The following is a 260,655-nucleotide window of genomic DNA, read 5'->3' as shown; positions in this document are numbered from 1 at the left end:
TTAATAGTCTCCTATTGATTTTTATTTTTTTTATTGTGAACACCTGCCTATACAAGTACACTTAATTAGATGGACTGCCTTGTCCCATGAATGGCATTAGCAGAACAATAAGTGAAATTAAAGGGAAGATTTCTGAAATTTTGTTTATGGTGTGAAAGTACAGTGGGCCACAAAGAAGACTCACTAGGCTAGCTCCTCACCTCACTTCAAGCCTAGTTAGCTCTGTCCAGAGTTCCCTGAATATGGGGCCCAGATCCAACAACAGTTCCTTTCAGTAACCTAATTCCGGACTCCAATGTATCACTATGGCCTACCTCTCAGAAAACTTTCATTTTCGATAGATGAAGTCCGTTAAAAGATTTCTTACATGTAAGAACTTGAAAGCAGCATTCCTCCTCTACTTCTCAAACTAGGTCACCATAGACTTTCCCCAGATATTTTTTATTTTAATCAAGGAAACATACGTCTCATTTAGAATTGACCTCAGGCTGAAGTGGTTGCGATTCAAAGTTTTGTTTCAGTCCCATTAACCTCCTTCCCTGCCTTTTACTCTTCTCATCTTTAAAGGTTTAGTGCAAGTCAGAGCAAAGCTATGCCAGCCCTGTGTTACCTTTCCCAGTGAAAACTGCTCTGTGAAATCACCTCTAGGGACTGATGAAAAGATTTTCCCCCCACGTTAAAGTAACTCAGCCAAGGGGAGGTCAACGGGCTTCTGAAATCTGAAGCCACAGGCTGCACCTGGTCAGGGTACCTTCCTGCTGGAAGAATGGAAGTCCCTGCCTGGAAACAGCCACAATGACCGCATGGGAACTAGGTCTTTAATGCCCTCCTTCTCTGCAGCAGCGATTCCAAAATAAAAGCTCCTGCCTTTCACTGGTAAGTTGCCTTGGGAACCACTTTAACAACACTACTAAGATTTTTCTTCATGCTCTGTCTTGCTGCTAGTATTGGCTCCTGTTTCTTTTTATTTTTTTAATATATATTTTTATTGATTTCAGAGAGGAAGGAAGAGGGAGAGATAGAAACATCAATGGTGAGAGAGAATCATTGATCGGCTGCCTCCTGCATGCCCCCTCCTGGGGATGGAGCTCACAACCCAGCACTTGCCCTCACTTGGAATTTAGCTGTGACCTCCTGGTTCATAGGTCAGTGCCCAACCACTCAGCCACACCTGCCAGGCATTGGCTCCTATTTCTAATCTTAATAAGACTTACACTAACTAGCTGGCTCATGGAAATAGTCCTTTTATATTTTTATTCAATTGATTAACTGCAGCTGGACTCAACCATTTTATTTAACAGTCTCCAAAAGCATGTAAAAAAAAGCTCCATGAATCCTTTCTTGGAGCCATTTTAATGAGCAAGACTTGCTATGCTTTCAAAATTCCTGTGATCAAAGATTCATCCACTTTTTAGAAGACTCCAATTGATGGAAATACCACCCGTACAAAACCTCCAGGCTGTGTGGGATGAAATGACAGACTGACAAGACGGATAGAAAGCTGACAGACACAGTTGGGGTGCTACTCAGCTTGCCCTCTAGCAGGAAATTTCCTCACCTTCTTCCACAGAGTGGGGCCTCTGACAGTGTTTATATGTAGAAGTCACCACTGCCTCGGCCAACGCTGACTGAACCTGAAGGGAACATCTAACCAAATTTGGGCCAGTCTGATTCTCTGGCCCAGGAATTTGGAACTGAGACAGAATTTAGTTGGTCTGTGTATGTTTTGCAATCTCAGGAGCAGGGAGGTGGGGATGGGAGGTAAATGTTACATGTGGACAGGAGAAGCAAGAAGGCCAATCCGAAGAGAAAGTCGGATAGGAGGAGAGAACCAGAGATCCCAGTCCTGACTGAGGCTCAACTTCATTTCCTCCTGCCCTAGGGTTCCACCAACATCACCACCCACGCCCCCCGCCCCCCACCCCAGTCCCAACCTTATAACAAAGCCCCTATAACTGCCCTCCCCTGCAGTGTGGGCTGGACTTAGTATCTCACTTCTAACAAAGAGAATGGGGTGGTCCTCGCTGGTTTGACTCAGTGGTTGGAGTGTTGGCCTTCGGACTGAAAGATTGTGGGTTCGATTCCAGTCAAGGGCATGTACTTCAGTTGCAGGCTCTATCCCTGGCTCTGGTTGGGGCACATGAGGGAGGCAACCAGTCAACATGTCTCTCTCACATCGATGTTTCTCTCTCTCCCTCTCTCTCTCTCCCTCTCTCTCTTTCTCTCTCTCTCTCTCCCCCTCCCTTCCACTCTCTCCAAAAACTCAGTGGAAAAAATATCCTCCGGTGAGGATTAACAAAACAAACAAAAAAATGAAACAAGCAAACAAAAACACACAAGAGAATGGGGTGGAACTGACAGTGTGACTTCTGAACTCAAGTCATAGAGGCATCCCCTGCCCCCCTCTCTTTTACACCTTGCCCACTCGGGGGGACTGCAGCAGCCATGTACTGAGGACACTGAAGCAGCCTGTGGAGAGGTTCAAATGGAAAGGTGCTGAGGCCTCCCACCATCAACCTGGCCTTCTCGCCAGCCTTGGAAGTGAGCCATCTTAGAAGTGGACTTTCCAGCCCTGATCAAGCCCTGGCTAACATTTTAACTAAAACCTCGTGAGATTCCTAGTCAAAACCATCCAGCTGAGCTGCTTTCAAATTCTTACCCCACAGACGCTGGGAAGAGAGGTGTTTACGGTTTTAAGCCACTAAGTTTTGGGCTAGTTTGTTACACAGCAGCCTTCATGTCCCCACGTGATCGGGACCCCCTCTCAGGCCTCCTTTCTGGCCCCTGCTCTCCTGCTCACTATGCTCTAACCATATATTTTCCTCCTTGTGCCTTTCACCCATGCTCTTCCCATGATCTGAAATCTCTTCTCCCAAATAATACTTCCTCATATTTTAGGTCTCAGCTTAAATGCAGATGCTTCAAAGAGAACCCCGTCTAAAGCCTGTCCTTTTACCCCATCTCCACTCTTCTCTCACAATATCCTGTTCTTAGTCTTCATAAATTTTACTATAGCTTATAGTGATATATATTCATATTTGTGGAATAAATATTGTAAATGAAGTGGGTCCTACTATCTATGACCGAGGAGTCCTAACGAATAGCTCAACACACAGATATTGGTCCAGGAGGTGCAGCCTCTATTTCTGGGTTTTACAGTAAACTGGGTGCCCTTTTCAGGGCGCTTCTAGCTCTTCTAAGAAATCTTTAGTACAGGTAGATACCTAATGAAGTGGGCCCTTGAGCCCAGATGGTTAGGCTGTCAGAGGCCAAACAGTGAAGGAACCGTGGATGAGCTGGCCGGCCAGCAACTGAGAATCACGGGACCAGCTCTCACGGGCCTCTGCACTGGCTCTCTGTCCTCCCAAAGACTCAGCATACCTTGCTTTCCAGCCCTTTTCAGAACAGACGGACGTATCCTAATTCTAGAGCCTTAGAAAGCTCTCACTGTTACCATACCTGGTGTGGAGTTCCCAGTGCCCTTTCTCCCTGTGCCAGAAGCTCTTTACTCCCTTGTTCTCCTCTCCGATGCCACAAAAGCAGTTCTCTTCTCCCTCTCATTCCAACCCTACCTGCTCAGGACACACGGCTCCCCTCCTCACCAAGGGCCTTATTCTCCACTGTGTTCTCAGCCTCGGTCTGGTGCCCAAAACACTGTCCCCCAACTCCTACCTCAAGTCTGAAATTTATCTCTTAGGATATCTGCCGTCTTTGTGACCCCAACCCAAGGCTCACCCACAGGAATGACTTTTCCTCACAACTAGCCAGGATAGAAAGCAGAGCCTAAGCCTGGGGAGGACACAGATAAGCTCCAAGAGACCAGGCGTTTCATGGGCAGAGCCCATGGCTGATATGGCCGAAGAGATGGCCACAGCTGTAGCTCATTCATTCTCTCTCTCTCTCTCTCTCTCTCCCTCTCCCTCCCTCACCCACCCCAGACCACTGGCCTCAGCTTGTCTGTATCTTTGTTTCTATCTGTGCATCAGCTCTCCTCCTCTCCTCCCCCTCCTCCCCCTCCCCCCCCTCCCTAGTCTCAACCAGCTTCCTCTGCTTACTTGTCTCACACAGGGCCCACCCTGTACTTCATTTCTATAGGACTGAACACCACCACAGCCACAGGTCACTAGGATTTCCCTCTATATCTCTTAGTTCTAATTCCCTAAATAACTTGTGAGAGGTTCAAATCATCTTTTCAGACCGAGCTGTGCCAATCAGGGCAGTAGCCTGCTTTTCCATGGAGTCCCCTGGGCCGGTCTTCTGGAGCTGAAAAGGGCTGGGAACAGGGCCCTCAGCAGACTGCGGGCAGGCACTCTTCCAGAAGGGCACAGGGGGGCAGGCCCCTGTATATGCCACACCTCCACTGCGTTCTGTAACTTTGATTTGAGGATGATTCAACACCCTAAATATCTATTTTATCTGCCCTTGGAGTTCAAGACATTTTCTCCAGGAAAATCCTGCTACTGTACAGTGTATTACATGCAGTTACATCTTGGAGTCTTATAAAATGGGACTTCAGAGACTAGCCCAGGAATCGCAAACCTGACTCACCTCATGCCAGCTCTGCCTGCCTGCAGTATTTCTTATTATAAGTCACAATATCACAGGGGCAGCAGAATCGGAACCCAGAGCAGCAGCTCATTACTCTTTCTGAAGTGGCATGGTAGCTCTGAAGGGCCCAAGCACAGGAGTGCAGGAGGGCTGTGTGGGCAAAGCCATTCACTGGCTCTCAGTGATCTTGAAAATGGCCCGGACCATGGCTGGCTGAACAGCTGAAAGAGAACTCTCAGAGCGTGAAAAATGCTCCACCAGTCTTCCTGATAAACCGTGTTTTCCTATTTGGCAGGTGAAATCCTTTCCAGAAAAAAAATGCTATCTTATAAAGAACTCCCTTCTCCAAAGTGTCAATGACATCTTTCATGAGGAAAACTCCAAGGCAATAAACTAATTAAGCAAGCCCCACAATCAGGAGGAGACTCACCGGGCCAGCCTCCATTCAGCGCAGGTTGGACCAAATGAATAGCTCAGCGGAGATCAATAAAAGAAAAAAAGTAATTAGAGATTCTTACTCATGTGTGCTGCCCTTACCATAAGGTAGTTCTCGAGGTGACATGGGAAGGCCTCACCAATTCCACTATGGGATCTGGGTGACACTCTGGATTGCTTTCTGCATCTTTACATCTAAATAGGGGACAATTAGCCTATATATGGTGGGGCTCTTAGACACTGCACCCTCCCCTTGTCCTCCACCTCCCTGAACACTCCCAGCCTCCCGTAGGCTTCCCCCAAGAACTTGGACCAAAATCCAGTCAGATTTAAAATCATTTTCACGAAGGGCCACCTCAACATCCTTATGCTGGTTAGAGGAATCTTTTCAGATCAATAACAGGAACACCTTCAGTTACTAAGTTGATCTGTTAGCTGTATACTTTTCCTGAACTGGTTTCTTGTACTTTTTCCTTGAACTGACCTTTTGTCCTTGCTTTCCAGGAGGCCCTGGGATAGGACGACTCAAATATGTATGGGGGACTTACCCAAATGGTGAAAACTACCTGCATTAGTTTGGATCAGGCTGGGCTGTGTGTAACAGAAGAATGCATTAACATCTGGGTTAAATTGAGAACAGTTTCTCATCCGTGGTTCTCATCCAGGCTGCATCTGGGGGGTTAAAACTATTGAGGCTTAAGCCTTAGGCACAGAGATTCTGGGCCCTGAGCATTAGCTTAAAAATAACAACATCCCCCCAAACAAAAACAAAACATCTCGGTTCAATGGCTTTAACCCTGGTGGTACATTAGGATCACTGGGGGGTGCTTAAAGAAGCAATACCTTGCTAGGGCTCCAGCTTGACATTCTAATTCAATTGGCCTGTTGAGAGGCACAGCGATGTAGGTTTAAGCTGTCTCAGGTGACTCTAAGATGCATCCAGGGTTGAAATCCACTGACCCAGATGCTCTAAATTAGCTTGAGGGACCTGACCTGGAGGAGTTCCAGAGTACAGAAAGCACTTGCAAAGGAAATCGTTGTACCCTTTGATCATCTTTAAGAATGGGTCGCAAGAATAGTAGGGCTGGTTTTGGAAAGATGGGCAAATATGATCCCAATTTTCAAAAAGTCTGAAAAAAGAAGGCACTCTAATCTGTAGTTCTGGCAACTAGGCATTAAGCCCAGGCAATATTTCTTTTTATTAAAATTATGGTTTATCAGCAGTGACCAATAGGAGCTTGCCCAGGTTCAGTAAGAAAAAGACGCACCCAACTAACTATATTCCTTATTTCAACAAGGGTGCCTGACTTTAAGATAAGGAACATGTATTTATTAAATTTCAGAAGGAATATGGCGAAATTGTGTGTGTGTGTGTGTGTGTGTGTGAGTGTGTGTGTGTGTTAAGGTAAGGGAATGAAGACCCATACTTCTCGTACTTTATTGTGCAGTAAATCCTTGAAGACCTTGTATAATACTGAGTCTGAAGGTATAGAGTGGGTCTTGAGAATCTGCATTTTAAAAGCTTCAAGGTGTTGCACAAGTCCACACGAGACACTGTGAGTATCAAGGGCATGGAGTGCATAATAGTAGGCCAAGGACTCCACTTGCCAAAATAAATAAATAAATAGACTATAGTAGTATTGTTACTTATATAACTATTTGGTTTTTGTTTCTTCAAAAGGATTCCATTTTCAGCATTCAGATGACTAGAAGTATTTCATTTGAAATAGTTAGAATGCATAGTCAGAATACTAAATGGCATAGAATCTGACTGAACGAAATGGAACACTGATCCAAATGGTATATTTTATTCATAGAACCATGCGACCAGACAGGACCTGGAGAGGACATAAGGATTTGCACAATGCCTTAAATGGATTCCTTGGGGCCAAAGGAAGTGATATAAAGCTATTCCCAGCCAACTCACCATGTGGGAATATGTTTTCACAAAATGCAAACTTATCAAGAGTTTGTACTGAGTAGCGATTGAAGTGGTAATACCAGCAATGGCAATGGAACATCTACTGTTTTCACAGTGATGTATATTATAACATCCTATATAATAAAATACTAATATGCAAATCAACTAAACGGCAGAATGACCGGTTGCTATGATGTGCACTGACCACCAGGGGGCAGACACTCAATGCAGGAGCTGCCCCCTGGTAGTCAGTGTGCTCCCACAGGGGGAGCGCTGCTCAGCCAGAAGCCAGGCTCACGGCTGGCGAGCGCAGGGGCAATGGCAGGAGCCTCTCCCAACTCCACTGCAGGCGGGCAGTAAGGAGCGAGGGGTCCTGGACTGTGAGAGCCCTGGACTGCAAGAGGGATGTCTAACTGCTGGCTTAAGCCTGAAAGCCAGCAGGCGGACATCTCCCAAGGGGTCCTGGACTGCGAGAGGGTGCAGGCCAGGCTGAGGGATCCCACCCCCCCCCCCCCATGCATGAATCTTGTGCACTGGGCCTCTAGTTTTACTAGTAATGTGAAAATCTCCAGACTACTGACATGAGAGAAATGGAAACTTCCAAATACAACTTGTGGCTGCTATGGCTGACTCAAGAGATTTCAAAATCAGTAAAGTTCAGTCCATCTTCCTTGCCTGCCCCCAAATATCACTTTCTGGTGCAATCAGAGATCAATAATTTAGTCACATGGATTATCCCAAAAGTATGGAGGTAGTGCAATAAATAAGTCCCTCCTTTCTTTTCACTTGCTTCTTTTGTATGTGTCTCTGCATTTGTGAGGCAGTTTTTACATTTCACTCTGGGCGTCACTTGCCAGGCCGGTTTTTCCTTTCTGTGAGTCTTGTTCCATAAGACCAGAGGCTACATACCACTGCTTGCAGCTTCCAGGCAAGGGGGTGAGGATGCCTCGAGGTGCAGATCTAGCTGTGGCTCTAGCAGTCCTCCACATAAATAATCGCCATTTGGGAACATGGACCTTTGTTTCAGCAGTTCAGGAGAATTCCTTCTTAGCAGAGAAAACTCATTTGCTGGTGGCAGTGATTCAAGCTGCTAACTTCACAGAGTATATTAGCAGAGCCAAATTCTTTCTCCGTTATGGAGGTCAGAGGTGAGGCAACTGTGCTTACAGGGCGAAGCTCTTTTATGGATTCCCTTGGCTTTCTGCTTTCTTCTTTACAACCGATTAACACCCAATGACCATTTCTTCAAGAAAGAAAAATTCATTTCCTCAGTTTAATTAACTTCCCTGGCTCAGTATTCGCCACAGCCTGCCTGTACCCAGACAATGACTTGAGACTCAGGGTTTGTGTGGTCAGAATAAGACCTGGACTTAACCCTTGGCTGGCACGCGGGAGGACTCCTGAATGCTGAGTGGTGTATCCAGTGGACATGATTTTTGGAGAGCCTGAAACTTTCTGCTAGTTTGACATTTTGCCTTGAATTCATGGTCAAGGTGCTTGTTGACAGCATGGGTTTTATTCTTGTTAATTTTAATACCCTGTGGGGTACTTCTTTCTGCCTCATTCTTTGAACAATTAAAGAACAAATGTTTATTGAGAATCCAGAGAGCATGGTGTACTTCATATGTTTACTAAGTAGCTGCAGATTTAGGTAATCATATGCTCTTTTATTCTTTTATTACAGCTCTTCAGTATGATATGGTAGAGGCGATAAAGCATAATGATTAAGTGCATGAATGCTAAGCTGGATTGCCTGAGTTCACACTTAGCTCTGACATTTCATAGCTATGTGATCATGGGCAAGTTAATGGACCTCTCTGTGCCTCTGTTTCTACATATGTAAAATCAGGAATATTAGCAGTATCGACTTTTTTAAGTAGTAAATTACTTAGCAATGTGAAACAGAACAGTGCTTGGGCCCAGAGTAAGCTCTCATAATGCTCACTCACAGTGAGCATTTATTAAAGAACATCACTGATGAAAGATCACTATTTCATTATAAATTTTCTACAACTAATTGTCCTGTCATCTCTCATTTGCCTGACTCTATTACCTGTTTTGTGCAAGGCATGGTGGGTGATGGAGCCACAGAGGCGAATCCTACATAAACTCTACTCTGGAATCGTTTGGGAATTTTGTGCATACGTCACTGTTGTGTGATGAGTTGATATATGAAGAAGTCACCCATTTGCACCAGCCTGGCTATGGCTGAGTCAGGACCCCATGCATCACAGGGTAATACGAAGTGTCACAGTGCCCTGATATCCAATTCATTATTTCCTTTAAAGCTTTCTAAATGACCTCACCTTTGCCAGTGATCTGTGCTCCTAGAAAAAGCACAGGACACGGGAAAGGAAACAATTCCCAGTGACCTTGAAAAAGCACCTTGAAGAAGGTGTTGTTTGTTACTGACTCTAAGATGCACTTTTTTTTTCCCCCCCACCTTTTGACTCCTCTGAAGTCGGATGCAGTGAGAAAGTGTTGCCATTGCCCAAGCATGTGAACTGGTCACAGCCGCTCAGCTGTCACTTAACTGAGTTGTGCATTGTCGGTACCACAGGGTTTGAAATGTATCGTCATTAAAATGTCTTCCAAATGATTACACTATGATTTAGATAGAAATGAAAAGTTACTGTACATACAGGAAGGCACAGAAACAGAGCCCTGCAAGACATGATTTAAAAATTATGCTTAGTAAGTCTAAAAGAGAGCTTTCATTAAACATAAGATTCTCAGTGCTAAGAAAGCATGCACCATAGTATAGTTGGCAGTATTTTCTTGTTTCATAAAATAATGTTTCTTGGTACATAAAATAATGGTTTATTTTACAATTAAAAGCTTCTTAGATTTAATGAAATGTAGTACATTTTAAAGCTTGAGAAATAATGAGAAGATCCTAAAACACTTATCTTCACATTTTTCCCAGCATTCCAAATGTTCGATTTTTGGTAGAACCAAATTCTACTTACATTAATATTTGATTGATTTTTAAACTCATCTCATTGTCAAACCTAATGGCATTATCTTGAAAGAAATGTTATTCTTATAACATAGAATGAAGGTTTTGATGTGCTAGTCAGATGGTTTAAATATGAATTACGATAAACCCATAACCATTAAAGTGGAAAAACATGCTTGACCATTTATTACCTAAAATTGTTTTACAATAGAATGCAGGCATGTGCAGGATCCCTTAGGGAAACCCCCCATTTAGGTGAGGTTTCACCTGCTCAGATTGGTCACTTCCTCCTAGCCACTGAGCCATTTCCAGACTCTTTGCTTTCAAAAAATTCACATGGAAAAATCCTGCCCAGACTGAATTCTCAGAGAGCTGCACCAACTTAATGTTTGACTCTTCAGTACCCATAATTCCCATGCTCATTTCCTTACCAAGGGACGGAAAGTTTGATGCCCTGCTTTGGCTGTGATGACTGACCCTCTGAGGTTGCCAGACTTTGCCATGAATTCTTACCAACATTTTGACACAGTAATTTTTGAGCTTTGGGGAAGGGATCTAATTTTAGTCTAGGGTAATCATTATCAAGATTGGTGCTTGCCCTTCAATTTACTTTCAATTTGTAAGCCCAGTCATACATCTTCTTTGATTCAATAGAGCATCACTTTCACATATGGCCAGGATTCTTGTTTCAACAAGAGAAAGAAATTCTATCAGCAAGTGACACTTCCCCACTTTGCACTTCCTACTAATCATGGCTATGTTTTCAAGGTCCTGTCACAAAGAGCAGCTCATTGATTTTTATTATTTTTGAAATCCATTGGCTCCCATACAGAGTGAAGCTGGCAGGTGCCAGAGGGTTAGAATTGCAGAAATTAATTAACGAAGACTGAAAGCTCTTATTAGCTGATACTTTTGTTATCTTTCTTTTTCTCATTTAACCAGTTCAGGGTGGGTCTAAGACTCTTCAAACTGGAGGCAGGGAAAAAGTAAGCGCTGAATGTTCAAGACACAAGAAATCCAAGTAGTAGGCCTTGGGCAAGAGAAGAGCACTTGCCTCATTTTCTGTCACTTTCCAACTGTACCCCTATCAGGTCTGGATTTAGAAAACCCACAGATTAGTTGGTTCCCAAATCACCTCCAACTGGTGTCTATATTTAGTGGACTCCAGATAGAAGTTGGCACTTAAAAGCTGGACTGGAATCCCTCTGCATCACAACCATTAAAATTAGATTTCAATGCCCCATGGAAGTCCGCTGCTCTGTGAAGATGTAGCACTTTGCTGATACTCTTTAAACGTCAAACCAGTTAGAATCTATTATTGCAGATTCCACTGTTAAGTCTATGTCTGTTCAATTTTTCTTTTTAAAAGTGATTTTCTGGGATGGAAAAGTAGTACTCTCCAACTGCTAGTGGCACTATAAAATGGTGCAATATTTCTCTTTCTTTTTTAAACAACCTTTCCTAAAAGCAAGGTAGCTCTAGGCATATCATCAAATGCACATACAATTTGACCAAGATTTCTGCAAGTATTTTGTTCAAGGAAATAATAAGAAATGTGGGCAAAATTTTATCAACAAAGAAGTTTATTGCAACATTGATTAGAGTAGTGAAATATTAGAAAAACCTAAACATCCCAAATACTTTGCTATTATACAACCCACAAAAGGGATGTCAGAATATTTGACATAGGAAATGGTTACCTTATATTGTGAAATTAAAAAACCATGTTCATGTCTCATAACTATATTCTGTTATTCTAATTTTTAATTGTATACATTTATAGCAGTTAAGAGGGGTAGAATTACAGTATATTTTTATTTTCTTCCCTGTATGTTTCTGTATTTTTCAAATTTTCTACATTGAACAGCTACCACTCTTGAAATCAGAGAAGGAACATTAAAGGCTTTACAAAAGAAAGCACCTCCTTGAGGCATAAAATAATTGAAATTCAAAGTTTATCAAATCAAGCCCTTATTATTCCTGAGAGTTCAGAAAGAAAGAAACTATGATTTGTTGAGGACTTGCCATATGGTAGGCACTGTACTAGGACATTTTGCATATATTACCTCACTTAATCATCACAATAGTCCTGAAAAGTAAATACTATTATCCTTATTTTTATGCAGGAGGATGCAAAAACTAGAGAACTTAATAAGCTTAATTTATCTCAGTTCAAAAAACTATAAATGACAATCAAAATGTTAGAATGCAGTCAGGTCTCATTCATTTGTTCATTCCTTGATTTATTCATATCTATCCTAGATAATAAAAGCCTAATATGCAAACTGACCGAACAGCAGAATGACCCGTAGAACGACTGGTTGCTGTGACATGCACTGACCACCAGGGGGCAGATGCTCAATGTAGAAGCTGCCCCCAGCCCTCAGGCCCCAGGCCAGCCAAGGTAGGTACTAGTGAGGGCCCCCTAATCACCCCGCTGGTGGCCCCGCAGAGGGAGGCAACAGGCGGTGGCAGTGGGGGCAAGGCCAGTGAGTGGGCGGCACCAGGCTAGCCAAGGCAGGTGCCAGCGGGCCCCGTCTCGATCGCCCCATCGGTCACCCTGCAGATTGGCCCTGATCACCGGCCAGGCCTAGGGACCCTACCCATGCATGAATTTCATGCATCGGGCCTCTAGTATATATATAAAAGCCTAAGCAATGTCTGACCATTCGACCATCCGAACGGTAGCTATGATGTTAAATGACCACCAGGGGCAGACGCTCTGACCAGTAGCTATGACGCACAGTAGGCGGGAGACACTCAACACAGGAGCTGCTGAGCTGCAGTGACTTGGCAACTGCGTTTCTTGGGTGATGCACCTGGAACCAGAGAGAAGGATGCCCAATTCTGGGGTGCATCGCCTGAGAACTGCCCTCTCACAATCTGGGACCCTTCAGGGGATGTCAGAGAGCAGGTTTCGGCCGGATCCCTGCAGGCCAGGCTGCACCAGGCCCCTGTGTGTGTGTGTGTGTGTGTGTGTGTGTGTACACAAACATACATAATTATGAGGATTGCTAACTAGTTCTGGCATATGAAAATATAGAGAATAACATTTATTTTTTTTTTTATATATTTTATTGATATTTTCCAGAGAGGAAGGGAGAGAGAGAGAGAGTTAGAAACATCGATGAGAGAGAAACATCGATCAGCTGCCTCCCGCACATCTCCCACCGGGGATATGCCCGCAACCCAGGTACATGCCCTTGACCGGAATCGAACCTGGGACCTTTCAGTCTGCAGGCCGACACTCTATCCACTGAGCCAAACCTGTTTCGGCGAGAATAACATTTAAAGTATCCATACATTCACCTTCCAGCTTAAAAAATTAAATACTTCAGATACAGAGGTGCTTCCTGTGCACTTACTTCCAATTCCATTTTGTTCTTTTCCATCCAGGGATTACCATTATCTTGAATCTGAAGTTTATTGTTTCCATGCAAGTTATTGTTCTTTTGCTACATATGTTTATATCCGTAACCTATACTGTCCAGTCAGGAAAATAGAAACCACATTATATGTTTTGCACAAAGGGAGATTTCATACTGAGAACTGGTTACAAAGGTATAAGAAGGGGCTGAGGAGCAAAGAGGATAAAGGGGGCTCTGTTCAGTTTTACCCATTGACGCCTCCAGATCAAGCCTCAACCTTTGCTTGTGTTCAGAAAACTGAATGGTACAGACTGCCCCACTGGACTCCCTTGACCTCTGACTTCCGGTTAGTTTTGGGCAGTGGGGAGTGGTGGCAGGAGGTCAAGGGGAAAGGGGAATGAGATCAGATATCTGCTCACTTGTTTTCTTCCCTGTTGGATTGCTACAGGCTGGCGCTGCAGCTGCTACAATAGCTACTGACACTACTGAAAGGCTCACTTCCAGTCACTTCCTACCATTGCTGCTGCCACCATTGCGGGAAGCACCACCAGGAACAGAAAGGGAAATGGCTTCTCCTTTCTTCTGTCTTCTAATCTCTTTGTCAGTGCCAGGCACTGGCAAATCCAAGGGAGCTTGTGGCATGTAGTTCACAGGTTTCCAGCCCCTTGCCATACAGAAGAGGGCACGGGAAGGCTGGAGTGGGGTTGAGAGCCGACAGCGCGTGACCTGGTCAAGTGCATAGTATTGTCTGCATTTTTAAAACTCTATATAGGTAGCGTCATACTGCTAGTATACCTATCCTCGCTTTTTAGCTTAACTTTATACTTTTGAGTTCTACCCATGTTGATACACATGGCTCCAGTTTATTCATTTTAGCTGCAATATTGTATTCAATAATGGCATTTCTACAAGGGAACTAATGAAGATAGAAACATGGATGCTAGCACAGCTGGTGTGGCTCAGTGGTTTAGCACTGACCTATGAACCAGGAGGTCACGGTTCGATTCCTGGTAGGGGCACATGCCTGGGTTGTGGGCTCAGTCCCCAGGAGGGGATGTGCAGGAGGCAGCTAATCAATGATTCTCTCTCATCATTGATGTTTCTCTCTCTCTCTCCCTCTCTGAAATCAATAAAAATATATTTAGAGAGAAAGAGAGAGATAAACATCAGGCACCAGGAAAACTGCAGCAATGGTTATCACAGCTTTTAGTAGTAAGTTCCCAAGAAGGTGAGCCTTTTATCTCACCCTCTACCAACTGTCAAAAAGGGATAACACAGACTTTGATGAGGCACAAACAGGAGCAACATAAGTAACTTACTAACTGATCCTGAATAAGAAAAGGCTTTGAAACTATTCATTACTCATACTGAATTCAAATCAACAAACATTACTACCAAGTTCCCAACACTCAACCAGGAACTGGGGAGCTAAAGAAGAAAGAAAACATAATCCTCACCCTGAATGATGGACCATAAACGGTAGGAGACAGTCCTATGACGATAATGATGTTACCAGAAATGATGGAACTATTTCCGGAACTCAGAGTAAGGAGAGAATCATTCTGAATGTAGGGATACATAAGTAACATTTGAGATAAGCGTTAAGGCTGGTTAGAACTTGTCTAAGTAGAAAAATGTAGAAAAGAACATTCCAGATGTTTGGATTAGCATAAATAAAGGCAAGAAGGTAAGAAAGGAAATGGTCTGTATGGGGAATAGCAGGTAGTCACATGTGTAGTGGAAACGTGACACAGCTCCAAGGACCGGATTTGCTCATGAACGACCAAAGGCCCCACAGCCTGGGTTCTGCAAACCATGGCTTGTGTCAGATGCCTAGGAAACAAAAATTTTGACCACTGAACATAGCAACGGCCTATTACAAAACCATAAAGAGGACTACAATTGCCAAGCAGAACAAAACATTACCATCAAATCTAGTTCTTATATTTATTCCTGTGCATTAAATTAACTTGTTGAATTAGCTGCCAGGCACTCTACTAAGTATTAAGAACACAGAGCTGCCGAAACCGGTTTGGCTCAGTGGATAGAGCATAGGCCTGCGGACTCAAGGGTCCCAGGTTCGATTCCGGTCAGGGGCATGTACCTTGGTTGCGGGCACATCCCCAGTGGGGGGTGTGCAGGAGGCGGCTGACCGATGTTTCACTCTCATCGATGTTTCCAACTCTCTATCTCTCTCCCTTCCTCTCTGCGAAAAATCAATAAAATATAGTTAAAAAAAAAATAAAAAAGAACACCGAGCTGATTCCACTGCAGGCCCTGTTCTTCAGGAGCCTAATAACTGGATATTTCATGTGTGTATTTATGTATTTAGTAGGTGTCCTAAAAACCTGGTATTTGTTTATTGACAGCAAAGAAAGTTAAATAGACTTTTATGTTTAAATTTAAATAATATTTTATTGTTACAGAAGCAGCCCATGGGCATTATAGAACACAGAACCAGGCAAAACTAAAAATAAGTTACCTCTGTCACCACCCAGAGATCACCACTGCAACCCGTGGTTCATATCCTTCCACATTTTAATATACATACATATGTATTTATATGCATTTAGTTTTTTAAAAAGGCTTTCATATTGTTTAGAGACCTTCTGTCCAGTCAATACCTTCCACTTTTCCATGTCAATAAATGCCTTTTTCCCCCTACTACTCAGTACATATTCAAATTTTCCCAATTAAGCCAAAAATGTCCTTTACACCTAATTTCTCCAAATTAGTCCGATTCAAGATTTTACTTTGCATCTCCTGGTTATGTCCTTCATGTATCTTCTTCTTCTTTTTTTAATCTTCCCCCGAGATTTTTTTTTTTCTTGATTTTTAGAGAAAAAGGAAAGGGGGAGGGGAGAGGGAAACATCCATCAGTTGCCTCCCGTATGCACCCTGACCAACCCAGGATCAAACCTAGGTATGTGCCCTGACCGGGAATTGAACCCACAACCTTTTGGTGTACAGGAGGCCCCAACCAACTGAGCCACCCAGCCAAGGCGCCTTCACATATCCTTTAATCCAGTATAGTCCCTCTCTTATTATTCTAACTTGGTGAAAAGCACTGGCCAGCTGTTCTGAAGAACAGTCCACCTCCTCTATTTGCCTGGTCGCTTCCTTGTGATGTTATTTTACTCGTGGCTCTATCCTCGCTATTCGTGCAAACTAGAAGCGCTCACTGAAGATGTGATGGAAGCAAGTCAAACATTTTGGGCTGGAATATGTACTTCACATTGCTTCTCATCAGAACACACCACTGGTGATGGTCCAACTGACCCCTGGGCAACGGGGGTTTTCACATGGAGTAGGACGCGTGAATAGGACTTGGCCACGGAAAGGAAGAGGAATGGGGAACCCAGCCGCAGGCGGTGGAACGCAAAGGACATCCAACTGTGCTGATCTTCTTCTCACCATTAGGGAAGGCAAACAAACAAAGAAAAAAAGTACTTGGGGGGCCCTCCATGACTCGGGGACAGCCGTTTGACAAATGGCACGTTTCCCTTTATACAACTGAGCTGAGCTGAGCCGAGCCGACGCGGTATTCGGTCTACGGAGAGCCACTGTCACCCTCCTCCGCCCAACCTGGGGCAAGACAGGGAATGGCGAGGAAGCAGGGCGCTGCATTCGCCCCTATTCTTCCCAGCAGCCTTCCTCCTGTCTCCGCCACACGAGGAGCTGCTGCCCAGCAGCCGTACTTGCGGGCAAGAATCCTTCTGGAGATGAATCTTGTCCCACCCGGGGTCCCGTAGCCAGCTTCCCAGGCAGGACGAACGGCACGTCCGCTCTCTCGCGAGCACGAGGAGGCCTCGCCCCGCTCTCCTTCTCCGGCCCGCCCACCCCACCTGCGCACGCTCAGACAGTTCCGGGAGCTCGCGGCAGGTGGCGCTGTCGGCGGCGGCGCTGCGGCCCCGGCTGCCGCGGAGACGATCTCCCGGCGGGCAGTGCGGCCCGGCTCTCCGTCGGCAGTGAGTGCCACGTCCCAAGTGTTCAGCGGAGGAGCCGAGAGGGCGGTTGGCTGGGGGCGGGGAACAGCGCGGAGCCCGACCCGGCCACGGATCGCCCGCCGCCATGGGCGCTTCGCAGAGCGTCGAGATTCCCGGAGGCGGCACGGAAGGTTACCACGTCCTGCGGGTAAGAGGTCCGACGGCGGCCCGGGAGCAGCGGGCTGGAGGAGGCGGGCCTTTCCCGAAGCTGGCAGGCCCGACCTCAGGAAGGAGCGGCGGCCGCGGCCGCTGCGGAGCCGAGGCCGGGTCTAGAGTGCACTCGCGTCCCGCCGGCCCGCAACCCCGGGGCCCGGGCCCCCCGCCGTGGGAGGGCGGGCTGGAGCGGGGACGGCCTCCGGCGACTTCGCCGGGGAACAAACTTGGCTGCTTTTCCTCCGCACGACATCCCGCGTCCCCTCCCCCTGAATTCTTAGCGTCCCAAGTTAGTTCCTCCGAGGCGTGGGGGCAGACTCTGCCGAGAGGTGATGGCGGAGGTACCTTTGGAGTTTTCCGAGGAGAGCACGCCCGGCACCCGCCGACCGGAGGCGGAGGATGCGACGGCAGGTGCTCGTTCCCCTCGGCGCCGCCTGAATGTCCGCCAGGGCCAGGAAGGCAAACAGAAGGAAATGGCCTAGGTCCTAGGAGCCGGTTTGACGCGCTTCAGTGTGTACACTCGGATTTGACAGTGGCTCTCCCGCTCCGGCGTCGCTCCGGACCTTTCCCGTCCTCCTCTCCCACGTTTCCTGGCCGGGGGAACTTCCGTCCTGTCCTTCCTGGGGCTGCTCGGGGCGTGGTGGAGATTGGAGGTGTAGAGCCTCCGTGGAGAAAGGGGTCAAGGAGAGCGGGGGACGTTGAAGCATCCAGGCCAACGCAGCCAAGCAGCCTCCGTCCCCGGCTGCAGGGAGCCGCAGCGCCCAAGGCGTTAGACAAGCCCCTGCTCCTTCATGGACCGCCCGGCGCGAACAGCGCCTGCCGCCCTCCCCGCGAGGGGCTGGTCTGCAAGGAGCCTGGAGGGCCGGGCGCCGTGACACATGCGTGCGGCAGCGCGATCGTCCGCAGCGTGGCCCCGAGTGCAGCGCCGTTTCGGGGTGCGGTAGAGCACCGCCAGATGCTGGCTCCTCGCCGGCAAGAGCCTTTTCCCCGAACGTGCGACAGTGCACTTCCTGGTGTTCCCAGCATCTCTGTCGGGCCTACGCCCCGTGTTTTAGGCAGACACCCTCCTCGGGTACCCCCATACCTGTGCGATAGGGCTGTGATCAGTCCCCTTTCTGATCCTCAGATTATCGCCTGTTGTCTCTCCGCTGTACTAAGAATCCCCCCTGAAGCCACACACTGGCTGGGAAACGATTTTCGCAGCACAATAAAGAGAATCTGTTAATAAACCATCTTACCTTCCCTTCCCTTCAGTTACGCCAACCCCCAAGTACTGCAGAAAGAGGGGAAATGGAAGAAGTGTCAGGTTCCAGGTGCGAAGTGCAAGTTAGCGGCAGTACTTTTCTCTCCGTTGTCTGGTTTGATTTCGAGTTCTCTGCTCTTGGCTGTGTTATTCAGTATTATCCAATGACTGATTGTACCCATGAATCCTTGGGGATTCGTGGTATTTTTTAGTAGGTGCAATCAGGAAAACACAGTGTTAATGAGTTTAAAAAGTCTCTTAGAAAGTTGTAAACATCAAAAGGATTCCAATTCCGTGACTTCTGTTAATAACTTCATTTGCCATAAAACAAGTTAAAGTGTATTTTCTTCACATAGTTGCACCTCAGTAAATCGGCACACATACATATTCTATAGTTCAGATGTTATTAATCTATAAATCTGATTTTTAAAAGCACTAGGGACAACCTTTGTTTTCTATCTGCATCTGGAGCATAAATGTTGCAAAAGATGAAGAAATTCTTATTCGAGTTTTATAAGAGAGAGCTTTAAAATCATCATCATCATCATCATCATCTAATTTAGGATAATATTTTTTTTAAATCCTCACCCAACGACATAACTTAGAAGAAGGGAGAAAGAGAGAGTGAGAGAAACATTCATATGAGAGAGAAACTAATCAATTGCCTTGTGTACTTGCTCCAACCACCAGGGATTGAACCTGAAACCTAGGTACAGTATGTGCTCTGACCAGGAATCAAACCAGCAACCTTTTGGTGCACAATACTGTGCTCAACCATCTGAGCCACTTTGACCAGGCAGAGAATTCTTTAAATGTATCTGAGTATGTAACCTGCTCTGCCCCTGATTCTGTAATTGGTTTTCTTATCTTTGTTTTCAAAGTGGCAAGTATTGTGTTAAATCCCAACATATAAAAAGATCTTCCTTGCTCTGACCAGTTTGGCTCAGTGGATAGAGCGTAGGCCTGCGGACTGAAAAGTCCCAGGTTTGATTCCCATCAAGGGCATGTACCTGAGTTGCAGGCACATCCCCAGTAGGAGGTGTGCAGGAGGCAGCAGCTGATGAATGTTTCTCTCCCATCGATGTTTCTAACTCTCTATTCCTCTCCCTTCCTCTCTGTAAAAAATCCTTTCATTTGCTATTGCTTAAATGTACTGCAGTATATTCCACCACTGGATTACTGAGCTTGTAAACCAGAGTATATATGGCAGGTTAACCCTGGAATAAAATCACCAGTGTTCAACAAGGCCTAGAATGATTAAATTAGAAGTTTTCATTAATTCCTGGCCATTTCCTTGTTAGTAATAAAAACTTATATGACTGGGTTTTGAAATACTAATTTTATTATTATTACTTTAAAGTTCCTACAGTTCAGATTGAACTTTATATATAGTTTTTCCATTTTTCCATAGTCATTGTTAGATTCTTCTTTTAAAAAAAATCTTTAGGGACAACCTTAAAATGTTTCCAAATTTTCTGCTTTGAATAGTGTACTTTACTCTTTATGTTTTATGTATTTATGTATTTTCATGTTTGATCCTATTTTATGCCCCCACTCCCTGTCTTGGAAGTAACCATCATAAATAATTTCTTCATATCTTTTTTGTTGTTGTTGCTAATCCTCACCTGAGGATGTTTTCCCATTGATTTTGTTTGTTTGTTTGTTTAATATATTTTTATTTATTTCAGAGAGGGAGAGAGAAACATCAATGATGAGAGAGAATCATTGATCGGCTGCCCCCTGTGTGTCCCCCCCACCCCCTCCACTGGGGAAGGAACCCAAAACCCAGAGCACGTGCCTGACCCGGAATGGAACTATGACCTCCTGGTTCGGAGGTTGTGTTATGGGTTCACTCAGCGAGATAGACCACCGACTCAGAATTTAAAGTTAAAAGCCTTTATTAAGCTGGCCAGCTGACTACAGTTACAGCACCCTGCCAAAGCAAAGGCCGAACTGCAGCGCCAACTTCAATGGCCAGCAACTACAATTACAGCACCCTGCCGAAGCAGAGGCTGAACTGCAGCGATGACCACAGGAGTTACATTTTATTATTAAATTTTGTGGAGGCCCAGAGAAAATGTGTCTTTCAAATGCTGGGTCCCCCAATATGGAGGAAACTCTCTTTACTTATACTTTTTCCAGTCTTTTGTCTCCCAAATTTGGAATGAGACTTCCGGGCCTTCTGAGAAAGAAGGCCTGCGTGCCGGGAAGGGGCCATGAGACCGTATCTCAAGGCCTGGCCTGATGTCAGTACCTTCCTATTTATGTGTTTTAGGAACAGACAGCACAGCATGACCCGTTTGGCCAAAGCGCCAGACATGCAGCCCAGCACAGTTGAAGCTCAACCACTTAGTCACACTAGCTGGGCTCCATTGCTTTTTAAAGAGTGGAAGAGAGGGAGAGAGAGAAAGAAAGATCACTATGAGAGAGACACATCGATTCTGCCTCACGCACCTCAACCAGGACCAGGGTCTGAGATTGAACCTGCAAACCAGATATATGTCCTTGACCAGGAAACAAACCCACAACCTCTAAGCACAACCGGCCAGGGCTATAGATAATGTTTGCTACACCCTCCCTTTTATTCTCCCCCCCCCCCCAACCCTTTTATAACTGTTGGCATCAGACTGTTACCTTGGTCTTCTCATTTGATAACCCATCTTGGCAATCTTTCCATAGCAGCACATAGCTCTGCCTCTTGTTTCACTTAGCTTCAGAGTAGTCTCTTGTACAATAGTTGGGTTAAACAGCACCTTCTGATGTTGGGCATTTAAGTTTTCTATTCTTTTGTTGTTATAAGTACATATCTACAACCTTAAATCCTACCTTTGATTTCACTTAAAATGTACATTTTCCCAAATTATTGAATTTTAATATTGTCTAATTATATAAACATTGAATAGTATAAAATGAGGCGACAGGTTGTCAGAGTTTTTTATTCTTTTGGAGCAAACTTTACTTTTGACATCTTTTTACTAATTATATGGATTTTTTTTCTAGGAAGCTGCTATGTAATAATGGGTTTTTATTTCCTTTTAGTTACTATTAGAATTTTATTTCAAATTGCTTTATATGTTACAAGTTACATCATGGGTTGAGTGTCAGGAGAATGTGCTCTTTGAGTTACTTTGGTAGAACATCTGTAATAATAAAAGCGTAATATGCTAATTAGACTGGATGTACTTTAGATGAAGCCGGGGCTGCAAGGGAAGCCCGGGCCCTGGGTGCCGTAGGGAAGCCGGTGCCGGCAGCTGGGGGACGGAAGGCCTACTCTTGCACAAATTTCATGCATCAGGCCTCTAGTTGAGAATAATGTTTTAGCAGGGAGGCTTGAACTCTTTTAGTCTACTAAAAAATTATTTACTACACTTTTGTGTCAAGTCCCAAATTGGGAAACTGGTCCTTTTCAGATGTGGAAGAGCTCATTGACTCCAAAAGTGTATCTTTTATAACTCTGAAAGGTTTAGAGTTTATTTTTATTACATCACATTTCCAAATCTTTTCCTATCATTTTATGTGTCTAGTTTAAATGAATCCTCATTTAGGTGTTACTTGATTGTTTTATTTTTATAGTCTTTTTTAACATCTCTACGGTTTTTAAAAACAGTGCAGAAGTGAGAGTGTTAACATTAAATTGAGAGCTAGAGAAGATGATGGTGTAGACAGAAAGTCCTTCAAAGGGATTTACCTACCTTTTATGTGGGAGGAAGCAATTGATGGTGCAGAGAAGACACATTCCACTGAGCCAGTTTTATGGAAACATCTCCATGGTTAGAAAACTTAAGGTAATTCATATACCAGCCAGAAATTTGGGTAATTGTATTTTTGAACATCACCTTATAAAATACCTAGCATGGTAATATCCATGTTCTGAAAGTAGCCTTGTAATTTCCTTTGTTACTTTAAGGTAGCAGTTCTGTATTCCTTATAAATAAACTAATGCAGTTAGGAGAGTACTGCCGCCCCTTCTCCCGCCTCCCCCAAACTCTTCTTCCCTTCAACCCTGCTGTCCCTCTCTCCCTCAAGTCAAGATATGACCCAGATCTATACTAATATGGGGTAATATGCTAAATAGACCGGATGTCTTCCGAATGTCCTTCCAGACAAAGCCTCGGCTGCAAGGGCCGAGGAGGGCTGGCCGTGGCAGCAGCAGTGGGGTGATGGGGGCAACGCCTTTCCCTGATCTGCCCAGTCGCCTCCCAAAGAGGGAGGCCAGACTGCGGCTTAGGACATCCCCTGAGGGCTCCTGGACTGTGAGAGGGGACAGGCCGGGCTGAGGGACCCCCCCCCTCCAGTGCACGAATTTTTGTGCACCGGGCCCCTAATCTAGTATACAGTGTTATACTTTTGATCCCAGGAGACGAGATGGATGTTTCCCTGGAAAGCAACCAGTATAGAACTATTCGATCTGTACACAGATTCAGGCTAAATCTGATAAAACTTTCTAATGATTGAGGATCAGAAAGTGAGGTGAGAAAGTCAAAAGCTTAATTCTGCTGCATATACCAAAAATTATCTATTCTGCTGTTTAGTTTGGCGCTGTTACAGATAGTACTGCTGTGAACCATTATACTGTATGTATTGGAGAACATGTATACCCATTTCTATTGGATATACTAAAGAGTGGAATTTTTGGTCAAAGGTGTGCATATTTCAGTATTAATGGATATTGCCAAGTCATTGACTAATTTAACATTCCCACCATCAGGTTTCTGATTGTTCCATATCCTCATTAATACTTAGTATTTTCCATCTTTTTTTATTTTGACCATTCTGATAGGTGTGTAGTGGTATGGCATTGTGGTTTTAATTTGCATTTCCTTGATGACTATTGAAGTTGAGCACATTTTCATGTTTATTAGCCACTTTGTATCCTCTTTTGTTTAGTGTCTGCTAAAATGTTTTCTCCATTTTTAGCAGCTTTATTGAGATTTAATTTATATGCCATTAAATACAGTTGAGTGGTTTTTGTAGTATATTCACAGAGTTGTACAACCATCACTAGTATCTAATTCCAGAACCTTTTTATCACCTGAGAAAGAAACTTTCTTCCTATTAGCAGTTACTCTCCCTCCTTCCTACTCTCAGCCCTTGGCAGCCGCGAATCAACTTTATTTTTCTATGGATTTGCCTTTTCTGGATATTTCAATGGCATCATACAATATATGGTTTTTATGACTGGCTTCTTTCACTTAGTATAATGCTTTCAAGGTTCATTCATGTTGTAACATCTGTCAATACTTGGTTCCTTTTTATTGCCAAGTTATATTCCATTTTATGGGTATTCCTCAATTTGTTTATCTGTTCTTTAGCTGAGGAATATCAGCTGAGTTTCCATTTTCTGGCTTTTATGAATAATGCAGCTATGAAATTTGTGTACAAGTTTTACATGGACATGTTTTCATTTCTTTTGGTTATATATCTAGGAGTGGAATTGCTGGGTCATATGATTACTGTGTTTAGCATTTTGAGGAATTGCCAAACTTTTACACAGTGGCTGCACCATTTTACATTTCCACCATCAATGTATGCGGGTTCCAGTTTCTCCACATTATTTATTGTCCAGCCTCATTATTGTCTTTTTTATGTTAGCCATTCTTGTAGATATGAAATGGTATCTCATTGTGGTTTTATTGTCTATCTTTCTTAATGATTTGCAGTATTCTAAATTTGTCCTTTGTTGAATGTGTATTTTCTACTTAATTATCTTTTGACTAGCAGAAGTTTGTAGTTTTAGTATAATTTAGCTTATCAATTTTTTGAGTTTATAGTTAGTACTTTTTTGTGTCCCATTTAAGAAGGCTTCATACTTGAAGATCTCGAAGATATTCTGTGTTTTTCTCTAAAAGTGTTTTTGTTTTACCTTTGATCTTTAGATCCATCATCCATCCAGAGTTGATTTTTGAGAAACAACATTTAAAAAGTTATTTCTCTTCCCTTCCTAGCAGGCTAACATTTTGTGTTTTTTAATGGGTGAGAGATAATTAATACATGGTTAGAAAAGAAATGTAGTGTCCAGGATTAGTTGGTTATAAAGATTTGCCCTCAGGTGGTGACTAAAAAGTTAAAAAGAATAGCTTCAGATTTGTAGGACTCCTGTCATATGTCAGAGACTTAGCTAAGCATTTCATAAACTTACACTCATTCAGTCACTACAATATTCTTGTAAAGTAGATGACATTATCCCTTACTTGCAGATGAGAAAACTGAAGCCCATAAAGATAAACTTTCCTCAGCTTACACTACTAAAAAGTAGGCAAAACCATGCCTCAAAACCAAGTCAGTCTACCTCTAAAATTCTATTATCTTTTCACTGTACATTTTTCCCCCAGAGTATATATTCTTATTGATTTCAAAGAGGAAGGGAAAAGGAGAGAGAAACATCAATGATGAGAGAGAATCATTGATTGGCTGCCTCCTGCACGCCCCCTACTGGGGATCGAGCCCCTAACCCAGGCATGTGCCCTTGACCAGAACCGAACCTGGGACCCTTTAGTATGCAAGCTGACACTCTATCCACTGAGCCAAACCAGCCAGGACTCACGGTACATTTTTTTTTAAATCTTGCAAAATCTTAATTATTTAAATTTAACCTCTTCATCTTAAATTTGTGATATTTGGCCCAATAATAAGTGCTAAGTAGCCTGCATAACCGTGTGTGTTTATGTATGTGTACATATTTAATTAAGATGGTTTGAAGGAAACACGATAAATAATCAGATCTCATAGGGGACAAAATGTATTGAAGTGGGAATCTGTGTTTGAGAGATTAGATGGCTAAGTGATTCTTATCAATGAATAATATTGCCAGAGAAATTTACCTGTGTGGATGTTTCATTTGCTGTGTTGTAGATCTTATTTTCCATGCTATGAAAAGTAGGAAATTTCCTGTAAGTGTATTAGGGTCAAGAGAGCATTTCCTAGGGCTCCCTCTGCTGGCTTCTTAGCAGTAATTAAGATACCTAAATACTAGAATTGTGCTGGTACTAATGATATAAATAAATTTAGGAAAGAAATTAATTTCAAGGTCCATTAGAAACAGAGAGGAGATTGATGTTTGTAGCAAATGAAAATGAAAAAATAGAGTTAGAGAAATATTATTTATTTTAGAATTCAAAGTTAGTTATTGAATCTTTTTTGAGTTATGGGGAATAATACCCCTACTGGCATTGAAGACTTTGCATTTCAAACAAATGGTAGTAAATCTTTATACTTGAAAGGTGGCATGATAAGATTCTGTATGTGAGACCAACTTTCTCAGTTGGTGATGACATTACAAAAAGCATTGTCTTTAGCCTTTTTTAACTAAAAGGAAACTTTTGGCAGCCTCAGTGGAGAAGTGTGAAATTGATTAGTGGACATGTTAGTTTCTAGATAAAATAGAATTATTAGATAATGGGCCCTATTAAGTGAGAAACTTCACTCTGAGGAGCTTCTGGGGCAGTGGTTCTCAATCTTGGCTGCACATTAGAATCACCTGGGAATCTTTTTAAAATCCTGATTTCTGGGCCTCATCTTCCAGAAATTATGTTTCTTTTAACAAAGAAACTGTTTGGTTGATTTGCATGTTAACAAATTCTCATTTCTTTTAACAAAGAAACAGAATTTCCGGAGGATGAGGCCCAGAAATCAGGATTTTAAAAAGATTCCCAGGTGATTCTAATGTGCAGCCAAGGTTGAGAACCACTGTTCTAGGGCGTATGCTAATTATCTTCACACCTGAAGCATTTTGCACCTAATTGATAAGATCCTAATAGACAGGCATTTCACACCTGGCAGATCTTTGACTCTTTTTTTCCCAGCCAGCTGTGACTTGACTTCACTTTTCTTCACCTCATAGGTCCAAGCTGCCACCATTTTCCTTTACAGAGTTGCCATTTGAGGAGAAATCTGTCTGCCATTTTGGGTTCTAGACAGTTTGCTTGACAATACAGGGTGGGACAAAGGGTTAACAGTTGTTCATATAGAAAGTTATACAATCCTCCTATATAATAAAAGGTTAACATGCAAATCGACCGAACAGTGGAACAACCGGTTGCTATGACACACACTGACCATCAGGGGGCAAACGCTCAATGCAGGAGCTGCCCCCTGGTGGTAAGTGTGCTCCCACAGGGGGAGCGCCACTCAGCCAGAAGCTGGGCTCACGGCTAGTGAGTACACCAGCGGTGGCAGGAGACTCTCCCGCCTCCGCTGCAGGCAGGCAAAGGGGACCCCCACCCCCCAGTGCATGAATTTTGTGCTCCAGCCTCTACTAATTGATTAATAATAATATAGAAATAAACTTCATTTCATGTACTCACAACTGTAAACCTACTTTTGCCCCACCCTGTATGCAGACTATAAGAGTCCCCATTTAAGAAAACTTGAGTATACAGAAACTAAACAAAGTATATATTGACTATTTTTATTAAAGGTAACACTTTTAAATTCCTTTGGTAATTTAACTTACTTAATTTAAAAAATGATTAAGTCTCACATTTGCAGGGTAATTTGCATAAAGCAAAATCAAACAGTTTTACTAAATTAAACATTGAAGCATTTTTATAATGGACAACTAACTATTCCTTATTGTGACAAATGGGAAAAAATTTAGTTTTACTTCTTCAGAGGCAATAATTTGGCTTTAATTAAAGGTAATACTAATCCAAGAAGTCAGGCATTAAAAGGACATATTCTGGAAACAATCTGTGTTCAATTTTGAAAGCATTAAAATGATTTGTTACTGTGTAAATAGCTACAGATTTATGTATGGATGAATGTATGTATCTGTTATTTGCTTTGCCTCAGAATTGACTATTAAAACTCTTTAGATGGTTAGAGAAAATCAGCCTACAAATATCAATTCAAACTTTTTTTCACAGGATAGATTTGATAGTATTTAATAACATCAAAGCAGAATAACAATTCCTTAAAACATTATGAAAATACTAGAGGCTCAGTGCATGAAAATTCATGCATTGGAGGGGGGGGTGTCCCTCAGGCGGCCTGCCCCCTCTCACAGTCCGGGAGCCCTCAGGGGCAGGAGGCGACCAGGTGATCAGGGGAAGGCAACGCCCCATCACACCTCTGCTGCTGCCACTGCCAGCAGCGCAAGCCTCGGCTGGCCCTGGTTACCTGAGCCTTGGGCGGCCCTGGGCGGCTAAGTAGCCGCCATCTGAGACTTGCCTGTGCCTCAGGCCAGCCCTGGGCGTCTGGGAGGCTGAGAGGACTGGGGGACTCTGGAGGCAGGCGCCCTGGTGGGGCTGAGGGGACTGGGCGCTGCCATCTTTGCAACGGCATGAGGGTCAATTAGCATATTCCCTCTTTATTAGATAGGATTATAGAGAGATGCAGAGTGGGTTATATTAATTTTTTTGCTTATCATATTACTAATACTACCAGCTACTAATTTTATTATTTCAATTTCAGAAAATTTAATAGGTAATTTTAATCCATTTCAAAGTTGGGTGCTAAACAGTTGAGTTGTTGAGAAGCTAAATAGTCCTACTCTTTCACTTAAAGTCCTTTATAAATTTGGCTGCACTCTTTCCAGCAGCCTCCTTATTGGATTAATAGTTGTAAAATGTACTTTTGAGTTTCACGTATACCACTAGCCAGCTATGGCCTGTAGACAAGCAACAAAATGTTTTTTTCACCTGTAAAATAAATGAATTGCCCAAAATTCTTTTAAGTGCTTTCAACACTTTGTGTCATGGAGAAATCCTTTGAGAATCTGATGAAAACTGCTGATTCATAGAAAATGTAGCATATCATTTCAGTGGTGACAGTGTTCCCTGACGCCACCCACAGACCTTTTCTTGTATTAGAGGACTTCTGATTTTCAAAACCTATAATTCTGTATTTCTATCCCACACCATCCTGTTGTCTAGCTATACTATGTTATCATCCTCATTTTTCAGACTCCTTTAGGGTTTTTACTTATATCATTTCTTCAACTTTCAGATGTCCTTATCCCCTTGTTCATTTTCACCTTTGAAAGTTCTACCTCCTTTTTAAAGTACAGTTCAAGTGTGTGTGTGTGTGTGTGTGAAGCTTCTTCAATTAGAATTAATCTTTCTTTTAGAGCTTTATACCTACATTTAACTCTTACTTTTTTGGTCTTGTAGCACAGTTATTAGAGGCCTGTATGTCCTCTGTCTCCCCTTTCTCTTCTTGCCTGTTTCTCCACAGATTATAAATGTTTGGATACCAGCCGCTATGATCCTATATTAGTTTTAACTAGTAGTTATGGAATAAATGCTCCCAAAATTAATTTGAATTTGTCACTTAGTTGTAATAAATTACTATCTGTTGTGTCATGTGCTAAATGCTCGGAGGATTGCCCCGCAACCTGCCTCCAAAAAGTAGAAAGTGGTGTTAATAGAATCAGAGGGAACGCCTCAATCAGGAGGTGAACATAAAGAATGGGTAGAATTTAGGAAGCTGCAAGGGTATTTATTTTCTGGAATAGATGAAGAGAAATGAGAGAACTAGTGTGTAGCTATAATTTTTTATTGATAAAATTAATCTAGTTTTACAGAAGAAATGGGTATTAAAATTTTACTTACAATTTTTAATTAAGCTTTGTATTTTTCATATTGGCATTTTTGTTTTTACAGGTACAAGAAAATTCCCCAGGACATAGAGCTGGACTGGAACCATTCTTTGATTTTATTGTTTCTATTAATGGTTCAAGATTAGTAAGTTCAGCTTTTTGTACCTTCGTGTGTAGTATTTTGTATCTTTTGAAAATGGAATTTTTCAGATTATATGGGACTGGTGTTTATTCATTAGTTACAAAGTGTGTTACCAGTTTGTAAAATTAATTGTTAGTAAACGTATGAAAATGTCAAATATAAAATACTATACTTGACACTCCAGCAATTATTTTAGGGGATTAAAATCACTGGAAACTTACTTTAAATGTTAAATATTTAAATGTTTTTATGCAGAAAAAAATAGTATTAAAACATTTGCTTTTTTTTAAAGATGTCAAACTTTTGTAAGTTATTGACAAATGACTCTCAATTTGTCAGTTTTCTTGTGTGTATAAGTAATGTTACTAGAACCAGATAGATGTGTTCCAAAAATGCAGAATTAAAACCACTTTTTATAAGTTGCTTTCAGTTTTCCTATAATAAAGCCATGTAGGAAGGGAATTATATAATTTCAGCAAAGGAAATTCTTATGACAGTGGCTACTTGGTTGGCTTATTTTTTTCACAGAAGTGTTTTTATTACTTACCAACATCTTCTACATAATGGCCTTTATTCATTTATGTAATGAAATATTTAACATACTGCTTCCATTTTCTTTTTCCTGCCAGTTCCTATTAAATAAATAAACTTTATATTTAGGAGTAGAATCCAAAATTAAACTTCAGTGCCAGCAAACGTTTTAGGTTTTAAAACCAAAGTCATACCAATCCTGTTAGTAATATGACTTCTTATGGAATATTTTTTGGGTTTTATCACTGAAGCCCTAGATCACTTCAATCCATGTTGGGTTGCAAATTCCATAATCTGTAGTTAGCTATTAGAAAAAAGTCAGAAGTTGTTGCTAACAAGAATTGTTCTTAACTTCTTAACATTCTTTTACTTGGAGGAACTTTGGATGTTAATGAAACCTTTGCCCATAGAATGCTTTGTGTTGATTAATATTACTCCAATAGGCCATAGGATGCTTAAACTAAGATAGTTAACATTACATTTTTATTTATTAAGAAAAATAATTTTATGTGTTCACAGAATAAAGACAATGATACTCTTAAGGATCTACTGAAAGCAAATGTTGAAAAGCCTGTAAAAATGCTTATCTACAGTAGTAAAACACTGGAGCTGCGAGAGACCTCAGTCACACCAAGTAACATGTGGGGTGGCCAGGGCTTGTTGGGAGTGAGCATTCGTTTCTGCAGCTTTGATGGGGCAAATGAAAACGTTTGGCATGTGTTGGTACGTATCACTTGTAAGCTGCTACTTGCAGTTTAAGAAGCAGTGTAGAAAGGTGTTCTATCAGTGGTGATCTCCAGTTTGGTTGAGCTTATAGGGATATTATTATTATTAGGCTATTTTAGTTCTTGAAAATCAGAATTCATTGCTGTTAAAATACAGGTTATTTTTTTAAATGCATGAGATGAGGAAGAGAAGCAAATAATGATTTATCTGTTATGAGAAGAAATGTTAGAGGAGATAGCTATAGAAGTATTTTAAATATTAAAGATTATGTGACATAACAAGACAATTACAAATGTAGGGGTTTTTAATCACTATAATTAAGGACTGTGAGCTATAAAATTTGGAAGATTATTTTATGTATATTAATTTTGGGCTGTGTTTTTGTGTCACCATAGGAAGTAGAATCAAATTCTCCAGCGGCACGGGCGGGTCTTAGACCTCACAGTGATTATATCATTGGAGCAGATACTGTCATGAATGAGGTAATTAGTCTGTTTATTAAAGAAAACTATGTAACATTTTCTTATTAATGTTTAAGTTCAGAAGTATATGTGCATACTTTGCAATTAGAGTTGAAATTTGGGTCTTTGCCGGTCAAGATCACTTATGCCAGGGAGTTAAACAGAACATCTGGGAGGTGTCTCATTAGTATAGCTATGGGGGAAAATGCATACTGTGTAGCAGTTGCACAGATTTTGTGTATGGCATATAAAAATCTCTTATGGCCCTGACTGGTTTGGCTCAGTGGTTGGAGCGTCGGCCTGCGGACTGTGGGGTCCCAGGTTCAATTCCAGTTAAGGGCATATACCTTGGTTGTGGGCACATCCCCAGTAGGGGGTGTGCAGGAGGCAGCTGATCGATGTTTCTAACTCTCTATCCCTCTCCCTTCTTCTGTAAAAAATCAATAAAATATATTTTTTAAAAAATCTTTATGTACCTCAAGGCTAAATCAAATCCTCATTTTGGTTATTGATTTTCATCTTCTCTTCCTAAAAAGAGGTCACAAAATTGGCTCAGCTATCTTAATCCTTTTCCTTGCCTGATAGCTAGTGAAAGTATATATTGCTAAATCAAAAATGAGAGAAAAAATAAGGTGCCCAGATAATCAGGTCTTACTCATAGAGATCAAAGGCAGAATACATAGGATTTGTGTGTAGAAGTGTTTTACTAAAATTGCTGACTAGGTCTTATGAAAGTGGACATAGGCCTTACATGTAGTAAATAGGTCATATATTAAATTAAACCTTGTTTGAGTATCAGTTTTAAGAAATGATGTTTATGTTTGGGGCAAGGCCCACAATCTGTGTGTATGTGTTTTGTTTTTTCATCCTTACCTGAGGATATGTTTATTGATTTTAGATATAGAGGAAGAGAGAGAGAGACATTAATATTGATGTGAGAGAGAAACATGAATTGGTTGCGTCCTGTATGTGCCCCGACCGGGGATCAAACCCTCAATCTAGGTATGTGCCCTGACTGGAAATCAAACCCACAACCTTTTGGTGTATGGGACGATTCTCCAACCAACTTAGCCACCCAGCAAGGTTGTGTGTGTGTGTTTTTTAAAGTTTCCAGGTTACTATTCTGATATTAGCCAGGTTTGAGACTCACTGTTCTAAAGTTCAGTAACATAAAAATATTTTTCTCCTGTGATGCTTTTGCAGTCTGAAGATCTGTTCAGCCTTATTGAAACACATGAAACAAAACCATTGAAACTTTATGTGTATAATACAGACACTGATAACTGTCGAGAAGTGATTATAACACCAAATTCTGCATGGGGTGGAGAAGGCAGGTAAGGTCATTTTTAGACTAAATTATAACTGCTTAAACTTAGAGGTGTTGTAAAAATTGATTGTTTTCATTTGGAAACTAGAGGCCCGGTGCACAAAAATTGGTGCACTGGGGGGGGGGTGTCCCTCAGCCTGGCCTATGCCCTCTTGCAGTCTGGGACCCCTTGGAGGATGTCCACCTGCTGGCTTAGGCCCACTCCCTGGGGGGGACTGGGCCCAAGCTGGCAGTCAGACATTCCTCTGGCAGCCCAGCAGCCCTCGGGGGATGTCCACTTGCCAGTGGGGAGCAGGCCTAAGCTGCAGTCGGACATCCTTAGTGCTGCTGAGGAGGCGGGAGAGGCTCCCACCACCACCACTGTACTGGCAGCCATCAGCCTGGCTTGTGGCTGAGCAGAGCTTCCCCTGTGGGAGCGCACTGACCACCAGGGGGCAGCTCCTGCATTGAGCGTCTGCCCCCTGGTGGTCAGTGTGTGTCATAGTGACCAGTCATTCCCAGTCATTCTGCTGTTAGGGTCAGTTTGCATATTACCCTTTTATTATATAGGATAGAGACCTGGTGCACGGATGGGGGCCGGCTGGTTTGCCCTGAAGGGTGTCCCGGATCAGGGTGGAGGTCCCGCTGGGGTGCCTAGCCAGCCTGGGTGAGGGGCTGATGGCTGTTTACAGCTGGTCACACCCTTTTCAGAGTGGGGGTCCCCACTGGGGTGCCTGGCCAGCCTGGATGAGGGGCTGATGGCTGTTTGCAGGCTGGTCAAGCCCCCCCCCAGTGAGGACCTTCACCCCATGGAGGTTTGGCCAGCCTGGGTGAGGGGCTAATGGCTGTTTTCAGGCTGGCCAAGCCCCCAGGTGACGGAAGCTCCCAGCCTCTCCTTTTTTTCTTTTTCTTTTTTTAATTCTGGGATTTATTTACCTTCTATAATTGAAACTTTGTAGCCTTGAAAGGAGCTCAGAGCCGGCCAGGGTGGGCGGGAGGGAAGCCTCCTGCTTGCTCCAGCTCCGTGGCCACAGCCAGCTGAAAGCAGGTATCTGGGGTTTATTTGCCTTCTATAATTGAAACTTTGTTGCTTTGAGTGGAGCTCAGAGCCGGGAAGCTTGGATTCCTCCATCATTGGGGCAACCAAGACTCTTGCTTGCTCCAGCTCCATGGCTGCTGGCCGCCATCTTGGTTGGGTTAATTTGCATATAGTTGCTCTGATTGGCTGGTGGGCGTGGTTTAAGGCATAGCAAAGGTAAGGTCAATTTGCATGTTTGTCTTTTATTAGTGCTTTATTATAAGACATCTCTTGATAAAAGACAAATTATTGCTTTATTATAAGACATCTCTTGATAAAAGGAAAGCGTTGACCTAGAACAGGGGTGGGGGACCTTTTTTCTGCCAAGGGCCATTTGGATATTTATAACATCATTCATTGAATATAATTCACTTAATATAAATTTATGTTGCTATGAACAAAGCTCCTAGATTTATTGAATTTTGATTCCCGCCTGTGGTTGCCTTGGCTGGGCCAGACCAATTGATTTCGAGAGCCTTATATGGCCTGTAGGCTGGATGTTCCCCACCCCTGATCTAGAATATTGAACCTAAATTCATTTTAAAAAATGTTTAATTTTTTTTTAATTTTAATTTTATTTTTTAAGAGAGATAGGAAAGGAGAGGGATAGAGAGAGAGGAACATCAATGAGAGAGGAACATCGATTAGCTAGCTGCCTCCTGCATGTCGCCCTTTTGGGGGCTGAACCTGGGACCTCTTGGTTCATGAGTTGAAGCTCAACTACCAAGCCGCACTGGCCAAGCAATAATTCTTCTTTTAAAGTACATATCTAGGAAGACTGGTATATAGACTATAGTCCTTTTTTTTTTTTTTTTTTACTGACCTAAGAGCTAATAGCCTTTTTTTGTTTTGTTATTTTAATCAAATAGTTCAGTTTTATTTTATTTTCCTAATTCCCCTCTTCAACAATGGGACAATACAGTGTAACTTTCTCTAGCTGCTGGGAAGATTTCTTAGACTTTGTGGAAACTGTTGGCTTTCAGAAATAGATAGGCTGATTTCAACCAAGAATTATACAAAATTGCAATAACCATAAAACTCAATTTAGAAAGAGGATCAAGCCAAGCAGGTAAACAGATTTTATAAAATCAGTTTTCTGGGACTGTTTATCAAATCAGTTCCCTAATTTCAAAAAGCTAAAGCAAAGCATGCTGATTTACATTGCTTTTTTTAGTTCTTTCAGCTGTTGCTTAAATTGTACAAATTTTTCAATATTTTGAAAGTCCTAAGCCTTTTTTAATTTGAAGAATTATTAATCACTAGGGGCCCAGTGCACAAATTTGTGCACCTTGAAAGGAACTGTGGGCCACGAGGCTGCAGTGGGCACAGGAGTGGGTCTCAGCCCATCCTCTGCGCCCTTGCCCGGCCCCTACTACCGTGGCCCCCAGTTCCCTGTCTGCTGGCAGCCCCACTCCTGCCGCTGCTGCTCCCACACAATGATGGTGCCAACCCCACTCAAACCCACTGAAGGTGTGGAGCCATTGGTGCTGGTGCCAGTAGTGGGTGCAAGTGGGGCGGCTGCTGCCCCAATTGACCCTCAGGAGCAGGGGGAGGTGAAGAACCCCTCAGGGGCAATCGGGACAGCGCCGGGTGCTGGCAGTGGGTGCAAGCGGTAGCGCCGGCAGTGGGTGCGAATGCCGGCCAGTACCATGGTGCATGGGAACAAAAAGTTTTCAGTAACTACCAGAGGCTCTCCCTGATGACAGCGACCGGCACCCCGCCTTGGTCTGACGCCCCCACTCACTGCTCCACCATCCCACCACAGCTGACGCCCACCATGTTCTGCACTCTGCCCCCTGCTGTCGACATCCGCCATGTTCTGTGCGGACCTCCTGGTGGTCAGTGCACGTCATAGTGACTGGTTGTTGTTATGCCGTTCAGTCTATTTGCATATTAGCCTTTTATTATATAGGATAGTAATTATTATAGGAAAGCTTAGGGTTTGGAAACTTCAAAGCGTTTTGTAAAAGTTCTGCCATTTGCTGGGAAAAGGATGACTTAGTTGATGCAGGCAGAGAAAAACCTCTATTTGCTCACACTATTACATTTACCCACACTACCTGAGAGTCTATGTTGCCATCAGAATGCTCAGTTGTTGCAATTTGAGAAAATGAGATAGAGCTCTCATTTTAAGAATCTGGCCCGCCTGAAGCAGTACTTGATCAAGTTGTCATAGTTCATTGTCCAGGTTTATAGCCACAGAATATGATCTTAAGACATTCAAAGTCAACTAATTTCAGAGGGACTGCCACATAAAACTAAATTTTTAAGGAAGCTGCTGTATTTATTAGAATGGCAAATTTTCAGTTTACAAAAGAAACTAATAGGTTCTCCAGTTAGAATACTTAGGTCCGATTAGTACCACAAGATTGCTTGATGAGCATAGAATCAATGTGCAAGGAAGAGATTCTGCAGATGGGGAAGTCATCACTAGTTCTTTAATTTTTAATTACAATGCTACATTCTTGTTCTTAGAGCCCTTCTTTTCTAGACTCTGGCAATTATTCCTTTTCTTTGGAAGACATTTTTCCTTTTGACATGACTTACTACCATTGATCAGTCATTGCTTTAAACAGGCCCATACATACCATTTTCCTGAGTCTACTCTCATTTGTCATGTGTCTGCTTCTGGTTTTTATTCCCTCCTCTGAGGCTGTCCACATTTCATTCATTACAGCATATTTCTCTTAGTTTCATTCTTAGGCTAGCTTTAAGTTCGCAGAATGTCTTGCTGTTGCCTTCAAGTGCCTCTCTATCACCACTTAGTTATTTTGACTAATAAGCACCTTGTTTTAAAATGTAACTACCTCGGAAAGGCTATCATCGATCAGTGTAAATTATTTAATCTTATTCCCCTCAAATTTATCTGAGATCCAGTTCAGTGAGAATTGCAGTTTTGCTGGTAGAAGGAAGGGGGGGGGAAAGTAAGAGCAGGAACAAGTAATTTTGTAATGTGAAGCATCATTGTGAAATCAGATTTGGATAAGGAAAAGCTTAAGTTGGCCACTGCCTGCTCTCCCAGCTTTTGGTGGTGGTAATACACAGAAATAATAAATGCCTTGGCAGGGGGAGGCACAGACATATCTGCCTGGCCTACTCAGAAAGTGTCAAGTAGTTTGGGAAATAAAAGCAATCACGATAGCCAAACCGGTTTGGCTCAGTGGATAGAGCATCAGCCTGTGGACTGAAGGGTCCCAGGTTCAGTTCCGGTCAAGGGCATGTACCTTGGTTGCGGGCACATCCCCAGTGGGAGGTGTGCAGGAGGCAGCTGGTCGATGTTTCTCTCTCATTGATGTTTCTAACTCTCTATCCCTCTCCCTCTGTCTCTGTAAAAAATCAATAAAATATATTAAAAAAAAAAAAAAGCAATCACGATAGAAACAGTTGGAACCTGATTGTGATGGGCCTTAAATACCGTGCTCAGGAAATTTGTATATACTTTGGTCAGTGGGACGATGATATTGTATCAGTGGGGGCTCTTTGGTTCCAAACAGTAGAAACCAACTGTCATTGCTGTAAGGCAGTGGTCCTCAGCCTTCCTAATGCTGCAACCCTTTAATGCAGTTCCTCATGTTGTGGTGACCCCCAATTTCATTGTTACAAATTGAACATAATTAAAGCATAGTGATTAATCACAAAAACAATATGTAATTATATATGTGTTTTCCGATGGTCTTAGGCGACCCCTGTGAAAGGGTCATTCGACCCCCAAAGGGGTCGCTACCCACAGGTTGAGAACCGCTGCTAAGCAGACATGACTTTATTGTTGGGGAATCACTCTTATAATCAAAGAAACAGTTAAAGAATCAGACTTGGGAAGGATAGAACTCAAAACACCTCTAGGAATTTAGAACGGAAGGGCTTCGGCAATTTCATCAGTATTCTACTGAAGGGATGAATGTTTTTGGTTTTCTGTCACTCCCAAGATTTGTAGCCATGGGCAGGAGAGATGGATTGGCTTTGGTCATTAGCAACTCCTTGGTTTGGGCAGGAGAGGCCTTCTGATTGACAGTCACACCAGTACGGCACACAACAGCAGAGAAATAATTCTCCAAAAGGAAGAAGGAAAAATAAATATTGGGAGGCCAATAGACTATGGAAAGAAGCAATGTAATCATATCATTAAAAAGATGGCCTCGCCCTATCCAGTTTGGCTCAGTGGATAGAGCGTCAACCTGCGGACTCAAGGGTCCCAGGTTCGATTCCGGTCAAGGGCATGTATCTTGGTTGCGGGCACATCCCCAGTAGGGGGTGTGTAGGAGGCAGCTGATAAATGTTTCTATCTCATCGATGTTTCTAACTCTCTATCCCTCTCCCTTCCTCTCTGTAAAAAATCAATAAAATATATTTTTAAAAAATCATCATTCTCCCCTTTAAAAGAAAAAAAAAGATGGCCTCTGGTAACAGTAAGAGGATGAATTGGAGTCTGGATTAATTTGGTTTGATTTTTGTTGTGTTTTGAAATAGAACTATGAGATGTGTAAATTACATCATCATACAGAAGTGCTTGGAGCTCTTCTGTGCAAAGACTATGGCATTCATTCAGCAAATAATTATTAAGTGTCTGCCATGTGTCAGGAACTGCTCAAGGCATTAAACAAAACAAGGTCTCTGCCCTCAAGAACTTTAACATTTTATTAAGGGAGACAGAAAATAGTGTATGGTGTGTTGGATGGTAATAAATACTTGAAGAAAAATAGAGTAAGGGTAATGCCCATGGTGGAGAAAAGGGTATTTCATAAGAGGGTGGTCAGGGGAGCCTCTGATAAGATGACATTATTTAAAAGAATGGAAATGTGTTTTTATATTTCAAAACCTCAATGAAATGCAAGCTATGACTGGTAACAGTAACTTTTAAAAATATATTTTTTTCATAGCCTAGGATGTGGCATTGGATATGGTTATTTACATCGAATACCTACACGCCCCTTTGAAGAAGGAAAGAAAATATCTCTTCCAGGACAGATGACTGGTACACCTATTACTCCTCTTAAAGATGGGTTTACAGAGGTAAGATAACTTTACTGTATGATTATATCATAAAGTTTCCACCAAAATGACTTGAGTGTTGATGTATGTGGTGGTAGCACTAATGGTTGAAGGTAGATGATGGGTTAAGTATTGACCATGCTGAATTTGAATATACATTTGGATATTCTACAGGTCTGGATTTTAAGAAAGAAGACAAGGCTAGAGATATAGATTTGGGAATCATCAGAAAAGAGAGGGTAATTTAACCCAATGAGCATTAATAAAAATTGTCAAGGGATTGGCCTCTGAGTGAGTCAAAGAACTGACATTGGAATCTTGAACATTTCTAGTATTTAAATGGATGGGCAGAGAAAGAAAGCTCACGAGAGGACCGGTGAGAGTCAATATTTATATTTTCTTGTAAATACACTTGAGTAATTTTTTTTCTTTCTTCTACTTCTTTTTTTTCCGGAAGGTCCAGCTGTCCTCGGTTAATCCCCCATCTTTGTCACCACCTGGAACCACAGAAATTGAACAGAGTCTCTCAGGACTTTCTATTAGCTCAACTGCACCAGCTATCAGTAATGTTCTCAGCACAGGTATACAGAAAAATGTATTCTGTTTTTCAGTCTACTTTGTTTGACCTGATACTCTTTTCTGTCTCAGGCTATACAATTTTAAAAAATCAATGCCAGTATACTTTGAAAACTAAATATGCTCTGTATTGACAGGCCCTGTCTGTGAAACTTAGTACTAAATCACCATGCATTTAACACACAGCATTTAAACCTCTTCTCAATATAGTTCTGACTTTGGGCGTCTCTTAATATTGTACAAGTTGTAGAGCCAGGGCTCTACCTTGAAATTCTGTTTAATTGCTCTGTTTATTCAACAGATGTTGCATATCCCTGAAGTGGTAAACACTGGGGATACAAAAGTGAGCAGGATACCATGTATTCCTTTCCTAGGGGCTCAGTCTTGCTCAGGAAACATGTGTCTGTCTCCTTTCCTTTATTACTTGTTCTACGTAATACATATAGTCCCTGTTTGTTTTTGTGATGTTATTTTTTTTTAATACATTGTATTGATTTTTTTACAGAGAGAAAGGGAGAGGGATAGAGAGTCAGAAACATCAATGAGAGAGAAACATCAATGAGAGAGAAACATCGATCAGCCGCCTCCCGCACACGCCCCACTGGGTATGTGCCGCAACCAAGGCATATGCCCTCAACTGGAATCGAACCTGGAACCCTTGAATCCGCAGGCCAACACTCTATCCACTGAGCCAAACCTGTTAGGGCGCGTTGTAATTTAACAGCTTTATCAAAATCTAATTCACATACCAAACAATTAAAAATATACATTTCAGGGGGGGCGGTGGTGAGTTTATTTGCAGAGTTGTTTAATCACCTCAGTCAATTTTAGAAAAATTTTATTATCCCAAAAGAGACCCTGTACCCATTATCAGTCACTTCTATTTTTCCACAATGTGCCCCCTCCTCGCTTGGCCTAGGCAGTTACTGATCTACTTTCTTTCTATGGATTTGTCTAATCTAGGCCTTTCATATAATACTAGGGGCCTGGTGTACGAATTTGTGCACTGGTGGGGTCCAGCTGGAGGTTGGCCGGCTGCCCCCACCCACGGGGGCTGGTTGGCCAGCCGCAATGTGTGTCATAGTGACCTGTCGTTCCGGTCACTTAGCTTTCATATATATAGATAGATAGATATGTGCAGTTTCCTGTGATTGGCTTCTTTCACTTTGAATAATGTTTTTAAGATTCATTCATGTCATAGCATATATTAAAACTTCGTCCCTTTTTATGGCTAAATATTATCCCATTGGATTGATATTCCACATTTTGTTTATTCATCAGTTGAGGGACTTTTTAAATTATTTCTACTTTTTGGCTACTATTAATAGTATTGCTATGAACATTTGAGTACAAGTTTTTATGGAATTGCTTGGTCACATAATATAGTTCTTAACTTGGTATGTTGGTAGAGTATATTTTTTTCTTTCCTTTTTTAAAAATCCTTTTTTTTTTGGTTTTCTTCCTTCATAATACTATACCTAGAGTATATTATGTACTCAAATATTGAGTAAGTGAATTAAATACTGACATGGTTTAGTTTTATTTCCTTAGTACTTTTTATTCTTGAGCTATTTGTATTCAATATTTGCTTACATGTTCTGGAATGGATTTAAAACAGCCCAGCAAGATACACTTAAGGTCAAGAGTATAATCTCTGGAGTGGTCCCCTAGGTTCAAATCAAAGCTCTTTTTAGAATCTTTGTTTTTTCCCCCCAAAGAAGTGTTTTTCTAGATGAATTTTTAAATTTTAATTTCTTATAATTAAAAATTTAACTCAGAAGTGGGTAGAATAGTATAACAAACCCTCACTATCCAGCTTCATTTGTTATCAGGATGGTGACATATCTTCCCAACCCTACTGTTTGTTGTTTTTTTCCCCCAGTATATTTTGATTTCAGAGAGTAAGGAGAGGGAGATTTCAGAGAGTAAGGAGAGGGAGTAAGGAGAAAGAGAATCATTGATCGGTGCCTCCTGCGCACCCTGCACTGGGGATTGAGCCCCAACCAGGCATGTGCCCTGACCAGAAATCAAACTGTAACCTCCTGGTTCATAGATTGATTCTCAACCACTGAGCCATGCCAGCCAGATTTTTTGTTAAGTTTTTTTCCCAACTTGATTGAGGTGTAATGTGCATACCATAAAATTAATTCGCTGTAAATATAGAATTCAGTGTCTTTCAGTAAATTTAAGTAGGGAGTTGTGCAGTCATCACCACAATCCAGTTTCAAGACATTTCCTAGGTGACATTAACTATTAATGTCATCAATATCAAGTCTTAAATACAGTTGGGAGGGATTTTAAAGTTTGTTTCATATAAGTGGTGTTTGAATTCTTTTTATATTATGATTTTTTTTTTCTTATACCCCATCAGATGCTCCTGTAGTTTTCCTGAATAGACTTAGTAAAGGTGGATTGGGGTTCTCACGGCAGAGGCTGTATCTGTGTCTGAGTAACTCTACCTGCTTTAGAGTAAGAGGGTTCCTATGTCTTATGATAAGTCTTCTGATTTTAGAGGACAGCTGACATCTCTCTTCAAGTCCCAGTTTCTTTTTGACATTTTAGCTCTTTTCTCATTACATTAGAGTTATGCAGTACTTGAATTATCTTACAAGCACATGCACTGAGATCCTTGACCTTATAACACTACAGAGAAATGGTTTCTTGAATATTAAAAGAAAGACAGTATAGATAAAGCAGTAATTGCTCAAAAGAGACTGTAAGATACTAATATTTTCACTTCAAGTAACTCAATTTAAAAATACTCCTATGTCCTAGCATCATAGTGTGAGAAACGATTTTTTGTTAGGCATTTATTTTTCTGTCTTTGCTTTTATTTTATTTTTTTAAAATATATTTTTATTGATTTCAGAGAGGAGGGGAGAGGGAGATAGAGATAGAAACATCAGAGATGAGAGAGAATCATTGATCAGCTGCCTCCTGCACACCCCCTGCTGGGGATCGAGCCTGCAACCCGAGCATGTGCCCTTGACTAGAATCAAACCCGGGACCCTCCAATCCCCAGGCCAACGCTCTATCCACTGAGCCAAACCAGCTAGGGCTGTCTTTGCTTTTAATTATATTGCTGCAAAGTAGCCCAAATAGTAACTGTAGAAATACAGAAATAATATGGTTTTTTAAAACGACTTCTCTGTGGGTTGATAATTTTTAGATTATGAAAGTTTTAGAAAATGAATGTATCATGTTGAAATGGCATTAATCAGTGTGACCTTTCTGGTACACCCCCACAACACTTCCTGACCCCCTTCTTTGCTCAGTTTTCTGCAGAGAACTTCCACCATTTTACATACTATGTATTTTATTTGTTTAATATTTGTCTTTTCTGGCCTTCATTAGAATGTAAATTTCGTAAAGGTCTTGATTCCTATTTTTTTATGCTGTGAAGAGCCTCCGGGTCTAGAACAATATCTAATATATAATAAGTGCCCCTCAAAAACTTGAGTAAATGAACGCACCAACCAACCATCCAACAACCTCTTGGAGAGTCTGATAAAAGCAAAGAATCCTCTTCTACTTTTGCATGCCTCCAATTTCTACAGTGAATACATGAATAAATAATATCTGAAGATGGTTGCTTCATACTTTTAGGCACAATTCATTTCTTTTTTTTTTCTTTTTTTAAATTAAATCTTTATTGTGCAGATTATTACATTTGTTCCTCTTTTTTCCCCCCATAACTCCCCTCCTCCCAGTTCCTACCCCACCCTGCGCCCTCACTCCCCACCCACTGTCCTCATCCGTAGGTGCACGATTTTTGTCCAGTCCCTTCCCGCATCCCCCACACCCCTTTTCCCCCCAAGAATAGTCAGTCCACTCCCTTTCAATGCCCCTGATTCTATTATAATCACCAGTTCATACTGTTCATCAGATTATTTATTCACTTGATTCTTAGATTCACTTGTTGATAGATGTGTATTTGTTGTTCATAATTTGTATCTTTACCTTTTTCTTCCTCTTCCTCTTCTTAAAGGATACCTTTCAGCATTTCATATAATACTGGTTTGGTTGTGATGAACTCTTTTAGCTTTTCCTTATCTGTGAAGCTCTTTATCTGACCTTCAATTCTGAATGATAGCTTTGCTGGATAAAGTAATCTTGGTTGTAGGTTCTTGGCATTCATCACTTTGAATATTTCTTGCCACTCCCTTCTGGCCTGCAAAGTTTCTGTTGAGAAATCAGCTGACAGTCATATGGGTATTCCCTTGTAGGTAACTGACTTTCTTTCTCTTGCTGCCTTTAAGATTCTCTCTTTGTCTTTTGCTCTTGGCATTTTAATTATGATGTGTCTTGGTGTGGTCCTCTTTGGATTCCTTTTGTTTGGGGTTCTCTGCACTTCCTGGACTTGTAAGTCTATTTCTTTCACCAGGTAGGGGAAGTTTTTTGTCATGATTTCTTCAAATAGGTTTTCAATATCTTGCTCTCTCTCTTCTTCCGGCACCCCTATAATCCGGACGTTGTTACAACTTGAAGCTGTCCCAGAGGCTCCTTACACTATCTTCGTAGTTTTGGATTCTTTTTTCATTTTGCTTTTCCAGTTGGGTGTTTTTTGCTTCTTCGCATTTCAAATCTTTGACTTGATTCTTGCGATCCTCTGGTCTGCTGTTGGGAGTCTGTATAATATTCTTTATTTCAGTCAGTGTATGCTTAATTTCTAGTTGGTCCGTTATCACAACATCGAGGGTCTCACTAGATTTCTTGAGGATCTCACTATATTTATTGGCGGTTTCTAGAAAGTTCTTGAAAAACCTTAAAAGTGTGGTTTTGAACTCTATATCCAGTAGTTTGCTTTCCTCCATTTCTGTAATTTGTGTCCTGTTTCTTTGTCTCCACATTTTTATGCTTCCCTGTGTTGATAAAGTGGTTTTCTGTGCTAAGTGTCCTCTAGGGCCCGTTGGCTCAGCCTCCCCAATTACCTGAGGTAGACACTTTTGGTGCACCCCCTTGTGGTCTTTGTGCACAGTCTTGTTGTAGTTAAGCCTTGATTGTTGTAGGTAACACTGGGAGGATTTGACCTCCAGGCCAATTGGCTGTGAGAATCAGCTGTGTCTACGGTTGGAGAACTTCTGTGCTGAAGACACCCTTATGGGGCAAGACTTGCTTCAGTGGGGCTTTGGTGCTCACTGAGTCTGTCCCCTGAGTGTGTCCCTTATGGATCTGCGGAGTTATAATTGGATGGTCCCACTCTGACCACTGGGAACACAGGCTCTTGGATCTAAGGAGGTACTAATCTAGCCTCTGCCTGAGGCTACCCTGCAGATGCCAGTTGTAAAGCAATGCAAGTTGCCCTGGGGCCTTGGGGCAGCTGCTGTTTGTTAAGTAATTTTCAGATTACAAAGGGCCGGGCCTTTCATATGCAAAAGCCTCCTGCACGGCTTGGGCGGGGCAGGGTCCCAGGGTATCAACAGGGCAGGCGGAGCAAGCAGTATAGCTGCTCTCAGTCCTGTCCTTAGAGACCCCGGCAATCGCTGCGTGTGCCTCTGAGAGAAAGCTGCCCTCGAGTTCCGACCGATGCCAGACAGTCCCGTTTCTCCCATATGAGTCTGGGTCCCCAGAGACGCGCCTGGAACTGGAGCTCAGAGCCTGAGACTCCCTCCTGATTGAAAAAGACAATCGTGACCTCAGCCGCCAGCCCTCTCCGCATGCACCTCTGCACCTTTGTATTTTACTTCCGCACCACACCTCCTCTGAGTCTCGGTGTGCTTTTCTCTTTCCTTCTAGTTGTAGAATTTCCACTCAGCCAGCCTTTCTGTGGTTCTGGATGTTGTCCGTTCTGTCTTTTAGTTGTATTTTTGAAGTGGATATGCGAGGCAGCATTCTTCAGTGTTTACCTATGCTGCCATCTTGGTTCTCCTCCACAATTCATTTCTTCTACTGTATTTAAGCAGATCTCTATAAGATTAAGATAAAAACTAGAATTCATTTGCAATATTACTATTGTTTTGACATCAGCAAGACCTCCCACATAAGTAGGTGAGAAACTTTAGTAGGTAATCTTGATCAGGCAGTATAGTAAGAGTTATTTGTATATAAAGAACATAGCCTCCTCAAGCTAGCATAAGTGAAAATGGGAATGTGCTGGACCTCAGAGAAGTGTCACAGAACCTACAGTCAAATGGAAGTGGAGATCCAGGAAGCCAGGCCATTCTCTCCATCTCTGGAGGTTCATGTGCTCTTTTGTCTCATTCCTCTTTCAGAGCCCAGCACTCACTATTTCATCAGGCATATGGCTCCCACCCCTCCAGCAGGCCCAGGTCCCCATGGTTTCTTAGTTCAGGAGCCCAATGGAGATTGACTAATCTTTGCATTCCATTTCCAGATTTGCAAAAACAATTTTGTAATCTAACCCTGCTTAGGTCAAGTGCAAAAGTCTCATCCAGTGAGCTTAGCTGGACTGGCTTTGCTGAGCCTCCTGCCCTCTCGGCCCAGGCTCTAACAGTTTTTGTTAGGGGCCATGGGCAGAGTAGATAGACTAGCTGTGACACCTAGTGACACAGCCAGAAATTATCTAAATGAAGTCCCACTGACCACCTGGGGGCTGGGGGAGTGTAGGGGGACTAAACACTGTGAATATAATCTGTTTATTCTTTGTCAACTGAATTTGTTATACATTTTTAAAAGATTGTACTTTTATTTTAGGTGTACCAACAGTACCATTATTGCCACCACAAGTAAACCAGTCCCTCACTTCTGTACCATCGATGAATCCAGCTACTACATTACCAGGTAAGCAGCAGGAGACTTGAGATGTGTGTAATAAGCATTATTAACATTTTGCATCTTAAAAAGCAATGAAAAAAATGTTACACCTATGGAGTGACTTTTTATGTCTTTTAATCTCATTTTGCCTCTGTAACTTTGTGATAAATGAGAGCAAGAGGAAATGAACCAACTTACCACCCCTTCCCACCCCTCATGCAGCATGAGGCAGGAATAAGAAATATGTACAAGTTCGGTTCTTCAGTGCTCCCTTAGTTGGGCTTTCTCATAGCTGTCTACTAGTATGTGAATACACATTATGTCCTGGGAGAGAGCACTCCTTATCTGCATCTTTAGTAGCTTGAACATTAGATTAGATTTTGGTTTATTTCTCTTACTGTTCCCAATGAACACGAGTCCCTTTATCTTGCAAATAATAGTCAAGTATTATTTCACTGATCAAATATATTTGCATTGTGGGAATCTTTAATTATATGGCTAAAGATGTTGTTATACAGACAGATTAAGCCATTGTTAACCCATTAACCAAGTATGTACACACTCAAACACAGAATGATAAAGCAAGTGTGATAAAATGTTAACATTTGGGGAATTTGAGTGAAAGGTATATTTGGGGATTCTTTATATCAACTGCTTTTTGTAACCCTAAGTCTGAAATTATTTCAGAATTTGAAAAAAAAAAAAGGCCAGAGAGACTGTAAACCTCAACCAACAAAGAAAACTTCCATTCCATTTTACTACCATTCTTGCTGGATAAATCACCCCTTTCTCCAGACACTTTGACCTCATCGTTCTTGCTCTTGGGTTTAGAACAGCGGTTCTCAACCTGTGGGTCGCGACCCCTTCCAAGGGGTCACCTAAGACCATTGGAAAACACATATATAATAACATATTGTTTTTGTGATTAATTACTATACTTTAATTATGTTCAATTTGTAACAATGAAATTGGGGTCACCACATTATGAGGAACTGTACTAAAGGGTCGCGGCATTAGGAAGGTTGAGAACCACTGGTTTAGAAGAATTAGTATTTGTTTTAACTGTTAGCCATTTAATCAGTTAGGTATAGAAAGACATTTTGCTTCGCCTCACTGACGAGGCTCGGTGGTTGAGCCTTTACCTACGAATCTGGAGGTCATAGTTCAATTCCGGGTCGGGGCACACGCCTGGGTTGCAGGCTCAATTCTCAGTGTGGGGCATGCAGGAGGCAGCCAATCAATAATTCTCTCTTATCGTTGATGTTTCTATCTCTCTCCCTCTCCCTTCCTCTCTGAAATAAATAAAAATATATTTTAAAAAACAGACATTTTGCTTCAGTGAGATTTTATTGTTAATGTAGTTATGATACGAAACTGCCACATAGTAAGTGGACTTCTCACTTTGAAGTGAGTAGTATTTTTTCAACACAAATGGATTGAATGTTTTCCCCCCGGGAACTGGTTAACCTTTTGTCTTCACCTTTTCTTCAGGTCTGATGCCTTTACCACCAGGACTACCTAACCTGCCTGCCCTCCCCAACCTCAACCTCCCCACACCGCACGTCATGCCCAGCGTCAGCCTTCCAGAACTCGTGAACCCAGGTATGTTGTCCATCTTGCCTTCCTAGGGCTCTAACTAATAAAAAGGTTTATCTAGGAAAGCCAATCCTCTATTTCAGGGCTGTTGTGGTTATTTTTCTGGAAAAGGCAGGTCAGTTTAATAAATTTTAACTGCCTCAAATCAATATTAATCTTTTTTATTTAAAAGGCTTTTTTAAAAAAGAGGAAGCCCTAACCGGTTTGGCTCAGTGGATAGAGTGTCAGCCTGTGGACTGAAGGGTCCCAGGTTTGATGCATGTACCTTGGTTGTGGGCGCATCCCCAGTAGAGGGTGTGCAGGAGGCGGCTGATTGATGTTTCTAATCTCTATCCCTCTCCCTTTCTCTCTGTAAAAAATCAGTAAAATATATATTTTAAAAATATATTTTTTTATTAAAATAAAAAAAAGAGGAAGAAGTTATCTTTGTGATTCTCCTCTCACTGCGCCCTGACAACTCATGCACCACAAAGGCCATTTGTAGAAGTAAAGAGAGTGTGTGGTGTTACACTGCTATAACTAAATTGGATGGAAGGTGTACATTTCACCCAGTGGAGGTGAATGAACTTCTAAGATTCTCCTTGTGTTTGGAGTGACTGCCCCCTGTGGTGCCTATCTTGCGTAGCCCAGGCCCGGAAACTTAGACTGTAAAACCATTGCCCTTGTTCAGCTGGTTAGCTTATTTTTTGATAAATACTTGTCATTTAATAAATATTCTCCATTATTAATAAATGTTTTTATAATAAAAACTGTGAGAGATTTTAGCTGCAAATAGGTAAGTTAGCAGATACTCAGTGTTCACACTCTTCTTACGCACTGATGAAAATGCAGCAGCAGAGTATATCCCACAAGTCTGCTCTTCCAGTTAATGGTTACCCAGGTTACCTTTGGCTTGGAGAGGGCCACATGTCAGGGCTGACTTTTCATTCCTGTAAACGCTGATGCTTATTGTCTTAGCTCTCTCTGTCTTTTCTTCTGTGCCCTACATTCTTGGCTTTTTCCGCTGTCTTTTCCCCAAATTGACATTGAGGGTTTAACCAGCCCAGTGGTTGCCCTGAACCTGTTGTGCAACCTGCCTTTCCATTGTTTCTGAAAGAAGTAATACTCTTTTCCTTTATTATTATTGATTCATTATTTTTAATCCTCACCCAAGAAATTTTTTTTGAATTATATACTTTTATTGATTTCAGAGAGGAAGGGAGAGGGGGAGAGAGAGAGAGAAACATCAATGATGAGAGAGAATCATTGATTGGCTGCCTCCTGCATACCCGCTACTGGGGATCGAGCCCACAACCCAGGCATGTGCCCCTGACCGGAATTGAACCTAGGACTTTTCAGTCTGTAGGCCAACACTCTATCCACTGAGCCAAACCAGCTAGGGCTCTTTTTTTCCCCCCATTAATTTTCAGAGTGAGTCAAAGGAGGTGGGGGCGGGGGGGGGACATCCATGTGAGAGAGACACATCAACTGACTGCCTCTCGCATGTGCCCCCACTGGGAGCAAGAAATGAACCCACAACCAAGGTACATGCCCTTGACCAGGAATTGAACCCTTGACCCTTTATTCCGAAAGCTGACACTCTAACCATTGAGCAAACTGGCCAGGGCTATTGTGCATTTTAAAATCAACACAATAAACCCACTAAGTATAAACAGTTATCCATCAATCTTGGGGCTTGAGCAGAGGCTGGGTACTTATGATGAAGCTAATGCAGAGGCTTCATGACAAGCTCCTCCTTCCACAGTCTTCCCAGAGGCTGCCTTCTGTGTCTCCTCTTCCTATTGTCTGTCCAGGGCAGCTCTCAGTCAGCTTGCAGCTTTCCTGGGTGAGTGGGATTCTCCTGTCCGACACTCAGTGTAGCTGCGGTGCCTGCTGGAGGGGCTGCTGTCTGTCCCACTGGGAGAGTCATTTCTCCCCTGAGCTGGGACAAGGAGCCGAGGCAGATAGGAGCCTAGACACAGGGAGCCTTTCCTCCTGGCCAGCTGGTCAATGAAAACAGTTATGTGACTGTGACTACTGCTCTTTTAGTGCTGGGAGGATGTGTGATATGTGCTGTTTTTGTCCTAGGTTTGCCACCTCTTCCTTCCTTGTCTTCCCGAAACTTACCTGGCATTGCAGCTCTCCCCTTGCCATCCGAGTTCCTTCCGTCATTCCCTTTGGTTCCAGAGGTCTCTTCAGCAGCGGGCTCAGCGGAGCTGTTGTCCTCCCTCCCACCCACCAGCAGTCCACCCTCCGACCCCGTCATGACCACTGCAAGAGCAGATGCTGCCTCAGCACTCACTCTGGATGTAACGCTCCCAACTTCCAAGGCCCCGATCACTGTTGAGGACAGAGTCAGCGAATCTGCCCTAGCCAGCCAGAAGCCTGTTTCTTCGGTAACAGATGCAAATGCCTCTGAGTCACCTTAACTTTGAACCATCTTTGGAGTTGACTTGGTGTGCTTATTTAACCACGGAAACGAATCTGGAAACGCAAACTATCATTAATTTCATACTAGTTTTTATCATATCTGTAGGCTCCTGTAAATAATTCTAAGGGAAAACTAAGCAAGAGGATCTGAGATTGTATCTTGCCGAATCAGGGTGGGTCATGGGCTGGGGAGGGAAATGTCAGAAAGTGCTTGTATTTTAAAAACAACCAAAAAGAATTGTAAGAGGGCTTGCCGCCAGGTTTCCACTGCCATTCTTGGGGTGTGCATCTTTGGGAAAGGTGGCAACAAGGTGTCTACTTTTGTCCCTGTCCCCCTGCTGCTCCTCTGTAAGAAAATGAAACATTTTATGCCTCGTTCTCACATGCAGCATTTCTTGTAGTTTGTAAATCATTTGCGTGAAAGCAGACCAATTCACTAAACCGTGAAAGGAAAAATATATTTTACTTTTGGTCTCCATGAGTCACATCTCTATTAAGGTTTACACAAAAATCCAGCTAAAGATGCTTGATAAAGTTACACAATGTGCACTAGTAATTGAACATCTTTTTATTCAGCCTATACACGGATCCTTGTTTTGAGCTCTCAAAATTACTCAGACAACATTTTGTAACTGCTGCTGTTGCTTTATACGTCCACCATAAAATACATTTAAAAAGAAATAAAGGAGGTGTTGGTGTTGCACAGTTTTAAACCAGAAGGTGGCACTTTGTGGCTACATCAGATATTACAACTATACTGGGAAAGCATAGATACAGCAATAAATTATAGTAATTTGACTTTTCTTGTGATACATTTAAATTATAGGTCCTACCTGCCATATGTGCATGCATTACTCTCAGTGTGCCACCCATCTTCAGTGTAATTTTTCATGTCTTAATGTTAGCTTTCTCCTATGTTTTCTAAGAGATGATAAGTTAAATGGAATTGATTTATTGAATGAAATTAAGTGCATATTATATCTCTGTTTTTAAATAAGATGAAAGAACTTCATCGGTTATTGACCTGGCACTGGCATGAACATTGCTAAGAGAATAGCACATAGAACTACAACCACTCAGCTAACTAGGGTCATCAGCTCCAGCTCAGAGCCTCCAACAGAGGCCAATGCCAGTCAGTTCTTAGCATATATCCATTTCTAGAGCCAGATTTCTAGTTAAAATTATTAAAGAAGGCTCCAGCTCTAATCATAGCATCTTCTGTTTACATTATAAATATTTCTAGAATAGTTCAATCCTGTTTTTAAAGAGGAGCTTATAACAGGTAGGAAAAATATTCACAAGTATATTTAAACTAGAGGCCCGATGCATGAAATTCATGCAAGGGGCTCAGCCCTCGCAGCCCCAGCTTCGTCCAGAAGGTCATCCGGCTGTCTGGTCTAATTAGCATATTGTGCTTTTATTATTATAGATGGTATAATTGTTTACTTTCCAGGACAGGAAAAGTTGAGCAAGTTGTTACTACTTTCTAAAAGATGTTCATATTGTGTGTGTGTGTGTGTGTGTGTGTGTGTGTGTGTGTGTGTGAGAGAGAGAGAGAGAGAGAGAGAGAGAGATACCTTAGTGCAGTGGTTCTCAACCTTCCTAATGCTGCGACCCTTTAATACAGTTCCTCATGTTGTGGTGACCCCCAATTTCATTGTTACAAATTGAACATAATTAAAGCATAGTGATTAATCACAAAAACAATATGTAATTATATATGTGTTTTCCGACGGTCTTAGGCGACCCCCAAAGAGGTCGCAACCCACAGGTTGAGAACCGCTGCCTTAGTGGAAAGCAAGGCATTTTTTAAAATATATTTTTATTGATTTCAGAGGGGGAGAGAGAGAGAAACATCAATGATGAGAGAGACTCATTGATCGCTGCCTTCTGCACGCCCCTACTGCAGATCGAGCCTGCAACCCGGCATGTACCCTGATGGGAATTGAACTGTGACCACCTGGTTCTTAGGTCGATGTTCAACCACTGAGTCATACTGGCTGGGCAGTTTTTAAGATTTACAAAATGATTTTTTAACAGTTTCTCCAACGCAATGATAGTACCTCTTGTGGGATCACAGTTCTCATTTGAAAATGACAGCATCCCTAGACCATCCTCCCCGGAAAGTGTCCATAAGTATATGTAAAACCCTGAGCTCGGGGCGAGAGGGCTTCTTACCATTCCCTCGGAAGACAGCCACAGACTTGGCCTAGATTGGCTCAGTAGATCTTTACTTATTTTAGATATTCTCTGCTTCTTTCAGAAAAACAAAAAAACCCCAACAGTTTTGGTGTTTATAGACAGCAGTAGGTTCTGTACCAGGTGCCAGAAATGTGATATAAAAAAACAGTGTCCCTACCAAGAAGCCACTCGCTGTGGCCTTGTTGGGGGGTCAGTCCTCAGGGCTCTCCAGAGTAAGTGCTCTAACATGGAGGAGTTCCAGTGAGATGAGGATCACAAAGGCAGAATTACCTTTGAACCCTCTGCACCACTCAGCTTGTGCCCAAGTGCCACAAGAGAGGCACAAGGCAGTAATGGGGGAGGACATTAGTTTTGAATAGGCTGTTACCACAACAATTCTCAAAATAATAGTGGCTTAAATAAGAATGTTTATTTCTCTCCCATATTCAGAGAATCCGAGGTAGACCAGCTGAGGCAGGCCTAGCCCCTGGGATATCGGAGACCTGGGCTCTCAGCACGTAGTTCTACCGGTGTGCTTTCCATTTCCAAGGTCAGCATACGGACCCAGATGGCAGCTGGAGCCCCAGCTACACACACCATTCTCATTCCTGCCAGAAGAGCAGCTCCTGTCCCCCTTCCTTTGGGGGCAATTCAGGAAAGTTCCACACAGCACTTTAGCTCACATCCTTCTGGCCAGTGTGGAGTCACCAGGCACTTTTAGCTGAAAAAGACACTGCGAGATGAAGTCTTTATCATATGCCCAAGCCATTGCTGATAAGGAAGAGGAGTAACTAATGCAACCTAAGTGCCTGGCTGGGGGGTTGGGCCTTTGTCTTAAAAACAGGAGTCACAAAAGAACAAAACAAAGAGGAAGAAAAGAAAAAGAAAATAAGAAAAACAGTCACTGGAGAAGTATTTCCTTGGGGAAAAGCTCAGATTTGCATTTGAGAAAGCCTGCCTAGCAGAGTGGAGGGGGCAGAGCGTCAGGGCCAGGGAAGTGGCTCTGTTACTCAAAGGCCACTTTGGTAGCTAAGACCATCTGTGATGATGACTTTACGTTTCCCCTTTGGCTTTTGTTCCTGTTTTACTGAATGTGCTTACCTTTGAATAGCCTCATTTAGCTCATTGCCTGAAAAGCGAAAATAAAAAGGAGAAACAGTTTCCTCAATTGTGAGACACCAACTAAAGTTCAAGGATGGCTCTTCCTTGGCCTGAAGGTGAAGGCCTCCCCTCTAATTATCTGACCACCCAGCAAGCCTTTCCACCCGCTTAAAATCACCTCAATTGGAGTATGGATAGCTGGGCCCTTGGAGTTTTGAAAAGCTTCCCAGGGGACATTTCTCTCCCTCATTGAGCCTGTCCCCTCCCAGGCTGCAATTAGCAGCTGGCTCAGCACCTCCTTCTCGGTGATAATTGAGTCAGGCTGCCTTGTAACTTGGGGACGTAATAAGGCAATAGGAACGTCATTGTCTACTAAGACACACCACTCAGCAAAGTGCACATTAGAAGAGAGCCCTTTTTATCGCTGATAATTTTTGCATTTGATGTAGGAGGAGCAGTTTCAGGCTTTGCTGACCAATGAATTCCTTTATAGGCCTTGGGACCACTCCTAGGCTGGCGGCACCCTGGGAACTGGGGAAGGGGGGGGCGGGGGGGGCGGGTGGAGAGAAGGGGCTGTTCACAAGGATGCAGCCAGGGGCAGAGGCTTGCTGCCAACTGCGGAAGGAAGGCCGGCACAGTTTACACCTGTTAAAGCGCAGCTGAGGCTGAGAAGTGCAGGAAAAGCTGCTTCTCCAGGGAACATGCCACTCTCCTCCAGTTCAAATAGCACACAAGAAGACACTCCTTCCGCTGGTGGAGGTGCGCTCCAGGGACTTTGGGTGTTACCAGCTTTGAGGCTGCACCATACTTCCTGGCAATAGGAAGGCCTCTGCTCCTTGAAGGCCGCTGGGCCTTGGGATAATAACAGCCAATGCCCACTGCTCAGTGCTCAGTGAGGAGCCAGGCCAGGTCTGTGCAAAGCCCTTTACAAGACAATCTGCCCAGCGAACAAGAGGTAGCCAACTGGCTTCCCCAACGTGGTTCTTTGATCTGCCCTGTATATATCAAAATGTGAATCAATTGCCAACATTTAAAAGTCAGAAAAAGTCCCAAGATCCAGCAACACTGGGTTCTGTCCACAAGGAAACAAGCGCCATCTTAAGCCTACGCCCTCCAGTCTGCCACAGTCCCCACCTGGCCCGCTGTTTTCTGCCACCTGCCTGGCCCACAGACAGCTTGCAGTGTCTGCAGTATGATCCTGGTAGCGATGGGTGGGAAACCAGGACTTCAAGAACTTGGAGGGTCCAGAGCCCAGGGAATCCAGGATCAGAAACAAGATCCTCCCTGGACTTCCTTGTTTTAGATCCATGAATCTTGGTGGAACAGGCTCTAAGGCAGTGGTTCTCAACCTGTGGGTCGCGACCTCTTTGGGGGTCGACGACCCTTTCACAGGGATTGCCTAAGACTATTGGAAAACACATATAATTACATATTGTTTTTGTGATTAATCACTATGCTTTAATTATGTTCAATTTGTAACAATGAAATTTGGGGTCACCACAACATGAGGAATTGTATTAAAGGGTCGCGGCATTAGGAAGGTTGAGAACCACTGCTTTAAGGTAAACGAAGTTTGACGCAGTCACTTAAACTATAAACCTGGGGGAGAAATAGTTGTCTGGACAATGGCTGGGACAGTGACCGGAATTTGGGTTTTACCAGCCTCTTCCTAAAGCCAATTCTGGGGCCCCAAACCCATTAGTTATTTACCTTACCAACCAACTCTGTTGGAATTTTTCATCAGTTCTCTTTAAGGGAACAAGGAGTAGGTGATACAAGGTCCTGAATACCTGAGAGGCCTGCCCTCCACTCAATACAGCCTCACATCCTTGTAGAGCAGTGGTTCTCAACCTCGGCTGCACATTAGAATCATCTGGGAATCTTTTTAAAATCCTGATTTCTGGGCCTCATCCTCCGGAAATTCTGTTTCTTTGTTACTAATGTTGTGGCCCCATCCCATAACAAAGAAACAGAATTTCTGGAGGATGAGGCCCAGAAATCAGGATTTTAAAAGGATTCCCAGGTGATTCTAATGTGCAGCCAGGGTTGAGAACCACTGTCCTAGAGGGAAGTGGCTCACATTTGCCCAGCCCTGGCCAGGCTGACCTGGTTTGGCATCGGGACTAAGCCTGCCTGAGGTTGTAAGGAAGCACCTTCGAGAAGCACTTGAATTAGAGTGGTTGGGATGGGGCTCTGGGGACTTATTTCTTCTCTTATACACATGTGTATTAGAATTTTTTTAAAAAATATATTTTATTGATTTTTTTACAGAGAGGAATGGAGAGGGATAGAGAGTTAGAAACATCGATGAGAGAGAAACATTGATCAGCTGCCTCCTGCACACCCCGCACTGGGGATGCTCCCGCAACCAAGGTACATGCCCTTGACCGGGCTCGAACCTGGGACCCTTCAGTCCACAGGCCAATGCTCTATCCACCGAGCCAAACCGGCCAGGGCTATTATCAGAATTTTAAAAAACAGATTTGAGTTACTTCTTAGTCAACAAAAGCTAGGGTTATTTCCATGTAAGGACAGATGGGAGACTTACAGAGCCAGGACTGCCTAGCTGGAGGGGAGCGTGGGCTGGTGATCTGCAGCAGCATTTACAGGGAGCCTGGTCATACACACGGAGCTCTCTACAAAGAAATCCCTATCAATGGTCCTAGACTGGAATTACCACCGATGTTTGCTCAAACTACAGATCACAACACAGTGCCAGTCTGTTGTGTCTAAATCACATCAGCCAGAAATGTCCCCGTGTGGTTCAGACAGCTGTGCTAAGCCGAGGGCCCAGCGACATGATGGCAGCAGTCCCTGTCGCCTCTAGACATTGTTCAGCTTTCCAGAAGGAATGTTAGCCGTCGGGTACATGAAGTGTACGCAGGCCTAATATTTCCTTGGAAGATCAGCTGAGCAACCTGTGTGCTTTCGGACAATGGGGAGCCCAAGTGTGAGAGCGCATGCGCTGTCTTGTTAGGGAGCTGAATGAAAACAAGAAACCGGCTCTTGTTGCGGAGCCCAGGGACTCCGCTCATGCCAATGTCACTAGAACAAGCCGTTTGCCCACCTTGGTCTCTGTCAAGTTTTTTTCTTTTCTTGAAATGATCAGAAATGAAAAGGGCATGGAACCTTAGAGACATGAGCTTCGTTTTTCCAAGTTCATATCTCTATTAGGCGGATAACCTGTGTTCCAGGCGGGGCCAAGTGAGGATCCACTGGTTGGAATGGGGAAGAAGCAGAGAGAGACGGACACAGGCCCCTGGGCAGGCACCGGTTCCAGATTTGGTCATGGTCTCATGTTGCTGAATGGTACATGGAGGAAAATATTTTTTCTAATTTCAATACCTATGTGCTTAACATGTACTGAGAAAAACACTTCGATGAGTACCTTCCTTTACAAATAAACGTCAGTGAAAAAAAGGAGTCAATTTAAAGTATTAGTTGACAGCAGGTGCCAAGAGTTTTCCTGTTAATTCCCCGGGGCATCCCAGCAGGTGGGACTGATAACTTCCCTTAACAGAGAAGAAACTTCCTCCAGGTCACACGGCGGCGGAAAGCGGTGGGCCAGGAGCCGACTCCAGGGATGTCTGTCCGGGCCCCAGCTTCAGTTCTGTCCCTACACGGCGGGCGCCCGCAGGGCCCAACACTGACTGTCACCCGGAGACCCACGCGGGGAGGCAGGGAGCCCCGCCAGGGCGGACTTCCGAGCGCAGCCCGCAGTGCGCGTCACGGCCACCAGGTGACACCCCGAGCCCAGGAAAGCCGCGCCCCGTCGAGGCCGCGGGGTCTCCGGGCCGGCCTCGCAGGGCCCCTGGGCGGGGCTGGGGCATCGTGGGAGCAGCCCCAAGGGTAGCGGCGCTGTCTGTTCTTTAGAAAAGGTCTCGGGGATTCCGTTCCCTGCCTCCCTGCCTCCGCACCTGTAGCTGAGCGGGGGAGGTGCAGAGAAGCCTGGGTCGTTCACCAGAAGGGTTCCCTTTTCAACACCATTTAAAAGTAGATATAGCATCGGCCTGAGGATTTGTTAAGATAAAGAAGGAAAGTCCTGCGGGTGTCTTTGAACCTCTCAGATACTTCAAGAAACACCAGGAATCTGAGTGTTTGGTGCGGTGGTGCTGGGGTCTGGCTTCCACACCCTCCCACCCTCCTCCTCTGCCTCGTTAGCGCCGCGCAGGCTGCCGGGTGCAGGGCCGGGCTGCGACCGTCACAACCTCCCACCCGGCCATGGGCTCTGCGCAGCGCGCCTCTCTAGTCAACAAGGCAGTTTCCCTAAATCCGGCAGCTGGCTTTGGCCCCAGTGTCTGCCTCCGAAGGCATTCCACCACGCCGCTTACAAATTAGCAAAGGAGCTTACAAATTAGCACATGAGCAGCCCGCGTGATGAGTACGGGGACAGAAAAGCACAGGAATGGGCAGCTTCACCTGAGGAGGCCAGGGGAGGCTCTCCCCAGGAGGTGGTGTGGGGCTTTGAAGGGTGGATAGAAGCTCTCTCAGGCAGTCAGCGGAGCGTCCACAAGGACAGGAGGCGTGCACCACACTGTGTTCTGGCACTACCCGTCGCTCGGGAATGCGGGGGTGAAGAATGGATTGGTAGCGGTTGCAGCTGGAGCGGGAAAGGGCCAGATCGTGAAAGGCCTTGGACTGGGTGCCAAGGAGTCTCAGACTGGACCATAAAAGGGATTTTTGTTTTGTTTGGGGCAGAGGAGTAAAGAGTTTGCCATTTACAAAGATCAGTGATTTGAGAATTCTTCCTTTTAGCAAGATAGCCTTTTGAAAGTGAAGTATGGGGTACACAGAATTAAAAATCAGATCAAGGCGGAGCTGCTGAAAGCTGTTCTCTGGCCAGGAAGGGCAGCCGCAGTCACCCCAGAGCCCACGGTGGGGGGAAACTTTAGGATCTCTTTTTTTAAAAGAAGGTTGTTAATCTTTTAAAAATATATATATATTATTGATTTCAGAGAGGAAGGGAGAGGGAGAGAGAGATAGAAACATCAATGATGAGAGAGAATCATTGATCGGCTGCCTCCTGCACGCCCCCTACTGGGGATTGATCCCACAGCCCAGGCATATGCCCCTGACCGGAATCATACCGGGGACCCTGTAGTCCGCAGGCCAACACTCTATCCACTGAGCCAAACCAGCCAGGGCTAGGATCTCATTTTTTTTTTTTAATATATTTTTATTGATGTCAGAGAGGAAGGAAGAGGGAGAGAGAGAGAAACATCAATGATGAGAGAGAATCATTGATTGGCTGCCTCCTGAACGGGGCTACTGGGGATCAAGCCTGCAACCCAGGCATGTGCCCTGACTGGGAATTGAACCATGACCTCCTGGTTCATAGGTCAGTGTTCAACCATTGAGCCACACCAGCTGAGCTAGGAGCTCATCTTATTCCCAAAGCAGCTTAAGCCAGAGAAAGTGCTGTGATGCCCCAGGTCTCTGGCTTCCCAGTCCACCTCATCGCCCACCTGAAGGCCCTGCTTAGACGGCTGTGGAGCACCTTCAATTTCTCCCCGTCTTAGAGGTCTGGGGGAAGCCCAATGCGGGGGGGGGGGGGGGGCGGGTGAGAGCTCCCCAATTCTCCAGCCCCTTTCCAGCAAGGCCACCTTTCCCTCCTGGGCTGGGAAAAGCAACCGGGTCAGTGCTTCTCAACCCTGATTGCTTTTTAAAAAAGACCTTGATCATCTCCCTCAATTATTTTATGGGCGAAGAAAGTACAATCCAGCTCGGCTGGTGTGGCTCAGTGGTTGAACACTGACCTATGAACCAAGAGGTCACCCGTTGGATTCCCAGTCAGGGCACATGCCCGCCTGGGTTGTGGGCTCGATCCCCAGTAGGGGGCGTGCAGGAGGCAGCCCATGGATGTTTCTCTTTCATTGATGTTTCCCTTCCCCCCTCTCTCTAAAATAAATAAAAACATTTTTTTAAAAAAGTGAAATCCATTAAATGAAGCTGCCTCCGGCTCACAGCTGGGGGTGGAACTGGGCCTTGCTGCAGGTGGAGCCATTCATTGTGGATCAGCCTGACCGCCACCTGCGCCGCGTGGGGACGGGGTGGGTGGAGCAGCCCCAGCGCGGGAGGCGCGCAGGTGACAGAGGCAGCCGCGGGCGGAGACGAGGCGGTGCCGGCCCGGAGCGCTGGCGGGGGACGTTCTTAACTTGAACCAGAGGGGAAAGGGCCTGCTTTTACCAGAATTTAAAATGCCGCTGTTTGCTCTCGTCATCAGTAAGACAGTGCAGTCCTCAGGTCTCCTAGTTTGTGCCAAGGACCCACCTTTGAGCCGGGCTAGGCTCACGCCGGCCCTGAGCGGCGGGCTCCCGGGTCCGGGCCGCTCCTGCGCTCGGAGGGGAGCCTGCGCCCGGCGGCCGCTCTCGGGGCGCTGGCATCCCTCCGCCCCTGCGGACCAGCGGAGCAGCGGCCTCGGCCTCGGAGCGGATGGCTCCGGTGAGAAAGTGCTGCGATGTGACATTTGAGGAGGGCGGCTCCCTGGGTTGACTTACACCCACCTGTCTTCACTCCTCGGCGGCAGGGACCGCGTCTGCAGCAGCCGGCACATGCCTCGCTCCAGCCGCACCTAACGGTGCTGAATGATTGACGTCAGGATCTGCCTTCACCCCGCTCAGAGTCCAGCCATGGGACCAGCGAGAGTGAGACCACGTGCTGGGCTGCTAGGTTAGCGCCTTACGGGCACTTACGGGCAGCGGCGTGCCTGGTTCCCCCCCCCCGCCCCCCCCCCCCCCCCCGCCGCGCCCTGTCCGGCTCAGGCCCAGGGACCTCAGCAGGGAAGGAGCCCATTCCCCCTCCGGGCGGGCGAGAGCTGTCTGTGGGGACCAGTGGCGTCTCCAGGAGGTGTGTGTGGGAGCCAGGGCGACTGAAGGGCAAGGGCTGCTCACACCTGTTGCTCTGCCTCTAACGCCAGGTCAAAGGCTTTGTAGTCTCCCATTCCCCATCTAACTGGGAGTTGTGTGTGTGTGTGTGTGTGTGTGTGTGTGTGTGTGTGTGTGTGTGTGAGGAGCGGGGTTCAGGAGACGGGCGAGTGGAGTCAAGAACAATGCTTTTTGTTATTTGGTTGGTTTTCGGTTTTGGATTAGGGGTATCTTGCTCAGGAGTAAACAATTAGTAAGTTACGGGCAGTAATTGAGTACAGAGAGTATTTGGTTTCTCACTTTCAAAAGATGCTGTTCAGTGATTTATTCTTTTACTTGTAACACATTGGGATAATTAGAAGTTCTCAACACTGAGAAAAAATATAATACTTGAAATATCTGAGCATGTCAGAAACTAGCAGCTCTTCTGTTTGTCTCAGGAAAACAGGATGGTGTCTGGGGAGAACTGCATTTGTTAAAATATTGGCAAAAGTATGAGAAGAGCCCTGGCCGAGTGGCTCAGCTGGTTGCGGCATCGTCCTGTACACCAAAAGGTTGTGGGATTCCTCATCAGGCACATACCTAGGTTTCCGGTTCAATGGCCGATGGGTTGAGTATGGGAGACAGTGGATCGATGTTTTTCTCTCACATCTATGTCTGTCTGTCTCTCCCCCACCCCCCTTCCTCTCTCTCTAAAATATTAAAAACATATCCTTGGGTGAGGATTTTTTAAAAAGTACTAGAACAGTGGTTCTCAACCTTCCTAATGTGACCCTTTAATACAGTTCCTCATGTTGTGGTGACCCCAACCATAAAATTATTTTCATTGCTACTTCATAACTGTAATTTTGCTACTGTAAACAATATGTAATTATATATGTGTTTTCTGATGGTCTTAGGCGACCCCTGTGAAAGGGTAGTTCGACCCCCAAAGGGGTCGCGACCCACAGGTTGAGAACCACTGTATTAGAAGAATACTATGGTAGTATCAATAATATAACCATCTAGGGATTTAAGAAGTTCATACCTCTGATAAAAATGGCACCAAGTATTTGAGAACCTTGTTAGAGAATTACCGAGGAAGGATTTGTAGCTTATGTGATTTCCTGTGTCTCAGGGCTAGCATTTGTCCAAAAGTTTCTCTTTTTACGTGTCAAGGAGAATGCACATATATATTTCTTCAGATAATAATTTCCTAAATATCTGGAGTATTGCCAGCTTTCATTACCAATATTCTCAGTATTCCAGGGCATATGTTTGTGCTTCTGATAATTTGAGGGGTATGACTGTCATATTATTTCATCTCCAAAGTGAGGAGTTTCTATAGTGAAAGGATGTTAGTTATTTTGCTTAAGTAACATAGACCTGTGACATTGTCTGTGTAAGTCTTTTTTATGTTGTAGTAGCACATATACATCATTGTCTTACCGCAGTGTAATTTCACATTTATTTGTGTGATTCTCTAATAGATGTCTGTCTACTGGACTCTGTGCCTAACAAGGACACTTTCCTGCTTGGTTCTGTATCTGTGGAGCCTAGAAGAGTGTGTGGCATCCTATCCTATATAATAAAGAGGTAATATGCAAATTGACCATCACTCCAACACACAAGATGGCCACCCCCATGTGGACACAAGATGGCCGCCACAAGATGGCCAGCAGGGGAGGGCAGTTGGGGGGACCAGGCTTGCAGGGGAGGGTACTTGGAGGCAACCAGGCCGGCAGGGGAGGGCAGTTAGAGGCAATTGGGCCAGCAGGGGAGCAGTTAGGCATCGATCAGGCTGGCAGGGGAATGGTTAGGGGGTGATCAGGCTGGCAGGCAGAAGCAGTTAGGGGCAATCAGGCAGGCAGGCAGGTGAGTGGTTGGGAGCCAGCAGTCCTGGACTGTGAGAGGGATGTCCAACTGCCTGTTTAGGCCTGATCCCTCAAGGGGTCCCATATTGGAGAGAGTGCAGGCTGGGTTGAGGGACACCCCTCCCCCCTCACACGAATCTCGTGCACCGGGCCTCTAGTAGAATATATGCTCTTTAAATTCTTGTTGAATGAATAAAAGGACCACTGAGGGATAATTAAACTAGATAACCCATTTTCCAGCATCCCTGACTGCATTATTATGTAAATTATCAAAAAGCATTTGTAAAGGATGAAATTGCTATTTAGCAACCTATAGATATTTTTGAAACACTTAAAAATGTTTTTTAATTGATTTTAGAGGAAGGGAGAGAGAGAGGTAGAAACATTGATGTGAATATGGATCAGCTGCCTCCAGTATGCCCTCTGCTGGGGATGGAGCCACAAACCTGGGCATGTGCCCTGACCTGGATTGGAACCAGGACTGGAATCGGGACCTCTTGGTGCATGGGTTGACGCTCAACCACTGCGCATGTTGGCCAGGCAGCCTATAGATTTTAAATACCTTTTCCCATTTTGAAAACCCTTCTTGATTTACTTGAATTTATTCATAACTCAAACCACTTATGTTAACTTCTTGTCTGATTTTCTCAATAATCTTTTTTTTTCCCTTGAAGAAAATAACATGATATATATTAGACCTTTTGTCTATATTTGCAGATGAGTAAATTGGGGTAATTTTTATTGACATATAATTGACATATAACATGATATTAGTTTCAGGTGTATGTACAACATAATGGTATAATGTGTGTATATATTGCAAAATGATCACAATAAGTCTAGTTAACATTCATCAATATATATTATACAAAATGTTTTTTTCTAGTGATAACTTTTGAGAGCTATGCTCTCAGCAACTTTCAAATATGCAGTACAGTTTTATTAACTATAGTCAGCATGCTGTTTACATCCCCAGGACTTATTTTATTGCTGGATGTTTATACCTTATGAACCTTCACCCATTCTGCCCATCCCCCAACCTACTACCTCCCCTTGCCTCTGGAAACCACCAATCTGTTCTATCTATGAGCCCATTTTATCATTTTATGTGTGTGTGTGTTTTTAATTCCACACATAAGTGAGATCATATAGTTGTCTTTCTGTGTCTGACGTATTTCACTTAGCCTGTGCCCTCAAGTTCCATTCCTGTTTTCACAAATGACAAGATTTCCTGCTTCTTACTGATTAGAATAATATTCCATTGTTTGTGTGTGTGTGTGCTTGTGTGTGTTATATCACCTTTACCCATTCATCCATCAAAGGACACTTAGGTTGCTGCCATGTCTTGGCTATTATAAATAACTAGAGGCCTGGTGCACGAAATTCATGCAGGGGGGAGTGTTCCCCTCAGCCCAGCCTGGACCCTCTCCAATCTGGGACCCCTTGGGGGATGTCCGACTGCCGGTTTAGGCCCAATCCTGGGGATCAGCCTGATCACCCCTAACCACCCCCCCCCCCGCCAGCCTGGTCACCCCTCATGGCCCCCCTACCAGCCTGGTTGCCCCACGCAGCCTGCTGTTCAGTCATTTGGTCGTCCCTCACTAACCCCCCTGCCAGCCTGGTTGCCCCACGCAGCCTGCTGTTCAGTCATTTGGTCGTCCCTCACTAACCCCCCTGCCGGCCTGGTCATAGGCAGCCATCTTGTGAGGGCATGAGGGTTAATTTGCATATTCCCTCTTTATTATATAGGATAATGCAGTGAACATGGGGATGCATATATCTTTTCAAGTTAATATTTTCATTTTCTTCAGATAAATGCCCAGAAGTGGTCTAGGCCGGGTGGCTCAGTCGGTGAGAGCATCATCCCGTACATCAAAAGGTTGTGGGTTTGATCCCCGGTTGGGAAGGCAACCAATCAATGTTTCTCTCTCACGTTGATGTTGCTCTCACTCACTCTCAAATCAGTAAGCATATCCTCAGGTGAGGATTAAAAACAAACTCAGAATTGCTGGAGCATATGATAGTCCTGCTTTTCTTTGAGGAAACCCCATAGGTACTGTTTGTCATAGTGGCCGCACCAACTTACAGTCCCACTGACACTGCACAAGGGCTCCCTTTTCTCCATATCCTTGTCAATAGTTATGTCTTGTCTTTTTGGTAAAGGCCATTCTAACAGATGTGAGGTGATGTCTCATTGTGGTTTTGATTTACATTTCCATGATGATTAGTGATGAGCATCTTTTCATGAACCTGTTAGCTATATAGATGTCTTCTTTGGAAAGATGTCTATTCAAATCCTCTGCCCTTTTTTTAACTGAATTGTTTGTTTGTTGCTATTGAATTATATGTTATTTAAATATTTTGGATTTTAACCGCTTATCAAATATATGACTTGCAGATATTTTCTCTCATTTGGAAGACTGTCTTTTTATTTTGCTGATTCCATTGCTGTGCAGCTTTTTCATCTGATATCGTCTCACTTGTTTATTTTTGCATTTGTTGTCTTTCTTTTGGCATCAAATCAAAAAAATTCTCACCAAGACTGATGTCAAGAAGCTAACCGCCTGCTTTAGATTTTAAGTTCAAGTCTTTCATTCACTTAAGAGTTCATTTTTGTGTATGGTATAAGCTAGTGGTCCAGTTTTATTCCTTTGAATGTGGCTGCTGTTTTCCCAATACCATTTATTGAACGTACTGTCCTTTCCTCGTGGTATAGTTTTGACTCCTTTGTCATAAATTAATTGACCATATATGTGTGGGTTTATTTTGGGGCTTTCAATTCTTTCCATTGATCTACGTGTCTGTTATTTTAAAAAATATATTTTTATTGATTTTAGACAGGAAGTGAGAGGGAAAGATAGACACATTAATGATGAAAGAGAATAATTGATTGGCTGCCTCCTACATGCTCCCTACTGGGGACTGAGCCTGCAACCTGGGCATGTGCCCTTGACCAGAAGCAAACCTGGGAACCTTCAGTCTGAAGGCTGGCGCTCTATCCACTGAGCCAAACCGGCTAGGGCTATGCGTCTGTTTTTATGCCAATACCATACTGTTTTGATTACTATAGTTGTAATATAGTTTGAAATCAGGGAACATGATGCCTCCAGCTTTGTTCTTTCTCAAGTTTGCTTTGGTTATTCCGGAACTTTTGTGGTTCCATAAGAATTTTAGGATTGTTCGTTCTAGTTTTGTGAAAAATGCCACAGGAATTTTGGTAGGGATTATATTGAATCTGTAGATTGCTTTGGGTAGTATAGACATTTTAATATCAATTCTTCCAATCCATGAGCATGGGATATCTTTCCATATATTTGTGTTTAATTTCATTAACATAGCTTTCAGGTCTGTCATCTCCTTGGTTAAATTCACTCCAAGGTATTTTACTCCTTTGGATGCAACTATAAATGGAATTTTTTTCTTAATTTCTCTTTCTGAGAGTGTATAGAAATGCAACACATTTTTGTATATTGACTTGTATTCTGTAACGACAGATTTTGTTGATTGGTTCTAACAGTTTTTGGTGGTGTCTTCAGGGTTTTTTATGACAGTTTTACTTCTTTCTTCTTATTTGGATGCTTTTTATTTCTTTTTCTTGTCCAATTGTTCTGGCTAGGAATTGCAATACTATGCTGAATAAAAGTGGTGAGTGGGCATCTTAGTCTTGTTCCTGATTTTAGAGGAAAATCCTTTAGCTTTTCATTATTGAATAGGATGGTAGGTGTGAGCTTGTTATATGTGACTTTTATTATGTTGCAGTACGTTCTCTCTATACCCACTTTGATGTTTTTTTAAAAAAAATCATAAATGGATGTTGAATTTGGGCAAATGCTTTTTTTTTTTCTTTTGCATCTACTAAGATGCTCATATTTTTATCCTTCATTTTGTTAATGCAGTGTTGACTTGTGGATTTTGAACCATCCTATATCCCTGGAGTAAATCCCACTTGATCATTGGTGTGTGATCCTTTCAATATATTGTTGTTTGTTTTGCTAATATTTTGAGGATTTTTGCATTTATATTTACTGGGAATATTGGCCTATACTTTTCTTTTCTTGACTGGTTTTGGGATGAGGCTAATGCTGACCTTGTAAAATGAGTTTGGAAGTGTTCCCTTCTATTTGTTTGAAGGGTTTGAGAATTGGTATTAATTCCTCTTTGAAGTATGTAGAATTCACCAGGAAAGCAGTCTTGTGTAGACTTTTGCTTATTGGAAGGTGTTTGATTACTGATTCTCAGTCTCCCTACTAGTAATTTGCTTGTTCAGATTTTCTATTTCTTCGTGATTCAGTCTTTGTAGGTTGTATGTTTCTAGGAATTTTCCCATTCCTTGTAGGTTGTCAAACTTGATCAGAGGAGTCTCTTGTGATCCTTAATTGTTCAGAGTAGCCTCTTGTGATCCTTTGTATTTCTGTGATATCAGTTATATCTCCCTTCTTACTTTTATTTACTTGGTCCTCTCATTTTCTGAGTCTAAGATTTGTCAATTGTTTATCTTTTCAAAGAACCAGCTCTTACTTTCACCTTTTCTATTGTCTGTTTAGTCTCTATTTCTGCTCTCATCTTTATTTCCTTCCTGGGCTTCATTTGTTTGTTTCTTGTGGTGTAGTTAGGTTTTTATTTGATAGTTTTATTTTTATATATAATCACTTATTGCTATTTCTGAACATCCCTCTCAGAACTGCTTTTGCTACATCCCATTAGTTTTGGAATGTTGTGGTTCAATTATCATTTACCTCAAGGTATTTTCAATTTCTCTTTTCATTTCTTTGACCCATTGGCTGTTCTGTAGCATGTTGTTTAATCAGTACATATTTGTGAATTTTCATTTTTTCTTGTGATTTTGTTTCATGCATCATGGTCAGAAAAGATGCTTGTTTTTATTTCAATTTTCTTGATTTTATTGACTTGTTTTATGGCAGTGGTTCTCAACCTTGGCGGCACATTAGAATCACCTGGGAATCTTTTTAAAATCCTGATTTCTGGGCCTCATCCTCCGGAAATTCTGTTTCTTTGTTACGGGGTGGGGCCACATTAGTAACAAAGAAACAATTTCCGGAGGATGAGGCCCAGAAATCAGGATTTTAAAAAGATTCCCAGGTGATTCTAATGTGCAGCCAAGGTTGAGAACCACTGTTTTATGGCCTACTATATGATCGATAGAGAATTCCATGTGCACTTAAGAATGTGTTCTGTTGCTTATAGAGTGTTCTGTATATAAGTCCATCTTGTTTAATGTAATAAAATGCCGATTTCCTTATTTTCTGTCTGGATGATCTATTGATGAGAGCATGTGGTAAAGTCCCCTACTATTATTGTATTGCTATTTCTTCCTTTTAGGTCTTTTAATATTTGCTTTATATATTTAGGTGTTCCAATGGCAAGAGCATATTTACAAATGTTGTATCTTCTTCTTGGATTGACTCCCTTATTACAATGCCCTTTTTTGTCTATTATAATCTTTGTTTTAAAGTCTATTTGTCTGATATGAGTGCTACCCCAGCATTCCCCCCTCCCATTTGAATAGAGTATCTTTTTCCATACCTTCATTTTTAGTCTGTATGGCCTTACATCTGAAGTCAGTCTCTTGTAGGCGGCATAAATGTCTTTTTAAAAAATTCCTTCTGTTGATTGAAGAATTTAGTCCATTTAAAATAATTATTGAAAGACATGTACTTATCATTTTGTTTTCTATTTTATAGTTTTCTTCTTTGTAAGTTGCCTTTCTTAAAACAATCATAGGTAATCTACATCCCTAGTATTTTAAATGAGTGAGGATTTCTAACTAAAAATAATCCTATTAAGTTCTTCCCTGGTTCTATGTAAATTCTTGAAGTTGGTCTACATATATTTACTCAAATCTTTCCCAAACACTAAAGAATTCTCAGGGTGTGTGTGTGTGGGGGGCAATGCTCAAAAAAGGGGGAGGGGAGGGAAGGGAAATTAAGGAAAGGCAAGTAGAGATGTATGTTCTAGGAAAGAACATTGAATTGACAAATTATATAAATTCTAGAACTGTTGTAGAGGTCCCAGGAACGAGAATCCTAATAACCTGTTATAAACTAGCCGATAAAACACGTTTGAAATGCCTTCAGAACGTTAAATTTTAGTATATTTGTGAGGAAATTTTATCAGATAACATGTCAAAATTTAGGTGGGATTAGAGAAAGACCTGCAAATGTGATTTAAAGGTATGAAGCTTTTTCACACACAAATGAAACAGCAATGTAATTCAATTCTGAAAGTAACAACCTAAAGGACTGGACAGTCTGCATTACAATTAAATAGGTAGTAACATCTGATGACATTATGTTTAGTAAGTAACAATGAATAGCAAAATGCACAATATCCTCTGTAAATTTTTCACTGAAACTCTCCACCACTTTAGCTTCATGTAATGAGGTATTTGTTCACATTTTATGTACCATTTAAACTGAGAGTTCTTTTTTTTTTTTTTTTGAAGGGGATGGACAAAAATAGAGATTTTTTTTTTTTAAAGACAACCCAGTATCTACCCAATTCTTGATTTAGTGAGTTATTAGGGTAGTTTCTGCACTCATTTCCTCGCAATGTGTACACACTGAAACTACTTCATATCAGAAAAAGATTTTAAAATTATCTGCAAAAACTGCATTTTACCTTGCAACAGTGCTGACTCTTTCAGGAAATAGGCTTATAAGATAGCTAAGGGAGAGGACCTCGTTGTTGTTTTAGGAATATAAGTCACGCTTTAATTCTGAGGAGTGAATTCAGGAAACCAGAACAGTTTAAGCTTCAGAAGATATTAGAGCTGAAGATTGCCAGAGTGATGGAAATCACTTCGTGATAGATAGCAATTTCCTTTGTGAAGATAACAGTATTCAGTTTGGCTCAATTAGCCATCTTGTATCTACTGGGTTACTGGCGTATTATCTGAAATCTACAGCATTTGTTTGGGAAAACTTTAGGAGGAAGAGACAGTTTATAAGTTGACTCATTTCCCTCCTTTTCTGCATCTTGAGACTATCAGCCACTTCCATTCATCTGGAAATGATGGTAAAGCAGTGATCTTGGGCTACACTGCTTACTCAAATCAACCTCATGTTAGATTTATACATCCACTTAACATCTCACCAAAATTTTAAACAAAAATGGGCACTTTCCTTCAACTCAGAACTTCAGATAAGTTACTATATGAACATAGTACTTTATGATTCAGAATGATGAAAATAACAAAATAGAAAAAATTTGTGGGCAGCACCTAAGGCACTCAGTCAATGTTAACATTTCATGACCATGTCAATATTTCTTATAGGATTTTTATCTTAAGCTACAGAGGAGCAGGTACAGCCCCTAGCCACTCCTGATAGTGCTGTTACCCACCCAGAATTAACCTTGATAATGGTTATTAGGTTCACTTTAACAGCTTGAAACACTTTATACTTGTCTTGAAGTATACTTAAAGAATTTATTCAGCTGATTCTTAAGGAGCCAAGTCAGAGCCAATATTCTAAATCTTGAAAGCTCCCTTAAATGCAATTTTCATAGTCTTTACATTTTAACTGTCATTGTTTATTACCAGGTTGGCTACATTCTCTACAATTTCAGCAGCATTTTAAAGAGACAATGTGTGTATGTACAATGGAAAAACAAAATGGCTTGCAACATCAGAAATAACAGCCACAGTCTAACTGTACAATATTAAGGAGAATCTGTGGTAAAGTAAGTAGAGCCTCCTTTTTCAGCAACATGGACAACTTACATGTATCAGCATTATGAATATAACAATAAAGGAATAATTTTTACAGGAGTAAAATACAACATCCTGAAAAATGGCTTCTACCATACCAGGCAGTTAGAAAATGTTCACATTTTAACAAATCTGTATAAACCACAAGGAACTTGTTTATGGGACCATCATCCCACCTTGCTGATAAGAACCTTCTAGAAATGTAGAATAACCATGAACAATGTATAAATCTAGTATCTATGTGCTCCACAGCCCTAGAACCCAAGAAACTGATTTAGAGAACTCTGTATGTCCAACATGGATCATTTTACATGCCTTGATTGTTAATGAATGCCTGCTTTTAATATGCCTCTATGATGTACAGTCAATTTGCACCTTTTTAAGGAGGTCATTCGATTTTTTTTTTTTTTTTTAGCAAAGAAGCAACATCATTTAGCAGCAATTAAAGCGCCTTCAAGACTTAAAAAAAATACAATATCCAATTAGAAAAGCCATATTTTTAAACATTTGTACAAGAATAAGCTGCTGAAACTTGGTAATTGAAATATGACATATGTACAACAATTTACAATAGAGCTAGAAGGGAATTTATCATTATCCTGCATAGAACTGGTCTGCATTTGGTTACATACTGTCATTTGTTTTAATGAACAAGGCCTGGTATCAAAACAAAAATATGTTACTTCTAACATGTTGAAAACACTGGAGATATTACAATTTAGTGAATTCAACTGATTTTAAAATGAGCAGCTCATTTTGTCAAAGGTGTAAAGTATCTAAGAATAATAGCTCTCCCTTTAACATAACCAGTGAAAAAAAAGGACATGTGATTTCGAGGTACAATGTGGTAAAAGCCAGAACAGGCAAATGACAAAGTCTAACCTTGTCCAAAGATTCCAACTCTCACATTCTATCTATAAAACACAACTGTCACTGTCATTCAGGTCTTACTTTGGTTTCGGCAGATTAACTGCCAAATGCTGAAGAATGTATCCAGGCACTGTAGTTCTTGTGTTAGAAATACTTCTCATTTTTTCCAAGTGTTTTTAAATAATGAAAAACTACCCTTCATATTAGAACTCTTTAGTAACAACCAAATGTATTTAAGTATTATAAACGCTATTTACAGTGTTTCCCCAAACAAATCATTTTTCTTCTGTCTGAACATGGTATTCCCGTTTCTGTGCAACAGGCAGTCACCCTTCACGTCTCAAGGTTATTTATAGTCAGAAGTGTACATTTATTCACTGTCCATGATCCTTTCTCATACAAACGACGCCACAAAGAACTTCAGCTTGCGAACAGTTCTCAATCATGTCCTGTGTAAAAAAGAAAGTAACAAAAAACACTCAAATGCTCTTAAACTCAAGTGTGCACCTGGAAGCAATTCAAAGGTATCATGCCAATTTTGGAGGAAAGTCAGTAAGTCATTATGCTTGAAGCAGGGGGTGTGGGGGATGCTGCCAGCCCAGCCATGTGTAAGTTTCCTGAAGAGTTTGATCTTCTCATGTGTGGGAGAAGGTACGGGTCATTTGCCAGTTGGTGCACATCAAATCGATCTTCTTTTCGGTATGCCAAACAGCGTCGTATAAAGGCCTTAAAAAAAAAGTCAGCAATTAAAATCTTTCCTCTTCTAAGTATCAAACAACTAAATTCCAGAGAAGAATGGACACATTTAAGACAGCTTGTTCATCATCTCAAACTGAAACTTTTACTATAACCATTAAACAGTAACTACTGATTTCTTCCTCCCCTAACTTTTGGAAACCACTGTTCTGTCTTGTTTATGATTTGGCTATCCTAAATATCTATATATAAGTACCTAGAATATAAGTGGAATCACACAATATTTGTCCTTTTGTATCTGGCTTATTTCACTTAGCACAATGTTTAAGAGTCATCCATACTTGCAGCATGCATCAGAATTTTGTCCCTTTTTAAATTAAGTAATATTCAACTGCATGTATATACAACATTCTGTTTATCCATTCACCTGTTGATTGATATTGGGTTGTTTCCACCTTTTTGCTATTGTGAATGCTGTTTTGAACATTGGTAAAGATCTGTTCAAGTCTCTGCCTTTTCATCTTGTTGATGGTTTCCTTTGCTGTGCAGAAGCGTTAGTACTGCACTTGTTTTTGTTGCCTTTGCTTTTGGTGTCAAATCCAAAAATTCCTCACCAAGACGGAGGTCAAAAGCTTACTAGCTATATTTTCTTTTAGGAGTTTTGTGTTTCAGATCTTTACACCTTCAAATCTTTCATCCATTTTGAGTAAATTTTTGTTTATGGTATAAGTGGCTCAGTTTTCCTGACATTATTTATTGAAGAGACTGTCTTTACACCATTGCATATTTTTGACTCCTGTTCATAAAATAATTGTCCATATATGTGTAGGTTTATTTCTGGGCTCTCAATTCTGTTCCACTGATCGTTGTGTCTGTTTTTATGCCAGTACCATACTGTTTGGATTACTATAGTTATATTATAGTTTGCAATCAGGGAGCATGATGCCTCCAGCTTTGTTGTTCTTTCTCAAGACGCTTTGGCTATTCTGGGTCTTTTGTGGTTCCACACAAATCTTATAATTGTTTGTTCTAGTTCTATGAAAAATACCATTGGAATTTTGGTAGGGATTACAGGAATCTGTAGATTGCTTTAGGTAGTACAGACATTTTTACAATATCAGTTCTTCCAACCCATGAGTATGGACTATCTTTCTATATATTTGTGTTTCTTTAATTTCTTCCATTAACATCTTACAGTTTTCAATGTATAAGTCTATCATCTTGTTGGTTAAATTCACCTCTAGGTATTTTACTCTTTAAGATGCAAATGGGCTTATTTGCTGGGGTCCAACCCCAGCAGGTCCAGGGCAAGGATGGACCGGCTCCCGGCACTTATTTTCTTAATTTCTCTTTCTGATAGTTTATGTATAGAAATGCAACAGATTTTTATATATTGAGTTTGCATCCTGCAACTTTACTGAATTTGTAGATTAGTTCTAACAGTTCTTTGGTGATGTTTTTAAGGTTTTCAGTATACAGGTGATCCCTGAACAACAAAGGGTTAGGGGTGACAACTCCCAGCAGTCAAAATCCACATGTAACTTAATTTGGCCCTCTGCATATGCAATTCCCAATGACCCATTGACCTTTAATTCGATTTGAACTGTGTGGGTTAACTGAAAAATCTGTGTATAAGTGGACTGGTACAGTTCGAACCCTTGTTGTTCAAGGGTTAACTATATAATATCATCTGCAAATTATTTCTTCCTTTTTGATTTTGGATGCCTTTTATTTCTATTTCTGCCTAATTGCTCTAGCTAGGACTTCTAATATTATGTTGGATATGGAAAGCTGCATTTATAATTACAAATTCTGCACACTTATTTCTAGAATTTATCTTCTGCTAAAATAATCTTCTCACTCCCTGTCAGTTTAGTTTGGCCAGAGGGTATGCTATTTTTAACCATATTATTTTTTTTCCTATTGAGCATAAAGACTTTCTTTACATGAAGGAACACTTCCATTGAGATTTTTGTTTCATAGGTTAATGTTGAGCATCAGCAACTTTTGAAAAAGCTAAAAGTGGAATAGAATCACTATCTTTTCCCTTACTCAGACTGGTTTTATGTATCCTGTCCTTGAGAAGAGCTTCTTTAAAAAAAAACACACAAAACTCTAAGTATACAGTACAAAGTGAATATATCAATGTAACTGGCAACCAGATAAAATAATTTTACCAAAACCATCTGAGTTTCTTCCTGCCCGTTTAAGCATGGACTCTGCCTACAACCCACCTGGGTAACTTCCACCCTAACTTTTAACACTGTATTTGAGTTCTGCTGTTTTGACCTTTATGTAAGTGAAACCACAGATTATGTTCTCTTTTATGTGGCTTCTTTCACCCAGTATTATATTTGAGATTTGTGCATTTTTTTTTACAACAGATAAAACATTCTTAAGTGATAATTGATTAATTCTTTCCCTTTCTTATTGCTGACACTAGACCAGTGATGGCAAACCTATGACATGCGTGTCAGAGGTGACACGCAAACTCATTTTATTGGTTGATTTTTCTTTGTTAAATGGCATTTAAATATATAAAATAAATATCAAAAATATAAGTCTTTGTTTTACTATGGTTGCAAATATCAAAAAATTTCTTTATGTGACACAGCACCAGAGTTAAGTTAGGGTTTTTCAAAATGCTGACACGCCAAGCTCAAAAGGTTCGCCATCACTGGGCTAGACAGTACCCTATAGCTTGCCATGAAATAAACCATTAATAAGAAAACTATAGCATACTTTTTAATGTGATCAAACTTCAACTTAAATGGAACAATTTTGCCTGTTATTTGTTTTGAAAGTCATTAGAAATAATTTTTTCTCTAAAAACAAATCTAGCTCTTCTCATACCATGGTTAGCATACTAACATTTTATCAAAAGTCTTTCTGATCCCTTAGGTCTTATCTTTTTAAGTCTTTAACAAAAAAAGTTTCAGAGACCACTCTGAAAATGATTAAGATAAGAAAAAATAAATCAAGAGTGATTATGTTGAAGACAGAGTTTAAAAGGATGAAAAACTACCAATAGCCAGGTTAAAAAGTATATGAGGAGTAAATATGCTTAAGATGCCTAAATGAGGTCAGTAGAGGTACTTGGCAAAGGTGTATTCTGTAAGGACAAAAGGTTACGAAACAAGCAAAAATAATGTGCTTCCCCCCTGGTACCAAAAGGGTGACTGTGGCACCTATAAAGAGCCAGAGGTGGTGAACGGGACTTCTTTTTGGCACACTATAGTCACACTACACTCATTCTTGTTACTATTAAAAATGTAAATACATGGATCCTGCATTGATACATTCATTTAGTTTCTGTTCTCACTGATGCTGTGTTAAACAGAAGACAAAATTTAGATACTAACACTAAGATCTTTAAAAAATTTTTTCACTTAAATATTTTTATTGTTGACAGTATTATAAATGTCCCCATAACCCCTTTACCCGCTTCTGTCCAGTCCCTACTTCTTCCCCCAGGCCTTCACCACACTACTGTCTGTGTCCATGGGCTATGCATATCCTATATCAGTGATGGCGAACCTTTTGAGCTCGGTGTCAGCATTTTGAAAAACCCTAACTTAAGTCTGGTGCCGTGTCACATATAGAAATTTTTTGATATTTGCAACCATAGTAAAACAAAGACTTATATTTTTGATATTTATTTTATATATATATATAAATGCCATTTAACAAAGAAAAATCAACCAAAACAATGAGTTCGCGTGTCACCTCTGACACGTGTGTCATAGGTTCGCCATCACTGTCCTATACAATAAAACCCTAATATACAAATAGACCGAACAGGGGAACAACCGGTCACTATGATGCACACTGACCACCAGGGGGCAGACCCTCAACGCAGGAGCTGTCCTGTGGTGGTCAGTGCACTCCCACAGGGGGAGCACTGCTCAGCCAGAAGCTGGGCTCATGGCTGGTGAGCATTGCGGCAGTGACGGGAGCCTCTCCTGCCTAAGGCGGCAGGTGGATATCCCCTGAGGGGTCCCGGACTGCAAGAGGGCGCAGGCTGGGCTGAGGGACCCCTCCCCCCGCCCTCTAGTGCACGAATTTCGTGCACTAGGTCTCTAGTAAATAAGTTCTTTGATTTATCTCTTCCTGTCCCTCTCTCCCCTCTGAGATATGTCAGTCTGTTCCATCCCCATGGACGTATTTTGTTGGTCAATTTATTTTGTTCATTAGCTTCCACCAATAAGTGAGATCATGTGATATTTGTCTTTCTCTGACTGGCTTATTTCATTTAACATAATCTCCAGGTCCATCCATGCTGTTTCAAAGGGTAGGAGATCCCTCTTTTTTACAGCTGCATGGTATGCCATTGTATAAATGTACCACAGCTTTATCCATTCATCTACTGTTTCCAAACCTTAGGTACTGGAAATAATGCTGCTATGAATATAGGGGTGCATATATTCTTTCTGATTGGTGTATGGGTTTCTTCGGCTGTTTTCCTAGAAATGCGGTTGTTGGGTCAAGTGGCAGTTCCATTTTTGATTTTTTGAGGAAACTCCACTGTTTTCCATAGTGGCTGTACCAGTCTGCATTTCCACCAACTGTGCATACGGGTCCCCTTTTCTCCACATCCTCACCAGCACATGTCATTTGTTTAGCCATTTTGACAGGTGTTAGTACCTCACTGTCATTTTAATTTGTATCTCTCTGATGATCAGTGACTTTGAGCATTTTTTCATGTCTCTTGTCCATCAGTATGTCCACTTTGGAGAAGTGTCTACTTAGGTCCTTAGCCCATTATTTAATTGGATTGTTTGTCTTCCTTTTGTTGAGTTGTATGAGTTCTTTATATATTTTGGAAATTAACCCCTTATCAGCTGTATTATTGCCAAGCATGTTCTCCCATACAGCGGGTTCTTTTCATTCGGATGATGGTTTCTCTTGCTGTGCAGTAGCTTTTTAGTTTGATGTAGTTCCATTTTTTAAAACTTTTTTCCTTTGTTTCTCTTGCCCAAGCACAGTGATTGGCAAACTGCAGCTCGCGAGCCACATGCGGCTCTTTGGCCCCTTGAGTGTAGCTCTTCCACAAAATACCACGTGCAGGCACGCATGTACAGTGCGATTGAAACTTCGTGGCCCATGTGCAGAAGTCGGTATTTTGTGGAAGAGCCACACTCAAGGGGCCAAAGAGCCGCATGTGGCTCACGAGCCGCAGTTTGCCGACCACTGCCCTAGAAGATTTATCTGTGAAAAGCCTGAGATTTTGCTGCCTATGTTTTCTTTTAGGATTTTTATTCACGACTTATATTTAAATCTTTTATCCATTTTGAGTTTATTCTTGTGTATGGTGTAAGTTGGTGGTCTAGTTTCATCTTTTTGCATGTACCTGTCCAATTTTTCCAAGACCATTTGTTGAAGAGACTGTCTTTACTCCATTGTATATTCTTGCCTCCTTTATCAAATATTAATTGACCATAGGATGTGGGTTGATTTCTGGGGCCTGTGTTCTGTTCTACTAATCTATATGCCTATTCTTGTGCTAGTACCAGGCTTTTTTAATTTATTATTATTATTATTATTACAGTGGCTTTGTAGTATAGTTTGATATATGGTATTGTGATCCCTCCAACTTTGTTCTTTTTTCCAAGATTGCTGTGGCTATTTGGGGTCTACTTTCCGACTACTGGTTTTTACCTCCTTGGTTAAGTTTATTTCTAAATATCTTAATTTTTTTGTTGTAATGGTAAACGGGGTTGTTTTTTTAATTTCCCTTTCTGAGAGTTCATTATTGGTGTATTAAAATGCCATCAATTTCTGAATGATTTTGTAACTGCTACTTTGCTGAATTCATTTATTAAAGAGAGCAGATTTTTGGTGGAGTCTTTAGGGTTTTTATGTACAATATCATGTCATCTGCAAATAATAATTTCACTTCCTTCTCCTTTCTTCTTGTTTGATCACTGTGGCTAGGACTTCTGATACTATGTAGAATAAGAGTGGTGCTTTTCCCATTAAGTGTTCTTAGGGGAAACACTTAGTTTTTGCCCATTGAGTATGATGTTGACCATACGTTTGTCGTCATGTATGGTCTTTATTATGTTGAGGTATGATCCCTCTATTCCCACTTTGCTGAGAGTTTTGATCAAAAAAGGGTGTTGGGTTATGTCAAATGCTTTTTCTGCGTCTATTGATATGATCATGTAATTTTTTTATCCTTCATTTTGTTTATGTGATTGATTTGCAAATATTATACCAGCCTTGTATCCCTGGAATAAATCCCACTTGGTCATGGTGTATGAAGATTTTAGCATCTATGTTCATCAGGGATACTGGCGTCAAAATTTTTTTAAAAGAAGCCATATTTACCTTACAAAAATAACTCATGTTTTAAAATAAGAATGTCAGTTATCTTTTTAATTGTCAATCTTCTAAAAGTCATTCAAATGATTTGCAAAAAGCCAATAAAGATGTAATGGATAGACTAACCAATCTAGAGGAAGGCGGGGTGGAGGGAGTCAATGGGGAAGAAAAAGAGGACATCTGTAATACTTTCAACAATACTGATAAATTTTAAAAAAGATGCAATAGAGGAGGAACCAAGATGGCGGCATAAGGTACAAACCTGTACGTGCTGCCCCCCACAACAACAATAAAACCACAACTATAAGACAAAACAGCTATCATCCAGAACCACGGGAAAGCTGACCGAGTGGAAGTTCTACAACTAGGAGGAAAGAAAAAAGCACACTGAGACCAAGTAGGAGGGGAGAGGCGCCAAGAACAGAGGTACGGAGGCGTGCGTGAGGTTTTTCTCAATCGGAAGGGGACAAGCTCTCAAACGCACTGAACTCATTTACGGCGAGACGCTGGGGACCCAGGCTCCTGCGGGAGAAACGGGACTGTCTTGCAGCGGGTCCGAAAGCGAGGGTGACTTTCTCACAGAGCTGCTCGAGGGATCATTGTTGTGGTGGGGGCGCGTGGCACTCGGGAGTTGCTGACAACACCATTGCTGTTTGCTCCGCCCTGGGGACTCTCTGAGACCCCCTCCCACTCAATTTACATCCCCTCCCAAGCTGTGCTCAGCGGCGCAAAGGAGGCACCTGCGCTTTTGCAGCCTAACAAATTGCAGTGAATCAGAGCGCTCCAAAACTTCCAAACTCCAAACAAAGAGGAGAAATCTGTTGATATTGCTGTACCCCTGCTGTGGACCCACACAGTGGTTAACTTGGAGATCCAGGAGCCAGGGTACTCCAGGTCAGATACTAGATTTCAACTCCTCACATTTATAAGGGACACACTCAAGAAGCAGACTCTATGAGCACCAAAGCCCCACTGAAGCAAGTCCTGCCCCATAAGGGTGTCTCCAGCACAGCAGTTCTTCTTATAGACACAGCGGGTCCTCGCAGTCAGCCAAAAATGCGGAGACAAAGAAACATGCCACGAATGACAGAAATGGAGGAAAGCAAACTAACGGAGGACAGAGTTCAGAACCACAGTTATAAGGTTACTCAAGAATCTGCTACGAACCTCCGAGGAACTTAGTGAGACCTTCAAGGATCTTAATGAGAATGCCAAAAAAAATGGAAAAGGACCAGTCAGAAATTAAACATACACTGACTGAAATAAAGAATAATATACAGAGATCCAACAGCAGACGAGAGGATCGCAAGAATCAAGTCAAAGATTTGAAATGCGAAGAAGCAAAAAACACCCAACTGGGAAAGCAAAATGAAAAAAGAATCCAAAAATATGAAGATAGTGTAAGGAGCCTCTGGGACAACTTCAAGTGTACCAACATCTGAATTATAGAGGTGCCAGAAGATGAGAGAGAGCAAGATATTGAAAACCTATTTGAAGAAATAATGACAGAAAACTTCCCCTACCTGGTGAAAGAAATAGACTTACAAGTCCAGGAAGTGCAGAGAACCGCAAGCAAAAGGAATCCAAAGAGGACCACACCAAGACACATCATAATTAAAATGCCAAGGGCTAAAGACAAAGAGAGAATCTTAAGAGCAGCAAGAGAAAGAAAGTCAATTACCTACAAGGGAGTACCCATACGACTGTCAGCTGATTTCTCAACAGAAACTTTGCAGGCCAGAAGGGAGTGGTAAGAAATATTCAAAGTGATGAATGCCAAGAACCTACAACCAAGATTACTTTATCCTGCAAAGCTATCATTCAGAATTAAAGGTCAGATAAAGAGCTTCACAGATAAGGAAAAGCTAAAGGAGTTCATCACCACCAAACCAGCATTATATGAAATGCTGAAGGATATCCTTTAAGAGATAAATACCACATGATCTCACTCATTTGTGGAATATAATGAACAACATAAACTGATGAACAAGGACTGATCCAGAGACGGAGAGGCATTGATTGGACTGTCAGGCCTTGGAGGGAAGGTAGGGGAGGATGGGGGTAAGGGGGAGAGATCAACCAAAGGACTTATATGCAGGCATATAGGCCTAACCAATGGACATGGACAACAGGGGTGGAGGGTAATGTGGGGATAAGGACACATATATAATATCTTAATAAAAAATATATTTTAAAAAAAGATGTAATAGATAAAATGAAATATGGGACAGTTACTAATATTACACAAAAACCAGTACAATTACGAAGGCCATTATGACCTTGATCAGGGACATATAGCAGGGCTTATCTACACTCTTCTAACAATACAGAAGCTATATAATGACTATTTATGAATTATTTTATGGCCTAGCAGAAAGAAATGGGAATGTCATGTATTTGTCTTGGAATTTCACAGGTTTTAAAAAGAAGACTACAACAGGGAGTCACAGAGAAATAAACTTTGGGATAAGCATAACAAAGCAGGAGTAAAAATGGGAAAGGCCAATCAGAGGATGAAGGCGGGAAGATATTAAGGACCATCATAGTTTTGCTATTAGAAACATCTATTTCATGTTATCACATAGACATATATGGATTAGTCTACGGCCATACCACCCGAATGCGCCTGATTTCGGAAGCTAAGCAGGGTTGGACCTGGTTAGTACTGCCCTGGCTAATGTGCCTCAGTTGGTAGGAGTGACATCCTGTACACCGAAAGGTTGTTGGTTTGATTCTGTTCAAGGCACATCCCCAGTCCCAGTTGGGGTGCATGCGATTGGCAACTGAAAGATGATAAACGTTTGCCCCCCCCCCCCCCCCCAATCAATGAAACTGTCCCCAGGTGAAGATTTTTTAAAAAGAACTTTAGGAAGCCATTGTTATAGCTTCAGAGACTTCTACATGTCAAGAAAGCTAAAGAAGAGGTCAGGCTTTTTCAAGAGCTAGTGCAGAGTAACATGAGATCAAGTAGCTCTGATACTTACTATGTATAATTCTGGACAAATACTTTTGCTATGTACGCACCCTGACTGGGGATCGAACCCACAACTACTGTATGAGCCCTGACCGGGAATTGAACCCGGGACCCTCCAGTGCACAGGACAACGCTCCAACCAACTGCCAGGACTCAACATAATACTTCTATTATTTCTTAATCAGTTGGCCCTTGAATAACATGGGGACTAGGGACATCACCCCCAGTGCAGTTGAAAATCCACATTACTTTTGACTGAAAGTCTTATTAATGACTTAAATAGTCAAATAACACATATTTAGTATGTTATATATAATATTTAATATACTCTTATAATAAGAGAAAAGTTGAGAAAGCATGTACATATATTTTATGTATTCATGACATACCTAACTTTTTCAAATTTTTTTTCAATATTTCTAGGCTATGTGAGTCACCTACAAATTTCCCATATTGTTCAAGGATCAACTCTATACCTCCTGGACAGATTTTCCTGTGGTGGTAATTACTTTGTTTTAAGCACAATTTATGACATGAAATTTATTACCTTGGCTTCAGTGCTTACAACTGGTTTTACAGGGAACTGAACTTCTGTGGCTTTTAATATTGTATTTTCTTGAAGAATGTCTTGTTGAGATTGATTGTGACCAAATGGCTAAAAATAAAACGTTGAGAAATTTATCTCACAAAAAATTTAAACAGATATTATCATTGAATACTCAAGATACAAATGATTTGTGTTCTAAAAAAGTCTTGCCCTCAGTTACATGGAAGTTGGGATGCATTTTCATAGCAACAAAGTTATAATTTGTACCTGCCGAGACAGCCCAATTAATCAATCCTCAAAATAGCTGAAACACTGTGAATAAGCAAAATAAAATAATGCTACTGCAACATAGGTAATTAAGATAAAATAACATAAGATATTTAAAAAACTTTACTTATTTTTTTAAATATATTTTATTGATTTTCTACAGAGAAGGGAGAAGGATAGAGAGTTAGAAACATCGACTAGCTGCTTCCTGCACGCCCCCCAGTGGGGATGTGCCCGCAACCAAGGTACATGCCTTTGACCGGAATCGAACCTGGGACCCTTGAGTTTGCAGGCCGACGCTCTATCCACTGAGCCAAACCGGTTTGGCATAAAACTTTATTCTTAATATTTACAAAATGAAATCTGATTAGAGAAAAGATGAAGTAGTGGAAATGCCTGTGGAAAGACCACTGAATAAAATACTTTGAGCATAGTACACTAACTTAAATGAAATAGCTCTGGGTTTGGTCCTCCTAATTTGCAGTCAATTTCCAGACAAGTTCATTAAACTCTCTTTCCATACTGATGAAGGGACTAGATGGGATGGGGATTAGATAATATCTATAATAGTTTGTAGTTCTGACTTCAAAATAAAGAGGGTTAGGAAATATTAAGACTTAAGTTTGGCGAAATTTCCCTGAGGAAACTATGTCAAGGCCAAACTGTGTGTGCATGCAGTGAGGGAGAGCGAATGGAGGATAATGAAGAGTTTTGGCTCCAGTATTCCTTAACAATGTTAGTAGCACTGTTAACATGTAGTTCTTTTCCTTCAGTTAAAAAAAAAAAGGTGTGTGTGCAAAATGCAGGCCAAGAAAATGGTTATGACGTTAAAATAATCCTGATCCAGAGAAATTTTAGAAGAAATAGAGAAGAGCCCTAGCTGGTTTTACTCAGTGGTTAGAGCAGGGGTCCTCAAACTACGGCCCGCGGGCCACATGCAAATACAAATATTGTATTTGTTCCCGTTTTGTTTTTTTACTTCAAAATAAGATATGTGCAGTGTGCATAGGAATTTGTTCATAGTTTTTTTTAAACTATAGTCCGGCCCTCCAACGGTCTGAGGGACAGTGAACTGGCCCCGTTTAAAAAGTTTGAGGACCCCTGGGTTAGAGTGTCAGCCTGTGGAACTAAGGATCTCACGTTTGATTCTGGTCAAGGACACATGCCTTGATTGCAGGTCGATCCCCGGCCCACATCAGGACATGTGCGGGAGGCAACCCATCGATGTTTCTTTCTCTTTTCCTCTTCCCTCCCTTCTATTCTCAATGGAAAAATATCCTCAGGTAAGGACTGAAAGAAATAGAGAAGAAGCCTGGTTTTCCTTGGAAGGACTTAAATTGACTTTTGACTTTAAGTTAATGAACTTTGTATTTTAAAGGGGAAAATTCTACTTATCTAAATAGTACAGCTGCATCTGGTATACTTTAACTTACCTTTCTGCCATAAAGACACTGAAAGAAAATGACTCCAACTGACCACACATCAACCTTGTTGGAAATTTTTGGTGGTTCTTTTCCAACTACAAAACACTCAGGAGGTAAATACCTATAGTTTTGTGGGGAGAAAAAGGGAAAGGATACTATTAACAATCTGTAATTTAAAATCTAAGTGTAAAATCTCAGAACTAATTTTATCCACATAAAACCTTAGGACCTTCATGAATGAAAATCACCAATCAAGTTTTTGAATCCTTATATCACTTGACCCTAGTGCCAAAACATACAACTTTGAGATAAAGTATGATACACACACATCCTAAAGTGTACAATAACATGTATTATCATTAGAAATTACAATGTTCTAGGCACTTTCCCTTCCCTCCTCCCCAGGCATGTTACCATTAGCTTTCACTCCCAAGCTCCAAACGACCTTCTTTTACCTCCAGAACTTGTGTGCTAAGCCCGTTTCTTCTAGGAACTACCTTTTCTACCTCTGTAATTTGGGTAAGTGTCTAATAATAGAATAAATCCTCTCCCACTGCCCCTCTTCACCAGCATTCAAACTGTAGGCAGTTCTCTTCCTAAAACACACATCTGATCAGGTGGCTCTTCTGTTTAAAGAACCTCAGCATTACTAACTGCCAAGGTATATACTACCTCATATCTCGTTTGTAACACAAGACCCATCGTAATCCAGCAGCAACTTAAACTTCCAACATCTGCACTCACTCTTCTTCTCCACCCCTCAAACTGGCTAGGGAAAGCCAATTAACTTAGCTGCCCACACTGCTTTTCTGTCACCTATGCTTTTGAATATGACAATCTTGAATACCTTCCCTAACCCTCCAATTCACGTGGAGAGCACCTTTTCTGCTTCCCTCTAGGTAGAGCTTTGCTTCTTCCCCATGTAGCCATCATGACTATATCTCTTTCCTGCACAGCCTCCTAAATACAAGCCTCCCTGTCTCGTGTCTACCTGATAGAGGTAAGTATTCTTGTCTGCCCTGCCCTCCATGAGTGAAGCCAGAGTGAGAGGGGAACAATATACTGGGTGTCTTTGCAGGAAAAAAAGGATCTATTATTTAGAACATGGTTTTCAAGTGTCTTCCATAGAAGTGTCTTCCATAGGGTTCGACCAAAAAGCCTTATTTTTATTGGTTTTATTTATTAGGACCCTAAGATTTTATTGTGAAAAAGCAAAGCCTTGCTGCTAAAAGAAAAAAAAGTCTAAAGATTACTAATTGAGGATACAACTATTTAGGGGGTTACTAGTTTGAATAATTTTCTTTAAGTATGAAAAAAATTCATGACATATCTAATTCATATTCCTAGAAAATGCCACAAGCAGAATTTAAAACTTTAAAATGGCTTTAAAAGAATCCATGAACACGACTAATCCCTGTTCATGGAAAGTGAAGTCCGTACAGAACTGTGCTGTCTTATGGGACTGGTCGTTATGTGCCCAAGCTATCTGTGAAGACTGTGTGTAGTCACCATCCTGTTCAAGAAAATTAAATACAGTTATCTTTCTTCCAATTAAAATGTCACTCCTTTTGCTCAACCACTTTATTCTGAAAACTAAGTTTGTTTTGAAATTTTATAATCTACGTTCTTCACTTTGGTGAACTGGACAGTAAGTTTGACAATTCACACTGAAGTAATTTTTATTAACACCTAGGTAACTGTGAAGGGAATGACATTCATTTAGACTGTGAATCTATGGTGCTATCTAGACTTATATCTATATGTAATGAAGTCAATAAAAGGTGTTTGTGAGAGTCAAGTCCAAAGGCCAAATACTTCTCCCATCCACAATCAACAAAGCATCCATCTCCAATAAAAACTTTAACTACAAAACTTCTACAGAGAGGGCTTTTTGCTTATTTCCTGTAACAGTCGAGATGTTATATTTATGTAAGTATTTTTTTCATGATAAATGTCACTCTAACATTATAGAAAAAACCCACACATTCTCCACATTAGGAGTTTCTGGGTAGGTTCTGAAGTCACCTGCTAATGCTAAGTCTTTCTCCCTCTAGTTTGCTGAGATGAGTCAAGACTGATGAACGTGGCCTCCCGCTCAACTCAGAGACTTTGCATCAGTGCCCTCAGCACAGTAATCTCAAAGGTACATGGAAAGAAAAACTAAACTCTCATAAAAAGTCTTGTGACTAGTCTAGACAATTTTGATGTTTTCAGTAATATATTTACCAGTAAGTGCCTGCCCCTTGGGAAGTTAGGTCCATTCCATCTACACCATAGCTATCGTCATCCATGATCTTGGACAGACCAAAATCAGTGATTTTGATTTCTCCACAAGCTGTTCCATCCACCAGAAGGATGTTTCCTAGGAGCAAAATAAAAATAGAAGGTTCTTTTAATGATACATAGATAAATAACATCTTTATGACTTACGCTAACTTTTGGGAAGTAAATATAATTTTAAAAAGTGACATGACAAAAAGACTTTAAATTCTACTACTCTATTGACATTTACAAACTAAACCAAAAAGCATGTTTTCAGGTAAATTAATAAATATGACATTATACTCCTTAGAGCTTAAAAATTTATTTAGACAATGTTATTAATTACCTGGCTTAAGATCATAATGTATAATAGGGGGTTTGATTTCATTGAGATATCTTAGTGCATTTACAATTTGCATTACAATAGACCTAGCTTCTTTCTCCGACATTAATTTATGTTGCTTCAGATAGAAATCCAAGTCATTGCCTTCGCAGTACTCTAACACTGTACAAAACCTAAAATGAAGATTAAAAAAATTAGATATAAAATATTATCCAATAATTCAGAACCACAGTGAAGAAATGAAGTCATTTATACCGCCACCACAGAACAGGGAAAGCAGAAAGCAAACAGATCTTTACTTATATTCACTTACGTGTCTGTATCCAAGGAGAAGTAATCATAGAGTTTAACTATTCTGGGATGATCCAGCTCTTTGTGTATTCTATACTCTCTGCAGGCATGTCTACAGGAAGAGAGAGTATTTTAATTCTCCATTACATTAAATATGTTTTCAATTGATAAAAAGAATGAAGTATTATATTTACTTATAGTAATTTTCCTTTTTCTCATCCCTCCAGCTTTTATTAAGCTGATGGATCTTCACAGCAGCGTATCTTTGTTCATAAAGGTCAAAAGCCTAGGATTCAAGTCACAAGAGTTAGGACCAAAGACCAACTGAATAGCTGAAGAGGTTAAAAAAAAAATTGGTGATGATTTTCACATAATATGGAATTAGAATATACACTACAATTCTTGTGTTGATCTTTGCTAAGATTATATACAGTTCAATGACACATGATCAGAAACAAGATACATATTCCATGGTGCTAAATCAGAGGAAAGTTTAAAGTTTTATAAATAAATCAAAATAAAACAACAAAGCTATTTTTTGTTTTTAATATGAACCTGTTCCTCTATCCTGGCAGCAAACAGCCAGGAAAACAGATGGCTCTAATGCTTTTTTTGTGGGTTGGATAAAGCAAACCTTTTTTCTCTAGCTTCTCCTAGCAACTCCCCACCTTTTCCCTCACTTGTTTGAAAATTAACAAGTTCCTAAACTTTAATTATGAAACTGTTCAAACAGACATTATCACACCTAACTTCATCTAATACCCAACTAGTCTTTAATTTTCCCTAGTTGTCTAAAAAAAAAAACACACACACACAAAAAAAACGGTTTTGATACTCGTTTGTTTAAATCATCAGCAGTCTATTTCTTTCTTTTTTTTTTTTTTAAATACATTTTATTGATTTTTCACAGAGAGGAAGGGAGAGAGATAGAGAGTTAGAAACATCGATGAGAGAGAAACATCGATCAGCCGCCTCCTGCACATCTCCCACTGGGGATGTGCCCGCAACCCAGGTACATGCCCTTGACCGGAATCGAACCTGGGACCCTTCAGTCCGCAGGCCGACGCTCTATCCACTGAGCCAAACCGGTTTTGGCATCAGTCTATTTCTTAAGTAACAAAATAAAAAGTGACCAGTATTGTTTAAGACTTCCGGTGACTTAAAAATTTTTTTAAACAACAAATGCCATTAAAAGAGAGACTTAATAATTTAGGTTTCACTGTGATTTCTTAAAGGTGTCCCTTTAAGAAAACACTTAGCTTACATATTTATTAAGAAGCAGGTCCTTGCCGAAACTGGTTTGGCTCAGTGGATAGAGCGTCGGCCTGCGGACTGAAAGGTCCCAGGTTCGATTCCGGTCAAGGGCATGTACCTGGGTTGTGGGCATATCCCCAGTGGGGGATGTGCAGGAGGCAGCTGATCGATGTTTCTCTCTCATCGATGTTTCTAACTCTCTATCTCTCTCCCTTCCTCTCTGTAAAAAAATCAATAAAATATTAAAAAAAAAAAAAAGAAGCAGGTCCTTAACTCACACTCTCCCCCTCAATTTAATCTAAAAATTAGCAGTAGTGGTAAACTACTTATCACAAAATTACAGAAGCATGAGAACAGAAATAATAAAGGATGGAATAATTAAGAATATTCATTTTAGAGTCAAGATAACCTTATTAGCTGCAGGACTTTGTGCTAATACCCTCTCTCAGCCTCATTTATAAAGTTTGGGTTGTTAAAAGGATAAAATGGGGTGAAGCATATAAAGTATTTATTTTTTAAATATATTTTATTGATTTTTTTACAGAGAGGAAGGGAGAAGGATAGAGAGTTAGAAACATCAATGAGAGAGAAACATCGATCAGCTGCCTCCTGCACACCCGCTATTGGGGATGTGCCCGCAACCCAGGCACATGCCCTTGACCGGAATCGAACCTGGGACCCTTCAGTCCGAAGGCCGATGTTCTATCCACTGAGCCAAACCAGTTAGGGCCATATAAAGTATTTAGAAAAGTATGATTCATAGTAAATATCCAATAAATATTAGCTAATTATATTAATTAAAAGTTGGGTTTAGGTGTGCCCTCCCTTTGGGGAGCATGCCTGTGTCTTTCCCTTCCTCCTCTTCCTCCACAGGAATGCAACTCAAACTCTACGGGACCCCACGGGACTTGCACCCAGGGAGCAATGGGCAGTGGCCAACCCCCCTGAAGCTGTCCCCAAGGCCCCCTTTTCTCTGACTTCTTAGTGAGCCAAAGCAGCCCAGCCTAGGCTCATTTACCCTCTTAGTCTCTTGCCTGTTGCTTCTTCTATCCTAGGCCCTTCCTTGTTTCACCGTTTCCAGCTTTAATAAACTTCTTCTAAATCAGTGATTCTCAACCTTGGCTGCACATTAGAATCACCTGGGAATGTTTTTAAAATCCTGATTTCTGGGCCTCATCCTCCGGACATTCTGTTTCTTTGTTATGGGGTGGGGCCACAACATTAGTAACAAAGAAACAGAATTTCCGGAGGATGAGGCCCAGAAATCAGGATTTTAAAAACATTCCCAGGTGATTCTAATGTGCAGCCAAGGTTGAGAACTGTTCTAAATGCACTGTTCTAAATGTTTAAAAGTTGGATTTAAAGAAATAGAAAAGAATTTTCAAAGATTCATGTGAGAGAAAGCAGAGTGGCATAAAGGATAAAATTCAGAGGCAATCATAATAAATGAAAATAGATGAAAGTAAAATGAAGTACACTACTGATAAAAGTTAGTGCCAGTGTATGCTGATTATAACAGTTATATATGACACATCTTTCTCCCAAGATTAGATGAGTAACGTACCTTCTCATAATAGAGTTATCACTAAGCAACTAACTCGATCTTCCCCACCGTGGTACAGATAAGCCTATAAAATTTGGTTTACAATCTGTTGCTTTGTTTCTCAATGGACCTGGCAACCACGAAAGGGCTTTGCAGAGGTTGGAGTGAGTGCTTAGTATTTAGGTCAGTATGAAGGTTCAAGTCGTTAGGCTCCCATCTGCATTTTCTAATTTCTAAAAGAAAATCCCCTTTGGCCCTAAAAACAGTGGCAGAGGGTGCTGTGATTAGTAAGCTGAAAAGCTGGGCAAGTTTTAGGCTGAGGTAGTAGTGTTATGTAATTGTACACTTTTCTTGATTTTTAGATCCAAGGTGAGCTATTATGATTTTTTCCACCATGAGGCCCATGTAAGCCTACTTCAATCATTATAGTGCACGAGGATGAACTATTGTTAGAATCAAAGATATAGGAATTATAAGCAAGCTCATAGATCACTCCTGATAGGGGAGGCCCATGATACTTATTACTTGTCCAATTTAACAACAACAACAAAAAAATAGTTACTGGTTGAGCTAAGACTAGAATTGAAGTTCTCAGAATTCAAATTCCAAATTTTCCCGGAGTCAGAACAATACAGAATGTTTTTAGTAAGCCACGAAGGCACAGTCCTTGTCTCACTACACAGAGAGGATTTCTAATAATGATGATCTTACATTTATTAAGCACCAATGTTCTATGTAATTTACCTGTGATAGCTCAATCAATCACGACCCTACGATATAGGCACTGTTATCATTCCCAGATGAAGACAGTGAGACAGAGGATGATTCAGTAATAAGCCCAAGATTATACTGTTATTTAATAGCAGTCAGAATTAGGATGCAAACCCAGTCAGTCTGGCTTCAGAATCCGAGCTCTTAACCACTAACTATACTGATGTATAATGAAGCACCAAGTACCACAAGGAGCTTATAAAAGGCAGATAAACAAGGAGCACTTCTAAAGGAACTGAAGTTTCAGGTGAGAGCATGACTTCATCCTAACTAAGAGCAAATGGGAAGCCACGGGGGCTTATGAGAGAGAGAAAATTGTACTGTATTTTATAAAAAGGCTACCCTAGCTGCGGCTTACATAAGTACAACGGAGAAACTTAATGCCCTTGGGGAGCAACGCAAACAAGACACAATGTGGCCTTGAGCTAAGAGAAAGGTCAGGGCCATTGCTGGATTTAGGAGAGTGTGATGACATTAGTAACAGTGGGCACCCAGGGACTGGTTACATGCTGGGGAAGGGAAGGGAAAGGCAGAGTGAAGGATGGCTTTTATGTTTTTAACTTGAGGGACTAGGCAGTTGAATAGCAATGCTATGTACTAAAGTAGGAAGCAGTGTTAGAAGAAGGGGTTTTGAAGAAGAGAAAAATAACTTCTAATTAAGAAGTGAGTCTGCACACACATAGACACACAGATCTAAGGGTGAAATCAAATAGATAAGTCAGTGAATGGCAGGGATATATCTGAAGAGGAGAATACAGAATAAGAGACTTAGGAGCTACAATATTTAAAGCAGAAAGATACAACATAAAGTGGAAAAAAGTGAGGTAAAAAACATTGAAAAACAAAAAAAACAGGACATAATGAGTAAAAATTTGTACATTTACACATATGCATTTAAAAAACATGGGCAAAATAGGTGGAAATTTCTGTAAATTCAGGACATGTAAGATTTCTGAGACACATGTTTAAATATAAGGGTACAATCTGTCCATGAAGGTACTATATCATATGACTGCCTGCCTATTTTGATTCTAATGGCTATTATTTGTATTGAACTGGCTAATGGTAACTAGGTAGCAAATACCTGATAGACTGTGCAGGTGCAAACATAGTCTTTAGACCCTTAACACACTGCAGACAGACCGTGTTTTCGTATTATACAGTTTTACAAAGTATCATACTTTAAAAAGATATTAGCTTATAAAAACATGTAATAAATAACTTCAAAATGCAATGGGTATTTAATTTTAAGGCTTGCTTTTAACATTTATGTAAAACATTTTTTGTACTTGTTCAATAGAAACTTATCTGGCCACTGGGTAAAGCTAGCAATAAAACTACTGGTCCACATTAAGATACAACATAAGCCACCAGATTTTTGTAATGAGAGTTACTACATAAAATTTGCCCCCTGCCCCCCAATTATAAAATTAATAAAAGACAAGTATTTCTTAACCACATACAGGTATCCCCCACTTTTTAAGAGTTCACATTAGGTCACTTTTCTTTTACAAAAGGCCTACATTTATTTGTACCCTTTTTGGCTAACTGCAATAAATACAAAGAGGGTTTTTGCTTTTATGAGAAAAAGCAAGAAGTAAAAATAGCTTTCAGTGCTCATTTCACAGGGTTAGAGGCAGTGCACACCCTGTGCAGCCAGAGTGGCAGCCCGAGGTCCTCCCCCTAGAACCACACTCAGCATCTCAGAATCAAGCCGGCATAGCTTTGACCTGTGTTTGTGAGCTTTACCTGGATTTACTTTAGCATTAATTAGCAAGATGTGTCCTAAGCTTTCAGAAAAGCCTAAGAAAGCTCGTAAGGGTGTTGCACTTATCATAAAACTGGACATAATTACATGTATTTGGTAGGATTTGGTGGGTTCTTTAGGGGGTCTGGGAATGCTTGAAAAAATTTCCAAATGGTAACTGCTTCTGTGCTTTATGCTCTTTTGACTTCTGAAAGGTTTCATAGGAACACTCTACTTGTGGATAGTAAGGGAAACTTGTACTCTTATATTAGTGTGAAGAACAGAAAAAAAAATTACATTACCTTATACACTTCACTAAAGCCACCTCTACCAAGCAGATGAAGTAATAAATATCTTTCATTTAACGTTGGGTGATCTTTGAACCTTAAGGGTGGAGGAAAAAAAACAGTTAACATGAAATCGCATACAAAAAGGTTCCGTCCACAATAAAGTTCCACGCTCTTATTCTACCTCTAGCTATTTCTTTCTCACTCAACTGCTAATTCCAAATTCTGTTCCATGCTTTTTTATCTGCATGACTATCACCCACCTTAACACTTGGTGTTTATTTATAAAGCTTAACATTCAGAGCGGAATATTCAGGTTCAATGACCAATTATAGCACTGTGATAAAGAGCTACCAACTATTGTGTTATCAAGAGCTTTATGAAATCCCCTATCTAACTCAGCAGGAATTACTTCCCTCAGAAAAAATACTTTTATATTTTTTGTTATGGTTAATCAAGACTTTATAGTATTGACATGCAATTAAAAATAATTATACTTTTACACTGGCTTTCGCCCCGTAAATTTTACTGTTTTTAGACTTCTATAAGTAAAATTTTATTTCCCAATTAAAAAAACAATTTGTTTAAAAACTTTGAAAAAATCATTCACAGACAATACTGCTATTACATATGTACAAACAAGTTCGAACACAGTTTTCAGGACAGCCAATTTTTAATTAGTCTTGTTCTGTTTAATTAGAATTTTCATCTGGTACAATTTAACTTATTCCATAACTATAATATTTCATTCACCTTACACACTGGAATGATTGTGTATTTGTGAGTTACACATACACTAATAATCACAGATAGACCTTTTTAATTTTAAGCAAGATATTTATATTTCACAGCAGAAATGGTCACTTCCAATTCTGATACTCTCGTTAGGCCATGAGGTTTTAAATTACGTGACAAGTTTTGGTATAAAAGACATGCTTTTCTCCTTGACATGATTAAATCCAAGGAATGCTTGGCATAATTTCCGTCTTCTTGCTTAATTTCTATCTTCTTCATAAAGCTCCCACCAGTCCATTGTATGTTTCTCTCCATTCTGATAACCAGGGGTTAAGGACAGAGACTTATTCTCAAGTTCTGCATAATAATGCCGGATATGTGGTTTACTGAAATCCCTTTAGTTGAAATAATTTCTCTTTCCCTACTAATATTAATTTTGGGATTCAATCAACAAATATTTATTGCATGCCTACCATGTGCTGGAAAAAGGTGCAAAAATAAAACTAAGTTCCTCCTCTCATATAGGTTATATTCTAATAGGAGACACATAATAACTGAAATATAAACTTAAAATTCCAGATAGTGATAAATGTTACTAAAAAAACAAAACAAAGAGAGGCCCTGTCTATGAGACCCATCTCAAAATAAAGAACTTACATAGACAAAAAAACAAAAAAAAACAACCCCCCAAAAACAAAAACAAAGAGAGAAACCAAGATGGCGGCATAGGTAAACACCGGAAATTGCTGCCTCGCACAACCACTTCAAAAATACAACTAAAAGACAAAACGGACATCATCCAGAACCATAGGAAAGCTGGCTGAGTGGAAATTCTACAACTAGAAGGAAAGAGAAAAGCACACTGAGACTCAGAGGAGGTGCGGAAGTAAAGTGCAGAGGTATGGAGGCGCACGTGGAAAGGGCTGGAAACTGAGGACAAGGTTGTCTTTTTCAATCGGGAGGGAGACAAAAGCTCTTGACTGCTCTGAACTCCAGTTCCGGGCAAGTCTCTGGGGACCCAGACTCATACGGGGAGAAACTGGACTGCCTGGCATCGGTCGGAACTCGAGGGTGGCTTTCTCTCAGAGGTGCTTGCAGCGATTACCCAGGACACTGAGACATGGGACCTCTTAGGGTAGGACTGAGGATCAGCCATAGCTGTTTGCTCTGCCCTGTTGATTCCCTGAGACCCTGCCCCACCCAAGCTGTGCACAGAGGCTTTTGCATATGAAAGGCCTGGCCCTTTGCAATCTGAAAATTACCTAACAAACTGCAGCTGGGTCAGAGAGACCCAGAACTTCCAAAAGAAGGCCCAAGGCCCCACAGCAGCTTGCACTACTTCATAGCTGGGCCTCATTTGGGCACCTCCAAACCCCAAACAAAGAAGAGGAATCCCCAGATCTCTCCATAGCTCCTGCTAGGTAGCCTCAGCCCGAGGTAAATTAGCACCTCCTTAGAGATCCAAGAGCCAGTGTACCCAGTGGTCAGAGTGGGACCATCCAGATTACAACTCCTCAGATCCATAAGGGACACACTCAGGGGGCAGACTCAGTGAGCACCAAAGCCCCACTGAAGCAAGTCTTGCCCCATAAGGGTGTCTCCAGCACAGGTCGTCTCCCACTGCAGACACAGCTGATTCTCACAACCAACTGGCCTGGAGGTCAATTCCTCCCAGTGATACTTACAACAATCAAGGCTTAACTACAACAGGACTGTGCACACAGCCCACAAAGGGGTGCACCAAGAGTGTCCACCTCAGGTAATTGGGGAGGCTGAGCCACTGGGCTCTATAGGACACCTAGCACAGAAAGCCACTCTATCAACACAGGGAAGCATTAAAAATGAGGAGACAAAGAAACAAGTCACAAATGACAGAAATGGAGGAAAACAAACTACTGGATATAGAGTTCAAAGCCACACTTATAAGGTTTTTCAAAAGTTTTCTAGAAACCGCCAATAAATTTAGTGAGACCCTCGAGGATATGAAAAAGGACTGCCTAGAAATTAAGCACACACTGACTGAAATAAAGAATATCATACAGATTCCAACAGCAGACTAGAGGATCCCAAGAATCAAGTCAAAGATTTGAAATACGAAGAAGCAAAAAAAACACCCAAGGGAAAAACAAACAAACAAAAAGAATCCAAAAATATGAAGATAGTGTAAGGAGCCTCTGGGACAGCTTCAAGCGTACCAACATCCGAATTATGGGGGTGCCAGAAGAGAGAGAGCAAGATATTGAAAACCTATTTGAAGAAATAATGACAGAAATCTTCCCCCACCTGGTGAAAGAAATAGACTTACAAGTCCAGAAAGTGCAGAGAACCCCAAACAAAAGGAATCCAAAGAGGACCACACCAAGACACATCATAATTAAAATGCCAAGAGCAAAAGACAAAGAGAGAATTTTAAAAGCAGCAAGAGAAAAACAGTCATTACCTACAATGGAGTACCCATACGACTGTCAGCTGATTTCTCAACAGAAACTTTGCAGGCCAGAAGGGAGTGGCAAGAAATATTCAAAGTGATGAATAGCAAGAACCTACAACCAAGATTACTTTACCCAGCAAAGCTATCATTCAGAACTGAAGGTCAGATAAAGAGCTTCACAGATAAGAAAAAGCTAAAGGAGTTTACCACCACCAAACCAGGATTATATGAAATGCTGAAAGGTATCCTTTAAGAAGAGGAAGAAGGAGAAAAAGGTAAAGATACAAATTATGAACAACAAATACACATCTATCAACAAGTGAATCTAAAAATCAAGTGAATAAATAATCTGATGAACAGAATAAACTGGTGAATATAATAGAATCAGGGGCTAAGAAAGGGACTGGACTGACTATTCTTGGGGGGGAAAGGGGTGTGGGGGTGTGGGAAGGGACTGGAAAGAAACCGTACACCTATGGATGAGGACAGTGGGGGCGGGGGGTAAGGGCAGAGGGTGGGGTGGGAACCGGGTGGAGGGGAGATACGAGGGGAAAAAAGAGGAACAACTGTAATAATCTGAATAAAGATTTAATTAAAAAACAAAACAAAACAAAAAAACAAAACAAAGCAAGGTAAAGATAGCAGGAAGGGAAAGGGAATGGCTAAGGACTGCTATTTTAGATAGGGCTGCCTAGGAATGGCCTCCAATGACCATTTGGAGTGAAATCAAAAGGAAGCCACTCAGATATTTAGAAGAGGAACATTTCAGGTGAGAAGGTGGCCAGCACAAAAGCCTTGAGATAGGGATGGGGGCTGGCATGGCTGCAACTTGTACATAAGGGGAGGATGATAGAGATATGTTGGTGAGGTGTCCACGGACCAGTTTACTGTAAGACTTGCTCAGCCATGGGAAGGCCTGTGGATCTTTTTTGTAAGTATGATCAGAAGCCCCCAGCAAGGAAATATTGTGTTTATGCTCCACACAGAAGAGAGACACTTTTATCATGTAAAACTGAAGTATAATAATGACTTACTGTGAATTATCTTCATTATTTATCCTTTTGAGCTCTCGAATGTGCAGATTTCTTACTCTTTCCAAACGTTCAAGTTCTGCCTGAATTTCTGCCTCTTCCTGAAAATGAAGAGAGGGTACTATAACAAGCTCAATTTATTTGCTATATAAAAAAAGATATTTTTACCCATGCGTCAATTTTTTTCAGTGACAGGAAGAACAGTTATTATAAAGTACCACTGAGTTAAAAGACCAAAGTGCTCTTTTCAATCCCTGAAAGATGGAAAAAGATCAGGAAAAAGCCTATTTCAAGAAACCATCCTCCACATAAAAATCTATACCTAATGAGATGCTGAGTTTTATTCTGTACAACAAGAAATCTATTTTTATAATGTCTAAATTGAAAATGGCTGCATGGTAGTCTCAAACTGACTTATAACAAAATGAACTGAAAGCTTCATTTCTGGTACATCCAAATTTTAATTTAAGAGGGAATAATTTACTAGCATAAAACAAATGAAGATATCCTATTTAATAAAAGGGTAATATGCAAATTGATCCTAACAACGGTTGCTATAACACACACTTACCACCAGGGGGCAGACACAAGCAAGTGCAGCGGCGGTGGAAGGAGCCTCTCCCGCCTCCTCAGCAGCACTAAGGATGTCCGACTGCAGCTTAGGCCAATGGGGAGTGGGCCTAAGCTGGCAGGTGGACATCCCCCGTGGGGTACCGGACTGCGAGAGGGAGCAAGCCAGGCTGAGGGACCACCCCGAGTGCACGAATTTTCACGCACCGGACCTCTAGTTTTACAATAATTACAAGAGGAAGAAAGGAAAAAGACAGAACCACTGATTATTTCTAAAGCTTACAACATTTGGAGCACACACACACAATCTGACCACTCCCTATGGATAAATCCCACGGAAATCTTAAATAGACTCTAAAACAAACATTTTATGAATAGCTGATCCTTAGTTATCATCAGAGCAGATTTAGGCAAATCCTAAAAAAATTTATGTTGCCCTAACCAGTTTGGCTCAGTGGATAGAGCGTCGGCCTGCAAACTGAAGGGTCCCAGGTTCGATTCTGGTCAAGGGCATATATCTTGGTTGCGGGCACATCCCCAGTGGGGGGTGTGCAGAAGGCAACTGATCGATGTTTCTTTCTCATCGATGCTTCTAACTATCCCTTTCCCTTCCTCTCTGTAAAAAATCAATAAAATATATTAAAAAAAATTTATGTTAACATTCTATAAAAAATTTTGATATTTTCATGTCTCAAAATATATAATTTTTTAGAACATTAAAAATAACTAGAGCCGAACCGATTTGGCTCAGTGGATAGAGCGTCGGCCTGCGGACTGAAGGGTCCCAGGTTCTATTCCGGTCAAGGGCATGTACCTTGGTTGCGGGCACATCCCCAGTAGGGGGTGTGCAGGAGGCAGCTTATCGATCTCTCTCATCGATGTTTCTAACTCTCTATCCCTCTCTCTTCTTCTCTATAAAAAATTAATAAAATATTAAAAAATAACTAGATATGAAAACAAGTCAACATAATCACCCATTACTTACACACCTCTGATTCATCAATATATACCTGATATATAAACTTGAATATTATTTAAAGAATAAATAAGAATATACCAAATTCTAGTAGAGAGTTCTAAAAATGCCCAATTTTATAATATTTTTGAATATTTGTTTTGTAAATAAAGAAATACAGATTACCTTGGCCTAAACAAATACAGATTACCTTACCTACTATTAACATAAATCTATACCACATGGAGTAGAGGTTATTTCTGAATACTGTACTTCAATATTTCATCTTTTATTAACTCCTCCTCTTTTAATGATTTATCGTCTAATATTTAAAAAAATCCTTTATCTCAGAAAATAATTCTGAAATTTACTTTGAAAATATAAGTATCATTTCATTCCAAAGCAAATAATTAGCAATAGCCTATTTCTAAGGCTTACACTAAAGGGAATGTTCTAAGTATTATAAAAAACTAAACCTAGATATGTTTGTATTCCACTTGACCCTTAAAGTTACTTTAGTTATTCTGAAGTGATACTCAATTACTACTTGTTATAGATATTTAATGTAGATTAAATAGAAGTTTCAAAATAAACTTAAATGAAGATACACAGTTCTAGCATTTGGGGGAGATTTTTAGATATCTACACTAATAAAAGAGAAACATGCAAATTGAGGTCGCTCCACTATGCCCACCAGCCAATCAGAGCGACTATGCAAATTAACCCAACAAAGATGGCAGTTAATTTGCATATGCAGGCGCAGAGCGAAGACTGAAGACTGAAGAGGATTGGCTTAGCTGTGGCCGGAGGGGAGAGGAGAAGCCAAGCCAAGCCTCGCCACGGCCAGATCAAAGGCCTGGGTCGCGGGTGCTGGAGGAAAACCGGTGCCAGCAGCCAGGGGAAGGAAGGCCTATTGTGCGAATCTTTGTGCAGCGGGCCTCTAGTGAATATATATAAAAGGCTAATATGCACAGTGTCCCCTCTAGAGTTTGACCAGGAGTGAGATTACTTGCTATGACATGTGCTGACCACCAGGGGTGGCACGGAAAGAAGGAAGGCCCGGGCCAGCAGCTGGAGGGCCCCGATCGGCACTGATTGCCAGCCAGGGTTAGGGACCCTACCTGTGCATGGATTTCATGCACTGGGCCTCTAGTACTAAATATTTAACTGAAATTTTCTCATTAAATGTAGCTTCAGTCACACATAGTTCTAATTTTACTGAAAAAAGAAAAAGGTAATATCCCAGGAGATTAAACTAAAGATTAATTATAAAAACAGGAAATATACTAAAAAGCTTTTTGAAACAAATAAACTCAAGCCACAGCTAAGTTGTCTTAACACATAGCGGACCAGTAGTTTTATTGCTAGCTTTACCCAGTGGCCAGATAAGTTTCTATTGAACGAGTACAAAAAACGTTTTACATGCCTTAAAATTAAATACCCATTGCATTTTGAAATTATTTATTACTAGTACACGTTCTTACAAGCTAGTATCTTTTTAAAGTATGATACTTTGTAAAACACTGTATAATATGAAAACATGAGAATTCTCGTGATCTATCCACAATGTGTTGATTTAGTCATAAAATAGTAAAAGAAACTGGCAGATAGGAATTTCCATGAGTATGAAAAAAATTCAAATTCATTTACACCACAGAACAAAAAAAAGTGGTAAATTTTTTTCTTCATATTACTAATGTTTGCTGCCTTAAAACTTAATTTGATTCTTACACATGTAGGAAGCTACAAAATAGTTGGTAGTCTGGTGGATTTTTAACTGATAAAATAATGAAATGCCTATTAGAACACCAGCTGAAATACTGGTTTTAACTTTATTTGAAGTTGTGGTACAGGGATACTATTTATTTCAAGTGTGAATTTACAGAAATTAATTATATATTTATGACTCAATACAATTTGAGATTCAGCTAACATGTTGATGCACATAATTACATATGTTTTATAATTTTTGGTATCTATACAATGGCAGTAACCAATGCCACAAAATAAATATTTTAAAAAGTAAATGTAGGCCTGCCAGTGTGGCTTGGTGGTTGAGCCAAGACCCATGAACCAGGAGGTCACGGTTTGATTCCTGGTCAGGGCACATGCCAGGGTTTCAGGCTTGATCCCCAGTAGGGGGCGTGAAGGAGGCAGCCAATGGATGATTCTTCCTCATCACTGATGTTTCTCTCTCTCTCTCTCTCCCCCAATCCCTTCCTCTCTCTGAAATCAATAAAAACATAATTTAAAAAAAGGTAAATGTCTGTCTGTATCAGTTAAGCAAGCTCTTTTCTTCTCTATAGAACTTGACAAATACTGTCCCATAAAATCTTATAATACAAAAGCATAGGCAAGCTTCATTTCCATTTGAACTGTAAAGTTTACAAGGAAAATAAAAGGTCATAAACACTAGTGGGGGGGGGGGGCGGGGGAGGAAGCTGGATCCTTCCTAGGTATTTAAGAGGAAATGTCAAGGGAAGGAACTATAACCAAAAGTCTTATAAACAGATAGACATAAATCCTCCAAAGTCAGTAAAATATATTTACAAACTTCATATTGTAATTTAATATTTATTCCACTATATCTTGGACCTTAAAACAAAGAGGAAAAAACAAAGTGGCACATCCTGCAACTCGAAGTAATTTCTCTCAAATCCCACAGAGAAAAAGTATACATACTATACTATTATGGACTGAAGGTTTGTGTTCCCCCAAAATTCATGTAAGTCTTAACACCCAATGTAATGGCATTTGGAGATGGGCATTTGGGAGGTAATTAGAGTTAGATTAGGTAATGAGGGTGGGATCCTCATGATGGAATTAGTGGCTTTTTTTTTTTTAAAGTTAATCCTCACCCAAGGATATTTTTCCCATTGATTTTTAGAGAGAGTGGGAGAAGAGAAACATTGATGTCAGAGAGACACATAGATTGGTTGCTTCCAGAATGCGCCCGCAAGCGAGGTTAATGCCCTTGACTGGAATCAAACGTGGGGCCAATCCAGCTGTGGTATTAGTGGATTTGTAAGAAAGAAGAGAAAGATAATCACTAACCCCCATCCTCACCCCTTCTTTGGGGGAGCACAGGGAAAAGGCCATGTGAGGACTTGAGAAAGCAACTTTCTACAAACCAGGAAGTCTCACCAGAAACTGAATCCTGCCAGACCTTGATCTTGAACTTCCAGCCTCCAGAACTGTGAGAAAATAAGTTTCTGTTGTTTAAGCCACCCAGTCTATGGTATTTTGTTATGGCAGCCCCAGCAGATTCACACACATACTTTTAGGCACAAATACTAGGGCAATACTGCCTAGTGCCCTCTCCTTCATAGAAAGGGGCAAGGCCCAAATCTGATCTGGCCTTATGGTATAATAGTCTAGAATACAGTAGTCTCAGCAACTCATTTATCTTTACTGCAGATAATTTCCAAAGATCTATCCCATAGGCTACACTCTCCTTGGTTGAGATTGACATTAACCTATGAGCTATCCTCAGAATTAACAGTTTTCAGAGAGTTAAGGAGAAGCAAGGATGACCCGGGCTCACAACTGATCTAAATTCATTATAGAATAAAATCCTTAAACACTGTTAAAACTAGGCCAGACTACTAAAATAAAAGTTAAGGTAATCTAATCAGTGAGATCATGCCTAGTAAGAATACCAAGTCATCCACTAGCTGAGCAGTAAAAGCAGAGAAGGTCTAGAAGAAACAAACAGCATCTCTGGAAAGGAGGAACTGGTCTCTGTAGGCAATTACAGTGTTGAGGGACATGAGTAAGAACGGATTGTATTAAAGAGAGGTAGGTTTAGTGATCACGTACAGTAAAAGGACATGGCTCTCTTCTGTTTCAACAAAAAAAGAATAGACAACTTAACAGTATACATTATAGCTATTTTAACAGAATTTTAAAATAAGCTCTAATATTCTAAATTATATTTAAAAAACCAAGTCATACAAGTTTACAACAGATCTCGATATTGCCTCATTGTTTGAGTAGCCTGCAAAATATACCACTTTCCAAAATTTTTAACTTGAACATTTATATGGAAGGTAAATTTTACAGCAACTTAAACTAGAAAGGCTTGTCCTTCGCCAGATGTTTAGCATAGGAATGCTTTCTATTTATAATCAGAGTCTCTTCTGGCAACTTAATATCCCCTTAGCTCACATTTTAAGCCAAAAATAAATTACAGCCATGTAGAATTATCTGTAAATACCAGGTTAAAACTGCTAGATGGAATTGGAGTATTTGAGCATTTCCCATAATGGCAATTTTTCAAAGAAAGGTGGGGTATATAGACATTAAGCTATAAATGCTTAAAGGTATAAAATGCATTTTCACATGTCAAACTGATACATTCCTGAAAAAATTGCACTAGTTTCAACTTCTTTAGCAAATCTTGAATATATATTCCATGTCATTCCCTCCGCCCCCAAAAAACCCAAACAAAAAACAAAACTCAATTTGAAAGAGCTGCCTTTCTCTAAAGCCGAGATAAGATGGGAAGTTGTTTTGTTGTAATGTTCTCAGCTTGCCTATAATCAATGAGTGTTGCTAAAACAAAAGAAATTATGTGCGGTATATTACAAAAATGGTGGAAGCAAAGAAAAGCACATCACTTCGAATAGTCTATTCAACACATAACATTACTTGGTCTAGGAAAACTAGTTCAGAATGAGGTTTCAAAAAGTTTAACACCCAAATCATTTAGTAATGGACACTAGTAATCCCTCAAAAGTTAGCATCTCTAGGTCCTCAAATTAAGTTTCATTACATAACCTACTTATGTCATTCTAAAAGTTTTATCACCAGGAAAGTGAAAGGTAAAACTAACAAAAGGCACTACTTAAAAGCTAATGGAAGTGGCTGTGCAGAAAAGAATTAAGGACCATCTAGACAGCAGGTTTAAATTTGTAGAAATCATATTTGAAACTACTTGCCTGTAGTCCTATTTCTGTTGAGTATGATTGTGTAGACTGAGGAGAAGGGACAAAAGTATGAAATCCTTGGGGCAGCGGGGTTCTTTCCTAAGTATAAAAATGTTCCCTCCACTCCCATCCCTAACTGCTCATTGAACTGGTTATTACAGGAGCTACTATATCTCCCTCAGGTGTGTTTAAATGGCTCAGACAATTATTTTAGAACCTTAATGTTTTCTTCCCTCTGCACTTCATTTCCTTCTTGGGGGGAGAGGGGGCAAGTAATGGTGGGAGTGGTGTTTTATTCTCTCTTTAAATGCATAAATACTTACATTAAAACCCCTAATTGGGAATAATTGTTAAAATGGGCATTGATTTTGTCAATTCCCCCATTCTATTTAAAACCAAACAAAATGCTACCTTAGCAACAGCATCTATATATATAAAAAGCTAATATGCAAAGTGTCCCTTCGGGAGTTCGACCAGGAGACCGGTATTCGATTGCTCACTATGACGTGTGCTGACCACCAGGGGGTGGTGTGGAATGAATGGCCAGCCAGGGCTAGGGACCCCACCTGTGAATGAATTTTGTGCACTGGGCCTCCAGTATAAATATAACAATTCAACTGGCTGGCAAAATTAAAATGTTTAGAATCTTTTGTACACTTTTGAAACAGAAATTACAGTGACTGTATGGGGTGTGTGTGTGTGTGTGTGTGTGAGAAATTCCTGATGTAAACACTAACAGGGTGCTAACACAAGCCCTAGCACATACAGGTACAGTGCCTTCGCAGAGTATACTGTAGCCCATCCCACAGCTTTCTGCTTCCCTTTAACCTTTTTTTTCCTGGATTTTTGTGGATTCTATGGAGTGTTTTGTTTTTTAAAGTCTGAAAAGATTTAATGTTTTACACAATAATGGAAAAAGCCCAGTCTTCCAGACTCTACACATATGCACATAAATGACATGGAGTTATAGTTCTGATTGAGAAGTGGCTAATATGACTTTTAAGATTCTTTCCAAATCTCCATTGCCTATACAACTAGATAAATTAATACTGAACACCATGGTTTTATTTTGGTAACAGAACATCTACTACCAAATTAAGAAACACTGAGCCAGGAATATGTCTGCAGGTCTATAATGACAGTTGGAGGGAGAATATAAATACTGGGAATTTTCCTATCTACAGCCAGTTCCATGTTCTCTCAGCACAGCCGTCTCTTACAGGATACTAGTTTTTAAGTGGGAAGTAGTAGGAAGAACAAGGTTTAGAACTGCAACGCTCGTTTTGGCACTCTCTTGCCCACGTGTGCCATGAAGTCAGGGCCCCATACACTCTCCATGGGCTTCACCCTAGTGACGTGCATTTTTCATACTTACACTGAAAACTACTGCCTACACAGGAGCATCTTGTGTTATATTCTAGAGAAACAGGAAACATAATGTACGATGTGGTTGTGGCTTTAACTGACAGAAGAATTCCCAAAAGATTTCTTCTAGTCATGGTCACGAATATAAAGGTGTACAGATTAACCCCTCTAGCATATTACTGTTCATTCCTTTCGTATACTTATTTAAACCTAAAGTGAGCAGAATTGTCACATGTGCAAACTTTGCTTTGTGGTCATACTAAGGTATGACAACAGAGAGTAAGTCAGATGACAATGGTATTCTAGAAAGAAGACCAAAGGAGATATCAAACTTGAAGAATACTTGGGGGTCATTTCACCTAAAATCAATGCCCTGTATTCTCCACTGCTCAAAAGGCTTGTAGACAAATCCATTGTCTTCCATTTCAACTAGCTGCATGGTCCACTGTGAAGGAGGGAGAAAAGTGCTGTGTGCTTGTTCTTGACCTGTAAAGATTTCATCATGGAAGATTAATACTGCTGCTGCTGCCTGTTACTGGTTGTTGCTCTTTGCAGGTGCCAATATCGGTCAGAGAACAGGATTTCAGTGGCAGAGTTGTTGCTATACTGTTATCTCTTCAGAACGAAGGCACAAGGAGAGATGAATGCCACATCGCAAGGAGCAAAGGAGAGAGAGAGAGAAAGAAATGGTGTCAGGTGGCATGTTGGATGCGATTTTTGTTTTAGTAGAGATTGAGATGACTGCAAATTGTTTATCTGATTCCTTCGGTCTGCAAAGACACATCTGTGTTGGTGCTGATGATTCTTGACTAATCCTGCTTCAATTACAAATTCGTTATGTTTTTCCAAAAAAACTTCTGGCATTTATATTCAGGGCTTACAAATCTCTCTCATATTCTCTCTCTCTCTCTCTCTCTCTCTCTCTCTCTCTCTCTCTCACACACACACACACACACCCTAGAACACATACATTAAAGCCAATCCCTATGACACTATTCAATATTGTATTCTGAGATGTCAAATCTCCTACATGCATTCTCTCCAACTAATCAATGTTTAGAATCTAGATAATGACAAAACTAAAAAATAAAGAGCAACACATATCCACATGCTGTTGACATCACAAATTTGAATAAATAGCAGTGGCAAGACAGTTACTGGCCCTAATAACTTCCAAAGTTCTTATTTTCTTATCATTTCGGGGTATTATAATTGGTAACTTGCAGAGCATCTATTATAAGGAAGATGGATGTATATTTTTTAATTTTTTAAAAATATAATTTTTATTGATTTCAGAGAGGAAAGGAGAAGGAGAGAGATAGAAACATCAATGATGAGAATCATCGACTGGCTGCCTCCTGCAGGCCCCCCACCGGGGATCGAGTCGGCAACCCGGGCATGTACCCTTGACCAGAATCGAACCCAGGACCCCCTGGTCCACAGGCCAACGCTCTACCCACTGAGCCAAACCAGCCAGGGCAAGATGGATTTTTAGCGATAAAAAATAACAATCCTAGGAAAGTACGCCCACGTAGTTTCTTGAATTCCAGAATAATGTTCTGAAATAGACAAATAACCTAGCAGAACTCCTCAAATTACAAAGACAAATTGCTTTCCTATAACCAGAATTTATCAAAGACTGAAATTAAGACAGAATCAACCATAAAAGCTAACTGGTACAGTGGGGCATTGACTTACGAGTGTCCTGACTAACCAGTTTTTTGAGATACCAGATGTCTCTCGGCCGATTTTTTGCATTGAGTTGATAGAGTAATTTGAGTTAATGAGCTCCTTAACGAGCTGGGTCTTGGGACAAATTAAACTCGTAAGTCAAGGCCCCACTGTATATCGTTTGTTCGTTTCCTTAAATCCACAGGTTCCAAATGTAGCGTAAAAAGGATAGTTAAGCAGCTTTGCCTCAAAAGAACAACTTTTGAAATATAGGAAATTACTCTCATTATAACTATAAGCTTATAATTGGGAAAATGTGTAAATAACTACTAGTAGCACAAAATCTGTTTTTAAAAAAATTTTAAGGAATGTCTTGGCTGGTGTACTCAGTGGTTAGAGCTTAGAATGAGCCTGAGGGTCCCTCAATTCCTGGTTAAAGCTAAGAGTCAAAGGCACATGCCTGGGTTGCAGGTTCGTTCTCGCCATAGTCAGGGCGTGCTCAGGGCATGTGGGAGGCAACCAATCAATGTCTTTTTCACACCGATGTTTCTCTCTCCCCCTCCCTCCCTCTCTCTCTAAAAATCAGTGGAAAAAATATCCTCGGATGAGGACTAACAAAAAACAAACTTTGGGGAATAATTTGTGTGGTCTCCATATGTTTTATTAGATCATTTTCCCCCCTGTTATATCCTTAAACTATATAAAAGGTAAAATTATGTTAGAATATGTACACTTTAAAAAAAAATTGTGTTTCCTGTTGACCTTTAAAAAATAAATTTAGAGTGAAAAGTATATATTAGCTAATAATAAAGCATTCTAGCTGATACAACAATCTCTATTAGAATACCCAAGGAAAGTAGTATGTGAGAGGAAGAGAGTATATGTGTTTGTGAAAAACTTAACTAGTCTCCTTTATCTGCGATGAAAATGAAATAGCATGTTTCTGGAAGGAAAAAAAAAGCAAACATTCCCACTACTCTAAGAGAGACAGGAAGAATGCTACAAGTGAATTAATTCTTCTGAATACAAAGAATCCACTTGCTGTCCTCTACCACAAAAAGAATGTAGGAATAAAGCCTCTGTGTATTGCCACTGAAGAAAGGGTCAAGAGAAAAGGTAAGCTCTACTGGCTTACTAGTGATATTAATTTAGATAAAACATATACATGTCTTGGCATTCAAAAAGTTAATATTAATGGTCACTCTAGAATGGTTAAACTTCAAAGTCCATAGAATGTAATATGTGATTTTCCTGAAATGAGAACTTGATTCATGCCTGTATCAGGCACAGTGTGAAAATAAGTCACTCAGTGAGAGAGCAATGATTTCATAAACTGATAATAACTAACAATAAATATTAAAGAATTCCTGATATATTAAAACAAAGGCGATGCTGTATAGTGATTTTCCTAATCTCAGGAGACAAAACTAATAAGCCAAGAGTAAGATTAAGTTTACTATTTGGTGGTAACCAGAAATACCTGCTTATTTAGCCATAGACTTACTTTTAGAGGTTTCTGCTTCACACTCATTCATTATTCTATCACATTAACAGCTTTGAACTTATATTTCGAAACCTCTAGAACAGTATAGGATGTGAACTAAACTTTATGATTTATTCAATGATAAACACACATTTTCTTATTTGCTTATTCAATTATTATATTTATGAAATACAATGCACATAAATTATTCATTTCAATACAAAGTCCTTCTAATCTCATATGTCCAAATGGCATGAGCTTCCTCAAAGGAGGATGTTTTCTCCTTCTGTGCCAACAAATTTGATAATTTTGCTTTAACTCTAAGTGTTTATTAAAGGGAGAGTGAAAGCAAGATTCAGCCTGGCTAATGCAAGAGTATGCCAGGCTCCAAATCTAAACTCTAAGCTGATATACCACAAGTGAATTCCCATAGGGTTACATGGACATCAAATATGCACAGATCAGATCCAGCCTATGGTAGAAGCTATACAGTTACAAGCTGAGGTACAGTTGATGTCAGCTTAATAAACCCAGAAGCACAGGGAGCTGATAAGATAGTGATAACATATTTTTTCTTGTCCTACTTGTTCTCTCTGTTAAAAGTGTACAATCAGCCTTCTTTTTAGAAAACAGAATGACCTATTTTAATGATTTATTTTTTAAATGTGGTTTAGAATGCCAGATAACTTATTTTTAAACCATGTAACTTTAATGCTTATTATTTTTTAATTATACAACTCAAAAATTAATACCTAGTGGTAAGCAGGGTATTTTTATTTTCATTCTAAGGTGACACTACCTATTCAATTTTGTTCTTTGTATCTATGTACTACTAGCAACTTTCTTTAAAATGGATTCAATTTTTCTCACCCAAAATAGTCTCTCAGAAGAAAATATGAGAATTCAAGACATGAGAGTATGTTCCGGCATTATTAGTTCATTCAGTCTCCCAAAATATCCCATGATGGATGTCAAAGAAAAGTAGTGTTGTAAATTGGTTAAGAAGAAGATAAAGTTAGAAATTTAAAACTGCCCAGTAAATTTGAAAATATAAAAAATAAAACAGGAAAAAGATTAGAGAGGGGAGAGTTATTAAAAAGAATGAGTAAGTTAGAAAAATGGAGAAGTCAAACAATGGGAAAGAGAATAACATAAAAGTTAGATGAAAAGATGTAATAGTCTATAATAGTTTAAACTGTTTATGTAATATCTGGACATTTACATATACCTCACTTTAGAAAACAGAAGTATTTAAAAGAAACTGAGTATTTTAAAAGTACCAGGAAAGTTTTAAATATCAACCAACCAAAACCAAAACCAAACCCTCCTCTGAAGCCTTTTAAAAGTGAAGTATTTTTCCTAATACAAATAAGTGACTCCCAATTTAACTGTTTTATAATTTCAGATTTTATAGAACAGGTTTTCATAAAATAAGGTGTAAAATCTCATCTTTAGAAAGAGTAATTTGAAGTTTACTATATGTGAAAAGAAAAACCCTCCAGTTAAAGCTGTACTTATATACTTACCTGAGGCCCGGTGCATGGATTCATGCACTGGTGGAGTCATTTGGCCTGGCCTATGAGGATTGGGCCTAAACTGGCTCTCCGATATCCCCTGAGGGGTCCCAGATTTCGAGAGGGCGGTTCTCGGGTGACGCACCCCAGAATTGGGCTTCCTCCTCTCTTCTCCCAATATTATGTGACTTTCTCTTATCTGTCTCGCTTCTTTCATCTAACTTTACCCTGTTTGGTGGTAACTGATGACTTGGAGGCATTTAGCTGCAAAATGCAATTATTTAGCAAACAGGATTTACTTAGCCTGGAATCTAGTTGGCCTTAGGGCAGGACCCTGCTCAATGTCAGGCTCTGGCCCAGGCCCTTAAGCCCAGGCAGAGTCTTATGGCGGGAACCTCCTTCCCACCTGAGCTGCTCCTTCGCCTCTTTCCCTCCCAGGAGGTTGCCTGCCGGCACTACTGTCTGCCTGGAAGGAGGAAAGCCTCGGCAGGTTTCCCAGCTGAGAGCGGTAGTGGGAAAATTTGCTGCCTCCACTGGAAATCGATATTAAGTGGATGGGCTGGCACGGGGGCCACAGACAGTGGGTCCTGCACGTCTCATCATTTAGCTAATCGAGTTGAAAAGTTTCTGTAAGGGGCAGACCCATGACCTCAGCAATGGGCTAGAGGCCCAATGGGGAGCCAGACCCAAAGTGGGGAGCCAATGGGCTAGAGGCCTGATGCACAGATTCATGCACTGGTGGGGTCCCTCAGGGGATTGGGCCGAAACCGGCTCTCTGACATCCCCTGAGGGGTCCTGGATTCGAGAGGGCGGTTCTCAAGTGATGCACCCCAGAATCGAGCTCCCTCCTCTCTGGTTCCAGGTGAGTCACCTGAGAACTGCAGCTGCCAAGTCACCACAGCTCGGCAGCTACTGCATTGAACGTCTACCCCCTAGTGGTCAGTGTACGTCTTAGCTACTGGTCAGATGGTCGCTTAGGCTTTTATATATAGACTAGAAGCCCGGTGCACAAAATTTGTGCACTTGGGGGGGGGGAGGGGGGATCCCTCAGCCCAGCCTGTGCCCTCTCACAGTCTGGGACCCATTGGGGGATGACCATCTGCTGGCTTAGGCCCGCTCCCCAGTGGATTGGACCTAAGATGCCAATCAGACATCCCTTTGGCAGCCCGGCAGCCCTCAGGGGATGTCCACTTGCCAGCGGGGAGCAGGCCTAAACTGCAGTCAGACATCCTTAGCGCTGCAGAGGAGGCAGGAGAGGCTCCCACCACCACCACTGTACTGGCAGCCATCAGCCTGGCTTGTGGCTGAGCAGAGCTCCTCCCATGTGAGAGCGCCCTGACCACCAGAGGGCAGCTCCTGCATTGAGTGTCTGCCCCCTGGTGGTCAGTGTGTGTCATAGTGACCAGTCATTCCCAGTCCTTCTGCTGTTAGGGTCAGTTTGCATATTACCCTTTTACTATATAGGATAGAGGCCTGGTGCACGGGTGGGGGCCGGCTGGTTTGCCCTGAAGGGTGTCCCAGATCAGGGCGGGGGTCCCGCTTGGGTGCCTGGCCAGTCTGGGTGAGGGGCTGAGGGCTGTTTTCAGGCTGGCGGGTGACTGAAGCTCCCAACCTCTCCTTTTTTTCTTTTATTCTGGGATTTATTTACCTTTTATGGCTGTCACTGGAGCGGAGAGCTGGCTTTAGCTCTGAGGCTCGGCTCCAGCTCTGAGACCTCGGCTGCTGAAAGCAGGCATCTGGGTTTGTTTGGCTTCTATAATTGAAACACTGTTGCAGCTACAGCTCTGAGGCCCAGCTGGCTGAAAGCAGGTTTCTGGGGTTTGTTTAGCTTCTATAATTGCAACATTGTTTCTTAGAGTGCAGCTCAGAGGCCAGCAGCAGCAGGCAGGGAACCTTAGCTTCCTCCATCACTGGAGCAAGCAAGCCTCCTGTTCGCTTCAGCTGCCTGGCTGCTGGCCGCCATCTTGGTTGGCAGTTAATTTGCATATTGCCCTGATTAGCTAATGGGAAGCGTGTCGGAGGTACGGTTAATTATCATGTTTGTGTATTATTAGATAGGATTGTCCCATTATTATGAAAGGCTGATCAGAAAACAATTGATAAATCTTTATATGGGACATCAAACCCAGGTCTCTCTGAATTCATTATCAAAAAGGCGTAGGTGAGCACTCAAATACTTATATTCATGCTATATTACAAAATCCTCTCTTCCTTCTATAGTCCCATTACAACTCCATCTGTTACAGAGAATAGACTGAAGTTGTCTACTGTATATCCAAAAGCAGGAGAAATAGTCAATAATTACAATAGAAAAGAATAACTAAAAAACAAAACACCCAGAATAAATTTACTGTTCAAGCAGTTTAGGTGGAGCCTTTCCTGAGCAGGAGCATGGACAGATATATGGCATAGTAAAAGAACACTAATGCAAATTATCTAGATATACATCTATCTATCTATCTATCTATCTATCTATCTATCTATCTATCATCTATCTATCTATCTATCTATACATTTATCTATCTGTCCTCATAGCCACTGCTCACTGCCCACTGACCTGGAGCCTGGAAGTAGGTCATGCTTTGCTTCCACCTCTACAAAACGTATCAGAACATGACACATACCCTATTTATAACCTTTTTCTGTTCCCTGTAATTAAATGGCATGGGTCTGAAGTATGTTGATGGCATTGCAAAAACAAAATAGCATAGCATGAATAGTAGCTGCTACCAGAATGGGTTTCTCTGTCCTATCTCACCCTACCCTAGGGAGATGACAACCAAAATACTATCTTCAATTATCTCACTAACTCAATTTCAACTATTATTCAGCCTACTAAAAAACTTTCAGTAATCTGCCCTGGCAGGATGGTTCAGTCGATTAGAGCATTGTCCCGAACATCAAAAGGTTGGGGGTTCAATCACCTGTTGGGGCACATTAGGGAGGCAACCGATAGATGTTTCTCTGCCTCTAAAATCAATTAATAAAACACATATGCTTGGGTGAGGATAAAAAAAAAGTTTCAGTAATTTGACAAGCCAAAAACATAATTTAAAAAGCTGGGCTTTTAAAGAAAAAATTTTTAGCCCTAACCCGTTTGGCTGAGTGGATAGAGCGTCGGCTTGCGGACTCAGGGTTCCCCCGTTCGATTCCGGTCAAGGGCATGTACCTTGGTTGCGGGGCACATACCCAGTGGGGAGTGTGTGGGAGGCAGCTGATCGATGTTTCTAACTCTCTATCCCTCTCCCTTCCTCTCTGTAAAGAATCAATAAAATATATTTTTTTTAAAAAAAGAAAAAATTTTTTACATCTGTCAGTAAAATTGAGGGGGGAAATCTACTGTATTATGTTTTCTTGAAATGGTTTGAACTAAAAATATAAACTGTAAAAACAATGAAGTGATTAGCTTGTCAGCTTATAAACAAGTATAAAGCTATACATTATAAAATTTTACTATGATAACACATAGCACATTTTCCTAAATTATATCACTTTATATTATTACTGATGACTAGGCTTTTCTAAATTTGCCAATGTAACTATTTAATTGAAACATTTAATCCAGCATTCCATAGTTTAAAAGTTAAGCCAAGGAAATAATGTTATTAATTTATAGTATTTCAACTTATTATAAAATGGAGAGAAATAATATGGAATTTTACACTGCATCTTAAAAGTGAAGCTTTTTTTAAACAACAAAAAAATAGTATTTAAGCAAAATAATGTTAAGACTAGAGGTCTGGCCAGGAATCACTACTTCACTACAGGAACAGCATCTCAATGTTTGTAAGTTGACACAAGGTAATGGAATAGAATATTATTTTAATATAGTCAACATAAAAAAGCAAATGTAATGCCATTCCTTTTTGGGTTTTTTTTGGTTTAAAAGTTTTTAATTTGGAGACTTTCTCTTCTTTCTTAAGATTTGATTTCTTTAATAAGAAACTTATATAACACAACTCTCCACAACCTCCGATAACAAACAAAACCCAACAGATGTTTCACATACCTTTTTGAGATGTCCTAGTCTAAGTTTGAAAATTTCTTCCTGTTCATGATATTCTGCCAAAGTCAACCTGTCAAAAATAAAATTGATTCTAGATATTAAGAATAATACTTATTATTTCTTATTAACAACCAGCTCTGTAAAGTAAAATTAATCCAATGGAAGTAACAAAATGTTGACAACTTCCAACCCAAATATCTAAGGCAAATGTCCTTTAAAATATTCTTCAGAATATATATACTTATAGATGGAACAATGAATTAATATATATGTGGAAACTAAGAACAAAGTAAACTAACAAAATATAAACAGACTCACAGTTGTCAGAAGGGCAGGGTTTGGGGGGAGGGGCTCAGTGAAAATGGTGAAGGGATTAGGGAAAAACAACTCATAGACACAGACAACACTATGGAGAATACCAGAGGGAAAGTGGGGTGGCAAGAGGAAGAAGAGGGTAAAGGGGGATAAATGGTGATGGAAGGAGACCTGATTTGGGGTGGTGACCACATAATACAATACACAGATGATGTATTATAGAATTGCACCCCTGAAATCTATATAATTTCATTAACCAATGTCATCCCCCAAAATGCAATAAAATTAAAGAAAAACAGTGTTGAAGGTATAGACTAGTTTCTTTCTGTTTTTATTAATATGCGAAATGAGAGATAAATTAAGGGAACAAATGTTCAAAAATTAGGAATCAGGGCTTAACGGCATAAGAAATTCTCATCCTATCCAAAGTGTGAAATACATTAAAATTGAGGTTCACTATCAGAAAAGCTTCTCTTAAAAAAAAAAAAAAAAGGAAAAAAGATTGTATAGCTGGACAACCTTTTGCTAATATCCCAGAGAGGCCAGAATATTCAGTCACATAGTCTTTAATAAGATGAAGAGTGGTATGTGTGACTCATAGATCCCCTTAGCCTTCTCAGCAGAAGCCAAAAATAGTGATGGAATTATTTAGAAAAGAACTGTGGAAGATCCTCTTGTCTAAATGAAATAATTATTACCTCATACATGGGAGATCTGTAAGATTCTTAAGAACCTTATACAGCAGAAACAGTAACAGTTTGGACTTAAAAGGACAGAGAGTATATCATATAAGTCTGTCACATCCCCAAAAGTCTATAAAGAAGAAGCAGGTTGATAAAGCTACTCAGCTACAAGTCTATAATAATAAAAGGGTAATATGCCAATTAGACCGGCTGTCATTCTGGATGTCATTCCGGACGAACTTGGGACCAGAGTGAAGCCCAAGTCTCGGGTGCCAAAGGGAAGCCGGTGCTGGCAGCCAGGGAAAGGAAGGCCTACTCTTGCATGAATTTCGTGCATCAGGCCTCTAGTATATGATAATCTCCATGTAAGACTCAGAATTGTTGTCAAAACTTTGGGTCCAGAAGGCAGAGCCACAAGCCACAAATAATTATTAGCAGACCTTGAAACCAAATCAAGTTTGAGTTTGTCTGATGGATTTGAACCTGCTTGGGATCAATGACTCCTTTATTTTTTTGTTTGAGCTGGAAACTGTTATCCTATATCTGTCCTCACCACTGTATTTTGGAACAAGCCTGTTTCTTTAGGTTCACAAATTAAGAGGAATTGTGTCTCTGGGTGAATTATACACAGACTTACCCATACCAGATTTAGGCAATGAGATTTAGACTGTTTGAGCTGAAGAGATGTAGATGAGATTTTGGATGTTGAGTTGATGCTGTATTGTGGGTGAGGCTTTTGGGTGTGTTGGTATAGGATGAATAGATGAACATATTTTTCATGAGGGAAAGATGTGACTCTTGGGTCAGAGGGAAGACTATGGTAGACAGAAAAATGGCTTCCCAAAGATGCTAAATGCCAAACCTGGGACTTGTGAATGTTACCTTACATACAAAGGATTAAATGTAATTAATGGTTGCTAATTAGCTGACCCTAAAATGAGGTGATTATCCTGGATAATAGAGCTATGAGTAAACAAAGCAAAGAAAAAACTTTTAGCTGAAGGAAACTGGAAAAAAGCACAGAAGAGGTAACATCTGAACTTGGTTAAAAAGGAGTAGAAAGAAGCCAGGAAGATGAAACAGCAGGTAGAAGGCCACATTCTCAAAAGCATAGCATGTAGAGATGCAACCAAAAAGAAAAATGCATACATACTGCAGATTAAGAAAGTTACCTAACTACTGATTTTTGGCTAAGAGTTTTAATCACAGGTCAATGCTGAATATTATCTAATGTTTCTTATTTTGGCATCTGTTAAGATGATCATATAATCTTTCTCTTAATGTGGAAAATTACATTGAGATTTCTAATGTTAAACCAACCTTGCATACCTAAAATAAGTCCACTTGGTCTTGATAGATTACCATTATATATTATATTTTAGGTTGCTAATTATTTAAGATTTTTGCATTTACTTTTTTTAAATGACAGAAGTGCTTTTTTTTTTTTTTTTAAGTGTTTTCTTTTAAATTAATTTTAGAGAGAGAGGAAGGAAGAGGGAGAGAAACATGGATCAGCTGCCTCCTGAAAGCCTCATATTGGGGAATGAACCCACAACCGGCATGTACAATGACCGAGAATCAAACCAGTAACCTTTTGGTGCACAGGACAATACTCAACCAACTGAGCCACACCAGACAGGGCTTGCATTTACTTCTATAAGTGAAATCAGCCTATAACATTCCTTCCTTGTACAGTCTTGGTTGATCTTGACACCAAGATTCTGTTGGACTAATAAAATAAAAAATTGAAAATATTTCTGCCTTAGCTGTTCTTCAAAAATGTTTTTAAAACACTGACACTATTTCTTCCTTAAATGAGTAGTAGACTACATAGATGAAGTCATCTGTACTCAGAGTTTTCTTTGATCAATGATTTTAATTACAGATTCAATTTCTTTAATAGTTACAGAACTATTTAAATTTTATTTCTCCTAATGTCAATTTTGTTAAGTTGTATTTTTCTAGAAATTTATCCATTTCAAATTAAAGCCATTTATATGTTTTTCTTTAAATATCTTTAGACTCTGTAGAATATTCTTTTTTTCATTCATGATAATGGTTATCTTCACTCTTTTTTTTAAAAAAATTTCATTAGTGGATTTTTTTTTTTAAACAAACATTCCTTTTTTGGTATTGATTCTCTGTATCATATGACTGCTTACTGTTTTTATGTTTCTCCTCTTCCTTCTTGGTCTAATTCTGCTACTCACTTCCTACCTGAAATAGATGCTCAGTATATAAAATTTTAGTTTTTCTTTTTTTCCTATGTGTGTATACAAGGCTATAAATATAAATATCCCTGTAGATACTGTTTCAGATTTACCTCACAAATTTTGCTATGTAGCACTTTCACTACCATTCAACTAAAAACATTTCCTCATTTCCATTTAGACTTTCCCACAATCTTTTTTGTTACTGATTTTTAGCTGAATTCTACTATTGTCACAGTACATACTCTATTTCATTCTAATCCTTTAAGTTTCACCCATGAGTCTACCAAATATATAAGGACAAAACAATTCATCTTATTCAAACTCTTTCAATATTTGAAATTTGTTGAGACTTTCTTTGTGATCTAGCATGGGCGATTTTTATAAAAGTCCACATTTAAAAAGAACATATATTTTGCAGATGTTAGGGGATGTGTCCATTAGGTTACGTTTATTAATCCCACTGAAATTTTCTAGACCCATACTGTTCGTTGTTTTGTATCATTTTATTTTTATCTACATGTTCTATACTAAGAAATGTGTGTGCTGAAATCTCCCATTATGATTTGCGGATCTGTCAATATCTTCTTCAAGTACTATCAATTTTTAATTTACCTTAAGTCCATGATATTATGTACATACAAATTTAGAATTACTGTATGTTCCTGGTGATTTGAACCTTTTATAGTTATGAAATAACCACTTTATTTCTTATGAATACATAAAATCAAAACAATTGAAAATATACAGTATTTAACATGGAAAATCCTTTTTGACAATCCTCACCAGAGAATTTTTTTTTAAATTGATTTAAACCCTGGCTCATTTAGCTCAGTGGATAGAGCGTCGGCGTGCAGATTGAAGGGTCCTGGATTCGATTCCGGTAGGGGGAGTGCAGGAGGCAGCCAATCAATGATTCTCTCTGGTCATTGATAGTTCTATCTTTCTCTCTCCCTCTCCCTTCCTCTTTGAAATCAATAAAAAAAATATGTATATATATATATATATATATTAAAAAAAAACTGATTTGAGATGGAGAAACATCCATGTAAGATCAAATCCTCAACCTTTTTTTGATATATGGGACAATGCTCCAACCAACTGAGCTTATAATGTACAATTAATGCAAGAAACGCTTACACATTATCTATAGATAATATTAGCTATGTGAACTATGTAATAAAACATAGAAACAACTACCTTAAAAACTTGACTGAATCTTGCTGATAGCTGAAACTTAATTAAGAGCCAGGAATGATGCAAATATTTTACATACATTACCACATACTATCCTTTAACACTACAATGTAGATCAGCGATGGCGAACCTTTTGAGCTTGGCGTTGTCAGCATTTTGAAAAACCCTAACTTAACTCTGGTGCCGTGTCACATATAGAAATTGTTTGATATTTTGCAACCATAGTAAAACAAAGACTTATATTTTTGATATTTATTTTATATATTTAAATGCCATTTAACAAAGAAAAATCAACCAAAAAAATGAGTTCGCGTGTCACCTCTGACACGCGTGTCATAGGTTCCCCATCACTGATGTAGATACTTTCATAAGAGAGGAAAGGACGGCTCTAAAAGGTAAAACAGCTAACAAAAATAACCTGAAAGAGGCAAGGTTAGACTCTCCATCTGTCTGACTATAGGGCTTAAAGTTCTAACAATTACATAGTAGTAACTTCATTTTCTATGTTCATTTCTTCATAGAAAAACCATTAAAGATTCATGACCTCTATTCTAATTATATTAGATGTTCTGCACACAAGGCAAAGCCTACTTCCCATTGAACAATGACTCAAAAGGAGTTTTTAGAAAACAGTTGCAGAGTATGGCTGCAAAAATCAAACTATAATATACATGAATCAAAGTGTTTTGTGGCTTTCCCCTTATTTAAATCTGCTTCTGCATAAGAATGTCATCAAATTGCTGTGTAGTACCACTTAATTTGCTACTCTAAGAACACATAGCAGCATAACTTCAGGGTTAGTTCTAAGTCAACATATGCAATAAAATGGGATGGAAATGAGACAAGTCTATGATTATTAAACTATCGTTACAGCTGTTACCATCTTGGAAGTAAGCAGGAAGCTAAACACCTGTAGCAAACTAGAAAAAAATGGTTTGTTGAGTAAGAGAAAATGAAAATCAAATGCTTATGTATTATAATTTAGTATTTACCTACCACTTTCCATATGACAGGAACTGTGCTAGATATTGAGACTATGTATAAAGATAAAATAGTGACATAAATGCTGCAATATAGGCAGGAATGTACAAAAGGTCATGGGCACCTGACTTGATGGGAAGGGGGAAAACTAGGAAAAAAAAAGGTTAGAGAGAGCTTTCTACTGAAATTGGTATCTGAGCCAAGTGTTCAAGGATGAATAGGAAATGAGGTGAAGAAGGGCAAGGACCAGATGCATAAAGGCACAGAAAGCACAGTCCATTTAAAGAACTAAAAGAGTTTAACATAGGATACACAGGGCAGATGTTGGGGAATAAGGATAGAGAGAGAAATAAGAAGGCCTATAGAGGGTCTTCATGAGAGTGAATCTTATCCTGAAGGCCACTGAAGGAAACATAAAAGTTACATGATGAGACATAAGAAAACAGTAATTGAGGCTAGAGAGGCCAAAAGGTGCCAGATCAAAAGTATTTTATAAGCTATCTTAATATCATTCAAACAACAGAGAGCTATGTTAGGGTTCTAAAGAAGAGAACAGAAGGATCATAATTTTATCTGGAAAAAAAATGACTGAAAATGGATTAAAGGACAAGATCAAAGTTAAAAGGGGGATGCATGTGTTAAAAAAAAAACCCAAAAACCCAAATAAGAGATGGCAATAACTTGAGTTAGAATGATATCAGTGGGGAGGTACATAAGTGGGTAGGTACATTTAAGCTACAGAAGAACAACTTGGTGTCATTTAGGGTGGAGTTAAAGCTAACATACACTTTCTTCTATATAACTGCTCGCCTACCCATGGACTCTTTTTTTAAGCAACAAATTTACAAAAAGGAAATCATTTGCTAAATTAAAAAAAAAAAAGATAGCCAAATGTTTCAATTACGATTTACACAGCCCCCCAAATTAGGAAAGATTTGAAGAAGAAAGTAGATTTTGAGATGGACTTTGAAAGATAAGATTATCAGCACTATTTATTAGTGGGAAATGATAAAAATCTTGATCTAAAATATTAAGGGCGACAACCAAAATTCTGGCATGTGGCATTGATAGGATGGCAGCACCATTTACTAATAGAGAGAACACAGAAAAAGGCAAGGTGTGTGTGCATGTGCAGTTGGGGAGAGACTGAAATAGAAAAGATAATAGTAAATACAGTTTGTGTTTTGGATTGTTTTCAGTAAATACAGTTTTGAACAGGCTGCATTAGAAGTTCCTGTGAAACATTTAAGTACCAATAGCAACCAAGCAAGGATATAAATATCCTTCAAGATTGAAATATAAATATTTGATACTCAAGAGAGAAAAGTGGCCTGGAGATAAAAGTTTGTAGCAACATATACATGGTAACTGAAACCCCGAGAGCAGCTAATACTCAAGGAGACTAGGTATTACTCAAGATGTATGATGGCATAGAACAGATCCTTAAAAACAGATCCTACATTTTTACAAATTGGTAGAGAAAATGATGTCCAGTCCATAACAGAGACCAAGAAGATGTAGCCAAGCAAGTTAAATGAAAATTAGGAGAACAATGTATTTCAAACACTAAGACAATAAAAGTCTTTTAAGAAAAAGTTAAGATGCAACTATATTCAATGCTGCCAAGTTAAAGACTCAAATGTCTATTGCATTTACCATCAAGGAGATAGTTTACAATCTTTAAAAAATTTTCAGTTAAAGGAGAAATCTTGAGGCAGAGGATGTCAAAATATAAAGATGATTGAACATGAAAACTAGAGGGATTTATAACTGAAAGGGAGGTTTTTGTTTTGTTTTCTAAAAGAGAAAAAACAAAAAGTTGAACATGTAAGATAACAAAGGTATCAACAGAACAGGTCCTTGATATAGGAAATGGGATTCAAAGCATAGATAAAACATTATTTTTCAAGAAAGGAGAAAAAGAATACACCCATAAAAAACATCAAACAGGGTGTGTGTGTATGTGTGTGTGTGTGTGTGTGTGTGTGTGTATGTATTTTCTACTCACATGAACTTTTGAAAATTGTTGTAGAACAGAAAGATAACTTTATATATACAGTATTAATCCCCTCTTATCCATGGGGGATATGTTCCAAGACCCCCTAGTGGATGCCCAATCCAAGGATAGTACTGAACCCTGTGCATACCACCTTACTACATTTTTTCTATACATACATACCAATGATAGCTTAATTTATAAATTAGACACAGCAAGAAATTAATAATAAAACAAATATAATATACAGTAATAACAGTTATGTGAATGTGCTCTCTCAAAATGCCTTACTGTACTGTACTCACATTTTCACTTAAAGGAAGCACTTTAGGCTTCTCTTTGGCATATCGCTACTCTTATGGTTTGGGGCCATTATTAAGTAAAATAAGGGTTACTTAAACACAAGCATGACGTACGACGTCGATCCGATAACCAAGACAGCTAGTAACTAACTAATGAGCAGGCAGTGGATACAGTGTGGACACACTGGACAAAGGGATGATGCGTATTCCAGGTGGGACAGAGTGGGATGGTGTGAGATTTCAGTACACTACTCAGAATGACATGCAATTTAAAACTTATAATTTGTTTATTTCTGGAATTTTCCATTTAATATTTTGGAACATGGTTGACCATGGGAAACTAAAATTGAGAAAAGCAAAATCCAGATAAGGGAGGATTACTATATATCAACATTTTAACAATGGTGTTCTCTGTGGGACCAGAGCATGATCTATATTGTTTTATTATATTCTTCTGTATCTCCCAAATTATCCTACCTAATAATATGCAAATTAACTACCACTCCATCACAAAGATGGCGGCGCCCAGTCCTCTCAGCCCTGCTGGAGTCCCCCAGTCCCAGGGGGGCGGCCGCTGAGAGCGGGCAGCGTGAATGGCCTGGTGGAATGCTTGCTTCGTCACCGTGGCGACGAGGCAAGTGTTCCACTCCAGCTGCGGAGGGCCTCTGGGCAGTGGGCATGGAGCGGCGGGGGGGAGGGGAAAATGCTGAGGCAAGGGTTCCGCGCCCAGCTGCAGATGGGCCTCTGGGCCACGGAGAGCCTTTGGGCAGCGGGTGCGGAGCGGCCAGGCCCGCAGAGCTACTGGTGCATGGATTTGTGCACAGAGCTACTAGTCTATGATAATCATGTAACTATTTTTTAAAAATGTCTTTGTCCCTTGAATTATAAAGAGTAATTCAGCATTAAAGCCAAAAATTTAGAAAACAAAGAAAAGCAAAAGGAGAAAACCAGTACCTATAATCTATTAATGTACTGCTTCCATAGGTTGAGAAAATGTATGGCAGCTATATATTATTTTAAGTTAACAATCTGTCAGAAAAAGGAACATTAATAACATGAGAGGGGATTCCAGTCTCTTAGCTACCTAAGTCTGCTTTTTAAAGAGGATTAATACATCTCCACTTACAAAAGTAAAATTCAGGTATTTGGGGCTTATAATTAATTTAAAAGTAAATTTTCAATACTGCCTTCCTTCTGGCCAAAATTATAATTACTACTTAAGTATTAGTTTAATTATAAATAACATCCATTACTAACATTCATGCTCACTGACTACAATTTTAAAAAAGGAAAATAAAAATGTGAGACTTACAGTTGCGGTAAATTTGGTCTAACAAAGGGATCATTTTCTGCGCCATTGACTGCTTTATTTTTCCTCTGTTTTGGTTCAGAGTTGGTAGAGGGTGCCTGAGAATTATTAGCTGTGGGAGGTTTGCGTTTGGCTAGAAGTTTCCTTTGCCTTTCAATATCTTCCCTTTGCTGATTCACCCATTCTTGTTGCCTGTATAAAAATAATTGTAAAAAAACATGAATGTTCCATTACTTTTCACAGTTAAAAAATGAAAATATATTAATAAACATAAAAGGTCTTAACACAGATTTGTACCTTTTGGTTCCTCCCTTGTGAACCAACTGGTACTTACCGCTCATCTGAAACACCCATTTCTAAATGGGGTATCCATCTGTTAAGCCCCTTAGACTAGGGAAAGATGTGCTGCTATATATATTCTCATGGTATCTACCTACTCCTTTCTAGCAAATATCATTTCTGTAGATACTTGGTCAGAATGGTCTGGTTGGACTACATCACTCCATGAGAAGACACTACATCTATTTTATATCCTACTAGAGGCCTGCTGCATGAATTCGTGCATGGGTGGGGTCCCCCGGCCTGGCTGGCAATTGGGGCCGATTGGGACTGCAGGAAGTTGGCCGGCCTGGGAGAGGGGCTGCAGGAGGTTGGCCAGCCTCGGGAGGTTGGCTGTGGGAGCACACTGACCACCAGGGGGCAGCTCCTGTGTTGAGCGTCTGCCACCTGGTGGTCAGTGCATGTCATAGCAATTGGTTGTTCGGTTGCTTAGGCTTTTTTTATATATACTAGAGGCCCAGTGCACCAGGCGGAGGGTCCCTCAGCCTGGCCTGCACCCTCTTGCAATGGGGGACCCCTTAGGGGGTGTCCAACTGCCGGTTTAGGCCCGAAAGCAGCAGTTAAACATCCCTCTCACAATCCGGGACTGATGGCTCCTAACCACTGTCCTGCCTGCCTGCCTGATCACCCCTAACCGCCTTGCCTGCCTGACCACCCCTAACCACCCGCCTCTGCCTGCCTGTCTGATCTCCCCTAACCGCTCGTCTGCCTGCCTGATGGCCCCTAACCGCTCGACTGCCTGCCTGATCGCCCCTAACTACTTGCCTACCTGCCTGATCGCCCCTAACTGCTTGCCTGCCTGCCTGATCGCCCCTAATTGCCTCTGCCCCCGCTGTGGTGGCTTTGTCAAGAAGGACGTCCAGAATGACATCCAGAAGGTCGTTCAGTTGTCTGGTCTAATTAGCATATTACGCTTTTATTATTATAGATAGATTGTATTCCTAGTGTCCAACATAGGGATTGGTACATACTGGGTATTCAAAAAATACAGAAATTAGCAAAATTAGGTTTTCAGAAGACAAATATAAACTTAAAAATATTATTTTCTAAATTTATCTCTTAAAAAACTCTGGGAATGGGCAAGTCATATTTTGGAAGGCAGCTATGCTCACCACTATACCACCAACGCAACCTGGCAAGTCATATTTTGAAAGAAAACACAAACTGACCTCAATTATAAGAAATTTAGAAAGAAGAAATTTTGATAATTTAAAGAAAGGAAACAGAAAAAAATTAGCATGGCTTTGAAAAAATGGGCAATTAATAAAACTACAAATTATTACTGCTATCCATTCAAGAATCTAAAGCATACTAATTCTAGAAACTAGTAGATATAATAAGATCTATGAAAATATAGGTTGGAGATTTTAACAATTTGACCAGAGCTTTTAAAAACTATCCCATCATATAATACCTTAAGCTTATTCCAATAGTAACCTTGTTCCCTTTGGGGTCACCTCACTATGCTAACAAAAAACTTTAAAACTATACATAGTAATGATACTTAGTTTTAGAACAAGTCAAATGTTTCAATTCCTTGTTCCCTCACCCACATCAAGCCAGAACTACCGAAGTTCTACTCTGCTGATGAAGAATAGGCTTTACAAGCATTTCCTTTTCCAGTGGTCCTAGCCAGATAGCAATAAAATATAGTAGGAATAAAAGAATCAAGAATCACCTAGGTCAAGCATGTCAAACTCACGGCCCATGGGCAGCATGTGGACCACAACGAGTATTTTTGCGGCCCAGCCAATATAATGAATGGTATGTAAGAAATGTTTTAATAGAAATTTCGTAACTTAATTTTTACAATATCCTGTTATACATAATTATTAATAACAAATTACAATGTTCACTAATGACTGATTACTATAATCGTGTTGCATTCATTTCCCTTATGCGCAGGCGCACCATTTCTCTCCACTAATACTAGCAGGGAATATTTTAGCAGCCAATTGCCACATCATTAGTCTTGGACTAACTTGTTTGGTGTGCCCAACAGGAAATATTTCGCTTTCGGAAAACAAGAAAAATAGGTTTATTTGTGTTACGCTTATTAATTTGTGCAGTTATTCAGTGTCTGCCAAGTTAATGTTCAAGAAAAAAATACTAATTTTTATTAAAATATTCTATTATTTTATGTTAACGATTATGCATTTATTTCAGCCCTTTGTATTCAGCATGTCTCTATCAAAATAAACCTACATTTCTATGAAAATTGAAGCTTTATTTTTTTTTTGTGGCTCACATACACTTAACCCTTGTTTATTTGGCCTGTGTTAGTTAGCCTTTGAGTTTGACATGCTTGACCTAGGTAGAAGAGCTGAGAAAACCTCAAGAGTAGCAAAGCCAGACTTTAATCCAGTTTTCAACTGAAAGCAGAATGAAATCATTTAAACTTATGGAAAGTCAAAAATTATTGGAATGAATAGATAGCTAATACCTGATTATTTAGGAATGACCATACAATGTAGAGCCTATTAATTTAATATTACTAAGTTTTATTTCTCTTCTCATTTTCCAAATACTGTGGGTTATATATAACTGATACACACTAATAAACAGATTGACATAAAGTATGTATATGTGTCCTGGTCGGTAGCTCAGTTGATTACAATGTCATCCCCAATATGCCAAGGTTGCAGGCTCAAACCCTAGTCAGGGCACATACAAGAATCAACCAATTGCCCGGCTGGTGTGGCTGAGTAGTTGAGCAGGTGATTCCATGTGAGGGCATATGCCCAGGTTGTGGGCTCCATCCTCTGGAGGCAGATCAAAGATTCTCTCTGATCACTGATGTTTCTCTCTCTCTCTCCCTCTCCCTTCTTCTCTGAAATTAATAAAAACATATTTAAAAGAGAAAAAAAACTAAGCAGAACAATCCCATATATAGATATAAATCTTCCAATAAAAATTAAATTTTCAACAATTTTACTTCTAAATCATCAATAAAGATAGGTCAGTTTGTATTTCGAAAAGTCATATTTAGAATAATACACCATATTAGATGAATTATATATAGATGAGTGCTACATACATCATAATACATCATATATAGATGAATGTTAACTAGTCAAGAAGTCTGCTAAGCTAAATTTATTTTTGTTTCATGTTCCTTTCAAATGTACTAAATTTATGATCTCAAAGAGTAGTAAGAATAGATGTAGAACAAAATTCCAAATCTATAATCGTTGACAGGGCTGAAAACCCAAAGGAATACTAAATTTTTTAAAAGGTAAGAATGACTAACTTCACAAGATTCTGAAATGCAAAACCATCTGTCCATTGTTCAGTAAATGAAGCACCATGTCTAACTGTTGTGAAGTGTCCTAGGCGTAATCTGTCTTGCATACTCTTCTCCCGGCTTGACAGTTTTTCTTGGTTACTCTGAAAAAAGGAGGAAAAATCATTGCTCAATGATACTCGTTTAAATTTTAAAAGCATACAAGACAAAGGAGGCTAGTTAAAAGGAAGGGAAATTTTATCAAAGTTTTAACTTACCTTTTCAATAAGCAATTTCTTGCTCATTGATATGCACTTATTTAATCGTTCTTTGTATTTTTCAAGTAATTTTTGTTGTTCATCTATTTGCCGTCTGAGATCACAGTTAGCCTATAAGAATAAGTAAAAAAATGGAAAAGATCTATAATTTGTATTTATGAGATACTTTGGAGTATTTTTAACGTTTTGAATAAATTACAGAAAGAAAAAGGATTAGTAATATTGCATATTTGAATATGATAATAAAAATTTTTGAAAAACACCTGCTTACCATGGGGTAGTACTATTAAATGCTGCTTGATTGTGTAGTGGAAAGTACATGGAATTTGTATCCACACTCCATGGGTTCAAATACACTCTTAAGTTATCTGAATCTTAGTTCAGTTGTCTTATTTTTAAAATAGGGGCAATGCCATCTACATAACTAAGTTAAAAATAATTAAAATATAGTATATAAAGTATCTAACACTTAAAAATGATTCTTTTCCAACTTATGTAATTAATAAACAATTTTCTCCATTCAATTTGTGAATGACACTGTAGATGCCTATCCAATAGCTAAACATTCCCACCACCTTTCTTGACAAAAATTATACCAATTTTGTTGACTTTGTAGGTAGTCACATGTTCAGGGAAGGGGCCTCTCTCTAAACTCTGGAGATGAGTCTGGTTAGTCTAGTCTAGTGACCAGAAAATAACCTGGAGGGCTTGTTAGAACATAGATTATTGGGGCCCATCCCCAGAGTTTCTGAATCAGTAGACCTGAGGTAGGGTCTGAAAATTTATTTCTAATTAAGTTCCTCAGTAATGCTGATGTTTCTGATCTGGGGATCATACTTTGAGAATCATAGGTGTAGGTTAATCACGGTGAAAGGCAAAAGAAATGCCATATTAAATAAAAAATGCCGGCAGATAATAGCTACCATCCTAAAATTATATACCTAAAAAATGTTTTGTTTTGTTTTTTAAGAAAAAGGGTAAAATAAAGATACTTTCTGAGGAACATAAATGGAATTTGGCACCAACAACTCCTCATCGTTGCATAAGGAGCAACTCAAACAAAACCCCAACAAATTGTGTATGTAACTTGAAAAACTGATTTTATATTTCTCTGACTGCAAAGGGCCAAATATAGCCAAAAAGAAGAGGATATTTGTTCAACCACATATCAAAAAAACTATGGTAATTATGATAGCCAAAATGTATTTTCTCCGTCCTAAATAATGACAAGTCAATATTTTATTCTGGATTGGTATGTGCCTAGCTAAAAGATACATTTCCCAGTTTCCCTTATAGCTAAGGAATGGAATATCAAAGAAGGCTGTACACAGAATTGTTGCTTTCCCCCCCCCTGTTATTCCCTTTCTCTTCCTGTTTTCTGCTCAGGAACACAGATATCATAACTGTGACTCTGAATAAATATTTTGTGCCTCCATATGACCCTCAAGATAGAAAGCATACAGTAAGGATGAAAGGGCAGAAAAACTGAAGGAGTCAAAATCCCCTATGTCACTGTGGAGCCATCACAACCAGGCTGCCCACTTCTGTTCTTCTCTCAAAAAAGTGACACTGTATCTCATTTAATGTATTGTTTATGTTCTCTGTCACTAAGAGCCAAACACAACAAAAAAGATGTGAAACCAGCATTGGAACACACAAATAGAACACAGAACATAGCAGAGAACACAGAAATAGATCCACCTATATATGGAAACTGGATTATATAATGGAGCTGATCGTAAAGAGTGGACTTTTAATTAAATGGGCTGGACAACTGGTTATCTATATAGAAATAAATGAAAATGAAACCTTACTTCTTCACACCATACCCAAAAATGAATTCCAGTGATATTAACAACTTATATTAAAAAAACAAACTATAAAACATTTAAAATAAAATATAGGACATCTTTATAATCTTAAGGAAAATAATCTTTTGGTATACCTTTTCTAATAATTTAAAATAAAACATAATCTCTTAAAAATATACACTTAATCAGACAAAAATTTTAAATGCATCTAATCATCAGAAGATAGCATGAAGAAATGAACAGACAACTCACACATTTGCAGAAAAATCAATATGTGGGGTGGGCAAAAGTAGGTTTACAGTTGTTCTTTGAAAATAATTAATAAATAATACAATTATAAACCTTTTCTGTCCCATCTGTATATTGAGTGTCAGAACAAAAAACTGACATCCATTAAAAACAAAAACAAAAGACAACCTAATAAGATAATGAGCCAAACTATGATCAGTTATTTCCCAGAAGAAATACAAATAGTTAATAAATATTTTTAAAGATGCTCAAAAAATAGATAGGGAATACATATAATTAAAGATGCCTTATTACATTCATCAGATTGGTCAACAATTTAAAAATATTAAATCTGATTATAACAAGATTTGGCAAGGATAATGAGCAATGAGATTATTTCTTGCCCAGTACTAGTGGGATCCAACCACTTAAGAAAAACTTGACATTATAAAGCAGTTGAAGATGTGCATGCCCAGTACTTCTTAACATATACTATAGAGAAATCCTCCTATATTTGCCCTAGAAGACATGTACAAGAATGTTCTGAGTAGTTCATATTAGCAAAAAGTAGAAACTAAAATGTCCACCGAGAGCAGAAAAAATAAATTATGGTATCCTATATAATAAAAGCTGAATATGCAAATTGACCAAATGGCAGGATGATTAGTCACTATGATGTGCACTGACCACCAGGGGGCAGATGCTTAACGCAGGAGCTGCACCCAGCCCGCAGGCCCCAGGCCAGCCAAGGCGGGTGCCAGCGGGGCCTCTGATGGTGCTGCTGGTGGCCCCACAGATGGGCACTGATCGCTGGCCAGGCCTAGGAACCCTACCCGTGCATGATTTTCATGCACCGGGCCTTTAGTATTAATATAATGCCTCACTATATAGTAGCAGAATGAATAAACTATATGACAATCACACATATACTGTTTAGTGAAAACAAGCAGGGTAAAAGGGTACATATACTGCAATTTTGCTTATATAAAGTTCAAAAACAAACTGAAATAATGTTAAGAATGTCTAGATATCTATAATAATAAAAGCATAATATGCAACTAGACCGAATGGCCAAACAGTGGAACGACCAGCTGGATGACCACACTATGATACCCACTGGTGCCAGGCCAGCCAAAGCAGCTGCGATGCGATTGGTCAGGGCCCCCGCCACTGCCCCGCAGAAGGAGGCCCAGGCCACTGGCCCGTCGGGCAATCAGGGGAGACTCCATGATCGCCCCAGGCCACCTACCCGCAGGCTGTAGCGGGTGGGCAGGCGCTGCAGTGGGTGCGCAGGGCCTCCCTCTGCGGGGTGATCAATTGCAGGGCTCCCAGAGTGTGAGAGGGTGCAGGCTGAGCTGAGAGACACCCCCGACATCCCCAATTGCACGAATGTCGTGCACCGGGCCTCTAGTATGAAATAAAACCACAAAGAAATGCAAAGGCATAATAAATACAAAACTCAGAATAGTGGTTGATGGTAAAGGGATGTGACAGGATCAGGAAAGGCACACGATCATTCAAAGGTATTGATCACTATGGTAGAATCATGGATATTGATTTTATTGAGTTTCTACACCAGTGGTTCTCAAAGCTTGCTTAAATTAGACTCATCCGGAGGAGCTTTTAATAAAACTACCAATGCACAAACCCTACATCACATCAATTTAATCAGAACCCCTCATGGTAGAGTTCTGGCATGAGTACTTTTATAAAGTACCTAGGCACCTTACTTTTCTTCATCCAGTGATTTTACTGAGCAGCAATAGGCGAGACCACTGCTTTATACTTCACTCACATTATAAGTACACTTTTTGATGTGTCTTTCTATAAAGTTTCCATTAAAAATCTTGCAGGATGGTAGCAATTATTTCATCATGTATAATAGCAAATGTCAGATTTGTAACAAAATCAATTAACTTTAAAACTAACATGAAATGGATATCTCTGTCTTATGGTAGTTGATTAAATTTTATTAACTTCCTTCTATTTCTTCAACTGTTTCTCAATTCACATTTGAAAGAACGAATAAAATAATTTTCACTTTAAAGTTGACATTTTCAATGAAGTACTTATACAACCAGAAAAGGCTTCTCCCTTACCCCTAGCTATGAATTTTTTTTATAATACCAAGTATTTTCTCAACAGCTTTACTACTGCCAAACAATCAGACCCCCAGCTCCCTCCCCCCATCCATAACTTACTACTTACCCTGAGCAAGTCATCTATACGACCTTCCTTCTTTTCCAGGTCCTGGTTTTTATTACTTTCTAATGCTGCTAATTTCAGCATTGTGAGATCAGTCTAAATGAAAGAAAGCTATTTTATTATCTCCATTATATATATCATTGCATGTAAACATTAGATTTTATTGATTCTAAAAAGCAAAGAAAATATTTGATTTTATGTGTGTACGTAAAGGGTATCCCAAAAAGTCTGAGTGCAGTTTTAAGTTTTAGTCAGAAGTACAAGTGCTACAAACTTACAAAGAAACATCTAAAGATTAATTATTTAAAAGTTTAGAATATTGATATATTCATCATTAAAATTCAATATAACCACTGCTTTATGCTATCAACTCTGAATTTTGAACATGGCAAAAACTTTCATGAGCTGTTCACTGACTAAAAGCAATGTACTTACCATCCTAGCATAGAGAGAATCCAAAAAGAAGTTTTGATGCAGTTTAGACATCACCTAACAGAAAAAGTCTCATGGCAATAAATCGGGCCGCTGGGGAGGTCAAGCTCAACTCTCCCGACCCTTGGTCTGAGACAGTGTCATACAGAAACTGCCATATGTAAAAAGTTTAAGTGAAAAACTTAGTACCCAAAATTAATAAAACTAAGTAAGGGTAAAAGATATCCAATTAACTCAATTTTCAAATGATTTTTCTAAGTATGCAGCATACATGAATATACATAAATATAGACACCCAAAATGAATGGCTTAGACGTCCATTCATAATAAATATAACAGCTTCATGAAGACACTGATAACTTGTATGTTAAGTTAAAAAAAAAAATCAGTAAACAGAATTTGACATATCATGATGGTTCTGTTTATTTAATTTGTTTAAAACATCCATATATTTAACCAGTGTGTAATAAAGGACAAAATGACAGTAAATTGGTTATTTCAATTTCTTATCCCTTATAAATTGTCTTTTTGGTTAGTAATAAGCTTTCTTGATGTATAATTTTACTTTATGACTATGTACAAAACAAAGAGAAGACATATGAGTTGTTTGTACAAAATTGGTCACTTGTTTCTTAGAAATCATACCAATAAATTTCAGTAACTATTTACCTGAGTAATTTTAAAGGATAACTGCTTTGGTTGTACAATAGAGTGGTCCCCAAAAGCTACTGCAATAGGAGAAGGGCTATTAGGTCGAACCTTAAAAAAAAATTAAAATTTTACATTAGCAAGAAAAAAAAATAGGTTTCTGTTTAGCAACAACTACTTAACACCCCCCCCCCTTTAAATCCTCACCTGAGATATGTTTATTGATTTTAGAGAGAGAGAGAGAGAGAGAGAGAGAGGAAAAAAGAGAGAGAAACATCAATCAGTTGACTGATCGGAGATGGAATCCACTACTTAGGTATGTGCCCTGACCAGGAATCGAACCCGCAACCTTTTGATGTATGGGACGATGCTCCAACCAACTGAGCCATCCAGTACAGGGCAACATTTCTTAAGTTTTTGTTAGGATAATAAATTTAATTAAAAAATTAAATTTAAAACTTTTAATCACCCTTTAGTCAATAAGCATTTATTGAGTACCTCCCTCACATAAGGCCCAGTGAAAGATAACTATATATTCCCTGCCCTCAAGTTTACATTCTTGTGCCATAAAGGAAACTGTAATGCTTTTAATCAGTTAAATAAAACAAGGCTAATACATCATGTTAAAACAGAAATGCTAAAAACATTATTATGTTTTAAAAGTAAAACTGAAAAAAGATCTTAATACAGAACTCTTAGTATTAGGGACAATAATGCATGCTAAAGTATACTATAAGATCAATTTACTGATGAGTTTTGTGGCTTATCTAGTCAATAGTTTTAAAACACATTCATTGGAAGATTATATTACTATATCAATACTAACAACACAACTCTTAGTTATTATTGAGTATTATGCTTTACTTTGTATATGGCAATATGATGTGCCCCAAGGTACAATGATTAAGGAACAACTCAGTATATGTCTACAGGCAAGGAGCAGTAGGGCACACTGGAAGTACAATCAAGGTACTTAAATAAATAAGAGATACTCTGATTTTCAAAAATCTTTAATTCATGCCGAAACCGGTTTGGCTCAGTGGACAGGGCGTTGGCCTGCGGACTGAGGGGTCCCGGGTTCGGTTCCGGTCAAGGGCATGTACCTGGGTTGCGGGCACATCCCCGGTGGGAGGTGTGCAGGAGGCAGCTGATCCATGTTTCTCTCTCATCGATGCTTTGAACTCTCTATCTCTCTCCCTTCCTCTCTGTAGAAAATCAATAAAATATATTTAAAAAAAAATCTTTAATTCATTTTTAAATTACTGAAAGCCAATATAGTTTTTTGGTTAGCCACTGAATTTTCACATAATGAAAGTAAAGAAAAAATGAAATCTGATGTATAAAACAATGTAGATAGAAGAACTAGGTCTTAAAATATTAGGAAAAAAACAAAGTGATTAATTTTCAGGTCCAATACTGAACTCAGGTCCTATACTGAATTAAATAATCCAAGGCTGATGGTTACCTATCTTTTTCTTAAAGATACCCACAAAGGAATTATGCAATCATTTCAGTGGTTGAGAAATTTAATTCATAAGTAAGTTAAAAGTTAGAAATGAGTTACTTGATATGGACTGATTTTATAAGAGTATTCACAGACTCAACAGCCTTCTTTTATTGAAACATTACTTTTGGGATATATTTAGTTCAGAAAAACTTTAACTTATAAGAATCTCACTTTCAGAAGTAAAGTTCTAATAACATGAGATCACTAAAAAGGACTCAATTCACCTCACAGAATGATTTTTAAAAAGAAAAACAATATATAGAGAAATTCTCAATAAAGACAATCTATATATATAAAAGGCTAAGCGACCGTCTGACCATCCAGTACATATGGCGTGCACTGACCATGAGGGGGCAGACGTTCAACACAGGAGCTGCCGAGCTGCTGTGAGTTGGCAGTGGCAGTTCTTGGGTGATGCACCCTAGAACCAGAGAGAAGGGATCCCAAGTCCTCATGGGGCCATGTGATTCCACCTTTGGCCGTGGGTTACTGGGGCACTGTTGGCCATAAATCTGGTTTACTGCCGAGCTACAGTGACTTGGCACCATTGGTTCTCAGATGACGCACTCCGGAACCAGAGAGGAAGGAGCCCAATTCCTCGCGGGGCCACGTGATTCCACCTTCAGCCGTGGGTTATGTTGTTGCTCGGGCACTGTTGGCCCCAAATATAGATTACTGCCAAGCTGCAGTGATTTGGCAGCAGTGGTTCTTGGGTTAATTAATTTCCTTTCAATGTGCAAGAATCCGTGCACCAAGCCACTAGTAAATTATAAAAGTTACTCAGTATACATAACTTCCCAGACATAAGACTATGCATGTAAACACTTACAGAAGAGGAAGGAGTGGAATGTGAGTGTGAATTCTGAGGAGAACGGATTGCAGGAGGTATGCCTCTTACTGGACTTGAGCCATTCCCACCTTGGTACTGAGCAAAAAAGGAAACATCACTATTAAAACAGGTTTAGATAAATGTTATTTTGAACATAGCGTCAAGAATTTAAATATATTTTATTTACATCAAACAGTCATTTAAATAGGTCAAGAAAAAGCAAAACTAATATTCACAGCTAAGTCCTAAAAGACTAAAGAGAGAATAATGATCATAAGAACATCACAAGACTATGTCTTGTACAGACCCTTATTTTTTGAACATTCTGACTATATATAACTTGTTGTTGTGGCAGACTCAAAGACAAATTCCTCCAAAATAATAAACATATCTTATTTTCCTTCAAATTTTAGCACAAAACTGGTCTAAGACTCAACCATAACTTTAGAGTTGTAGTGATACCGCTGACACAATGATGTTATAACATTGTAAATGTTTGTTGAACCAGTATAATCCCTAATCCCCAAAAATGTTAACATGTTTACATGTAGATGTTAGTGAACATAACCATCTTAAAACAGAATTATCATGCTCACGATCTGTTAAATATCTGAATGTGCGTAGCACTATAAAAAAGAATTCTACAGACCAAGTCCCTTCCTTTTAACAGTACAAAATCTAACAAAAATAGATCCTTTCTTACACTCTTGACATGTATTACAGTGCATGACTTAGCTACACAGGAAGGGAAGCTGCCTTTCTCATTTCTCATATTTCTGTATCAAGAATGGGAGGAGAAAATTTGTTGTTACTGGCTTCCTCTCAGGGTATTCAGCATGAGCAGGAGAGATGGGGACTTCGTAGTGTGTTCATTAAACAACTTCCTGCAACGTAGGGACTTTGTGTATTCTATTTCAATCTATAATACCCAGCACATAGTAGGCGTTCAAGAGACTTGAAATTTTATTTGAATTGATCCCACCTTTGGCAAAGATTCTTAATGATATTAACAGCGAGGGACTAAAGAGCATTAGGTATCTTGTGATCAACTACAGTTTTACCTTAGATTCTGTAAACCAAAAAAAAACAGTGGAAGGTAGAAAGAAAAAATGTTTTTAATGCTACACTTTCCCTAACCAGCAAATTCTGTTCTCATTCTCAAGTAAATATATTTTTCAGCTGAATAGATAATGTTTGTTGTTTTAATAATCATTGTTTTATAATGTGAAACTGGTAGCCAAAGGTGTTTCTGTGTAGAAGCAAGGAAACATTGCAGGATTGAGTAAGAATCTAAATCTACCACTGCTTATTATTTTCAGGGACTCTTAGACTGACATTATTTAATCTCCATCCACAGGGCTCAAATGGTGCTGTGGTGTAGTAAATCCTGTATTGACAACAGAAAGAATTCTGAACTGGAGGATGTTAGACGTTAAGTTCTAAACACTCTTCCCTTTAGAATTTGTCATTAGGTAGGCTACTTTACATTTCTGGTCCTCAGTTTCCTCATTTGTAAATACCTATTTCGCAGATTTCTCAAGTTGTTATAAGCAAACATGTGAGAAAATACTTTGAAAATTATGATGTGCCATCCCAATATAGAAGTAAATTTTAATGTTCCTAGAAAGACAGGACATCACATAGACCAGTGGTTCTCAACCTTCCTAATGCGACGACCCTTTAATACAGTTCCTCATGTTGTGGTGACCCCCAACCATAAAATTATTTTCGTTGCTACTTCATAACTGTAATTTTGCTACTGTTATGAATCGTAATGTAAATATCTGATATGCAGGATGTATTTTCATTGTTACAAATTGAACATAATTAAAGCATAGTGATTAATCACAAAAACAATATGTAATTATATATGTGTTTTCCAATGGTCTTAGGCGACCCCTGTGAAAGGGTCATTCGACCCCCAAAGGGGTCGCGACCCACAGGTTGAGAACCGCTGACATAGACTGAAGCTTTGCTCTAATCAAACAGATAAACAAGAGTTGGCCTTGTGCTTCAAAGAAATTATCTTAGCCCATACCAGACTTATATGAAGAACTAGAAGAGATGAACCAAAGAATTTATATACTTATACAGACACAGGTGATAGGGAGATGAAGACATTGAGGGGGGGGGTGGTGGGGAGGAGTAGGGGCTGGAAGGAGGAGACTGAAGGGGGAGAAAATGAGAGACATCTGTAATTCTATCAACAATAAAAAAGTATATATTTAAAAAACAAACAAACAAAAAAACCCACTAGAGATGTTCCTCAATGAACTTACTTCAAAATAGTCGCTAATTTTGTGGCCACGTCCCCCAATACTTTTTCCTAAAATATAAAAGTAAAAAATTTTGTAGATTTAATTAAGTCATTAATATTACTTAATGTCACCTAATTTCATTAAAGCAAATCAATGATTTTTTTTTAAAAGCTAAAAGGCAGCTGTATAATTGAAAAACCTATAAATAAAAAATAAAAAAAATTTGGTTAACACAAACCACAACAAACTGGCAATAACATGCTTTAATATGAATGCTATTTCTAAAAATGTTTTCATTCTCTAAAAACTATTTCCAAATTTACAGGCTGTTTTTTAATAAACTAGATTTTAAATATTGTACCTTATATGACCACATTATCGATACAGTGATCCAAATAATTATAAGATCACAATTCTTTTTTTTTTTTAATTAAATCTTTATTGTTCAGATTATTACATTTGTTCCTTTTTTTTCCCCCCCATAACTCCCCTCCTCCCAGTTCCTGCCCCACCCTCCGCCCTCACTCCCCACCCACTGTCCTCATCCATAGGTGCACTATTTTTGTCCAGTCTCTTCCCACATCTCCCACACCCCTTTCCCCCCCAAGAATAGTCAGTCCATTCCCTTTCTATGTCCCTGATTCTATTATAATCAACAGTTCATTCTGTTCATCAGATTATTTATTCACTTGATTCTTAGATTCACTTGTTGATAGATGCATATTTGTTGTTCATAATTTGTATCTTTACCTTTTTCTTCCTCTTCCTCTTCTTAAAGGATACCTTTCAGCATTTCATATAATCCTGGTTTGGTGGTGATGAACTCCTTTAGCTTTTCCTTATCTGTGAAGCTCTTTATCTGACCTTCAATTCTGAATGATAGCTTTGCTGGATAAAGTAATCTTGGTTGTAGGTTCTTGGTATTCATCACTTTGAATATTTCTTGCCATTCCCTTCTGGCCTGCAAAGTTTCTGTTGAGAAATCAGCTGACAGTCGTATGGGTATTCCCTTGTAGGTAACTGAGTTTCTTTCTCTTGCTGTTTTTAAGATTCTCTCTTTATCTTTTGCTCTTGGCATTTTAATGATGATGTGTCTTGGTGTGGTCCTCTTTGGATTCCTTTTGTTTGGGGTTCTCCGCGCTTCTTGGACCTGTAAGTCCATTTCTTTCACCAGGTGGGGGAAGTTTTCTGTCATTATTTCTTCAAATAGGTTTTCAATATCTTGCTCTCTCTCATCTTCTGGCACCCCTATAATTCTGATGTTGGTACGCTTGAAGCTGTCCCAGAGGCTCCTTACACTATCCTCGCATTTTTGGATTCTTTTTTTTATTTTGCTTTTCTGGTTGGATGTTTTTTGCTTCCTCGCATTTCAAATCATTGACTTGATTCTTGCGCTCCTCTGGTCTGCTGTCGGGCGTCTGTATAATATTCGTTATTTCAGTCCGTGTATGCTTAATTTCTAGTTGGTTCCCCAATATAAGATCGAGGGTCTTATTAGTTTTCGTGTAGAGCTCATTAAGTTTATCGGCAGCTTCTAAACAGTTCTTGAGAGACCTTAAAAGTGTGGTTCTGAACTCTATTTCTTCCATTGACAATTTTGTCCTGTTTCTTTGTCTCCGCATTTTGTTATGCTTCCTTGGTGCACCCCCTAGTGGTCTTTGTTCGCAGTCTTATAGATAAATCTTGATTGTTGTAGCTAATTCCAGGGAGGGTTTGACCTCCAGGCCAAGTGGCTATGAGAATCAGCTGTGTCAGTAGTGAGAGAACTTCTGTCCTCTAGGGAGGTGCTAATCTAGCCTTTGCCTGAGGCTATCCGGCAAATGCCTCTGTGCAGGGCTTGGGCGGGGCGGGTCAAACAGGATCAACAGGGTGGGCCGGAGAGAGCAGTTATAGCGGCTCTCAGTCCTGTCCCCAGGGGCTCTGCCTCTCTGAGTCCCAGCACCCGCTGCAAAGCTCGGAGAGAAAGCTGCACTCGCTCTGACCGAAGCCAGACAGTCCCGCTTCTCCCGTTTGAGTCTGGGTCCCTAAAGACTCGCCCGGATCTGGTGCTCATAGTCTGCGACTCCCTCCCGATTGAAAACGCCAACCGCGCCCTCCGCCGCCAGCCCGCTCCGTGCACTCCGCACCTCAGAATTTGACTTCAGCACTGCGCCTCCTCTGAGTGTCCGTGTGCGTTTCTCTTTCCTCCTAGTTGTAGGACTTCCACTCAGCCAGCGTTCCTGTGGTTCTGGGTGATGTCCCTTCCGTTTTTTGGTTTCACTTTTGAGGTAGTTGTTCAAAGCAGCAAACTCCGGCGTTAACCTATGCCGCCATCTTGGTTCTCCCAGATCACAATTCTTTAATTAAAAGTTTTGCTCTAAAATGAACTCAGTTTTATAAAAACTGAATTTGGAAGTTCTTAAGAAATATGGTGTATAGAGACTTTTTTTGGATGGGAGTCAACCACCCTTCATTAGAACTATACAGAATACATGATTTCTTCAAGTTACAAACGAAAAAATAATGATACCACAGAGTCAAAAGTTTTAAATAACAAAAACATATAGATTTATCAATTCAATAGTAACTTGAATTTATTTTATTCAACAAATATTTCTTGAGTGGTTATTATGTGCCAGGCATTACTGAGGTGAATAAATGATACATTTAAAGTTCAACAACCTTAAATTCATTCTTGGAAAAAGGTAGGGCAATATTTTTTTAAACTAAGTAACAACTCAGAACTACAAATGTTACCTAGAAATTGTGAACAAAATTTTTGTACAGGTTTATTTAGAGGTCAGAGAAGACTATAAAGGTTTTGTACCAAAGGAATGTCCCTCCTGCCTGCAACAGCTTTCCTGGATTCTGAAGAAGTCTGTTTAAATGAACACTCAGACATTTTGGGTTACCTACCCACAAGCTATTTGCCCACTGAACCTAAATTTTGTTCTGTTAACATTCCTTCTCCTACATAGCACATGTAACTAAATCCTGCCTCAATTCCTAGTTCTTCTTCTGGTAAGAAATCCAATTTTATTCAGCTATCATCCCTTTTCCATAAAGCCTGTATTTCTGAGAGGAACTTTAACTCATTTTCCATTTTAGAGATGGGTCTGATTTTTTTTTTTTTTCAGGGCAGTGATACCTTTGCTGGACATAAGTGGTTTTGGAATGGACACATGTCCCAATTCCTATCTATAGAAACACAGGAGAGGTTTGCTTTAGAATTGAAGAAGTCACTTTAAAGAAAGAGAAGAAACCCCACAGTAAGCCAGCCCTTTTCTTTCTTTTTGTTTTAGTATGAGCCTCTTTGGGTTCATTTTGTTTGGGGAGTCTGCGTTTCCTGGACTTGTGTGTCTATTTCCTTCACCAGGTTAGGAAAGTTTTCTGTCATTATTTCCTCAAATAAGTTTCAATTCCTTGTTCTAATCGTCTCTTCTGGTACCCCTCTAATGCAAATGTTCGTACAGAGGCCCCTTAATCCAGCCCCTTTCTTAAAGCAAATATGAGTGGGGAAACTGACATGAGCAAATCCAATTAAAACTGGCAACCAGCCTAAAAACAAAAGAAAATCAGACAATTCTGCATATGGCAGAACACACACACAAAAAAAACTGGGTTCTTAAAGACATATGTTGAATCAACCAACCCAGAAGTCCTTCCCTATTTTGAGATCTGCTTTTAACTGAGTTTTTAAATCTGAAGTTGAAACTATCATAATTAATTTATCCTTACACTATATATAAAGCTCCAAGCACATTAACCAAAACTTGGGGAACTACATTAAGACCAAAAAGGAGCTCAGGACAGACTGACATACAAAATACCACACACCTAGAGAAAGGTGCTGCAATGACTTAACTCCTTCCTTCTGGAAAGACGACTGCTACAAACACATACCTTGGTGCCAGTGCCATTTAGAAGTCACAAAATACTATATGATTATGTAATATAATAATATATGTATAAAATCGCTATTATGTAGATTTTAAGAGACCACTTTATTACATTTAATATAGAGGGCCACATTAAATAATACTATTTGTTATCCATTGTAAGAAATTTTGAAGTCTAACAAAAACAATTTTTCTTAGCTCGTATCATAAAAGGTAGGTATGCAAAAAAGGAGAAAGAGCCGAAACCGGTTTGGCTCAGTGGATAGAGCTTCGGCCTGCGGACTGAAAGGTCCCAGGTTCGATTCCGGTCAAGGGCATGTACCTGGGTTGCGGGCACATCCCCGGTGGGAGATGTGCAGGAGGCAGCTGATCGGTGTTTCTCTCTCATCGATGTTTCTAACTCTCTATCTCTCTCCCTTCCTCTCTGTAAAAAATCAATAAAATATATTAAAAAAAACAAAAAACACAAAAAAACAAAAAAGGAGAAAGAACAGATTTGAAAAGAAAAAGATGATGCTTTAATAAAAGTATCTCAATTATTTTTATACTAGAGGCCCAGTGCACAAAAATTTGTGCACTGGGGCGGGGGGGGGGGGGCTCAGCCCAGCCTGCGCCCATTTGCAGTCCAGGACCCCTTGGGGGATGTCCACCTGTTGACTTAGGCCCACTTCCCAGGGGATCAGGCCTAAGCTTGCAGTCAGATATCCTTCTGGCAGTCAGGGAGCCCTTGGGGGATGTCCGACTAAAGGCTTAGGCCCCAAGGGAGCTGTGATGAGGAAGCTGGGGTGAAAAAAGAGCCACGCTGTCCCGCCCAGCTGCCCTGGGTCTGGTTGCACACGGGACGCCCGGGCGGGCCGATCACTGCTGCCTTGCCCGGCTGCCCCGGTTCAGGTTGCACACAGGACGCCCGTCACCCTGGGTCACAGATAGCAGGCCCGGATGGTGGCAGGGCAGGCGGGATGGCGCTGTCCCGCCCCACCGCCCCGGGTGGCAAATAGAAGGCCCAGATGGCGGTGGGATGGTGCTGACCCGCCCTGCCTGCAGTATGCAAATTAGCTGCCATCTTTGTTAGCAGTTAATTTGCATATCACGCTGATTAGCCAACGGGAGGCATAGCGAAGGTACGGTAAATTACCATGTTTGTCTATTATTAGATAGGATAGTCTCGCTCTCTTTTTCTTTCTTTTTTTTTTTTTTAAATATATTTTATTGATTTTTTACAGAGAGAAAGGGAGAGAGATAGAGAGTTAGAAACATCGATGAGAGAGAAACATCGATCAGCTGCCTCCTGCACACTCCCTACTGGGGATGTGCCCGCAACCCAGGTACATGCCCTTGACCGGAATCGAACCTGGGACCTTTCAGTCCGCAGGCCGACGCTCTATCCACTGAGCCAAACCGGTTTTGGCTCTCTTTTTCTTTATAAATTTTTTTAAAATGTATTTTTTATTGATTCTTTACAGAGAGGAAGGAAGAGAGATAGAGAGCCAGAAACATCGATGAGAGAGAAACATTGATCAGCTGCCTCCTGCACATCTCCCACTGGGGATGTGCCCGCAACCCAGGTACATGCCCTTGACCGGAATCGAACCTGGGACCCCTCAGTCCGCAGGCCGATGCTCTATCCACTGAGCCAAACTGGTTTCGGCAGGATAGTCTCTTTAAAAAAAATAAAAGGAATGAGTAAGTTGGGTACTTGTTTTAAAGTGATATCTCAAGTTCTTATTCAATACCATAAATCATATAAAAAAAGAAACATGAAAGGTGCTACGGTAGTGCTTGCCAGGTGCTTAACACTTAGTATTAGCAGATCTTCTTTGGCCCAAGGCCATTTAGGTTTCCAGAGCAAGAGGTGTCAACTGAATTAGATAAGTGAGCCAAAGAAAGGGAAAAATGTTAAAAAAGTCTAAACAGTAACCACACATTATTCATGGTACAAAAAGATTCCAATTTCATATTATTATTTCTTATGCAAAGTACATAAAATACATTCCTAAACTATTATTAAATGCAGAAATTACCTAACAGTCATAAAAAAAATCACAAAAACATGAAATTACTTATTTCACAATTACATTATTAACTGATTAAAAATCAGAATAACTGTAAATGCCTACTTGGCTCTGAAGGAAGATTTTACTTCACTTACCCTGACTACTTTCATTCTGATTTTCTGCTTTTCTCTTTCTTCCTCTGGATGATTCAGATTGTTTCTTCTCTGGTGTCTACAGAAAGCAAAGTTTACAGAGTTTTAAGTCACAGTTTTAACATACAAAATTATTATAGTCAGTATAAAAGTTGTTTTTATTTTTAAAGTAAAATACTGGGTGGGGCAAAAGTAGGTTTACAGTGTTCATATGGAAAATACAATAATTAATAATAATGCAATAATATATTCTTGAATACTCACAACTGTAAACCTATTTGCCTAGGCTTATTTTTTGTTTTGCTCAATAGTGCTCACACAATGTAAATGTGTACATATATACAATTTAAAAAAAAATCACAAAATTTCCTATTTTGTACATTTTTAAAATTCGAAGTATATAGAACACCTTGTAGACATTACTTGAAATTCACTTTTATAGAATTTGACTTGAGGTAAATGAAAAATCTAAGCGTAATTAACCTTTAAAAGATCCCCTTTAAATCCTTAATTGGATAGGGCAAAACAAACAACAACAAAACCTATGTTTTTTCTATTCATTCATAGTTTGTACATAAAAGTAAGCTTGAATAAGAAAAAAAAAATGCGGAACCCAAACTTTGATATTAACAATCCTACTAAAAGAACCATTCACCTAAGTGTCTAACAATTATTACCCAATAACAATTATAGTAAATTCGCACATTATGCTTGGCCGGTAATGGATCAGCGTTGAGTGTCAACCTATGAACCAAGAAGTCACAGTTCCATTCCCAGCCAGGGCACGTTACAGGTTGTGGTCTCAATCCCCAGTGTGAGGTATACGGGAGGCAGCCGATCAATGATTCTCTCTCATTATTGATGTTTCTATCTCTATCTCTCCCTCTCTCCCTTTCCCTTCCTCTCTGAAATATGTGTATGTGTGTGTGTGTGTGTGTGTGTGTGTGTGTATAAAATCATACATTATGCATGTATATGCTAATCATACATGTGCTATAGGGTCAGCAAACTATAGCACACTGGCCAAATCTGGCTGGATAGCTGTTTTTTTTTTATAGAGTCCCTAATTTAAGCATAGCTTTCACATTCTTATATGACAGAAAATTTTAAAAATAAAAACAAGAATATTTTGATATGAAAATTATAAAAAATTTCAGTGTCCATAAATAAAATTTTATTGGAACACAGCCACACTCATTCATTTATATATTTTCTATGATTGACTTTATATTACAATATCAGAGTTGAGCAGTTCCAACCTACACCTATGGCCCACAAAGCCTAAAATAACTGGCCCTTTACAGAAAAAGTAGGCAGACCCCTGCCCTACATGATGGCTTGTTTTCAAACTACAGATTTGTTCTTTTAACTGATAGCAAGTATTTTAATCAGGCTAAAAAACAAGTAATTTCTTTGGAGTCCAACAGACTGTTGTGCTTAGATAAGATGAAAACCAAGAGCAAAGGCACAAGGCAATGGCATAGGGCCCTCAAATTCTAGAAGCTTGGCAAATATGTCTAGTGCCAGAACAAAGAATATCTGAATGAATGACAAATAAATCAAGACAAATAAATCTCTCAAGGCAATGCAGTTCCCAAACAAGAAAGGGGCTTAATCTTTATCTGATGTTTCTGAGTAGTTCTATGATTAAATAGTATGAATGACAATACATAACCTAGCTCATATTGAGCATCTATGGTTCTTCTAAGTATTATTTTGGGAATTTTAAGTTCTCTCACCTTCATTTGTCAACAAGACAACAGATTCACAGGCTGAAGTCAATGGTACAAGTCTTTGAATTCTTTAAAGACAGGAGTCATACCCTCTTCCCATGTCACTGCTCCCACCCATATGCCTGGCACATAATTATTACTTGACAAATGCATGAATATTAAATAACTAACTCAAGGTAACCAGGATTTAAATTCAATTCTGTATATTTCCAAGGTCTAAATGCATTATTTTTTCTATGTGACATGCTATATGCCTACATCAAGAACTGAATGAATCAACTATGCAAAAATATTTCAAAATCTTATTAAGTTCATAAGTAAAATTAATTATGTCAGTAATCTGCATATATGTTTTAACATCACAAATGAGAGAACTTAAAAGAAATCCATCGTTAACTGGCAATCTACTTAAGAGGTAGACTGATGTAAAAGCAATTTAGGGTAAATAGTTCTTAGTTTAGTTTCACTGTCAAAATTTAAAAAACTCAAACTTGCCCTGGCTGGTGTGGTTCAGGGGTTGGAGTATTGGCACATGAACTGAAGGGTTGCAGATTCGATTCCCAGCCAAGGGCACATACTTCGGATGCAGGTTTCCCAGCCCTGGAAGGGGCACGTGCAGGAGGCAACCAATCAATGTGTCTCTCTCACATCAATGTTTCTCTCTTCCTATTCCCTCCCTTCTCCTCTCTCTCTAGAAATCGATGGGAAAAACATTCTTGGATGAGGATTTAAAAAAAAAAAAAGGAAAAAAGAGTGATTCCAAAATGACAGCAGAGTGAGAGGATGCTACACTGACATGCTCCCAGGACCAAACTAGAATTACAACTAAAATACAGAAAAATCATCCTATCTAATAAAGAGGGAATATGCTAATTGACCCTCATGCCATCGCAAAGATGGTGGTGCCCACAGCCAATAAGGAGGGAATATGCTAATTGACCACCACACCCTCAAATATGGTGACACCCACAGCCACAAGATGGCGGCATCGAGTCCCCTCAGCCCTGAAGGAGGGGTTAGTGAGGATGACCAAATGACTGAACAGCAGACTGTGTGGGGCAACCAGGGTGGCAGCACGGGGGGGGGGGGTATGAGGGGCAACCAGGCCGGCAGGGGGGGCAGTAAGAGGTGAACAGGATGGTGGTGGTGGTGGGGGGGGCAGTTAGGAGTGACCAGGCCAGCAGGGGGCGGGCAGGCAGGGGCAGTTGGGGGCAACCAGGCAGGCAGGCGAGCGATTAGAAGCCAGCAGTCCAGGACTGTGAGAGGGATGTCCAACTGCTGGTTTAGGCCCGATCCTCTGAGGGGTCCTGGATTGGAGAGGGTGCAGGCTGGGCTGACGGCCCCACCCCCCCCACCCCCCGCACGAATTTTGTGCACCAGGCCTCTAGTCCTTAATAACCAACTGAAGACTAGCTGGAGAGAACCCAGATAAAGAAGGGCAGAATGTGGAGACCGCATAGAGACTGGTAGGAAGTGCGAAGGCGGGAAAGGGCTGGCAGGACTCCCGCAGACAGCAGCTGAGGTTCTGGAGGGACATCTCAGGTGTGGGGATTCCCACTGTGAACTCTGGGGACTAAACCCCAAGCTGGGCTCCCCAGCCCAGAGTGCCAATACTAAGAAAGGTGTCCATGTAACATCTGGTTGTGAAAATCAACGGGGTTGCTGCCTGCCAGGGAGAGACAGCTGGATATACAAGCACCTTCTTAGAGTGCGAATGTATAAAATCTATCGATTCAATGCAACCCCAATAAAATACCAATGGCATATGTCACAGATCCAGAACAAATACTCCAAAAATGTATATGGAACAAAAAAAAGACACCGAATAGCCACAGGCAGCAATCTTGAGAAAGAAGAACAAAGTTGGAAGGATCACAGTACCAGATATCAAGTTATACTACAAAGCCACTATAATCAAAACAGCCTGGTACTGGCACAAGAACAGACATATAGATCAATGGAACAGAACAAATACCCCAGAAATCAACCCAAGCCATTATGCTCAATTAATATTTACCAAAGGAGGCAAGAGCATACAATGGAGTAAAGATAGTCTCTACCATAAATGGTATTGGGAAAATTTGACACATGCAAAAAAATGAAACTAAGACCACTAACTTATACCATACACAAGAATAAACTCAAAATGGATAAAAAAGACTTAAATGTAAGTCAAGAAACCATAAAAATCCTATGAGAAACCACAGGCAGCAAAATCTCAGACATCTCTCACAGAAATATATTTACAGATACATCTCCTAGGGCAGTGGTCGGCAAACTGCGGCTCACGAGCCACATGCGGCTCTTTGGCCCCTTGAGTGTGGCTCTTCCACAAAATACCACGCGGCACGCACGTACATTGTGATTGAAACTTCATGGCCCATGCGCAGAAGTCAGTGTTCGGCCTAGGCGAGTCTATTTTGAAGAAGTGGCGTTAGAAGTGGGGGTACGTTCGCTGAGGTCGACCCCAGATTGAGGACATTTTTAGCAAAGGCCAGCTTAGGAGTACCCTAATTAAATTAATAACAATGTACCTACCTATATAGTTTAAGTTTTAAAAATTTGGCTCTCGAAAGAAATTTCAATCATTATACTGTTGATATTTGGCTCTGTTGACTAATGAATTTGCCGACCACTGTCCTAGGCCAAAGGAAACTAAGGAGAAAATAAACAAATAGGACTATATAAAAATAAAAAGTTTCTGAATAGCAAAAGAAACCATCAACAAAATGAAATGGGAGCCCACTGTATGGAAGAACATACTTGCCAATGATACATCTGATAAAGGGTTTATGTCCAAAATATATAAGGAACTCATACAAGTTAACAAAAGGAAGATCACCCAATTAAAAAAATAAGCAAAGAACCTTAATAGATACTTCTCCAAAATGGACACACTGATGGCCAAGAGACATATGAAAAAATGCTCAAAGTCACTGATCATCAGAGAGATACAAATTACAACGACAATGAGGTATAACCTCACACCTGTCAGAATAGCTATCATCAACAAATCAACAAATGACAAGTGTTGGCAAGGATGTAGAGAAAAGGGAACCCTAGTACCCCGCTGGTGGGAATGCAAGCTGGCACAATCATTATGGAAAACAGTATGGAGTTTCCTCAAAAAATTAAATATGGAACTGCCATTTGACCCAGTGATCCCACTTCTAAGAAAGCAGAAACACCAATCAGAAAGAATATATGGACCCCTATGTTTATAGCAGCACCATTTACAATAGTTACAATGGAGTAAAGAGCACTGTGAGTACAAAAGAGAAACATACCACAAACATACCTAGTACAGCATCTGGAACAGAGTGTGTAGTCTATAAATGTCAGTGATCACTTAAATTCTCTTATCTGAATGGCTATCCCTTCTGTTACTATAAATATCTGTGTACTTTTATGTTTTTCAAAACTTTAATCATGTGTCACCTGTTAAATGATCAGAAGCTACTACACCCTAATAACTTACAAATAACTTGTAGGGTTGCAAAATAAGTACATTTCCTCTTTAAGGTCTCATGCAACTCTCTTCTTGACTGCAAGCCGCACAATCTGTGATCTGAGGCCCTAAGTATTACCTGACTAACCCTCAGGCAAATGTGTATTAGATAGTTTTTTGGTTCTTTGTTTTTAACTTAAATAATCTGGACAATACCTATATTAAACAAAACAAAAAACTCTCAATGAAGCCTACTACTTCAAATTCTCCTCAGTCACTCATCTGAATATGAACTTATTTGGGGGTTTAAGAACCTTGGGGATTTAGGATATGCAGAATCTTACCAAATATTTAATCTGTAAAAAGGATCATCACTGAGGAAAACTTCATATACCTGGGATTTTCAGACTATACTCTCCAGAGATACCTTGGGGGAGAGCAGGTTGAACCTCAAAAGTTGTTAAAGAGGAAGGAGAAGAGAAGGAAGGAGCAGGTGACTGAGCTAAGGCTCTCTCTAGTCTTCCACATATCCTATCCTACACTACACCTCCACCCCTGTCTTGCAAATACAGGATGTCTTATTTATTTATTTTTTAAAATACATTTTATTGTTTTTTTGTTTTTGTTTTTTTTACAGAGAGGAAGGGAGAGGGATAAAGAGTTAGAAACATCAATGAGAGAGAAACATCTATCAGCTGCCTCCTGAACACTGCCTACTGGGGATGCGTCCACAACCAAGGTACATGCACTTGACCGGAATTGAACCTGGGACCCTTCAGTCTGCAGGCCAACGCTCTATCCACTGAGCCAAACCAGTTAGGGCCAAGATGTCTTATTTTAATACAAAGAATCTATATTAGACTTACTTGAAGAAAGAGTTCAATGGTTTTAAAAAGTCTGAAAAACCCCTGATCTTGACCAATGATTTTCTACAAAATCCACATGACACCAATCAGGTCACCTTTATTTGCATAAAGTGTAAAATTTGCATATATTTAGCATTTTATATAGAATGCTTTCAAACTTATTATTGCTGTCATCAATACTGTCATTTCTCTCTTTCCTTCTATATTTTTTCCCTCAACTATTGCACTATAATTGACCAAAATAAGAAGGATTAATATGGAAGGCAAAATAATATGATCTGGCTTTAAAGTAAAGATAGAAAGACTACAATAATTATAAAGTCAAAGAATTCCTACATATAAATAGAACTGTGTCAGAAAAATGATGAGACTGAGACTCTTTAAATCAATTTAGCTCTGTAAATACTAATTCGTAATCATACCAAAATCTGAATGATTACTCTGGCATTTAAATGTTCCAAGATATTAGAGTATGAATTTACACAGTATTTTTTTAGCAGTTGAAATATGTGAAAAAAAAAAAAAAAAAAGACAAGGCTAAAGGACTCAAGAGTTAACAGTAATACAATTAAATGTTCCAATTTCATTTGGAATTTAAGTCAGTAAATCACTAATCATATGGCTTTTTGGTTTATCTTAAAAATATATGTGTCACTTCAATGCAAGTAAGACCAAATGTAAGAAAACAAAACAAAAACCTTAGCACTGTTACAGAATGAGGGAGATAGATCAATATGGATTGTTCCATGAAAACAGATAAATACGTATAGAGGCATCCAACTAGAGATATATTTAAAATTATCGGCATAAATGCATTATAGAAAATTATAACAGTATGAGAAAAGTTATTATAAAATCAAGAAAAGAGAATGGAGTGGATATTAAAATTTATTCTTCACCTCCACCTTAGAGTTTGATAGCACTGACTGAGCAGACAACAAAAAGAAAAGTCAGATAGCATCATCTCTAATAAAATTATTATAGTTAATAGACATAGATTTAGTTAATTTCTTTGTTAAGTGAGAAAATACTTTAAAATGAAAAAGCTAATTTAATATTAAAAACATTTTTAACAAAATATTCAATCCTCAAACTTGTCAGAATGCATTTTTCCTGATCAATTCACTTAGCTCAAGATAAATACCTCTCACTGGCTATTCCAATAATTCAGTTTGCTCAGGTATCAAATTCAAGGTCACTATATTTGGAACAAATGTCATGACGAATCTTTTGCCTGCAGTTGGTAATAACAATATTCAATTTTTATCTACATTCCTAGGCAAAACTTATTAAACTAGATGTGAGATGGGAAAATGCTGGAGAAATCTTTGTTACTTTAATGGTACATATCAAAACAGCACTGAATGAGAGAGGAAAATCTGGAGCTTTATAAAAATAGTCCGTGTAAAATAGATGTTCTACTCAAGAATATCAAATGTGCAAGATACTGTTTCTTCCAACCTTTCACTATAAATACTAGGTGAGGATAATGCATCATGAGACATTGAAATTCTGTTGTAAAAATTTCCTTGCTTTCTATCCAATTTAAATTTAGATAAAAACTATCATGAAATATGTACATCCTAAATCAAGCATGATTTTGAGCTGGCATGACCTGATATTCATAGAGCCTACCTCTGCCTACAAGTCAAAACTTGATTATCGAGAACTATTACCTGGAAATGTTTGCTTGAATCTTTTAACACCTAAAAGAAGACCACTACTATATTGATTTCAATATCCTATCTAATAAAAGGGAAAACATGGTAATTAGCGTACGACTGCTAACCTTCCCATTGGCTAATCAGGGCGATATGCAAATTAACTGCCAGCCAAGATGGCGGCCGGCAGCCAGGCAGCTGATGCGAACAGGGAGGCTTGCTTGCTTCAGTGACGGAGGACTCCAACATTCCCCGCCTGCCTTGCCGGCCTCTCAGCTGCACTCTAAGCAACATTGTAACAAATATAGAAGCTAAACAAAACCCCAGGCTTCAGCCAGCAGGACCGCAACATTGTTTCAAATACAGAGGGTAAACAAAGGCCAGAAACCTGCTTTCAGCAGCGGAGGCCTAAGAGCTGGAGCCGAGCCTCAGAGCTAAAGCTGGCCCAGAATAAAAAGGACAGGTTGGGAGCTTCAGTCACCCGCCAGCCTGAAAACAGCCCTCAGCCCCTCACCCAGGCTGGCCAGGCACCCCAGTGGGGACCCCCACCCTAAGGGGTATGTGACCAGATGCAAACAGCCATCATCCCCTCACCCAGGCTGTCCAGGCACCCAAGCGGGACCCCCACCCTGATCCAGGACACCCTTCAGGGCAAACCAGCCGGCCCCCACCCGTGCACCAGGCTTCTATCCTATATAGTAAAAGGGTAATATGCCTCCCGGCACCAGTATCAGTGTGACAGGGGGCAGCGCCCAAACCCCCTGATCGCCCTGCGGCTCTGTGCATGACAGGGGGAGGTACCCCATCTCCCCAATCGGCCCTGCTCTGAGCCCGACCAGGGGCTGCACCTAGGGATTGGGCCTGCCCTCTGCCACCTGGGAGCAGGCCTAAGCCAGCAGGTCGTTATCTCCCGAGGGGTCCCAGACTGCGAGAGGGCACAGGCCGGGCTGAGAGGCCCCCCCTCCCCCCTGAGTGCACAAATTTTTGTGCACTCGGCCTCTAGTCTATATAATAAAAGCCTAAATGACCGTTACAGCAGAACGAACAGAAAGACTGGTCACTGCGATGTGCACTGACCTCCAGGGAGCAGACACTCAATGCAGGAGCTGACCCCTTTTGGTCAGTGCATTCCCATAGCACCACTCATGAAGCCAGACTCATGGTTGGTGAGCGCAGCGGTGGTGGTGGGCAGTGGGACTAAGACATCAGTTGGATATCCCCTGAGGGGTCCCAGACTGCGAGAGGGCACAGGCTGGGCTGAGGGACCCCCCGCCCCCCAGAGCTCGAATTCCGTGCACCGGGCCTCTAGTTTAATACAAAAGTGTATGCATATGCCCGGCTGGTATGGCTCAGTGGCTGAGTGTTGACCTGGGCACATGCCCAGGTTGTGGGTTTGATCCCCATGGGGCTGGGAGGTGGTGGTGGTGGTGGGGGCGCGGGAGGGTGTGCAGGAGGCAGCTGCTCGATGACTTTCTCATCATTGATGTGTCTATTTCTCTATCTCTCTTCCTCTCTAAAAATCAATAAAATATATATAGTTAAAAAACTTTTTAAAAAAGTGTATGTATGCAACATTTAGGGATCCTATCACTAAATAAGAGGGCATTTCCTTGCTATTTAAAATAAATCCAATGAACGTATCAGTAATCTTGAGTGTGGCTTATTTTCTGTTGTATTGCCTTTATTATTTAGTAATATGTAATACCCAAGGTGGTAGAGAGCTAATAAGACAAAATTGGGTAGCCAACTAACTAAAATGTGTGTTGTCTTACTTCAAGTGTGCCAGTTCTTTTTTTTTAGTTTTAGAGAGAGAAAAGGAGGCAGAGGGAGAGAGTGAGGAGGAGGAGAGAGGGAGGGGGAGGGAGAGGGAAGGGAGGAGGGAGAGGGAGAGAGAGACATCAATGTGAGAAACATCGGCTGGTTAACTCCCATACATGCCCCAACAGGGGATCGAACCTGCAACTTGGGTATGTGCCCTGACCAGAAATCAAACCCGCAACCTATGGGACGATGCTCCAACTAACTGGGCCCAGTTTGTATTTTTAAAAGCCTGAATGACTTCTACTCCCTTCACAAATATACAGCATCCACAACCAAATCAGTACATAAGAGAAATACAATACTTAAACAATCTTACCCTCGCCCTAGCTAAATCCACTGGTTTGGCTCAGTGGATAGAGCGTCAGACTGCAGGCTGGAGGGTCCGGGTTCGATACCAGTCAAGGGCACATGCTTGGGTTGTGGGCTTGATCCCAGTAGGGGCTTGTAGGAGGCAGCGGATCAATGATTCTTTCTCATCATTGGTGTTTCACTCTCTCTCCCTTCCTCTCTGAGATCAATAAAAATATATTTTAAAAATATCTTACCCTCAATTTTTAAAAACTACCTAACTTACAGGGCCGGCATGGCTGTGGTTGAGGCTTGACCTATGAACCAGGAGGTCATGATTCGATTCCCAGTCAGGGCACATGCCCAAGGTTGTGGGCTTGATTCCCAGGAGGCAGCTAATCAATGATTCTCTCTCAATACTGATCTCTCTCTCTCTGATTTCCTCTCAGAAATCAATAAAAATATATTAAAATACAAAAATAAAAACTACCTAACTTTCCATCCTCACAGTCTGACTTCTTAAGGTCGTCCTCTCTAGACCCATTTTAATTTGCATTCACATATATTTAAAAGGGGCATATGTACTAAGTCTTCAATATTGATGAAATGCAATACTGTTTGCCATTTTCGTATTTACGGAGCATAATGATTTGGAATTTCCCTTCTCCGACTTTCCCTTTAAGGCTTTAGTTGTCAAAAAGAACAAACCATAAAATTAAAATATTTTCTCCTCTTTTCATATAATCTTGTAAGTTCTTTTCAAATTATATAATCAGAATAAAATAAACATATAGAGTAACTGCTGTGGGGAAAAGAAATTTTCAAGATAACTTATTGTGGAAATGTTGGCATTTTCAGAGTAGTTATAATAGTAACACTTAGAACAGTGACTTCATAACCTTTTGCCCATTGTGACACTTGTGATAGAGTAACATGGTCTTGTAGAGTATTCCTATAGGCATTTCCTTGAACTCAAATCCCTAGTGATTCTTATACAGTTACTAGAGGCACAGTGCACGAGATTCGTGCACGCAGGGAGGTGTCCCCTCAGCCCTGCTTGTGCCCTTTTGCAGTCCAGGAGCCCTCGGGGGATGTCGGACTAACATTTTTGGTTGCCACAATTGTGAGCTACAGATATCTAATGCATTAGTCGGAGATGCTGCTAAAGGTCCTACATCGCTCAGGACAGCCCCACCTCAAGAATTATCTAGCTTCAAATGTCAGTAACATTAAGGTTTAGAAACCTTGTTTTGATGAATACATAAGAATCATTTGTAGTTGACTCAAAACTACCATGCTATAACTAAAGTGATGTTAAATATATTTGTTCAACAAATATTTACTGACCACCTATTATAATTGAGCACTATACCAAGTTCCACTTTAAAGTATGTCTTCAATCTCTTTTAAAATTTATTTTTAATTTTTAAAAATCCTCATCTGAAGATGTTTATTGACGAGAGAGAGAGAGAGAGAGCGAGCGAGAGAGCGAGAGAGAGAGAGAGAGAAAGAGAAAGAGAAAGAGAAAGAGAGAGAGAGAGAGAGAGAAATATCAATTGTTTGCCTCTTGTACACGCCCCAACCCAGGACCAAACCAGCAACCTAGGTATGTGCCCTGACTGGGAATTGAACCCACCACCTTTTACTATATGGGACAACACTCCAACCAACTGGCCAGGACAGTATGTCTTCATTATTAAAATGACCTGGCATTTAATCCTTCTAATCTTGTTTTCATCAATCAGTATAGAACTTTCTTGCTCTAAAAACAATCCACTATCTACATTATGTACTCTTATAAAGTGAAACACTTAGCAACTATATGTCTGCTTGATAAATAAATGGCTTACTAAATTATGATTTCAAGATTTAAAAGAAACTGAAAGATTATCTAGACAGAGTATATCAGAATTTCTAAGTGGAGATCCTTTTACTTTGACAAAGCTTCCCAGATGATTCTGATACACACAGTCTTCCACCTTTATAAAAACAGAGTCACAGAGCCAATGCTAGACCTACATTTGGTTTCCAGTTGACTTTTCCTTCCAGGAGACTAAGGACACATATAGATGATCAGGATAGGTATCTTTCCTTTGCTGTGAACCCTATCACCTAACATACTTGAATACAGTTCCTATAAGAGCATGTCCTTTAATGTATAATGGTAGAATCAAATAGTGGTTTTTTTAATGAAAATTTTACAAAACAATTCCAGGATTTTTATAAGGACTTAAATCCTGTAAATTTATAAAATTGATTATTAGTTGTTAATAAGGGAGAAAAAAAATTTATTCCTCCACTGAGATAATGCATTTATTAGTGTTACAAAATAGACATTTTGGATGCACACACAGAATACTCTCCTTCAAGACAACACTGATATTGTACATTGTATACAGCAATACGTTATATACAATGTCAATAAAACAAATGACATGATACTTAGTAAGATTTATGGTTTGGCCCACATAGCACAGTAAGAAGTGAGAAAATACTACCAGCAGGAAGGTAAGTAAAAAAGAAAACAGCAGAACCCATCAAGTAGAACACCACAAAGATCATTTCTCAGAATAAAAACATTTTAGAAAATAATGTAGGTAGCAGAATACAAAGAATATTTCTTAAAAAAATGACTAAATGTCTAACAATCTTGAGAAGCTAAACAGATTTAAACAGAATAAAGTAAGAAACAAGGTAATTTATTCAGGGGGAATAGGCATAAAAATGTAATTTTCAGTGATATTTAGACTATATATAATTAAATTCATTTTCTAAGTTTTCCTATTTCTTATTGGGTGCTCAGACTAAGACATTAAAAAAAAGATTTGTCCAGATTTTAACATACACACACACACACACACACACACACACACACACACACACACACACTTATACTCACATACAACTAAAATTTTAATTAAAAAAATCAATCTAAAACCTAAAATTTAAGGCCAGTATTACCTCTATTTTCAAATAGAATCATAACTTCCAATCAATCCTGGGTACTTAAGTGTTCACTAAGAAAACATTCAAACTAAATACCATTAGGAGGGGGGAAAGGAAAAAGTAGAAATGGGTATGTATATAAAAACAAGGTTAAAACAGAAAATGCTCTTATCACTCTCCAAATATGGCCAATCTACTAAGAACAGAAGACAATTCATTTAATCAGTTTACACATGTTTGTGTAACTTTAAAAGACCTTTTTCAAAAATGGAAAATTTACATTTACAAACCTATTTTATAACTCTATAAACACTACAACTAGTTCTAGAAATGGAAATAATGCCCTCCTAAAGCCAGGTATAAGTTAGTTTTAGGTCTAACTAATTCCCTAGTGTTTTTATTTTCTACTTCCTCTAGAACATGCACATAAGAAATCAAACAAAATGTGACCCTTTAAAAAGTCTTAAAGAAAAAAAAAAAGCCTTAATGTTTCAAAGTATCTTCAATACTATAACTTTAATTCAAATGAGGGGGAAAAAAGATTAAGTTCCAAGACTACTTCCAAAAACTTAATTCAAAGATAAAGCTAATCAGATCTTTCATAAAATGGCCTCCGTTAATCGTTGTTAGAGGTAAATGAAGACAATCAAGGCATAATATATATATTATATTCTTTCATTACAATTATTACAATGCTGAAAGTGGATCTAAGTTTAAATGTCTAGATGCAATAAATGTCCCAGTTTCTGCATATCTATAACTTAAAATATCCTTAATCCTAAATAAGTCAAAAATACCTGAATCAAAAATAAATAGTAATTCAATGCCAATATGCTAAGAAAGGGGTCATAGAAGGTTAAAGAATTGATAATTATCCAGGAGAAAGGGAAAAAAGAGATGGACTATATTTTAAATTGTTCAACTCTGATTCAAGTTATACAGAAGTTTATAGAAGATAAGTATTAAAGATTAAATTGAGGCAAAAAGAGAATAATTTGCCAAAACCGGTTTGGCTCAGTGGAAAGAGCGTCGGCCTGCCGACTGAAAGGTCCCAGGTTCGATTCCGGTCAAGGGCATGTACCTGGGTTGCGGGCACATCCCCAGTAGATGTGCAGGAGGCAGCTAATCGATGTTTCTCTCTCATCGATGTTTCTAACTCTCTATCCCTCTCCCTTCCTCTCTGTAAAAAAAAATCAATAAAATATATTTAAAAAAAAAAAAGAGAATAATTTGATGTGTGTCTGCTTTACAAACATTATTTTGTAGTATATTGTATGCAAACACATATGCAAAAATAGGCTTAAATGTGCTTCAACATTATTAAAGATGATATAACTCAATGATATTTATATTCAGTCTTACATTCAATCACAAATATCCCACCTTCGTAAGAAAATAGAGAACTATATTCTAGAATATCCCAAAGGAGAAGTAGGTTGGAGGAATGGCTAATGTTATTAATATTCATTATAAATTCCACATAAGCTATAAGATATGTAATTTATTTTAGCACTTGGGGTAAGGTGGAGAGAGAACAGCAATTGTTCAGCATTTCAAGAAAGTAGAGGTCTTTGTGTTTAGACAAGGAAGGGTGGGTCCTGCAAGAACTGCAGAAGGTGGATCAAGGCAGGTTTTAAAATTTGGAAAACACTGATAACCAATAACATGGGCTCCTTCTCTTAGCCCCATAAAATAATCTGGACTTTTAGCTAGCAGATAAATCAGAGAGACCATGTTTCTAACTCTTTCAGGCATTCTAAAACAATTAAAAGGATAAGTGAGCCTTCTCCCTTAAACTCCCTTCTCTGACCCTCCCTTAAAAATCTGTATCTTTCTTCTCACACCCACAATCCATTCCTGGTTCTCTCATTTGGCTGATAACCTCTTTTTTTTTTACTGTGAAGTAAGAGAAAGGTTATTAGGTGCCAGAAGCTGGTCCATCCTTGCTGCTTGACACAGTCGCTGCAGGAAAGAAACATCTGCACAGCATATGTTTCAAGGGACCTGGTGTATATGACATAGTGTTCTTAATATGTTTGCTCCCCTTAGCGCTATGTGTTTTAACCAAGGTCACCTCTCCGAGAAAGGTTGTTTCCCCAGGTAGGGATTTTTCCCTGAAGTTAGGGAGGGAATAAAACCCCTTAACTAAGTGCCAGATGGGTAGTTAATCACTTTAACTACGAACAATCATGCTTAAGCTACATAATCTTTACTCCCTGGAATGGAGATAAGAAACGCCCTAACCTTTGTAATAGAAATTGACAGGATTAAAATCAACTGGTATAAATACAGATGTAACAAGACAATAAACACCAGAACTTGGCTGGGGATCCTAGACAGAACTTGGCTGGAGATCCTAACCAGAACTTAGCCTGGCTAGGCTGCTGATCAACTGAACACTGTCTCCGTCCACACCTTTGGGGACCCCTGGACCTGCTGGGGTTGGGCCCCAGCACTTAGGTTTGGAAATTCATCCGTCAAAAGAAAGGCTGTTCCTTGTCATTTCTGCCTACAACTAACCCTGCCCACCAAGGTCTGGATCTCACCATTCATACCGCTCTGAGGAAAAGGTGTTGAGTTTTGGTTCTCCTTTCTCCTTTTTCTTTGGCACTTTCCTTAACCCATCATAGCTTTGCTAGGACCCTTTCCTTAGCACATAATATGGCAAGCCTGTTAAGAGTCTCAATATTGTCTCCTTTCCTTTACAGTAAAAATTCTGCCAAGAGCTGTCAATACTTGTTGTCACTATTTCATTTTCCAATGCTTCCTTAACCAACTATAATCTGGAATCTTGCGCCCATTAATCTACTAGAACTAAGCCTAAATGACAAATTCTTGGTAACTTTTTACTGTTATTATCTTGTGACTTCTGTGACATTTAATTCTACTCATTCTTCTTCTCCTCTTTCTTCCTACTGTCCACCTCCTTTCAGCACACCCATCTGGCTTGGTAACATCTCCTAGAGTTACACAAACTATCAGGATGAGTTCATCTACAAAAGCAGGTTTTAAACTTTTGGATCTCAGGGCTCCTCTACACACTCTTAAAAGCTATTGAGGACCCAAAGGGCTTTTATTTATGTGGTTTATAACTATCAATAGTTATCATTTTAGAATTTAAAACTAAAAAGCATTTAAATGCCAGAATACACAAGTGCAGAATCCACAAATTGTCAGTGATGACATCATGTATCATACAGTCTCTGGAAATTTTCACTGTAAGCTCAGGAGAAAATTAAAGTTTTACAAAGCCAAGTATGTCTTAGCACTTATAAAAACTGACCTTGTGAGTCCCCTGGAAGAGTCTCAGGGACCCCCAGGAATCCTCAGACCACCCAATCATTTCACACCTATGTAGAAACTCCTAAGTCTTTCTCTCTCTAGCCTGACCCCTTTCCTTCCTGAGTTCTCACCTAAAGTTATGTACCTTTAAAAAATCCTAGGCTCTTCCCTTTCCTTCTTTACCCTCATTCAATATTCATCAAACTACTGATTCTACTCTTAAAATCTAGTGGAATTTGAGAACTTGTTAGAGAAATGCAACCCCCACCCCAGATCTATAGACATAAGAACCCTCGGTAATTCACTTGCACATTAACCTCTGAGAGGCATGGGCTGGGTGGTGATAGCATCAATAACCAAAGTGAGAGAATCTGAAGGAGAAGAACATTCAAAGGCAAACTTAAGAACACTAAATTAGAACTCCTCCCACTTGAAGTTTTTCCTCCTAATAGTAAACCATGGAGGTTTGGAGTTTTGTAAAGGCAAAGTATTCCAACTGAGGTTTTGCTTCCTTCCAATCCTATCCCCTCCACATTGCCACCTGGAGAGGGCTTCTTCATCTCCACTTTTTCTTTTTCCTCCCTGCTTCAAGGACTTTCCATCACCCAGATAAAAGCCCAAATTCCTTATTATGAAATAAACGGCCTTTCAAACCCTGACCCCTGCCTATCTTTCACCCTTCTTGCACATCCTCCCTATACCAGAAGTGTGCAAACCAATTGAGTCACCTCTGCAGCACGGTATTTTTTCTAAGCTCCTCAGGGGATCCCGCTGGGGTTGAGAATCACTGCCCTATGCCACGAACGAACCATCTGCCGAACTTCCATGCGAAAGCACGCAAGTCTCTCTACTGCCTTCTCACATTTTGCCTTTAACCTCTGGAATGAAGTCACAGCCTTTCCTCACAACTATCATCTCTTCTTTGAAGATCTCTCTTCTCTTTCCTCCCCTCTTCTCCCTTGCAGGCAGGTGGGATTATGGGTTTCTTACTCTTTGACCCTATAGCACCTCGTGCTTACATCAATTACAACAGCCCACACTGTTTATAAAGCAATCTGTCCTCTTGTGAAGGCAGAGATAATACACTATTCATCTTTACATTCTCTGTGCTTGGCACAGAGGTTAGAAGATAACAGATAATAAATGCTTAATGAAAATAGAGTAAATTTTTAGAGCCTGTTGAATAGACCTAGATTTATGTATAACAAAGCAAAACAAGATCAACACCTTCCTACCTACTGGGTGATTTCATTAACAAAAGGAAAACTTTTTTGGTCTATAATTCTACATTTAGAAATAAAAGGCTAATTCATATATGAAGTGATTCATATATTAACTGAAATGAAAATTTTCAGTTGAAGTAGATTCAATTACCCTAATAGTAAAGATCAGATGCTTTTCAGTTTTAATAGTAAAAGGATAGAAGAAAATAGGTTTCTGAGTATCTGAAGAGAGTAGGGAAAACTAAGAATCTTCATAAATACTAAAAGGGACTCAACAGATAATGTCTAATTGATGAAACAAAATAGCAAGATATGCACATTATTTACATTATAAAACGCAGAAATAAATATCAGGAAGAAAAGCTAAAAAACAGAAAGTGGGGTGTGGAAAGAGTGGATAGCCAAAGTAGAGTCCTTCCTGTCTGGCCATGAGGGAAGGAGATGGGGGTGCAGAGGGCCAGAGGTCTTCAGCCTTCCTGTCTGCCCCAGGCCAAGTCTCTACAGTGGATGGAGTCTCTTGGTCAAAGCCCTACCCACTTATATGAAGATCACAGTTGCCCTTTCTTTTAGAGAAGAGGCCTGCAGAGGGAGCCCATGGAAAATGTTCCATTTTTAAAAATTAAATCTGATTGAATCTGTACTTTTATCATTAAAAAATAATAATAAATAAATATTTTAGCAGTATTTGTTCATAAAAACAAAAACTATTATTTTTTAAAAAGTAATGATCAGGGAATGGATTACCAAAAGAATAACATCAGAAGACGATGGAATACTACATAAATTCTACTACTTACTGGGAAAAAAAGTTCTGCAATTTAATGTTTACTCCCAACAACTTAACTTAATGGCGTATGAATATCTGTATCTTGATTTATATGAAATTTTACCCAAGGGAATTCATTAATTAAGGTATGTAGTATAGAAATAAAACCTGGGAATCATTTTCCAGATATGTAGCTTCTTACAATGGAAAGACAAAAACAACAAACAAATTTTTTTGCTTCTTTAAATCTTAAGGAAAATGTATAATCTGTAGTCATTTCTAAAATACTGCGCCACCTGACTTAATCATTAATTTTCTAAAACTTCCAGATAAAGAACACAGAACAGCAAAAGTCAAAAGAGTTTTAAGATTTTCTACTGCTGTCCCTACTGTCAAAATTTCTATATAAATAAAGCTCAGTATATCCAATGTTGAACCAAATCCTATTTCACTGCAAATGCCACTATGGTCTTTAAAAAACAATAACAAATCAATATTTTAAATTAAAAATATAGCCAAAAGTGATCCTTAGAATTCTTTAAAGAGTGGTATTTTCTTATAACTGATTTTTTTGAAGGAATTAAATACTGCATCTATAAAGAACATAGAAATATTATTTTTTTAGGTGATCTAACTTTTTACTATGTTTTGCTATTTAAAAAATAAAAAACAAAGAACACCAGATTTGGTGAATGGAAAAGGGAAATATCTAAAATTATTTTACTGTTCTTTATAACATAAAAGCCTGTGAAAGAGGAGGCATGTGAAATTACTAAATAGACTAAAATCTGGAAATGTCAAGAAATATTTCAAAGTCCAGGAAATATAAAGTGAAAACATTCTTGATATAATTTTTGAAAAACTGTACTTTTGTCTAGATCTAAACCTACTATTTTTAAAGGCTCAGTATAAGAGTGTTAATTAAAAAAAACCACAAAACTGAACTGTGACAATCTGGTGCTACAGGGGCTACTAACGCTTACCTCAAGGGAACCTACTGCAGATAAAGTCCCGTCACTTGCACAGTCCTTTCAGCTGCCTGCCAGTTGTCTCTGTGGAAGGGAAAGCCTGATGAGTGAGAGCCCTATGCCACACTCCTTTGGAGTGTCAGGGTGCCTGCACAGAACTGCACACAACTGTCTATCTAGAGATTCCTAGGTGCTTTCCATAACACAGGGCTTAAAAAGAGGCCACCTTTGGTATTGCCTTTCCACTGAACACCAAAACTGAATAGCTAAGAGTTTCTGAGTGTTAACAACTTTTTGGTATTAACAAGGTGATATATCTACACTAATCCAAATAGAAAAAAAGACTAAAATGGATCAAATAGAAATAAGTTAACATCGACAGGGAAAACACACACAGACACACACACACAAATACACTGAAAAGTAAGTAACAGAATTCTGTAATCTGAGAAGAGACAGTATTATAGGCTATATCCACAAAAACTAAAGTTGCAGCATCAACAAGTAAATGCTAAAACTCAAAGCAATTCCTGTCTATACATTTTTAAAAGATGCCATCAAGTATATCATGCTTAATGTGAACTATCCCATGGATTGAAATGACTACTTACAAAATCCAATGTATTTTCTCAGTGGGGTCAGTAAGTGGGTGGGAGGAGAGGACATTTTTCAGATATTTTTAAGTAAGAAAAGGGAAAACCAAGAGCATGAAATTCCAAAAGAAATTTTAAAAAGAGAAAAAAAAAAGCCCTTATATCTGTATCTTAGAAAGTAAACAAACCCTTACTCAGAGCCAAACTAAGAGGAAAGTATAATAAGAAATAGAAAACTGTGAAGCAATGTATTTCAAAAACCACCCTCAACTACTAAAATTATGAATGGCTAGTAACTTGTCTTCCATTAAGAACACCTATACCACAAGTTCAGCTCCATAAACAAAGAAACTATATTTTCTTTCTAATGACAAATACAGTCTTCAGTCTGAATGCTGTGCTTCATAAGGCAGAGTAAAATGCTCCTACAAAAATTTAAAAAGCATTAATATTTAGCATAAGAACTGAAGAAAAAAACCTATTTTATTTTTTAAAAAGGTGATTCCAACTTTGACTTTAATAGTACCATATTTAAAATGAAGTTACTTACCTCTGATTCTTTGTCACTTAAAGATCCCAAGCTTCCAAAACTGTGATTAGAGCTTTCATTATTTGTTGAAGCCTGTTAAAAGATTTTTAAAAAGGTAAAATTTAGGAGTAATTTTAAATGAAACATATTACACAAATACTGTATCTTCATAAATTAAAATAAAGTATGATTCCTTTAAACAAGGAAGTCAAATTAAGTAAAATATAAGAAATACCAACCTCTTACCACTATAAATATCTTGGGAAGTTTTACCAAGTCAATAAAGTTCTGCTGTATTTTAGGGACGGACTCATTACTTGAGTTTTTAGAATACCAAATTCAGGAGCAAAGGAAATGTGCTATTGTTAGATAACAAGATCCCTAAAACTACTATTCAACATATAAAATCTAATGCTTCCTTAACTAAAGTATTATTTGTGTTCCTTCTCTTCACAATCTTACCAAATTCCATCATATCCCATCCACGCCCATTTGCCTCTCTTTATATTAACAAACTAGACAATCTTTGGTTTGTTTGTTTTGGCTTAGTGTTTTAAGAATTTTTTTTTATCATTTTGACCATTTTAATTGCTTCACTCAAGAATTTCACCATTTCCTTTACAATATTTTAAATTGTGACAAACAGAAATGTTATTATTTTGCGGGATGATGCTTGCTATGTTTCCAATATGTTTCCATTATGCTTATTGTTTGGACCAACAATACATTAAAGCAATGTCTTACAGGGATGATTAGACCAGGGGATGACAGGCATGCCAATGATGATGCATGAATAAACTTCATGTGGAAGCAGGCCAACTGGTATCCTTATTTCCCTTCAATTTGTAAGAGTAGCTGCTAATCCTACCATTAAAAGGTTGCAAGTTCGACTACTGTTCAACTACTTTCAAAACTGGTGACTCAGAGCTTTTTCATACATGTTCAGTACTATGCGGGACACTATAAAGCCAATTTTCAACACAAACAACATGCAAACTAATTAAGATTCAAACACTATTTAGAGGAAGTTAAAATCTAATTAGAGCAAGATGATCAAACTTCAAACAAAGAACACCGTAAACAGCAATTAAGAAGTGATAAACTATAAAGATTCAGGGACAATGGAGGCGGTGACAATGTTGTTCATTATCCCTAAGTCTCCACATAAAAATACAGTATAAATCCCCAACTCACACATAACATTTACAACAAAACTGGCTCACTAGAAATCTCCCCCAAAATAGCAGATGGGAACAGATTACCAACAACCACAGCACCTGCATGGTATGAGAGGAAGCAAAAGGAAACAGGGTGTGGAACAGATTTGACAACAGAGTCTCCCAAAACAGCAAATGCAACTGACCACTAAGGCAGTTTGAGTACAGAAGCTATATCTGGAAGGGTTTCTGCCCTTTCCAATAGTGACTAAGTGCAAGGGGTCCATGGTGAACTCTGAAGAAGTTAGAGCAATTTAGTCCTATGAACTCTTAAAACTAATCCCTCACTAAGGGTGTCACAGTAAGTATAAACTACTGGGTGTGAAAACAAAACTAAGCCCAACAGGTACAATGAAGATACAGAAAAAGAATATAAAAATAACAAGTGGGGAAGGAAGCAAAGCTTAGAAATCTCAGGAATTACTTTCGAAGAGTGCCCAAAAACAGCAGCAGAGGGAGCTCTATAAGAAAAGTCATTCTAAACCAAAACAAAAACAAACAAAAAAGGTAAACAACAGAAAATGATGTAGGTCATCCCATGAAGTCATTATAAGAAAAAAGACAGTAAGATATAGACTACTGTCCTGATAATAAAAGCATACTAGAAACATACACATTTCACAAAATAGGTGAAAACTAACCTAATATTTCAAAATGAGCTAAAAGACATTACTAAAATGACTCAAGACATGAAAGAACATAAATCAGATTTCAAAAAAAAAAAAAAAAACCCTCAGAAATGAGGTAACAGAACCTAGGAAAGCTTTAGAAATTGGGAAAAAATGGGTTCAATAATGAAGATTAAGCCTGAATGAAACCAAGAGAAAATAAATACAACAGATAATGATTTAAGAGAAGTAGAAGGTAAAAAGGAAGAACACTTTTGAAATCAAAAGAAATGAAGAGATAAAAAGAATGAGAGGAAGCAACAACTATTGAAGCAACAAAGATCTAACATTCAGGTAACAGAAGTCTTTAAAGAGCACTACCAGAAGAAAACAAATAGTAGAACTGTAGTTCAGGAAATCCTCTTTGAAAAATTTTTAAAAATTGAAACTACTGCCTGAAAGTATACAATATGCACCTCAGAATATTTGATTTTTCAAAGGCAGCACTTTATGCCAGAAGAAAATGAAGTAACATATTAAGATATTCAAAGAAATGTGAATATAGTGTTCTATATCCAGTAAAATTGATTTTTAACATATAGAAGGCATAGACTTATCAAAATGCCAGAAATCAGGAAATAATGCTCTCTTGAGCTTTCCAAAAGAATCCAGACAACTTCAGATCACCAAAATGAAGATTCACTGTAAGAACTGATAAAATCAATATTACTTACTGATAAAGTTAAATAAAAGATACAAGGCCGAGCCGAAACCGGTTTAGCTCAGTGGATAGAGCGTCGGCCTGCGGACTGAAAGGTCCCAGGTTCGATTCCGGTCAAGGGCATGTACCTGGGCTGCGGGCACATCCCCAGTAGGAGATGTGCAGGAGGCAGCTGATCGATGTTTCTCTCTCATCGATGTTTCTAACTCTCTATCTCTCTCCCTCCCTCTCTGTAAAAAATCAATAAAATATATTAAAAAAAAAAAAAGATACAAGGCCGAAACTATGAAATTTAATGGCTAATGCATGCAAAGTTATTAATAGTACAATATTTTAAAATTGGGGGATGGAATTTTATGGGAAGCACAAGTGAAAAAACTTTGAATTGTTTTCAGTAACCACTGTGGCCATTGTGATAGCACAAGTGTAGTTGCTTTGAGGTTGCCGTGTGTATAGGAAAAAAAGTAAATATTTATGTGATATTCTAATTCTATCATCTGGTTTACATCCTTAAGAACTATAATCCTATATAATAAAAGGGTAATATGCAAATTGACCCTAAGAGTAGAAAGACTAGGAATGACTGGTCACTATGACACAGTGACCACCAGGGGGCAGACGCTCAATGCAGGAGCTGCCCCCTGGTGATCAGTGTGCTCCCACAGGGGGAGCTCTGCTCAGCCACAAGCCAGGCTGACGGCTGCCAGCACAGCAGTGGTGGCAGGAGCCTCTCCCGCCGCCTCAGCAGCACTAAGGATGTCCAACTGCAGCTTAGGACTGCTCCCCGCTGACAAGTGGACATCGCCCGAGGGCTCCCGGGCGGCCAGAGGGATGTCTGACTGCCAGCTTAGGCCTGATCCCCCGGGGAGTGGGGCTAAGCCAGCAGGTGGACATCCCCTGAGGGGTCCCAGACTGCAAGAGGGTACAGGCTGGGCTGAGGAACCCCCCTGAGTGCACAAATTTTGTGCACCGGGCCTCTAGTCTACACTAATAAAAGAGGAAAATGGTAATTGGCGTACGACGATACCCTTTTCATTGGCTAATCAGGGCTATATGCAAATTAACTGCCAACTATGATTGGCAGTTAACTGCCAACAAAGATTGGCAGTTAACTGCCAACAAGATGGCGGCTAATTTGCATATGTAGGCACAATGCAGGGAGGCGAAAGGGAAAGCAGGAAGAAGCCCCCTGCCACTGACAGTGATCAGAAACCCAGGGGGGAGCTAAGAGCTGGGGGGCAGGGCAAAGGCGGAGAATCAGGCGCCTTTTCCGCCCTGGCCAGTGATAGCAGGAAGTAGGGGTGGAGCCAGCGATGGGAGCTGGGCACGGTCGAAGCTGGCAGTCCCAGGAGCTAGGGGTCCCTTGCCTGGGCCTAAAGCGGAGCCCACGATCGCGGGGCCACTGCAGCTGCGGGTCCCCGCTGCCCGGGCCGGACGCCTAGGCCAGAGGCGTTAGGCCTGGGTAGGGGCGGAGCCTGCAACCACGGGGAGCTGGGGGTCCCCTGCCCAGGCCTGACACCTCTGCCGGAGGCCTTAGGCCTGGTCAAGGGGCCCATCCGGTGATTGGTGATCGGAGGGTGATCAGGGTCAACTCCTCTGGCCGAGGCATCAGGCCTGGGTGGGGGGCGGAGCCGGGGATTGGGGGATATGATGGTCCCCTTGCCCAGGCCTGAAGCCTGGGTCAGAGGCGTCAGGCTTGGGCAGGGGGTGGAGCAAGCGATCAGAGGGAGATGGGGGTCCCCTGCCCAGGCATGATTCCTGGGCCAGAGGCCTCAGGCCTGGGCGGGGGCCAGAGCCTGTGATTGGGGGGTGATGGGGGTCAACGCCTGAGGGCTCCCAGTATGTGAGAGGGGGCAGACTGGGCTGAGGGACACTCCCCCCCCCCCCGACACACCCAGTGCACGAATTTCGTGCACCGGGCCCCTAGTTCTTGATATAGAAGTAAAATGATGTGATATAAATAAAAACCTTGTAGTTCTGATTTGAATTGGAAGTATCTATAAATTCATGAGATATTTTTACCTTTTAAAGCAATTTTTAAAAATACAGATTCTGCCACAGGGAGTAACAGAATTCCTCATATCAGACCGATGTTCCCATAGATAACCATAAATTCTGGAAAAATATATAAAAGACAACTATCTGAAAGCACGTGAGCAACCAAGAGTAGACAGAATCTGGATAGGAGACATTTGGAAGAAGGGAATAGACTAGGTGTGTTTCCTGTATTTACAGTTTTTGCTGTAAAGCCCCTAGTGCAGCGGTTCTCAACCTGTGGGTCGCGACCCCTTTGGGGGTCCAACGACCCTTTCACAGGGGTCGTCTAAGACCATTGGAAAACACATATATAATTACATATTGTTTTTGTGATTAATCACTGTGCTTTAATGATGTTCAATTTGTAACAATGAAATTGGGGTCACCACATCATGAGGAACTGTATTAAAGGGTCGCGGCATTAGGAAGGTTGAGAACCACTGCCCTAGTGTGAACTGCAGAGCAGCTGAAACTTGGATCATCACAGGCAATCTTACTGGCTGGAAAAACCAGGGTGAAGCTACCACAGCAGCTAGAAAACAAAGAACCAAAGACAGAGTTGCAAATTCTGCATATTATTTCTACCCAAGTCTCTAGCAGCTGGTCACCGATCTACACAAGAGTGGAACAGACTCTAAGCAGTCCAGATAAGGCTAAAACAACTGAACAGAAATGTTAGCTGCCATCCCCTATTGGGAGACATAGTTTAGATTTCAGTCGAGCCAAGTTAATTCTTTCCTAATACAAAAATACCACCAAAAAAATTAATACTCAACAGAACACTAAACCAAATCCCAAAGTCACTCTAATGTATCATTCACAGTGTGCATGATATAAACAAAATTTCTGAACTTATGAAGAAACTAGTGGCCCGGTGCACGAAATTCGTGCACATTAAAAGGGAATTAATTAGCGGAAATACTTTAATATTGCTATTTGCTCTTTCTCTATAACACAATTGTGAGAGATGAAAGGAAATTAGTAAAATGTATATGAAAACTATAAATTTATTCATAAATAAATAGTAACAAAAAGATATAACAACAGAGGCATGATATAACAAAAACATGATACGAAAACAAAAACATGATATAAAAACAACAGTGATGCAAACAATGACTGATAAAGTGATTAAACTTATTCTAATATCTCCCTGTACACCACATTAGGAGTGAAAACACTTTCAGAGTGCTTGACCAATTTCCCTTGTGCTGAAGTATTTAGAACTTTAACGTCACATGCTCTTCGAATTTGAGAGACAGCTACGTGTAACTGACCATGTGCAAAAATGGGTTCAGGTAGGAATATGCCTACTCTGTCTAGAGTTTGTCCTTGTAATTTATTAATAGTCATCACAGCCGAAACCGGTTTGGCTCAGTGGATAGAGCGTCGGCCTGCGGACTGAAAGGTCCCGGGTTTGATTCCGGTCAAGGGCATGTGCCTGGGTTGCAGGCACATCCCCAGTAGGAGATGTGCAGGAGGCAGCTGATCGATGTTTCTCTCTCATCGATGTTTCTAACTCTCTATCTCTCTCCCTCCCTCTCTGTAAAAAATCAATAAAATATATATATATATATTAAAAAAATAGTCATCACAGTGCTGGCATCATGGGAAACTGTTGTTGAATCAATTTAAATGGGAGGCCAGTGTCAGATGGGGACAAATCAATTCTTGGAATCAGAACAACCTCTCCCTCTGCAGATCATGTTAATACTTCAGCTTTGATAATGTTAGGTTGTAATCTTTTGATAATAAATCTGGTACCATTATAAAAACCCCATTTACTATTGAGATTTCTCAATAGCATGATGCTTGCACCCACTTTCAATTTTAATTTATGACATGGCATTCCCGAAGGAGTAATACTATTAAGAAATTCAATGGGAAAATTTTCCTTTTCAGCATCATCTGTTGAATCAATGGAATCATCACTCAAATATGTGTGAAAATCTCCATCGAGTATATCCAAAATTTCTTCATTTAATTTTTGAATGTGCTCATTTTTTGGACAAAGAATTGCACTTTTAGATATATTTTTAATATTATTCATAGATATAGTATTTCCAAAGGTAGATTCAATAATAGATCCAGCCCTAGCCGGCTTGGCTCAGTGGGTAGAGTGTCGGCCAGTGGATTGAAGGGTCCCAGATTCGATTCTGGCCAAGGGCACATGCCTGGGTTGCGGGCTCAATTCCCAGTATGGGGTGTGCAGGAGGCAGCCAATCAATGATTCTCTCTCATCATTGATGTTTCTATCTCTCTCTCCTCCCTTCCTCTCCAAAATCAATAAAGAAATATGTATTTTTTTAAAATAATAGATCCATTACAAATCACAGGGGATTTCAATAATATCCGTTCCTAAATGAAAACTGCCATCAAGTTTGCCATCTCCAAATTTTACTAACCATCCACTATAAGCAGAATCCTCTGATCTCATATCTGTTGTAAGAGACAACTTTCTGAAACATCCCCAAATATTGCAGTACTTTAAACTCGTTTGTACTATGGCTGATCGCATAGCATGCGGTACAATACTGAGACATTGTCAAAAATCCCCTCCAAGGAGAACTTTCCCACCAAATACAACATTCAGACTCATAATTTCTCTTAGTAATCTGTCTATGGCATTTATAGCATGACTGGATGCCATGGTGCATTCATTAATAATGAGAAGTTGGGCCTTTTTAATAGTTTTAGCAACTTCACTGTTTATATCGGGTCTAGAAATTGAAGTTTCATTTAATGAAATCGGTAATTTATATTGGGAACGAAAGGTGCTTCCACCAAGAAGTAAATTTGCAATTCCTGTAGATGCTGTGGGTAAAACTACCACCATGACCTCTAATATAATATATTAAAACTTTATAAAGATATGCCTCCATGCTCTGAGGGCCAGTTCCTGCCTCAAACCTCGCCCTCCCGGGAAACAGCTCAGGGAGGGTGCAGCCCTTGGCAATGTGACCCAGGACTCAGTGCCTCCATGCTCTGAGGGCCAGTTCCTGCCTCAAACCTCGCCCTCCCGGGAAACAGCTCAGGGAGGGTGCAGCTGTTGCTAAGAGGACCCAGGACTCAGTGTATCCACACTCTGAGGGCCGGTTCTTGCCTTAAACCTTGCCCTTACAGGAAACACCTTGGGGAGGGCGCAGCCGTTTCCAAGGCAACCCCTGCAGGACTGACTTCCTTCCGGTTGGTTGAGCCTCAGTCGTGACGCCTTACACCCAGGGTTTTTATATAAATAGATATGAAAATGTGACCCATACTGAAATTTATTCTCTAAAATTAAAAAAAAAAAATCACTGGATGGGCTTGACATCAGAATGGAGAACAAAGGAAGAGAGAAAAATTATTGACAGTAGTTGTTGGAAGCTATGCATGTATTTGGAATCACAGAAGTAAAGAAAAAGCAGCAGAAAAAGTATTTGAAGAATAGCCAGAAAATCCAAAATTTGATGGAAGGTGTTAATTTACAGATTCAGAAAGCTCACAGATAACTCCAAGCAAAATAAGTATAAAGAAAATCACACCTATTAATCTTCTCAAAGAACCAACCTTGTTGCATTAATTTTTCCATTATACTTTTGTTTTCTACTATAGGACACCCCCCCCCCCCAACACACACACAATGTATACACACTTTGAATAATTCCAATGGGTTAAATCTGAAAAGAAAGAAACATCAATTGAGCTATCAAAAAAAGGTGTGTAGCCCTGGCTGGTGTGAAGCAGTGGTTAGAGCACCAGCCAAGCACTGAAGAGTCAAGGGCACATACCTGGTTGCAGTTTCTATCCCAGCCCCATTGGGGTGCGTGAAGGAGGCAACTGATCAATGTGTCTCTCTCAGATTGATGTTTCGCTCTCTCTCATTCCTATCTCCCCCCCCTTCCTATCTCTCTGAAAACCTATGGAAAAAAATACCCTGGGTGAGGATTAACAAAAAATTTTTTTTGAAAAGTGTGCATACATTTTTTTTTTTTGGACACCCTGTATTTTGCTTAATTCTGCTCTAACTTTAATAATTCCTTCCTTCTACTGACTGGGGTCTCATTTGTTGTTCTCCTAGTTCTTTTAGGTGAAACATTAGGTTGTCTATTTGAGATATTTCTTGTTTCTTGAGATAGGCCTGTAATGATATAAACTTCCATCTTATTAGCACTTTTGCTGCATCCCAAAAGTTTTGATGTCATACTGTCATTCTCATTTCTCTTTTTATCTTTTGACATTTTTAAAACTTCTTTGACCCCATCGTTTAATGAGCCTCTGTTTTTCCTGCTTTATTTTTTGCAGATAATTTCCAATTTCAAATAATTGTAGTTGGAGAATATAGGAGGATATCACTCTTCTTAAATTTGTTGAGGCTAGTTCTGTGTCCCAACATATGGTCTATCCTTAGAAGGGTCCATGTGCATTAGAGAATAACATATAATCTGATGCTCTGGAATGAAAGGCTCTGTAAACGCTGATTATATCCATTTGGTCTAATGTGTCATTTAAGGCCTTACTGATTTTCTGTTTGAATGATCTAGTTACATCTGTCAATGGGGTATTTAGGTCCCCCACTATAACTGTGTTTCTCTTAGTTTCTCCCTTTAGTTCTGTTAGTAGTTGCTTTATATATATACACTAGGGGCCCGGTGCACGAAATTCGTGCACTGGGTGTGTGTGTGTGTGTGTGTGTGTGTGTGTGGGGGTGTCCCTCAGCCTAGCCTGCCCCCTCTCACATACTGGGAGCCCTCAGGCGTTGACCCCCATCACCCTCCAATCATAGGATCGGCCCCTTGCCCAGGCCTGACGCCTCTGGCTGAGGCGTCCGGCCCGGGCAGTGGGGACCACCAGCAGCTGCAGCGGCCCCGCGATCGTGGGCTTCGCTTTAGGCCCAGGCAAGGGATCCCTAGCTCCTGGGACTGCCAGCTTCGACCGTGCCCAGCTCCCATCGCTGGCTCCACCCCTACTTCCTGCTATCACTGGCCAGGGCGGAAAAGGCACCTGATTCTCCGATCATGGCTGGGGGGCAGGGCAAAGGCGGCCCCAGGGCCGCCTTTGCCCTGCCCCCCAGCTCTTAGCTCCCCCCTGGGTTTCCGATCACTGTCAGTGGCCGGGAGCTTCTTCCTGCTTTCCCTTTCGCCTCCCTGCATTGTGCCTACATATGCAAATTAACCTCCATCTTGTTGGCAGTTAACTGCCAATCTTAGTTGGCAGTTAATTTGCATATAGCCCTGATTAGCCAATGAAAAGGGTATCATCATATGCCAATTACCATTTTTCTCTTTTATTAGTATAGATATTTCAAAAACTTAAAATATTAAAATTTAATAGTAAATATCTATAAACTCAGAACTTTAAAGTTACATATATACATTTTAAAAAGTATATTCCTAAGGCCTGTCTGCAAAAATGGTCTAGAAACGACATCTCAGCATCCGCATTCCTAGAACCCAGGTGTTGGTCTCTAAGTACCACCCCCCCAGAGGGAACCGTGGTCTCCAACAGAAACCCTCCTACCACAGGCAGGGAGAGGGCGCCTTGCACCTGAGCTGGGAGCCCAGGCCGGGTCAGTGTCGAGAGGTACCAGGTCTCTTTGGAGGACTGACAGCTGCCCGGCGGCTCCGTTGAGAGACTGCCTGCTGCCATGCCCCTTGGGGCGGTGCTGTCATTGGGCTCCACATCAGAACCAAGGCCTGGGCGGACTCCAGCTGCCTCTGTGGGGACTAAACTGGCACTGGGAGCCGGCGGTGTAGATGCCGACCACCCCTCATGGTCCTGCCCCCGCCCCCCTGCACTGGCGAACCCCGGGAGCCTGCGATGGATTTGGTTGACCCGAGTCCACAGCATCTACAGTCACATGGCACCTGGGGTTGGGATTATGGGTTATGGGGTTGGCCCGTGGTTGTCTCAGCCTGGACCTGTGTGTGCAGAACAACTGAGGGTGATGCTAGGCTCGGGAATGGTGCCGGGTGTGACTGGCTGGGGCTCAACCAGGCACTGGCCCCTTCTATGGTCATGTCCCCTGGCAGATGATCTCATGTGAAAGAGTGGTCTTTAGGGAGGAAAAATGAGAGCAGAGAGTGGAGCCCTTTCCCGAACTCAGGAGCTGGTGCACCAGGCTGTGTTGGGGGGGGGGGGGGGAGGGGAGCATCCAGGGAAAGGACTGATTTGGGGACCCCCTGCCCCTCCCCCCTACCCTGTGCAGGAACCCTAGTCTCTCAAAGGCAGGTCTCTGGCTTCTTCCTGGGAGGGAGATGGGCTGACTGGGGCCCCTGCTGCTGCCGCTTCTTTATCGCCCTGTAGGCCTGCTCTCTCCTCTGCCACAATCCGCTGCCGGGCCATGGAGGTGGGTGGGGGCTGGGACACACCGCCAGGGCGCAAAAGCATCGCCAGCATCAGGGATTTCCTGCCAGGCTGGCCGGTGCTCACGCTCTTCCTGGGCTTGGCGGTCAGCTCAGGGGACCGCAGGGCGACCTCACCGAACTTCACGGTGTCTCGGAGCAGCTCCTGCTCCAGCCTCTCCGCTGCCTTTTCCTGTCTTTTCTTCCGGACTTTATCCCGCGGCCGCTTCCGAAGCGCCTTCTTGGGAGCCACCTGCGCCTCGGGCTGCTGGTCCGCCTGGTTTTTGCTGAGGAACAGCACGTGCTGGGCCTCCTGCTCCATGCGCTGGACGTAGGCGCCGTCGGACTCCCACTTCCTCTGCTTGAACTTGGGGACCGCGATGTCTGGGTCCACTCCCCTTGCCTCCTTCTCCAGCGTCTTTCTGAAGGCCGCCTGGGCCTCTTTCTTCCTCCTCTTGTTACTGACAGGGTTCTTCATTTCCTGGCGGCTCCTCATAATCTCCCGGAGACGGAGACGGAAAGGGACTTCCTGTTCATCCTGGTTCTTGGGCTTGCAATTCACTCTCTTCTTTTCTTGGCTCCGCGGCCTGGGCCACGGCGCCGACTGCTTCCCCAGCAGCTGCTGCCGCGGGCCGCTCCGGGCCCCCGGGCCTCCCTGTCCTCGGGGGGCCCGCTGCTCGGAGCCTGGCTCCCCCCATCTGCACCCGCCGGGGTCGGAGAGAAGCCACTTCCTCTCTCGCGGGCGGTCCTGCCCCACGACTTACTTTATATATTTTAATGCTGATAAGTGTTACATCTTCTTGATGTATTATTATTACTATTATAAAGTATCCAATTCTATCTCTTTTTTAAAAAAAATTTTATTTAAAAGTAAAAGGGGGAGAGAGAGAGAGAGAGAGAGAGAGAGAGAGAGAGAGAGAGAGAGAGATGGAAACATCAATGATGAGAGAGAATCATCAATCAGCTGCCTCGTGCATGCCCCACACTGGGGATTGGGCCAGCAACCCGAGCATATGCCCTGACTGGGAATTGAACTGTGACCTCCTCCTGTAGTAAGATTTTTGGTCAACACTCAACCACTGAGCTATACCTGCCAGACTGGGTTTTGTTTTTCATTCAATCACTACTCTGCTTTTTTTTTTTTTTTTTGTGAGTTCAGCCCATTTACATGTAGGGTAATTATTGATATATTTGTGCACATTAAAAGGGAAATAATTAGAAGAAATATTTTAATATTGCTACTTGCCCTTTCTCTACAATAGAAGTGTCAGAGATGAAAGAAAATTAGTAAAATGTATATTTAAATCTCCCTCCTGTCAGAGTCTGGTGCACCCCATGGGACCTAGAGTCAAGTCCTTACCTACCACCCATACATGCTTCAAATATGCAGGAGACCCAGACCCGGCTGGCCCCACCCGTCAAGCCCCTCCAGGCAGGGGGTGCAGCCTCAGGTACCCTGTCAAGCCCCGCCAGTGAGGGGTGCACCCTCAGGTCCCCTGGACCGGCGCCAGTGGCGCGGCCTGAGGTTCCCCGTCAAGCCCCACCGGGCAGGGGGCATAACCTAAGGTCTCCTGGTCCAGAGCCAGGGTGGGGGGCACTGCCTGAGGTTCCCCATCAAGCCCCATGGGGCTGGGGGCGTGGTCTGAGGTCACTGGCCCAGGCCAGGCATCATGCAGCCTCAGGTCCCTGCTGTTCGGTTGTGATGTTACAGCGTCCTGGCTAATTTGCATATTCCTCTATTATTAGATAAATGAGGATTTCCTATAGCCATTTTACCTTTTGTTTCTCGTAGCTCTGTGTTTTCATTGTTCCTTTTCTGTTATTTTAGTTTGGTGGTATTCTATGACTTTTTTCCTTGTTTCCCTCTTTTTTGTCATGTGTCTCAATTCTAGTTTTTTTTGGTGTAGTTACCACTAGGGTTTTATGTAAAAGAAAGTTCCATACTAGGTAACATCACAGGCAAACTACTGAAAACCAAAGATAACAGTGAGATATCGCTTCGTACCTGTCAGAGTGGCTAACACACACACACACAACAACAACAACAACAAGAAATAGTAAGTACTGACAAGGATTAGAGAAAAGAAAACATTTGTGCACTGTTAGTGGGATTATAAATTAGGGCAGCTACTATGAAAAGCAGTACGGAGTTCCTCAAAAATTTAAAACTAGGACTACCATATGATCCAGCAATTTCACTCCTGGGTATTTATCCAAAGAAAACAAAAACACTAGCTTGAAAAGATATGTGCACCCCGTATTCATTATTTACAATAACCAAGACATGAATGCGATCTATACCCATGAATGGATAGAGAAAATATGATGTGCTGTATATATGTACACACACAATGGAATGTTATTCAGACATTGAAAAGAAGAAAATCTTGTCATCTGTGACAACATGAATGTACCTTGAGAGCATTATGCTCAGTGAAATACATCAGATAGAGCAGTGGTTCTCAACCTTCCTAATGCCACTACCCTTTAACCCTTTTCGGTCCAACGTGGAGGCTGACTCGACAGACCAGGCGCTAGGAGCAGGTCCAACGTCGAGGCTGAGGTCGACACCATAAACCGGTTCAACATTCAATCCCGTCAATTAATTTGAACCAGACTGTTTGAATTCCAAAAATAAAATTGGACCGCAAAGGGTTAATACAGTTCCTCATGTTGTGGTGACCCCCAATTTCATTGTTACAAATTGAACATAATTAAAACATAGTGATTAATCACAAAAACAATATGTAATTATATATGTTTTCCGACGGTCTTAGGCGACCCCTGTGAAAGGGTCGTTGGAACCCCAAAGGGGTTGAGAACCACTGAGATAGAGAAAGACAAAAAGACTGCATGATCTCACTTATATGTAGAATCTAAAACCAAAAACAAAACTGAGCTCACAGATACAGAGAATAAATTGGTGGTTGCCAGAGTTAGGACGTGGGGGACGGGAAAGGGGTCAAAGGATATAAACATCCAGTTATAATGTACAGGCATGGTGACTATAGTTAATAATACTGTACTGCACATTTGAAAGTTCATGAGATAGTAAATTTTAAAAGTTCTCATTATTAAGAAAAAACAATTTTAACTATGGATGGTAACAGAAGTTTACTAATTTATGGTGATCATTTTGAAATATATTTAAGTATGGAATCATTATGTTGTAAACCTGAAACTAAAAGCCTAAGCAAGTGACCGTTATGACAGAATGACTGGTTGCTATGACACGCACTGACTACCAGGGGGAGGTGCTCAACGCAGGAGCTGCCCCAATCGCCAATGGGGCCTGTTGGCCAACCTTCTGGTCCCTCCCCCTGGCCAGCACGCCCCGATCGCTGGGACGGGGAACTGGGGGTGGGAGGCTTCGAAGGCCTACCCTTGCACAAATTTCATGCATCGAGCCTCTAGTAATAATATATACAATGAAATAATGATCAAACCAAAAATTGAAATATATATTAATTAAGATAAGGTCAGGGAAGTGTATTTCTATAGGAAGTCAATATAAATCTAAAAATGAAAAAGACAAAGACCTATAATAATCTCATTTAGAAATACAGACAGATAACACAAAAGATATGTAATATAATAAAAGGCTGGATGGTGAGAAGAACTGCCTCTGTGAAGAATGACTGCAGGGCTGGAAGAATGGAACATGGATCTACTAATTTTCATTATAGGCCTGGTAGAACAATGTGGCTTTTGAAACTCTGACCATGGATTGTGTGTCTCTTCCTTCTTGATTTGTAGGAATTTTTTACATATTCAGGGTATAAATCCTCTATGACTTACCTTTCCACTCATATATTGGTGTCATTTAAAAGTAGTTACATTTATCAAATATTTTCCTTTATAGTTAGTACCTTTTATGACCCAATTATGAAATTGCAGAATCAGCCTGGGTTAGGTTGCTACTGGGGCACTGTCAGCCCCAAATCTGTTTCACCGCATCCCTGACCCAGAAAGGTGGGAGGAGAGAGCCGGTGGGTGTCCTGATCCTGAAGGCTGGGCCTGCAGGAGGGGCCTCGCAATCTGGGACCCCTTGGGGGATATTGGAGGCCTGCAGGCCAGGCTGAGGGACCTCACCAGTGCACGAATCCATGCACCAGGCCTCTAGTTAAAATATAAAAGCAACAGGCACATGGAAAAAATTTCATTACAGAAATATAAATTTCTCCCTCCCACATCAGTCCCACTATTAAGAGGCAACTACTTTAAAAAATTGTTAATTAAATTTTTGAATAGGCAATGTAAACAGGCTATTACTTCCTGTTTGTTTCTTACCTTTCAAGAGGCTCTACTGTCTACACTAGCAAATTAAATATACATTCTTTGGTTCCTCCCTTCTTAAGCAAAACATAATGTTATGTAGACTGTCCTGCACTGCCTTCTTTTCTCTTACTATATCTTGAAGAAATTTCCAAATCTACACATAGATCTTCATTCCTTTTTCCTTTGCAACTTCCTTTCTTTCAAACAGGTGCAGAGTATTCCACTGCATGTACTACAGTTCAATAAGTCCTTCATTGACCTTACCATGACAGATGAAGAATTTAGTTTCATTGGTATCAGCTTCCCCTTCCTCCTGTTATATGCATTTATATTTTTGTTTTTTCAAATGATCACCTTAAATTTAAATAATATACTTGTGTACATTTTTTCTTTCACTTTAAAATGTGTGACTCATTATGTAAAACAAGAAAATAAATCTTTACATTTAGCTCCTTCTCTCAACATGACAGCTACACAATAACTTTACATTAGTACAATTTATATTTACCTTTACTTCCTATCAGTAATCCTACAACAGAGCCACAAACTCATAAAACGAGGATCGGCTTAGGGTAAGATTAAAGAAGGAGCATATGATGGAATAAAAGTTCTCTCTCTAGTCAGTTTTTGTTATTAGCTATGAACAATGACTTAGCAAATGCTGAATCATCACCACTAGGGGAAATACACTGTTAGGTTCCTGTTTCTTCAATATTTTCCTAAACCAATCAATATATACCTTGTTTTATATAGAAGTGTGTTGTTTAAAAATACCTTAAAAAATTTTTTTTATTGATTTCAGAGAGGAAGAGAGAGGGAGAGCTAGAAACATCAATGATGAGAGAGAATCACTGATCTGCTGCCTCCTGCATGTGCCCCACCTGGGATCGAGCCCACAACAGAGCATGTGCACTGATGGGGAATCAAACCGTGGCCTCCTGTTTCATAGGTTGACGCTGAACTACTGAGCCACCAAGGCTGGGCTAAAGACACCTTTTTATTTTATTTTTTAAAATACATTTTTTATTGATTTTTCACAGAGAGGAAGGGAGAGAGATAGAGAGTCGGAAACATCGATGAGAAAGAAACATCAGTCAGCCGCCTCCTGCACATTTCCCACTGGGGATGTGCCCGCAACCCAGGTACATGCCCTTGACCGGAATCGAACCTGGGACCTTTCAGTCCGCAGGCTGACGCTCTATCCACTGAGCCAAACCGGTTTCGGCCTAAAGACACCTTTTTAACACATAGTGTCAATTCACTATAACTCGTGCCCAAATGGAGCTTATCACCTTGTATTCTCTCCCTCAGGCACTTCACAGTTTGTGCTTAGAACACTAGACAGTTTATAACTGTCATATCTTCTCTGTGAATTCTTAGTCCTTAAAAAACCTTTGTATCATTCAGGCTTTTGGTTTGGAGAAATGTTTTGATATTCATTCATGCATTCAAAAATATTTACTAGTATTGAGGTCATTAGTAATGTTGATGATGCTGGGGTATAGCTGTGAAAAAAAGGCTTAAGTCCAATGCTAGACAGCAGTACAGCATTACTACCCTTAGGGCTATTCTGAACAGCAAAACTACCAATAAAAGGCACAAAAATGTGAAAAACATGGCACTAAGTAAGCTGCGAAAAGAACATGGGCACTGAAACATGTAGGCAGAATGTCACTTTGTTCAGCCTCAAGTAAAAACTTTCACCACTTTCCACAGGTACAGGCCGACGAGTGACCAGCAAAACCAATGGGAGAACTGATTTTAAGGTCACACATAAATTTTAGCAAATTTGCAATTACAGAATCCTTGAATAAAGAGAAATGACTATTGTGTATGTATGTATTTCTATCAAATCAAGCTTATAAATTAAATTGTGCAAATTGTCTGGATAGCCTTGATCTTTTACACATATTTGAACAGTCAAAATCTAAGATAAGTATATCACTCTAACTGTACTTTAATAAATTCACAATGTGTTTTTAGGACTGTTTGACATATAGAAGTTTATAACTGTCATATCTTCTCTGTGAATTCTTAGTCCTTAAAAAATCTTTGTATCATTCAGGCTTTTGGTTTTGAGAAATGTTTTGATATTCATTCATGCATTCAAAAATATTTACTAGTATTGAGAGCATTAGTAATGTTGATGATGCTGGGGTATAGCTGTGAAAAAAAGGCTTAAGTCCAATGCTCATGAGATTTACATTACGAGAAGGGAAACAGACCATAAACAAACATATAAATATTTAGCATTATGTAAGGAACCAACAGTAATTTTTTAAAAATTAAGTGGAGCAAAGGATAGTGTGATACAGGTATCATTTTATGTAGAGTGGTTAGAGAAAGCCTCTCTGAAGAGGTGACATTTGAACAGAAATTTTAATTGAGGAAGAAGTGTGTTGGAGGCAACAGGCAAATAAACCAGTGTGAGTGCAGATGTGAGACAGTTATTAAATAGGGAAGTTAGTCTAGAACTAGATCAGAAGGTCTTGTTAGGACACAATGAAGACATTATTTTTATTTTAAATATCATGGGAAGTCTTTGGAAGATTCTGAGTTGGGGAGAAACTGATGTAAAATTTATATTTAATTCCACTTTCTTTTTCTTTATCATTACCTGAAATATTTTCTTTCCAGTTATTTCCAATCTCTGTCATTTTGGGGTAATGTTTCTTGTCAACAGCCTAGATTCTCATTTACTGTGGTAACATACTTTTGGAAGATAAATTTTTTTCAAAATAAAACATTGTAAAGAAAGGGGTAAGAGGGAAAAAACCCCTGGAGGAATACATACCAGTTTTTGAGAAAAAAGGAATACGTTAATGAGTATAGTGTGTCATCATAATACTAAAAACAGAAAATAAGTATCTTTAAAACATCAGAAAAAACTCCATTTATCCAATGGAAAGCAAGGAGTGAAGGGAATAAAAGTACAAATAAAAGACATTAAATAATGGCAAAACTAAGTTAAAAAATAACATTATAATAAATGTAATGGGCAAACGCACCCTTTAGGAGGTAAAAAGCTCATCTTCGCTCAAAAAGACATGTTGTCTATAAGAAACACACTTTAAAAAAAAAAAAAAAGTAAAAATAAAATAGAAAAATACCCAAGACAAAAATATATCAAAAGAAAGCTAAGAATGTAATCTTGAAATTTGAAAAAATGGTAGTCATGAAAACAACACAATAAGTAGATATATGCATGTAAAAAATATATAGCCTTAAAATACATGAAGTAAAACTACATGAATCAATAATCACAGCTAAAGATTTTAATACACCTCTCTCAGAAAAAGACAGACCAAGCTGAGAATATAGGAAAATATCTAAGGTCTGAACAAAGAGAATTAAAAGATATTAGATATGAACTGTTTATTTTTAGGTATATTTCAGGGATTGACATCACACAACCATATATTTTTTAAATGTAGTGCAAATTAGAAATCCATAAAAAATGAATAGCTCAAAATATCCCACATAAAATAACCCTTGTGTTAAAAAGAAAATTATGAAATATATAAATCTAAAAATTCAATTTATACAATGGAATTCTATGCAGCTGTAAAAAAGGATCTTTTATCCTTTGAGATAGCATGGAGAGGACCTGAAGAGTATTATGCTAAGCGAGGTAAACCAGTCAGAAAAAGACAAGTGTCACATGATCTCACTTATATGTAGAACTTAATGAACAAAATAAAATGATGAACAAAAAAGATCCAGAGACATTGAAGCAAGCAACAGACTGACATATTTCAGAGGGGGAGGGGGAAGGAGCAGGAAGAGATTAACTAATGAACTTACATGCATATATGCACAGCCCATGGACAGACAGACAACAGTGTGGGGAAGGCCTAGGGACGGGAAAGGGGTCAGTGGAGTGGAAAAAAAGGGGACATCTGTAATAGTTTCAACAATAAAAATAAATTTTAAAAAGGAAATATATAAATCTAAATAATATAACTGAGCTGATATTACTTCACACCCACTAGAATGTCTGAAATGAGAATCATAGCACTGAATGTTGGTAAGGATGTGGAACAATTAAAATTCTTATATGTACTGTTGATCACAGTAAAAAACTTTACAAACACTTTGGGGAAAAATCTGTTTCTAATCAACATTAAAACATACTCCTACCCTACTCCATGCCTAAGTATTCTCTCAAGAGAAATGAAAATATATAGCCACAAAAAGATTTACACATTGAGGTTTATTTGTGTTGTTGCCGTTGAGATCATTCTTTTTTGTTGTTGTATGGATATACCAGTTTGTTCTCTATTTGTAGAATAATATTTGGATGTTTTCAAATTTTGCTTGTTATGAATAAGGTTGCTATAAATATTCTTGTGGTGGGGTTATACAATTGTATATATTTGTCAAAATTTATAGCAGAATTATGTAATAAAAAGGATTAATTTTACTACATGTAAATTATACTTTAATAAAAACGATGGGGGATCTCATAACTGAATGCTTAAAATATATTTGTTATAAATTATGTCTGTATGTAAGTAAATAAGCTAATGCATTTAACCCAGTTGCTGAAAGAAGAGCCACAGAGGAAAAACCCAAAGTAACAACTATGAAGACAAAAAGCAATGTGGAAAAAAATCAGTGAAACAGATGAAAACCAAAATCTGTTTCTTTGAAAGAGTCATTAGATTAGTCAGAGCTCTGACAAGAATGTATACAAGAAGGAGTATGAAAAAATAAACGGAAAGGAATTAACAAAGGAGGCTTAAAAAAAAAGTATTATAACTACACACTAATAGGTTTAAAAGCTTACATGAAATGGGTTAGTATGTAAACTAAATAGTATTTAAAATTTTAAATGGTAGTAAAAGACCTCCACTCCCAACAAATCCCAGGCCAAAATAATTTTACAGGTAAATGCCTCCCATCGTCCACTGTATATTTCCTATCATATACAGGATATTAAAAAAAAAAAGAAAATAGTGAAAGGGGAAGCAGTTCATTTTATGGTGCTAGTGTGATACTGATTTATAAAACAGATAAGGTAAGATAATGACAATGTTCTGTATCTTGAGAGGGATGTGGATTACTTCAAGTATACACATTTGTCAAAACTCACTGAACTCTTCAGATCTGTACATCTATTTCTTCTGTAAGCACACACACAAAAATCCTACATAATAAAAGCCTAATATGCAAACAGACCAAACAGCGGAACGACCAGTCGCTATGACACTCAATGCAGGAGCTGCCCCCTGGTTATCAGTGCACTCCCACATGGGGAGCGCCGCCTAGCCAGAAGCCGGGCTCATGGATGGCAAACACAGCGGTGGTGGCGAGAGCTTCTCCCGCCTCTGAGGCAGCACTAAGGAGCAATGAGCCTGAGCCGAGCGGTAAGGAGCAGCGAGCAGGCAGGCAGTAAGGAGCGAGGGGTTCCGGACTGCAAGAGGGCGCAGGCCGGGCTGAGGGGGACCCCCTTCCCCACCAGTGCACGAATTTTGTGCACTGGGCCTCTAGTCCTAAATAAAATAGTTAATCATACATTAAGTCCAATAAATATATTTTTGAAAATAGTGTATCATAACCTAGTAGGGTTTATCCTAAAAATGCAAACAGGTTCAACATTTTTTAAAAATCTAACAATATAATTCACATAATAAAAGGAGAAAAATTTTATGTCTTTCAACCAAGAACAAAAAAAGGCCTTCATGCCAAAACCGGTTTGGCTCAGTGGATAGAGCGTCGGCCTGCGGACTGAAGGGTCCCAGGTTCGATTCCGGTCAAGGGCATGTACCTGGGTTGCGGGCACATCCCCAGTGGGAGATGTGCAGGAGGCAGCTGATCGATGTTTCTCTCTCATCGATGTTTCTAACTCTCTATCTCTCTCCCTTCCTCTCTGTAAAAAATCAATAAATATATTTAAAAAAAAAAAAAAGGCCTTCATATAGTTCAACAATATTTATGATTTTTAAACAAACACACAAACAAACAAACCTCTTAACTAACAAGGAATAGAAAAGTTCTCCTTTAATTTAGGCACGGTAATAGACACAAAACCTATAGCAAACATTAAAATTAATGGAGAAACATTAAATTTTTCTTGAACAAGACCAAGTACTGAAGTTGATGACCACTACAAGGAATAAATATACTGCGGTGTAAGAAATCAAACTCATTTTTGGAACATAATTTATTTATTTATTTTTAGAAAAACCAACAGCAAGACTGTTACATACGAAAAAAAAGACCAACCTATAAAAATCAAAAGCCTCCTGATAAGCAATAACTAACTACAAAATATAATAATAAATACTTCAGTCACAAAAACTTGAAAGTATTCAGGAATTAGACAAAAAATCCACAAAACTAGCCAAAAATTCCTAAGAACTATACTGAAGAAACAATAAATGTGGAGACATTTCATGTACTTAAATGGGACAAGCTAAACTTATAAAAATTCAGTACTCCCCAAATTAATCTATAAATTCAATGCATCCAATATAAAAATTCCATTTAAATCATTTAAGGAAAAAGATACAAATAAGTTATTATAGAAAAAGAATCCCTAAATTGCTAAAAAGCAAATGAAGAGATGCTTAATTTTATGAAGAAATGAAGGTCCATAATAACTAAATCAACTTTACAAAAGAAGATTTTATGTGTGTGGTGTGTGTGTGTGTGTTTAATGTGATACTGGTACTAGAAAACAGACAGAGCACTGGAACATAAGAGAAATTTCAGAGACAGATCGGTATATATATATGTATGTATATATATATATATATATATGTATATATATATATATATATATATATATGGCAACTTAATATATGATAAAGTTGGCATCACAAATCAGTGGAAAAATACAAAAGATTTAAGAAGCATCCTATATAATAAAAGCCTAATATGCAAACTGTTCGACCAGGAGTTCGACCGCTCACTATGACATGCACTGACCACAAGGGGTGGCGCAGAACATGGTGGGCGTCAGCGACGCAGTGCTGGCAGCGGGCGGCAGTGGAGGTGCTGCCGACCTGGATGGGCCCTGACAAGAGCAGGACTGCAGCGGGATGGTAGAGCAGGTGAGTGGGTGGCACCAGGCCAAGGAGGGTGCAAATGGGAGCCCAATCGCCCTGCCAATCGCCAGAGACGGCGACTAGCGGCAGTGACGGGGCCCAGCCCCCATCTAACGCCCTGCAGATGGTGATCAGTGGTGGCGGCAGGGGGCAGGGTTGCCTGCCCTTCCACGCCAGATGCTCACACTTTGATCGCCAGCCAGGCCTAGGGACTGCATCCGTGCACAAATTTCATGCACTGGGCCTCTAGTTACTGATAAAACTGGTTCACTACATGGAAAAAAATAAAACTGGATCCCTATCAACATTATATAAAAGGTGAGGCCTAAATGGACTAAAGAGCAAATATGACAGTAAAACTATAAAAGAAACAGAAGAAACTGTAGAATATCTTTGTGGAGCAGGGTTGGGGAAGAAGTATTTAACTTTTAGAATACCATCAGGATTCACTAGACCCAGTTTTAGTTTTCAAGCTTCTTTGTCAAGCAGTTCTAACTATTCGTAAAGATTGCTATTTCAAGACTTTCATTATTTCTTAGAGATCATCCAAAGAAAATAAAATTTATTTTATATAGAATAAAATGCTCAAAATAACTGGTGATATAAGGAAAACAATGAGACATTATTTCATACCTATAAGACTACCAAGAATGATGAACCTGGATGATGCCGGTGAATATGAGATGTGGGGATATAAAAACATTCATGCACTCCACTCTGCTGAAAGTGCAAACCAGTTTTGTACAACTGTTCTGAATAGTAGTCTTGTACTATTTACTCCACCTAAGTCTACACATACCCTATGTTCTAGCAGTTCTGCTCTTGGGAATATACCCTAAATAACTACTCACAAAGCTCTAAAAGAGAACAAGTACAAGAAACTCACTGCAGTGTGAGGCAGTGGGGAGTTGAAGACAACCTAATGTCTATCAGTGAAAAACAAACAGATACACTATTGAGTTTTTTGCTGTAGTCAGAAGCAGTGGATTAATGTACAAATAGGAATATGCATAATAGGGACAAGTGAGAAACAGAGGATAAGAAAGGTAAAAATTATGTAACAGGAGAAAGATACATCTTTTTACCACTGAAACCTAATATGCTGTATTATATCATAATGCCCCTGAAATGATATATATGCTATATAAGAAATATGGTTCATAAACACTGAATTTTTTTCTATACATTATAAAAATTATAGTAAGGAACCAGAGGCCTGGTGCACAAAATTCATGCACGGGTAGGGCCCCTAGGCGTGGCCGGCAATTAGGGCCAATCGGGGCCTTCCTTCGTTCCACGCTGCCCCCTGGTGGTCAGCACACGTCATAGTGAGTGGTCGACCGCCCAGTTGGTCAAACTCCTGAGGGGGACAATTTGCATATTAGCCTTTTATTATATAGGCTATTTTTCTGTTAAGCATAAAATATATTTTAGACCATTTAATATAAGGAAAGAATGTCAAATACAGATTATAATTTCACTCACTTTAGCTCCAACACTGCAGCTCCCAGTGCTCCCGGTGCTCCCAGTTGCAACTCCTGTAAATCTAGCTTCCAATAATTCTTGCCTTCTTGGATCCAGACTATGAAGCTCATCCATTGCACCTAATAAGAAAACAAAGTACACACACAATATATACATATATCTTTAAATATAAACACAAAATACATATATGTGTTTAATTGATATGTCACTAAACTTAATGAATTCTACAAAGAGATAAAAGAGACTTTATAATGTCCACTCTCATTTATCAAAACAACCTACAGTGGATTTCGAACAGTTCTAATTGCAATTCACATTAAGAAATATATTTTCCACCTAACTCAGATACATACATATATATTAAAAAATTCTACAAATACTTCTTACTGCAAACAGTGTACATCAATATTTTCTAGTCTATTCCAGTCTATTAAAAAAGAAAAACACTGGTTGTGGGCTATTAAATTGATTTTATGAAGTTTTTGTATAGTTGATAGTTTTGAATGTTTTCTGTTTCTATCAGGTAGATAAAAAACACACACATAAACAGATCAGTAAGGTAATATCTGTTATTAAACAAGCACCTTGAGAACGAAGGGGAGAAATTAACACTCTCATATAATTGCTACTATGCAGACTAAAGCACCACAAATTTTACCTAAAGTTCAATTAAACTCTTAACAAACTCTTTTATCCATGCTTGCTAATTCTCTGCTGACATGAGTGCTTCTCAAAGGGAGCAAGAAGGGTATTATTACCCGAATCCAGAATCACATGTGGAACATTTTCAAATGATACTGGAGTCCTTCCACACACCCTGACAATCCTCTCCTACAGATTAAGAATTATTCTTATAAACCTTATTTAAAGTTCCCTTCATTCCTTTCTTCTTCATTTGGGCAAAGAACTAGATGGATAATGACCATGCTTCCACCTTTATTTGCTTCCCTGTATCTGAATGTCTTCCCTGTGTACTTCTTTTTCCATCTCAAACGGGTAAACTGCCTTTAAAAAGCTTCAAGCCTTCATTTTTTGCTTTTGACCGAAATTCCTTCTAGATATCCAAGAGATCTTGCCTGTGTCTGAATCCCATCTCGTGCACCTTTTCCCTCTTTGCCTCCTCAGGCCTTCATTTATATGTCTTTTTAAAAAAAAAAAACACACACACACAAAAAAACACTTTCTTGCGCTGCCAGTGTGGCTCAGTGGGTGAGTGCTGACCTATGAACCAGGAGGTCACTGTTCAATTCCAAGCAGGGCACATGCTCGGGTTGCGGGCACAATTCCTAGTAGGGGGTGTGCAGGAGGTAGCTGATCAATGATTCTCTCTCATCACTGATATTTCTTTCTCTCCTCCCTCCCTTCCTCTCTGAAATAAAAAAGAATATCTATATTTAAAAAACAAACTACTATCTCTTGAATTCTATGCTATTAATATAATTCTTTCCTTAAGTTGGTGATTTATAACCATAACAACCTTAGGTCTCTGGAATCTAATTTCTATTATAAACATACTTCTGACAAAGTACTTTCACCATCAATGCTTCCACTTTTTTCTTATCCTGCTATTATATCAAAAATTGTTTACTATTCCTTTCTGGGGGGGGGGGGGTGGGTGATAAAAAACACACCTCTCAATCCTTGGTTTTTAAAATACACATTCTAGTTTTCAGAATTCAACCATGTCTTTTCTGCTTCTCTGCTTGTTCTCTGTTAGCTATGAATACTGCCAAGGGCCAATTCAGGGCTGTCTGCTCTCTTTTCATATCCCCTCACATTTCAAACTGATGATTCTCAAATGAAACACCTAGTATATGACAAGTTAGTCAAGTCTTAAGGTTGGCACTGGAAATAAAGCAGTAATAAGATAGACTGGCCTCAAACAGCTTACAACTCAGAGATTTTGCTATCAATTCTACCTTGCCACAGGATTATTTTGAAAACATTAAATTACATTTAAAAAATAATTACATAGTCGCTATAAATATTCTTGCACAATTACTTTTGTAAACAAATGTTTCATTTTAATGCCGATGAGCAGGATGGATCATGAGGATGTTGCATATGAACTATGTAAGAAACTGCTAAAAGTCTCCAAAGTGGTTGTACTATTTAACACTCCTGCGTAATTATCAATATTTGATGTTGACTTTTAAAAATCTGTATTATAGCAGTGTGAAGTGCTACTCAGCTTTGACTTTGATTTGCATTTCCTTGATTACTAATGACATTAGCACCTTTTCATGATCTTACTGGCAATTTGTATATATCTTTACTGTTGATGTTGTTAAGAACACTGTCAAGTCCTCTGCCCAATTTTTTATTAGATTGTTATTTACATGTGGGAATTATTTATGTATTCTAGTTACAAGTCATTGTCAGATCATTAATAGATGATAAGTAGATAGAAAAACAATTTCTCTAAGTCTCTAATATTTTTCCATTTTCTTTATGCTGTTTTGACGAGCAGAAGTGTTTCATTTTGGTGAAATAAAGATTATCTAATTTTTCTATTTTGATTATTATTTTTCTATCCTAAGAAAATTTTGCATGCCTTAAAGTAAAAAAATAGCATCGTTATAAGTTTTGTTTTTCTGTTGAGGTCCACGATTCATCCTAAATTAATATTTGTAGATGGTATGAGGTTAAGGATTTCCCCCAATGTATTTTTCCTATTTTATTACCATCATTCATTAAGAAACAAAACAAACAAAAACCAAAGCCCAAAATTCTACTATACCAATAAATAGTCTTGGTGACTCTGTCAGGTCAAAAATAGTAACAAGTATATGTTACTGGTCTACAGACAGACATATAAACCAAAGAAATAAAACAGAAAGCCCATAAATAAACCCTCACATATATGATCAAATGATTTTCAACAAATGCGCAAAGACCATTCAATGGGGAAAGAACAGTCAACAAAATTTTGTTGGGAAAACTGGATATCCACTTACAAAAATATTAACTTGGGCCCTTATCTTAATACCATATATAAAAATTAACTCAAGCTCTGGCTGGTTTGGCTCAGTGGATAGAGCATTGGCCCGAAGACTGAAGGGTATCAAGTTTGATTCCGATCAAGGGCACATACCTTGGTTGCAGGCTCGATTCCCAGGCCTGGTTGGGTGTGTGCAGGAGGCAACCAATCAATATGTCTCTTTCACATGGATATTTCTGTGTGTCTCTCCCCCTCCCTTCTACTCTGTCTAAAAATTAATGGAAAAATACCCTAAGGTGAGAATTAACAACAGATAAATAAAATTAACTCAAAATGGATCAAATATTTAAACACAAGACACAAAACTAAACATAAGACACAACTCTTAGAAGAAAACATAGGGGAAAACCTTAATGTAATAGGATTTGTCAATGATTTCTTGGATTTTGAAACCAAAAGCACAGGCAATAAAAGAAAAAATAGGTAAGTTGGACTTCATAAAAATTAGAAACTTCTGTGCATCCAACGACACCACAAAGAAAGTAAAAAAGCAGCCCAAAGGATGGGTGAAAATATCTGCAAATCAAATATCTCATAAAGGACTGATAAGCAGAATGTATAAAGAAATCCTACAACTCAACAAGAAAACTAAAACTCAATTTTAAAATGGGCAAAGGACTTAAACAGACATTTCTCCAAAAAAGATATGCAACTGACCAATGAACACATAAAAGGCTCAATATCATTAATCATTAGGGAAATGCAAATGAGAACTACAATGAGATACCACTTTACAACCATTAGGATGGCTATTATAAAAAGAAAAAAAAAAGTGTATTAGCTAGGATGTGGAGAAATTTGAACCCTTGTACACTGCTGGAATGTAAACTGGGGCAGTTACGTGAAAAACTGTATGGCATTTCCTCAAAAAATAAAACATAGAATTACCATATGATTTAGAAAGTCCACTTCTGAGTATAAATCTAGTAGAAGTGAAAGCAAGGACCAGAACAGATATTTGTACATCTCATGTTGATAGCAGCACTATTCACAATAGCCAAAATGGTGAAAGCAACTTTGTCCACAATAAATAAATAAATAGATAAAATGTGGTATATACACAAAATGGAATATTAGTCAGTGTTTAAAAATGAAGGAAATTTTGACATAGGCTGCAACACAGATGAACTTTGAAGATAGCAGTCTAAGTGAAGTAAGCCAGACACAAAAGGACAAATAAGTACTGTCTGATTCCACTTATATGAGATTCCTAGAGTACTCCAATTCACAGAAACTAAAAGTACAATGATGGCTGACAGAGACTGAGGGGCATGGTGGAATGGAAAGTTACTGTTTAATGGATATAGCATTTCAGTTGGGAAAAACAGAAGTTCTGGAGATAGATGTTGGTAATGGTAGTACAACTGAACCATACACCTAAAATTAGTTAACATGGTAAATTTTATATTATGTATATTTTACCACATTCTTAAATTTTTAAAAAGAAAAAAATTGGACTTCATAAAAATTTTAACTTTGCTATTTCAAAAGACATGGTTATAAAAATTAAAACACAAACAAGAGACTAGGAAAACAATGTTTTCAAAATATATACTAGTATGTGCTATATTGCTATATACTATGTCCATTCCTTAGCTTGGTAATCGATTTGATGGCCAAGAAATTTAGTAGAGAAGATGAGGACATCTCATCAGTCCCTACTTTGACCTGGATCAGCTCATAATGTAGTATTTTGTTTCCCATCATTTTTTTCTTAGATGTATAGCTTTCTCTAGGACTTCCTCCTCCCCCATGAGATCCAAGGCAAAAAAACAAGACAAAACAAAAAAACACACACAATGTTTCTAACTGAAAACTCTTACTAGGGTTTCCAATACTAAAGTCTGCTTCTCTAAATGTAGTCCCATCTGTCATCACCTCAGATGCTTACAAGGAATACAAAATCCTGGGTCCCACCTCAGGCCTATCAAATCAGAATCTGCATTTTAACTACATCCTCATGTAATTACTTTGTGCATTCATTTAGAGAAGCACTGCTATAGGAGTCCACCAACTTTTTTTGTAAAGGGCCAGATCATAAGTATTTTAGTCTTTCCAGGCAATAGGCAAAAATCACATAGATGCCATTATAACAAGAGAAAAGCTTTTTAATAAAAAAATTCAAGATATAATAAGAGCTGAGTATAATCCATAATAATAAAAGCATAATATGCTAATTAGACTGGACGTCCTTCAGGGACGAAGCCAGGGCTGTAGGCCCGGGATCGAGACAGCTGCCAGCGGCTGTGAGGGAGGGATCCAGGCAGCCGCGGCTGCGAAGGCCTACTCTTACATGAAATTTCGTGCATTGGGCCTCTAGTATTTTATAATATGTAAGTCTACTAATTAAAAGAATGAAATTTGGGAGGTGGTGGGTAACGTTTCACTTAATTAAAGCTTCCTGTCATCAAAATCTATTGCACATGCTCATCTTTGTTAATGCTGATCAGACTTTATGTATTTATCTTTGAAAATGTCTTTTCTGACAGATAGGTACTGTCAAATACTCTATCAGTCCACAAGCACATGATTTTAATTAAGCATATTCATTACTTCAAAGGCAGTTATAGAAGTCTATTAGATTCTTTTGATATGTCTTTCAATATATCATTACATTGCAGATTAATCACTTCCAATCGAAAGTTAGATAGAAGTTCCCCAAGTGCACTATTAAATGGATTTTGAAATATGGAAACTTGTTGCATTTGCATGTTTCAATGCTGGAAAAATGATGCTGGAACTGTAGTTAGAGGCTGAAAAAATATATTCATGAAAATTCATGGGGTAATGAAGATCTCACTCTGACAGCATGAGAAATGTGTAAAGCAGCTTGATGTCACTTGTGATTCAAACATCAGTTGCCACTAAAATTACTTTACTGCAGCTAAATTTTGCATGTAAGCACTATTCTGCCGTGTAATTTTACATTAAATTCATATAAAACATTTTCCAGCCTACAGATAAAAGTTCCAAAGCCAATTCATATTTGATAATAGTGGTTGGGATCCATCTTCTTTGTTAAGAAAAATTTCAACCTCAGCCCTTAGCTCAAATAATTGCAATAATATTTTACCTGCTAAGCCAGACAGGATATTCAGCTTCTAACAAAAATTCATGGAGCTGATACTAGTTAAGTCCATGAGAGCCAATGAAAGTCACCACTGACAATACTGATTCAATAACATGATAAATTCAAGTATTTCCTGCAAAGTATGTGCTGAAGAATAATACAATGAATAACCACAGGCTTTGAACATCTCCTTTTAACAAGCTTTGTGAATCTGTCCAAATAAGCCTTTTTCTGTTCCACACATATTTTTACCATCGTTGTAGTATGTACATCTTAAGCAGATTCCACTTCAGTTAATACTTAGTGTTTTCTCAACCTTGAAAATATTCTCACCTGTAGTTGTTCTACACAGACTATTCATAGAGGCTAATTTTCCACCCCATATCAAACTTAGTACTGACACCTTCAATAAACAATAATTGAGTAGTATCAATAACATCTTTCAACTCATCAAGAGCCAAGGAAAATCACTCTATATCAGTTGTCTTATTTTTTTAATGGACTTCAAATATCCTCAACTCTTAAATCAATGGTTCTTGATTAAATGATTTAAAAAGTTAATAGTCTAGCCCTGCGGGTGTGGTTCAGTTGGTTGGGTATCATTCCCTGGACCAGGAGGTTGCCAGTTCAGTTACCAGTCAGGGCACATGCCAGTGGGGGGTGTACAGTAGGCAGCTAATTGATGCTGCACTCTCACACAGTTGTTTCCCCCCACCTCTCTCAATCTCTTCCCCTCTCTCTAAAAATTAATAAACTATTAAAAGAAAGTTAATAGTCTAAAACAAGTTTATTTTCTCTGGACATATTTTTTTGTTGTTGCAATCAACAGATTTTAATTAATTCACTAAATGGCTTTCCTTGCTTGGCTAACAAATGAGCCACTCAGAAACTTATTTTGATGGCAGCCTCATTTTCTATGTTTATTTTTATGAAGAACTTATGCTATGATGAGATGTGCCTTTTTAAATGGACTGTTACTTTTAAGAAAATTGAGAGTTGAAAATACTGGGTGTATGCTTAATGAAGTAATGTCAACTTATAAAGTATTCTATCACAGCTACAGTATCACTGCATAATAAGGACAACGTTTTGCTTATATAATTCAGTAATGAAATAATACTCCCCTATGCCTTAAAAGCATGTTGTTCAGAGTCCATTTTTTTCTTTTCTTGTTTTGACATAATGAATATGCACTGGTATAAAATAAATAAAGAAATACTGCAGACAGGCAATACACACATCACTCAAAACACTATCAAGTTTTAACAGCAGCAATGAAATTTGTAGTGAACTAAAAGCAGTACGAAGTGATGAGAATGCCATATAGGGTTTCTGTCACAACTACTCAGCTCTGTCATTATAATGCAAAAGCAGCTGTGTTCCAATAAAACTTTACTTATAAACATTAAAATTATAAACATTAAAATTTGAATTTCACATGTCACAAAGTATTATTCTTCTTTCAATTGTTTTAACCATGCAAAAATAGGTAGTGTGCTGACTCCTTTCATAGCAAACACATTTCAAAACTTTTAATGTTTTATGGCAGTGGTTCTCAACCTTCCTAATGCCATGACCCTTTAATACAGTTCCTCATGTTGTGGTGACCCCCAACCATAAAATTATTTTCGTTGCTACTTCATAACTGTAATTTTGCTACTGTTATGAATCGTAATGTAAATATCTGATATGCAGGATGTACTTTCACTGTTACAAATTGAACATAATTAAAGCATAGTGATTAATCACAAAAACAGTATGTAATTATATATGTGTTTTCCGATGGTCTTAGGCAACCCCTGTGAAAGGGTCATTCGACCCCCAAAGGGGTCACGACACACAGATTGAGAACCGCTGTTTTATGGAATTATTTCTGACACCAAAATTTGGTCCTCAATTACAAAAGGTGAGATTTTCTGAAGGATATGTACTTTTACCATAATCCATTAAACTGTTACACAATAAATGTTTTTCCTTTTGATAAAGAAATTATAAAGGCAATATAAAGACCATACACATCATCCTTAAAGAATACCCCATCTCAAAATAAAACCATCTGCCTCTTAATTATGCTAGTACGCCACTACTCTTATTAAACTGCTCCCTAAAATGTACTGTAAATCCAAAACTTCATAAATATGTAAAACAGGAGATATCACTACTCAAATTAGAGATCAATTACATCCTATTCTATGAAGAAACATTTTAGGGAAACAACATAAAATGAAGGTCACAATTTGACCCATGACAACAGTTTATCATGCCCCCTTTTAATAAACATTTTCTCTCTCCTCATACACATACACATACTCAAAAAGTCACTAATAAATGTTATTAGTTATTATAATAGTGTGGCCTCAAGAGGTGGACAGTCTAAAAAAGGATGCATGTATTTGGACATATTAGTTCTGATTAGTCAAGATTACTATATAGTAACTAGAGGCCCGGTGCACGAAATTTGTGCATGGAAAAGGGGAGGGGCCCTCAGTCCAGCCTGCACCCTCTTGCAATCTGGGACACCTTGGGGGATGTCCGACTGCCAGGATTGGGGCTAAACTGGCAGTCGGACATCCCTCGTGCAATCAGGGACCACTGGCTCCTAACCACTCGCCAGCCTGCCTGATCACCCCTAACCACTCTACCTGCCTGCCTGATTGCCCCTAACCGCCTCTGCCTGCCTGATCGGCCCTAATCACTCACCTGACCTGCTTGCTTGATCACCCCTAACCGCCTCTGTTGCGGCGGCTGTCTGGAAGGACGTCAGGAATGATGTCCGGAAGGTAATTTGGCTGTCCGGTCTAACTAGCATATTACACTTTTATTATTATAGATTATTATTATAGATACCACCTTTTTATAAGAAATAAATTTTTCATTATATCATATTTTAATTATCTGCCTTGATAGAGTCAAAACAAAATCAAAATATCTAGAAAGCATGTGTTAGAAAGGATCATACCAGTTACCAATCAAAAAGTAATAGAAATGAGTTCGTTCACTAAGACCTTTCTAACAGTAGATTCAACTGCTGCTAAGCCATCACCTCATATTTTTTAATTTAAAACTTCCTGAAGTCTGAAAATATTTTAATTCATTCCAGTTTTTAATGTACTTTTCATATTACATCTGATAAACTGATTTATACAAAACATTTAGGGTCTTTGTTCTATTAATACTTTTCACATTATGTCTGACAAGACAGAAAACTCTGATTAAAAAAACACAGAAATACTAGGACAAAGTCAGAAATTATTTCAACAAAAATACTCCATTTAAATAATTCTTCTTCATACGTTTTTTTAATGCACTTGCAAGCACACAAAACAATACAATTTCAAGAAGTCTACACTGTTTAACACTCTAGAATTATTTCTAATTCTTGCCTTTAAATATTCATTTTAACATGATTAATAAATGGAACATCTATTTTCATGTACAGTATTTTGTATAATGTACTTAGTGAACATAAGTATAATTTTTGTTGACTACATTCCCTTTCATCATTTATTCCACACTGATATCGTATTTAAATAGTATTCTAATTTTTGGTATCAAAGAACATGTTAAATAAGCTAATCACAAAAGCAGCCCAATATCTCTATTTTCTAATAACCTTTCTCCTCCATGAATCTAATGAAAACACTTCCTACATTTTTCCCTAATGATTTAAATATTAACATTTGGAAATTTAATCCTCTTAGAATTTAATTGTATATATCTACAATTTTTTTCCAAAGGAAAATGTCATACAATTTCTCATAAATTCAACCTTTCTCTCTGGTCATCTATCACATTCCTATGTAAATTATTTCACTAAACTATTTCAGAGCCATCTATCTATCCATCTATCTATGCACACATACAAACATGTATGTATTATAATGTACACATAAATATACTCACACACATACATACACATAAAGTATTTCACCTACAATGACTGAAAAGAGTAAGCATAGAAAGCTAGGTTCCTGAATCTAGTCTATAGATTCAGCTACATAAGCCTGCGGTAAGGGGAAGAGGTCTGATCTAGAATCATTCCATATCAGATTAATTACCCGACTTTATCATTAAGATGGTCATTTTAAACACTTTTGTTGTAAACCTTACAGCAAAGGATTCGGACATACTAAGACCAAAGTATTCATACAGCTTGCATCAGAGGTAAAGCAGAGAGTTTAGATTTTGCTTCTCTATACTGTCATCACCTTAGAGATGAGAGTACTTTAATTTTAATCTTATTCTTATAAATAAAAAATAATGCCTGACAGCTAATTTTGCTTTCATCAAAACTATATATACAGATAGGTAAGTTGAATAAGCTTGGCCAAGTTCCTTAATGTCTTCATGTCTCAGCTTCCATATATATAAAACAAAGATAATAAAAGTACAAACCTTGTAGTTGTTAGATTAAGTTTTCATAGAGTTTTGAACTAAACCTGTTACAATAAATGTGAACATGTACTGTATGAATGCTAAAATACAAGTGCTCAGCAAACACTGGCATGTTAATATACGTTACATCATATAAGCTTCCTTCCAACTTTCTCCCTAAGGTTAGAAAAAAGTTGCTGGTAGGTAGAACAGCATATATGTTAATGCCTAATTTCTATTGGTTTTAATGGGTTTTTTTAATTGATTTTTTTTTGAGAGAGAGAGAGAGGAAGGGAGAGCGATAGAGAGATAGAAACATTGATGAGAGAGAAACATCATCAATTAGCTGCCTCCTGCATGTCCCCTAATGGGGATTGAGCCTGAAAACTCAGGCATGTGTTCTGACCAGGAATCAGACTGGTAACCTCTTAGTTCCTGGGTCAATGTTCAACCACTGAGCCACACCGGCCAAGCCTAATTTCTTTCTGTTAATGTAGTAGTAATGTAACATGTCTTCCTCTAGCTTCAGGCATAGAATTAACTTGCTATTTTAAAAATCAATCAATCTCTGTCTGTTTATATACACACACATATACATATGTATATATTCAGATGCACACATACATATGTATTTTTTTTACTAGGTTATTTAACATATAGTTCTCATTTTATTTTAAGATATATTTTTATTGATTTCAGAGAGGAAGGGAGAGGGAGAGAAAGAAACATCAATGATGAGAATCATTGATCAGCTGCCTCCTGCATGCCCCACACTGGGATCAAGCCCACAACCCGGGCAAGTGTCCCCCCCTTGGAATCGAACCTGGGACCCCTCAGTCCGCAGGCTGACAGTCTATCCACTGAGCCAAATCAGTTAGGGCTATAGTTCTCATTTTAACTATAATAAATTAAGACACTGAGAGGTGAAGTTGTATTGTCTTTTGTTAGAACTTATATCCACTCAACTAAGCATCATTGTCCCAAACGAACAGTCCTAAAGAAAAATGTGTGGGGTGGGGATAGGTAGGGGAGAGGTGAGAAAGCATTACGTTAACATGTAAGAAGAAATGTTCTCCAGGAAAGCTCCAAAATAGGAATTTAGTTAAAACCTGACCTAGTGCCCTTGCCGATTTGGCTCAGTGGATAGAGTGTCGGCCCTCGGACTTAAAGCATCCCAGGTTAGATTCCGGTCAAGGGCACATACTTCAGTTGGTTGCAGGCTTGATCCTGGCCCTGGTCGGGGCCCGTGCAATAGGCCACCAGTGTGCCTCTCTCACATTAATGTTTCTCTCTCTTTCTTTCTCCCTCTCCCTTCCACTCTCTCTAAAAAACAATGGAAAGATATCCTCTGGTGAGGATTAACAACAACAAAACAACCAAAAAACAAAACAAAACAAAACACACACAACCTAGTAATTACCACCTCCTCAATATAAAGTCAACTGGTACCCGGTTCCCTAACAAAAGTACTAAGTAGTTAAGAATCTTTTATAGTTTCATGCCTTTCCTCATTGTTAATACAATGCTTGTTGAAATAAATACAGAAATACAAAAGTGAAAAATCCCAACACTCTCCTATCTCCCAAATTCCACTCCTCTGAGGTAGACCACTTAGACCTTAAAAAACAGTGATGCTGTAAAAAATCAATTAAATATATTAAAAAAAAAACAAAAACAGAACAGTGATGACCTACTGCTCCACAGTATTCCTTCATGGTCTATTCTCTGCCTCAATAGTTCAGTGTGAAAGAAGGGCTACAGAATAATCTTTATTTGTTATAGTCTTATAGTCCACCTGCAGCAGGGAAGTAAATTTCTGACCAGAAAGAAAGCTGCATGTACTGTATGTCAGAAGTCCAAGATAAGTATTATGTACTGATTAAAATACTACCTAAAACAATAGATACCGATTTCTGCGCATGGGCCACGAAGTTTCAATCGCACTGTACGTGCGCGCCCGCAGGTGGTATTTTGTGAAAGAGCCACACTCAAGGGGCCAAAGAGCCGCATGTGGCTTGCAAGCTGCAGTTTGCCAACCACTGACATAGTGGAAAGGTGTGATTAATTCTATATGACACATAAAAATCAATTCTACTTCTTTTTTTGTTACATTATATATACTTAATCTTCCCAGGTTGCTGTTCATATACTTTAAAAAACAATTATGGAATGTTTAACTTCTCAGATTGGCTTTCAGCAAATCAGAACTTCTTACTGTGCTCCTCATTCTTACAACATATTACCTTTATAAATAAGGACAACTACATTAATCTACTTATTTGTACTTGAAAACACACTGCAAGAGAGGAAAGAAATAGCATTATTAAAAATAACATAGTCAGACAAAAAAAACCAAGATGGCAGCATAGGTAAACACCGGGGTTTGCTGCCACGCACAACCACTTCAAAGATACAACTAAAAGACGGAACGGACATCACCCAGAACCACAGGAAAACTGGCTGAGGGGAAATTCTACAACTAGAAGGAAAGAGAAAAGCATACCAAGACTCAGAGGAGGTGCAGTGCGGAAATAAAATACTAAGGTGCGGAGGTGCATGCGGAGCGGGCTGGCAGCTGAGGGCGCGGTTATTGTTTTCAATTGGGAGGGAGTCTCAGGCTCTGGGCTCCAGTTCCAGGCGAGTCTCTGGGGACCCAGGCTCAAACGGGAGAAACGGGACTCTCTGGCATCGGTTGGAACTCGAGGGCAGCTTTCTCTCCGAGGGGCTTGCAGAGGTTGCTGGGACACTGAGAGGCAGAGCCTCTGGGGACGGGACTGAGAGCAACCATAACTGCTCGCTCGGCCCACCCTGTTGATCCCCTGGGACCCGTGCTGCCCAAGACCTGCACAGAGGCATTTGCTGGTTAGCCTCAGGCAAAGGCTAGATTAGCACCTCCCTAGAGGACAGAAGTTCTCCCACTGCAGACACAGCTGATTTTCACAGCCAATTGGCCTGGAGGTCAAATCCCCCACAGTGTACCTACAACAATCAAGGCTTAACTACAACAAGACGGCACACAAAGACCACTAGGGGGTGCACCAAGAAAGCATAAAAAATGCGGAGACAAAGAAACAGGACAGAAATGAAGGAAGGCAAAATGGAGGAAGGCAAAATGGTGGATATAGAGCTCAAAACCACACTTTTAAGGTCTCTCAAGAACTGTCTAGAAGCCGCCGATAAATTTAGTAAGGCCCTCGAAAAGACTGGTGAGACCGCCGATAAATTTAGTGAGGCCTTCGAAGACTGGTGAGACCGCCGATAAATATAGTGAGATACTCAAGAAATCTAATGAGATCCTTGATGTTGTGATAAAGGACTAACTAGAAATTAAGCATACACTGACTGAAATAAAGAATATTATACAGAGTTCCAACAGCAGACCAGAGGAGCACAAGAATCAAGTCAAAGATTTGAAATGCGAAGAAGCAAAACACACCCAACTGGAAAAGCAAAATGAAAAAAGAATCTGAAAATACGAAGATAGTGTAAGGAGCCTCTGGGACAGCTTCAAGCGTACCAACATCAGAATTATAGGGGTGCCAGAAGATGAGAGACAGCAAGATATTGAAAACCTCTTTGAAGAAATAATGACAGAAAACTTCCCCTACCTACTCAAAGAAATAGACTTACATGTCCAGGAAGCACAGAGAACCTCAAACAAAATGAATCCAAAGAGGACCATACCAAGACACATCATAATTAAAATGCCAAGAGCAAAAGACAGAGAGAGAATCTTAAAAGCAGCAAGAGAAAGAAACTCAGTTACCTACAAGGGAATACCCATACGACTTTCAGCTGATTTCTCAACAGAAACTTTGCAGGCTAGAAGGGAGTGGCAAGAAATATTCAAAGTGATGAATACCAAGAACCTACAACCAAGATTACTTTATCCAGCAAAGCTATCACTCAGAATTGAAGGTCAGATAAAGAGCTTCACAGATAAGGAAAAGCTAAAGGAGTTCATCACCACCAAACCAGTATTATATGAAATGCTGAAAGGTATCCTTTAAGAGGAGGAAGAAGAAGAAAAAGGTAAAGATACAAATTATGAACAACAAATATGCATCTATCAACAAGTGAATCTAAGAGTTAAGTGAATAAATAATCTGATGAACAGAATGAACTGGTGATTTTAATAGAATCAGGGACATAGAAAGGGAATGGACTATTCTTGGGGGGGGGGGAAGGGTGTGGGGGATGTGGGAAGAGACTGGACAAAAATCGTGCACCTATGGATGAGGACAGTGGGTGGGGAGTGAGGGCGGAGGGTGGGGTGGGAACTGGGAGGAGGGGAGTTATGGGGGGAAAAAAGAGGAACAACTGTAATAATCTGAACAATAAAGATTTAATTAAAAAAAAACATAGTTGGCTAACAAATAACCTGAATTTAAAATGGGCAAAGGACTTGAATAAATCTTTCTCCAGAGATGAAATATAAATGATCAATATGCATATAAAAAGATGCTCAACATCACTAATTAAGGAACTACAAATAAAAGCCACAATGAGATATTGTTTCATACCCATTAGGATGACTACCATAAAAAAAAAAAAAAAGTGTGTGTGTTGGCAAGGATGTGGAGAAATTGGAATGCTTGTGCACAGTTGGTAGTACTATAAAAGGGTACAACTGCTATGGAAAACAGGATGGCAGTTCCTCAAAAAATTAAAAATAAAATCACCACATGATCCAGTAATCCCACTTCTGGGTATATATTCAAAAGAATTGAATGCAGGATCTCAAAGAGTTATATGCACACCCATGATTATATCAGCATTATTTATAACTAGAGGCCCGGAGCACAAAAATTTGTGCACTCGGGGGGAAGGGGGGTCCCTCAGCCCGGCCTGTGCCCTCTCGCAGTCTGGGACCCCTCGGGAGATAACGACCTGCTGGCTTAGGCCTGCTCCCGGGTGGCAGAGGGCAGGCCCAATCCCTAGGTGCAGCCCCTGGTCGGGCTCAGAGCAGGGCCAATTGGGGAGTTGGGGCGCCGCCCCTGTCATGCACAGAGCCGGGCGGATTGGGAGGTTGCGATGCCACCCTCAGTCACGCTCAGGGTAGGGCCAATTGGGGGGTTGGGGCACCGCCCCCTGTCACACTCAAGGCAGGGTCGATGGGGAGATTGCGGCGCTACCCCGTCACAGAGCAGGGCCAATCGGGGTTGGGGCGCTGCCCCCTGTCACTCACAGAGCAGGGCCCATCAGGGGGGTTGGGGCTACATACCCTGTCACGCACAGAGCAGGGTCGATGAGGGGGTTGGGGAGCTCCCCCGTCACGCACAGAGCAGGGCCCATCAGGGGGTTGGGGAGCTCCCCCTGTCACGCACAGAGCAGGGCCGATAGGGGGGTTGGGGAACCGCCCCCTAGCACACACAGAGCAGGGTGGATCAGGGGGTTGGGGTGCCGCACCCTGTCACATACAGAGCAGGGCCCGTGGGGGGCGGTTGGGGCATCGCCCTCGATCACCCACAGAGCAGGGCCGATCATGGGGTTGGGGCACCACCACTATTACACTCAGGGCAGGGCCGATGGGGAGGTTATGGCTCTACCCCGTCACACACAGAGCAGGGCCCGTGGGGAGGGGGGTGGGGGGGTTGGGGCGCCGCTCCCTGTCACACACAGAGCTGCAGGGCGATCAGGGGGTTGGGGAGCTCCCCCCTATCAGGCACAGAGCAGGGCTGATCAGGGGGTTGGGGCGCCTTCCCCTGTCACGAACAGAGCAGGGCCGATAGGGAGGTTGTGGCCCCACCCCCTGTCACACACAGAGCCGCAGGGCGATCAGGGAGTTTGGGCGCTGCCCCATCACGCTGATCCCGGTGCTGGGAAGCATGTTACCTTTTACTATATAGGATAGAGGCCTGGTGCACGGGTGGGGGCCGGCTGGTTTGCCCTGAAGGGTGTCCTGGATCAGGGTGGGGGTCCCCACTGGGGTGCCTGGCCAGCCTGGGTGAGGGGATGATGGCTGTTTGCAGCTGGTCACACACCCTTCAGGGTGGGGGTCCCCACTGGGGTGCCTGGCCAGTCTGGGTGAGGGGCTGAAGGCTGAAGCTTCCAACCGCTCCTTTTTTTCTTTTTTTTAAAAATTCTGGGCCAGCTTTAGCTCTGAGGCTCCAGCTCTTAGGCATCCGCTGCTGAAAGCAGGTATCTGGTTTGTTTGGGTTCTATAATCGAAACAATGTATAACTCTAGTTCTGAGATCCTGGCTCGGCTAGCTGAAAGCAGGTTTCTGGGGTTTTGTTTAGCTTCTATATTCGTTACAATGTTTGAAACTGCAGGCTCAGAGGCCGGCAAGGCAGGCGGGGAACGTTGGTTTCCTCCGTCACTGAAGCAAGCCAGCCTCATGTTAGCTTCCAGCTGCCTGGCTGCCGGCCCCCATCTTGGCTGGCAGTTAATTTGCATATCGCCCTGATTAGCCAATGGGAAGGGTAGCGGTCGTACGCTAATTACCATGTTTCTCTTTTATTAGATAGGATAGTCAAGACCTAGAAGCAAGTAATGTGAACATCAATGGATGAATGGGTACACAAAATATGGTGTATTATATACATAAAATGGAACGTTATTCAGCCTTAAAAATGAAGGAAATTCTGACACACACTACAGTATGGATGGACCTTGAGGACATTATGCTAAGTGAAACAAGCCAGTCAAGAAAGACAAACATGTATGACTGTACTGCTACAATGTATCTAGAGTAGTCAAATTAATGGAGACAAAATAAAATGGTGGTTGTTAGGGGCTAGAGAAAGGGGAATGAGAAGGTGTTGTTTAAAATGAGTTTCAGTTTTAAGGTGAAACAGTTCTTGAGATCGGTTTTACAATAATGTCAGCATATTTAACATAAGACAGTAAATTTTATGTGTCTTTTACCGCAATTAAAACTATATACATATGTAAACATTTTTTCAGCAACATACAGAACTAACGACTTTTCTCTATTAAAAGAAGAAAACATCTGTTCTTTAATTTAAAATTTCCAAAACCACTTGGATAACTGGTTGACAAGAAGGGCTCAACTTCCTCAGGGAAGATGACTCTATACCAGGGATGAGTAAGCACTGCCTGTTTTTGTACTTACCCATGAACTAATAACAGTTGTGTGTTTTTAATCCTCACCAGAGGATATGCTTTATTGATTTGTTTGTTTGTTTGTTTGAGAGGAAAGGGGAGATGGGGGAAGAGGGAGGGAAACATCAATGAGAGAAACACCCATCCTTACAAGGGAATGAATCTGCAACCTGGGCATGTGCTCTGACCAGGAATCAAACCAGTGACACCCCTTTGGAGCACAATACAACTCTAAACTAACTGAGCCACACCAGCCAGGGTGAAACCTATACAATCTTATTAACCAATGTCACCCCAATAACTTCTATTTCAAAAAAAGTAAAAGTCCCTAGCTGAATTGGCTCAGTGGTTGGAGTGTCAGCCCGTGGACTGAAGGGTCACAGGTTGGATTCCGGTGAAGGGCACACATACCTCCTTTGCAGGTTGATCCCAGGCCCCGGTTGGGCATGTGGGAGGCAAGGAATCCATGTGTTTCTCCCCACACCCACACTCCCCTCCACTCTCTCTAAAAATCAATGGGAAAAAATTTCCTCAGGCAAAGATTAACAACAACAAAAAGTAAACCCAGCATACCTGGCTCAGTGGTTGAGCGTAGACCTATAAACCAGGTCAAGGTTCGATTCTGGGTCAGGGCATATGCCCGAACCAGGAGGCAGCCAATCAATGATTCTCTCATCATTCATATTTCTTTCTCTCCCTCACCTTTCCTCTCTGAAATCAATAAAATATATGTGTATTATAAAAGTAAAAGGATAGCCCTAGCCGGTTTGGCTCACTGGATAGAGCGTCGGCCTGGGAACTGAAGAGTCCCAGGTTTGATTCCGGTCAAGGCCATGTACCTTGGTTGCAGGCACATCCCCAGTAGGGGGTGTGCAGGAGGCAGCTGATCGATGCTTCTCTCTCATCGATGTTTCTAACTCTCTATCCCTCTCCCTTCCTCTCTGTAAAAAATCAATAAAATATATTAAAAAAAAAAAAAAGCAAAAGGATGGAAAAAGATATACCATGCAAACACATATGAAAGCTAGTGTTGTCTATTTTAACATGAATGTACACTATAAGGCAAAATGCATTACTAGAGATAAAGAGGGACATTTCATGGTGATAAGTTTGATTTACCAGGTAGAAACAAAAATTCTTAATTTTAAAGCACCTTCAATGTATTTGAATTATATATATAAAACACAAAATGATAGAAACAGACAAATCTAGAATCATTTCAGGACATTTTAACAAATCTTTCTCTGAATAAAAGAAACAAAAAAGCACTGATAATTTTTTTAAAAACCAACTTGAATAACTGATATACATACATATTATACCATATCTAACAACTGTAGCCTACAATTTTCTTTTGTCCCATATAAGGAATATTTACCAAGAAAGACCATATGTTGGGTTATGAAGCAAGCCTCCCATTTTAAAGAACTGAAATCTTGTAGATTTAGTTTTTATTACAGTAGAGCTAAGTTAGAAATCAGTAACAAAAAGCCATTTAGAAAAACATGTTTAAAAATTAGACAATATACTTTTTGAATAATCCATAGATCAAGTAGGAAACATGGAAATTACAGACTGTTTTATACACTTTAAAAATGATAAATTTATGCTGTCCGTGTTGTGTATTTTTTAAAGCAAAAGAAAAAAATTTGAGAATGGAAACAAAACCCATGCTAAGGGAACTTTATACTTTCAAATATATGTGGGGCAGGGATTAAAAATCCAGACCTAAGTATTTGTCACAAAAACCTAGACAAAGACCAGCAAATTAAACCCAAAAAAAGTAAAAAAGGGAAACAATAAAAATGTAAACAAAAATTAATCAAATAGAAAGAATAAACAAAATTAAAAGTCCACGAAAACACTAACAAACTGGTAAGACGGATCAAGAAAAAGAGACAAGACACAAGTAGTGACTACAGGAATACAAAAGAGGACCTCTCTACAGATAGATTGAGAAAGATAATAAGGGAATATTAGTTACAATTTTATACAGATATATTTGAAATTTTAGATAAAATGGAGGATTTCCCAGAAAACACAATTTACCAAAACTGATAAGGAAAATGAAACTAAAGAACACTATGATATAGAAATTAAAGCCATTACTTAAAACTTATCTGCAGAGAAAATTCCAGGCCTAGAAAGCTTCCCTCAGTGAATTCTACCAAATATTCAAACACCCTTTCTTACATAAATTCTTTAAGATAATGGTAAAAGAAAAAGCAGTTCCCAACTCATTTTTATGAAGACAGTGTTACCTTGATACAAAGCCCGACAAAAGGAAAAGTTATAGACCTACCTCATTCATGAATATAGGTGCAAAAACATTAAGTGAAAGATCAGCTAGTAATTTGTATAAAAAGAATAGCTCATGAACTGGGTTTAGTCCAGCAACATAAGATTGGTTTAATACTAAGAGAGCAATAAAATAACTCATCACTATCTGGAGGAATGTTAAACGATTAAGTAGATGAAGAAAAAGTATTTCACAAAATCCAATATCCATTCATGATTTAAACAAAAACAGTAACTAGTAATAGGAGAATCAGGCGCCTTTGCCGCCCTGGCCAGTGATAGCAGGAAGTAGGGGTGGAACCAGAGATGGGAGCTGGGCACGGTCGAAGCTGGCAGTCCCGGGAGCTAGGGGTCCTTTGCCTGGGCCTAAAGCGGAGCCCATGATCGCGGGGCCGCTGCAGCTGCGGGTCCCCACTGCCCGGGCCAGACGCCTCAGCCAGAGGCGTTAGGCCTGGGCAGGGGCGGAGCCTGCAACCGCGGGGAGCTGGGGGTCCCCTGCCCAGGCCTGACACCTCTGCTGGAGGCCTCGGGCCTGGTCAAGGGGCCGATCCGGTGATTGGTGATCGGAGGGTGATGAGGGTCAACTCCTCTGGCAGAGGCATCAGGCCTTGGTGGGGGGCGGAGCCGGGGATTGGGGGGATATGATGGTCCTCTTGCCCAGGCCTGAAGCCTGGGTCAGAGGCGTCAGGCTTGGGCGTGGGGTGGAGCAAGCGATCAGAGGGAGATGGGGGTCCCCTGCCCAGGCATGATTCTTGGGCCAGAGGCCTCAGGCCTGGGCAGGGGCCAGAGCCAGTGATCGGGGGGAGATGGGAGTCCCCTGTCCAAGCCTGACACCTCTGGCGGAGGCGTCAGGCCTGGGCAAGGGGCCGATCATGCGATCGGAGGGTGATGGGGGTCAATGCCTGAGGGCTCCCAGTATGTGAGAGGGGGCAGGCTGGGCTGAGGGACACTCCCCCTCCCCCACACACACCCAGTGCACGAATTTCGTGCACTGGGCCCCTAGTCCTATATAATAAAAGCCTAATATGCTAAGCGTCCTGTCATCTGGTCAGCCGTTCAACCAATCAAAGCATAATATGCTAATGATATGCTAAGGCAGCTCAACTGCTCACTATGACGTGCACTGACCACCAGGGGGCATATGCTCTGACTGGTAGGTTACCTTGCTGCTGGGGTTCCGCCGATTGGAACTGAGTGAGATGGGCCAGACACGTCCCTCCCCAGCCCCAGCCCCAATTGTGCACTGGTGAGGTCCATCAGCCTGGCCTGCACCCTCTCGCAATCCAGGCTGAGGGACCCCTCCCCCTGCCCACCAAGTGAACGAATTTTGTGCACTAGGTCTCTAGTAAATAAAGCTTAAAAGACATCATTTATAATAACATCAAAAATATAAGTGTAGCAATAATTGTACAAGATTATTATAAAGCTATAAAATATTATTAAAATGATAAAGGGACTATACTATACTAGGGGCCCGGTGCACGAAATTCGTGCACTGGGTGTGCGGAGGGGGGAGTGTCCCTCAGCCCAGCCTGCCCCCTCTCACATACTGGGAGCCCTCAGGCGTTGACCCCCATCACCCTCCAATCGCAGGATCGGCCCCTCGCCCAGGCCTGACGCCTCTGAAAGAGGCGTCAGGCCTGGGCAGGGGACCCTCATTTCCCCCCATCACTGGTTCTGCCCCCAGCCCAGGCCTGAGGCCTCTGGCCCAGGAATCATGCCTGGGCAGGGGACCCCCATCTCCCTCTGATCGCTTGCTCCACCCCCCGCCCAGCCTGACGCCTCTGACCCAGGCTTCGAGCCTGGGCAAGGGAACCATCTTATTCCCCCAATCCCCGGCTCCGCCCCCCACCCAGGCCTGATGCCTAGGCCAGAGGAGTTGACCCTCATCACCCTCCGATCACCAATCACCGGATCGGCCCCTTGACCAGGCCTGAGGCCTCCGGCAGAGGTGTCAGGCCTGGGCAGGGGACCCCCAGCTCCCCGCGGTTGCAGGCTCTGCCCCTGCCCAGGCCTAACGCCTCTGGCCTAGGCGTCCGGCCCGGGCAGCGGGGACCCGCAGCTGCAGCGGCCCCGTGATCGTGGGCTCCGCTTTAGGACCAGGCAAAGGACCCCTAGCTCCCGGGACTGCCAGTTTCGACCGTGCCCAGCTCCCATCGCTGGTTCCACCCCTACTTCCTGCTATCACTGGCCAGGGCGGAAAAGCACCTGATTCTCCGATCATGGCTGGGGGGCAGGACAAAGGCGGCCCCAGGGCCGCCTTTGCCCTGCCCCCCAGCTCTTAGCTCCCCCCTGGGTTTCCGATCACTGTCAGTGGCAGGGGGCTTCTTCCTGCTTTCCCTTTCGCCTCCCTGCATTGTGCCTACATACGCAAATTAACCGCCATCTTGTTGGCAGTTAACTGCCAATCTTAGTTGGCAGTTAATTTGCATATAGCCCTGATTAGCCAATGAAAAGGGTATCGTCGTACGCCAATTACCATTTTTCTCTTTTATTAGTGTAGATGTATTCATTATTGTAAATATATGATCAATAGATTCAATGCAATCTCAATCAAACCCCCAAAAGATTGGTTTGTTGTTTTTTTTCAATCTTTAATTTCTTTATTGATTAAGGTATTACATATGTGACCTCATTCCCCCCATAACCGCCACCCTCCCCCCCCAATCATGCCCTCGCCCCCCTGTTGTCTGTGTCTTTTTCAATCCACTCATCTGCTTATGGGCACTTAGGCTGTTTCCAAATCTTAGCTATGGTGAATTGGTTTTTGTTCGTAGAACTTGAAGAAAATCAATTATTTTTCTACTGCTGTCCTAACAAATTACCAAAAATCTGGCAGCTTAAATCACCCATTGTTCTCCAGATTGTATGGGTCAGAAATCAGAACACAGCATGGCTCAGCTGGTTCCCTGCTTAGCCTCACAAGGATGAAATAAAGGTACCAGCCAGGCTGTGTCTCTAGACCAGCCGTGGGCAAACTATGGCCTGCAGGCCGGATCCGGCCCATTTGAAATGAATAAAACTTAAAAAAAAAAAAAAAGGCCGTACCCTTTTATGTAATGATGTTTACTTTGAATTTATATTAGTTCACACAAACACTCCATCCATGCTTTTGTTCCGGCCCTCCGGTCCAGTTTAAGAACCGATTGTGGCCCTCGAGTCAAAAAGTTTGCCCACCCCTCCTCTAGACACTCGACAAGATAACTTTTTTCCAGGTTCATTTAGGACATTGGCAAAGTTCAGTTCCGAGCAGTTGTAGGGCAAAGGTCCCCATTTATTTACTGTCTGTCAAGTGGGGAATGGTCTTAGTGTTAGGTCTGATCAAATAATTGAATTGATACCCCCTCCCCTGGGAACTGACCTTTAGACCACTTCACTACAAACATGACCTTTCACTTAGAGACCACAGTCCACTTGCTAAGACCATTATTCTTCCCCTCTGGACCGTCCCAGGATCTGGACCTACCCAGAGAATTCTCCACCCAGAAAAAGCCTGCCTAGAGTCCTTTAAAATCTCTGACTCCCTGTCCCTGGGTACAGGCCCCATTTTGGGGCTCAGCCCATCTGGTTGCCCAGACGACTTAATAAATTTATAGTCCCGTACCACTTTTGGCCTCATGCATTTCTCCTTTAGCAACCCTAGCATTTGGTGCTGAAAACCCAGGAGGGTTTCATGGAAGGGAGTAGCCATTGCCCCAGCTTCAGTCAATCCCGACTTTGCTACTCAGAGAGCAGTAGGCAGTGTCAGCTCAACCTGGGCTTACCTCCAAATCCCACTCGGGCGACATGATCGCCAGCCTCAATTAGGCTTCACTTACGGACCCTCCTGAACCGGCCAAGGAGGACGTGGATCCCGAACCTCTCCCATCCCAATAATCCACAATATTCTCACTATTTTATGGTCTGTTAACTAGTTACATTGAATACACCTGTAAAATCCCTTCACAACACTACCCAGATTAGTATTCAATTTAATAATCAGGTGATAGAAATCTTGTGAGAACATCTTTAGAAAGCCACCTACTAAAAAGCAGGAAAGTTTGTTTTACAGGATTATCAAGCTAATTATAAAGCTAGGTAATTAAGACAGTATGGTACCGGCACAAGAATAGACCAAAAAATAGTATAGAATATATAACCTAGAAATGCCTATCTCTGTATAAATACTTAAGAAGAAGAAAAAAGTAGCACTGAAAAACAGTGAGAAAGAGTAATTTTTGAAACTTACTCCTATCTCACAGACAAAATCACTTCAAGAGGATTATAGATCTAAATACAGAAAGCATAATCATAAGAAAATTTATGAAAGACAATATAAGAAAGTGGTACTTCAGGAATAGGGGCACTGAAAAGCTCGGTGGACCATCACTCCAATGAAACAACCATTTAACTGTGAATAAACATTTTTTTAAATAACCAACTGGTTAATGTCTCTGGAAATTGTCCTAAGGGCACACAGCAAATGGAAAAACATTTATTTAAGAAAACATAAGAAACTGAGGTGAGAACAGCAAGCAACTGTAACGTCTGAGCCACAAGCCATTCACATTCACACCCCACAACTCATGATGGCAGAAGTCCTATGCCAGATGGGTACTGCAGAAGCTCCCCTACCTTGTATAGGACCACAATTTCACACGGAGAGGGGAAGGCTCTGGCATCTCTTGCCACCAGCCCCTGCTCTGTTCTGTAGAAACTTTGTGCTGGGAAGGCATGAATGAGGAGAAAAGGAGTCCCTCCCTCCACCAGCCCCCACCTATAAGGCAGTTCTACTTCAGGTACAGCACCCTAAAAATACTGGGTCCCAACTGTTCACTCATAAGGCATAGGTTTTTTACCAGTGGGGCAACCTGAGAAGAGGCGTTACCATTCTCACCCAGTGCCCTACTCCTAAGAGTGGGGTATCATTTCAAGAGAAGTGATCTCCTGCCTCTGCACCTAATTCCACTGAAGCAAGGCGGGGGAAAGCAGGGAAACAGGCAAGCTGTTAGAACAGGAAGTCTGCTCTCCACCTAAGGCAACTGACTTTATTTGGAACAGGAAGTTCATTCCTAAGGGCACTGTCCAAAACTAGGGAGATCTTGGGGGTAGTTACATGACAAGCAGTAGCAACAAGCCAAGGCACAGACCAGCTAGAACAGTGGTTCTCAACCTTGGCTGCACATTAGAATCACCTGGGAATTTTTTAAAATCCTGATTTCTGGGCCTCATCCTCCGGAAATTCTGTTTCTTTGTTTCTAATGTTGTGGCCCCACCCCTTAACAAAGAAACAGAATTTCCAGAGGATGAGGCCCAGAAATCAGGATTTTAAAAAGATTCCCAGGTGATTCTAATGTGCAGCCAAGGTTGAGAACCACTGAGCTATAAGTTTAACATTAGAGAATTAGGCAAAAAGAAAGGCAATACCTCTCTTGGGGCAAGTACAAGTCTAAAAGACTGGATACTCCCACCTTCTACAGAGCCCTAACTCAAAGCAACCAGAATGTGGAGCAACTGATGAGCCAGGATGTGGATGAAAACAATAGAGTAATTAGCTAGCAATTAGTGAAGCTGACAGCTGGGTGCGACAGCAATAGAAGTGACCAAAAGTTTAATGCGGAGATGAGGGAGACAACCAGAAGGGGGGCTAAGACCAAAATCATCTCCCATGGTCAGGGAAACTGAGCACAGGGCTTTAAGAGGGCCCAGATGTTGAAATCAGCAGAGTTCAAAGCAGCTATTATTAATATGCCCAAAGAACTAAAGAAAACCATGTTTAAAGAATTAAATGAAGGAACTATAACAATATCTCTTCAAATAGAGGGTAGCAATGAAGAGACAAATTATACAAAATAGTCTAATGCAAATTCTGAAGTTGAAATGTACAATATCTGAAAAGAAAAATTCACTAAAAGAGCTAACAGTAGACTGGAACTGGCAGAAGACTCAGGATTAGTCCTTCTTGGCGATACTAGGGAGTAATTCCCATCTACATGAGAAAAATGAGTGCCAGCAAAGACAGCGTAATTGTATATTTTTTCTCCTTTCTTCTCTTAACTGATTTAAAAACAACTGCATATAATTGAATTGAAATGTAATATATTTCACAATAATAACACAGAGGAGGCAGGTGGAGACAAACTTGCCAACTTAATTGGAATAAGGAAATGATATCAGATGGTAAATCAAATCTGCGGGAGGAAATGAGAACCAGCAATGATAAATAAAGTTAGTACAAAAACTATGTATGAATATGTATGTTTTCCTTTCTTATCTCAATTTCTTTAAAAGACTTAACATTAACTAATTATAAAATTAATTGGGGTTTGTAACTTATGGCAATATGTAGAACAAAAAAGAGGTGGATGTGTTAGGGGCAAAACAGAATATTGGAGACTAGCAAAGGTTATGAGAAATATTAATCATGCTCTGTTAACCATGATTGCCTTGTTCTGATTAAAGAAAGGACATTCTAAGCTGGCTGGTAGTTGCACACTCCAGGAATCTGGGAGTCAACCTTGGACCTGGGAGTCAACCTTCCAATGCAATCCATCTGCCTATTATCATAGAAAGATGAACAACCTTGTTGCCCCCAAAATGGAGTCCCACCCTAGCCTGCATTGCCTATTTCCCCATGCCTATAATTCCCATTCTTATTCCTTTTGCCTACTTCCCCATGTAATTTTTGTCCTACCCAATATAAGCAGCTGGCTTATGGGGGGGGGGGGAGGGGGGGTGCAGAGCAGATTTTTGTGGATGACCTGCTGCTCTTCCATACAGCCAGCATTACTAGAATAAATGCTCATAAATGATTCAACCCTGTCTCTGCTTAGTTGGCTCAAATAGTGATAAGCAGCCCCGACTCATTGGTTGACTGGTTTCAGTTGAAGTAGAGCTATATAGGAGTAAAGTTTCTATGTAAAGTCTGATAAGTTAAAATGTATTATGTAAACCCCAGAGCAGTGATATTCAACCTTTTTCATCTCATGGCACACATAAGCTAATTACTAAAATTCTGCAGCACACCAAAAAATGTATTTTGCCGATTTTGACAAAAATATATGGAATAATTTTGATTCGTTCACACCGAGCAGCTATTGTTGTGTTGGCTGTTGCCATTTTTTTTGACAATCTAAGGGAAAAAGACATCAGTGTCCCTGACTAAATAGTCAAGTACTGTATGTCCTAAAAAATTCTTGCAGCATACCAGTTGAAAAACACTGCCCTCGAGCAACTACTAAGAAAATAACTCAAAAATAGTTTTACACTTATTAAAGGAATTAAAAGGTTACACTAGAGGAATAAGTGGATATTGCACTGACAAGGTCCCAGGACCAAACTGGAATTACAACTAAAATACAAAAAAACTTCCTGAATAATCAATGGAAGACTAGTTGGAGAGAACCCTAATAACTGAGGACCAAAAGTGGAGACCGCATAGAGACTGGTAGGAAGGGTGGAGACAGCAACTGAAGTTCCAGAGAGATATCTTAGCTGTGGAGGTTTGCCACTGAGAACTCTGGGATCTAATCCCCAATCTGGGCCCCTCAGAAGAGAGCACCAGAACTGAGAAGGGTGCTCACATAATATCTGGCTGTGAAAAGCAGCAGGGTTGCCCTTTTGGCTCAGTGGATAGAGTACTGGCCTGCAGACTGAGGAGTCCCAGGTTCAATTCCGGTCAAGGGCACATGCCAGGTTGAGGGTTCGATTCTCAATAGGGGGGTGTGCAGGAGACCGCTGATCAATGATTCTCTCTCATTGTTGATATTTCTCTCTCTCTCTCCCCTTTCCCTTCCTCTCTGAAATCAATAAAAAGAAAAAAAAAAGGCAGCGGGGTTGCTGTCACACAGTTGGAAATGCAGGCAGTCTCTTAAAGGGCCAATGCACAAAATTCCCTGTGGAGCCACTCACCTTGTGCTCCAACAGAGGGAGAGCAGAGTGGACTGGAGCTGTATGAGAAGTCAGGACCAGGGGTTCTGGGGTTAGAGCTCAGAGGCAGACACTCCAGTTTCCAGTGCTGAGTCATTCCCTGAGGCTGCAGAGGTCATCTTTCTCATGTAGATATTCGCTATACAAATGACCTTGCCAAGGGGTAAGAGAGTTGATCCACCCTATTGAAAAAAACCTTGCCCCTGAGGACAATTCAAGACAAAATCCTATCAGTCTGTAGACTGAGGTGGTCTCTGAAGGCTTTAAATCTTTGCCTAACTTAATTAGTCAGAAACAGCGTTTTACACTGTCCTGCACTAGAGATTGAGAGGCATAAAGGACCTACTTAATACAGTCACAAACCCAAACAGGCAGCCAAAATGAGGAGACAAGGAACCCCCCAAATGAAAGAACAAGAGAATTGTCCAGAGAAGAGGTAAATGAAGTAGATAAGAAATTTATCTATATAGAGTTCAGAATAATGATGGTAAAGATGCTCAACAGCATGAGAAAATATATAGTAAGTATGAAAACAGAAATAAAGAATGACATAGCACAAATAAAGAACACATTGGAAGGAATACACAGCAGATTAGGAGAAGCTGAGGGTCGTATCAGTGAATTAGAAGATACAGTTGAAAAAAATCACTCAATCAGAGAACCAAAAAGAAAAGAAAAACAATTAAAAAACAGGAGGACAGCTTAAGGGAGCTGTGGGACAATGTGAAATGTAACAATATTAGAATAGCAGGTGTGCCAGAAGAGGCAGAAAGGGAGAAAAGCATAGAGAACGTGTTTGAAGAAGTAACAGCAGAGAACTTCCCTAACCTGGTAAAGGAAAAAGACACACAAGTTCAGGAGGCACAGAGAACCCCAAACAAGAAGAACCCAAAGAGGCCCACATCCAGACACATCATAATTAAAATGCCAAAAATTAAAGACAAAGAGAGAATCTTAAAGGCAACAAGAGAAAAGCAAACTGTTACCTACAAAGTAGCTTCCATAAGGCTGACTGACACCTGATTTCTCATCAGAAAACTCTATAGGCCAGAAGGGAATGGCATGAAGTACTCAAGATAATGGAAAGCAAGGACATGAAACCAAGATTACTATATCCAGCAAGGCTATCATTCAAAATAGATGGTGAAATAAGGAGCTTCCCAAACAAACAAAAAAGGCTAAAAGATTACATCACCACCAAGCCAGCATTACAAGAAATGCTACAGGTACTGCTGTAATGAGAAGAAAAAGAGAGAGATAACTAAGCATATAGAATTAAAATGGCAATAAATAAGTACCTATCAATAACCTTAAGTGTAAATGGCTTAAATGATCCCATTAAAAGACATATGGAAGCTGAATGGATACAAAAACATGACCCAACTATATATGCTTACTACAAAAGACCCACCTCAGAACAAAAGACTCACAGAGGATGAGAATGAAGGGATGGAAACATTTTTCCAAGCAAATGTTAAAGAAAAAAAAGCTGGAGTAGCAATACTCGTATCTGACAAAATAGACTTCAAAATGAAGGCCATCAGAAGAGACAACAAAGATCACTACGTAATACTAAAGGGATCTATTCAGCAAGAGGATATAACCCTGATAAACATATATGCACCCAATATTGGAGCACCTAAATATATAAAAAAAACTTCTAGAAAACTTTAAGGGAGAAATCGACAACAATACAGTCCCCTGATAGGAGGGGACTTTAACACCCTGCTGACTTCACTGGGTTGATCCTCCAGACAAAAACTTAACAAGTAAACAGTGACTCTTAAGGATACACTGGATCAAATGGATTTAATTGACATTTATAGAACATTTCACTCCAGAGTTGCAGAATATACATTCTTCTCAAGTGCACATGGATCATTCACAAAGATAGGCCACATGTTAGGACACAAAACATGTTTCTATAAGTTCAAGATTAAAATCATATCAAGCACCTTCTCAAATCAGATGGAATGAAATTAGAAATCAACTACAGTAAAAACACCCCAAAACATTCAAACACATGGAGGCTAAATAGCATGTTACTAAACAATGAATGGGTTACCAACAGGATCAAGAAAGAAATCAAAAACTTCCTGGAAACAAATGAAAGTAAACACATAGCAACCCAAAATCTCTGGGACATAGCAGAAGTGTCCTGAGAGGGAAGTTCATAGCACTACAGGCCTACCTCAAAAAACAAGAAAAATTAATGGTAAACTAAACCTACAACTTAAAAAACTAGAAAGAGAACAAGAAAAGCCCAAAGTAGAAGGAAGGAAATAATAAAGATTGGAGCAGAAATAAATAACACAGAGACTAAAAAATCAATACCAAAAAAAAAAAAAAAAATCAATGAAACCAAGAGCTGGTTCTTTGATTAACCATTAGACTCATCAAGAAACAAAGAGAACCCAAATAAATAAAATCAGAAACAAAAGTGGAGAATTAACCACTGACACCACAGAAATACAAAGGATTGTAAGAAAATACTATTAATAACTATGTGCCACAAGCAGGACAATGTGGATGAAAAGGGAAAATTCCTAGAAAAATACAATCTCCCAAAACTGAATCAGGAAGAATCAGAAAACCTGAATAGGCCAATAAGAACTGATAATATAGAAGCAGTAATAAAAAAAACTCCCAGCAAACAAAAGCCCATGTCCAGATGGCTTTACCAGGGAGTTTCACCAAGCATTCAAAGAAGAACTAACACCTATACTCCTCAAACTATTCCAAAAAATCCAAGAGGAAGGAACATTTCCCAGCTCTTTTTATGAGGCCAGCATTATCCTAATACCAAAACCAGATAAAGACACTACAAAGAAAGAGAATTACAGGCCAATATCCCTGATGAACATAAATGCTAAAATCCTCAACAAAATATTAGCAAAACGGATACAGCAACATATTAAAAAGATCATACACCATGACCCAGTGGGATTTATTCCAGGGATGCTAGGCTAATACAATATTTGCAAATCAATAAACGTGATACATCACATAAACTAAAAAACAAAAATCACATGATCACATCAATAGATGCAGAAAAAGCATTTGATAAAATCCAACACCCATTTTTGATAAAATCTCTCAACAAAGTGGGAATAGAGGGAACATATCTCAACAGGATAAAGGCCATATATGACAAACCTACTGTCAACATCATACTCAATGGGCAAAAACTAAAACCATTCCCCAAAGAATAAGAACAAGACAGGGATGTCCACTTTCACCACTCTTATTCACACAGTAGTGGAAGTCATAGCCACAGCAAACAAGAAGAAGAAACAAAAGGCGCCAAATTGGAAAGGAAAAAAGAAAAGTTTCATTATTTGCTGATGGCATGATATTATACATAAAAAACCCTAAAGACTCCACAAAAAAACCAATAGATTTAATAAATGAATTTGGCAATGTAGCAGGATACAAAATCCACACCCAAAAATCCATAGCTTTTTTATATCCCAATAATGAGTTCTTAGAAAGAGAAACTAAACAATCCCACTTATCCTTATAACAACATAAAATTAAGATACTAAGGAATAAACTTAACCAAGGAGGTAAAAGACTTGTACTCAAAAAAACTACAGGACATTGAAAAAAGAGATTGAGAAACATATAAACAAGTGGAAGAATATACTGTGTTCATGGATTGGTAGAATCAGTATCATTAAATGTCCATACTCCATTAGGCAATCTACAGATTCAATGCAAACCCTGTTAAAATACCAACGGTGTATTTCATAGAACTAGAACAAATACTCCAAAAATTTATATGAAACCAAAAAAGACCCCAAATAGCTGCAGATATCTGGAGAAAGAACAAAGTTGAAGGAATCACAATACCAGATATCAAGTTATACTACAAAGCCACCATAATCAAAACAGCCTGGTACTGGCACAAGAACAGGCATAAAAATCAATGTAACAGAATAGAGAACCCAGAAATCATCAACCCAAGCCATACACTCAATTAATATTTCACAAAGGAGGCGAGAGCATAAAATGGAGTCAAGACAGTCTCTTCAATAAATGATGTTGGGAAAATTGGACAGATACATGGCAAGGAAATGAAACTAGACCACAACTTACCCGATACACAAGAATAAACTCAAAATGGATAAAACCTAAATGTAAGCTGGGAAACCATAAAAATCCTAGAAGAAACCACAGGCAGCAAAATCTCAGACATCTCTCATAGCAATATGTTGAAAGATACATCTCCTAGGGCAAGGGAAACAAAAGAGAAAATAAACAAATGGGACTACATCAAAATTAAAAGCTTCTGCAACAGAAAAAGAAACCATCAACAAAATGAAAAGGTAGCCCATTGTATGGGAGAATATATTTGGCAATGATACATCTGATAAAGGGTTAATATCCAAAATATAGAAGGAACTCATAGAACTTAATCCAACCAATCCAATTAAAAAATGGGCAAAGGACCTAAATAGATACTTTTCCAAAGTGGACATACAGATGACCAAGAGATATGTGAAAAAAATGCTCAAGGTCACTAATCATCAGAGACATGCAAATTAAAATGCCAACGAGGTATCACCTCACACCTGTCAGAATGGCTACCATCAATAAATGACAAGTGCTGGCAAGAATATAGAGAAAAGGGAATCCTAGTACACTGCTGGTGGGAATGCAGACTGGTGCAGTCATTATGGAAAACAGTATGGAGTTTCCTCAAAAAATTAAATATGGAACTGTCATGTGACCCAGTGATACCACTTCTAGAAATATATCCTAAGAGACCCCAAACACCAATCAGAAAGAATATATGCACCCCTATGTTCATAGAAGCACAATATACAACAGCTAAGATTAGGAAACAGCAGATGAGTGGATAAAAAAGCTGTGGTACATTTACACCACAGAATACTATGCAGCAGTAAAAATGAAGGAGCTCTTACCCTTTGAGACAGCATGGAGGGACCTGGAGAGTATGATGCTAAGTGAAAAAAGCCAGTCAGAGAAAGACAAGTATCACATGATCTCACTCATATGTGGAATCTAATGAACAAAATAAACTGTTGAACAAAATAGATCCAGAGACACAGAAGCATGGAACGGACGGTCAAATCTCAGAGGGATGGCTGGGAGTGGTTGAGTGGGTGGGAAGAGATTAAGCAAAGAACTTTTATGCATATATGCAGAGCCCATGGACACGGACAATAGGGTGATGAAGGTCTGGGGTAGGGGGTGGGGGAGGGTAATAAGGGGTCAATGGGAGAAAAAAAGGGTACAATTTCCTCCCTTCTCACTTTTCCTTTTTAGAGAACTTAACTTCGCAGCACTGGAAAAGGTTGCTCTATGATCCACAAGGGAATAGTGCTACCGTGGTTTCTGAATTTCCAGTTTCTAATTCAGTCCCCTTGAGGTCTGACTGGGTTCTAAGGGATACCCAGTTCTCTATCCTTCTAAGCATAAATCTGTTTTGCTTAAGCTTGCTTTCAGCAACCTAAAGCACACCTTGATATATAGTATATGATGCAACTATATTATAGTTGTTCTGTTTACATCCAAAGTTGAAAGCTGGCAATTCATCTTATTTTATCTGATCCACAAGGTTTTTAAAAGTATAAATTACATGTTACAAATTATAATATTCCTCACTACACTGTGACCAAGCTCCTAGAAGGGAGGGACTGCATCATCTTATATATCTTTTTTTCCCCAATGCTAGGCTCCAGGTTCAGAAATACTTACTGAATGAATAAACAATGCCAATAAGGTTTCTACAAAACTCTGACGCTCTGACAACTGATTCACTGCTGAGAAGCAATAATAGACTTTAAAATCCTAGTTAACCTATTAGAAAGCATTAATGACAATACACATTAAATAACATCAAAATATTCATCTCCTTTTGCCCAATTAACCAAATCATGTAGTGCTTTAAAGCATTATTTCTGCATATCAAAGATAAAGCACAAATACTGCTAATACAATCTACTAGTAAGTGCTTGGTACTTGTTTAAGTATTATAAGCACGTCTCATAAATTTGGTCAATTCTCAATCCATTAAAAATTACAAGAACTAAAATGATGAAAGTAGCAATTTAAACACCATTTGAAATCTGCCTGTCAGACACAACTCTGCTAGAATTCTTCAACAGGCCAGGGAGACAATCCCTGTCAGTCAAGTATGCTCTGGCTATCAGGGACCTTCATCCAGATAGTACTCTTTCCCTATTCTTACCATTTAAACAACAAAGAAAAAAATTAAATTGTAAAGAACCACTATATCTACATATAATAGTTACAGTTAACACACACTGACTGGTTAATATGCCACAAATTTCTTATTTAATGCTCACAATCTTGTGAAGTAGTTACTATTTATTATCCCATCCTACAATCAAGAAAATCTACAGATGAGGCACTAAAGTTACTATACAGTAAGTGGCAAAACCCAAACTGGAATGCAAGTCTAACAAACATGTGCTTGTAACTATTACTTACATTTTGTTATGTTACACTAACCTTCTAATGTTTTCACATAAGGTATCAATATCCAAAAATTAAGTATAATGCTGTCAACTAGGTCAGAGTAGGGAGATACTGGGAGGCCAGAAGAATAGGGGCCAGGGTCTTACAGGGTGCTGCCAGTCATTATCCTTTTGGTTCTGCTGTTGTTTAAAACTATAAAATAAAAAAGTTTATATAGTGGGAGTAAGAAATGCCCAGAGAAATTATAAGAAAGCATTTGATAATTTAGATTGGACACATGTTTGGTATAAGGTTTGCAACTCTTTGGTTAAGGTCAAGGCACTGTGTTAATAATATTTAAGTCCAGTAATTCCTAGGGTGAGTTAACCTCTATCTAGGTGAAAAAAATGCATGCCCGTTTCATGCACTGATGGTATATGAATTGAGTACAATCCTTCAAACAATAACCTGGCCACATTTATCAAAAGCCCTAAAATTGTTTTATACTTTTGGCCTTGTAAATCCCATCACTGGGAGTTGACTTAAAAAACCAACAACAAACTTTTACTCAAAGATATTAATTATGCCCTGGCCGGTGTGGCTTAGTGATTAGAGCACCAAATGGTCAAGGGTTCGATTCCTGGTCAAGGGCACATACCTGGGTTGCAGGTTAGATCCCAGCCTACTAGGGTGAATGCTGGAGGCAACAGACATCGAAGTTTCTCTCTCTCTGCCACCACCCTTCTTCCCCTCCTCTCTCTAAAAATCAATGGAGAAAATATGGGGTAAGGATTAACAACAAAAGATGCTCATTATATCACTGCCTACAACAGACAAAAAATTTAAAAAAAATTTTTTAAATAAATAACCTAACTACTTATAGAAGTAGTTGTTTTTGTTCAACAAGATCCCTTTTCTGAAGAAAACTGTAGGGAGTGGCTATAGGGTTAAGCCTCGGACTGACTGTTGGCAAAGCCACAAAGAAGTCCCAGCTTAGAGGGCAAAACCCTCTTAGCATAATTAGGCTTCACCTTATGACACTCCCTAAATCAGGGGTGGGCAACCTTCTTGTGAGTGCATGCCAAAACCAGCAAAATCTCTGACTCAAAATTCTTCTGCATGCCAACCCTAATTTTTTTCCCCTTTTTTCTTTTAAATTAAATCTTTATTGTTCAGATTATTACAGTTGTTCCTCTTTCCCACCCCCATAGCTCCCCTCCACCCAGTTCCCACCCCACCCTCTGCCCTTCCCCCACCCCCCCCATCCTCATCCATAGGTGTACGATTTTTGTCCAGTCTCTTCCTACACCCCCCACACCCCTTCCCCCCCCCAGAATAGTCAGTCCACTCCCTTTCTATGCCCTTGATTCTATTATATTCACCAGTTTATTCCGTTCATCAGATTATTCACTTGATTTTTAGATTCACTTGTTGATAGATATGTATTTGTTGTTCATAATTTGTATCTTTACATTTTTCTTCTTCTTCCTCTTCTTAACACATTTTGTACCGCTCAGTTTTCTTGTGTTTCACACACCATCTGTTAAGGACTGGTCACGAGTGTTCTCGTTTTTCACGCCCATGGAAAAAGGAGCGAATCTAGATACTTATGTAAATTTTGTTTGGTCCCTCTTCATAGAGGAAAATGTTTTACGTAGTACCATACGTTAAAAAAGTACTAGGAACTTTAATTGTTTGTTTTTGTAAATAAAAATGTTATAATTATTGAAAAACAACACCTAAAGTGCATTATGATGATTTAAATAACGTGCAGTTTGCCCCAAAACGTGCGGTCCCTGGCGTATGTCTTAGAGATTTCTATGCGGTACGCAATGTGTTAAAGGATACCTTTCAGCATTTCATATAATACTGGTTTGGTGGTGATGAACTCCTTTAGCTTTTTCTTATCTGTGAAGCTCTTTATCTGACCTTCAATTCTGAATGATAGCTTTGCTGGATAAAGTAATCTTGGTTGTAGGTTCTTGGCATTCATCACTTTGAATATTTCTTGCCACTCCCTTCTGGCCTGCATAGTTTCTGTTGAGAAATCAACTGACAGTTGTATGGGTACTCCCTTGTAGGTAACTGACTTTTTTCCTCTTGCTGCTCTTAAGATTCTTTGTCTTTTGCTCTTGGCATTTTAATTATGATGTGTCTTGGTGTGGTCCTCTTTGGATTCCTTTTGTTTGGGAGATCTGGAGATTCCCCTTCCTTGTTTGGGGTTTGGAGGTTCCCAAATGAGGCCCAGCTGTGAAGCAATGCAAGCTGCTGTGGGGCCTTGGGCCTTCTCTTGGAAGTTCTGGGTCTGACCCAGCCGCAGTTTGTTAGGGAATTTTCAGATTGCAAAGGGCCAGGCCTTTCAAGTGCAAAAGCCTCTGTGCACAGCTTGGGTGGGGCGGGGTCTCAGGGAATCAACAGGGCGGAGCAAACAGCTATGGCTGATCCTCAGTCCTACCCTAAGAGGTCCTGGGTCTCAGTGTCCTGGGTAATTGCTGCAAGCACCTCTGAGAGAAAGCCATCCTTGAGTTCTGACCGGTGCCAGACAGTCCAGTTTCTCCCCGTATGTGTCCGGGTCCCCAGAGACTTGCCCGGAACTGGTGTTCAGAGCAATCAGGAGCCTGTGTCTCCCTCCGGATTGAAAAAGACAGCCGCGTCCTCAGTTTCCAGCCCTTTCCATGTGCGCCTCCGTACCTCTGCACTTTACTTCCGCATCTCCTCTGAGTCTCATTGTGCTTTTCTCTTTCCTTCTAGTTGTAGAATTTCCACTCAGTCGGCCTTCCTGTGGTTCTGGATAATGTCCATTTTGTCTTTTAGTTGTATTTTTGAAGTGGTTGTGCGAGGCAGCAATTTCCGGTGTTTACCTATGCCGCCATCTTGGTTTCTCCCAACCCTAATTTTTTGAGAACATGTTACACCTACTTGATATCTCTTAAGGTGTACGAATGTGAAGAACCTTGAAGAAATAATAAAATTCATTCGAGCGACAAAAACACAGTATATAATGATGAAAAATACATTTTTTAAAAAAAATGTATTTTATTGATTTTTTACAGAGAGGAAGGAAGAGAGATAGAGAGCTAGAAACATCGATGAGAGAGAAACATCGATCAGCTGCCTCCTGCACATCTACTGGGGATGTGCCTGCAACCCAGGTACATGCCCTTGACCGGAATCGAACCTGGGACCTTTCAGTCCGCAGGCTGACGCTCTATCCACTGAGCCAAACCGGTTTCGGCTACATTTATTTTTTAATGTATACATGTACACTGATAGTCTGACAGAAAACTTTATGACTCCGTTTGATATTATCAGTGGGACTTTTGCTGCTGCATTACTGATGACAGAGATTTTACATCAGGTTTATATTTCGTGACCTTCAGAGATATGCACGAGCTACTACTTTCATCCGTCCGGCTACTCCTATTACGAGACTTAACAAAATTCATCACTGAGAACAAAGATTCACAAGCATATGTGGATGAAACCAAAACACTGGTCGGCTCTAGGAAGGCAGGGAGGGTTAAGGCAGAGGCATAGAAATTGCTCTCCCCCTCTCATCAATCTATGTCTATGGTTTTTAGGATAACTTGTTATGTAAAATTATTTATCTAAGATGCACTTACACTGAATTTATCTGAAAAATTAAAAAGTCGATATTAAGAAAAAAAATTGTAAATGGAAAATTATAAGAGAGAGTTTTGCGTGCCAGCAGAAGTTACTGGTGTGCCATGTTTGGCATGTGTGCCAGGGGTTGCCCACCCCTAGCCTAGATCTTATCTGGATAGCTAATGGGCTGTGGGAGATGCAGCAAGTGCTCCCAAAACAAGTGAAACTCACAAGAACACTGTAACTATGGTGACCACTACCTTGTTTACTTCTGGCTATAAAATAAAGGCTCAGCTTGCTGTCTGGGTCTCTCTCTGTGGCTTCAGCCAGGCACAGGAAGATCCACCTAGACCCATCTTATTCTTTGTCTATCTTTTCTACATCCTTCGCGCCCCCCCCCCCCGCCCCCCGCGGCTCACTGAACCCTTGGCTGAGCTTGCCCGCAACAGAAAACGACCACTCACCTAATCTGTCAATGGTGGCTTTCTGTGGGTTCCTCAACTCACTCTACTGACAGCTATAATAGCTACCTTGCCATAAACACTTCATCACCCAGGTCCCAATGACTGGTTAAGAAATTGACAATTATAGCATCAATCTAGAATTGACACGCGGACATTAGAAAAGAGAGGTTAAACTGTCTTTCAAGTGTAATTGCTAAGCTAAAAGGTATGTATCTGCAACTCCAGAAGCAAGAGACTAGAAGAACGCCCAAATGGAGACAAACAGGCTCAAAGAAATTATTTGAGATCTTGGAGCTAAGCTGTTTCTAAAGCCATTTCATCCTCTTCCATACAAACATCTCTCAGTTATGTAAACCAATAAAATACTTTCTTAATTTACCAAAGCTTGTGTTAAGTTTTTATCACAGGTAAGCAAAAGAATCATGACTAACACACTACCTAAAAAAAAATGGTTAACTAAGTAAATTACAGTACATCCATTCAATGGAATAACACTGACAGAATAAACAGTAACTGTTATTTAGGATGTACTCAGGTGCCTAGTCTGAATCCTGGCTCTGCGACATACTCTCTATGTATCCTTGAGTATGTTACTTAATTCCCATTAGTATGTATTTCATGATTGCTAGAAGCAAATGAGCTATTTACAAAGTGCCTTGAACCAGACCTAACAATAAGTACATGTATTTTTTTAAATAAATGAAATAAATTTTTAAAGTAACAAAGTTGACTAAACCATATAATTACAGTGATTTTTTTAAAAACCTGTTAACAGAAAAAGGAAAAGCTGTATTTTTTTTTTTTTTTTTAAAGAAGCAAGCATGCACAGTTTACCAAAAACAAAACAAAACAAAAAACCATGCTCCAGGTATCATGAGACAAGATGAACTAATTGGCTTCACACAAATCCCTATGACCTTCCCCAGTGGCACTATATTCATCTAAGACAGAAAAGCACATACATGGTTAAGTAAAGAATCATGAAAGCATACAATGTACCACATTTAACAATACCAGCACTTGCTAGGTTAAAGGTTAAGAATGTAAACCTAGAAGTTTGTCATTCTCTGCAGATAAGGCACAAATTTATAAGTACAACCAATTCTTGATAATACATATAAATGAACAAATATTACAAGACATCCCCTCAAACCACTCGCAGTTGGATTTTACTGCATCTTTATAGAATATTAGAGCCCTGGTGCACGAAATTCGTGCATGGGTAGGGTCCTTAGGCTTGGCCGGCGATCAGGGACTATCGGGGCCTTCCAGCTGCTGGAAGACCTTCCTTAGTTCCACACCGCCCCCTGGTAGTGAGTGCACATCACAGCGAGCAGTCGAACTCCCGGTTGGTCAAACTCCCAAGGAGACAATTTGCATATTAGCCTTTTATCATATAGGATAATCATTTTTACCTAAATATAGGTATAGCATCTTCAAATTCACAACATTTCAGGCCTAATATTGAAGCCACATTGAGATGTTTCACATCCTACATCAGCTCCTCTATATACCTTTCCACACTATGCTTTGAATTCCTATCAACCCCTTCAAAATCTGATTCTCATTATACTTACTAAATAATCATGTTACTAAGGGATTTGTTTTGTGTGCAATGAAGTAACTAAAACTACGTGTTTTTTTTAAAAAAACCTGTTTATAAATGAGTTTACAAATTGAGCTTCAAGCCTCCTTTCCCTGCCCATACTGAATACAAAGAGTCAAATATATCAACTAAAGCATCTCAATTCTGTTCAGAGCCTTGTTCACCAGGTTATAAAGCCTCCACAATAAGTAGACTACTCCTGTATGGACATTGGAAAATTCTTGTTCAAATTCTGTTTACTATGGCTGTGGTGGGCTTATAAGGCCAAAATACAGGGTGTCCCAAAAACATGTATACACACTTTAACAGCAGATAGCTCAATTGATGTTTTTTTCTTTTCAGCCAGACTAAGTTTTGTACAAAAGAAATTCATCCTAAAATGTTACTGGAAGTTTGAAAACGCAGTTGAAATACAAACACTGCCTTTACAATTATTCAAAGTGTGTATACATTTTTGCAGGGACACACTTTAACAGCTGTTAACCCACTCAATTTTCACTCCTTTTCAAGTTTAACTGATCTGAAATAATGGGTGAAACTAGACTAAGCTTTGAACAAAGAAAATTTAATGGGGATACATAAAAGATAAAATTTATGGCACAAAACCGGCACCAATTGACAAATTGAGGGCACACAAACACTGAACAAAATGATTCTTGACACTTGGGATTCCACTGCTTCGTGTCATCAACAATGCCTGGACCAATGAACTGTATTGTAATAAACATTGACTTTATAATCATTCAAAGTGTGTATACATTTTGGGGGGACACCCTATATATATTAACATAAAACAACATTCAAATTCAGATTAAACAAGAAAATAAGATCTTTCATTAGTGTACCTCTAACATTTTCCATAAAAATACTAAACATATCTGAAAATATGAAATATAAGTAGGATTTGCACAGCTGGTACAAGTTTCTAAATTGGGTTGTTTGGTTAGGGGTTTTAATGTGTGTGTGATTTTTTAATCTTATCTTCACACATGTGTAAAACTCATGTAAAACAAATTTAACAAAATTTTAGAGGTAAACTGAATGAGCCTAAAAGAATGGTTAGCAAATTAAATTTGCTAAGGAAAAACAACTAAGATATTAGCCAAAACCAAATTTCTGTATGTTAGGCAATATATCCTATTAGTTAAAATGCAGACTTGGTTCAAATCTGAGCACTAACATTTATTTCCTACACTGTGTCACTCTGGGCAAGCTTCTTCACATTTCTGTGCCTCCGTTTCCTTATCTATAAAATGAGAATAACTGTGTATTTCTCACAGTGTGATGAGAACTAAATAAATTAATATGTGCAAACAATTTCAGCTATTAGTTACTGTTATCCATATCACTTTAAAATGTTTATGATGCTTACTAAAATAAGCATCTTCCTGAGTCTTAAATAAGTACATATTAATATACATACACATATATACACACATATATATAATATCACTCCATTTTAAAGAAAACTTAGTCTTCAACAAAACTTTTTGTTGGATGCCAACTCTACAGAGGACATCCTATCTACTATGCACTGAGAATGTAGAAATGAACAAAACACAATCTCTGAATTCAAGACCTTTCTGTCTAGTAGGCAACATAACTAAAACTATAATCAAAAGGAGCATCTTGGAGGTGCTATGAAATAATCCTATAGGACACGAAGGAACAGAGGCACCTAACTCAGGGGGGCAAATACTCTAAAAATAATTTCTGAGGAGCAATCACCACAATTCACTTCAGAGCACTGTACTGTTGTTTATGTGATTTATATAGTTTTTAATGTAGTCAAAATAGTGTTTTAGAATGTAGATCATTCAAAAAAACAAGATCACCCACCACACTATTTATTATGCTCCTAAGCTTAAAAATCTTTTGGTAATAATGAAGATGATTATCTTAACGAACCAAATCATAGCCCCGAAAAGATAACACTGCTTCTTCAAAAACATTTCTTTCACCTGTATACAAACTTTTCTCGTTAATATTGGGATTAATGTCGAAAGAATAACATTTTTCAGCTGATAGAGACCTTTGAGAGCCTTAAATCCAATCCCCTCATTTCACAGATGAAAAGAAGCCGCAAAGTATAATGGGAAAAGTACTAAGTTGAGAGTCAAACAACTGAATTTTGGACCCAACTCTCTTACAGTAAAAGCCTGAACAAATTATCTAAGTTTCCTAATCTGTAAAATGAGAGGTTTGGACTCACTTGCTTCCAAGGCCCCCTTTATTTCTATAATTCTCACTTTATGAAACTGAAGCAGAGATAAGCAACTTGCCCAAGGTTACACAGCCAGTTAATGGCAAAGTAGAGACTACACTTCAATTCCAACTACAATCGATGCCCTTTCTCATCTGTACCACACTACTTCTTCTACTTTAGAACACTATTCCTCTAAATTATTCTAAGATTTTTAAAAAATTATTAACAAGGATGAAGAATTTTATAAAATTAAATGGCTTATTCCTACTCCTTCTATAGAAAATAAGCTTTAAATCAAAATGGAACAATGCAAGTCTCCAGCTGTGTGTCATTTAATTTATTAAGTTGACCTCAAGAAAGCTATGGGAATTTATGTTTAACTTCCCACCACCTAAAATCTAATCTTTCATTCCAACTCACAGAAGAGATTATGTCCCATATAAAATTAAAATGTGAATTGTTGCTCTGGCCTGGTGGCTCAGTTAGTTAGAGCGTCCCAAACACCAAAAAGGTTGTTTCATTCTGGGTAAACAGATAGAATTCCCTCCCTTCCTCCCTTTTCTTTCTTTCTCTTTTCTTTCTTTCTGTCTCTCTTTCTTTCTTTCTTTCTCTTTTCTTTTCTTTCTTTGTCTCTCCTTCTCTCTCGTCAATAAACATATGCTCGGTGAGGATTTAAACAAAGAGTGAATTGTTATAGGTAATAACAAATACTACATGTATTATCTATACTAATAAAAGGGTAATATGCAAATTGGTCATGATGCCCTCACAGTCATGACCAGATATGCTAATTAGTCATTACTACTATGCAAATTGACCATCACTCCAACACAAACGAGAGGAATATTCTAATTAGCCCTGATATGCTAATTAGTCATGGCCAGTATGCAAATTGACCATCACTCCAACACACAAATATGGCCGCCCCCATGTGGCCACAAGATGGCCTGCAGGGGAGGGCAGTTGTGGGCGATCAGGCCAGCAGGGGAGGGCAGTTAGGGGCGACCGGGCTGGGAGGGGAGGGCAGCTGGGGGCAACCGGGCCAGCAGGGGAGGGCTGTTGGGGGCGACAGGGCCGGCAGGGGAGGGCAATTGGGGACGATCGGACCGGCAGGGCAACAGTTAGGCGTCGATCACGCTGGAAGGGGAGTGGTTAGGGGGTGATCAGGCTGGCAGGCAGGTGAGTGGTTGGGAACTAACAGTCCTGGATTGTGAGAGGTATGTCCGACTGCCCGTTTAGGCCCGATCCCTTGAGGGGTCCCAGATTGGAGAGGGTGCAGGCTGGGCTGAGGGACACCCCCCCAGTGCACAATTTTCATGGAACAGGCCTCTAGTCTATATTAACCCTATCTAATAAAAGACAAAAAGGGTAATTGACCGTACCTTCGCTATGCTTCCCACGGGCTAATCAGGGTGATATGCAAATTAACTGCCAAGAAAGACAGCAGTTAACCGCCAACAAAGATGGTGGTTAACTTGTGTACGTAGGCGCCAAGCGACGGAGCGAAGCTGGCTGGCCCCGGACAGGAGCAGTGAGCGAAGGCCAGTGTGGCAAGCAAAGAGCAAATAGGGAAGCCCGCTGCGCCGGCCTCAGCCACACCCCCGGGGAGAGCGAAGGCCTGGGTTCCGGGCGCCGGAGGAAAACTGGTGCCAGCAGCCAGGGGAAGGGGCCCCCGAGAGGCCCCAGACTGCGAGAGGGCACAGGCCGAGCTGAGGGACCCATCCGAGTGCACAAATTTTTGTGCACCGAACCTCTAGTCTATATAATAAAAGCCTAAGCGACCATTATGGCGGAATGACCGGAACAACCAGTCGCTATGATGCACACTGACCACCAGTGGCAGAAGCTCAATGCAGGAGCTGCCCGCTGGTGGTCAGTGTGCTCCCACAGAGGTAGCGGCTACTCAACCACAAGCCTCAAGGCTGGCGAGCGCAGTGGTGGTAGTGGGAGCTTCTCCCGCCTCCGCGGCAGTGCTAAGGGCCGAGTGGTAAGGAGCAAGCAGGTGGGCAGTAAGGAGCGAGGGATCCTGGATTTTGAGAGAAATGTCCAAATGCCGGCTTAGGCCCCATCCTCTTAGTGAGGGGTCCTGGGGTCCCGGACTATGAGAAGGCACAGGCTGGGCTGAGGGACACCCCCCCGCCCCCGGCTCCAAGTGCACAAATTTCGTGCACTGGGCCTCTAATTCTCTAAGATGAGAATTAAAATTCTTTATGTCTTTAATAAGCATTTTTAAATTTGAGATCAATTTAAATACTTTTCCTTTATGTGTCCTCTTTTCAGACTTAAGCTTTAAAACCATTAGAACATTACTTCTGCAATCACATAAACAATTACAAATAAAAGACTATAAAGACTGTTGATAGTTTCTATCAAAATTGAAAATTAGCCCCCAACAGTATGCTAAATTTCTGTGCCCAAATATATTACAATGCTACTAAACTATATCATAAGCAGTATCTGATTCCCTAAAATGTCTTCAAAGCTTATTATATTTCACAGGGAACTCAGAGAGATTTCAGGAAGACTGATAGTGTTGGTTCCAGAAAATACAGGAAAAATCTCAGAGGAAAGCACAATAAAAATGCAAAATAGTAATAAAGTCAACAAAGCTTCATACTACTGACTTCGGAGAATATTCAAAAACATTCATGGATATATATATAAGTACAGTTTAACTATATTTAGGGATTTTCAAGGAATCACAGAATGCTTACATTTTTTAATTGGATGGGACCCTAAGTAACTTAATCCAATAGCACCCAAAATAAGAATCTACAGAATTTATCTCTGCCCCCCCTAAAATGTCCCTGTAGACTGCTGTAAATTCTTACAGCTAAATACTTCAAGAGGCAGTTCTTTCCACTGTTGTATAAGTCTAGCTGCTATACAGTCTTACATTCTTGTCAAAAAATTATACTGAATTCAATATATGCCTTCTGAACCTCCATCTGCTGGTCTATCTTCTAATATAACAGAATAGCCTAGATGGGATGGCTCTGTGGTTAAGCACTGACCTATGAACCAGGAGGTCAATGGTTCAATTCCTAGTCAGGGTATATGCATGGGTTGTGGGCTCAATCCCCAGTCGGGGGCATGTAGGAGGCAGCCTATCAATGATTCTCTTTCATCATTGATGTTTCTCTCTCTCACACATGCGCTCTCACTTCCTCTGAAATTTATGTATTTTTAAAAATAAAATAATAAAAGAATAAATGTACTCCCTTTTCTATTTGTGCTTGAAATATCTGAATGAAAACTAGCTTATTTCCCACCCTTTAAGTAGACTCTTCTTTAAGCTAACTGTATATGTATAGTTCACAGTTTTCTTGTGGGCCCTACAGACATTTCTGGAATGCAATGTAACCATTGCCACTTATCAAATTTTGGTATGATATTAAAAATGAATATATACAACTTCTCAAAAAGCTATTAAAATACCTACTTTTTCGAACTATATATCTACGTGAAACTGGATTAGCTTGAAACAATCACAACAGACTTGATAACAGAAGCAAAATCCAGCTATCTTCTAGTAAGCCAGAAATTAAATTGATTTGTAAAAATATAAAACAACTAGAGGCCGATGCATGAAATTCGTGCACTGGTAGGGTCCCTAGCAGCTGCCACCGTCAGCTGGGGCCTCCCTGCCTTCCCCTGGCAGGCCCCGCCTCCTGGTCAAACTCTGGACGACCTCCTGGTTGAGAGGACAATTTGCATACTATGCTTTTATTATATAAGGATGCCACTAGTTTCACTAAAGTTTTTGTTTTAGAATAGTTATTCTAAGTTTAAAAAATTGTTAACGTTATTTTTATATAAATTAATAAATATTTTGTAAGTGATTTCATTTCTAACATAGTAAATATCAATAGACACAACCCATATAAACAAAATCTCTTTGGAGTCCTCAATAATTTTTGAGAGTAAAGAAGTCCTGAGGCTAAAGCAAGCCTACTTCTCAAGGGCAGACTCCCAGACCTCTAACTATCCTGGGTTTCTCTCTCTTTTCTCTCTCTCTCTAATATGGAAATGTGTCTCTGAAACTGTATCCATCCTGATACCTGGGAATTCATACGTATATGCAATTCTTGTTAATATTAGTGAAATGTAAGACTACAACTTCAGGATAAATATAAAGCCCTAGAGAGGATTAACACCAGTTTAACTTGCATGCTAGTTGGTCAAAAAGAAAAATACCTACCTACAGCATATTCATGAGCTAGAATCCTTAAACACCCAACCCTACCATCTTTCAGCTAGTGACTTCAAGAAATTAAAGAGCCATCTGGTACACTTTTATTTTTAACATCTCCCTACAGATATTACTGTCATCTGGAGTCAAATACTTTAATTCTCCTATTTAAGGGATGCAGTCTGTAAATATGGAAACAGAAAGCAACAGTTTAATTATGCTGTGATATTATCTTTTTAACCAAACTATTTTCACTACTTACATAAAAGTAAAGCAATCTATTCATATCTGGTAAGCTGGAACAAAAAAATATAAATCTTTGTATAATTATTGACTCTTAGCGATAACCCATTCAAAAGTACCCATGTACTGATATGCAAACAAAAACAAAAACCAACTGCTCATCTAGCCAATGTGACACTAAGTTTTGAGACTTCAACAAAGTAAAACTGACCTTTATTTGAAAATGTACTTAATTTATTAACTGCCCACCTCCTTAATCACACAATTATGAAAAGATGAAACAGAACAGAGATCACAGGTTTAAAAGACCCAACATGAAATCAGTAACTACAGAACTTCAAGATTGATAAAGAAAAAGTCTTGGGACTTTGGGACTCCCAAGGAAAAAAAAATCTACACTATATTACACAAATTTCTAAATTCTAATAAATTCCTAAGTCTTACAGAGTATTAAAAATAATCAGCTTATAATCTTTTGGTTTCAAATATATCAAAACTTCCAAATAATTTTTACAGTTACTTATGGCACATCTCTAAAAATAGCCCATTTTCAAAGTTAAGTTTGCTTAAAAGTTCAACACATATAAATAACATTTATATGTGTAAATATTCATGTGTGCATCTCTTTTAAGTTTTTTAAATTTCCTATTATACATTAAATTGGCTGTTTTTCAAGAAATAAGGTTTGTTCTCTCCTCATACATACACTCAAGTTCCATTTATAGTAACAATTTTTACTAGTAGTCACCAAAAGTCAAAAGTTCTCTCAATTAACATTAATGTAAACAACATACTAAATGTATACCTGGGAAAGATGCTAAACACTTGTTAAAAACTGAAATCTCACTCAATAGAAAACATCTCCATCTTGATACCTGCGTCTTAATATGTGCTATTCCTGTTAGCATTAAGTGAAAGCTCAGACTTTAGCTTCAAGATGATAATATAACCTTAGGAGGAATAACATAGTTTTAACTTACATGTCAGTTGGTCAGAAAGAAATATACAACTGTGACCATACAGGTACTTGAGGTGAAGTATAACTTTCACAAAAACATGTCCTGTTATTTCATTAATTATAGAGAAACTCACTAGTTTAAGTTACATAAAAATCTGATAATCTAAACTGCTGGGAAAATTCTGGTTATTTGGAAGTTCAAACTAAATCATTCCAACCCTCAAAATTTTCAAACATCAGGAAAAGTGCAGAATAATAGATAAGGTTTTGAAACTAAAGTTGAAGCAACCTCAGAAACCCACAACCTCGATTTTGCAGCCCCCAAATTACTAATACTGTAACAGGTGTTACAGATAAACAATTCAACACTATATCCTAAGTAGTATCTAATACAGCAGCTAGCTTACAAAAATGACTCAATAAATATTTGAGAAATGGATGACCGCATGAAAAAAGGTAAAACCTTAAAAAAAGGACTTTCCCAATCATTAAACTATCATTCGTAACACTATCAGTAAGCATCTTAATGAAACTACAGACAAAAGTAAAAGCTGAGCCAGCTGCTCTATTTACAAAATAGATTTTAAAACATTCATTTACAAATTTTCAAATGCAAAATATATATATATATATGCACTGAATTTGAGTTAGTCAATAAATTTTATCTTCTAATAATCAGAACTCAGTGGTGGGGGTGAGGTGGAAAGAGGAAAATGTCTGTCAATGTATTCAGCGTTGTTTAATGGATGCCATAAATCAAACCTTACCATGAATTTTCTAGAGCAAATTCATGCCAATCTTTGAGCCTATTGTCACTTTCACACATGCTCGCAGGAACAAAATGACAAAGAATGCTCTGCCGGAACCAGTGGATTCAGGGCACAAAACGCTTGATTAACAATTGTCAAGGCTTTTAGTAAAAACAGAAAATATTTCCTAAATAAATCCACCCCACCGATTCCTACATAAATCAAAGCTCCTGGTGTCTTGAAATGATTCGCTAGACTCCTGGACTGCCAGACGGTTGCTTTTGTGTGTGTGTGTTTTAAAGGTGGCTACAATCTCCTTGTGTGACACAACTGGGAATGAACAATCCATTTCCCAGTTGCTGACGAATGCCGCTCAACGTTTTCCAGACAAAAGAGCGTTAAACGCGACTCCATGCACATTGATTCTTCCCCCATAAATGCGTGCTCTCCCACATCTCATTCTCTGTGGTATACTGAAAGTTAAATGCAGCAAGTTGGAATTTCAGCCGAAAGCACTCCGGTGTCTTCCTAGCTGGGTAACTGCTACATCTGGCGGCGGCAGACTTGCATGCAAGAAGCCAAAAACTTAGAAAACAATTGCCACCGATCGGGTGCGCGTTGCAGGCACCTTTACGCAGCTCTTTCCCACAAAACCCACGACCCTGTCGGAGAAGAACAGCAGCCTCCTTGCAGCGACGAGATAACGTGCACACCCGGGGAGGTGATGGCGAAGGAAAGTTGCAACCCTCGGAAGGGGTGGCGTTAAAAGCCCGCCCCCCCCGCCCCCCCAGTCTCTCCTTTCAATGGCTCCGGGGAGCCAGGCAAGGGATCAAAGTCGGCTTTGATAATTTCGGCGGCGCTCCTGCCAGGGCAGAGACCCTGCCGGCCAGGGCCACCCTCCGGGTCCTGAGCCGCCGCGCTCGGAGCGAGGACCGCCTCTCGGGGAGGAGTGCGCGAGGGAAGGGGAGGGGGCTCGGGATGAAAGATTCAACGGGAGGGAAAACCCACCAGAGACCGGAGGCCAGGAGGTTAAGAGTGCGGAGTGTCCTAGCAAATGGGGCAGAAAGGGGCTCGCGTCCGGGGGGAGGCTTCCCAGCCCGGAGGACCGGCTCTGAGGACCCCCAGGCGAGTGTGTGCGCCGCGCCGCGCCCCGCGCCCTCCAGCCGGCGCACAGCCCCTCGCCCGTCCCCTTCGCCACCCGCCGCCAGCGCACCACCTCCCCGGAGCCCGGCGGCCTCGCGGCCACCTCGCCACCATCCCCCACCCCGGGGTCGCGGGGAGGAGCGCGGGGGGCGCGGGGGCCCCGGCGCGGGAGGGGAGGCCCTGGAGCGGGCGCGGGCGCGGGCGCGACGGCACTTACCTTCCCTGGGCCTCCCGGATGGCGGCGTGTGATTCAGCAGGGACCTGGCCGCCGCCGCCGAGCCCGGGGTTGGAGACGTGGAGAGCTGGGACCAAGATGGCGGCCCCTCCAAACTTCCACTGCTACTTTGGACACTCATCAAGCTACTTTCTGGGAACCCGGCTCCCCCCCTGCGACGGCAGCGGCGGCAACGGCACCGGCACCCGCCTCCGTCATGGCGGGGGCCGCGCGGAGGGCGAGCGAGAGCGCGAGGGCAGGGAGGGGAGAGGCGAGGGGATGGGGGAAGGAAGCCGAGGAGGGGGGAGGTGGCGAGGGAAGAGGTGAGGGGAGGAGAGGGGACGGGGAGGAGGGAAGGGGGGAGAAGCGAGGGAGCTGGCGGGCGCGCCGGCTTAGAGGCGGAGGGAAGGAGCGCGGCGGCGGAGGCGTCGAGGGGGCGTCCGCCGGGGCCGGCGTCGGAGCGCAGGCTGCGCCGGGCGAGGAGACTTCCGCGGGCGGAACCTGCCGGCACCTCTGCAGTGCGTCGGCCCCCGGCGTCGCCCGGGTGGCGGTGGTGGCGGCGGCGGCGGGCGGTGGGTGGCGGCTGAGGCGGCGGGGTAACCTCTGCATCAGTTACAGGCGGCGGCGGCGTCACGCGCCGCCTGTGCAAACACTATCGCGAGGCTCCTGCGCCTCCGGTAGCGGCGGCGGCGGCCGCGGGAGCAGGCGTGGGGGAGGGACCTGCCAGGGGGTAGGGGCGGGCGTGGGGAGGGAGGGAGCGCGCGAGGGAGGAGATGCGGGCGCCCCTGGCGCACCCGCGGATCGCGGCTCGGCGCGGGAGCCCCCGGCCGGCGGACTCCCGGGCGGGCGCCGGGCCACCTCCCCGCGCCGGCCGGAGGGAGGCGCGCCCCGCACGCTCCCCGCCCGCCCGCCGCGCCGGCCCGGCTCCCGCTGCCACCTGACTCCCCCTCCGCCGCGGCCGCGCGCCTGGATCCCGACCCACACCCGGCCCGCCCGGGGAGAACCGCCGCCGCTCTCGCCGGGCTGTCGGTCGTCAGGAGGTCCGTGTGATCCTTGCTCAAAATGGAACTGAAAAGTTGAGAGTTGCTTCTTTCCTACCCATCTGTCCTGAGCAAAAAAAAAACAAAAAAAAAAACACGAACAAAATGTGCGTCTCCCCGTCTGCAGAATGGGGAGTCCTTCCCGGAAAATGCTGAGAAAATAAGTTGAGGGTGGAGTGTGGAAATAAAAATAAAACTTTGTTTTCTGAAATGGGATCTTTTCCGGTGTTGTGCACCGTATGTGTGGTGTAGCACTTCTTTATTTTAAAACAATAAGTGGAAAATCTAAATTGACAAATTTGATTACTGAATTCACATCTTTAAGGAAAGCTATCCAATGTTCATCTTGTAGAAAAGGGCATGATTTCTAGAAAGTTCCAGTTTGTTTCCAGTGCCGCTGCTGAGTCCCGACTACAAACCCCCAAGGCAAAATAACAGCATTTGCTTCAATTTATACAGTGTAGCTTTCTGCACACCCACGTATGTACAAGACACACCAGAGACTGGGCATCTTGTACATAAAAGAGCAGTCTAATCGTTCAGGAAAAATACAACAAGGTTATTGCTCTCTTCAAAAAACCAACTTGAATAGAACAAAAAGATTATGCTATAAAGCAACTGTACAGGCATGAGGAAATGGCAAGATTACTGGGGGCGGGGGGGGGAGACAAAAGTGTCATTTTTTATTTTTATGACTTTGCATTTCTCACAGTAATGTTCTGTTCAGATAAACTATCATACTAGAATAGAACCTTGGTTGTCAGTTATCTGCAGAAGTAATTTTAGTTTTCTTAGGCTTCAGATTCTTCAGCGAGTTTCTAGTCTTGTTCTGTTTTTCAAACTTAATAGGTAGATCCCACAAATTAAACTTTCGGGAGATTTAATTGACATACATAAGCTGCACAAATTTAAAGTGTACAATTTGGTAAGTTTTGACGTGTACACGCTCCTGAAACAATTTCTACAATCAAGATAATGAGTGTGTCCGTCAGCCTCCAAAGTTTCCTATACCATATTTTAAAAATATATTTTTATTGAATTCAGAGAAAGAGGGAGAGAGAGGGAAACATAAATGAGAGAGAATCATTGACCGGCTGCCTCCTGCACGCCTCCCACTGGGGATAGAGCCCACAACCCAGGAATGTGCCCTTGACCAGAATGGAACCTGGGACCCGTGAGTCCCCAGGCGGATGCTGTATCCACTGAGCCAAACCAGCTAGGGCCCTATACTCTTGAGGATCCTTTTCCACTCCACTCCCTTCCCAAGTAACCACAGACCTGCTTCCTGTCACTTAGATTAGTTTGCATTTTCCAGAATTTTAGATAAGTGGACTCACACAGTTTATACTCTTTTGTGTGGCTTATTTTACTCAACAAAGTTATGTTGAGATTCATCTGCATTGCTGTATTTACCAATAATTCATTTCCTTTTATTGCTGAGTATTCCATTGTGTGAATATACCACACTTTACTTATCCATTCACCTGTTGATGGACATTTGTGTTGTTTCCACTTTTTTGACTATTACTTGCTTTCTCTTGAATACATCCCTAGAACCTTACCAAAAAAAAATTTTTTTTTACCCAAGTACATGCACTAGAAGGGGAAACAGTTTCTATAACAACATGTAGGTAAATGTATGTAAATAGACTTTCTGTATTTTAAGACTTAGCTTAGTCAGCTAATTGTGGTGAAAAGAGCACAGACAGGAAGGAAGTCAAGAGATCTGGGTATTAGTCCCAGCAGGTAACAATCCTTGGCTCAGAAAAGAAGTAAAGAAGTTTTAGGTGTTCCCTAAAACTCCTAACAATCCCAACATCTAAAACAAAGCTCAGCTCCACTCACAAAAGACAGATGGTAGGTGATCTTCCTCCCAACTCTCTCAGAGCTTCCGGTTGCCTTTATACAAATCTGGGTTACTTTTTATGCAGACTGACTCCTTTTATTTTAAATGGTAACTAGAGGATCACAGCATATACTTAATCCACTTACTTTAGCTATATTTTTGTTATGAATGCTGCTGAGGAAGGACAATTAAATGATCAATTCTGGCTTTCTTGTAGCTTAAGATAAAGATAGTCAACACTAACTTATTTATAAAAAGGCTACTGCCAGCAACAGGGAACTAATTAAATAAATCATGCGTGGCTTAGCCTGAAAATGAAATGTCATGCCGTCATTTAAAATCATGTCTTCAAAGAACGCTGAAAAAGATAACATTTTCACATAATAGTAAATGAAAAAAATGGGTATGATCCCAATTTGTAAGTATACATATTAAATGACTACATGAATGAACCCAAAAACTTAATAATGGCTATTTGTGAGTTGTCAGATCAACTCATTATTCTTTCCTCCTTTATGCTTTAAATATTTTTGTATAATGACTCATATTTCTTTTCTTTTTAAGACTTTTATTTTTATTTATTTGTTATTTATTTATTTATTTATTTTTGTAGAGAGAGGGGAAGGGAGAGGGAGAAAAACATTGATAGGCTGCCTTCTGCATGTTCCCTATCGGGAATCCAGCCCCAAAACCCAGAATCAAACCTGCAACCTTTCAGTGCACAGGATGACACCCAACTGAGTCATGCCAGCCAGGGCAAGTCGTGTATTTCTTAAGTAATCTAAGTTTTAAAAGGGCCTGAACACAAATTGTGTGAATACGTAATTTTATAAAATGATGAATGAAAACTGTGAAGTGGTAAGTAGAGGCTCCCCCATACCTTACACATTGATTAGTAAATAGGCATTCAAAAAATACTTGTTAGAGTGATAGCTTGCACAATGGGAAAAGATACAGAAAAGTCCGGAGAGTTCTGATTCAGATAGAAAGGAACACTTGCCACTCTGTGATGCAGGAGAAATCTCAAGAAAAGACGATTGGAAAGGGGTTGTGGCAAGCTTTCTTGGGGGAAATATTCCCAGAAAGAAAGTCAGCATGAAAACACAGGAGTGAACTGAGCAAGTGAAAGGAGAGAGAGTGCAGTAAACCTGCCTCGAAAGAACTGCGGAGAGGAAAGTGTTCTTTCTGTGAATCGAGTGCTCCATGGTGACAGGGACTCAAGCCCTAGTACAATGTGTGGCAGAAACCAAGGGCTCTGTCAGCGTTTGTGGAATGAATGAATGATGACGGTTAATGAGCTGGGGTGCAGGTGAGGGAGCAATGCAGAAGAGGTCTTCAAGTGTCTCCATGTAGAAGGTCAAATGCAAAAGGGGAGCTCTGATCTGTAGATAAATCATCATAATTTACAACTATGTTTATTAGGCTCTCCTCTATTTATATACCATAGTAAAAATATTTACGAAGCATCCAATATTATAACAAATGTCTTTTATACCTCTTAGCATTTGATTCCTTCTCCATTTAAGGAAATAATGCTTAAGCCCCTTCCCCATAAGCCAACCAGAAATGAGCCCAGAGACTGGAGGAAGTGTCCTTTCTAAGTCCTCCCCCATGCAGTGGAATGCTGGAGCCAGTCCTTACTGCCCAGTTCAATGGTGTCACATTGGTAGTTTGAAATTGGCCATAGGAAGTGTATTTATGACTCCAAAGTCTACAAAAGCTACAAATCCAGGCTTCCTCACCAGCACACCACTGTTCCCATAGACAAAGATCATTACCTTATTAACCTCCATTTCTCCACCTTGGCTACACCTAAAGAGGGCAAGGACCTGTTTATCATGTTTTCAGCTGTATTCCCAACATCTAGCTCCTGCCTGGATACAGTCAATGCTGAAGACATGTTTGTTGAGCCAATCAATTAACCATGTAGCTAGTTAGCAAGCACTTGAGCCCGCTGAGCTAACCTGCTGGTAAACAACTGGGTAGGCCACTCTAGCAGAGGAAGAAAGGACCAAACACTCTACCCCCCGCACTCTGACCTTTCATTGCCCAATATTTGTGACTTGGTAAAGTTTATTGACCTTGTTAGAGTTGCCAGATGAAATATAAATTTTTCATGGATCATACTTATACTAAAAAAAAAATTACCGCATCTGTTGTTTATGTGAAATTCAAATTTAACTGAGTGTCCTATATTTTTATTTGCTAAATCTGGCGACCCCAGCCTTTCAAACTAAGCAAAAAATAATCAATGAGGTACTACCTGGTAAAGTTGAAGATATTATGACCTGGCAATTCCATTCCAAATAATATATCCTGGAGGAATTCTCATTGTGTCAGGAGATAAGAACAAGTATATCGATAGCGCTACTGTTTGTAGCATTCCAAAATGAAACCATCCAAAAGTCCATCCACAAGAAAATGAATAAATAGAATTATGTATATTTACATGATAGGATACCATGCAACAATTAAAATGCTCATAAGCATAATGTTAATTTAAAAGAAAAAATTAAAGAAGGGTGAAGTCAGTTTGGTTCCATTTATAACACATTTAAAAATATTCAAAACTAGTCCTAGCCGATATGGCTCAGTGGATAGAGCTAGGCCCACAGACTGAAAAGTCTTGGGTTTGATTCTGCTCAAGGGTATATACCTCTGTTGCAGGCTCAGTTCATGGCTCTGGTCGGGGTGCGTGTGGGAGGCAAACAACTGATGTGTCTCTCTCACATCAATGTTTCTCTCTGTGTGTCTCTCCCCCTCCCTTCCACTCTCTCTAAAGATCAATGGGAAAATATCCTCGGGTGAGAATTAATCAATCAACCAATAAATGAAGTGCTAAGTGTAAAAAAAAAAATCAATTGTGTTTACTCACGCATGAAAAGAACAACCCAAAGAGGAAATTAACAAAAACAATTTTAAAAAATCATTCAAAACTAAATAATAAATTGTTTAGGAATATAAACATGGCAAAACTAGAAAAATAAGGGAATGAGAAGCCAAAGTCAGAGTGGGTACTTCCATCAGGGAAAAGAGGGGATGTGATCATGGAGGACTCACAGGGGCTTCAAGAGCATCAACAAACGCACTACTTGTTAAGTGGGATGGGAGTATGTTTGTCTTATTCTTTAAACTATATGAATATATTAGATCTACTCTTTTTTAAATTTTATTGATTTTTTACAGAGAAGAAAGGAGAGGGATAGTCAGAAACATCGATGAGAAAGGAACATCGATCAGCTGCCTCCTGCACCGCCCCCCCACACACACTGGGGATGTGCCCACAACCAAGGTACATGCTCTCGACCGGAATTGAACCTGGGACCCTTCAGTCTGCAGCCGACGCTCTATCAACTGAGCCAAATCATTTAGGGCTAGATCTACTCTTATATGTGTGTGTGTGATATTACCTTACAAATGTTTAGGAAATGAAGAGTTCTGGGCCTTTTTATCAGAGTAAACTAAGATGCCTACCTTGTCGCTTTTGCCTGGATTTACCACCAGGTTTGTTTTCTTCTTTGTCCACATGTGTACACACAGATAGGTGCTCTCAAGATGCTTACCCTACCAACATAACGTGTGACCTCAATAGTTTATTTTAAATATGTTTTTATTGATTTTAGAGAGAGAAGGAAGGGAAAGGGAGAAACACCCATGAGAGAGAACCATAAATTGGCCGCCTTCTGCATGCCCCCTACCAGCAACCCAGGCATGTGCCCTGACTGGGAATTGAACCAGTGACCTATAGGTGCATGAAATGATGCTCAACCAACTGAGCCACATGGGCCAGGCCATCTCAATAGTGTGTGTGTGTGTGTGTGTGTGTGTGTGTGTGTGTGTGTGTATGTGTGTTTAATAAATGCTTAGACAACTGACTTCATTGTATTGGATTATGAAAAACTCTCATCTCACTGAGTTTGTTCTACTTGTCCTATCCAATTCACAAAGCTACTGCTTAAAGATTTAGGTTTCCAAATCCCTGTAGAGATAGTTCCAGAGTTTTGTGCATAATAGGCTAGGTTATATTTCATCTGTTCTCTTTCAATGGAAATGGTTTTCTTCAGGTTTATCAACTCATTTGGGAGGTTTAGAGTGCGGGGGGGAGGCTTTGGTCTGTATATAACAAAAACTGGAATTACTAGATTCTCAAAACGGATTCATTTTGCCTGAGGTTAAAACATTATAATTAACTTTAGGACAATATTACCTCCCCCAAAGCGCACTAGAAACTATCCTCCCAGAACATGGGTGTTACAAAATGTTTACAAAAACAAAGTACAGCAAGCAAATAGTGCTCATATAGCAGATTGAAAATCAACAACATATCTCTTAACAAAGCAACCTACTTAGAAAAGTGACTTAAAAAACATGAAAACCCATTGTAATCTAGTGTTCTACTTCACTCATCCTAAATTTTACTAATGAAGTCAAACAAAAAATAAAAATTCATCACATCATAGTGGAGAACAAAGATTCCCAAAACCTTAGGCTGGACTTTATTTTTGCAACAGGATTTTTTAGGCAAAGAAATTGAAGTTTGTTTTCATAAAAATAAGTATCAAACATCCTTGTTTTTGGACAATATCTTTCCAACTGCATAGTAAAGACTTACAAAAGTACTTAATATAATGTAAGTGCTAAAATGTCTTAATTAGAGCCTTAACTGGTTTGGCTCAGTGGATAGAGCATCGGCCTGCGGACTCAAGGGTCCCAGGTTTGATTCCGGTCAAGGGCATGTACCTTGGTTGCGGGCACTTCCCCAGTGGGGAGTGTGCAGGAGGCAGTTGATCGATGTTTCTCTCTCATCAATGTTTCTAACTCTCTATCCCTCTCCCTTTCTCTCTGTAAAAAGTCAATAAAATATATTTTTAAAAAATAAAATAAGATGTCTTAATTAGATACATGGCAAAAATAAGTAGAGACATTTATAACCTTATATATATTTAAAAACTTGGAAACAATACAAAAATGCCAGATATTGATGAGAATTTCTTCCCCTTTCCCCCTAAAAAGAAGTCAAAATATCACCATGAAACCAGAGGGGAGTCTCTGAGATGCAAATAATAATCTGTTTCTTAATGCAGGTGTTGGTTAGAAATGTGTGTTCAGTTTGTGAAAATTCATCACACCGTACACTTAGCAATAAAAAAATTTTTTTTTAGAAAAAATAAACTGGCATTTGTGATTCTAAATATTTATATACAAACATTTAAAGGGAAATAAATTTGTTATTCTATAAGAAAATGAGAAAGGCTATTTTTTTTAAAAGGAAAATGTTAATATAAGGGGAAATCAATGGTGATTTCTTAAGGGAAGAAGTGAAGAAAACAATGTCTTAAGACTTACTAGTACAATGAAATTTCTAAAACTGCCACTATGAGAAAGTCAAATATTGATCTACTTAACTATTGTTTATTTTGGGCACTTAGTCAAGAAAGAGTTGTTTAAGGATGGTTTATAACCGATATGTCCATCGGTTTTGAAAATAGTTGTGAACTGATAAACGTTTATTTCAGGAATCCTTGTAGAGCACTTACCTTGGGTAAAGAAATTTGATTTGCCAGGTGCTGTGGGAGTGCAGAGGTGAGTCAGACGTGGAGGTTAGAGGTGGTGAGCAAAGAATAATCAGGCAAATGACTACCATACAAAGTAGAAAATGATCCAGAAGTGAAGTATAGATAAATGGGAGAATGTAGAGGGATGGGAGATCACATCTGAGGCTCCTAAATGAGGAGTAATTTTAGCTGGGCCTTAAAGTGCATCAAAAAGTGATCTATCCCTGGCCAGTGTGGTTCAATCATTGGCGTGTCATCCCACCCACAGAAAGGTCACAGGTTCGATTCCTGATCAGGATACATACCTAGATTGCAGGTTTGACCCCAGGTTGGGGCATGTGCAGAAGGCAACAGATTGCTGTTTCTCTCTGTCTCTCACCTTTTCCCTTCCTCTCGCTCTACAATCAATTTAAAATAAAAGGAAAGAAAAGAAAAGAAAGTAATCTAAATTATTATTACCTTTTCAAGATTCAAAACTTAACTATTGGATCTGGATCTATTCCATACACCAACTTAAGACTCCCCCTCTCTCTCTCTTTCTCTCTCTCTCTCTCTCTCTCTCTCGATATAGATATAGATATAGATGTAGATATATAGATATATATAGGTGTACTGGTTAATAATGTGGATTTTTTTCAAGAGATGGAGCTACACATATCCTATATAATAAAGAAGTAATATGCAAATTAACCCTCACGCTCTCACAAGATGCCTGCCTACGACCAGGCGGGCAGGGGGGTTAGTGAGGGACAACCAAACGACTGAACAGCAGGCTGCATGGGGCGACCAGTCCAGCAGGGGGGCTGTGAGGGAAGGCAGTTGGGGGCAACCAGGCCAGCAGTGGGGGCAGTAAGAGGCAACCAGGCCGGCAAGGGGGGTGCAGTTGGGGGTGATTAGGCTGGTGTGGGGGGGGCAGTGAGGGGCAACCAGGGCAGCAGTGGAGGGCAGTTAGGGGTGACCAGGCTGGCAGAGGGGGGCAGTTGGGGGGCGACCAGGTCAGCTGGGGCGGAAGTAAGGGGTGACCAGGCCAGTGGCGGGGGCGGGGGGACAGTTAGGAGCAACCAGGCTGGCAGAGAGGGGGCAGTTGGGGGCAACCTAGCCAGCAGCAGGGGGCAGTTAGGGGCAACCAGGCCGGTAGCGGGGGCAGTTAGGGGCGATCAGGCTGGCATGCAGAGGCAGTGAGGGACAATCAGGTTGGCAGTGGGGGGGGAGTTAGGGGCGACCAGGCAGGCAAGCAGGTGAGCGATTAGGAGCCAGCGGTCCAGGATTGTGAGAGGGATGTCCGACTGCCGGTTTTGGCCCAATCCCCGGGATCGGGCCTAAACTGGCAGTTGGACATCCCCCTAGGGGTTCCAGATTGGAGAGGGTGCAGGCTGGGCTGAGGGGACCCCTCCCCATGCATGAATTTTGTGCATCGGGCCTCTAGTGTTGATATGTATGCGATTTGATATGTATGCTATTTTGTTGTATTGACAGCAAGCTTCAAAACTTCATATGTCAAATCTGCTGAAGGTGTTAACATCATAGATATTTTTACGCTTAAAAATGTCGAATTTCATGCCAAAAAAAGAGCATTTGCGGGAAGTTTTAATTAATTACTTTATTTTGAAGAAAAGTGCTGCTGAAAGTTATCACATACTTCAGGGAGCTTATGGTGAACATGTTCCATCTCAAGATACTTGTGAACGCTGGTTTAAATGCTTTAAAAGTGATGATTTCAATGTGAAAGACAAAGATTGTCCAGGTCAACTGAAAAAGTTTGAAGTCCAACAATGACAAGCATTATTGGATGAAGAAGTGTGTCAAACTCAAAAACAACTTGCAGAAAGATTAAACGTTGCTCAGCAAACAATTTCCAATCGTTTACAAGCAATGGGGAAGATTTTTAAGGAAGGAAAATGGGCGCCACATCAACTGAACAAAAGACAAATGGAAAACTGAAAAGTCATCAGTAAGATGTTGCTTCAATGGCACGAAAGAAAATATTTTTTGCATTGAATTGTGACTGACGATGAAAAGTGGATTTATTTTGAGAATCCCAAATGCACAAAATCATGGGTTGATCCAGGTCAACCATCAACATCAACTGCAAGGCCAAATTGCTTCGGAAAGAGGACAATGCTCTGCGTTTGGTGGGGTCAGGAAGGTGTGTATTATGAGCTTCTAAAACCAAGTGAAACCATTAATACGGATCGCTACCAACAACAAATAATCATTTGAACCACGAACAGAATGGGCCAGAAGGCACGGCAAAGTAATTTTGCTTCATGATGACACACCATCACACACTTCAAAACCAGTTAAAGACACGTTAAAAGCTCTTGCCTGGGAAGTATTAACCCACCTACTGTATTCACCAGATCTTGCTCCTTCAATTTACCACTTGTTTCAATTGATGGCACACACACTTTCTGAGCAGCACTTTAAAATGAAGAAGTGGAAAATTGGGTCTCTGAATGGTTTGCCTCAAAACAAGAAGAGTTCTATTGGGATGGCATCCACAATTTACCTTAAAGCACTTTTGATGTTTCTCTTGAAATTATCGTGTTTTCTTTGATTACAAAATCCGCATTATTAACCAGTATACCTGGTGTGTGTGTGTGTGTGTGTGTGTGTGTATGTATATATATAGTGATTGTGAATATACATACATGTATATGTATATGTATATGTATATGTATATGTATATGTGTATATATTCAGTTTCATGTAGTCTTGAGCTCCTAGTTCAGTCTTTGCTTTTCTCCCTGTTTGGAGGCTTCAACACACTTTCAGATCCCTCCTAAAATAGCATATTTTAATTTATCATAGACTGCTCCTTGCTATATGGGTTGGAAGAGGACAAGGACACTAGTAACTAAAAATAATTTTCCTTAGTAAAACTAAGTCACCTACTACTCGACATGCAGAAAAGAAAGTTTCTAATTAAGTCAAATAAAGTATTAATTTTATTGGTAGCCAGCAAAAAAAAGTATATCAGAAACACTCTCCCATGGATTTGATACAGTTTGATGAATCATAAAATCATGAATCACTTAATTTTAAAAAAAAGCTTGTGATTTGGAAGATAGTGTTGGTAGAGATGTCTAAAAGACTTTTGCTATAGTTACAAGTTAAAACAAAAACTAATAATGAGAGATGAATTGATGCTAAGTGTAAAATGCTAACAGAACTATCTTTTATAATAAAAGGCTAATATGGAAATTGACCCCTTGATTGGGAGTTTGACCAGGGGGCAGGGCCAGTGGGCCAGCCAGCCAACCATGCCCAGCCCCTCCCCTTGGCTGGCACCGCCCCTGATCACCCCCCCCCCATCAGGGGTGGGGCTGGCCAGCCAACTGCCCACAGCCACTCCCCCTGGCTGGCCAGGGAGGGCCAGCCAGACACTACCCGTGCACGAATTCGTGCACCAGGCCTCTAGTAGTAACAATAAAGTTATATTGAGATTTTATTTCTAACTAGAGGCCCGATGCATGAAATTCGTGCAAGGGGCTTGGCCCTTGCCACAGTGGCAGCCGGGGGCCTCTGCTGCCTCTGCTGCCTCTGCTGCCTCTGCCTCCTCTGCCTCAGCACCCGCCACAGCTTTGTCCAGAAGGACATACAGAAGGATGTCTGGTCTAATTAGCATATTATGCTTTTATTATTATAGATGATATGATTTCTTTTTGAAAGCAATTTAGCAATATGGATTAAGAGCCCTTTAAAAAATGTATTCCTGTCCAACCAGTGTGGATCAGTGGTTGAGTGTTGACCTATGAACCAGGAGGTCACAGTTCAATTCCTGGTCAGGGCACATGCCTGGGTTTGGGGCTCAATCCCCAGTGTTGGGTTACAGGAGGCAACTGATCGATGATGCTCTCTCATCATTGATGTTTCTATCTCTCTCTCCCTTTCCCTTCCTCTATACACATACTAGAGGCCCAGTGCATGAAATTTGTGCACAGAGGTGGGGAGGTCCTTCAGCCTGGCCTGGACCCTCTCGCAATCCAGGACATCCCTCTTGCAATCTGGGACTGCTGGGTCTTAACCGCTTGCCTGCCTGCCTGCCTGGTGGCCCCTAACCACTCTGTCTGCCTGCCTGATTACTTCTAACCCCTCTGCCTGTCTGCCTGATTGTCCCTAACTGCTCACCTGTCTGCCTGATCGCCCCTAACCGCCTCTGCCTCAGCCCCACCTCCACGGCTTCATCAGGAAGGATGTCCGGACGGTCGTTCTGCTGTTTGGTCTAATTAGCATATTAGCTTTTTATTATATAGGATAGTAGAGGCCTAGTACATGAAATTAGGATACTGGGGCGGGGGGAGCGTCCCTCAGCCCAGCCTGTGCCCTCTCACAGTCTGGGAGCCCTCAGGGGATGTCCGACTGATGGCTTAGGCACTCTCTCCAGGGCAGTAACTACCAATGTTAAACATATACATATTTTATGACCCATCAATTTCATTTTTAGGTAAATTTATAACAGAAATGCATACATATATTTATCAAAGAACATGTACATGAATGTTCATAAAGCAGCAGTTTCATAATATCTCCAGACCAAAACCTACCCAGATACCCACCAGAATAAATACATTGTGGAACATTCACACAAGGGAATACTACATAAAAATGGGAATTAGCAAATCACAACTATACACAGTAATACAGATGAATTGTATAAACATAATGTTGAACAAAAGAAGACAGACACAAAAGATAACATACTATGTAATTCCTTTTATATGAAGTTCAAGAAAAGGCAAAACCATTCTATAGTATTAAAAATAAGGACAGTGATTACTCTTGGGGGTATATGTGGGAGGCTTCTGAGATGCTGGTAATGTTTTACCCAGTCTCTTCCATTGGTTTGACTCCCAAGAATCTCACATGTAATGACTCTTAAATCTGTTTCTCCAACCCACACATCTATCCTGAGCTCCAGAATATTTAATGTCTTTCTCTTCTATTTGTTATCTTGCGTAGAAAGGTGGCCAGGGATGAGAACAGGAATAGGAATTCAATTATCCAAACCAGGGATCTGAGAGTCATTCTTATTTTTCCCCACTCCTCACTCTCCATACCTTCATCACGTACTGTTCCCTAAATCCACACTGTCTCCTAAAACAAAGAGCCCTTTTAATTCATCTCCATCCATTTATCCATCCACCCATCCATCCATTCTTCTGCCATTGTCTCTATCTTTCCCACCTAAATTATTGCAAAAGCTTACTAAATAGTGTTCCTGCTTTCAATTTCAGCCCCCTTCTGTTCAGCTGCTGGAGTTATATTTGTTATACCAAATCTGAACATGCTTTTCCACTTTAAAATTAATCTGTGGTTCTGTGGCTATTCATAAGTGACTAGAACATTTTCAAATTTTCTAGCACAGCCTATTGGATTCTCTTTTAATCTTTTTTATCTTATCACCTGCCCGTCTTTCCAGTTTTATGCCTGGTTACTCCCTCGTGGGAATCCCACACTGCAGCCACACCAAAGTTATTACAGTGGCCAAACAGGTTTCACTACCCATGCCTTCTTCCAGCTCAGAATTCCCTTTTTCCCCCCCTGGCCCATCATCCAAGACTCAGCTCAAGCCTTTCCTTGACTGAGAAACCTTCGGGGACCACATTTTTACGATTGTGATCATGAATTACACCCAATTTTCCATTTGTTTTTATCACTAACATTAAAAACATGAGTAATTTTCTAGTTTGCTAAGGTGTTCTTCATAATTATCATTTAGCATGCAATATTAAGCGATCTTCTCTGATCCCACAGTATACTGTTTATCACCTTTATTACATCCCTTATCACTGGCTTTTTTTATTTTTTTAAGTGTTCATATCCCCGATTAGGTCCTGAATTACTTAAGGGCAGAAATTTTTTCTTGTACTTACTTCTATATCCCTAGCACAGAGTCTGTTACAGAGTAGGACTTCACTAAATGAAAGTGAATGAATGACTAAATAATGGTGCTTGTGTTAGCACAACAGAATATGGGTAATATATTTCTCCCTTTTTCTCAATTGTCCAAACTTTCCATGGCTATTTATTCATATAGAGTCGTCATGTTACAAAAAAAAGGGGAGAGGGGATTTAGAAGACAATTTTTAGTAATATTATACTGCCTTTACATTTTAAATTATTTTTAATTTATTGAAAATCTTACTACTCCCAATTTTGCTTGATATGAATATATACAATGAAGGAGATAGGAAGGGCATTTGCTATCTCCTGTTCTGTTTGTAAGACACTTCATTAACAGTTAATGCTCAGTCCTTATCTTACTAGTTCTTCCAACAGTCTTAACACAGCTGACTGCTCCCTCTTCCTTGAACCTCTGTCTTTATTTGGCCTTCTGGACACTATCCTGGCTTCCCTCCTACCTTTATGGTTTCCTTTGATGAGTCCTGTTGCTAGACCCTCTGACTTCTCTTCTGATCCACTAAATATTGGAGCCCACCAAGGCTCAGTTTTTGTTATTTTTTTTTAAAGCAAGCAAGAATTCATTGACCGCAGCAAAAGCATATTTGGGACAGTGAAACAAGGACCATTTCTTCCCTGGTTGCAAGTCTCATGGGGTCTCTTAGCGGTTAGGGGACACATGCCTGTGGGGGAAGAAAGAACGGGGTAGGGAATGGCCCCGTTGTGCTCCCTGGAGGGAGAGCATGCCTGGAGCCCACCAATGCTCAGTTCTTTACTCTCTCCTCTTCCTACAATCAACTACCCAGTTCCATTTTGCCCCGGTTCTTAAGCCTGGCTACACATTAGAATCACCTGAGACGCTTTTAAAATGAAATCCCAACTCCAGGCCCCTCTGGTATCAGAGCCTCTGGGTGCAGAGCCAGGATTTCATAGTGATTCTAACGAGGGACCAGTGTCGAGGGCCACATTGAGTGGGTTTAAATACATCTCCATGCAGAGTACCACAATAATTTAGTTAACATCTATCATCTCATATATTTTACCAAAAAGAAAAGGGGAAAAAAAGAAAGAAAAGTGTTTTCCTTGTGATGAGAACTTTTATGATCTACTCTCCTAGCAGCTTTCATATATGCCATGCCAATATAGCAGTGTTAACAGTCATCATGTTGTACATCAATCCCCAGTACTTACCTTATAACTCGAAGTATGTACCTTTTGATATCCTTCGTCCAATTTCCCTACTCCCTACTCCCCTGCAATAATCAATGTATTTTAGACTGTATAAAATATGGTGGTAGCACTTAATAAATAACATAATGGGCTGAGGGCTTTGGATAAACATATAAATAATTAGAATAAATGTTAGTATACCTGAGCCAAAAAAATATCATATCATGATGACCATCTACATGGAAGTCAGATTTCATTGGTGTGACGGGGGCAGAAAGCCCTGAGTCGTACCTCAAACACTGTGGTGGGGTCCCTGGCATGCAGAACCCTACACATCATGAAGGTAGAGGAGTAGTCACTAGAATGAGAAACCAAATTTGAAACAGAACTGGTCATCAAAGAAAAACAGGTATCAAAGATACTAGACAAAAGTTTGTCCAGAACCTGTCTCTTCTCAACTAACAAAGTGAAGCAAATATAGCAGTTTTTAGGCTCAGTGTCGTTGCTGAATGAGGTCCCTAGAAAGGATTTGGGAGCATTTCCTATCAAGGATATAGTGAATTTTTCAAACAAAAATATTTTTATACTAATAGCACCAATGGTATACCAGCAAGCATTCTTTAATGCCAGGCACTACCTAATTCGATCCTAACAATAAATTCTATGAGATAGGTACTCCTGCTATCCTTATGTTACAAATGAGAAAGCTGAGGCTTAGAGAGATTAGGGAACTTGTCCAAAGCCATACAGGTCTTAAGGGAAGAAACCAGAATTGGAACCCAGGTCTGCTTGAAGCCAAAGTCCATGTCTTCAACTGCTCTGCATACTACCTTTTATTTGCAGCAGGCCTTCTATACACGTGGGTTCTGCATCTATAGATTCAAACTCGGATGGACAATATAAAAAAACAAACAACAACAAAAAACAAACAAAGAAAAAAGTCATATTGTTGCTGACCTGTGCTATGTAGGTAAGCCTACGATGGTTGTGTCTGTTCTGAACATGTACAGATTTTTTTCCCTGTCATTATTCCATAAACAATACAGTATAACAACTATTCACGTAACATTTACATTGTATTGGGTACTCTGAGTCATCTACAGATGATTTTTTAAAAAAATTTTTTATTTAAATATATTTTATTCATTTTTTATAGAGAGGAAGGGAGAGAGAGAGAGAGTTAGAAACATCGATGAGAGAGAAACATCGATCAGCTGCCTCCTGCACACCTCCTACTGGGGATGTGCCTGCAACCAAGGTACATGCCCTTGACTGGAATCGAACCTGGGATCCTTCAGTCCACAGGCCAATGCTCTATCCACTGAGCCAAACCGGTCAGGGCTCTACAGATGATTTAAAATATGCTGATGTGTGTAGGTTATGTGCTAATACACCATTTTATATAAGGGACTTGCGCACCTATGAATTTTGGTGTTTGCGGGGATCCTGGAACCAATCTCCGGCAGATACTGAGGGATCACTGTATTTCTGTCTCCACAGACTATACTTTTTTATTCCTGGATGGAATGTCATAGAGCTTCAGACTGCAGACTGGAACTGAAGGGAAGTGTGCTCCTCAGCTTTTCACCCTTTTGTACACCTTTTTTTTTTTTTTTTTGTACTTCTTCTTTGACTGAATATAAAGGAAACAGGCTTGAGTTCAGACATACCTGTGACAGTGGTAACAAAAGCTCTAGAACAGGCAGAACAGTGGCAGAAAGATTACTCCAAGACTGGCCATCAAAGTAATCCAGACATATTTAAGCAAAGGAGTAGCTAAAATGGACTGAGAGTCAGTCAGCTTTATAAGGAAAACTAGAGAGAAGCTTAAGATTTTACTTGTCCAAATAGAGTCACACAAAGCTGCTATAATGTATGTTGCTTTATTCTTTTTGTTAAATATTTTATAGGCTTATTAAACTGAAGAAGTATAAGTGTGAGGTTAGGTTTTGTACCACTTTCCTAGTTGGGGGTAGCAATTTAACTTAACATTATCAAAACAGTTTTAATTAAAAAAATATATATACATATATATATTTCAGAAAGAAAGAGGGAGAGAGTGATAGAGATAGAAACATCAATGATAAGAGAGAATCATTGATTGGTTGCCTCCTGTATTCCCCACACTGGTGACTGAGCTCCCAACCCCGGGCACATGCCCTGACCGGTAGTCGAACCATGACCTCCTGGTTCATAAGTTAACCACTCAGTTAACTCCTGGTTCATAAGCTCAATCACTAAGCCACACTGGCTGGGCAAAACAGTCTTAATTTTGAAGTATTATGGCTTTTTACACCAATGACTATTAAATTTTGTATATATTTTTTATTATATTGGATAATTCAGTGAATTTTCAATCAATGCTGCAATTTTTATTTTATTTTTTGCTGCAAAAAACTTTATTGTTTCATTTGGTCCAATGCATGGGAGTGGGCTTCATGGTGGTTAAAAGAATGGCTAGTAGTTTCAGGGAAGAGGCTCAGGCAAAAGCCAGGCACCAGGGGGATGCAGAGGGGCCCCTCAAAGGCCTCTGGGCTCCAAAGGCTCCTAGTTGTACTTGAAGGTGAGCCTTTTGAAGAGATACTCGCCCAGCCCAGCCTGGGGGCTGGCCAGCCTACGGAGGTAAGTCAGGCGGTTGCCCATCTTCTTGATGGGTTTCACCTCCTTACCCAGGAAGTGGTTCTTCAGGAAGTCACAGAGCTGAGCAGTAGAAGAGAAAATGCTGCCACTTGTAGATAACAGTGTGACAGACGGGGGAATAATGTTCAGAAGGAAATTGCCCCACTGAGGCCAACGCTTAGAATATAAGCTTCATTCCAGGGAAGGTCTTGAGATGGGTAGACATGGATAAAAGGGGTACTTACATGAGGGTTTTCGCAGGCAGACTCCAGGGCATGCAGCTCCAAAAGGGCCTGGTTCAGGTTCCTCTCCAGGGCCATGCAGCTTCCATGGTGTGCTGGGTTTTGCCCCACTCATTTTGGGAAGGCTTTTACACAGAGGACAGAAAAGGCTCAGCATTGGCCCACATTACCCGCAAAGGACGGAAAACAACATCCTCTGACAGTTGCAGGGGTAAAGGGCCTAGTCTAAGAGATGTCTATTATCACCCATCTCCTACAACTACACCTCCCAGGAGACCACTCTGAGGTCTCAGAACTGGCTGCACCTCCATTTCTAGCCACAATGAAGAACCCAATGTTGTAATTTTGAGTGACACTTTCCAAGTTTGGTTCAGGCTCTTTCAGTAGGCTCTACACCTGCTCTACTTACAGCTTTTTATAGCCTCATCTAATGATGGATTTGAAGACCATTCTAAAATTTATTGTTACACCAGAATGGGTCTTATAGTCCATATAAGAAGATATGAAATAGCAATTACCAACTGTATAGGGAAATTAGCAATGCTACTGTGATTACAAGCACAGTTGTAGTGGTGTGACCAATTTACTGATTTCTTTTTTTTTTTTAAATATATTTTATTGATTTTTCACAGAGAGGAAGGGAGAGAGATAGAGAGTCAGAAACATCGATGAGAAAGAAACATCAACCAGCCGCCTCCTGCACATCCCCCACCGGGGATGTGCCCACAACCCAGGTACATGCCCTTGACCGGAATCGAACCTGGGACCTTTCAGTACGCAGGCCGACGCTCTATCCACTGAGCCAAACCGATTTCGGCTACTGATTTCTTTAATAACCTTTATAGTTGTAATGAGTCATCCCTGTTTCTTAATCTAAATTATAGAGAACCCTTTCATTCCCAAACCAAATGAATGTACATGATGACATTTATTTTTCTTTCTCACTCTCATTAGAAAGACCTGATTTTTTTTTTAACAGTTAGGAGAATCATACAGGTGTGATTTGGAATCCTGGCTAAGAGGGAGAAAAGGTTAGAGAAGGTGTGGATTCCTCCACTGACCTCAACTTGCCCTCTAGACATTTTTCAGAGGCTTTGAAACATGACCAGGCTCTTTGTTGCTGTGAGTCTAATACTTAAGAACCTAGTTTCTTTCATTGCCTATATATATATATATATATATATATATATATATATATATATATATATATATATATATATATATATTTAAAAAAAGAAGGGAGAAAAGTAGAAGAGGAAGTAATTTTTGATTTGACAATCAAGCAGATTGTATTTGCCCTATACATCAATTTTTATTATTCACAGATGAGGAATTTTTAAAGGAGCCATTAAAGAGCAGTCATTTGAGAACGCAGGAGAAGACATCCCTTTAGGTCCCAGTGGTAGTAGATAGTGTCTGTCATAGAAACTCAAATGCTTAGCTAATGAGAAAGAAAGCCTCGTCACATTATTGGTTGTTTTATGCACATCGGCATCTTTCTTCTTGAGTCTAGATCATTGAAATCCCAGATGAGCACATGGCCGTGCTGCAAACTAAGGAGGAGAACTATTTTCTCCCATGATTCCTGGAAACAGAGGAGGAACTACCTGAGCTGAGATTGCAACATGTGTTAGCTTGTTGCTTCAGTGTCACACAGGGTTTTTCTACAGTGGCTTAAAATGTACGACTGTTATTCAAAGATTTGAAACCGTATTTCCAGTCATGCAAATTCTGCAAAGGAGTCACTTGACATACTAGGAGTATGTGGGCATAAAAACAATGGTAAGATGAAGTATTTTTTTACTTTAACATAAAGTTCAAAGTTAGAGAAGATGCCCCTCATGAGATATAAGACTTAACAAAAAATGCAGAAAAGTTCAGAGATAATTAGCTCTGAAAACGATGATCGAGGAGTTATATTTAGGTAAAGGAACAGATCCATTCTGTAAGGAAGTTTGAGCACAAGAAAGTTTCTATTGGATTATGAACAAAGACAGTAAAAGTCTGCATTTGTTCTTATCTTTCAACAGAAGCTGGAAGAATTAATGTCTCATTAAAGAAAATAGTAGTTCAAATAAAATATGGTGTGTCTTATGAACTGGAATAAAACATCAAAGTTGGTGGTGTAGACCTCTAACATCATCAAGACCTTAAAGTTGTCAGACTCACAAGTGAAAGCAATGTTGACTTGATTCCTTACTTCAATTAGGATGGATCATATAAAGATTCCGAAATATTAGTGCGTGTCTGAAAAATCCAAGGTGATTGCAGTGGTATGACCGATTTGAGCCAACACTTAAACTCGAGTGCTCTAATATCTTGGTGTGTCTCCAGAGCTGCCCTTCCATGATGTTAACATCCTCAGGGTTCTAAATCTTCACTCTCTCCATGTTTTTGTAATCTGTCAGCTGCCTCTGGCTTCACTTCCTACCTTATTCAGCCAGATCCCACAGTTCATCCCTTCAATCCAACTCTTGCCAAGACAATTAAATTCCTTAGTCCTTTGAAAGGTCAGTTACTAAATCCACTCTGAATCAATCCAACCACCAGCTTCTCTTATATATGAACACCTGGAGGGGAAAAAAAATCACCAGACTATCAAAAATTAATGTTAGTAATGGCTATCTCCAGGGGTAGGGCTTAATTTCACTCTCTGTACTAATAAATATAGAAGAAATGATGGAATTAGAAAATCCCTTTGGCAATAAGAGAAGTAGTACTTTAGGAAAGAGGCATCAATGGATGCTAGATACTAAAGGGTGAAATGGAATGAGGAACAGAATTTACATAGTCTCGAGTATTTCCTTCAAATACTAATTATAAAAGGATGGAAGAGTAATTTTTCAGTCGAAAACCTGGCAGATGCCATCTGTTGACGTAAGAAACATCCAAACTGTAGTGGATTTTTAAAAGTGTTTATTTGAGCCCAACTGATGGCAATTGTCAGGAAGCAAGATCTCAAATGCTCCAGAGAATGACAGTTTGCAGTTTCTTTTATGCATTTGGAATTGAGGAGGGAGTCTAAGGAAGATTACATGAGGGTGAGAGAAAGCAACGTGGTGACTGGATTGCAGGATGGTTAACAAGATTGTGTGCTCTTTACTGGTGGTTATGCTTTGGAGGGGTCTGCCACAGAGGACTGGTTACTCTGGCATTTCAAAGGTATGGCAACCATGATGCACAAGAACAGTGGACAGGCCTTGCTTAACACCTTTTACTAAAGACGTTATAGGCATGATGATTACCCACCACGACCTGCACAGTTAGGAATTTATGGTCACAGGTTACTTCCAGGAGAACCCCTCTTTCATCCACAGATCTTAAATCCATAAGTAGTTTATTCTTTGTTTATGGTAGGAGGTAAGAATCTAAATCACGTTTTTCACCTGTGATAGTTTGAGTAATGATCTGGCAGAGGTATCCATACCCTAAACCCCCAGAACCTACATATATATATATAATCTCACAGGGCAAAAGATAGGAATAAGATTATGAAATTTGAAATGAGGAGATTATCCTGGGTTATCTGAGTGGGCCTAATCTAATCACACGAATACTTAAAAATGGAGAACCTCTCCTGGCTGTGGTCAGAGGGAAATGCAACTATAGAAGAACGGTTAGAGCAGTGGTTCCTAAGCATCTCTAAAATCCTGATACTCCCACTGTGACATATAAGTCTTATTATTCAAAAGGTGACCTCCTATTCATGTGGAGGAAGCCTAAAAGGCCATTAACTTGGTCTAAACAAGCTTCCAAAGAACATGGCATCCATGAAATGGAAAAAATAAAAGAACAAAAGGACAGTTGAAGTACTGAGGAAGAAATCACTAAGAAATTGTTAAAAAAATAATATGAAGTGATATGAAAAAAATAGCAAATAAAGTTTCAAAACATATAATAGAGAACTGAAATGCATAAATATGTCACAATATATCCTATATAATAAAAGGCTAATGTGCAAATAGACTGAACTGTGGAACAACCGAACAACTGGTCGCTATGACGTGTGCTGACCATCAGGGGGTACGCGTGGAACATGGCAGGTGTCAGCTGCAGCAGGATGGTGGAGCAGATGAGCGGGGGTGCCAGACCAAGGTGGGGCATTGGTCGCTGTCATCGGGGGGAGCCTCTGGTGGTTACTGAAAATTCTTTGCTTCCACACACCGTGGTCCCACTTGGTGCTCACACTTGTTGCTGGTGCCAGCCCCACTTGCACCCGATGCTGGTGATGGAGCCACCACTTGCACCTGCTGCTGGCGCCCAGTGCCATCCCCAATTGCCCCTGAGGGCTTCTCCACCTCTCCCTGCTCCTGAGGGGCGATCAGGGCAGCAGACACCTGTTGCACCTGCTGACGGCACTGGCCCCAATCATTCTGCGCCATCAGCAGGTGTGAGCGGGACCAGAGCCAGCAGCGCATGGGAGTGGCGGCAGTGGGAGCTGGGCTGCCAGCAGACAGAGGACCATGGGCTGTGGCAGGAGCGGTGGGGTGGGGGCGCGGAGGATGGGCCGAGCCTCATGGCCCACAGTTCCTTTCAAGGTGCATGAATTCGTGCACTGGGCCCCAGTACTTACATACTGTAGATGAGTCCCCTAGAACCATAAGAAATGCAAAAAAATTCACCGTTAATAACTCATTCTTGATTTGCCCCTCTTAAAAATCAAATTGCCCCTCTGTGGGGCATGTGCCCCACGTTGGGAACCACTGGGTTAGAGAAATGCAATGTTGCTGGCTATAGGGATGAAAGGGGGCTAAGAACCAAGGAATGAGGGTGGCTTCTAAAACTGGAAAAGGTAAGGGAATAGATTCTTGCCTCCAGGCTCCAGGAAGGAATGCAGTCTGGCTGACACCTTGCTTCAGCCCACTGAGACCCACGGCAGAGTTCTGACTATGGAACTGCAAGATAACACATTTTTATTAAGTCACCAGGTTTTGGATAATTTGTTAATTATAAAACAAATATACCCCTCTAATCAATACTTTTTATTAAATATTCCATCCCTTTCCAACTAAATCAGTGGTTCTCAACCTTGGCTGCACATTAGAATCACCTGGGAATGTTTTTAAAATCCTGATTTCTGAGGCTCATCCTCCGGAAATTCTGTTTCTTTGTTATGGGGTGGGGCCACAACATTAGTAACAAAGAAACAGAATTTCCAGAGGATGAGGCCCAGAAATCAGGATTTTAAAAACATTCCCAGGTGATTCTAATGTGCAGCCAAGGTTGAGAACCACTGTACTAAATTAAAATGCCATTTTAACTAAATATGTAATTCCCATGCACATCCTGGTTTCTGAACTCTCTATTCTGATCCATTGATCAGAATGGATTTCTTTTCCTAATCTATAACTGTATTGTTTTAATTACTGTTACTTTATAATTTAAAAAAAAAATGTCTTGCATTCTTCTTCTTTTAACCCCTACTCCTACCTCTTTATTTAGGACTTCATTATTTCTCTCCTGTTGCCAGCATCTTAATACTCTGCCTCCAGAGCATACTCTCAGTTCATTTTCCACTTTACTGATAGAATGATTTAAAATGCAGGTATAATCAGATTTATGCCATGTAAGTCCTTAATGGCCATCCTTCATCTTCAATACAAAGTCCAAATTTCTTGGTGTGGTACATAAAAGTGTCTGGACAAACGGTGCTGCCTATCTCATCAGAGTCATCTCCTGCCCCTCCTGCTACTGTCTGCTCCAGATGCCATAGAGCTGGAAACTCATGGAGAGCACCACACTTCCCATCTTTGGTATCTTTGGATATGTTGCTTGTCTAGAATACCTTCCATTCTTCCTCCAAGCCAATTAGCTCTGCACATTCAAAACTCCTATGCAGCATCAGTTTCCCTTGGCAAGCAGCGCACATTCCTCACTGTTAGACTGAGCCGGCGCCCCTCCTTGGCACTCCCACAGCCGCGCAGCGTGCCCCTTCCAGCACGCTCTCAGACGTTTTCGTTGCAATGGTTGGTTTACTTGCCTATCTCTCTCTCACTAGAGCGTGAACTCCTTAATAGTCTTTCATTTCTGTATCCACAATACTTATCAGGGTGCTAACAACCTTATAATAATAAGGAGACTATGAAAAATAATAAAGTAAGTGGCACCTCTTATTAAAACCTGTGTTGAGTGCTTTTCATAATTCAGTAACTACTAAGTGTCAGCTCATCGTTTCATGTTCTGTGAAACTGCTTTTGACTAAAAATAATATTGTCCAGCTTGTTCACTCATCTTATTCACAAGACTTGGCTACAAGTGACTTTGGGATGTTTCCAAAGGAAGAAAGTTTTCAAAAGAACATGATTCAGGCTCTAAAAGTAATCCAGAGAGAATTTCTAAAATATTTTGAGTAGAAGTGATATTGTCTGATTATTTTAATAGGCATAATCCTTATTCAAATACCTGTGCGAATCACTAGGTTTGGTTAGGTGCCCTTCCCCTGTGTTCCCATAGCAATGAGCACAAACATCTAGCCTAGCACATATTATGTCACATGGATGTGATATATTTAAGTACCTCTTTTCATTATCAGTGGTTTTCAACAGGGGGGATATTTGGAGAAATTTTTGGTTGTCAAATGATGAGCAGGGAGGTGCCCTTGTCATTTAGTGGTTAGGGGGTAGAGATGCTAAATATCCTACAATGTGCAGGTAAGTCCTATACAACAAAGAATTATCCTGCCCATAATGACCTTATTAAGAGGCTGACTTTATTTATCTTTAATTTCTAATTGGCTGGGAGAATCCCAGCACTAAACGTCATTCTAACTGAAACTGCAAAGGAATGGGGGCAGGAACACCCAGTCATAGTTTGAAGGTTACGTGGGCTTAAATAATCAGTCCATTTCTTTGTAATCACTTTTTATAGTTATGGCTATATCTCTTTCTTATATAATTGATGAGAGATTAACTATAAGAGAATGAAGTCATTTCACTCAGATATTTCTTTTTCTTTTCTTGATTGGTCCAGGGAAGGGTCATTCTAATAAAAATAGCAAAAAAATAAAAAAGTTTACCTTTAGTACTTTTTCCCACCCATCCACCCATCTCTTGGAGTCTCCTTCATAATTTGGCATCTACCTCTCCAATGTGGGAACCCCCTAGGAAAGACATTCTGGCCTGGAGTATGTACACTTCTTTTAGGGCCCAAGTTCCTAATTGTTCAACTGATAATCAAGGTGGCTCTCAGATAATATGTTTTCTACAATAACTTCTAAATTCCCCTCCAGTTTTAACACCCTATAGTTAAAAATTATTAAAAGTCTACAATATTTTCACAAGTCCTTCCTAAACGTGACTCTAAGCTATTAATGAACATTTACAGTTTGTGCCAATGCCATGAGTTGGAGGGTAAGAGAGAATTTTAAGAAGGGGCACAGGACTATTTCAATCAAGTGGGAGATACTTTTTGAGCTGCTGGATTTTGGATTCCTGTAATCGTGATTTTTAGAAAACTAGCTCTCCACCATTCCCTAAGTCCATTTCTAGTTTTTAAACAACATTGTGGCCCTAGCTGGTTTGGCTCAGTGGATAGAGCATCGGCCTGCGGACTGGAGGGTCCCAGGTTTGATTCTGGTCAAGGGCACATGCCTGGGTTGCGGGCTCAATCCCCAGCAGGGAGAGTGCAGGAGGCAGCTGATCAATGATTCTCTCTCATCATTGATGTTTCTATCTCTCCCTCTACCTTCCTCTCTGAAATCAATAAAAATATATTTAAAACAATAACATAAAACAACATTGTGTATTGTCTGCATCTGCTAGAATGTCAATTTTATAAAAATAAGAACCTCATCAGCTTTATTTGTACTGCATCCCCAGTGCATAGAACTGTATCTGCTCTATATAGGCACTCATTAAATATGTGTTGAATAAATGAATAATAAGTAACTTACTATAGCCAAAACCGGTTTGGCTCAGTGGATAGAGCGTCGGCCTGTGGACTGAAGGGTCTCAGGTTCGATTCCGGTCAAGGGCATGTACCTGGGTTGCGGGCACATCCCCAGTGGGGGATGTGCAGGAGGCGGCTGATCGATGTTTCTCTCTCATCGATGTTTCTGACTCTCTATCTCTCTCCCTTCCTCTCTGTAAAAAAATCAATAAAATATATTAAAAAAAAAAAAGTAACTTACTATAAGTAGATATCTAATCATTTACCAATAAAAGAATACAGTGATATATTCTTCAACAAAAAGAAACTTCATGTCAATGGGGAGATTATATGACATATTGTAAACCCTGGACTGGATTGCAAAGTCATGGAAGGACATCTGCACTAATAAAAGACAAATATGCAGCCCTAACCGGTTTGGCTCAGTGGATAGAGTGTTGGTCTGCAGACTCAAGGGTCACAGGTTCGATTCCGGCCAAGGGCATGTACCTTGGTTGCGGGCACATACCTAGTAGGGAGTGTGCAGGAGGC

The 260,655-nt window shown here is 40.3% G+C and overlaps 2 protein-coding genes and 1 pseudogene across 6 annotated transcripts; 1 reads left to right on the top strand and 2 right to left on the bottom strand.

The window, feature by feature from the left end:
- Window positions 1–17,151: 17,151 nt before the first annotated feature.
- GORASP2 (golgi reassembly stacking protein 2) lies at window positions 17,152–52,757 on the top strand. The gene is made up of 10 exons (XM_059704136.1): window positions 17,152–17,365; window positions 29,215–29,295; window positions 30,343–30,546; window positions 30,945–31,031; window positions 32,214–32,344; window positions 38,272–38,404; window positions 38,841–38,964; window positions 45,614–45,700; window positions 47,165–47,275; window positions 49,337–52,757. Exons 1-10 carry the CDS (start codon window positions 17,303–17,305, stop codon window positions 49,675–49,677), a joined length of 1,362 nt encoding a protein of 453 aa, XP_059560119.1. The 5' UTR covers window positions 17,152–17,302; the 3' UTR covers window positions 49,678–52,757.
- Window positions 52,758–69,205: 16,448 nt separating this feature from the next.
- On the bottom strand, window positions 69,206–234,571 carry TLK1 (tousled like kinase 1). 5 transcript variants are annotated; one of them, XM_059704130.1, is made up of 21 exons: window positions 233,865–234,571; window positions 184,315–184,433; window positions 160,615–160,686; window positions 140,473–140,548; window positions 134,467–134,513; window positions 132,188–132,283; window positions 129,873–129,962; window positions 128,775–128,867; window positions 124,528–124,638; window positions 124,277–124,413; window positions 120,691–120,879; window positions 111,698–111,764; window positions 95,206–95,303; window positions 91,021–91,102; window positions 85,598–85,689; window positions 85,426–85,515; window positions 85,116–85,285; window positions 84,734–84,869; window positions 82,517–82,628; window positions 80,817–80,924; window positions 69,206–71,001 (listed from the first exon to the last, which is right to left on the bottom strand). In XM_059704130.1, the coding sequence occupies exons 1-21, from the start codon at window positions 234,001–234,003 to the stop codon at window positions 70,825–70,827; spliced, it is 2,301 nt and encodes a 766-aa protein (XP_059560113.1). In that variant the 5' UTR covers window positions 234,004–234,571; the 3' UTR covers window positions 69,206–70,824. The 5 variants fall into 5 exon arrangements, with proteins under 5 accessions (XP_059560113.1, XP_059560114.1, XP_059560117.1 ...); XM_059704131.1 differs by lacking the exon at window positions 233,865–234,571 and adding an exon at window positions 211,688–211,863; XM_059704134.1 differs by lacking the exons at window positions 134,467–134,513; window positions 184,315–184,433 and adding an exon at window positions 159,487–159,555 and having other exon boundaries at window positions 233,865–234,002.
- LOC132238543 (coiled-coil domain-containing protein 137-like) lies at window positions 171,186–172,243 on the bottom strand (annotated as a pseudogene).
- Window positions 234,572–260,655: the final 26,084 nt, after the last annotated feature.

Source organism: Myotis daubentonii, chromosome 7, assembly GCF_963259705.1.
Source record: "Myotis daubentonii chromosome 7, mMyoDau2.1, whole genome shotgun sequence".
Classification (NCBI taxonomy): domain Eukaryota; kingdom Metazoa; phylum Chordata; class Mammalia; order Chiroptera; family Vespertilionidae; genus Myotis; species Myotis daubentonii.
The sequence above is the reverse complement of the archived record's forward strand: the minus strand, read 5'-3'. Positions and strand labels throughout refer to the sequence as shown.

Excerpts from the sequence above, each read along its gene's own strand:
- GORASP2 (XM_059704136.1), top strand. The coding sequence starts at position 17,303 with ATGGGCGCTTCGCAGAGCGTCGAGATTCCCGGAGGCGGCACGGAAGGT. Across the intron at positions 29,296-30,342 it reads CTATTAATGGTTCAAGATTA|AATAAAGACAATGATACTCT; the intron begins GTAAGTTCAGCT and ends ATGTGTTCACAG. Across the intron at positions 30,547-30,944 it reads AAAACGTTTGGCATGTGTTG|GAAGTAGAATCAAATTCTCC; the intron begins GTACGTATCACT and ends GTGTCACCATAG.
- TLK1 (XM_059704130.1), bottom strand. The coding sequence starts at position 234,003 with ATGAGTGTCCAAAGTAGCAGTGGAAGTTTGGAGGGGCCGCCATCTTGG. Across the intron at positions 132,284-134,466 it reads AAATTAGCGACTATTTTGAA|TACCAAGGTGGGAATGGCTC; the intron begins GTAAGTTCATTG and ends TTTTTTGCTCAG. Across the intron at positions 111,765-120,690 it reads AGACCAAATTTACCGCAACT|GTTGACTTTGGCAGAATATC; the intron begins GTAAGTCTCACA and ends TATTTTTGACAG.